At 45.7% G+C, this 288,358-nt stretch overlaps 1 protein-coding gene and 2 long non-coding RNA genes across 4 annotated transcripts; 2 read left to right on the top strand and 1 right to left on the bottom strand.

The window, feature by feature from the left end:
• Nucleotides 1–5,925: 5,925 nt before the first annotated feature.
• On the top strand, nucleotides 5,926–8,866 carry LOC142585517 (uncharacterized). The gene is made up of 3 exons (XR_012829103.1): nucleotides 5,926–6,350; nucleotides 6,477–8,420; nucleotides 8,489–8,866. It is a non-coding gene; the product is annotated as an uncharacterized LOC142585517 (long non-coding RNA).
• A 62,971-nt stretch (nucleotides 8,867–71,837) lies between these two features.
• On the top strand, nucleotides 71,838–237,367 carry LOC142585522 (uncharacterized). Of its 2 annotated transcripts, XM_075696329.1 has the most exons (21): nucleotides 71,838–71,946; nucleotides 72,199–72,256; nucleotides 75,197–75,281; nucleotides 75,808–75,962; nucleotides 99,746–99,913; nucleotides 105,038–108,178; nucleotides 108,237–108,326; nucleotides 112,380–112,568; nucleotides 126,306–126,506; nucleotides 128,540–128,702; nucleotides 135,790–135,968; nucleotides 140,041–140,121; nucleotides 149,077–149,256; nucleotides 155,215–155,469; nucleotides 165,904–165,999; nucleotides 177,390–177,569; nucleotides 183,409–183,450; nucleotides 183,675–183,747; nucleotides 187,295–187,368; nucleotides 218,049–218,192; nucleotides 237,074–237,367. In XM_075696329.1, exons 2-21 carry the CDS (start codon nucleotides 72,203–72,205, stop codon nucleotides 237,257–237,259), a joined length of 5,736 nt encoding a protein of 1,911 aa, XP_075552444.1. In that variant the 5' UTR covers nucleotides 71,838–71,946; nucleotides 72,199–72,202; the 3' UTR covers nucleotides 237,260–237,367. The 2 variants fall into 2 exon arrangements, with proteins under 2 accessions (XP_075552444.1, XP_075552453.1); XM_075696338.1 differs by lacking the exon at nucleotides 140,041–140,121.
• Nucleotides 237,368–260,361: 22,994 nt separating this feature from the next.
• On the bottom strand, nucleotides 260,362–265,593 carry LOC142572136 (uncharacterized). Its single transcript, XR_012826007.1, has 3 exons — nucleotides 265,078–265,593; nucleotides 262,904–262,968; nucleotides 260,362–260,527 (listed from the first exon to the last, which is right to left on the bottom strand). It is a non-coding gene; the product is annotated as an uncharacterized LOC142572136 (long non-coding RNA).
• Nucleotides 265,594–288,358: the final 22,765 nt, after the last annotated feature.

Raw genomic sequence — 288,358 nt, forward strand, 5'->3', positions numbered from 1 at the left:
GAATGACGCTAAAACTGACCCTCAGCAAAGAAGAGTTGGCAGAATGAGGTAGTAAACATGCCGAAAGTGCTTGAAAACGTTACACGGTCACGCAATAAGCTTTATTATACGCAAATACACCCATGCTCTCCGGCAGGTGCGAGTAGCCAGCGTCTCAGCGATCGGCGGCAGCCATCTTTTATTCCTTTCGGAACGGGGCAGCCTGCGGCTATTCCGAAAGAAATTCATATTTGTTCGCTATATTAATGCATCTTTATCGCGTACACGTCACTTTGACGCGGTGAGTTCCTGCGGTTTTGTGACGTCGCGTGACAGGCAGGTGAAGTGGGTGCAGCCCGAAAACTTTTTACCAATAGCCGAGGGCTAATGGCGAAAAGGGGTCGAATCAGAAATAACTGTTTTTCTTTTTTCTGTCAAATCATGCATAATCAGTGTGTACACATCATATCAGATGGGGAGGTATTGCGGTTTTCGTGACGTCGCGTGACAGACAGGTTAAGTGGGGGGTGGTCGAAAAAAGTTTTTGACCAATCGCGGAGGGCTGATGGCAGAATTGGAATAGAAAAGTTTGGAATAATTTTACGTTATAGCGCCCCTGATCACGATGGGTAACTCAATATAGAACGATTTCTGAACGGTTCTCGCCTCGTAGTTCCGGAATCGCACGTGCGCAGGCGGCCGTGAACGTGACTAGGCAAACCCTACAGGCGTAGCACGACCATTCACAGCTGCGAATACATGCTCGTGATCTACAGGAGTACAAACGGAGCCCCGCGAAAACGAATGTAAGTGCAAATGTAGAAGAAATAACTGGACTCAAACGAAGACTTTTTTTTAGTTGATGAAAATCTGTATGTGAACTTTGCAACTGTTGACGTTACGTTATATATTTCTTATTGTTTGCGTGCTACTGCAAACCTTCTCATCACCTTTTCTCTTCCTTTAGCACTGCAATTTTTTTTCTTGGGGGGGGGGGGGCGCTCTCATTAGAAAGTCAGCGCGAGGCATGTCGGTAGAGTCAGCTTAAGCTCACTGAGTATATCTGAATGCCTGAAACATGGTTGAATTATCCGCGGTATACGGGTTTTGATGATCGAGGCAGGTGTCACGGCATAGTATTTCTGAATGGCTCTAACATCGTGGTTTCGGAGTCTCCAGTACGCAAGCGGCCGTGAACTCGGCTAGATACACGATATATTTTCGGTGGAATTGAACATCACTTTAAAGTAGTGTGAAAAAAAAAAGAAAATCAGAAAATGAAAAAGATTTCAGCGATTACCGCGAATTCACTAGTCGCGTATGGAAGGAGGTACACCAAACAGTTCACGGTCTGGGCTGCCTGTCTCATGCATCGGAGAAGTCTTTCCGAACGAGACGGAACGAGACCGAATGTTAAGACCTAAAGAAGTAAATGCTCTGAGTTTGTGACCATTAATGCTGACATACGTACGGTCGTGTGAAATATGAGCTCCGACACAGTGCCCGCGGTGGAACGGGCTCCTGGACTACAGGGCGACATACACACACGGAATGCTTGTTTGATAAATACCAGCAATTGGTAAGCGTTCAGCTCTTGAATTTTTGTTAAATCGGCGCCGCTGTGCAGTACTAAGGGCCCTTTTTACCACGAGCACTACGTTAACGCGATGGCGCTAAGGGCCCCGTGTTGCAGAAATATCCGCGTCGACGTCCCGCGTCCGTGTCGAGCGTGGGCATCGTTTCAGCGAAATAGATTTTTGAACAGCCCATACCCAGGTCATGCATGTGGCGCAAGGAATTTGTTGAAATGAGTTTCTCAAGCTAAAATATGCAGAAAAATAGTAAATTACGAATTACACACAACCTACAGACATGGTAGCGTCGGATTGTAATTTGAATATACGAGAAAACATAAGTCCGTTACGCGAAAACTGAAACAAACTCCTTTTCCAGCGTTTCTACCAATTATGGACCGGCCATGGCGTCCGTCACTTGCGCCCGCCGGGGCGCGAACATCTTGGAAGCCACGGTGCGGTGTGCCCGTTTCCTTGCAACACTTCGATGCGGCGGAGGCGAACGAGACGAAGATGGAAACAAACTGCAAGGGGAAGCGACAATAAATTACATCCGAAAAATAACAGCCGAATCTTTCCAAGGCAATGACGGGGTTGTATTTGAAGAAAAAAAAAAGGTATGAAAGAGAACCAGGTGGAAAAGGAGCTGGTGCAGACAAAGTTCAACTGAAAGAAAGCCGAATAGAGATATTTCCTAAGCGCACAGCCACAGGGCTAGACGAGGTTCGCGTTATGCTGATTAATGAACTAGGACCAAAAAGTAAGGAAGCTCTGGTGAAAGCAGTGGAAAAAACTTTAAAAGATAGACGAATACCAGACAGTTGGCGACAAAGTAGAATGAATTTAATTTATAAAGGTAAAGAGGAGAAACATAGAATTCACTCGCATAGACCGTTGACCATTGTATCGGTAATATAGACGCTAGCAATACAGGCAATCATATTAAAGCTGCAAGCATGGACAAAGAATAATGGCATTTTGGGAGAACTTCAGAATGGCTTCAGAATAGTTAGGCGTTTAGATGATAACTTATTTGTTCTTACTTAATGCAGTGAAATATCAAAAGTAGAAAGCAGACCATTGTATATGGCCTTTTTAGACATTACAGGAGCATACGACAACGTAGACCGCATCATATTGTGGGATATTCTGGAAGCGGAAGGCTTAGGTGACGATTGTCTACAGCTTTTGAGATAAATTTGCCTAGAAAATACCGTTTGCGTTGAATGGGAAGGGACGAGGAGCGAGGAGAAGTTGATATCAACATGGGACTGAGGCAGGGGTGCCCTTTATCCCCGCTGCTGTTTATGATGTACATGGTGAGGATGAAGAGGGCGCTAGAAATAAGTAATTTCGGATTTAATCTCTCATACCAACAGGCGGGTACAATAGTAGAGCAGCAGCTTCCAGGTTTATTTTATGCGGACGACATTGTGTAGCTAGCTAACAAGCAAAGTGATTTGCAACGTCTGGCTTTAGGTTCGAAATTTAGTGTTAGAAACTCAGGTGTTTTGGTATTTAATGAAAACAATGAACAGACAGTGGCAATACAGGGCCAGGAAATACCTCGGGTAAGAGAATATAAATACCTTGGTATGTGGATAAACGAGGGCAACAGATATATATGGAAACACAGGGGAAAACACTAACAGTGAAGGGGAAGAGAAACGCAGCCATAGTTAAGCACAGAGCGCTATGGGGATGCAATAGGTACGAGGTGCTCCGTGATGTGCGGAAAGGTGTAAAGGTTCCAGGAATTACTTTTAGAAATGCCGTTATTTGCTTTAAATCAGGGGTACAGTAAGGACTCGATGGGAATCAAAGGTCAGTGGGACGCCTCACACTGGGCGCTCACGGGAAGACTACAAATGAAGCTGTGCAGGGTGATATGGGCTGGACTTGTTTTGAAGTGACTGAAGCTCGCAGTAAAACTGATTATAAAGAACGACTGAGAAATATGGAAGGTAAATGGGCTGGGAGAGTATTGAGGTATCTGTACAGGAAAAACATTGATTCACAGTGGAGGAAAAAAACTTGGAAGCTTACCAGCAAGTATGCGGCCTGTAGGGTCGGCAACACAGCAACAAAGAACGTCAAGCGGAAAGTCAGAGAGGCTGAAATAATCTCATGAGTAGCGGCAATGGAAAAGAAACCTGCCATGAGTAACTACTTAAGAGGAAAAAAACGAAATCAGGAAAGAAACAATTTATGATAACTCAAAGGGATGTTCATTACTTCTCGAAGCGAGATCGGGGTGCCTTAGAACACGCACATATAAAGCGAGATATAAGAAGGAAGAAGTAGCATGTACTTGCTGCGGTAAAACTAGGTAAACGATGGAGCATGTTTTATTAGAAAGTGAAGATAACTGCATGTCCAGCGGTCGATTTAGGCACAATGGCATCCTTGAAGCCTTTGTGTTTAGCGAGAGCAGGGGAAAAGTAAACATGTCCGCAATAGAGATTAGTAAGAGGCGATTGGAAGGTTGCTGGAAGAAAAGTAGGGAAACGACAAAAATGGAGACGTACAAAAGCAAAGTTCGCGGTAGGGGATCAGAAAGTTTGGTTGTGGGAGTTCATAGTACTTTTTTTTTCTTTTTTAACCTAGGTAGGACATTAAGCAGTATAATAGCAAGAGCATGGTGGCGCAACCCACCGCCCCCTTACAAAGGGGACGCTAATAAAATCTATCCATCCATCCATCCATCGCGGCCCACTTAAGAGGCCGCGTTTCCGTAGAGAAAGATACATAAAGAGCGGACGCTCGAGCCGTTTTGCGGCCGAGCAAGTAAGGATCTGACCACCCGCAAGGCGGATTAGTGATTTGCGCTTCCACTTCAGTTCAAAGGTCGACAGCTTATAATACGTCTACGGGGTTACTTTCACGCATCCCGTTTCCATAGAGAGGTTGATGCTGCGCTGGTCATGCGGCGCTGGTTACGCCAACCCTACCGCGCTTTTCAACGCACCGCCTCGCTCGTGCGGCAAGATGTTTCCTTTCCCCAGCAGAGATAATTTTGCTGTTTTTTGCGTTAAAGGGCAACTCCGGCGATTTCTCAATGTCAACGGGTGTCAATGAAATTCGCTGGGTACGTTCCTCTGAACACTTCCGTCATGTCCTCAAAAATTCACAAATCCGCCCGAAAGGCGAAGCACCGATTGCGATAGCAAATTAGCAGATAGCTCTACGAAGTAAGGATAGTAGTTTTGTCGGCCGTATTCGTTAGTAAACATTCGCTTACTAACGAAATTAACAATGATAGAATATGTAAGCGTGACTTAAGCAGGATGTAGAAGGAAACAGACACACCGAGACAGCGCTGTGTTTGTGTGTCTGCTTCTTTCTGCGCGCTCGTTCAGTCGCGCTTACACATTCTATCATGGATTGAAATCAAGTAACCAGTCAACGGATTTTACCTAAATTAACGAGCAGGGTGTCGCGCGCGCATAGGTAAACATGGACACACATCGCTCGATGACAGCAGAAGCTGTCTGTGAAAACGCTTTAGTTAGGAATGGCAGCAGCAGCCGCGAACCAACTGACCTCCGTGCATATGTCGCTTCAACGCGTACGAAACGTCGAAAGCAAAATGCATACGAAGCTACCAGCACTACGCGCACTCTGCAAACATCGCAGATCGCTTTCAAGATGAGGACAGCGTGGGCGCGCACTTTCGCCACGTCGCAGACCGTTTTCAAGACGCACGAGCGCCGGCAACGCGTCCCCACGGCGTCCGCCAAAAGGCTGTTTTGCATGGCGCGATTGTGGCGAAAAAAGTCGTTCTGCCGCGCACGTCGCAGAGCGATTTTCGCTGGCAGCTTTCACATGCGTCTGCGGCAGCGTGATTTCCGTCGCAGCGATGCGCAAGGTTGCCCCGTGCTCGCGAAGTATCCATGCCTGCATCGTTAAATAAAAACAACATAGAAACTAGTCAAATACTCGAATTTTTCTATTATTATTCGATAATGGAATAAGTACACCATTTTGATTGAAAGATTTATTTATTTATTGATTGATTGATTTTTTAACGTTTAAAAGCGTTGAGACGTTACGACAGCTTGCAGATGCGGTGATTGAGACGCTGCACAACACCGCAAGTATGAGCGTGCGGCTTGTGGGACGTCGGTGGGGTGGTTCCGTTTAGTACACTCTAGTTTCGTTGTTACTATGGAAACCACAACATTTTTTCTGGATGAATATTTGCTTTTGCAGAAGGACAAGCTACTGTTGAGTGTGCATCTATAAGCAGCTGGCACACTTTGTAGCGATGAAGAGGTAAACGATGGTGGCGATTAAGTGGCTGCGTGCCTTACGTTGAAGCGGCGTAATTCTTTCGACCTGGATAGCGTGCAGCTTCTCCTTTTAAACCATAGAGTTAGTAGAACAACTCTAGAGGAAAAGCTGGGCCGGAAAAGTGGGAACCTCTAGGGCGCCGCCCTGTTGCTACTGGTCAATGTGGCCAGCGCAATTACTATTGAAAGCGCTGAAAACAAGTACAGGTCACCTTATGCTTTGTCATCTAAAAACGCATACCTGATGGCTTTATGAAGGTGGTGCGTTAATATTAAGTTTACAGAAAGCGATCGCTAAATCCGTGACTTATGTAAATCACGATGTACGCATTCATGCAATAAAGGATGACGCGAATTTCGGTTTCGAATCTGTTTTTTTGGATGCGTAGTAGTTTCGTACAGTTTAGGTTTGACATGCGATCGCGCGTCGACATCGGACGCTATGGCACACTCGTGCCTTATGTGCCACCGAAGTCCCGGAGTGCTCTGGCATATACCTTCACATGTAAGTAAACGAATGTATCTCCTTGTTGAGAATATCACGCGAGTAGGCAGCTCTTGTGGTGCATCACAATCGTTTGAGAAGCGTCACAGTATTTCTATACATGCGGAGCGGCGTTTTTATTTGCAGGTTTCCCTTCAGTAGGAAATTGCTGGACAGGCGGACCAGCGCACCGGAATTGTACTGGCGAAGCCACAAGCAACTCAAAGAATCTGTTTAATTGTTGCACTTTGAACAATCATGCTTCTACAAAGGCCACAGCAGAAAAACAGCCTGATGCCGATTGAGTATCTCTGTGCCACGAAGTAATCAAGAGGCGAGTGCCTAATGCGGACGAAATCGAGTGCATCGAGACTTAGAACGACAGAAAGCTGAGCTAGTTGGTAAGGATTCATTATGCAAAACAGAGGTGAGGCGTACGTGCAGACAGGACACAACAGTAGAGAAGTGGGCGGCGCTTGTGTTGTTTGCTTGTAAATATGCTACTCTTGTGTCCTGTCTGCACGCCTCACCTCCGTCTTGCATAACGAGTGCATCAACCCACATATTAATAGCGTAGGCGTTTTATTAACTGTGCAATATTTTCAACACTTCCTTGCATGCCATTTCATATGGAATATCTTTTCTGGTCACAAATTTGTGCAGCGAATCTATTTGCATGATTGACTCCGGGCCTGCGGGAACGTTCACTTGCACTTGATGCTGAGTCTTTTACATGTATCCATAAACTGCAGATATGCACATCAGATCCCTGCGAGCATTTTCAAAATTCAATTATTTTAGACAACAGGCACATATGCAATACTGACATAATCCCGAATACCACTAAGCAGCTGGGACACATTTTTGTTGACCGTACTCGCATGTAAAATAAGTACATCATGTGGACAGCTCCAGCTCATTTTCCTTAAATCAGTGTGTACAAGGGGTATGCAAAAATAATTTTTTTCTCGCGCACCGATTATTTTGCTGTATAAGCAAGAGAACCCACCATGTTAGTGTAACCTATCTTGTACATCACACTAATATGTGCTTTAATTTACCAAGTGAGATGAGTTACTTTTATGACTCATTCATTCATATCACACTGCAAGCTGCATTCATCAACCTTCAATTGGATTTTGCAAATGTTTCATGAAAAATGTTTCCCTTTTATTCAGATATGCAATGGCAAGCCCTTCCCTGTGTTCAAAAGGTAAAATTTAAGCTCTAAATTAAAGAAGACATTTCTAGTCAAAAACAAGCAAAAATGGTGAATGCAGAGTATCAGAAATCGAAGGTACAGAAATTATGAGAAGAGTCGAATGATTTTAAGGAAAGAGTCGTACTTGAATATGCAAGACACTTTAGTGGAGGTCAAGTAAGTCAATATAGGTAGAATACTCTGCAAAATTATGCGAGTGAGGGGATGTCAAACAATGGGTCAGGAAATACATTGTTTTTCTGCAAAACAAAAGCTGATTGCCATTACATAAGTCACTTTAGCATCATGAGACTGCTGCTTGATAAATTCAGAAATAAACCAAAAAACAAGACACGCAAAAATAAAAAACAATTTAATGATGCTCTCTCCACACTGGGATAAATAAAAACAAACACATCACATCTAATGTGGACATATCAGACGCCTTGTGAAACACTAAAGGAAAAATTCAGTTTCGAGCTATATGGCACTTGCCGCATAGATGTGGGGGGCCTTGCACTAATAGTGATAGTTACCCCTGCATTTAGAAATTGAAAGCATTCGTGCAGACAAGGATGATTCTTTATATTTTTGGCTACCACTTCAAATGCCTCCACCAAGTGTTACAATGCTGCACGCAGCCATACTAAGGATCTCGCAGCAACACCTGCAGGTAAAAAGCAGAAGCAGTCAAAGTGCTGGTGTGTACTGGACACTATGTTTGAAAACTTTTAGGCAAGAAGAGTGCAAGAAGCAGACATAACTGCATTTATTTCCATAATTCCCCATTTGAATGGCCTTTTCTTTTTGCTTAGACAATGCCTACGCCTAGCCACAGTAGCTCCCTCATACAGACTCCGCAAGCCAAGAGGCCGTGGAGGCAAATGCAGGTAAGAGGCAAGAAGCAATAGCACTGGTATCGACATTCATCTAATTTCTTTCTTTTTCTTTCGTTTAGGCAGCCAGCACACCTCGAACAGCCACCTTGACTGCGGGTGTCACCCTAGTCGCCAATGAAACATTTGAGGGAAAGCGACAGACAATGTGAACAGCCACTTCTCCATGTAAACGATACTCTTTCTCTCGGATGACTCCTACGCCTCGCCACGCCAGCACACTTGTGCACAAAGATGCCGCGGAGGCACGTGCAGGTCAGAGGCAAGAAGCAGTGGCACTGGTGTCGACATTCACCCAATTTCTTTTTCTTACACTGAGGCAGCCAGCACACCTCGAACAGCCACCTTGACTGCGGGTGTGTCAGTAGATTCCTGTTGTACATATGCTCATAATAAACTTCAGTAAACTTGAACTTGATAATAAACTTGAAGGCAAATGGGACATTGATGCATTGTATTTTTGAACATTTATTGTACACATACAATATATTTTATACTTTGCAGTGCTACAGAGCGTATTTTGAGGCTTCCCCCTATACTTTGCACCTTTAATTACGCATGTGTTGTGTGGCCCTCAATGCAGTTCATGTTGTAGCAGCTGCTTTGTCTGTGTATCGCACATTGGCTTAAGCTCGTGATATCCACATACTTCTCTCACATATACAAAATAAAGTTCTATGTAGTCCTCAGTGTTACAACAAAAAATGAAAGTAAACATTCCGATCGTGAAATTGTGTTTATTACAGTGATTCCTATAACAGTTACTGAGAAGTTGACAACTTGGACTGGTCAGTCGGTCCATAGCCTCCTCTATTCTTCAAAAATAAAGGAGGCTATGGACCGATTGACCAGTTCAAGTTGTCAACTTATTCTTCAAAAATGACGGAGGCTATGATCCGTCATGGCAAGGAATTGTATGTATACATAAAAAAGGGGGTATGTGTGTGTGTTTGTAGTGGGGGGTATAAGATTAGGGCGGTACGAAAAAATGTACCAACACCGTCCTCTAGACCCATTCCGTTAAGGTACCGTAAGAAAGCGTATTATGCATAAAGTTCATACAACGAACTCTGATATTACTACACAAGCCAGGCGACGCGAGCTACATTTGTCATGACGCATTCGCGACTGCACCGGATGCCCCCCCATATTATTCTCGTTAATCGTGCTCACTGCACCGAGGCAAAAGAAAGATCATGGGCGCAGGTGCCTTTAAAGTATCTCGACCTTGCGAGGCACTGCTGCGCGTGCCAGGGTAGCTGTCCGCGCGAACACTCCCTGGCACACACACCTGCCTCGGCGGCCCCAACCTACGTACCGTTCTGCTTCGAGCTTTGATCCCACCACTGTCACTTGGGTGCCCTGGAGTACTTGCGCCGCCTGCTTTATTATAATCTCAGGTGCTCTCCTGAGGCTTCCGTTTGTCGGTTACATGTGCCCTACAGCTGGATCAGTGCTTATAATAATAAAAAAAAAACCCCGATCTATCGTCGCGATGATAGATCGCGAAAGCGGCTTTTGCAACGTACCGCGCCCGTGCGAAGAGAATTACGGAACGCCAACGAGGAATCTGACCACAGCTTCGAGCTCGTAACCTCGTCGAGTGACACTCCTGCAACAGGCGTGACCGCTGAAAACCGCATACCGCCGGAAACTTCAACAGGATCATCCCTCGGTTGCATAACTGCCACCTGTACGGCCAACATGGACCACACCCACACCGTCCCGCAACATAGAATAAAGAACCAACTGATAAAGCCCAAACACACGGCTGCACGCACACATCACGACACTACAAGCGAGACGCCATGCTGCTACGCTGCTACTGTTGCCGGATTAAAACTGACTACTGTCACCAAGTCTAGCAAGCGTCTCAGGAGCTGGCAACCTCGGCGCGTAGCAACATGGCGGCGCTCATGCGGTTCCCGATTTCAATGCATGGGCCCTATGGGTAGCTTGTCCTCTAGAGTCAGTATAGTAACTCTATGTTTTAAACGAATCGTGTAAGCGGAAGAAAAAAAGAATTATGAAGCTGCTAAGCCGCAGGCGCTGGTGGGTACGCCCTATTACAACATAACTAAAACTGGCGCCGACATTGCTCCGCAGAGCTACCACCGTGCGGTAAAACAGGAAAGCACCTATTTTGACGGTGCTTTCTTTCGTCACACATTGCCCCTCCCTCAACTCTCCGATCGCTGCGACTCAGCGACGGCGCGACCAACTTGTTCGAATCCAGTCGCGGAGAGCCCACGACGCCGCGGCGGTCGCTGAGCGACGGAATTCCTTGTGTCGCTGACTGAAAATCGCGCCATGTGAAACAGCCTAAAAGCGTCTACTACGGCGTCCGCGATTCGCATGGCCAACGCCGTAGTAGACGCAGCGGTGTTCTCTCTCTGCAGAGCGGTGGGTGAGGAGGACATCGAGGCACCGTAGCAGCCGCCAGACAAGAACGCCCCTCGCCTCACCCCCCGGCCTCGCGCGCCACAGGAGAGGGCACGCAACTGGGTGGCGTTCCTTGCTCGCGCACGCGAGACTGAACCGCGTTCGGCGGCTCACCCTCACACGCTTTCCCTCATACGGAACCTTATGGCGGCGGCGACCGCGGCGCCGACGGCGAAGGCAGAAGTGCACCTGGAGTGTCCATATAGTTCAATAAAAAACTGGTTTCTCAGTTGCACGTATTCTTACAAATAAAGTTTATTTATTTATTCATTTTATAAAGGAGATTTATTGGGGTTCGAAGCGACCGCCGGTTCTAAGATGCACCGAGCTGTTCCCGAGCTCGAGCCTCTGCTGCTCGCTTGATGCTGCCGACTCTGTGCGCACGTTCGTCATCTTCCTTACAATGGCCCCGCGGAAATAAACGAGCCATCCTGGCGACTTGATTTTCTGAAAGGACGGTAGAATGGTGATACGGCTTGAGACGCTGAACGTGAACGACTTCGCGGTTACGACGTCACATGTCGGACGGCGGCGTTAGCGGCTCAACCAGGTAATTCACGGGTGATGTTCTCTCGAGAACGCGGTATGGCCAGTCGTACTTCGGAAGAAGTTTTGAAGCGATCCCAGGCGTGCGGTGTGGCACTAACAACCAGACGAAAGCGCCCAGGAGAAAAGTGGGAGTCGAGTTCTGGGCATCGTGAACGGCTTTTTGACGGTTCTGGTCGTCCGAGGTGAATCGGCGGGCCAGCTGGCGACATTCCTCAGCGTGTCTGGCGGCTTCCGAGATCAGCAGGCATTCGGATGGGTCCGGCCGGTGGGGCAAAATGGTGTCGATTGTGGGCGAAGGATGACGGCCGAAAAAAAGGTACAAGGATGTGAATCCGGTAGTGGCCTGAGTCGCGGTGTTGTAGGCGTAGGTGACAAACGGAAGAACTAGGTCCCAGTTAGAGTGATCAAGTGAGACATACATGGCGAGCATATCACCAAGAGTTCGATTAAGGCATTCCGTGGTACCGTTAGTATGTGGGTGATAATCAGTGCATTTACGATGAACAATAACACATTCAGCAAGCAGTTGTTCGATGACTTCAGATAAGAAGGCGCGGCCTCTGTCGCTTAAAAGTTCACGTGGACCTCCATGACGAAGAAGAAAACGGCAAAGTATGAAATTGGCGACCTCCTGCGCTGTAGCATTTGGCAGAGCAGCAGTCTCCGCATAACGGGTTAAGTGGTCTACCGCAACGATTATCCACCTGTTGCCGGTAGGAGTCAACGGAAGTGGCCCGTAGAGATCTATGCCCACGCGATCAAAGGGTCGGTATGGGCATTGTAAAGGCTGGAGTTCACCCGCGCAGTTGTGCGGTGGCGCTTTGCGGCGTTGACACTCATGACAAGAGCGGACGAACTTTCAAACGAAATTGTACATTCCCCGCCAGTAATTGCGGTGTCGAAGTCCTTCGTAGGTCTTGAAGACTCTCGCGTGGCCACACTGAGGGTCGACGTGGAACGAGGAGCAGAGCTCTGATCGCAAGATTCTCGGAATGACGAGTAACCAGGTGCGTCCCTCTGGGGCATAGTTGCGTCGATATAGTAGCTGGTCTCGAATCGCGAAATGAGGAACTTGGCGCCGAAGCGTACGTGACGCCGGAACTTTCGACGTATCCGAAAGAAGGTCGAGTAGAGATGCAGTCCAGGGATCATTACGCTGTACAGCAGCGATAGTGTCAACGTCCAGAGAGGATAATGTGCACTCGCTGGAGGAGTCGTGACAGGCCTTCCGGGGGAGCGGCGATCGGGATAGCGCGTCAGCATCGGAGTGCTTTTGCCCGGAACGGTAAACCACGCGGATGTCATATTCTCGGATTCGCAAAGCCCAGCGAGCAAGGCGGCCCGATGGATCTTTGAGCGTCGACAGCCAACATAGTGCGTGGTGGTCGGTCACTACGTCAAACGATCGGCCGTATAAATATGGGCGAAACTTACCAAGCGCCCACACAATGGTCAAACACTCCTTTTCTGTAACGCTGTAATTGGTCTCCGCCTTGGTTAACGTGCGACTCGCGTATGCGACGACGTATTCTGCGTGGCCAGGTTGACGCTGTGCCAACACAGCGCCAAGGCTTACACCGCTTGCATCGGTATGGATTTCGGTTGGCGCTTGAGGGTCAAAATGGCGAAGAATGGGTGGCGTCGTGAGAAGACGGCGCAAGGTCGTGAAGGCGTCGTCACACGCTGGAGACCATGATGAGAGATCTCTAGCGCCACCAAGGAGCTGCGTGAGAGGCAATATAATTGACGCAAAGTTTCGAATGAATCGCCGGAAGTAAGAGCAGAGGCCGATAAAACTGCGTAGCTCTTTCATAGTGGTAGGTTTTGGGAACGCAGTAACCGCACGTAGCTTCTCGGGATCCGGGCGAATGCCCTCCTTTGACACGACATGGCCTAAAATTGTGAGCTGACAAACAGCAAATCGACACTTCTTCAGATTAAGTTGCAACCCGACGTTGGTCAAGCAAGTGGGTACGTGCTGGAGGCGGAGCAGGTGCGTTGCGAAATCAGGGGCGAACACCACAATGTCGTCAGATAGCAAAGACAGATTTTCCATTTGAGGCCACGCAGAACATTATCCATCATTCTTTCGAACGTAGCAAGTGCGTTGCAAAGTCCGAAAGGCATGACAGTGAATTCATACAAGCCGTCTGGTGTAACAAAGGCAGTTTTCGGGCGATCGGCCTCTGCCATCGGAACCTGCCAGTAGCCTGATCGCAAATCCAGCGAAGAAAAGAACTCGGCTCCCTGCAAACAGTCCAGAGCATCATCGATTCGTGGTAATGGGTAGACGTCCTTCAGCGTGATCTTGTTCAACCGTCGAAAATCAACACAGAAGCGGATGTAACCGTCTTTTTTTTGTGACGAGGACCACGGGAGAGGCCCATGGTCTTTGGGAAGGTTGAATGACGCCTCCAAGGAGCATGTCAACGACCTGGTCTGCAATGACGCGACGTTCCGTAGCGGACACGCTATATGGTCTTTGTCGCAGCGGTGAATGAGAGCCAGCGTCGATGTAATGCTCGATGGTCGATGCACGGCCAAGAGATGTTTGCGCAACGTCGAAAGAACGGCGGAAGTGCTGAAGGATTGCGAGAAGTTGAGATCGCTGCGAATGCGTCAGATCTTCGGCGATGAATGGGCTGAACACACCAGTCCATGTTGAGTCGGGTACGGAGAGGGCATTCAGTTCATGGACGGCAGCAGAAGGCACTTCGTCGAGGACGGAGACAATTCGTGTTGAATCGACCGACTCGACGTAACCAAGGCATTCGCGGCGGAGCAGTGATAGCGGCGATGAAAGATGATTGTAAATGAGCATCGCGCTGACACCGACGCAAGGTCAAGAGCTGCAAAGGGCAAATGAAGCGCTTTTCGGATAACAAAGTGATGAGAGGGCATGAAGAAGACCGTCCCGTCGGATATGGTACTACAGAAGACTGGTACGATTGCTGAAGAGCACGGCTGAATACAGGTGTCTTCTTTCACAACAATTTTAGCGGCAGGATGAGCATCGACGGAGGCCAGGTCACCAAGGTGGAAAAGTTCAATCTCAGCCCGAGCGCAATTGATGATGGCATTGTGGCGTGAGAGAAAATCCCATCCTAGAATAACGGCGTGGGAGCATGGTGAAAGAACTATGAATTCAATCGTGTACTAAATGCCCTGTATGCTCACACGGGCAGTACAAGCTGCGGTAGGGCGAATAGGTTGAGCACTCGCCGTTCGAAGCGACAATCCAGACAGAGACGTCCTCACTTTACAAAGCGAACGGCAAAACCTGGCATCCATAACTGAAATAGCGGCACCGGTATCGACGAAGGCGACTGTATAGCGACATCTTCGATAAACAGATCAATGACATTGGCTGGTAAAGGAGGAGGACTTCGGCATGTCGACACTTGCGCAGTTCTTGCCTCAGGAACTGCGTCGTCTAGTTTCCCTCTTCGTTAGAGACGGGTCGTCGACGCATAAGGGAAAGCAATCGGCGACTTGCGAGTGCGAGAGCCACGGCCACTTCTGCTTCGGCTGTATTCGTCGTCCGTATCGACGCGCCTGTGACCAGTTTATCGATGGTGGTGACGACCGCCGTTGATCTGGTTCCGTGCTTGGGAAGCGAGGTGTCCGCGTAGAGAACCTCGGGGTCCTCTTCCAGCTGTCGAGCCAGTGCCTTGGCCCGCGCAGAGCGTCTCTCGTCGTTCTTCCCGGCTGCATGTTCGGGGGGAGGGGCTTGGTCTTAATAATGTCTCTCCACGTTGTGGGGAGTGGAACCGTTGTCGGTTGCTGTTTAATTTGCCATCCTATCTTGCGTAGGACGGCCCGACCGTGCTCTGTCCGGCTCAGCCTTACTCTCTGGTGGGATAGGTGTGCTTCCACCAGCTCTTCCACCGTATTATGGGCACCCATTTCCAGCAGCTTCTGCATTGACAAGTATACTGGGATGCCCATGGCGAGTTTGACTACTTTCCTTATCGTCGTGTTCCGCGTCTCGATGTTCACCTTCGCAAGCTGGAGGTACGGGGCGGAGTACGTTACGCGTGACACGACGAATGCCTGCACCAGGCGCAGCGCGTCTTCTTCTTTGATTTCTCTGTTCCGGTTGGTGACTCTCCGGATCATGCTCAGGACCTGCTCTGATGTGGTCTTGATTTTGTTGACGGCTGCGCAACAGGAGGCCCAGTATCCGGATCTGCTGCGTTGGCTTGATCTCTGTGCCGTCGATGGTGATAATTATGTTCGGCGGCGGCTCTTTCTTTGGTCTTCCGGGCTGTACCATGAGCAGCTCCGATTTCTGTGGAGCGCAGCTCAGGCCGCAGGTCGTGGCATACTCGTGGACGGTCGTTGCCGCTCTCTGCAGGGCTTCCTCCGCCCAGGCATCAGACCCCGCGCGGTGCGTCCACACCGTTATATTGTCGGCATGGAACGCGTGGTCCACACCCTCGATCTGATTGTGTAGTTCGGCCAGGGGCAGAAGTGCTAGGTTGAAAAGCAGAGGAGACAGGACCGACCCCTGTGGGGTACCCCTATCTCCGAGCTCCACAGGCTCTGACCGTTCCTTTCCTATCCGGATAATTGCCGTTCTCTTGGTTAGGAAATCTTTAATATAGCCGTAGGTCTTGCGGCCACACCCCGTCTTGCGCAGATTCTCGAGCACGCTGGCGTGGGACACGTTGTCGAAGGCCCCCTTGAGGTCCAAAGCCAGTATACCCCGGGTCGCGTGCCTCGTTGCTATTTTAATCACTTGTTCGTGTAATTGGATCAGGACGTCTTGGGTGCTCAGGTGCTGGCGGAATCCATACATGGTCGCCGACATCTGATTCGTCTCGTCCAGGTGTGCTTGAAGTCTTCTGAGAACCATGCGTTCCATGACCTTGCCCACACAGGATGTGAGCGAGATAAGGCGCATGTTCTCGATCGTCAGAGGTTTGCCGGGTTTAGGTATGAACCGTACCTCGGCCTCTTTCCATTCTGTGGATCGAAGTGCACCAGCACTGGAGCCTTGGTGATTAGCTCCTTGCTGCGCTGGAAGGCCCAGTCCTGCTCCTTCTTCCAGACCCATTGCTGACCATCTCGAAGCAGAGGATGGAGCTGCTATAGATGCTCCGACAGGTTCGGCAGAAAACTCCTGTAGAAGTTTATGAGGCCGAGGTAACTCTGAAGCTCCTTTTTCTGGGGCTTAGGTGCCTTGAGCACAGCATCAACTTTGTGGGGAGCCGAGGCTAGGCCTGCCTGGGAAATGACATGTACCAAGTACTCAACGCTGGGGGCTAGGAAAACGCACTTTTCCAGCTTGAGCTTGAGGCCGGCGTCCTGCAGTCGTGCCAGGACGCTGTGCAGGTGGTCCCTGTCGTCGCTGCCAGTAACCAGGATGTCGTCCAAATACACCGCCACGTGCCTCATGCCCCTGAAGAGGTTGTCCACCTCCCTCTGGAATATGGCTAGGGCCGAGGCCACGCCAAACGGTAAGCGCGTGTGCTGAAAGAGCCTCAAAGTGTCAATATTGTGACATACTTCCGGTAGGCATCCTGGAGCACAAGCTGCTGGTAAGCATCTCTGAGGTCGAGCTTGGTAAACTGTCCACCGGACAATGCTGACCAGAGATCTTCAATCCGGGGCAGCGGGTACTTCTCGACGGCAGCGACGGGGTTGATGGTAACCTTGAAATCCCCGCAGATCCTGACACTGCCGTCTCGCTTGAGGACTGGTACGATGGAAGCGGCCCATTCAGATGTCTTGACAGGTACCAGCATGTTCTCTCGCTGTAACCATTGCAGCTCCTGGGTGACCCCGTCCCTTCAGGGCGAACGTCAGTGGGGGAGGCTTGAAAAAACGTGGCCGGGCTCCCTCAGGTACATAGATGCAAGCCATCGGGCCGGCAAATGAGCCCACCCCTGGCTGGAAGAGGGACTTGAACTCGGTCAGAAGGCTGGGGACGTCTTTCACTACATGCACGCTGGCTTCCTGGTACTCTGGCAGACAAACGCCCAGTGCATGAATCCAGTTTCAGCCCAGCAGCCTCGGCGACGACCCCTTCGTTAAGTAAAGGGGAAGGGTTGCTTCCCTGTCGCCAAAGCGAACGATGACCTGTGCCTGACCCTGGACCTGGGAGAGTTGCCCGGAGTAGCTGCGCAGCATCACGCCCGAAGCCTCGACGGAGACGCCGGGGAAAGTACGCTTGAAGAGTCTCTCGGCCATTACTGACACGCTGGCGCTTGTGTCCAGCTCCATGGAAATGGGGTGCCCACAGATTTCGACGGTCAGCATGTACGGCGGCACAGACGACGGTACGAAGCCTGTGTGCCACATGTCGAAAATCGGCGGGTTCTCGGCCACGACGTGGAGCCTGGCCGCGGAAGAACTTGAGCCTGCTGCCGCACGCCCCCGCCGCATACCCTTGCGACGGCTACCCTGCATGGCCGCGGGCTGGTGTGGTACATGGGCTTGAATCAGGCTGCTGCTGTTTGCTGTCCGTCCTCCCCCTTCTGCATACACGTGCCAGGTGCCCAGTTTTCCCGCACGTAAAGCATTGTGCTTGAGAGAACTAGCACTGTGAGGAGGAGTGGGCACCACCGCAGCGACCGCAGGTACTGCCCTTTATCACCAACTCGTTGACCACCGCTTCCGCCGACGGTGAGCCAATCGCACGGGCAATCTCGCCGGCGTCCTCGGCGGCAGCTTCCATTGCCAGCGCTGCCTTCACGGCGTCGTCTAGCTAGACGTCGGGAAGCTCCAGGAGTCGCGTCTGCATGGCGGGGTTGTTGATGCCGCAGACGAAACGGTCCCGGAGCAGCGAGTCCAGCTGGTCCCCGAAAACGCGGGCACTCGTTAACCCTCCTAGCGCAGCAATGAACTGCCCGAGGGTATCTCCTTCCCGGCGGCTCCGGTTGTTGAAGCGGAAACGCTCCATTAGTGTGGACGGTGCTGGGTTGAAATGCGAGCGCAGTATGGCGAGCAGCTCATCCAGCGTCTTAGCGTGCGGCGTGGCTGGCTTGAGAAGGTCGAGCAAGAGGCTGAACAGGCGGGTTTCGCAGCTGGCCAGGAAAATGTCCCGCTGTTTGGCCTTGGGTGTGTCGTTTGCCCGTAAGAACACGTGGACTTGCTCCTCGTAAATTTGTCAGGCGGACCCATCTCCCTCGAACGGCTCGAGCCTTCCGTACAGCGGCATGGCGGCAGCAACGGGGGGCGGTGTTTCGCCGCTCGCAGCGGCGTGGGGCGATCCGTGGGTACTCGTCGCCAGTGTCACGATCCACCCGGGTTCGTGAACAAGGGAGGGCTCGATGCACCCTCCGTTAGACGAACGCTCCGCAGCGTGGTGGTGCTTAACAATGACTGACCGTCGAGCAGCTGGCAGCTGTGCTCGTCCACGGCCGCTCAATGGAAACGCACTTAATGCAGCCCGTCGCGTCGCGCCGGTTTTACTGGGCGAAGGCGTGATGCGAGAGTTTACAGTTTCCGCCGTCAGGGCGCCACTGCTCCGGGACGCTTTGCAGGAGGAAGAGCGCCCGAGCGCCGCAGAGCCAGTGGGTCTCACGCGTCGCAGCGGGTTTCTTTATGATATACGACTGCCCTACTGGATCTGCGCACGTGTGTGGTCGTGTACGGTGAGAACAGACGTTAGCACAGACGGTGCCATGCCACGCAACTGCTGTGTGCCGCTCTGCAGCACCAACGCAAGGAAAGATCCGACGATCCGATATCATGAATTTTCTTGCGATCCTCAACGGCGGGCAGCATGATTGAAGAACATGGTTTCGCCATGTTTGGCGAAAACAGCCGTTAAACTTCCCATTCAGGATGGTGAAACTTGTCCTGCCAGCTGCCATCTCATCTGCAGCAAGTGAGCTCTCGAGTGAGCTTGAATTCATCACTATGTGGGCTAGTAGCTGACATAGAGTTAGCACCGATTGCATACCTGGCCGGCTACGTTGCACGTGCATGTGTGGAAAAGGTACAGTTGTTTAAAAAGTTTAAAAGATAGGATTAGGCGTGCAGTCTTTTGTCCTTTGTTTAAACGACTAATTCACACACACACACACACACACACACACACACACACACACACATTATATATATATATATATATGTCTGTGGTTGATTTCCTTACGAATATAATAGATTATGTTCTTTTAGTACCGTTTTTGAAGCTAAATGGTTATGCTCGTCTTCAGGTGGCTTGTAATTCCTGCAAACTCCTTTTTCAAGCAGTGAGGCCAGCTGAAGCAATTTATAGATTGATCCGCAACGTTGATGATGGATGGCTAAGGTACCCAACAATAGAAGCAGTTGGCCTGTGTAAGCTTGTATGCACCTTTGTCACCAAGGTCATGAAGTGCTCAGACGTGAGACGAACCAGCAGGCTATGCAACACCTTGATGTCAGCACTACTTCCTCATTTCACACAATGTCCGGCGCTGACTTGTGAAAAAGAGGATCGCAACCACGCTGAGGACTTCTGCAGAGTATTCTTGAGCAAGCTCATAAGACCATTGTTGACGAGCTGCGCTAGCAGCCTGAATTCGACAGTGGAAAAAATTTTTCTTACACATAAACCTCTCTCGAGGAAAGTTCTGCGCTTGTAACGCTTTCACATTCTGTGTACATGAACTTTGAAATGAAAAGAAACTGGACTCAACCTACTGACTTCTGGCTTTATTTTTTTCTTTCCGACCATTGATGTAGGCTAGTAGTGCCCATTTGCAAAATATTTCCCGCATATACCCGTGAACCGGCCGAACTATAATGCAGTACATTTCTGCATGTCCAGAAACGTAAAACAGCGTTAATCATCGGCTCTAATTGTGGACCAGACTGATCAGAGTTCGGACTTCTTAAAACGAGCATTTTTATGCTAACCAACTAATTATTTGCAACAAGTTCATATCGCGGATAACCGGCTTCGTGTGTGTCGAACGCTCGAAGAAGCGCACCTAACAAAGGTGACTTCCGACACAAACTGTCGCTGACAACTGCAGCGATGCTGACGTACTGCTATCAGTAGCAAATCGCCAGTTGACATTACCATTCATATTTTGTGAAACACCGCTACACAGCTCTTTATCGGAACAAATCAAGCGCTGACCGCGCGGCCGCGGAGAGCACAGCTTTCCCCCCGCAAATGTACCGGAGCAGTGGCGCTGCGGCGGTGGCGATGGGAACTAGGCGCGTCACGCCTCTCTTGGCCGACGCAACGGGCCGCACCAAGTGCGTTCCATTGAGCGGCCGTGGCTCGTCGGTGTTTATTGCAGTGCGGTGACCAATGTTGCCTGCCGAGCTTAGCAGACTACCGAGCTTGGCGGGCGAACCAAGATTATGCCCGAGGGAGCGTCACATGCTTGCTACACAATCTCAGTTCTTTTGGTTCCCTCGTTTACTGCTCTACCAAGTGAAGCGCCAAAACCGACTCGTATTGTTATTTGGGAAGTTGCGTAATGATGCGTGGACGCCAGTCCTGTACAACCGCGTAGAACGCAGGACGCTGCGATTCTAGACGTACTGCGCTTACCGCCGAAGGTTAGAAAAACACCTAGATAAGCACAGCAGAGAAGTGGCTATGTCAGGCCGCTCGAATGATAACTGTAGAAGTGTCATTCAACATACACAGAATTGTTCTCCACTTCCGGCAGCGTTTTCTCTACTTCCGTTTTAAGGAAGCCCGAACCACCCCTCGGGCTTGGTCATGGAGGAAGGAAACTGAGGAGAAGCCCTATACTCCCTCCGCGCGCTAGGAGTAAAGTGTGGAGGAAATGACGTATAGGTTCTCCTTTTTCTTGCTGTTTTTTTTTTTTTTTGCTGTAGCGGCCACACCATGGAGGAAAGAAACTGAGGAGAGGCCCTGCCCCCTCCGCGCGCTATAGGAGAAAAGTGTGAAGGAAATGACGTAGTAGGTTTTTCTTTGTTTTGCTGTTTTTTTTTTTTGTTTCTTTGCTGTAGTGGCCGCGCCTTTCGGGCCACAATGGCGGCTTTGTTATTCTTCTGTGCGCTCACACGTGTTGCTCCGTAGGTTTCGTACCGTGTCAAAGGCGCCGTGCGGGCAGGTTTGCGTTGGTCTCCGTGTTTTGTTGCGCTGCGTTAGCTCGACCGTGCTCTACCGGATGTTGCTGTGGCTAAAGCCCTCCCATACACGTTTCCGCCGACGCACCACCGCCGACCAGAAAGCGGCGGTGGTGCGTCGATGCATGGGCTTTAGCTGTGGCCAGGTAGGACAGGCGGAACTAAAGTTCGTGAAATTAACGCGCATGCAACGCTGTAGGCAATGTACCGCGCCACGGCAATGGCAACGGACGAAGGAATATCCGCGGGAAATTTTGCCCTCTTTGGCGGAATCATGCTAACGTGCTATTGCAGGCCGAAATCGATGCGTTTCAGAATCAGTACAATGAATGCCTTGCAGGTCAGTGATTCCGGCATTTGACAGCGCATATGGTGCATTTGCGGCACGTAGAACGTACGTTATGAATGCATAGTTCGTGTTCAGATAACAACTTGCTTTTGTGCATATTAAAAACATATGTTGCTTAACTGTTGCTTGTTCCTCGCAGTACTCGCGACAGCACGAAGTCTTTTAAGCAGAGCGCGTTCGAGGTTCATGCACACCCGCACAGGTGTACCTCAATACACGTGCTGATAGAGCGTATACGTTACGCAGAATATGTGCATTTTGCTGCCCTCGGCACCGTGCGCCTGCCAGCCGACGCTTCATCCTGGAAGATGGGAAAGAATCGGCTGCTTTGACTAAAGGAACGAATCTTCCCTACCGCAGGCGTATCTTACCTGTGCGCGCGAAAAGCGCAGGGAAGTGAAGGTGTGCGGATACGCTGCAAGAGTCGGCAAGGCTCCACAGAACGTACGCCTGCGAACACATCAAACGGCTGGTCCATATGGTCGCATGCAGGTCGGTTCTACGCGCGTACTGTTCTACACCGTGCGCCTGCTATCGCAAAACTTTGCTTCCGTCATGCTTCACTTACCGTGGTAAGAAGGCACCTCAGTCAATGAATCAAAACGCGGAGTGAGAAATGACATTCTGCCTCCTCGCCGGCACGCTGTCGCAGTGATGCGCGCGCAGCCACCCGAAGTTTGTTCAATAAAGCACGACGATTCGTCAATCGAGAATGTGTTGGTGCTCATAAGCTCCAAATGGATCGCAAATGGGTCGATGTGTCGTACGTGTCTCCAGTGCGTTCTTGCAGTGCAGTGAGAATGCCTACATTTTTTTTAGTATCGCCAGACGTCCAGCTCGCAAGACCTATAGCCTGTTGCAGATGGGTTGCAAGCCCCAAGGGTAGCGTTAGCCTAGCGGCCTGGGGCACAGCTGGAAGCATACGAAGGTCCTGGCAAAGCATGAGTCGACTGATAACAGAACAACTTGTTTATTCTAGCATCGCAAAAGAGCGGCCGGTCAGGTCGACCGAAGTGGAGAGACGGGAGAGCACGTTACTCGACGGAAGAAATCGGAGCCTCTCTCGGCGTCCGGGGCAGCTGCTTTTATACTCTCGGAGTTGAGGGCAAGAAGGAACGGCTCTGGATGGGGCGCACGTGACGGCGCCGCTCGGGCACGTTGAGACGAGTAGTGACGCATCCGCCGGGCCGGCGCCGTTCAGACCTCCTCGCTTCACACTTGGGGAGCTCCTCTCCCCGGCTGCCGCGCTTTGACAAGCGTGGGCACCAAGATGCGCACACACTCACACACACACACACGAAGACACGTGGCATTGAAACATGCCTGGACGCGCTTGGCAGGAAACGTTACGGCAGCGCTGAACGGGCCAAAATGTCCGCCGCTTTGAATGAAGCCCCGGCGTCCGTTGCATCCGCGCCGGCTATACCGCGCGTCGTAGGCGAAACGTAACAGACCGCCCCGCCGGGAGAAGGAGATCCCGATGGTCAGGGGACTGCATCCGCTGTCCGGAGGGATGTCGCTCGATGATGCTCATAACCGAAGTCGGTCGTCCTTCGGCGTTTCTTGAGCGCAGCGCACAGAGAAGGCCTCGTTCTCACGTTCAGGTTCACACAGGACACTGCAAAGTGACTTCGGGAGAGTTGCCATTTTTGTTCTCTTTCCCAGCAAGCGTTAGAACTACGCCGAAACTCAACCGCTCAGTCAGCAAGCACGACACAACCCTCACTAAGCCCTACCAGGCTCTTTCCCCTTTTTATACTACTGCCTAGTTCCTTACAGTCTAGCAGCACTCAGAACGCGTCCACAAATTGGAAAATTGCACTAGAAAGCACGTCATCACTTTGAAACACTAAACAAAAGAAATATGTTAAAAATCCTGCCTCAGGAAGAAAACATCAGTAACAAACAACTTTGAGGCTGATTCCTACGTTAGGGGCCTCGACTTAAGCTATCGGCGTTACCGTTGAGGAAGGAAGGAAGGAAGGAAAAAGTGGAGAAGGATGGCAGGGAGGTAGGTTAACCAGTTTTGCCTAACCGGTTTGCTACCCTACACATGGGAGCGGGATGGGGGGGATGAAAGATGGGGAGAAGAGATAGAGGGCACATAACACGGCACACACATCGTTGGTTACAGTCTGTCACTCTTGTGCGGTACGTGACATCACTGTCACAGCCGCTTGTCCAAGCCCGTATCCTTCATAAACCGAAGTAGTCCCTTCGTCGCCTTCAGCTGCGATGACTTCAGTCGGCGATATGTGAAAATGGTTGCAACTGACAATGGTCTATTGTCAAGGTGCGCTAGAACGGACGCCATGGACTGTCTCTGAACATTATAATCAGGACAGTCGCACAGAATGTGTTCCAGCGTCTCCTCGCAAAGACAGGCATTGCAGAGAGCGTTGTCGGCCATTCCAATGCGAAACGAGTAAGATTTCGTGAAGGCCACCCCTAGCCATAAGCGATAAAGCAGGGTGGCCTCACTTCGGCGGAGTCCGGTTGGCATACATAGATGCATCAAGGAGGGCAGGTCGTGTTGATGATTGCTGCGGTTGGTCTGGCTGCTTGGTGTGCACCATAGAGAGAGCGTGATCTCCCGTGCAAGCACTTGAAGTCTGCTGGCTGCGTCGGACCGTGAAAGTGGTATGGCCTCTTCCTGTGTGTCTTCAAGAGCTGTCCGAGCGGCTTTATCGGCGTCTTCATTTCCGATGACGCCGCAGTGACTTGGCAGCCACTGAAACGTCACGTGATGTCCTTTCTCATGTGATGTATGGAGTAGGCATCTAATATCGAATACGAGCTGTTCGAATGGCCCGCGACGCAGAGCTGATAGTACAGATTGTAGGGCTGCCTTTGAGTCGCTGAAAATTGACCATTGTCGAGGTGGTTCCCGATTGACAAAACAAAGTGCAGCTCGAAGAGCAGCTAGTTCCGCAGATGTAGATGTCGTTGGGTGGTCAGTCCTAAAGCTGATGGTAATACCTCTTTCTGGGACGACTACAGCACCGGACGAACACTGGATGTTTGTGGAACCGTCAGTATAAATATGTGCACGGTCTGCGTATCGCGCGTGCAGAAGAAGCAGAGACAGTTGTTTCAGCACAGGCGACGACAGCTCAGACTTTTTCCCGATTCCTGGCACGTTGAGATGGACTGTGGGGCTGACAAGGCACCAAGGGGGCATCGATGGTTTAGATGCAGCGGTGAAGCCCGAGGGAAGTTTGTCGTTGTACTTGACAATAGTTTTTGAGAATGATGCTTGGTGCCTGTCTGAAGGTAGTGTTGCAAGGTGGTGATAGGGGGCCCGTGCCAAATGTCTGATATGCGTTCTCAGGGTTTCCACCGTGATGTGAGTCTGCATTGGATGGTCCCGAGCAATCGCAATAGTTGCCTCAGTTGACGTGCGTCTCGGCAAACCAAGACAAACTCTTGAGTGCTTGAGCTTGCGCTGCTTGCAGAACACGAATATTTGTCTTGCAGGTGTTGTTCAGTACAGGTAGACTGTATCTTAAAAAACCGAGAAAGAGAGCTCTGTAGAGTCTCAGCATTGCGTCTACTGACATCCCCCACGTCTTTCCTGTCAGGTATTTAAACAACTGGGAGGTTGCTGTTAGGCGTCGTTTCATGTAAGCTACGTGCGGGCTCCAACAGAGGTCTCGGTCGATAATTACGCCAAGAAATATGTAGGTTCTGACATAGGAAATGGTCCGCCCATTGATTGAGATGACATAAGGCGTCATTGGTTTGCGAGTAAACGCCACTAGGGCGCATTTTTCTGGCGATATGCTGAGACCTTGTTCACACAAGTAGCTCGCTGTCAAAGTAGCCGCTCTCTGAAGCCGTGCACGTAGCTGAGGACGTGTGACTGCCGAAGTCCAGAGACAGATGTCGTCTGCGTATACTGAAATTTTGGTGGTAGTTGGCAAGTGTTCAGCAAGCCCAATAAGAGCGAGATTGAATAGCGTCGGGCTGAGAGCACCGCCTTGAGGAACGCCCTTGCTGGTATAGCGTCGCGTAGTTGGCCCATCGTCAGTTAATACATAGAATGATCTTGCAGATAGGTAACTTGCAATCCATAAAAATACTCGACCACCCAAGCCAACCGTCACAAGAGCGTCGAGAATAGCCTCATGTAAAACGAGGCTCCAGCGCAGGAGGCGGCCATTTTTGGAAGAGATGGTCTGCAGCCATTGGAGAGGGCAGTGATCCGTCTCGAAGCATGCGAAGCGGAGACCGCAGCGAGCGACCGTACACCAGCTCAGCTGGCGAAAACCCCGTAGCCGCTGTTACGTTTCGCCTACGACGCGCGGTATAGCCGGCGCGGATGCAACGGACGCCGGGGCTTCATTCAAAGCGGCGGACATTTTGGCCCGTTCGGCGCCGCCGATACGCCTCCTCGCCAAGCGCGTCCAGGCATGTTCCAATGCCACGTGTCTTCGTGTGTGCGCGTTTGTGTGTGTGCATGTTGGTGCCCACGCTTGTCAAAGCGCGGCAGCCGGGGAGAGGAGCTCCCCCAACTGTGAAGCGAGGAGGTCTGACCGGCGCCGGCCCGGCGGATGCGTCACCTACTCGTCTCAACGTGCCCGAGCGGCGCATCACGTGCGCCTCTGACGAGGCGTTCCTTCTTGCCCTCAACTGCGAGAGTATAAAAGCAGCTGCCCCCGGACGCCAAGAGAGAGGCTCCGATTTCTTCAGTTGAGTTACGTGCTCTCCCGTCTCTCCACTTCGGTCGACCTGACCGCCCGCTCTTTTGCGATGCTAGAATAAACAAGTTGTTCTGTTACCAGTCGACTCATGCTTTGCCGGGACCTTCGGATGCTTCCAGTTGTGCCCCAGGCCGCCAGGCCAACGCTACCCTTGGGGCTTGCGACCCAGGTGCAACAACGGGTGTCAGCGCTGAGATTCCAACACCGCATGCGGCGCGGTCCTTAATGCAAACATCATCCCAGGCAGACACAGCTCCCAGTCAGTTTGTTGTTCAAACCACAATGCTCTCAACACGCGCTTCATGACGGAGTGGAGCTTCTCAACGGAATTCGACTGTGGGTGGTACACTGAGCTGTGTAACAGCTTAACCCCGCACCTTTCGAGAAAGGCTGTCGTCAAAGCGCTAGTAAACACTGTGCCCTGATCTGACTGGATTTCCGCAGGAAAACCAACTCGCGCAAATATGGACAGTAGTGCATTGACTATCTCAACTGAGCTGAGTTCTTTAAGCGGCACTCCTTCAGGGAACTTTGTCGCTGGGCAGATCACAGTCAAAATGTGTCTGTACCCCGTGGTTGTTCCCGGCAGAGGTCCCACTGTATCAATAACGAGCCGTCTAAAAGGCTCCGTAATGATAGGTACCAACTTCAACGGCGCCCTCGATTTGTCCCCTGGTTTGCCCACCCGCTGACAGGTGTCACATGTCCTCACAAAGTGTTCTGCGTCACGGAAACACCCTGGCCAATAGTACTCTTGCAAGAGACGGTCCTTAGTCTTCTTAACTCCTAGGTGTCCGGACCACGAACCTCCATGCGACAAGCGCAACAGATCCTGACGGTAGCACTGAGGCACGATCAGCTGATCGAACTCCACTCCCCTGCGGTCTAGATACTTCCGGTACAGGACCCCACCTCTTTCCACAAAACGAGCATTTTTCTTGGCGATACCTTCCTTGACTTTGTAGCGCATGTTTTCTAGGCTGCCATCCTTTTTTTTTTGCTCGGCTATCAAAGCCGACCGGCTGACTTTTAGCAACCTATTCAGTCCATCTGACGTAGGCGCGATGAGCAAATCTGCAGATAGCACTTCTAACTTTCCCCGTGTCGGGCATTTCCTCTCCAGTATCTGGTGCCTTCAACGCTACAGGCTCAATTTTATTCAGTTCGGACGTGCTCTGAATATCAGCTTGCTGCGCCTCCGACCCTTTCTCATTGTTCGACAACGTCGGCCCCGCAACTACCGCCTTTGCAGCGAGCTCCCGAACCTTCGATCTGGTTAAGGCCTGAACGCTAGCCTCACCAAACAAAAGCCCCTTCTCGCGCAGGAGGTGATCGGACCTGTTCGAAAATAGGTACGGGTACTGGGGGGGCAGCATAGATGACACTGCGGCCTCCGTCTCAAGCGCTCCGAAAGGTCTTTCAATAAGCACTTTTGCTACGGGCAGACACACGCTATGAGCTTCCACGGCTTGCTTGATCCAGGCGCACTCGCCCGTGAACATATCGGGTTCTACGTAGGAGGGGTGAACTACATCCATCGTAGCTGCGGAATCGCGAAGCACTCGGCACTCTTTCCCGTTCACGAGGAGGTCTCGCATGTAAGGCTCGAGAAGCTTCATGTTCTCGTCAGTGCTGCATAATGACAAAAACACGACTTTTGTTTTTGTTTCTGGACACTGCGCCGAAAAGTGACCCGGCTTCTGGCACGTATAACACACGCGCGCTTGCCTCGTCTAGAACCGCTTTCTGCGTTCGGCTTCGGCTGCCGCCGTCTCCTTACGTTCGGTCGGACTGCTTTCACTCGCATCCGCACTACGTGTGTCCCCCCTTGCTCTCATGGGCGTGAACTTCGGCCTCTCAAACTTGGAGCCAAATTCACCCTTTTGACCGTCATTAGCTCCGCGAGCCCGACGCGTCACAAACACCTCGGCTAGCTCGGCGGCTCTAGCCACCGTATCAACGTCTGGCCTATCCAAGACCCAGTACCGCACGTTCTCAGGTAACCGACTATAAAACTGTTCCAGCCCGAAACACTGCAGAACTTTCTCGTGGTCACCAAACGTTTTCTCTTCTTTGAGCCACTCCTGCATGTTTGATATAAGCCTGTAGGCAAACTCTGTATATGACTCACTTCTGCCTTTCTCATTTTCCCGAAACTTCCGACGGAACGCCTCCGCTGACAACCTGTACTTTTTTAGCAGACTCGATTTCACTTTGTCGAAATCCTCTGCCTCCTCTCTCTTCAAGCGAGCGACTACGTCGACCGCCTCGCCGGGTAACAAAGTGAGCAAGCGCTGTGGCCACGTTTCCCCGAGAGAACCCCTGCTTCTCGCACGTTCGCTCAAAGTTAACCAGGAACAAACCAATGTCATCACCAAGCTTAAACGGCCGCATCAGGTCAGTCATTTTGAACAATACTCGTTCTCCTGCACCGTGTGCCTGACTTCCATTACGAGCGCGTTCCATCTCTACCTCGAGACGCTTCATTTCCAGAGCGTGTTGACGGTCGCGCTCTTTTTCTTGTTGCTCTCGCTCTTTCTGTTCTTTACGTTCGCGCTCATCTTTCTCTTTTTGCTCTTTAAGTTCGCGCTCCTGTCTTTTTGCCCTCTCCTCAATGGTCTCAAGGCATTCCGAGAGCTCGTCATCCTCAGCTTCTAACTCAAGAATAGCCCTTAGCAGTTCTGGTTTTCTGAGTTTGTCTGAAGCCTGTTTCACATGATGCGATTTTCGTCGCACCGGAAGTGCGATTTCCGTCGTTTGCGATGAAAATCGCAGTCGCAGTGCCGACCCCCCGATTTTCGGCTGCGACCAACCGGTTGGTCGCACAGTCGCACCGTCGCACCAATCGCTGCGATTTTCCGTCGAAATTGCGCGGAGAGCTGTCAACGGAGCTATTCCGCCGGTTTGTTTTGGAAAATGGCGTCTCGCACGACAAGTGCAATGCACGGAGAGGTGGATCGTCGAATTCGGTACGTACGCGAAGGGAGAATAAAAAACTTGTACCGCAGATTGCATTCTCCGATTGCTATGCGTTTGTTGACACGCTACACAGCAAATGAAGTGCATTTTCACGTTTGCTTCGTACGCCTTTGGGAGTTCTCAGTGCTAGGAGGTGTTCGAACCCCAGCAGACGACGAGGTCGTCACAATTTTCTTTTGCTGAGTAGCATGCAGAAATCGCGCTTACAAAGCAGCTTGAATTACTTCAAACTTGGCAAGGGCAAATGACAAGACAGCAAAGTACCCGAAGTTTCAACGTTGCGCTGAACGCGGTACCGTTCAGTTGCATTTTCTTGTCGGTTTTCAAGCATGAATTTCCCGATGCATCTTGAAAGCTTATCTTGCCTCTTATTAAATTTGACAGAGCGAAAGTGTAGGCTATCGTAATGAATTTGCTACGATAGCATTAAATCCGTGGCTTGAATAAAACATTACATGCACGTTAAGTTGCACCTCTTCTCTGGATATTTTTTTTTTCTTGCACAGAAACCAATAAACATTGACTATGTTGCGGACTTTGTATCCTTACTGCATCTGTATGAACACATGCTCTGCAAGGTACTTAACTGTACAGCTGGTAGATTAAGTAAATTGCTTGCTATAATGGCACAGTGACAACGTACCCTCCTGCACAATTATGTAGAACTCGTGCAACAATGCGAAAAGCAGGCAAATGGCCTGTTCTTGTGGGGATAAAACAGTATAAAACGACACGCTGAAGAAAAGTAAATCAAAACTGTGCAGTGAAGTCAGCCAGTACAAGCATTTCTTGCACGTTCACGGCTGATCAAGTGTGCAGAAACATTCATGCCTTACATGTTTCTAGTAAGTTTCTAATAAGTTTGTGATCACATATATTAGTGTGTAAAACCATATAACGATATCCGCTGCGATTACTATCTTTATAAATAATGAAATACCATGCTACTTGCAAGAACATATATCACCCGAGGATTTTAGAACAAATTTCTGCATTTCAACTATACACAATATGTGGTTTATTCAATAAAATAACACAAACTGGGCTTTTTTGCAATGACAAACTTATTCCAAACTTTACTTACAAACAGGCAAGAAAAAAAATTATAGACAGAAATATTGTTCTTCAATTTGTTCACCTGCCACTGTGGCTATAGCATTCTGCTGCTAACACAAGGCGAGGGGTTGTTTTGCCAGCCATGGAAGTCGCATTTCAATGGGAGTCATAGGTGAAAAAAAAAGCTCTTGCACTTAGATTTAGTTCATCACCTTTTATTGAACCCTTACACTTCAATATACTATTGCATAGGGGGGCATGCTTATGCAAAATCTAACACCAATAGAAAGCAAAGGGCAGAATTGTAAAACAACCATGTTTCGTGATAATTCGAGTGTGTAAATATTCATTGCATCAATATGTATTGTTCAACAGCACTGCACAAATAAGCATGATCAGGTATAGCAAGTACTCTGTCAGGAAGCTGGTTCTACAGATGTATAATATCAAGGCATGAATGCTCATACTACATATACGTCGCACACATAGCACAAAGAAAACCTTTTTCAAGAGTTGTCCCTTCTGGCAAATATGAGTGGGCCATAAGCAGCAGGAACTTTATTGCAGGACATTGTGTAATACCGCTTATGAAAGAATGAAGAGAGTTAAGAGGCTTTTAACAGGAGTACCTCATGCTGCTCTAATAAGAGGAACGATGAGCAAAAACATTTTTGGTAGAGCACTTAAACAGTAACTTTCTGAAAGGCAGAAAATTCCAGGTGAGAGTTGGAGGTACATTTGGCCCACACATACCAACAACACGGGCATACTACAAGAAACACTACAGCCTATGGTGTATTACAGTCTATGGGAAAGCTATCTTATGCAGAAATCAAGAATGATGCAACAAGCCCTCGACAACACTTCAGACTTTCTTGGCCGGTCTGGCCTCTCGCTTTCTGATTAGTCAGCTCATATCAACGTCGAAAAAAAAAGAAAGACTAGAATCAAGAACTGCCCCAGATTTTCACATTGTGATCCACATAGCTGGACAAGTATGCCCACAAGACAACATCCACAAATCCTCAGCCAGTGTAAGCCCATGACGGCAGAGCCAGCACGTGGGTGAAACAATTATGCAATGCCTGGACGCAACTTCCACACCTGGTGAAAAGAATAATCTCGAAATAATGGGGGTGGACAAGTGGATACTATAGAAAATCGCAGATGCTGTGCTTGTGTCCAAGGTATGGTACGGTATGAATTACCAGCAGCACACAAAAAAGACAACTCGTCGAATACAGGCATCGGGTAGTAATAACAGGTCTTTCCAACTTTACCATGCTTGAAGACCTCTATGAGAAAGAGCTAACGAACAAGCACCTAGACAGTAGAGTTGCAGCCTGCAGCACAAATTCTTTGTCTCAAGAGCTCAGAACCTCGTCCCAAGATACTATGCCAGCTAGCATATGAGATGCAAAGACGACTACCCCTCCCTTCAGAAACACAACCTCGGGAGTGCCTGAACTTGAAACACAACAGGCCCATACCGTGGAATATGGGGGCAAACAATTAAGCCAGGAGACTATATGCAACTGCCAAACACACAGAGGAGGTTGCTAATCATGAAGATGCAAGCAAACATAAGGCACATATGGCATGGCAATAGCAGTGTAACAGTAGTATGACACTACATAAAGCTAAACCCTATATAAGTGAGTACCATTCCAGGTCATCCTACACCTAGAAAAGCTGAACTGAAAGCAATCAAAGCAGCACTTCTAGTGCAGATTACACCCTGCACAACACCCTGCATGGATTCACTAGAAACTATTTGGGCCTGCACATCACACAAGATTGTCAGGAAAATCAGGAGATTGACACGCGACTTGCAAGCACATGGCCAGAAATTAAATTACAGGATACATAACCGTGCAGATATTCCAGGACACAAGCAGGCTTATAAGCCCGACATAATAACTGAAAACTAGATGACTTTGTGTGTAATCATTATTAACTAAAGTGCAACAGATTGACTACAGACAAGAACGAAGTGCTCTGTGTGTTCACTTCGTTCCTGTCCATCGTATTTCTGTTGCACTATAGTTAATTACTATAGATTGTAACACCATAACTTGATACAAACATGCACACTATAGGATGCAGACAAATGCTCAGGACAAACTCCAGAATGTTTGCATCCTGATACTTATGAAAGTGAACGGTTTCATTCCATGGCTGTCAATGAGACGGAGAGAAAACTTGATTGTGTTCGTGGAACAAAAATGCATTGATAAGCTTAGACATATAGTCATTGCTTAACACTTTCGAAATGAATAATTATAGCTTGCTATCGACATTGAAGCAGCCTTTCGACAGCAAGAAAAGGAATCAGTTTTTCCAGCTCTGAACATCGAATTGCAGGAAATGCAAGCAGACACAAAATTCTGCAAATATAATCTGTTTAGGAATACCAAATTGGAATAAACATGGAGGCTTGCATTTGTACTTTCTCTGGCTGAGCAATCTAGTTTGAAATTACTCCCATAAGCATGTCGTAACAATGTTGATCTAATACAGGTTAAATGCATGACTATCTTAAGAAATCTGGAAGATTGCTATAAATTACAGTGAAGAAACTATAATATCTAATAACATTGATAATAATATTTATTTCCACAGAACAGGCTAACCGTGAGAGGCGTGCGAGGCTGAGCAGAAAGCTGAAAAATTCTACGGCAAGTGCGCCTGCCGTGGGCCCACGATCCTGCATTATGGATAGCGCGTATTGATATGGTCTTCTTGTTAGAAGTTCCGAGTATAGTACCAGCGCGAGACACGGGACAACAAAGTGGACGAGAAGTGTGTCTTCTAGAATGCTATGTTACAACGTACAGGTTTCTACAAAAGTGACGGTAACTGCTCGAAACATTTGATTCGTCGGCTTTTGCGCCTTTAGAAATATTTATAGAGGGCTCCCATATATATATTCGCAGCGCAAGCACGGCGATGGACGAACCAGGCTAGCGCTAAGGTTGAATTTCACAACACAATTTTCATTCCACGTCGTAATCACACAGATCGTTTGAGGCTTCGTTCAGGGGCACACGCGGGCGTTCGGGTTGGTGCTTCTTGATGCGTTTGGCGTAAGAATATGGCTAGGAGCAGGCACCACATATGCGCAATGACGGGCATTGTACACGCAACATTTCTCCAAAAGCTGACGCCGAGCACGGGTAGCGCGAGGATCTTGTTGGGCTGACACGACAACTTCGTGCAGCCGAACTCCGAATACTGCATATACGGTGAGGGCAGCTATATGAACTTGTCGGTAGGCCATCTTGTAGATTGTTGTAGCGCAGGCAAAACGAAACGGTCATAGAAGGTAGATAAGACAACACACAGCGCTGAACCATAGAATAAAGAATTGCTGAACCACCTGCGAACAGCTGTTTACGTGCGCGATGTTGCACTGATCTACAGAAACCGCCGTCGCGCACTCCAAGACAAATCTTAACTAACGGTTTTAAATTAGTAAACGTACATATTATTTGCTTCTAATCAAGATAAGTCAATAATATTATAGTGTAAACGTTTTATTCACTACAATAAAGTAATTATGCAGCGTGTGCCGCGAAACCTGGCTGTAAGCAACCCTGGGCGTCGCACCAGTCGCATTGTTGAAATCGCAATCATGTGAAATGAGCCCTCTAAAAATCGCATTGCGACGCGTGCGACAGCACCGATTTTCGTCGTTGCAGTCGCAGCATGTGAAACAGCCTTGAGACATCCAGACCCAACTCTCTTGCAAGCTCCAGCAATTTCGGTTTGCGCAACGACTTCCAATCCATGGCTGCTCTGAATGCTGCTTTCTCTACTGCCTACTATTGTCTTGCCGCAAACTAACCCGGCAGCAAAGACAACCACAATTACCAGCTCTGTTTCTGACACTAACAAAAGGCTGGCAAAACTCAGAAGAAGAAAGTCCCGCACTCACCAAACCTCGCAGCCAAGAATTCAGCGCAGTCGTTCCGCTGCAGGCAACCAGTCATCACACAGGGCTCGTTGCACTGCTCCCGGATGGTCGTTGTGCTGCTCAGCATACAGTCAACCGCATATCTTCGCTGCTGGCCTCCGTTGTCGCGATCTCACCGCTGGCAAACAGTTGTTGCAGATGGGTTGCAAGCCCCAAGGGTAGCGTTGGCCTGGCGGCCTGCGGCACAGCTGGAAGCATCCGAAGGTCCTGGCAAAGCATGAGTCGACTGCTAACAGAACAACTTGTTTATTCTAGCATCGCAAAAGAGCGGCCGGTCAGGTCGACCGAAGTGGAGAGACGGGAGAGCACGTTACTCGACGGAAGAAATCGGAGCCTCTCTCGGCGTCCGGGGAATCTGCTTTTATACTCTCGGAGTTGAGGGCAAGAAGGAACGGCTCTGGACGGGGCGCACGGGACGGCGCCGCTCGGGAACGTTGAGACGAGTAGTGACGCATCCGCCGGGCCGGCGCCGTTCAGACCTCCTCGCTTCACACTTGGGGAGCTCCTCTCCCCGGCTGCCGCGCTTTGACAAGCGTGGGCACCAAGATGCGCACACACTCACACACACACACACGAAGACACGTGGCATTGAAACATGCCTGGACGCGCTTGGCAGGAAGCGTTACGGCAGCGCTGAACGGGCCGAAATGTCCGCCGCTTTGAATGAAGCCCCGGCGTCCGTTGCATCCGCGCCGGCTAAACCGCGCGTCGTAGGCGAAACGTAACAAGCCCAAGCAGAGAAAAGCAAGTAGAAGGCAGCGATAACGGTGACCTTCTTTTAAAAAAACACGCGATAGCTGGACAGCTGCCTGTACCTGCGCTTGATGAGAACGCTTCAGTTGGCTGGCTTTATAAGGCATGTTTATTTTCATAAAACCTGATAAAAGCAGCCGATTGGACCTCGCGGCCCAATTTGCGAAGTTCATTATGAATTTCTTTTAACATGACTTCGGCAACGATAATGCAATGAGACATCGCGATTGTTTGGTATTGCTGCGGAGCGCGCGTCCGAGCAGCCCGGTTACGCGCAGCGCGGCGTGGTTTCACGAGAAATGCAAACAAGAGAGGAGAGCTGGCCCGATAGGCGGAGCAACGCAATGAGCAACGCCAGCTTCCGGCTTCACTTTAAGGTCTATTCGATTTAGCCAAGTTTCTCTGCACCTTCTGCACCTATTCACGGTGCACTGCACCTAGACCCTCGATTCCCCAAGGTGCAGCAGTGCACCCTGCACCCCTGTGCTCGATTGAACGGGGTGCAATGAAAGGTGCCGCGGCGGTGCACTGCACCCTTGAACCTTGCAGCGGGTGGGTGCAGCCCGGCACCCCCTGCACTTTTTTGTTTGAGGTGCCGTACACCTTTTTCTGAATCGAACAAACCTTTAGCTTCACAAAGAGCGACGTCAGGGCCTCTCCTGAGTTTCCTTCCTCCATGGATGGATGTATGAATTAAAAAAATTTTTAAAGGGACATTAAAGGTTACCAGAAACTCAAGTTAAAGTGGTAGAGCAATGTTCTAGAACGTCTAAGGCGTCAATATAATCGCGAACAGAGCTTTAGTAACCGAGAAATTGAGGTAAATGAATGACACGATTTGAGACACCCCAGCGACATTTCGGTACTAGCCCGATGACGAAAGCACTCCTCATAATTTGTGTTACTAATACTCAACTACTCGTATTAAAAATATAATTTCATTCGATTATAAGACGGAAAAAAATGCTACTTTTCTACGTCTATTCGATTCAAATAAAAAATAAAATTTTGACGTTACCCTTGAGTAGTATGGGTGATCGAACGGTTTCGTTTTCGCTCGACTCTGCGCGCTCGACTCTGCGCCGCGCACGCTTTGAAGTTTCAGTAGTTTCGTGATCGCGTCGTACTGTGAGGGTTCTGCTGGCTCGCGAAACTTTCATTTGGAACAAGCAGCGAGAATGCCACGTCCATGTGATGTCGTGGGAAGCCCTCGTTGCTTTCTCGCTCCGGAGAGCCGGTGTCGAGGCCGCCGTCGTAGTACGCAACGACGCCGGCAGTGCGAGCCCTCAGCAGCAGGTCGCGCTCGCCGGTGCTCAAATCGCTGAAGTTGAGCCCACCATCGCGAGCCAATCTGTCGGTGTCAGGGTCCATTGCGACGTGCGTCGAAGTTTGCGTCATAGAATGAAGTACCAGCTTATGGGTGTCTTGCGCTGGAGCTTGAGGTATAGTAGCGGCGCCTGGTGGCGGTGCGGGAAACGACATCTGGGTCGTGCCAGCTTGGGTCGTATTGAGCCCTGGCTGTGGCGAAGCACGTTTCTAGGCCGAGTTTTGCGTCGATTCGCACTTTTTTATGCCCTGTTGCGAGTGCGAAAAGGCTCGTCACTTCTCACAGACCACGCTGCGAGCTCGCCGCAGCCTATAGTTTAATGAAAACGGACTCTCCGTGTGCCGTGGGACGTAATGTGGGACGTAATTCGTTTCTCCTTCCGCTAGCCACCATACTCCCGCCTTCGCTCTGCTGTCGGCTCTGTCTTGGCTCTGTTTCTGGCCGCGCGTTTGCGTTTTGCGCAGAAAAGCCGTAGCGCCGTCTGCGGACGCCGTTCTACTCACCGATGGCGCAACGTCACTATGAGACCATGATGTCAGTACTCCTCGATCGGAGGGCGGGCGATTTGAACTGCGCTAGAGGTACGCGGACACTTCAGAACGCATTTTCTCTTAAAATAAATCTCTCCTTGGAACGAAACAAGCGTTTCGAGGTTTCTGTGATGGTATTTCAACAGTCCACGTTGACTTAATAGTAACCTTTAGTGTCCCTTTAAGGTCCTTTGGGGCGCGCACTAGCGTGCAGCGGGCCGCTCCCACGTCGGGACAGAGAGGCCGAGCCTCTCCGCCGCATTGCGGGCCCGTTGGACAGCCCATAACTGGTCTTCGAGATGGGGGCTGTGTAGGACCGCATCCCAGCGTGAAGAAGTGTTGCTTTCATCGCCGCGTAACGCGGGACATCGCCAGAGCATGTGAGGTAAGTTCGCTAAGTCATTGCATAGTGCACATACATTTGTTGTCTGAATTTCGGGGTACATCTTGTGATGTAGGGGGTTTGGATATGCCCCCGTCTGTAGAAGCCTTAGTGTCAAAGCCTGAGGTCTATTGAGTTTGCAATGTGGGAGGGGGTAGATCCTCCGAGCCAAGTAAAAGTGCTTAGTAATTTCGGTGTACGAAGGAGAGTCCCGATTGTCAGTACCCCCGGCGTCACGCTGTCCGGTAGCTACGCGGTTGATGATCCCTCGCGCAGCTCCGTGTGCCGACTCATTGAGGTTGGGCGGGGCACCCTCGATCTGTCCCGTGTGAGCGGGAAACCAGATCAATGTCTGTGGCTTGATCTCCTTGCTTCCTAGTATCCCTAGGGCCAGCTCGGATATGGTTCCTTTGGCAAATGCCCTAACAGCTGATATCGAGTCGCTGTAGATTGATGTCCTCTTGTCGTCCAATAAGGCCATCGCTATTGCAGCCTGCTCTGCGATCTCAGAAGACGTCGTCCGAATCGAGATGGGCTTGGTGAAATAACATATTCCGCAGGTAGCATGCGCTGCTGTGAACATCTCAGCGAAGTTCTGCTGTCGTACGCGGTCCGTGGAGCTCGCAAGCGGAGCGCGAAGTCACCCTTTTCTGAAACGCTCTCGTTTCAAAAACCCCATGATCCTCGCTCTTTTCTGTGTGCTTTATTTCGTCATAAAGCACCCTCCAATACGCGGCTCCTATTGGTAGCTGCGCTCGGCTACACCGCGGCCACCGCGAGGTGACGCCACGAGTCCAGTGGCTAAGCGCACTGCGGCTCTCTGAGGACAGCCCCGTTTGGCTTACGTGTAGCGCGGCATAGGCACCAAATCGGAAATTTGAACTGCGCGAAATGGTGACGTCTCCGCCGTAGCCTTCGCAGTGCAAGGCATTGGAGGAGGCAGGGGAGCACAGCTGAGGCCGTGTTTTATTGCCGATAACTCCGCTTCTGCTGAACGCATTTAAGTACTTTTTGCGGCAAAGTGGTTCTGAAATAGCCTATCTTCACTTCAAATGTCTTTCTCCACTTCGATAAAAAGTGGTTCAGGGCCCCTTTAAATAAAAAGATGTTGATCCATAGATATTTTCATAAACAATGGTTATATTTGTTCATTTTCGCTTTCCTTCCTGTTTGGCTGTTGCCTTGGCTTAATTTCTCAACTCCTTGCGACTCTTGTTTCCAGTTGCCAATTTTGCACGAAAACTGCGGTACAATTGGAAAAACCCATACGAGGTAACGGGTGACAGTCATATTGCTTACGGGTTTCAGGGTTATTGCAGGGTTTGATGATGGACGTTGTTTCGCATTATTTTAATTTGCACTTTATTTAACCCATATCGCGGGTATATGGTTGCGACTATCTGCCAGCGTTGCGGCGAGCGGCAACTCGAGGAAATTATTAAGCAAAACGAAAAGTTAAACTCAACTGGCGTTTTCTGCGGCTGCAACTCGTTCCTCAAGCATACAGACCAGCTGACTACGAACCGAATCCCTTTCCTGGTTCCTGAATCAGTCTAAACAAAGAAGGTTGAACTAACGAAGCAACAGCCATGCGCGTGGCCATTGAATAGATGGTGACAACCGAATGCATCTCGAGTTAATCGAGCGGGCACCGAATTGATGAGAAAAGTGGCCTTCACGCCCCAGGAGGTGCCGATAAATACCGTCATCCAAAAGGAGTGAAACAGGCAGCAAAATGTTGACCTCCGAATAGTTGTCAAGTATCAACATTGATTTGGCGGCGCTTTAGGAATGTGTGTGAGCATTGCATGGTGGCGTGGGCGGGTAGGGGTAGGGGGAGGGGTAGGCTGCTTAATTTCGAGGGGGGGGCGGGCCCACCATTGTGAATAATGTCCACAATTCTCCATAAAGACGCGTAACCATGCGAAAGAAAATTGAAATAAGACGTACCTCACAGGTACGCCTGTGAGATACACATCTTCTTTACTTGGCAAACAAGTGGAACCACATCAAATGGACTCGCGCATGACAGAAGCGCATGAAGAACACTGCCAAGAACAAGTAAGCAAGCGAAAGTGTAAAATAAAGATTTCTAGAAGCGTTCTTTGAATTAGCTCTGGAAGAACGATATATATATATATATATATATATATATATATATATATATTATATTTACCCTCGTTTACTGCTCTGCCAATTTAATTGCCAAAACCGACTCGTGTTGTTATTCGGGATGTTTGGTAACAATGCGTGACCACTAGTTTCGTACAACCGCGTAGAGCGCAGGACGCTGCGGTTCTAGACATACTGCTCCCATTGCAGAAGGTTACAAAACACCCACATAGCACAGCAGGGAAGTGACTACGTCAGACGGCTCGACTGAAAACAGTAGAAGCGTCATTCAAAACACACGGAATTCTCCACTTCCAACCCCATTTTCTCTACTTCCTTTTTAAATAAAAAAATGCTGATCCATAGATATTTTCACAAACAACGGATAAATTTGTTAATTTTCGCTTTTCCTTCCTGTTTGGCTATTGCCTTGGCTCTTTCCCTTAGTAGGTCGCTTTATTTCTCAACTCCTTGCAACTATTGTTTCCAGTTGCCAATTTTGCCCGAAAAGTGCTGTACAATTAGGGAAAATCCAGACGAAGTAACGGGTGACAGTCATATTGCTTATGGGTTTAATGGTTATTGTAGGGACTCATAATGGGCGCTGTTTTGCATCTCACCGAATCGATAAGAAAACTGGCCTTCACTCCCGAGGAGATGCCGATAACTACCGCCATCCAAAAAGAATGAAAAAATTGACAACCATTCCACTCTGTGAAGATGGGATAGCAGCGAGAGCTGACGGCAGTAAAAGCTCTCAAACGAAAAGCAAAGTGCTTCACCTCCGCCGCAGGTCGGCCCGAAGGTAGTGCAATACCTGGCCCATGCATCCGCGGCAGAGGTGAAGGAGGCGTTTAGCGCTCCGCATATGTGGGTCCATCCCGAAGGTAGTGCAATACCAGGCCGACTCGCAGCGGTGGTGAAGCAGGTGTTAAGCACTCACCATACGTAGGGCCAATCCGAAGATTTCGAAGCGCGCGTTATAAGTTCCCGAGCCCACAGGGGTATGTGCCATTGAGCTTGGACCTTTGCTGCCCTATCGCCAGAATCGGCCCACATGATGAATTTTTTTCTGTTGACGGACGCCGACAAAACTACGGAAGGTTAGTCATATACAGCTTTGGCTGTAAAAGGCACCGAAATGTTGACCGCCGAATAGATTGATTTGTCCGCGCTTTAGGAATATTTGTGAGGAGTGGTGGCGTGGGCGGGGAGGGGGTATGCCGCTTAATTTCAGGGGGGGGGGGGTCTTGGGTACGCGCCTGGTGTGTCCATTAATGGAGACTGGGTATGGAGTCATAGGTTTACGTGTGAATGCAATCAATGCACATTTATCCGTCGTTACAGTCAAGCCTTGTGTTTGAAGGTATGTTGATGTCAAAGGTGCTGCCCGCTGCCATCGCGCGTGAACCTGAATGCGAATTACCGCAGACGTCCAAAGGCAGATGTCATCTGCGTATATCGAGAGGTAGATTGTTTTACGTAAAACTTCAGCTAGTCCAATGAGTGTCACGTTGAACAACGTGGGACTCAACACTCCTCCTTGAGGCACGCCGCAGTAAGTGTAATATTCAGCTGTGAGGCCATCTTCTGTTTGTACAAAAAAAAACGACCAGCGAGTTATATAGTCGGATAACCAGCGAAGCATGCGGTTACCAATTCCAATAGTCTCCAGGGAGTTGATGACGGTGTCATGTGCAACGTTGTCACACACGCATTTCACGTCGAGAAAGAGCGCAGCTGATATGCGCTGACGGCTTTTCTCCTGTTGCAGAAACGTTGTCAGGTCAATGACCATATCAATGGAGGAACGACCCCGACAAAAGTCTATTGCGATGGCAAAATTAGTAGACAGCTATATAAAGTAAGTATAGTAGTGTCATGATCCGTGTAAACTTGTAAATACCATTCCTACAGTGCATAGGATCTGTTTTACAGCGAAGCTTTTTATGGCTATAGAGTTCCTTGAAGCCTTCATGTGTGCGAGCAAAAACTATCATCAGCAGCAATAGCTCGTACCACTGCTCGCGCGTTCGTCGTCGTCGGGTTCTTCCAGCACATTAAAAAAAAAGGCATGGCATAATATGGTCATGTTTGTGTGGTGAATTAATGCACTGGATTACGAAAAAGAAGCAGAGGGAAATCGCACGCTGAGAAAATTAAGACCGATAAACATACAGTGCGATGCAACTTGAGAAATAATATTGAAATGTCCAAGAATTTAGAAGGCAAAAAAAAATTGAATCGTCGCGACAGCACATCACAGTCGCCGTATATAGGCGTAGAAGTCTATAACGAAATTATTTTTTAACAGTTCTGATAGCGTCCACGCAACAAATGGTTGCTCGTGTACTGTCAAATGCTCATATGCTGCGGCCTAAAGCACACGGAACGGGGCGAAAACGCGCTCACAGCGAAAGCAAAACATTGTGCGCGGACATGCATGCAGACGCGCAGTTGGTCGCTGCGAATCCGTGCGATCGCTGCATTTAGGCTTCATTCCGTTACGCTCCAATTATTTATGCAGACAGCCCACTATAAAAACATGCTTCACATAGTTTACTCTCAGCGTTTGCCTACCTTTCACGCAAGAAGCCGGTTCTGCTGACACCATCGTGGCGACCGCGCGCAGTGGCGTTCCCTGTACGCATTAGGTAAAGAGAAAGCGTCTGTAAATGATTCTCTGCTTTCAGTTTGCCCAAGATTATTATATCGACAGTCAAAAACGACCCCCGTTTTGAGAGTACTTACATAAATGTCCAGGAGGGCTGCCGCGTGGTGTTTTTATTGAGCGCCGTAAGCGAAACCTATGAGGAGCGCGCCGCGTGATCCCTCATTCTACGCAAGGGAGGCGCGCTTCCGGCAGATGGCGACTCCATAAGTCCCCACCCCCAATATCGCGAAATGAAAACACGAATGTATATAACGAATGTGTAACACGAATTAACGCAGATGTATAAAAATAAATGCGTGTGCGTGCCTTTCCTCACGATGACCGCAGATAAAGACAACAAATGTGTTCGTACCTTTGTTCAAAATTATGTGTCACCTCTTTGTCGTGTGCTACACAGCTTCGCTGGTCATCCATATTCACAGAGTGAAATGGCTCATGATTTTCTTTTTTCTTTTTTGTAATGCGAAGCATTATTAGGAAGCTTTCAGCAATTCGGCCCGCGCGGCCATTTTAAAACTTCTGGTTCATCTTTAAAAAAATGAACAATCGGCGTAAAAATCCGGCAAAATAATGCTACAATCCTAAACTAGACCTAACAATGTCTATAATACTGAAAAATCATGAGGACATATGCAGTAGTTCCATAACTAAATTTAAAATAAAAACTAGAGAGAGAGTGAGAGAGAGATGTAAATGAGAGAAAGGCAGGGAGGTTAACCAGACTTAAAACCTCCGGTTTGCTACCCTGCACCAGGGGGAGGGAGAGGGGAAGTAAAGACGGAAAGAAAAGCAGTGACAAAAATAAAAGCGTAAAAAATGAAAAGGGACGGAATGGGATCATTACAGTCCTTCTAATAGGCCACTGCCACGTAAAAAGGTCAACAAAGCCTTGACCGACTTTCGATGCGACGACGTTTCATGTCGGCATTCCAAGATTGATTGCTCTGAAAGCGGTCTGTCGTCAAGGCGTGCCAACGCGGTCGCTAGTGACAGCCGGTGCGCGTGGTCACTAAACTAGATTTCTTGGTTTTGTGAGGAATGTGATGAAGGGATAGGCTAACTTAGGAGGTTTGAAAATAGCCAATCTGTATTATCTATGTATAAGGGTTCATTTAAGGTGAGTCGCGTGACCACAGGATAGTTCGGGGGTCCTGGGTTCTCTGGGCCCGAAGGCCACTTCCATAGTGAGACTCTATGGCCACACCATCCGCAACAGTCCGAAGCACCGCCCTCTTCACGCATTTGGGGCGCCGCTAGTACATGCAGCTACCGCGCAACTGGCGCGCACCTGGCGTGGAGGCGCGCCCTCGTTGGCGCAGTGATTGGACACCGGGTGCCGCTCGCCACTCGCCACAGCTGCCCCTGTTCTCGCGAGGACTGCAAACAAGCATCGGCCAAGGAAGGTGGGCGTTGCTTCTGCGCCATGCGCCGGAAGAGCCATGGGATAGGAGAGAGGTCTGACGGAAGAAAAGAAGCAAGGACGTTTAGCTCGCAAACGCGCAAATAAGGAGCCACTATATACAATGCTACACTTTGATGACACTTTGATGACACCAAATGAACTCCTTCCGGGGTTTATTACTCCCACATAGCTCAGTATGATGTACCGCATACTCTAAAAGCGTGCGTATACCAAGCGATCCTGCGAGTTTGCTTGCCTCGTTATATAAGCATAGCCACTGCGTCGATGACCGGCTGTTTCAGCGAACACTTTCAAAATTTAAAAAAAAATTGCCTGTGGCAGATAGCACTATTCTAGTCCATCAGCTGATCTATTCGAAGAGGCGAACATTACTTGCAGAAGGAATTTAAATGCATAATCGACTAATTACCAAAATGTACTATTTAACTTTTTAACTAATTGCCTTATGGCACATATTACAATTTACAAATTTTATCCGGGAAGTTCGCAAGGCGGAGCTACTTGGAACGAGTTCTCAGGATGACACCAGTTTCGAAATATTCATTCCCGAACTTTTGGGAGAAGTGCATTGGCCTTCCAGTTGCTTTTGGGCTCAGTAAGTGCATCAAATGACGTTTTCTTAAGAAAGTAAGTGGGACGACAGCGGATTTTTACCGCAAGTTCGACGGCGCATATCTCGTAAATGGTGTCATGCACACAATTATTTTTAAGTAGCTATGCCTTTCAGTGTAACTCACTATAATTTGTAAATTGCAATATGTGCCATAAATTAATTAGTTGAAAACATAATTAGTTAATATTCCCTAATTAATGAATTATGCATTTTAATTTTTTGCTAGTAATGTCTGCCTCTTCGAGTAGACCAGCTCGTGGACTAGAATTGTGCTATCTGCCAAAGACAATTTGAAAATAAAAATTTGAAAGGGTTTGCTGTAACACTCTGTACAGGGTGTTTCACGTAACTTGAGCCAAACTTTAAAGATATGCAAATGCCACGTAGCTTGACAGAAACAAGGTAATGTTGTTTGCCGTCGCTTGGAGATACTCAGATAATTTTTTGTATTCCGTCCAATTACATAATTAGTTTTACTTAATTATTCAACTTCTGGAATATTATAACTAGATGAAAAGTGTCAATGAGAAAATTGTAGAGCAACATGAAAAACTCGCGCTACAGCTTTCTTTTGCTCAATACACGCTACATTAAAGTGTGTCCGAGCGTGAAAGAAGCCCGAGAATACGCGCAAAGTTGCCGCGCGACTGGCCGCTCGAGGCACTTTGCGCGCATTCGCGTAGACGAATCATCTACGACAGACAGGACAGACACAAAGAAAAAAAATCTTCAAGTTCTTTGCTGACCCTTCGATGATTGACTGGGAAGGCTCAGAAACGGGCTGTATACAGCCCCTGTCAAGCCTACTGTGGATTTTCGCCTACACCCCTCAGCATCGTTGCACTTTTCTACGCGATAGCGTGGAAAAAATCCCCAGCCAAAAGATTTTCGAACCACCCATGGCCATACCCAGGCCCTCCATGTGGTGCAAGGAAATTACTGAACTAATCCAATTTCTCAAGCTAAAATACGTAGACAAATCGTAAAGTACGACTTACGCACAACCTACAGACATGATAGCGTCGGATTGTAATTTGACCATACGAGAAAACATAATTATGTTACTCAAAAACTAAAAAAAAACACATTTTCCAGCGTATCTACTATTCATAGACCAGCCACGCCGTGGCTGGTCTATGAATAGTAGATACGCTGTAGATAGTAGATACGTAGATACGTATCTACGATACGTATCTACGTATCTATACGTATCTACGTATCTATATCTATACGTATATCTACGTATCTACGTATATCTACGTATCTATATCTATACGTATATACGTATCTACGTATCTACGTATCTACGATACGTAGATACGTAGATACGTAGCGGCGCGTATCTACTAATAGTAGATACGCGCCGCTCCGTGCCCCCGAGATACTCGCGCGCCGGCGCGCGAGTATCTCGGGGGCCACGGAGCGGCGCGCCCGATTCCTTGCAATACCTCCAGATGGCGTCCACCTCCGCCGCATCGTAGTGTTCCTGTATATGCTCCCGCAGGGAGCAGAGTTGCGCATACCTTTTCCGGCGCCGCTCGCACAGCTATTGGCCGAGCGCGAAAAATGACGTCAAATGATCCGCGCCGCTGCGAAGCCAACTTTACGGGCGCATCGCCGACTCATGCGAACTCGTCGTTTCCGTCAGTGCCATCGCCATTGCAATCAGCGGACCGTCGATCGTGCGTTGAGAGGAGCAGCTGCGGGTTTCAGGTACGGTATTCGACGATGTGAAGTCAAGGACCTTGGTGAAGTGATACGAAACACATCGTACTGGCACTTGTATTGTGCCATTACGATGCCAAAAATGTGTTGTCGGATTACAGTCTGCACTGTGTGAATAATTACTCTGCAAGTTTGCCATCTTGATGTGATTAGTGCAATAAAAATAACCTACTCTTAATAGCTTGTTGCCTTCCCATTTTCTTTGAATTCTGCCCCCAAGGTTCCAAGAACCAGCACACTTGGCCTGCTGCCAGCAGCCGTTCATGCATTCCCTTGTATGAAATAAATTTGATCTAGAAGCTCTTGCATCTTGAATCTTTTTCCACTTGCACATTTGCTGATACTATATAGCTGATTAGTCTGCGGTGTGAATGAATCGTAAAAGTAAGCTTTGCTTAAAATGTGCGCATGTGAACATTTGAAATGCGCTTAAATCTGTGTCTGCACCGCATGTATCGAAAACGTGCAGCTGTTTTGAACGATGGTTAGTGATAAATGACGCTCTGTTAACGGTCACTGACATAACTGCAGGCACGATAGCTCTCTTGGCGACGGTCATTAATCGGCTGGTTTCGGCAGCCAATATGCGCTAAGTGTCCAGCTTACGTGTGTGAAGTTTTAAACACTCTCTAAAACATTTCTTGCTTTCTGACAATGATAAGACAACTTCATATGCATGAAAATCATTGCACCGCCTTTTGTGGCAACGTACTGCGCGTTTGCGAGCGAACTTTGGAGCTGTTCGAGCCACGGGAGTATTTTATTTTGGGGAACTGAAGGCGGTCCTACCCCCTATTTGTATGTTCATGTGTGTGTTTGTATATGCGTGTTTACATAGGTACATACAAAGTTTCGGTTGGTTGGAAGCCCACCCCCTCCGACTGCACGAATGACTCATTCGAGTGTAGCCTGTATTAAGAATTGCCCTTTGCTAAGCGCCTGCGAACAATTGGCGCTTGTAGCTCGCGACCACTAGAGAAAAAGGCGCAACACCGCGTGGCATTTGGCTCCTGCGCGCGCGAGGAGGGGCTTCGCTGCAGAGCTGGATCACGACGGCGGACCTATGCGCAACTCTGCTCCCTGCGGGAGCATATACAGGAACACTACCGCATCGCGGCCCGCGCGGCCACGCAAGAGGCCGCGTCTCTACCAGAAAGCCCGCCTTCGTGCACAGCGCAAGGTCGATCCAAATAGGTCGCGAAGCTTCGGGCGAAAAGCGGTTCAGAATAAATTGTCACCGACATCAGCAAGGGTGGTTATGGGAGCAGCTAATGAAGCGCGACTATGTTTGGAGGGAACAAACATTAGGAAAGAAAAAAAGCAATTTTAATTACAGCGAGACACAGTTAGATTCATTCAACGAAAATAAAATTCATAATATATGTTATATTATATGCTTTTATATATGCGCGACGATTAAAGAAAAGTCAACTCTATTTTATTTTATCATTATCAATAAATACCTTTTTTTTCAGCGACCACCGTAAGACGCCGCTATCGCTTGCAAAGCAATGTAGCTCTTGAAGTGTGCAGAAAGGCGCGCTCGTTAAGTTTACCTGTTACATGTACGCCCCCCTCACACGTTGTGTTTTGCTTGTCGACGTTTATCTGAATTTGGTGACGCGGGTAGCTTCATCGTTTCTCAACATGTTCAGTCAAAAGTAATGACTTACGACCGCCACATAATTGCTTATTTTCGTTGTTTTCGTGCGATTGCGCTGGCCAACGGGCTTGGCGTCCGCCGATAGAACCAGCACTCTACGCCTAAAGCTTTTGTCGGCTTCCAAAGAAAGTACATTCTGTTCACAGGTGCAATTGCGACAGCCGTACGGCTGACCGTTTCTTGCATCGCTTTCCGCGCTGAAAGCTCAAAACGCCCATCAAGTCGAATGGCAGGGCCTTTGAATACACAGCTTTTAGCTGTTTTCAAACTTAACTTTTAACTTTTCAAAGGCGCGAAACAAATTTCGCGCCTTTGAAAACAAAATGACGTCACTTCTGTTTTTAACGAATATGGCGTCACATTCTTTTTCCGCCGGAAGTGTTCCCTTCTCACACAGATGGCGCTAAGCCCCATAAACCGCTATGTTTTGAACGTATAAAGCATAGTATGGGCTTCTATGGAAGCTTCGCTACAAGGTATACCTATACCTTGCACAGCGTTCGCGGCCAGCGTTTCGCGGTAAACATTACGCTTACATACGCTCCAGTGGCCGGGAAACGTGAGAAGCAGTCGGTGATCTTTGGAAGCTATCGCATTCCACTGTTAAATAATAATAATATTTGGGGTTTTACGAGCCAAAACCACTTTCTGATTATGTTGCACGCCGTAGGGGAGGACTCCGGAAATTTTGACCACCTGGGGTTCTTTAACGTGCACCTAAATCTAAGCACACGGGTGTTTTCGCATTTCGCCCCCATCGAAATGCGGCCGCCGTGGCCGGGATTCGATCCCGCGACCTCGTGCTCAGCAGCCCAACACCATAGCCACTGAGCAACCACGGCGGTTTCCACTCTTAAAGGCGAAGCTTAAACGTCCTCCAACTTTTTGGTGCTGGATATTGAAATAAAGTGACTTTGACCAGGGCACCTCTCATGGCAGCATAGTTCCGCGCAGTATTAGTGCATTTAACAGTATCAACATCCCGAAAAGAAAGTCGGTATTTTATGTATAAGCTCGTTTTCGCAACATTGAGGACACCGTCGCCATGAGTTGCAAAATGACATCCGTTTCATTTTCTCTTCTATTCTAAAGATCAACCTCATAAGCGAAATTAACGAAATGAAAGTTAGTTGAAAGAATGCCTTATCAGTCTAAAGTGATTTAGTGTTTCAGTTTAGTGTCCATTAAAGGAGCACTGACACAAAAATATGAAGTCGAGATAACTTGGGCACACACACATCGTCTATAAAATATCAGCGGCGAATATCGCTTAGAGCATATTTAAAATCAATTTTAAAGTACGTGCGCGCAGCCAACCGCAAAACAGAGCACCTCGCGACATTGACATCAACCGGGATTGTAAATAGCCAAGAAAACGCTACGTCAAGTGGCTACGTCACGAATTTTCGTTGGCTGCCATGCGGCTTACATTTGCTCTTCTCCTCTGTTGTTGCTTGTTCTAGCTGTTGTACTTGTAGTGGGACGCTCTCCGTGTCACTGCAACTGCAGTTTTTTGTCGTGTCCATCGGGATATTTTCCAGATTATCAGCTTGACTGCGCTGCCAAAACGTTCAACGCCGATTTGTTGCGTCTTACCGTTGATTGTGGCCGATGCGAGGGTTTCGTTGAGGTTCGTCCTCGCCATCGCCGGCCGCAATATCTGAATCGCTAAGTGATTGGCCACGTCTAAAGCGCGAGACAGATGGCGCGATTTTGCGTGCGATCTGTAGTACGGCGCGTCGTGTGCGACTTGCCGCATGCGGTGATTCGGGACACATGGTACGAATGAGCGAGCGACGGCCCCCCATTGGACCACGAATATCCTCTGGACATCCCGATTAGATCCGAACGTCCAAGTTCCGATCAGGACGTCTAGTGGATAACATGTGGACATTAATTTCGCAATGTCCTATTCAAGACATCCTTCAGACATCCACACGATTGAACTTCTGGGATCTAAACAAAATCCCAAAACTTTAATCCTATGGATGCCCGAAGGATATTTTCAACGGGATGTCCCATACCGGTCATATGTGGGACCAACACACACAGTCCAACACATACTACGTGATCATATCGCAGAATATTAAATCTCTACCACGGCTGCCTTCAGCGCACGCTCTTCCGAAAAGACATGTCAGCCAGCAATGTGAAGTTGCTGCACTCATAATCAAACTTCCAATGCCGACGATAAGCGGAGAAGCTGAAATGAACGCCCGAAACTGCGCAAGCATATTGGGAGGAAACGTCACAAAGAGACAGGCAGAACGCCGGAACAGCTGCGCATTAACACCTACCGCAAGGCGTAACCGAATCAATCGTGTCCTTCTTACACTCTCCGAACATGTCGAGAAAGAAGAGTACGGCAACCTCTGCAACGCCTGCAACCCCTGCCGTTGTACAGAGCAGTGACTGCCTTTACCCAGTCGAATCACCACTGTCTGTCGCATGCACACGAACGCTTTGCGCTGATTTGCGCGTAGTCGGTCACATGACTTAACAAATCCGTCTTATTGGATCTCTTCGCCCTTCTGCGTAAGCTCGGAATGCTTGAAGGCCTGAAGGTTGCTGGGTTGGTGTGCTCCGCGCTCTCAGACGTTCAGTTCGCGCGCTTTCTCTGAACGTGGTGGTTGTATCGTTGTGCCATGCGCTTATGAGTTCCAGAGTGAGCGTTGGTCCGCTCCAGGTGAACGTTTTTGTCATGCGCTTTGGAGCTCCATTTCTGCGGCGCCTGTACGTCTTACGCCTATCAAGAGGTAAGTGACAGTTCATGAAGTCAATGTTTTTCTATTAGCAGCCCTGCAAGTGTCGTGTCTGCGCATAATCGAATGACGGGCATTGTAGTACATCCCCATCTTTTGCAGCGACGGTAACGTCAATCGGCGAATGACCATGCGTTGTGTTACGTTTGGTCGCATCGTACTACTTTTCTGCAAATTTCCGAGCTTATACTCTGTCCTATATTTATGCGCAGCGCTGAGATCCGCAAAAAAAAAAAAATTGAATTCGAAACTTTAGAACCGTCAACCCCCATGTGGCCCGTGCACAGGATGAGTCCGCAAGAGTTATCGTTGTCTTTACTGAACAGCGGCGAATAATAAGAAAATGAATATTAATTATAATAGCTTGCCGACACACACTGTCCAATAGCCTTGCTTCAGCTTCGTGTGCGTTTTCTTTGCGTAACCGTCATTGCGAGAGTAATAAGTTGTACAACTGGGTAAGTTGAAATAGCTGAAATTTTGTAGGCATTTGTATCGCGGTCGGGGCACTTGCTGCACGTTATGGCCGGCAACGCTGCTGAATTTTAATACGCCTGTCTTTAGGGCTGCTATATTCTTACTAACAGTGCATGCACTTTTCTTGTAATAAGTAAACTTTAGGGCGACTTGTTAGTCTTCAAGACAAGTTTACTCCTCGGCTGCCTGTGACGAACGAAACGTTTGCGCCTACTTAATTGCTCGTTCGCATGTGGTCGTATTTTTTAGTACGTAACAGTGAAACTTTTTCTAACTATAGACTGATTCTTTCGCATGCTTGTAGTGATAATCGTGTCGCTTAAACTTCTATACGTGTGCTGTTGGCGTTTTGTTTGCGTAACAGCGATTGCCAAAGTAATCGTAAAACTGCGTACGTTCAGAATCATAGAACTTCGTTGGCGTTTGTATCGCGATTTCAGAATTTGCTGCCCGGGACGGCCGGTCACGCTGCTGAATTTAACAGCTCGTGTAATTACGGCTGGTATTGTTTTTGGCTAAGTGTCGTGCACGTTCTCGTAATAACGAGACATCTGGGCGACTTGTTAGGTTTCTGCTTATTTACACGTGAACGGATGCATGCTAGTATGGTGTCAAGGTCAAATTCACGTCTCAGCTCTGTAACGACGAAACTGCGCGCTGATGAGCTTGTTCGCACGTGGTCGCAATTTTTTTTTATATATATAAGAGTTTGTGAGGGTTGACTCCACCACACGCTCTTTGTCAGTAACCGTGTCGCTTAAGCTTCGTCTGCCATTGCTGTTTTGTTTGCTTAACGATCGCGATAGCAATCGTAAAAAAGTGCGTAAGGATGGATTAACTGAATTTACTTATTTCAATACTCTTAATGTCACGCAGGGCGTTACAAAGAGGGGTGGGATTCTATGCAACAAATGGAAATCGTGGTTTTGATGATGATGATGAGTATGATGGGACAGCTTGTCGCTGACCGTAGTAAAAAGAAGGAATAACTGTGCACGTTTGTACGTGAACTTGGGGCGTGGAATACAGATGTAGGCATCTGTATCACGATCGGAGCACTTGCTGCGCGTGATGGCTAATTGGGCGGCTGTACTGCTTAACTTTACCCCGCTTGGTAAAGCGTGGTAAAGTTCAGCAGCGCGGCCGGCTACTTAACCATTACGTACAGCATACATATATGTGACAAACAGTGACCTGCAGATTTTTCGAAAAAAAACGAAACTTTTGGACTTGTTAGGCTGCTGCCTATTTGCATGTGGTCGGATGCATGCTATTATGAGGGCAGTAAGATCAAGCTTAGGCCTCAGCTTCCTGTAACGATCGACACATTTACGCTACTTATCTATAGCTCGTTCGCACGTGGTCGTATTGTTTCGTATTAATGGGGAACGTTTGTCAATCTTCGTTGACTGCTAAATTTGCGTCACGCGCCGGCCGCACTCACTGATGAGCCATGTCGCTTGAGCTTCGTCTGCCGTACGAGATTTTTTTTTTTTTTTGCGTAATCGCGACTGCTAGAGTGATCGTAAAAACGGCGTGCGGTTGAAATAACTAAAAATTTGTGGGCATTTGAATCACGATCGCAGGACTTGTTGCACGTGATGGTTGGCCGGCCGCGCTGCTGAATTTTCCCACGTGTTTCTGTCATACAATGTCGTACACGTTTGTTTCTAAAAATAACGAAATTTTGGGTGACATTTTGTGAACTGCTGCATATTTACACGTTCTCAGGTGCATACTAGTGTGTTGGTGAGGTCAAGCTTACGTCTCAGATGTGGGTAACGATCGGAACGTTTACGCCTATTAGACTATTGCGCCGAATTCGCGCGTTGTCGTATTTTTAGTAATGGAGTCTCGGCATAGGCGCCCGCATTTTGATGAGGGCGAAATGCGAAAGCACCCGTGTACTTAGATTTGGGTGCACGTTAAGAACCCCAGGTGTCCAAATTATTCCGGAGTCCCCTACTATGGCGTGCTTCATAATCAGATCATGGTTTTGGCACGTAAAACACAACAATGAGTTTTTTAGTAATGGTGAACGTTTGTCTTTTGACTGTTAATTACCCGTCGTGGTAGCTCAGTGGCTATGGTGTTGGGCTGCTGAGAACGAGGTCGCGGGATCGAATCCCGGCCACGGCGGTCGCATTTCGATGGGGGCGAAATGCTAAAACACCCGTGTAGTTAGATTTAGGTGCACGTTAAAGAACCCCAGGTGGTCGAAATTTCCGGAGTCCTCCACTACGGCGTGCCTCATAATCAGAAAGTGGTTTTGGCACGTAAAAACCCCATAATTTAATTTGACTGTTAAATAAATTTCTGTCGGGTGCGCGTTTTATCGCGTTTTGCTGGACCCAATAAAATTTTTTTCGCTCACTCACTCCCTCTGTCAGGTGATTTACCGTGTAGCCGAAGTTTCGTCTACCGTTTGAGTTTTCTTTGCATAATCGCGTTTGCAAGACCAATACAATCGCGGAAGTTTCAAATAACGGAACTATATTGTAGACATTTGTATTTCAATGGCAGCACCTCGCACACAGGGCGGTTGACCAACCGTGCTGCTTCAGTTTTCTCGCATTTGCTATCATTTGGGCCAGCGTATGTGCTGACATGTGTGCGAGACGCGCTGGACAAGATTACGAGACTGTTGCATCTCCATATTGTCATTGTATATTTACTGGAGTTATATAGTCGACAATCGCCCAATTTTGTTCTATTGTTGCGATAGAAATTGTAGAAACACTCCTGTCGAAATTCCGCTGATGCGAAAGTGCGCTGCGGTTGGTTGTGGCTTCGTGGGCGCTGTTCCCGCGCAGCTTAGTGTCGAAGTTCGCGTAAATTTGGCTCTGGAAAGGCATTGTGGCTGAAAGCAGCAAGAAGCGATCGCTTCTCGCTGCTGCCCCACTTCACGCCAGTGTTCATACAGCGTGTTTACCGTCAGGGAGATGTGTTCATGTATGGCTTTGCGCACGACACTGTTTGTTAATTTAACAAGGAAGCGAAGGTTTACTGTAATTTAAAGTGGCGATAACACGTACAGCTGTTTAAATATAGGCGTTTGGTAATTTGCTGTCCCAATCGCTGCTTCGCTTTTCGGACGAAACTATGCTATGCAGACTCAGTGACTAGAATTCCTTTTATCTTTGTACAAGGGTGAAATCATTACTTCTTTTCTGATAACTGTTCGCTCAACGAGTTTGTATTAAGTCACAAAGAAGCAAAGTTGCTGTCAGAACCAGCAGATTGCTGTTAAATGTGCAGGTTGTTAAGGTAGTAATTTTTGTAAACAGTTCTAACACGTTTTTATTGCATACTTTACAGTCATGCTGTGTTCCTGCCGTCAGCCTGGTGTCACTTTGGGTCGACATCATTCTTTGTTGAGGATCATCACAGAAACAAGCTCACGGAAATCTGCTTTCTTAGTACCTCTGATCTCAACAGTGTATCTTCGTGCCTGCGACCACTGGAACCGATCCTTCAGGATGACTAGTAAATTGTGTAGCGTACCCGTGATCTTTTCTGTTCGGCATCTGAAACTATGGACGAAAGGCTTCACCCAGCGTGTGGCGACTTCCTTATGGACCGATGTGCCTGTGAACTCTGGGTTAATTTTTGTCTGTGACTGTTCAAGCAAGTCCACAGAAATGCCCCACTAAATTTCTTAGTACACGTGAACTGCAATGTAGTCGTCTTCGACCGCTGAGCCAGCCTGCAGTGAGCCTTAGTGAAATGTTTAGTCGCCAAGATACCTGTGATCTTTTCAGAAGTATTTGTAACTGCTGCCATTGAAGAACAGTCATGCTCTGCCTCAGGTAACTTCCATCACGGCTGTTTATACCCGTGAATTTTTAGGATGAAATTGTGTTTATGTGTGGCCACTGAAGCAAGCCCACACAAATCCTCTATTAGCTTTTCATATGGGTGAACTCATATAATGGATTTTTCTGTCTATGACTGCTGAAGCGAGCAGGCTGCAAGCACTGAAGCAAGCCCACACAAATCCTCTATTAGCTTTTCATATGGGTGAACTCGTATAATGGATTTTTCTGTCTATGATTGCTGAAGCGAGCAGGCTGCAAGCTCTTAGTTAATTGTGTAGTTGCCAAGGTACCTGTGACGGTTCAGCAATATTTGGTTGACCACGGAAAGGTCGCATTCAGCTTCTGTTTACTTGCTTAGAGGCCTTCAAGCCTATGAACACTTATGGTGAATTTGTGTTTGTAACCACTCAAGTGCAGCAAGTGTCTTGTGACTCTAGTACCTGTGAAATCAGTTTGGTATTGTGTTGAAGCAAGTGTCTTGTAACTGCTTTTGTATCTGTGAACTCTCTTGTAATGTTCGTGTTTGCAACTGCTTAAGTGATCCTTTAGTAATTTTTTAATGCCCAGTGTGTCTATAATATATTTAGTACTTTTACTGTGTGCAACCACTGAAGGAGGCCTGCAGAAAGTGAAGTAACTTCCGTCTTGGAAGACACCTCTGATCTTTCCAGCAAATATTGCATTTATGTGCCCGCGACCGTTGAAGTGTGCCAGCCCAATGTAGCCCTCTTACTAACTTCCTTTGTACCCCCCACACTTGCATAGGGCTTTTAAAGTTCTTTTACTGGCCGAGGCGCATCTGCGAATTAGCTCAACTGAAATGGTCTTGTCACTACACACGAAAGTGTCGATGTTTGCTCTGGTGACCTTTGCCAGAACTTGTTATGGATGCACAGCGCATTTGCTCTACACTCTAAGAACAGTTGCACCCTTTGTCTTGTAAATTTGCCACAGAACAATAATCGTCATCTGTCTTGCTTGCGTTTCCTTTCTTGAAATCCCTGCGCTCGTTACTTTCCTGTCGAGAATGCTCTGTCATGCTGATAATGCGCATGGCGTTCGTGACATGGAAGTACCGGGCTTGCAGCGTTAAAGAAAGGAAATGCGGGCAAAACAGATGATTATTGTTCCGTGGCAAGTATACACCCCAAAGGGTGCAACTGTTTTTAGAGAGTAAGTGGATCATCATACAGCAGCTGTTTGTATATATATGGCCACTGAACTAGTCTCGAGTAATTTTGTTAATGCCTAATGTAGTTGTGACATCTTAATTTAGCATAACTCGTGTTCGTGTATGTAACTACTGAATATGGCCTAGGGAAAGGCTCTGGAAACTTAAAGTGGCTAACATATCTAAACTTTTCCCCAAATTTTGCATTGATGTGCCTGCCACCACGGAAGTGAGCCCACTGCGAGTTTCACGATAAGTTCCGTAGTGGCCCCACTGCGAATTCTTAAATTTTCTTGCTACCCAAAGTGCATTTGTAAAGAGTCTGATTAATATCCACTTTTACTAACCATGGTGCGGTATAAATAACTCCTAACAGCTGCGCTTGTATGATGAAATTATTGAGTTTTATTTGTTTGCATTGATTGGTTTCACTGAAAACTGCTGAGTGCATTTTAGGGTTCGAGTGATCTTCCTGCAACTGTTTTATTGAAATAAATGCTGTATTTTTAATGAGATTGTCAAATGATTCAGCAGCCTGCAGAACTTAGTTCTGTAGCTTCGTCCCTGTTAGCACAAAAAAGTATAGGTTGCATTTCTATATGTTTTGAATTAATGCATTTTTGTCAAGTTGTATGTAATGTATTTGCTTAGCGTAGCAGGGAATCATGTGCACAATGCTTCTGCAGCCTTCATTTAACGTGCTTTGAGATGCGGTGGGCTGCATTCCTGGCTTGTCTCCTGGTTCTTCAGCTTTTGCAGGACAAAAATATTTGGTCGCCTTATTGGACCGCTGTGATGGATCTTCAAGAGCCATGCAGTTTCTTTTCATCATTGCCCACAAGTCATCACAAAACCAGGCCTAGTTTTGTTAATGGTATATGTAAATTGCAGCAGGCTTGCTGCACTGTAGGGTCCATTCGGAGGAACGTCCCAATTATGGTAATTTATAATCAATATGGACGCCCTGTGGATATCCTAAATCCCCAACCAAATGTCCCACAAACGTCCATTGGACGATTGGTAAAATATCCCAGAAGCATCCTACATCCTGATAAAAATGTCCTTAGGATGTACTCTGGGTTATGCAATAGGAGTTATCCGTATTCAAACATCTCTTGGACGTCCAAATATCCCATTATGACGTTCGGGGGACGTTTCTATGAACGTCAATCCCAGGGACGTCCGAATGTCCCGTTTTCGATCTCTGCTGGGCATCTGTAGGACGCTGGTGCTCCAATGGGTTATTTTCAAAGGTCCTGCGGACGTCCGAATATTTTATTTTGATGTACGAGGGACGTTCGTTGGATGTGCAATTCTCTTGCGTCGGACGATCCTATGGACATCCGTAGTACATCATCGGGACTTCTAGGGATGTCCGACGGACATCAAGATATCCTTTGTAGGACGTCCTTTGGACATTCACTGGAGATGTGTGGTCCAATGGGCCAGAACCGGCGCCCCTGCGTGGAAGTTCGGAATGCTGCGTAACTTCGAACAGAAAGCATGCAACCGTATTTGCACAGCTCTCTTGTTTGAAACAAAGGATGACAATATAAACACGTCTATGCGAGCACTGTAGACGTGTTTCCGCAAGGCCGCGTTAGCAGTATCGGATCCGTTGACAGCCGCCGATGGCCAAGAGCCGGCAGGCATAGTTAGCTGGGCCATCGAATCCGACACCGGCTGCGCTTGTGACACGATCGCTTGCAGCTCGTATAACGAAGCGCATATGTTAGTCGGCACAACGTGTACACAGTTATGCCACGCTTAAATTGCAGCACATTTGATTTCATTGGCGCCGACAGAACCGAACGAGCATGCCAAGCGAGCTTGCGATCGCTGGGAGACGATGTAGGCCTAGCTTGCCGGCCTTCTATCCGGGGCCGAGGGTCCAATTGCGATGCGTCCGCAGCTCGTAATAAAGCACCTAAATTCGTCAGCACAATCAATCCCTGAACATTTATGTTTCTCTTAAGTGAAAATACGGTTAGTTTTCCCGGTGCCGTTAGTAGCGATGAGTAAACACGCCAGTCAGGCGAGCCGCCTCGTATACAGACGATTGCTGGCGCGTCTGCGCTTACCGCGTCCGAGCAGAAATCACGCCAACGCTTTACTATTTCGCACAACGTTTTATAACTCGCACTCTTTCGAGGTCACTTTATTGTAGAAGTTATTTCGTGTCAGAAACAAATTGTAGCCCATTTATGTGCCGCCGTCAGCGGCGAAAGAGGCCCGCGTTTCGACCAGGGAGAGAAAAAAGACATGATCGGAGCGGCGAGGCGACCACTCGCCGGCCCCACCCCGCCGGGTCTACCACGTGGCCATGACGTTCACGCTACCGGCGCTGTCATTGGCTGCGGTCGTCCGACCGATGCGGCAGTCGCACGACAATATTCAGCAAGTTGGTCGCGCATGCTGGCTGCGCGTCAGAGCATACGTCATGGCTTTTTGCGAACACGTGACCACTTTGTTTACACTCCCGTTTGTCCCGTCTCGTTGCTCTCTGGAACCGAAACTTCGACTGGTCGCTAGAAAAAAGACTGCAAATAATTACATGTCGCGCTCTGAAGTAAATGAGGTTTCGTGCCGTGATTATTGGGTCATTAACTACTTATTAAAGCAGAAAAAACCACGTGGATTTTTTTTGTGTCAGTACTCCTTTAAAAAAAAGAGAACTATGGATCATTTCACGCCAGCAAGACCAAGTACGTATAAATACATATTGTTCATAGTTAACTTGAGAACCCGCCAGCATTCTTTTTGTTGACGACATTCAATTAGCTAATTGATTACACAGCTTATGAAATACTGCCAAACTGACAAGACGTGCATAAAAAATTTGTAGACAGCTATAAATAGCATTGAAATGGAATGTTTTCCGCGAGGTACAATAAGCGTGCTAATTTTTCTAGCTTAGAAAGAAAGCCCGTGAAAACATGCACTACCACGTGATTCAGCACCCACCCGCACCAGAAGTAGATTATGTCCAGGACGGGCTCCAAACTACTCATTTTCTTTAGCTACGTAAGATCAATGAGTAACGAAAAGTTCATTAACATAACTTCGGTGATTTTTTATTCAGATAACTCACTGGCTCATTTACATGGGAGCAATTTGTGAGAGGGACAATATACACAGAAATCGCAAAAGCATAAGAGCAAATACATTCATTGAAAAAAAAAAAGATTGCGCACATAACTACGCAAATTTCCTTTTCTCACACTCCTTCCCAAAGGGTGTAAAGTCTTCTTATACACTCTAAGAAGAGTTTACACCCTTTGGAGTGCCCCTTCTGCCACAACGATAATCGTCATCTGCCTTGATGCGTTTCCTTTCTTTAACGCTGCGAGCCCGGTACTTTCCAGCAACGAACGGCATGCGCGTTATCAGCATGATAACATTCCCGACAGGAAAGTAGCGGGCGCGGCGTTTTCAAGAAAGGAAACGCATCAAGGCAGATGACGATTATCGTTGTGTGACAGAAGGGGCACTCCAAAGGGTGTAAACTCTTCTTATAGAGTGTAGAGTGTGGCTGTTTCTTTCATGACTGTTTCGTTGCATAACTTCTTAGAACTTCAAAACAGTAGGCGGTGCAATCAAATCCTAATTTATGGCAACAATTATCCTAAGAATTTGTTTTATCTATTTTATGCAAATGGCGATTGTGCTTTGACAGCATTTTATTTTAATAATGCAGAAAGTGTCCCACTACATATCTAAATTAAGCCCGTTGAGCACACCAATTGCTCGCAGCGCTCTCTGATGATATCCTTGAAAAAGTAACCAATGAGCATAGAGTTTTTTCACTATAACACCTAGAGGGCATAGAGTTTGTCACTATAACACTTAGAGTTAAATCTGGCGCCACCGTCTATGGGAGTTTCTTAAGGGGGCACCGCTGCTGTCATGGGAATGACGGTATATGTGTCTGCGAGGCTCGTGTTGGCTGGTGTTGTAAGAGGCTTCGTCTAAAACGTGGATATGGCTACACAAATAACGCGTTCTCAAAGTGAAATCTTCATCAAATGTTTCCATTCACGCATATTACATCTTTACTCACCTACAATGCATGACCAAGCGAAGAAAAGCAAGAACAAACGACCAACTGTTTCAAAGCGAGCGCGAACCTTGTCGTCTGTCCTCCAACTTTAGCGGCCCGCTGATACTTTTTACGCAAGATATAGTCGTACACGCAATAACAAGTTCTCGTAGCTAAAAAAAAAACAAACATGTTTTTGCGTAATACGAAAGCTAAAACAGCTCTCTACGTGCTGTTTTAGTAGAAAATGAATCATTGTGACAGACGGAACGGTACTTGCCAAGCGCGGTACTTGCCAAGCGCGTATGTGAGCGCGCGCACGCACACATACCGAGCCAGGGAGAGGCACCGCTGTAGGCGGATCTTGCTTTCTTATTTCTGATGGTGTCCTGCGCATTGCGGTGACTATATATATATATATATATATATATATATATATATAGAGAGAGAGAGAGAGAGAGAGAGAGAGAATAGCCTAGATGAATTCGAAATACCATAGGTAACGCCGGAAGAAGTAAAGAAAGCCTTAGGAGCTATGCAAAGGGGGAAGGAAGCTGGGGAGGATCAGGTAACAGCAGATTTGTTGAAGGATGGTGGATAGATTGTTCTAGAGAAACTGGCCACCCTGTATACGCAATGCCTCATGACTTCGAGCGTACCGGAATCTTGGAAAAACGCTGACATAATCCTAATCCATAAGAAAGGGGACGCCAAAGACTTGAAAAATTATAGACCGATCAGCTTACTGTCCGTTGCCTACAAAGTATTTACTAAGGTAATCGCAAATAGAATCAGGAACACCTTAGACTTCCGTCAACCAAAGGACCAGGCAGGATTCCGTAAAGGCTACTCAATAATAGACCATATTCACACTATCAATCAGTTGGTAGAAAAATGTGCGGAATATAACCAACCTTTATATATAGCTTTCATTGATTATGAGAAAGCGTTTGATTCAGTCGAAACCTCAGCAGTCATGGAGGCATTGCGGAATCAGGGTGTAGACTAGCCGTATGTAAACATACTGAAAGATATCAGTAATGTTTCGTTCGTTCTCTCTCCTCGCTTCACCGTTGGAACTTGAAGCTTCTCGGACGATGATCGGCAGTTGTTGATCAAACGCAGGCAGGAAGCGATGAGATCAGATGTACAAGAAATATTTATAGGTAAACTTTTCTATATACATGGCAGGTAAAACAAACACATTACAAACTTGAACAATTGAGAAACAAAGTCTCACTCTTCGACTGTCTCAATGACTGTTAGAGCCCAGACTCATTTTAACGTACATAGCACGGAGGCTCACTGCTCTATCAGCAATCCTGATTTCAGCCAAGTCTGAGGGACAGTATGTCGTCCCGATTTTTATAGCCCAAATATACAAAGAAAACAAGGCGGTAGGGCCGTTGGCCCGTCCCACAAGTTCAGTTGCCAATCAGAGTCAACCGTTTGTTAAGCCACAACCCCAAGCGGATGGGCTTACTCTTAAAAATAAACATGTTGGAAAACAAAGCTCTTTCCCTTCTTTCCTAAAACTCCGTTGCCCTCTCATTTCTCCGTAGTTAGTGACGGGCTCAGCAAAACACGCCAGGCCCGAATAAGTTATCGCTAGGCCGCCTCAAATCCCAAGGGCGTCTCTAGGCCGCTAATGTCTCGGAAGCAGGGGCATCGATACCACGTAGTGCGGCCGTACTCAAAGTTTGTCCGCGTGGGAGACTGATGGCCCTCCTTGTCCTTCAAACTTATTGTCTACAAGACAAAGTTCTCCGAGTGCGTGTTTCCAAGACGCCGCCGTCCGAATGCACTCTTCACGTGTGCACCGCATCCCTGCAGCGTGCACTGTAAGCTGGCCTTCGACACCACACAGGCAGTCGCACCCAACAACAAGGCTGGCGATTGCGTTCCGGACGCGTAGAAGAATAGGTCCCTGCTCAGTACATGCGGCCCGGGGTTAGAAGAATAGGTCCCTGCTCAGTACATGCGGCACGGGGTCAAAGTCAAAGTCAGGTACTCGGGAGCCAGACCCACAATACCGTGTACAGCGGTCCCTTTCAAGACAGGTCTGTGTGGACTCGTGTGACCGTCGGCGGACTGCCAACCCCGTGCGCACAATACCGACTTCCCGGAATCGGCACTCGCCCTCCTGGCGCCTGCCGCGACGCGTCACTCAACACCGCGCGGTGCCTGTGACCCCACATAACACAGCAACTGTTGCCCCGCTGACATGGGGGGAAGTGAACCCCCTCTCTATACACAAAGCACGTGACCGATTCGTGACACTTAAGAACACGAACCATCAGAGCGACTTTACAATATCTATAGCAGCTCCACAGCCACCGTAATCCTCCATAAAGAAAGCAACAAAATCTCAATAAAGAAAGGCGTCAGGCAGGGAGATACGATCTCTCCAATGCTATTCACAGCGTGTCTACAGGAGGTATTCAGAGACCTGGATTGGGAAGAATTGGGGATAAGAGTTAATGGAGAATACCTTAGTAACTTGCGATTCGCTGACGATATTGCCTTGCTTAGTAACTCAGAGGACCAATTGCAATGCATGCTCACTGACCTGGAGAGGCAAAGCAGAATGATGGGTCTGAAAATTAGTCTGCAGAAAACTAAAATAATGTTTAACAGTCTCGGAAGAGAACAGCAGTTTACGATAGGTAGCGAGGCACTGGAAGTGGTAAGGGGAATACATCTACTTAGGGCAGGTAGTGACCGCGGATCCAGATCATGAGATTGAAATAATTTGAAGAATAAGAATGGGCTGGGGTGCGTTTGGCAGGCATTCTCAGATCATGAACAGCAGGTTGCCATTATCCCTCAAGAGGAAAGTGTGTAACAGCTGTGCCTTACCAGTACTCACGTACGGGGCAGAAACCTGGAGGCTTACGAAACGGGTTCTACTTAAATTGAAGACAGTGCAACGAGCTATGGAAAGAAGAATGATGTGTGTAACGTTAAGGGGATAAGATGAGAGCAGATTGGGTGAGGGAACAAACGCGAGTTAATGATATCTTAGTTGAAATCAAGAAAAATGGGCAGGGCATGTAATGAGGAAGGAAGATAAATGGTCATTAAGGTTTGTGGGCTGGATTCCAAGAGAGGGGAAGCGTAGCAGGGGGCGGCAGCAAGTTAGGTGGGCGGATGAGATTAAGAAGTTTGCAGGCGTGGCATGGCCACAATTAGGACATGACCGGGGTAGTTGCTGTTTACGCAAGCATTTTGCAAATGCGACTCACTTTTAAGCACCCCTTCTTATGTCTAAAAAAACAAATAAGCATCCAGTATACTTTTTTTAACTTTTACTAAGCTTATCATATAGCTCAGTGTTAACATACAGTAATTACAGGTGAGGTTACAGAAAGCAGTAATAATTGACAGTAAACACTGCTTGGAGGTGAAAAACATGTCATTTTATTTTTGACAACAACCTTTTTTTGGCATAGGAGGCTCAGCAAATGGTGATGTAGCAACACTGAAAAGACTGAATAAGATGGATGTGGAATGCCTTGATGACTTCTCTGTTTTTTTTTCTTCGAAAGGAATTTATTCTGTTCCAGAAGGGAGGCAGCTTTTGCATCTGCAACAGAACATCGGTGGATGTTGTGTGAAGCACTTTTTCCATGCTTTTTCACTACCTGAAGGTAACTTTCTTGGTGCTTCATTACGCGATTTCTACAGTCAACTTCCATTAATTCTACCCTCACGAGACTGACGGGTCGAATTAAGATGCAAAAACCTGCTGAAACACCGTTAGTTCATTTGGTAATATGTGCTTGAGTAACACGCCTCTGAAACGAACGTGCATCAACTTTCTATTTATCCAAAGTATAAAACTAATGTAGAAATGACTTAACTCCAAACCAAAGTAGAAACCTATGCGTGCCTGATTTTTTAGAATGGTAGCCGATTTTCTAAAGTCCGCTTTGCTGTATTACAGCCATGATATGCGGTAAAGCATATAAATGCTACAACCACGGTTTTAGTTTCGTAATCGATTGCACAGCTAGGCAATTCTCGGCTCAATGTCCTTTGAAAACAAAAAGTGTTCATTCGAATCAGATACGTACCACAATCGGACATTGTCAGCTACCGTTACTGCTTGAAAACCTTTCTCGGGTGGGTCAAAAATAGGCATTTCAGAGAGGAGTATAGCATTTGTTTAACGCATTCACTGTCCCCTAAGCTCTGCTGAGACAGACGCTGCCACTAAAAGGGGTCATTATTGGGGTCTGGCCAAGTTTGCATTATCCGGCTAATGCCAATTTTAGGATCGAAGTGAATGTTTAGGCCCATAGAAATGCATGGGCGCCGACCAGGACCTTGGGCCAGGATCGAATTAGCTGAAAATTTACGTTAACTGGAGTCAGAATATTGGAAGTTTACTGTACACCTTTTTCTGTTCCACAAGGACTTGCCATTTTAATACGTAGTTTTCTTCTATAAGTGTGGCAGTGGCACTAAATTTAGCATTTGTTCAAATCATCCATTGTTGCAAGGACAAGTTACTAATGGCGTTTTTCACTGGTCGATTCGGAGCAGGATTTCTTGCTCCGTGGCAACGAATCCGAATTTCACTGGTCGATCTGGAGCGGGTTCGCGCGTACCACTGGTCGTTTCGGATCAACTCGCTCCGCGCCGGATCGCTCTGACTTGCTCCGCCGCCGAGGCGCGGATTCGGGCGGAAATAGTTCGCGTCACTTCCGGCTTCAAGCGAAATCGGTACCCGGTTGGTGCGCATAACATTGTGTTGCTTCGCAAGATGGCTGCGTTCGGTGCTGCTGCAGCGCTCGCGTTTAGTGACGAGAGCGCGGACGACAGCGATTACGAAGTGACGCAGGTGCTGTACGAAGACTTCTATGCACGTTGTCCATGCACAATCCCTGCTGGCGCGACGTGGAAATGACGGGCTATGCGACTGCCACGGTCAAATTACACACGGGGGACGGCGAGTTTGGTTGCAGTGGAAACGTACAGAACGGAAGTAGGGCATGGTTTTCAGAACCGGTTCGTGCGACGTGTACACAGACTTCCTGTGTGATCCGCCGCGGAGCGTTTTTGCGCTCCGCTGGCCGATTCGGATTCCTGAAACCCGAGCGCTCGCTCCAGGATTTCGGCGGCCGCTCCAGATCGACCAGTGAAAAACGCCATAAGTAGGGGCACACTTTGAGACTTGAAACATTTGCACATGTAAGGGCAGGACACGTTAACAGCTGTCCAATTAACATAAGTTGGCTGTATTGTCTGCATAGCATGTGGTTGCTTTTTTGAAATGTGGTCATTCTGTAAAATAAAGTTGCATTTGTTTCAAATAAATTGCTTAACTATTGCTTGTGTGTTTTCCTGTGCTCTCTGTGCTGATTGCGCTTTTGAAAGTTCAGTGAGCGACTGCATACTGAAATGCACAAGGCTTCACTTTATCATGCCAGGGAGCATTTTTCGGCTTGACAAAGGAGCCTTAAGCCCTTACATGCATACACACTTTTTTTTTGTATAAACACAACAAATGAAAGAAAATGACCTCGTGTATTTCAAAGCCTGGCAGTGTTAGACAGGATGAAGTACAAACACAATTTGCTGTGAAGAGGAAGCTTTAGCTCGGGCCCAACTCCTACGCGGGCTATTCAAATACATGTAAAATAAAAAAACGTTTTTCTGAGACAACCCCTGGACCGATTTTAATGAAATTTGTTGCATTTGAGAGAGAAAGTTAAATTCTAATGACTTTTGGAAGTGGAATTTCGATTTAGGGCCTGAATCTTGTTAAAAAGATTTTCAAATATTCAACCGTTTAAAAAAATAGAAGCACGAAGTTTACAAATTCATAGGTATGCTTCAAGAACAGATATCGCGGTTCTGTAAACGGCATCCATTAGATCATTCACGGACAAATTCGATATGTCATTTTACATCTTACGTGAATTTGTTACGTTGGTTACGTGTTCTGCGAAAGTTGTATTTCCATATTACTAATATGTTTTATATTCATGTGTAACATATCAATTCTGTCCGCTTTAGATGTACTATTAGGTGCAATTCACAGAATTGTATTATCCTTTTTCGTTGTTGAGTTACAGTTGTAAACTTCATAGTTTCGTTCTTTGAAAATTTTCGATTTCTGCCAATATTTCATAAAAAATTGACAACCTAAATCGAAAATTCGAAACCAACAGTCACTAGATTTTAAGCTTTTCTTTTAAATGCAACAAACCTTGTCAAATTTGGTGTAGTGGTTGCCGAGAAAAATCAATTCTCCTTTTACATGTATTTAGATAGGCGCACCCGAGCTAAAGCTTCCTCTTAAGTATTGCTGCTAAAACCTCATGTTTGTGTATAGTATGCACATGAAGTGCTGGCCATGCCGTGGTAGAGCCTTCAAACAGCTTTTACCACGCTGCTTGCTATAGCATTGCTGTGTTCTGCAACCTGAGGGCAAAACTATAAATATCTAGAAATTCAGCAGCGCAATTGACAGCTATTTCCGTATGTTTGATGCACTCCTGGCCAGGGACTTTTAGTCCTGTAGACAAAATAGATGGCTGCCTCGGACACTGTTTTGGAAAGAGTGCAGCATACCTCGAAAGCTTCCTCACAATGCTTCACCGGCAGGTTTTTCCAGCGAGAGTGGATGGGGGCACAATAATTTGACTTTACATAACGCGGCACAATACTTTAAAATGCTGCTGCTTCTGGATTTCATTTACTATGACATGCTGGTGCACCTCAGCATGGAGCAACCCCATTTTACTAAAATTCTGAATTCTACCAACATGGTGTGGTGTGGCTATATATGATCACTGTATAAAACCGGTGTAAACAGCATGTCTAAAAAGTACGAAAGCTGGTATAACTGTAATGAATGACCTGCAATCATCAGAAATGTGTAAAATCGCAAGAATTGGTCAAGCTCGAACACTGCAGAGTTTAAGTAGTCCTGGCACAATTTTTTTCTTGTGCCTCTGTAGCTGTCATTCAGTTAATTACACTGCGAAACTTCAGATTCCTTCTATATGCAACAAATATATCCTTAACGCAAACATTTAAATGTGCCAAGGGCAGTGTGGCCCCATAATCTGGTGACAACATTGCATGGTAGGTCACAAACAAATGATGCATGCTGCAGTTGTTCATGAGTAAGCCATGCCATTACTAGGTCATTGAAAACTGAGCATGTTAGGACCACTATGCAGCACAACAATGGTCTTTCCTTTCTGTCTTGGTGCACACTGTGGAGTGGGTGCATGTTAAAAACCTCAGACGATTAAAGTTAAGCCGGAGTCCGCAACTATCGCATGCCTCGTAATGATATCGTGGTTGTGACTTATAGAACATTAGAATTAAATTAATTTTAATTTAGATGTTTGAGAAGAGCCATAAGAAAAATTATTTAGTGAAGCAAGTCTTAGCACTCATTAAGAATCGCTCAAAGCACAGGCAGCTTTCAGTGGCATGGTGTGGTCATAAAAGCTGCCATGTGGAACCAGATTAATATAAAAAAATTAGTCCAAAAGTTTAATGTCAATGCTCTTTTACATGTAAGCATGAGGGACACATCTTTAAAGGCATCATCTAAATCCTGTGTAAGTATTTATTGGTGAATATCAAATGGCCCTACATCTAAGAAAGTTATAGGGTGTTATGACAACAGGAAGCCACAAGATTTTTGTTGTGCGCTTTTCCTATAGAGACAACATAGGGCAGCAACAAAATAGTTGGGCCTAGTGAAGAATTCATTCAAGACCCTTGCCAATTTGTCAGGTTCACTATTACTAGAGATAATGAAGGCCAAGCAGCTTGAAATGCATACCCAAACCTCATCAGCAATGCATCACTTATTTCAAATAACTTTCATTTTGTCATTTTGCCAGATTAAATGTTCTCGAAAACCTGCTTGGCTGGTTTCAAGAACTTTTCGAGAACGGTTTGGTTCCATTCGAATGCAGCATTGTCAGTCTGTAGTGAACTAGACTTATCTTTACTGATATGCAATTAAGTAGATCATAGCAGATGCTGTCAAAGTGCATGTGACAGAGTGTTTGGAATGTGCATTCCTCGGTGATGTTGCCAAGAAGGGAGTTGTGAGCTTAATGCACACAGCAGCTATAGCATATGAAAACCAGCACATTATTAATTTTTTAGATACCGCAGGGCTTGCACTAATGCTGGTCATAGTCTACTGTAATTTCCACCATATATGGCCCTTGTCATCACAAGTTATTTTTAATATCTTGCAATATATTCCCGCTGTGTACAATCAACATCTCTGCCAAGGGTAACAGAAAGAGTACGACTGGAAACTGCAGAATTCTCCATCTGTGGAGGTGGCTGGCTGATTGCCGTATAAGATGTTTTGTGAGTTGGCATTGATGTCTAAGTCTCAACACATCTGCAAGCATACAAAATAGGCTTTGGGATGCTTTTACCACAAGAAGAGAGACTAGAATGACTGTTGCCTGTGACATATGGCACATACCCACGACGAGGGATCGGCTAGGATTCCCCATGAATACAACATCAAATAGCTTTATATTCCCACTAACTTGATAGTACATAATACTGATATGTAACAAAAATAAACAACAAAGTAACTGAAAGACGAACAGGTCTACTACAATTGAGCCACAAGGGGAAAGATCGAAACATTTGTGTTAATTGTATGAAAAAAATGTGCCTAAGATGTCATCTTCCCAGCAGCAACAATATGATCATGCGCAAACTAGCATTACTCTTCAGGCATACCCCAGGCTGCTCACACCATTTTCTACAAGATTTGAAGCCCAACAAGCAAAAGTGGTTGCTGTCAAATTATTTTTCAGTTGAATACCTTCAGCATAAAAGAAGAAAGTTATTCTGTTCCATATCCTCACATGAAACACAGCAATATTGTTACAAGCCACTTTCACACATTGAAGAAGGCATCAGCAATGTGATGAAGACAATTGAAGAAGCACTCATGTTCTTATTTACATTGCAATACACATCTACACTTGGTCATATGAAGGTGCATGTGCCAAATTCAACCGTGTACTGTTATGAGGCACATGGAACAGACATTTCAAGGAAGTGAAATATTTTTAATGCAGTTACTGTTGGTGTCTAAAAAATTTGGCCAGTCATTAGGGCAATCCGCTAAATACAAAAAAAAAAACCTACAGGCCCACTATGCAATGCTTTTGCCAAACTATCCAAAACTTCAATGTGTGCAAGTCCATAATGACCAGGAAAAGAAGTAAACAAATTTCTTGAAGATGGAATTAAAAAGAAATGTTGCGACAATTGAGAAATTAATTCTTTGTACTTTCTAGTGGCACACAGATAGACAGTCGGTGGGCACAATTTGACAGTGCTGCAGGGCAAATACCACACTCATACTTCCGAGAAGCGTCGGTTAGAATGCAGAGTTGGAAGGGAAACTTTGCAAATACTTTTTCAGAAGTTAAAGCACCTGACCAGTATGTAGTTGAGCATGATTAGGTATGGTATGGTATGATGAACTTTATTTAATGTCCTGAAGATCAACCTTTAGGTTGACGCAGGCGGCTCCCACGTCGGGACAGTAAGGTTTAACCTTACCGCCGTATCGTGGGCCTTCTGGACGGCCTGTACTTGATCGGAAAGAACTCCACTGTGTAGGACTCGCTGCCACCAGTCTCTCTCTTTGTCACAGTCTGTGAAAGTCACAGGACACTGCCAAAGCATGTGATCCAGAGTAATGATGCCATTACACTTCTCGCAATTGATTTGTACCTCTCTTTCAGGATATTGAACATTGATTTCTCAGGTGACAACTATTTTTCTAAAAGCCTCTGTGCGCGTTAATACAACCTGAGGCAGCTTAAATCTAGGTCACATGGAATCGAAAAATACAGCGGTGAGTGTAACACTTAAATTTGCTATCTCGGGAACATGAGCGAAAACTTCAATTTGAAAAGGTTTGCTCGAAAGGAAAACTCACGGCCGTAACCCTGCTGCCCATCGCCAGTTGTGTGAATATTAATAAAAAAAAAACACATCTGCACGATGAATACACTTCGTCGATATTTGAAGCAGATCGATCGTGAGTGGATATCACGAAATGTGCACTGGATAAGAGCGAAACATGTAACCGACTGACTGACGGAAGTAAGGCTCACAGGATAAGTTTACTCTATCTACACCGATAATACAGCACGTATTGTGCAATTAAATCATCCGTAATGCGCAGCAATTACCGCACTCGATTGAAGTCGCCATCGCAGCGACGCGCCACTTATTTCAGGACCACGTAAAACAAGGTATTCACCTAAGTACAGCGGCGGTTTACCTGTCGGCAAGCCCCTAAGTCGCATATGACGCAAGCAAATGTCACGGAGTCTAAGCCCACGTTTGCTCAAGTCAAACTGCGCTCGCACGAACATCGTGCATGTTATACGCTTTCGACACGCACAAAAACGCGCGCAGACGTCTTGCAGCCGACACGACGGCGATGGCTAACCTACGTTCGAGAGTAGCTCTTTTAAAAAAAGTAAAAACAAGCAACAATGTGACGTCACATCCTGCGAAAAAGAGTTCTCCTTTCTCACCTTCTCTCACCTCGCGCATGCGCAGCGATCACGGAGACCTCGGGGGCGATGTTCAGGTGGCATTCCCATGCATACCACAGCGCAGCAGCGCCAGATTTCCCTCTAGGTAATGTAGTGAGAAACTCTATGCCAATGAGTAACCAAAGCATAGCATTTACGATCCGCATTTAATTAAACACCCTATGGAGTGTAGATTTGGATACCACCTATTGCTGGATACACTCTTAGGCAAAGTTACACCCTTTGGCTTGCCCCTTCTGCCACACAACGATAATCGTTATCTGCCTTGATGCGTTTCCTTTCTTTAACGCTGCGAGCCCGGTACTTTCCAGTAACGAACGGCACGCGCGCTATCAGCATAGAACAGTTTACAACCTTTGGAGTGCCCCTTCTGCCACACAACAATAATCGTCATCTGCCTTGATGCGTTTCCTTTCTTTAACGCTGCGAGCCCGGAACTTTTCAGTAACGAACTGCACGCGCGTTTACACCCTTTGGAGTGCCCATTCTGATAACGCGCGTGCCGTTCGTTACTGAAAAATTTCCGGGCTCGCAGCGTTAAAGAAAGGAAACGCAACTGTTCTATGCTGATAACGCGCGTGCCGTTCGTTACTGGAAAGTTCCGGGCTCGCAGCGTTAAAGAAAGGAAACGCGTCAAGGCAGATGACGATTATCGTTGTGTGGCAAAAGGGGCACGCCAAAGGGTGTAAACTGTTCTTAGAGTGTAGAGTGTAGGATATATTTTGTTGGATTGTTGGATGTATTGGATACCACCACGACAGACTGCCCCATTTACCATGATTGTATCTACATATATAAAACAAAAATTAAGTGGATAAAAACTAGGCGTTTATGATGTAATTTTGGCACGGCAGTTACTTGCAAAAGCATTGCCTTCGAGATTGGCTTTTGTAACCCAGGAAACAGTCGCTTGGGTGGGTGTGATGTAACTTGAAGCATAGCCTTTGAGATTAACTAATAATCACTCCGTGTAGGCATCTTATCAGCTATCAGCTACATTGAACAATCCGGACCACAAAACGCGTTTCTTTCTGGGAAATTTGATCACGAACAGAGCAGCCGTAAGCGCAATTTTTTTTCAACAATTTTAAGAGAAAAACTCATGTGCAAAATATGTAATGTGACGATATTTAATGTAAAGCCAGCGTCTTGTTGTAAAGCGCACAATCCCAGAAAAAGAAATGGTTGCTTTTTCGTAAACGTGACACGCGCTCATGCGAAAGCTCGCGTGCTCGGGTTAGCCGGGTAAGCCGGCCCAGTTTGCAACCCTGTTTATCCAACTCGGAATGTCCAGACGTCAGCTGTGCTGCTGAAATCTCGGAATTGGTTCTTGATGTCATTCTGAACTCTTCATTTACGTACGTATTTGGTACCTCATAATGCGAATTTGCTGGTGTCACCTAAATGCCATAGGCCATGTTCTTGTTTTTAGAGCGCTTGGTTAAGAGCTATATTTCGATCGAAGAATTATGCACTATTTTATATTAACCGAACTCTAAAGGAAGCATGATTGCACTTGCATTCTAAATTTTCACTTGCCAACAATAATTTAATATCGCATGCGATGTTCCATGCTGTCATCACTTATGTACTTGCTTCTTTACGTTTAGATGGATGGACATGGAAAGTTCACAGGAGCAACGCACAGAAAAGACTACCAGAATATCGGTGAGCCGTCGCATCCTCGGCCGTTTCGCGCGTGGATCACGCCTCAATGTTCACCGTTTTGTTTTGATGTGTTGATTGATTATTAATGGATGTATTTTGTTTGCTTTTTTTTTATAGGAGAGCCCCAAAGTACGTATGCTATCCTTGATTTCGCCGTTGGTAAAATTTTAATTTGCTTGTTCCATTTGCGCAGAGAACTTGAAGAACTAAAGTATGCAAAAACATATACCGTGAGTTCTGCTCGCATTGCCGCACCTACGCCGCCCCGTTTCTCTTTCTTATACAGATTACATCTCAGGAAAAATTTTATGTGCAGAAAGTTTTGCAATATCTTTTCGTGACACGTTTAGCACTAAACTTCGTTATTACAGCTCAATTATTTTTCATTAACGTCGGCATTCCTTGGACCTAGGTAGGTTGACATTTTCAGCGTACTTTGTGTTGTTTTTACAGTTTCTGTCCGAATCGGTGCTATCATGTATTTGCCTTACGACATTACTTGCTGGTGTGTGTACCTAGTGCTGGTCTGACATGTAGAAGTGGGGACACAATACTGCAAAAACTGCGAGCACGTTCCAGACTGCATTCTTGCTCCCTTTAAAGAAGCAAGCACCTTTTGTGATCATCTACCTGCTTATACGTCGACCTCTGGCCAACATATGGTCGGAATCTCGAGTGCAAAAGAATATGATTGGAAAGCAGTGTCTGCTGATGGCCAGCAGTGTGTGCGGGGCATTGTTGCACATCACAACAGCCGAAATGGTCACTGCACTCCTAGCGTAATCTTATTCATGTATTGCAATATTGACGGCAGGTTGACCAGAAGTGAGCGTATTGACAGGCAAAAAAAAATGAGCATTTACAGTGCGATGACTTGACACCAGGTGCTTGCTTCATTAGAGGGTGCAAAAATAGTTTGGCACGGGCTTGCAGATCCCAAAGTATCTTGTACCTACCTGGACATTTCTCCATGCATTTGAAGGGGAAGTGGTGATGACATCTGCCTCCCCTTGATGTTTCTGTAGCATGTGGAGACATCATTTTTCCCTCAACCGTGTGTGATGCCTTTTTGAAGGGCATCACTGTGTGTGGTACCCATCACTGTGCAATGCCAGTTGAAAACTGCCATGCATCTTTCAGATGTGTTCATTGTAAATATTCTTTGCTCTATGAAAAGTCATAGTCTCATATCCTCTTCAAGCGTCGATTCTGTTTATTGAAAACATTTGCACCACAGTTCTTGCATCCTTCAGAATCATGAAAAGCATATGGCTGCTGAATGGATTCAGAATTCTGCATTGTTCAGGGAGTCAAGTTTACAGAATTTGGTATCCACACAAGAACATTCTACAGGAACGTCAGATATTAGAATATTAACTATTTCATGTCTAGCATACTTACAAAGAACCTGTCCAGCTACTTTAAAGATATGCCTGATGTAAGGCATAGTGAAAAACAAAGTGAACCTGCTACATGACAATATACTGACACTGACAGAAGACATTCACTTGGCTACCTTCCAACACGTCCTCCTAAAAAACTTAACGGCTATTATTCATACTTGTATCACAGGTGCAATCAGTGCTTCAAAAGGTCTGTGACATGTTTTAAATATCAATTTCATTATTACGTTTGCTTTTGATTCACTACCTAGGCCTGGAACATCGTGGACACTACGCCTGAAAGGGACATGACATATTTTATTTCTGCGTACTTCTGCTGTAGGTAGTTGCATTGCAGGGAATGTGCAATAGGGAACTAATATTAACAGAACAAATATGTGTGCAGGTGTCACACACTTTCTTTCCCTTAGTAAACGACACTACAAGTCTCCAAGCAACTTAGTTGGTAAATACAAAAAGGGTCAACAGACTGCTTAAGCTTGCAACAGCCCCTCCTTATAGGCATTTCTTTTCACTCCAAACATTCAGTTTGGGCTTACATTCAAACTTAACTGACCTACTTAATTATGTTGAAGCTTGAAAAACACTTTTGCCAGAGCTTATGTAGCATTCCTGCCATTTGTTCTGTTGTCAGGCGAAACATGTTTGTGCAGGTGTGTATGGGCACATATTATGCCCTCTAACAATGCTTTTAAAATTAACATGCTCAAAATGTAGGGACATGGTTGCTTGTAGCCTGGTTGTATGAAAAATGGGCAATTGTGTAGTACAGAGGCAGCTTGATCCCTGTGTTTTTAGTGTGTCAATTTGTTTTTCAGCAGCACCCTTTATGTGTCATAGTTATAAACTTAAATCTTATAATATAATCAACATTTGTCTAGACAGGTAGGCTGGAGGTTTGAATGAAGCAATATTGTAGCTTAGGCACTGGTCATATAAGAAGACACCAGTAAGAAGTGCATAGTAGGATTTGCTAACATAGTGACATTTAGACCATTTGTAGCTGAATTGTATGTAGGCATTGCTTATGATATCTATAAGAGTTTCTCTGCGCTGCAGCTTGACATTTACTCTGGCACAACTTGAGCTGGCCATAGGGTAGGTGCTTGCTCTGAGCATTTATCAGCCAGCAAGCATTCACCAAAGGATTGGGGGGTGGGGGGAAGGGGATGCATATAGGTTGTGGCGTGTAGACCTGTAGCCTGAGACAGAGCTTGAAGCACACTAGTATATGCCTAATGATAGGTCTTGCTGCTGTGGACATCTGGGAAGATAAAAATGCTGCACTTCAAAGAAAATGGAATTATTAAAATAAAACTAACATTCTCTACTTTTTGCTACAGACAATTTCGTGTGGCCATGTAGAAATGGTTTTAACTTCATTGTACTTATTTACAAAGATAGATAGTATTGTCTAGGGACCTTCTATGGGTGGGTCAGTAAAGGTTGCAGAATGTGGGGCTGCTGGTTATGAATTGTGCGTGCTAGACATTGAATATGAGTGTGCTCTTTTGTGACTGCAATGGTCATTACGTAGGTGGACGAGGCATCTAGAGAAGACCTGGTCAAGCAGGTGAAGCGTCAGCTTGCAATACTTCAGAAAGCTAAGGCAAAGTGTGATGGTGAGTGCTCACATCTTCAGTATGGTAATCCTTTAGTGAGTGTATTTGCCAATTGTGACTTTGACGAACTAAGGAAAGATTCTTGCATTATTGAGTGCAGTTATGAAGTGTTACGAACATTGTTTGATTTGTCAGAATTATTTTTGGGACATCGTATTTAAAACTGCTATTCATGTTAGTGTGAAGGCAGCTGCGTAATTCACTTGGGGCCTGTCGCATCACATTGAGATTAGTATTTAGGCTTTGAAATACAAATTTTTTTATACTGCAGGAAGTTTAGAGCTGTCAACTGCAGTCGCAGGTTGAAGCACTGTGCCATGTGCAGTCAAGTTGCAGCGTAAACTCTGAAGTCCTCCAGTCTTGTTGGACAAATGAGTACAACCATGCTGTGTGCAGTGCAAACCAAATATTTCAAGTGCCATCACACCTCTTCTACTTGAAGGCAATTTTTTGGTTGCAAAGGTGCTTGGGTGTGCAACTCATAAGAGAAGCACGGATATCTGACCAAGTTTTCTCTGTGCATCAGATCTCAACAGGAAGTGTCAGGAGAAGGACAAGGCCATTCAAGAGTTGCGTAGTCGATCTGAGGCATGGGAGCAGGACCAGGCAGAATTGGAGGAGCTGCGCCATGCATACCAGTCACTGCAAGAAACACAGGAGAAGCAGTTCCACTCCTTCCAGGTGAGTAGGACCTCTCCCTTGGGTGCACTTATTATTACAGGCTGTGGTGGCCCACAGTGGCTGTGGCATTCTGCAACTGAGCACAAAGTCACAGGTTCAGTTTCTTGCCACATTGGCCGCAATCCAGTGGATGTGGAATGCAAAAATTCTTTTGTACTTGGATGTAGATGCTAAAAAAAAAACCCAGGTTTTTAAGATTAATCCGGAGCCCCGCCCCTACAGTGTTTCTTGTAACCCATCAGGTAGCTTTAGGACATTGTACTTCAATGAAATTAGTTCTATTACCAGTGGTGTGGCCAGGAATGTTTTCGGAGGGTGCTCACATGTGACCGCAGGTGGGGTTGTCGCTTCCTGTTCTATTCCAGGTATCCTGGTACACAAAATTCGAGAGGAGGCCGTGTGGGGGGGGGGGGGGGGCATGATTAGTGTGTGTGTCCCTGGCTATGCCCCTGATTATTACTACAGCACATTGTACATGAGTGCACTATATTCTAGTAGTAATGAAGCATTACCAACAAGCCACTTATACTTGGAGAAGCCTTGAGGAAGAATAGGATTCTGAGAGAAGTGCCTATTGCATACCTGCCAACTGTCCCAAATTTTATCGCAATAGCAATTATGTGGGCACTCCAGGTGCATTTGTTCCGTCGGTGTTGCCCTGAGGTCCTGTATAAAGTCCAAAGGCGATAAAATAGTCGCTGTGCGCCATATGCTGTATGTGCGTGTGAACATGTACAAGGGTGAGCCGACAAACGCTGCTCAATCTCGCGTGCGTGAGCACCCTCTCCTGTCGCATGTGAAACACAGGGATGAGGCGAGGGAGGGGGGTTCTTCTCCGGCGGCTACTGCTCAAAGCGCGGCCTTGCAGGCGCCACATCTTGAAAGGGATCTGCGATGTGGCCAAAGTGCGCACTCGCACAGGCTTCATCTTCAAAGTGATCTGCGATGTTCGCAGAGTGCGTATAGTGCCAGGAGCTTTGCATGCACTGTGCTTTCGTTTGCATTGTTTGCATTGAAAGCACATGTTTCGTTTGCATTGAAGCGAGAAATGTACGAAGGTAAATTCACCCGCTGCTGCTGCCATGATTCCTCATTCCAGTGATCTGACAGTGAGTTATGTTCATGTTCACCTGTGTGTGTGTGACACCGTGCTTGTTAATTTAGTTAGTAAGTGAATGTTTACAAGATTATACGGCCAATAAAACTACTATCCTTACTTCGTATAGCAGTCTACTAATTTTCTATTGTAATCGATGCTTCTCCTTTTGGGCGAAACTTCACTTTTTTTCATAAATTTTATGATTTTACAAATATTGCATCTAGTTTTACGAAACATGGTGTTTGTGAAAAAGTTTATCTCATTAATCTACGAACCTCCCGTTGGAAGTTTTCCATTGGTGAAAGGGTGCAAAAGGGACGCTTGCTTCGAGCAAGTTGATACAGACAACTTCCTGAAACAGGCAAAACCTGCAATAGTAAAGTCGCTGAAAGAATTACTATGATATAAAAACGCTGTTGCTTGTCATTTTCGGCTGTAACAAATTTATAGCTGCTGCTTGTTTGTGGTGTCTAAGCTAGACTGTTGTTAATAAAGTGTGTATCCTACAAAAGTTCTGTGGCAAGCTTAAAGGGGTCCTGAACCACCCCTTGGGCTTGGTGAAAAAAACAGTCTGCGGAGAGCATACGCTGCTGTGAACATCTCAGCAAAGTTTTGCAGTCATGCGCAGCATGTGGAGCTCGCAAGTAGAGCGCGAAGCCTCCTTTCTTTCAAACACGCTTTTTTCGACAGAAGCCTGCTCCTCACTCTTTTCTGGACGCTTTATTTCATAACAACATGGATTCCCATACAGTTGCCGACCGTTTATTCGGACCTCACGGGGACTGCAGAAATGTCCGAATAAACAGGTGTCCGAAAAAGCAGATTAAGAAAAAAAAAAATGAAATCCTTTATTTTGACGCACTTATTCCGGCTCGGCAGTAGGCTTGAAGCAATCGTGAATGCGCCGTTGCATGCTGTTCCGTTTACGCATAATCAGATAAGCCTGAATCTCGGAGAGGGTCGTACGGTCACTATAGGCGGCTGAAAGCACAGTCACTGCTTGTACATGCTCTTCATGCGACGGCAGCGTAGCACATGGTGCGCCATCTTCTGACTCGGAGTCATCGTCCGGCGGCGCAGCAGAAACCTGACGAATGATCTCGCCGCCATCGAGTGTGAAACTGTCAAATGAGACAATGTCCGGAATCGCAGTGCAACCACTGTGCAGGTCTCAGCAGAACATTTTAGTTGTCAGTAGGGAGCACATCGGAAGGTGACAAATTCTAGGCCTCCCGGCACCCCCTTGCCGGCATTCCCCAGCGCAGTCTGCGCGGGCACTGTTGGCGCCATTAGACACTTGACGCGATGTTTCCGTATGCCGCGTTGGATCACCGGAACCTCGACACAGCACACAAAGCAAACACCACCATGCCGACACCAGTCGCACAAACGAAAAACATTGCCTACTCGCAGCGTCATGCGAGAAGAAACAAATCAGCTGCTCGATTGTCTTGACATGGCTTACTAAGCTGAAACTGGAACTGCTGTAGAGCCACTCAGTTGAACCGGGCAGAAACGATGATGATGAGCGGGGATTTGCAGTAGCGCCACTTCGTGGGGCAGCAAGGAGGCTCCGTTCAAAACAAAAATGGCGTTCAGCAAGTCTAACCATGCACCAGTCAGAGTCTGTGCATGGTGCTCTCGATTGAGTTGGCTCAAGGAGTGTCCGAAAAACCAGACGAGAGGTTGCAAGGTGTCCAAACTTTCGGCAGTTGTTATACATTATTGTCTGTGGGGAGAATGGCGATGCCGTAAAGCAGACTGAATAATCGAGCATGTCCAAATCCGTAGGCGACTGTACATGGCTGCTATTGGCCAAAAGATGTCAAACGAGAAGAGTGTTTGGATCATTGCACTTCTTCCTACTGTTACTGAGTTTAATAAAGAGGCTGAAGTAAGCGAAAATGGGCTTTCGAATTTCAGTAATAATTACATACTTCAGGAAAAAGCTGACCATCGTCTGCTCATGCTTGGCCGCGGCCGCCCCTGTAGGAATTAAACTTTGGCTACCCTGCTTACCGGTGTCGTAACTGTTGGGTATCTCTGATTCCAACTAGTTTTGAACGCTCAACTAGCCTCAAACAATGCAAAGCTTAGGTCAGACTACATGCGCGCTTACTCCTGGCCACTCCTGGTTAGATGCCTTGGCGGAATTATTGAAAGCGCTTCAAAAATACGCAAGTTGGATGTTGATACTACAGGTCAGTCAAGCCAGTGAAAGACAAAGCTGGACCCCACCTGTTACGATTGGCCAGCGGGGGCAGTGACCTTCGAAACTCTCTTTGATTTCCTGAGATGACCAGTGGTGACACCATGGTTTGACACGTTTGACAGAAGACAGCGTAGTTGATGGATGGTACTGGGCCGCTTACCACGACGTTGGGTCAAAGAAACTTCCTGGAAAGTGCATTCTGCACTGTTTCATTATGACCGTTGCTGGTCGCCCAAACCAATCGTCCCAAGAACCAGCTAATTGCTGGGCCATTCCATGAGCGAGACGTGTCAATTGAGACATGCATGAACCCTGCTATTAATGTGTGTCCCCTCCTTTCTCTGGGGCAGTGAGCTGTGCCCAGGGGTACTTCTCTGATTGTGTTCAGGGCACAAAAGTGCCAGAGTGCTTATGCGCACCCTGGCCCTCAAGGCGGAGCCTTCGGAAACTTTGGATGCTCTGGTTAGAGGAAGGTGTGACCTCAGATTTCCTTGACCTGGAAATCTAGGGAGGACGAAAGGGATTTAAGCAGACTACTTAAGTGTGTGCAGTGGGCTCTGATGTATGCTCTCCAGAAACATGTCATTAACGGATCTGTAGCTCTTGCTACAAGAACGATGTACTGCGCTCCATGCTCTGGCCAGTATGATAGCCCTTGTTCTATGTAAATAAGTTTGCATTCCAATGTAAATAAGCCCCCTGTTCCATTCCTCATCCTGTCGACTTCATAATCTTAAGAAAGAAGCAACCCTCGTCAAGTAAACTCAGACGATGGTGTGAGCCTGTTTAGCCTCTGTGTGATGTCTTGATAGTGTAGGCCAGCTACCTGTTACGAGACACACCGGCGGCATAAGCTAGAGAGCGACCCTCTGTGTGATGCCAGACTCTGAGGCCGCGACCCCTGGCACCTACCCACCATGTAGCACGGTCAGACCGGAGCATAAGCGCGAGCATGCACTCAAGCCCCGTCTTGCACAAAGTGAACGCTGCACCTATGCACCACAGTTGCATGTAGCTGCAGTCTGCTACGTAGTGTAGATACCGCGGCTGCCGTAGGGTGCCACAACGATTCCACTTGCTAAGCGCACTGTAGCTAGCTGAGGACAGCTGCGTTTGGTTTATGTTTGGCGCATTGTAGGTGCCAAAGACGGAAGTAGTGGTTTCTGCGTTAACATCCACAATGAACTTTGAACTGCTCGCCACGGTGACATTCAGTAGGCGGAGTGTTGTGGGCACACCCCACTCCTCTGTAGCCTTCACAGTACAAGTCATTAAAGAAGGAGCCGAAGCACTGCGAAGGGCATGTTTGATTGCCAATAACTATGCTTCTGCCGAACGCATTGATGTACTGTTTGCGTCAAAGTATTTCTGAAATAGTCTATTTTAACTTCAAATGCTTTTCTCGACTCCAATAAAAAGTGGTTCAGGGCCCCTTTAACTGGCAGCTCAACAATGCAGTCAAACCTGGATACATGTATATTGAACTCAAAGGGGGTTGTGAAATAGTTCAATATATTGTTACAGTGTACCTGCAAGAGTTACCGTACCTGCAAGAGGGAGATGAAGAGGAAGCGATAGACTGTCTCCTGCAGCTGCGAAGTTTGTACCAGCCTGTGTGATTAACTTTTCCCCATGTAAATAGATGTAAATACATTCGTGCATTGGGCTTCCTCTTCGTAACATTTGGTGGACGTGCGGGGCAACGACTCATAACGGAGCTTCGCAGTGGCCGCCGCTTTCGTTCTTCACCAATGTTGCAGGAGACTGTGTCTAGTTCGGCAACGCCTGCGTTGACTGCGTTGACTGTCGTACTCACGCTTCTGCATGATTCAGGAAACTTCTGCGTCACTGATGGTGCCGATGTCGACGACTGGCTGGAGATGTATGAGCAGGTGAGCAGCCCCAACAAATGGGGTCCCACAGTGATGCTGACGAACGTAATTTTTTACTTAGCGGGAACTGCGCGAGTGTGGTTTAAAAACCACGAAGAACTCCATGACTGAGATACCTGCAAGCAGAAGCGGCGGGATCTCTTCGGAAAACCATTGGGTCAGAAGGTCATCACCAAGTAAGAGTTGGCATCACGAGTTCAGACTTCCACTGAAAGATACGTTGCCTATATACAAGACGTGCTGGCACTCTGCCGCAAGGCGGACTCTGAAATGCTGGAGTCTGAAAAAGTCGGGCACGTCTTAAATGGTATCGCTGATGACGCCTTCAATTTACTAATTTGTAAGAGCTGCACTTCGGTTAATGACATGATCATGGAGTGCAAGCATTTCGAGCAGGTGAAAAGCTGTTTTATTTATCAGTCATTTGCACGACTTCCCAATACGGCTGCAACATTGTCTTGTGAAGACCGACGGGACTCTCCTTCGCGGCAGCAGCAGCCTTCAGAGCAGCTGACAAAGATAGTGCGCCATGAGCTGGAAGCCATGTGTCCCGCGGCTCTGTACCCACGTGTTAATAATACATGTGCTCCTATCGTTCCTGTTATTCAGGCCATTGTGCACCAAGAACTCACCAATGCCGGCTTGCAGTCAGTTTGCAGCCAGTTCCTGGCCAACTGAACGTCCTTCACTCGTGCATAGTCAAAAGCAATGGATCCCTCGAGGTTCTCGCAACATGGCGAAGTGGCTAACACCGGATGACTGACCTATTTGCTTCTGTTGTTGCCCTTTTGGTCACATCGCCTGATACTGTTGCAACAGCTGGTCCTCGAGGTTGTTCTTGAACAGCCCTCGTCCAGATGGCGGTTTTCGTCATATCCAGCTGCAAACTGAGCCGAACTTGCACGCCACATACGGTATGGCTACGTGGCTACGTGGTGATCACCTTCGCTGAGCAGTCACCAGTTCTGTTCGCCACAAAGTCATTGCAAGTCATCCAGGTCACCCCAGTCCTGTCGCATGTTGCCGTCAATTCGACCTTTGCGCATACCTTCGGAAAACTAAAAGATACAGCTCCTGTAGGTGACGCTGCATTGTCGTCCCCGCCAAAGCCTCTCACTCTGCCGACCATGTGCAATATAGTCGATGTAGAAGTTGACGGCGTATTTGTCCGAGCACTTGTTGATACTGGAGCCCATATCTCTGTGATGAGCAATTGTCTTTGTTGCTGCTTGAAGAAAGTTCTTACACTTCCCGCATATCGTGCTATCCAGGTCACTGATGGAGCAACACCCATTATTCTTGGCATGTGCACTGCCCGAACAACCGTTGCTGGTTTCAACACTTTTGTTTTATTTGCTGTTCTGGAACGGTGTTCCCATGACTTGATCTTTGGCCTCAAGTTTTTATTGGACCATTAAGCACTGATTGACTGTGCTGCTGGCCTCCTGCAACTCGAGCTGCCTATTTTCAGCTGTGCTCCAAAATCAGCTGAGGCTCGTTTAGGTTCTGTAGACTTTGTACGGTTGCCTCCTCAAGCCTCCATGTACATGCCTTTGACGTGCTTCCCATCTGTTCCTGACGGTGACTATGGGCTGACTCCTAATGTCTGTGTTCTCCTGCTACGCACAGTTGCCGTTCGTAATACCATTGCGACTATCACCGATAACCACATATTTCTTCCTGTTTTAAATTTTGGTTTAAGTACACAAGTTATCCCGAAAGGCACGTTGCTTGGCAACGGTTTTCCTATTGACGATTCCGTCATCTCTGTATTAGATGTTCTGTGCTCGTCTGCAGCCTCCTGCTGTCCAATCAGTTCTACCACGTCCGATCCCGGCATATTCTTGAAGATCGCTCAACACCTGCTTCCTGAACAGGTTGTGGATTTTTGTCGGGTCCTGGTGTGTTATCGCAACGTCTTTGACTTTGAAGATCGCCCGCTGGGACAGACTTCCGTTGTGACTGATAAGATTGACACTGGTGATGCTAGTCCTATCTGCCGACGACCTTATCGCGTGTCTCACACAGAACGCCACGTTATCCAAGATTGAAGTAGACAAAATGCTAACCAAAAGTGTAATTGAGCCCTCTTCGAGTCCTTGGTCATCGCCGGTTGTCTTGGTCAAAAAGAAGGACGGCAGCTGTGATTTTGTGAAGACTACTGTCAACTGAACCAGATCATGAAAAAGGATGTGTACCCTCTTCTGCGGATTGATGACGCTCTCGACTGCCTTCACGGATTGAAATACTTCTCTTCAGTCGACCTCCGATCTGGTTATTGGCAAATTTCTGTTGATTAACTCGATTGTGAGAAGACCGCTTTTGTTACACCGGACGGCCTTTACCGTTTTATGGTTATGCCTTTCGAACTTTGTAATGCCCCAGCAACTTTCGAAAAAATGATGGACTCTCTCCTTCGGTGCTATAAGTGGTCCACCTGCTTATGTTATCTGGACAATGTCATCTTGTTTTCCCCTATGTTTGACAGCCACCTCAGTTGCTTGGCTGCTATTCTTGAAGTCTTAAGAGAGGCTGGCCTTCACTTTAATTTTTCTAAGTGCCATTTTGGACACCGCGAAGTCAGTTCTTGGCCACCTTGTCACTGCTGCTGGTATACATCCTGATCCTGATAAGATTCATGCAGTCAAGAAACTTCCTGTACCCTGCTCAGCAAAAGATGTGCGCAGCTTCGTGGGCTTATGCTCCTATTTTTGTTGGTTTGTTAAAGATTTTGCAGATATCGCCTGGCTGCTGACTGACCTTCTCAAGAAGGACACGGCATTCTTTTGGGGCCGTGAACAAGCTGATGCCTTCGACACCTTCATCCGCTTGTTAACAATGCCTCTGATATTAGGCCACTTGATTCATTGGCACCAACTCAAGTTCGCACAGATGCCAGTGGCTATGGCATAGGTGCTGTCCTCGCCCAACAGCAGAATGGTCGAGTGCGTCATTGCCTGCGCCAGTTGCCTCTTGTCCCCTTCAGAGTGCAATTTTTTTATCACCGAGTGTGAGTGCCTCACTCTGGTGTGGGCAGTGGCTAAATTTCGCCTTTACTTGTTTGGCCGCCCATTTTCTGTCATCACAGACCACCATGCCCTGTACTGGCTATCGTCACTGAAAGACCCGACTGGCCGCCATGGTGGCTGGGCACTCAGACTTCAGGAGTATTCTTTCGTTGTGATGTACAAATCCAGCTGCTTACATCTGGACACCGACTGCTTGTCTCGTTATGCCGTCGATCCTCCTGACGATGAAGGTCAGGGTGCCGACACTTGCCTTCTGGCCATTTTCAACTTTTACGACATTACTGAGCAATGAAAAGATGACTCTCTGGTCGATCATTGAGTGCTTGACTTCAGGACAATCAGATCGCTCAACCAGAATATTTGTGCTCCATGACAACATTCTTTATCGGTACAACATCAGCTCTGATAAACCAGATTTACTGCTAGTTGTCCCTCACCATCTCCATTCTACTGTTCTTGCTGAGCTCCACTATGCACCCGCTGCCGGATACCTTGGCACCTCCTGCACTTAGACAGAGTTTGATGTCGCTTCTTCTGGCCAGGCCCTTACCCCTCTGCGCAGCTTTACGTTGAGGCTTGCAACTCCTGCCAGCGTCAAAAGAGGCCATGTGCGCAACCTGCTGGCCACCTTCATCCAATCGATGTTCCCACAGAGCCTTTCATCCGTGTCGGCATGGACCTTCTTGGCCCCTTCCCCATATTCATAAAAATAAACAAATGGATGGCCGTTCCAACAGATTATGCGATGCGCTATGCCATTACACGTGCCCTGCACACCAGCTGTGCTACAGATGTAGCAGACATTTTACTTCAAGGCATGATTCTTCACCATGGCGCACCAAGGCCGCTGCTGACAGATCGTGGCTGCTACTTCCTGCCCCACTTTTCAATGAATACTTACCGAACACAAGCTTGCAACCACATATCACCCATAAACGAACAGAATGACTGAACGACTGAATCGCACCCTTACAGAGATGTTGTCTATGTACGTTTCAGCAGGCCACTGCGATTGGGATAGCACTTTGCCCTACGTGACATTTGTGTACAATTCGTCACGTCACAATACCACGGGTTTCTCACCTTTCTGCCTCTTGTTTGATCGTCATCCTACTCTGCCTTTTGACACCTTGCTACCTTCGGTGGCACGATATACCATGGAATATGCCCATGACGCTGTTGTTTGGGCTTGTATAGCTCGCCAGATCGCCTGTAAGTGACTTACAATGGCTCAGGTGTCACAAAAGACTCACTATGACAGTCACTACCGGAACCTTAGTTCTCTCCCGGAAATCTCGTTCTGCTGTAGACTCCAATTCGTCATGTCAGCCTGCCCGAAAAACTGCTTTCACGCTATACCTGACCCTACTGGGTATTGCGATGATTAGGTCATTTAAATTACGAAACCACCTCTGTTGAAGACACGCCGTACTTGTCCCAACTACGAACTGAAGTCGTCCACGTGCCCCGTATAAAACCGTACTTTTCATCTAGTTCACTGTCATTCTAAGAACCGCCCGGCGCTCCAACCCCCCACCAGTTATGTTACGTTAAGTTATGTTATGTTAACCCCACCAGTTATGTTACAGTGCATTTGGGCCGGACCATGCGTGTAAGAGGGAGATGAAAATGAAGTGATAGACTGTCTCCTGGACCTGAGACCTTTGTACCAGCCTGTGTGATTAGCTTTTCCCCACGTTTCCCCGTGTAAATAGTTGTAAATACATTTGTGCATCGGGCTTCCTCTTCATAACAATATCAGTAATTCGATATATGTAATAAAAATTTAATACATTGTTGTTCAAGGAGATTTTACAGCTGTTCACTATATAAAATAATTTGTTATATCCGGATTCGATATATCCGTTTTCCACTGTATTGTTGATATTACAAAAACGTCTGCAAACACTAGACAAAACCAAATATTGGTCTGCGCCTTTCAATTTATGTACCTTTCAATTGATGTACCTGCTCAGCAGTGGTACAGTTGAACCCGGCTATATTGAATTCGCAAAAAAGGCGCCTATCAGTTCGATATAGAGCATAATTCGATATAAGCCTGCTAAAGATTTGGATGTCATAAAAGCACATACCATTTGTAATATCACTTTATTGATGAAGCTGGCTTAGTTTCCCATGAAATAGTCCTGTATTTTCTTCTCCTTGGGCAATTTCGCTGCCTGCGACGCACGCAGTTCTCCACATTGTCTAAGAAGTCATGGCAGGTGAGGCTGCAACCTTCAGCATTCGCGCAGAAGCACCAGACGAGTGTGAGTGCACCAATCACCTCGGAGGATGGGAGCAAAGGACCGTTGTTGTTTTCCTCATTGTGCCCACTTTCACTTGTGCTCGGTACGATGTCGGCAATGTAGTCTTCGCTTTCGGGCTCTCCTGGGGTCACGACACCATCATCTGCATTCACACTCGTCGACCATTGATTCGTCAACAGCTTCCGGAAATTCTGACAGCTCGCCCCAAACTTCGGCAACACCAGCAACGGGTTTGTCGCATTCATCAGAATTTGCAGTCATCACCGAGCATGGGAGGCTGGCACGTCTGAAGCAATTTTGGATAAACCACTTAACACAGCTGTGCATACCCGTTGGGCACCGTGGGCACCGGGTCGCAAGTATTGCCGCTTTAGCCCTAATCTCCCCCTTATTCTTCAAGATCGTGCTGAGAGTGCTCCTCGGAATCTTGCACGCTGCAGAGACATCCAACTTCTTACCGTGTTCGACCCGATTTATGGTTTTGAGCTTCACAACGAAGGGCGGATTCTGCCGCTTCATCACGGCAACACTGCGGGAGTAGGCCCACAAGGCGCAAACATAATGAACCAGAAAAGCAGCTAGACAACTTGCACTTCTGCCATCTTGCATGGCGAGGGCACAAGAGTCTCTGATTGGCTGTCTGAGCAAGCGCTGTGGGCTGCCCAGGATCATTTCTTGCAGAGGGGCTGTCGACGGCTTGTCCGAGGCAGCGCGGTTGGATGGAGCCGCGCTGCCGGGCTTCCCTGCTGCCGCAAGGGAAAGCCAACTTCTGGGGGCACTTTTCCGCCGCTTGACATTCTATATATCGGGAGTCGCTGCTATTTTTGTTCGATGTAAGTGTAATTTTCACTATATATACTCATTGTAACTATACCGTGTTCGAAATTGTTTGATATATAAAATAATTCAATGTAAACGGGTTTGATATAGTCGGGTTCGAACGTACTTATAAAGATAACTGTGAGCAGCAGAAGATGTTTGGTGACAAAACTCGAAGACCTCGTCGGTCTGTTCTTAGTGAACGTGGTGGTCATATTATCATGAATGCAAGAATTGTTTCTTTTGTTCAAGAAAGCTCTCATTTTTTTTTCTCCTTCGAGATGCATCTCAAGAACACAATTTGACCTTGTCAAAGCAAGTACCAAACACAAGTTTAGGACCATACGTTTGCCTTTAATGAGCTGGTCAACAATTTTTTTTCACCCGCTGTATCTCAATTAGTTTTCAGAGAAACTGTTTAATATTTCATTTAGCATGTATTTGAACAATATAAAGAAGTAAAGCAATAAAGACATTCTTGGCCAGGTATTTTATCTTGCCAGTTAAAGGGCTAAATGCATACATGCCTGTACATACATGTACATACTGCCTGTACATACATGTACAGGCAGTACATTACACAATTACAGTACATTAGTCTGTACAGTATAGTACAGAATACATGCCTGTACATACATAATTACATACATGTCTCTTAACGTTATGCCTAGCATTCTTTGTCCTATCACTCTTTTCGCTGGTCTTAACTTGTTCTCAAGCATCTTTGTCAGTCTCCAAGTTTCTGCCCCATATGCCAGCACCGGTAGAATGCATTGCTTGTACACCTTTCTTTTTAATGATAATGGTAAGCTTCCAGTCAGGATCTGACAATGTCTGCCGAATGTGCTCCAACCCATTTTTATTCTTCTGTAAGTTTCCTTCTTATGATCAGGGTCCCCCTGTGAGTAATTGACCTAGGTAAACGTACTCCTTCACAGACTCTTGGGCTATATAGCTCTGCACAAGGTAAATTTGCTTAAAGCTTTTCATTACCTTTCTAAAGTTGCAGTCATTTGCATTGACATCTGTGCTGTTTTTATTGCAAATTTTTTTGTGATAATTCTTGTCATGGTTCCACACATGGTTCTGGGTAGATATTCATTAGAGGTCCACGTGTCTGTTTACTTGTTGCATCTGTAGGTTGAGAGTAGCAAAAAGATTGCTTCCTCAAATTTTGTGGAGGGGGGGGGGTTGCAAGCTATTATTTTAATGAAAGCTGTACAGGTGTTTGCCAAGCACGTTGTTGCTTTATGCTGTGTTTCTGTAGATGTGCAAGAAACCAGAGAGGAAGATTGAAAAAAATAAAAATAAAAAAAAACTGCACAAGAGAGTTAGTTGATATTTTGCTGTGTTCTTTCTGCAGCCATCAGCTACCATCCATCTCTCATTCTTTGTACCCATTTCTTGGTATTTTTTTTTTTTTTGAAAAAGGGCGAAGAGCGTAGTGTGTGCTGCTACAAAATCTTAGGAGCTTCTCTGGGATATGCTTATAAGGTAGCCAAAAAAGAAAGAAAACAGAACAAAACAAAAACAGCATGCCTGTAAGAGGAGATGACATCTGCAGGTGTTGTGCTTTGCTCTGACCTCATAAGACCTACAGATGCTGTTTCTTCTTTTACTTGTTTTTACAGTTACTCAGAAAAAGATGAAAAATATGTGTGGTATTTGCATGGAGTAGGCAAATGGCAGAATCAGCAGCTGCTGTTATCGTGCTTTACTGTCATTTATTACTGTAGTGAAGGTATGTCAAACCAAAGAAAGGTTATTAGAGCAGTGATCCTCATGCTGTGCTGTGAATGAACCACTTCAGGTGTTGCTCTCTTTACTATCCATGATGCTTTATGCACATGAATATCCATGACCATAAGCTGATGAGTGCACCGGCAAGTTCGCAATGCCAAGTTGGGACACCAGTCCTCAATTTTAAATTTCATGCACTGGCAGCTACAAAATCTAATTTATTGCAGAATTCCTGGTCTGTGTACTTATGCTCTCTCTGGTGTACGAAGGAAAAAAAAAAAAAACTGCACGTTTTTGTATTTCATCGTGACCCTAAAATGGTTTTTGCTGCTGCTTTCTTCTTTTGTTCATGTATGTAGAAGAGAAGGCAAAGAATGATATGCTACTTAGAGTAGTAGGTAGGAGTCATCAGCAGACCTTTAACCATAAACGCATTAGCTCTTACGCTTCCATTTCCAAATTTTTTTTTATTTGGGTGGTTATGAATGTTCTTGACTTCAAAGCCCAAGAAAATGTACTGGCAAGCCTTGGAGTGCCCTAAATAATTTAAATAGCTTTCCTGTGAACCAGTTCAGGTTTTGTTTTCCAGAAAGTGTATGTGTTCTGACGTCATGACGCAGAAGGTCATTGCAAAGAAGTCATTGCACTAACTGTTAAAGAAAAAATCTCGTTCTTCGAAGCCAGGAAAAGACTGTCGTACCTTCCCCGAAGAAGTTATGCCAAAGTGACGCAGGCGGGGGCAGCGTCACAGAGGCCTCCGGAGTCCTCCGAGCCCACGCGCAGTGGTGCCGCAGTGACTCCTCCCGCCCCCATGGTGGAAGCAGTCAGTACTGCTCCACCCTCTTCGACGGCCCTGCAGACACCAGCCCCGCAGGGCCCTAAAATCAAACGAACCCCAAGGCCCGAGGCACGTGTCTCGGCGCCTAACTCTCGGTCCTCCAGCGCCTCAGAGAGAGCGATGGAGGTCGACACAAAAAACCCGGTGTCATTGACACCGAAGGACAAGCGCTCTCTTGAGCGCGGTAAGAGGGACAAGATCCCAATAACCACCCAAAATAAGAAAGCGATAACCTGAAGGTTATCGCTCCTTTGTATCACCCTTCCTGAGATCAACATCACCTAATATCTTACCTACCTCCTATTCAACTGTTAAAGCTATTTTTTACCCTTCAATTCCATAATGGCTTTTATTATTCACTGGAACTGTAGAGGTCTTTTACATAACCTAGGTGACATTAAAGACCTGTTATTTAACTTCTCTCCTGTGGCCTTATGCTTACAGGAAACAAACCTAGGTGAAAAACACAAACATATTTTAAAACGTTTCACTGTTGTACGGCGCGACCGTACTCAGATGAACCGGCTTTCGGGTGGTGTAGCCATTATTGTGCAGGGTGGTATTGCAGTTAGAGAAGTTCCGATTACCAGTCACATAGAAGCCGTTGCTGTCACTGTTATAACTCACAAAACCATCACCATTTGCTCGCTGTATATCCCACCCCACACCCATTTTACTACTAAACATTTAGAAAATATAACAGGTCAATTACCGGAGCCATTTGTTTTAGTGGGGGATTTTAATGCTCACGGTACTCTTTGGGGCAGTATCAAAACTGACCAAAGAGGGCAAATGGTCGAGGGTTTTATTCTATCCAATGATATCTGCCTTTTAAATTCAGGTGCACCGACATACTTTTCACCAACTTCCCGCACTTTTAGTTGTTTAGATTTAGCTTTTTGCTCACCATCTCTTTTTAATGATTTTAAATGGGAAACCGTCGACAAGTCTTATGGCAGTGATCACTTGCCCGCAATCATCAAATTTTTATCATTACCACCAACCTTAATCACAAGGCCACGCCAGTGGAAATTACAGCTCGCTGACTGGCCGCTTTTTACGGAAAACGCGAGACTGGAAGTTGTCTTTTCACAAGAACTAAGCATTGATGAACTTAATAAAAAAATCACTGAAGTAATAATCTCTGCAGCAGAAAAGGCAATACCCCAGTCATCCGGTATTGTACACAAAAGGTTAAATCCCTGGTGGACGAACGAGTGTACCGAAGCCAAAAAGAAACAAAATAAGGCCTGGGGAATCCTACGTAGGTACCCCACTTATAGCAACCTTTTAAATTTCAAACAGGCCAAAGCCAAAGCACGATTTATTCGAAGGCAGGCAGAGAAATCGTCATGGCAAAAATATGTATCCTCAATTAATAATACGGTCACGTCAAAACGAATGTGGGAGCAGGTAAGAAAGTTTAGAGGAGAGTACACATCATACACAATTCCACTACTCACATGTCCAGGCACACAAACAACACTGCAGGACCAGGCGAACTTATTAGGCGAACATTTTTACAAGGTCTCAAGCTCAGCAAACTACTCAAGTGACTTCTTAAAATATAAAATGTCGGCGGAGAAACAGAGACTGCCCACTACTGGGGCTTCAAATGAACCTTATAATAACGCCCTCACAATGCAAGAATTGAACAGGGTTCTCTCTGCCGGTAAAAAAACAGCAACAGGCCTTGACCGTGTCCACTACACAATGTTGGCACACCTCTCTCAAGCATCAACAGAAACACTTCTTAAATTTTTCAACAAGATCTGGGAATCTGGAATAATGCCCACAGACTGGAAAAATGCAGTAATAGTGCCTTTTTTGAAATCAGGTAAATCCACAACGTCCCCAAGCAGCTACAGACCCATCGCCTTAACAAGCTGTCTAGCCAAAACCTACGAGAGTATCATAAACATAAGGCTCACATTCATCCTTGAATCACGGAATCTAATAGACGTGCACCAGTGCGGATACAGAAAGGGCTGCTCAACAACTGACCACCTCGTACGACTAGAACATGAAATACGTAACGCGTTTCTACACAAACAACACTGTCTCACAATATTTTTCGATCTAGAGAAAGCGTATGATACCACTTGGCTGTATGGAATTTTAAGAGACCTGGCTGAATTGGGAGTGCGTGGCAGAATGCTAAACTGTCTATCTGATTTTATGGCAAATAGAACATTTCAGGTGCGTCTCGGCGCAATACTTTCACGCACATTTACACAGGAAAATGGCGTTCCACAGGGTTGTATTCTGAGCACGACACTCTTCATAATCAAAATGAACTCTGTTAATAAGATCATACCATCCTCTGTTATGCACTCCATATATGTCGACGATCTGCAAGTTGCTTGCCGCGCCTCAAATCTATCCACTTGCGAAAGACAACTACAAATAACCATAAATCACCTTACACAATGGGCTGACAAAAATGGATTCCGTTTTTCAACAGACAAAACTGTTACAGTTCTCTTCTCCCAGAAACGAGGATTACACTTGAACCCAGTTCTCACATTGCATGGTACAACCTTGCCGGTCAAAGAACACTATAAATTTCTAGGCGTAACGTTTGACACAAAGCTGAACTTCCTGGCCCACATTAACACAACTAAAATTAAAGCAAATAAAGCATTAAATATCCTCAAGGTGCTATCACACAAGCACTGGGGATCTGACCGAACTTGTCTACTACGTATATACCGGTCCCTCGTACGTAGCATCCTCGACTACGGTAGTGTAGTTTATGGTGCAGCTAGGCAGTCATACATCAAGCGACTCGATCCAGTTCATAATCTCGGCCTACGACTGTCAAGCGGTGCCTACAGAACATCGCCTGTCCAAAGTTTATATGTTGACTGCAATGAGCCGTCCTTACAGCAACGCAGAGCACTGCTTACACTTTCCTATGTACTACGAGTTCGATCATCACCACAACATATATGCTACAACATCGTTACACAGTGCATATCAAGGATACACTACACAAGCAAACCGAACATGATTCGGCCACTAATCTTACGATACGAAGAATACTGTCAGGCTTATGATGTTCCTCACGAGGCCCTGCAGGTTGCTGAAAGGCCACCAAGATTGCCACCATGGTACAACTTTTCACAGCTATGTGACTGGACACTAACACATCTAAAGAAAAAAGACATCCCACAAGAACACATAATACAAGAGTTTCGAGCTATACAAGAAAAATATAAACATTACACGGAATTTTACACCGACGGCTCCAAAACACAAGAATACGTAGGTGTCGGAATAATTACGAAAAATTGGCAAAATAGCATTCGGATAAATAACTTTTCTTCAGTGTTTACCGCCGAAGTTTTCGCAATATGGACGGCAGTTAAAAAAATTACCAGTGACAAGCAGACGAATGCTATCATATATACCGATTCGTTAAGCGCACTCAGAGCTCTAAACCTTAACTCCGCGTCCGAACCCCTACTTGGTGACATCCTAAACATGTTGGCTTATAACGAATATGGAAGAACAATACGATTATGCTGGGTTCCAAGCCATGTCGGGATACCAGGGAATGAAGCAGCAGATAGATGCGCGTTCATGGCAGCACATAAAGGTATAATGCAAACAACACTTCCATACCAAGACAGTATCCGAGCTATTCATAAGGCCCTAACATTAAAGTGGCAACTAGAATGGGACACATGCACAAATAACAAGTTACACACAATAAAACCCGTGCTTAGAGAATGGAAGTCGTGCTGTCACCAGCAACGCTTCTATGAGGTGATCCTATGTAGACTCCGAATCGGGCATACGCACCTGACCCACAATTTTCTACTTCAAAACGAAAACCTGCCAACTTGCGAGAAGTGCCATGAGCCACTCACCGTTATGCATATTCTTATGACATGTCCAAATATTGAAACACAGAGACACAAGCTTTTACAGAATCTCTATAACTTACACATACCTTTACACCCCGCCTCAATAGTCGGAGATGAACTGCTAGTACCTTTCGCTGACTTGTTCAGCTTTCTAGAAGAAACCGGTTTTTTACACAGACTCTAAAATAACGCTGCTTCCACTGTTTAACATTTGAATCCTTAATATCTTGTGGCTGGCGCAGCATGGCCTTAGTTGCTTTTGCGCCATAAAACCCGAATTAACTAACTAAGCAGAAGGTAGTCGCATGGGAGCACATCACGACTTTTTAACACTTTCTGGCTCACTCTGTCGTTTGCTACGCTGCTACTCAGTGCGCGCTGCAGTGTATCATAATAACAGACTGAAAGAACATGCATAGCCCTCAGCCGCGCTGACAGTCATTCTAATGCACGGCCACACTAGATAAGGAGATATGCGGCAACTTGCCCCTCCCCTTACTACTCCTCCTCTTCCTCGTGCACACTTGATTGTGTTGCTGTGAGCTGGCTCCCCTTTCCCCTTGCTCACGCGGCAAGACACCCCTTAACAAGCCACCATCCTTAGCTCACCCTCGCACGCCTACGCTTGCATGTAAAAGCCACCCAAGGCATACAGCGGACGATAGGATCTTATCGCATTTAGACTTTATACAGAACATGATACTGCTCTGCTTCGCCAGTCAGGTTGCTCATGGTTGTGCGATTTGAGAAGTGCGTTCACAAGCAGCCGCTTGTAATTCAACCGTTTGACCATCTGCATCCATGGAAGTTTCCATTTATTGTCTCTGTATTCCTTTGCGATGGCAGTGAAGTTTCATTATATTGAAATTGTGTATAAATGCACTTCATGATATTGTCATGTGGTAGTGACGATAAAGAAAGCAGCAAAACTGTGAATGGTGAAACTAGTGTTTTATTGGGTGAACCTGTGCTCTCAAGAACAGGCTACACTTAAAGCACAACCAATAGCGGCAAACGCCATCGGTGATCGTGGAAAATCTGATCTGCCGGTCAAGCGCGTCCACTTTTATACACGAATCATCGAAGGTTCCAGAGTAATTGGTGGTACCTACATGTCTTCCAGAAAGTTCTAGACTATTCGCGTCACACATGCAATCAAATTCACTAGCTTCGGTGACAACAGAACCATCGATAACATTCGAGAAACTTCCGATACATGCGGGTGCATCCCGCACTGAGCGATAACATTTCTTAGATGGTGAAAAGCACTCATCCATAAAAGATAAACAAGTCCACGTGTCAATGCCCCCCTTGCAAAAAGCATCGTCCCGATGCTACAAACATAATAGGAGAGTGAAACAAAAAAGGACACTTATTAAGCAAAAGTAACAAAACAACAACAAAATGAAGTCCAATGCAACAGTCCAAAAAAAACGACATGATCTGTGTTGTTCCTTGCACTGCTGTGTTGTAGGAGAAGGTTACATATGACAGGATCGCGTCCCACGTCTTGTGCTAGATGTCGACGTACATTGCTGACATGTCGGTGAGGGTCTTGTTCAGGCACTCCGTAAGATCATTCGTCATTCGTCTGCGGGTGGTAAGCGGTTGTCCTCTTGTGGCATGTCTGGCTGTATTGCAGAATGGCTTGGGTGAGCTCTGCTGTAAAGGCTGTTCCTTTGTTGGTGATGAGGACTCCCGGGGCATCATGTCATAGCAGGATGTTCTCGACGAAGAATTTAGCCACTTTGGCCGCGCTACTTTTCGGCAGAGCTTTAGTTTCATCGAAATGGGTGAGGTAGTCCGTCGCCACGATGATCCACTTATTTTCGGATGTATACGTCGGAAAGGGTCCCAACAAATCCATACCGATCTGCTGAAATCGTCGGGAAGGAGATTCGATTGACTGTAATAATCCCGCTGACAGTCTCGGCATGTCCTGACGTAACGGGTGACATCGGCAGTCAGGCGCGGCCAGTAATACATTTCCTGTATCCTCGATAGCGTCCGGGAGAATCCGATATGCCCAGCGGTAGGATCGTCATGTAGGGCGTGCAGGACTTCTGAACAGAGTGTTGAGGGAACAACAAGAAGGTAGTTGGTGCGGACTGGCGAGAAAGTCTTCTTCACAAGTAGGTTGTTTTGAAGCGAAAACGAGGACAACCCTTACTTAAATGCCTTAAGGACAACGTTGGTGTTCCCTTCCAAATACTCGACGAGGACTTTTATCTCCAGGTCGGCGGCTCGTTGCTGTTCAGCATAAGTCTTCCGCGCTTATTATTCCAAGGAAGGCGTTGTCATGCTCATCGTCTTGCAGCGGAGGGTCACTGGGGACACGTGATAGGCAGTCGGCATCAGTGTGTTTTCGTCCGGACATGTAGATTACAGTGATGTCATATTCTTGCAGTCTGAGGCTCCACTGTGCCGGAGTCCTGAAGGGACCTTTAAATTCGCTAGCCAACACAACGCGTAATGGTTGCTGACGACTTTAAATGGCCTGCCATATAGATAAGGGCGGAATTTTGCTGTAGCCCAAATGATGGTGGAGCATTCATTTTCGGTTGTAGAATAATTGCCTTCTGCTCTTGACAGCGACCGGCTAGCATAAGCTATCACCCGTTCAAGTCCATCTTTCCTCTGGACTAGGACGTCACCAAGGCCTACGCTACTGGCGTCAGTGTGGATTTCTGTATCAGCGTCTTCGTGGAAGTGCGCGAGTACCGGTGGCGACTGCAGTGTTTCCCACTTGAACTCGATATCAGATTTAATTAGATGTGTCAGTGGCTCAGTGATGTGTGAAAAGTCCTTGACAAAGCGCATGTAGTAGGCACACTTGCCAAGGAATCTATGCACTGCCTTCTTGTTGATGGGCTGCGGGAACTTTGCGATGGCAGCTGTCTTTGTGGGTCGGGGCGGACTCCAGAGTTGCTGATGACGTGGCCTAGGAACACAAGCTCATTGTAAGGGAAGCAGCACTTTTCTGGCTTCAGAGTGAGCCCTGATGACTCGATCACCTCTAGTACTGTCGCAAGCTGCCTAAGTGACGGTCAAAATTTCCCGAAAAGACAACGACATCGCCCAAGTAGACACGGCAGGTCTGCCACTTCAACCATGCTAACACCATGTCCATCACTCGCTGTAATGTTGCAGGTGCTGAGCACAGACCGAATGGCATGACTTTGAACTCGTAGAGCCCATCTAGAATGATAAAGGGTTTTTTTTCTCGATCCCTCTCATCGACTTCTATATGCCAGTAGCCCGTCTTAAGATCCATCGATGAGAAGTATTTTGCATTGCGGAGCCGATGCAATGCATCGTCTACCCGTGGGAGGAGGGATACATCCTGCTTCGTGATCTTGTTCAATGGACGATAGTTGACGCAGAAACGTAGGGTTCTGTCCTTTTTCTTCACCACGACCACAAGAGATGCCCACGGGCTTTTCGACGGCTGGATGATGTCGTCGCACAGCATTTCGTCGACTTGTTGCCTTATAGCTTCACATTCTCGTGTTGAAACTTTGCCAGGGTTCTGTCGGAGTGGTTGAGCGCACTCTTCGGTTATTATGCGATGCTTTGCAATTGGTGTTTGTTGAATGCTCGATGACGTCGAAAAGCAGTCCTTGTATCGTCGGAGAAGACATCTGAGCTATTTCTGCTTACTCAGGGGGAGACTTGGATTTATGTCGAAGTCTGGTTCGGAAACTGTGGTCGTCGGGGTAGATGCAGCAGAATCCGAGAGGACAAATGCATTGCTGGTTTGCATAATTTCCTTGACGTATGCAATCGTTGTACCCTTGTAGATGTGCTTGAACTCCTGGCTGAAGTTGGTCAGCATTACTTTCGCTTTTCCTCCATGCAGTCGAGCGATCCCTCTTGCGACACACATTTCACGATGGAGCAGTAGGCGTTGATCGCCCTCGATTATGCCTTCTACGTCTGCTGGTGTTTTGGTGCCGACGGAAATGACAATGCTGGAGCGAGGCGGGATGCTCAGTTGACCTTCTAGCACACTGAAGGTGTGGTGACTACAAAGGTTCTCGGGTGGTATCGCTTGATCTTCAGATAGCGTTATCAGCTTCGACTTCAGGTCGATGATTGTGCAGTATTGGTTCAGGAAGTCCATGCTGAGAATGACATCTCGTGAACACTGTTGGGAGGATAACGAAGGTGGCAGGGTAAGTCCGGTCCTGAACGGAGTGGTCGCGATGTAGTCATCGATGTCACGTGGCCGTTCACCAAGTTGTGAGCATAGCACATTGACGGTGAATCCACGTAGTCCCATTTCGCAGTATGGGCACCAGCTGTAGGCATGGCTTGCTTCTCTGCAGTGGTAGCAGAGGGGGTGGTGGTCAGGAGCGCACCAAACATCTGTCTTCCTTGGATGTTGCGCTGGACGATGGGTGGGCGAGCTGGAGGCGGTGGCGGACGATGGAACTGCATTGGTATAGCACCCTGGCGCGGGCGTGGAGGGTTACTTTGACAGTGGGCGACGGCGGCGTAGGTCATTGCTTCAGGCTGAGCCTTTGGAGATTCCGGCTGCCCTTCGGGAAGTCCCAGTGACTGCTGGATTTCTTCTCACGTGACGTCAGTGATCGAGGCAACCTGAGGCTGCGATCTTGGGAACATCCTCTGAAGCTCCTCTCGCACAACTGCTGTGATGGTCTTGCGTAGGTCAGCGGTGCCTAATGGTTGAACTTCGGTGTAGTTGGGAGCATGCGTCGGTTGAACTGCCTGTTCCTAATTTTGAGTGTGTTCTCGATGGTTGTGGCCTCAAAAGCAAATTCAGAATCTGGCGTATCAATCCGGCGAAGAGCTCTTGCTTGACACCCCTCATCAAGAAGCGAACTTTTTTCTCTTCTGGCATGTCGGGGTTGGTGTGTCTGAACAGGCAAGTCATCTCCTCTGTGAAGATTGCGATGCTCTCATAGGGAAGTTGCGCTCGGGCTTCTAGGAGAGCTTCGGCCTTTTCCTTGCTCACAACACTTGTAAAGGTCTACAAGAAGCCATTGTGGAACAGGCCCCATGTTGTCAGGGTCAACTCTCAGTTCTAAAACTGTTTTAGTGGCGTCTTCTAAGATGAAGTATACATGCTGCATCTTGTCATCGGAGTTCCAGGTGTTGAATGTGGCGATTCTTTCGTAAGTCTCCAGCCAGGATTCTGGGTCTTCAGCCGATGATCCATGGAAGGTTGGTGGATCCTGAAGTTGTTGCAGCAGAAGAGGGGATGCTGGGGCAGCCATTGGGGTTGTCTTGGCCACAATCTTCTTGGTCGTCTCAAGTAGAAGTCCATGCTTCGGGGGCAGCTGTTGCAATTGGCGGCTTGCTCGATGACCCGGGATGACGTTGGTGTTGTCTTTGCAGTCCGGGCTTGGATCACGACTTGTCGGGAGTGTCCGGTAGATGAACGAACTAGCACGTCCACCAGATGTCACATGGTAGTGACAGAGAAGAAAACAACAAAACTGTGAATGGTGAAACTAATGTTTTATTGGGCGAACCTGTGCTCTCAAGAACAGGCTACACTCAAAGCACAATGATAGCGGCAAACACAGTCGGTGATTGCTGAAAATCTGATCTCCCAGTCAAGCGTGTCGGCTTTTATACTCTAGTCATCGAAGGTTCCATAGTAATAGGTGGCACCCACGTGTCTTCCAGAAAGTTCTACACAATTCGCGTCACACATGCAATCAGATTACACAAGCTTCGGTGACAACAGAACCATCAATAACATTCCAGAAACTTCCAGTACAGGCAGGCGCGTCCCGCACTGAGCGATAAAATTTCTTAGACGCTGAAAAGCACTCACCCGTAAAAGATAAACAAATCCACGTGTCGATATTGAGGCTCTAAATACATGGTGTTCTACGGACAAGAAACTATAAAAAAGTTAAATACTTCATTATATTGAGAATTTCGTTATAATATTGGTTTGTTATAATGAGGTTTAACTGTACTACTATGAAATTAACTTGCAGCTTGATCTGATACTTCGCTGGTTGCTCGTATTTTCAGGTCTTGGAGGAGCAGCTAGCCACATCCAATGAGGATCTAGTCAGGTGGCGCCACAAGTACCAGGAATGCCTGGAGAAGTTGCAATGCACAGAGTCCAAGATGACTGCTCTCACCCAAGGTACAGAGTGCCTTCAACAAGAGCTACATTGCCTTGAGGCTGAAAACCGGGTGAGTGTTTTTCAAGTGGGATGTGCTGATTGCATGAGTGCACTTGTCATATGAGAAGTAAGTTTATTGGGCATGATTTAAATTGCTTCCTTTGCAGGCTCGTAAAATTAATTTTACAAATATTTTCCCTGGTGAGTCAGGGCTACAGAAAATGGAAGGCATGTTTGTAGAGACAGTGGCTGAGGCACCAAACTGCGTGAAAGTGGTTTAATCATTTTCTTACTACCAGCTTTTGAGAAAATTGATACTAATTTGACATAAATATGGCGTATATCCATACAAGCTGATTTGCTTTCACACTGTGTCCATATTTACTTTATCTGGAATAAAAAATTGTGGGGAAACCAACGACGATGATTATCAATGTAAGTGAATAACCCGAACAAATGAGTGAGAGTGGGCGAGAGAGCAAGAGAGAGCAAACTATCGTTTTCTTGTTCAAGTCTGACCACTGACCACATAATATACCTAGCATGAAAACTAGCGAAACCCCAAGAAAGCTACTCGTTGCGCTGCCCGTAACAATGTACTACACATTTCTTAATTGGGGAGTATGTGTGGAGGGAAGAATCCAGATAGGTTTTAAATCATGTAATCTAAGTATCTGTGAGCGACAAGTACGGCTTTGCATAAATAAATTGTCTAAGTGGGCGTATGAAAATGGTTTTAAGCTAAACCCTCAAAAAAGTATGTGCGTCCTGTTCTTGAACAAGAGAGGTTATACTGGCGGACCCCGTAATCAATCTCAATGGAGAATGGTTATCTGTGAGCTGTGAACACAAATTCTTAGGGATCCTTCTAGACAGTAAGCTAACTTTTGTGCCACACCTGAAGTATCTTAAGGCAAAGTGCCTCAAGACTATGAATCTGCTCAAGCTGTTGTCACGCACAGCTTGGGGAAGTGGCAGGAGATGCCTAATAAAGTTGTACAAAAGTCTAATATTAACACGCCTTGACTATGGGGCCATAGTCTATAATTCTGCTGGACCTAGTACTCTGAAAATGCTAGATCCTGTCCACTACTTGGGCATCCGCCTTGCAACGGGCGCCTTTAGAACTAGTCCTGTGCAAAGCCTTTACGTCGATTCTAATGAATGGTCCCTATACTACCAAAGGACATATCTAAGTCTTTCGTATGCCTTGAAGGTAAAATCAGCTGTGGATCATCCATGTCATTCAGTTATTCACGACTCCTCCACAGCCAGGCTGTTCCGTAACCGCCCAGGTGTCCGGCCTCCTCTGTCCCTCCGGTTGGAAGCACTCTCAGAAAAAAACAGGGGTCCCTTTTTTAGAGAATGTCTTAATGGCCCCCACTCGACTTCCACCGCCTTGGGAGTGTCAAACTATCCAATGTGACATCTCTTTCTTAGAATTATCGAAACAAGCACCTGAGGCTCACATACAATCACATTTTTTTGAACAAGAGAAGTATTCCTGTGACGAATTTTACACAGATGCTTCGAAGTCTCCTGCTGGTGTTGCTTAAGCAGCTCTCAGACCTTCATTTTCAACATCTGGGGCACTAAACCCACACACCAGTATCTTTACCGCAGAAGCTTACGCTATATTTTCGGCTATTAAACACATAAGGCGCAGAAATGTCGCTAAGGGTGTTGTCTTTACAGACTCATTAAGTGTTGTGAGAGCCCTCATTAGCTTACGAAAGCATGAAAATCCCGTTTTGAATGAGCTGTATAGCTTGCTGTGCTCCGCATATATGTGCAACCAAGCGATTATCCTATGCTGGGTACCTGGTCATAAATGTATAAAAGGCAACGTAGCTGCTGACGAAAACGCTACGTCAGTGAGTTTTAGCGACACAGATAGAAATATCCCCATTGCTGTCACATATCTAAAGCCCTTTCTGCACCGTAAATTGAGGAATCATTGGCAAGCAGAGTGGGATACACAAACATTCAATAAGTTACACATTATAAAACCAAAACTGCGGAATTGGATAAGTGAGAAAACAGCACAGTACAAGGAAGTACTTCTTTGCCGATTAAGAATAGGACACACTTGCAGTACTCACATCCTACCTCTTGACTGGTGGGGATTCTCCTACTTGTAGTAGGTGCGGCGATAGCTTGACAGTCCCCCATGTTCTTATCCAGTGCCCTGCAATAGAAACAGAAAGGAAAAAGTATTTCCCTTCTGCATATCGGGAAAATATACCTCTTCACCCAGCATTTTCTTTTACTGATGAACCGCTTTTTAAACTGCAGATAGTCTTAGATTTCGTAGCCAAAACCGACACTCTGAAAATAATTTGGCCAGGAAATTTAACACGTGATTACCAGCCCTTGTATTTGAGGGCCGTTTTGATGCTCTAGTGTAACTGTTGTTTTGTTTTCGTATGTTTTTTTTATCAAAACACAATTGCCATCGTCCACGTCCATAACTTATCAGTGTCATTATTTTAGTAGCTATATATTTACGCCATTTACAGCGATAATTTTTAGGCCCTTATACAGCCATGTCACACCTACTATAATGAATTCACTGTCCACGCCATTCACAATAAATCCTTTAAATTACCACTTGTCATGGCGCTCTGTGGCCATAACTGGCCCTTGCGCCATTAGAAACCACATATCATCATCATTAGTATGTGCAAAAGTAACCACTCTTTTTTGCGAACATTCAGGCAGTCCAAAAAAAAAAATGAATGCATACCTTTTACTCCTGTCAAGGGCTCAAATTGCCACAACCACGTCTGAAATAACTCTGAAGGCGTGCCAATACACTGTGACAGGAGATAGCAGGTGCACGTGAGCATAATTTAAGGAACGCATACTATGTCCCGTGACAGTGACCTCGTTCTGCTCTTGCAATGCTTCATTGCAATACAGTTGCCGGCCATTTATTCGGACCTCACGGGGACTGCGGTAATGTCCGAAAAAACAGATTAAGAAAAAAAAAAGAAAGAAATCCTTTATTTCCACGCACTTATTCGGGCTTGGCAGTAGGCTTGAAGAAATCGTGAATGCGCCGTTGCATGCTGTTCTGTTTACGCGCAATCAGATAAGCCTGAATCTCGGAGAGGGTCGTATGGTCTTAATTGGCGGCTGAAAGCACAGTCGCTATAGGCGGCTGAAGCACAGCACACGCTCCGCGGGCGATGGCAGTGTAGCAATGGTGCGTCAACTTCCGACTCGGAGTCATCGTCCGGCGGTGCAGCAGAAACCTGACGAATGATCTCGCCGTCGCTGAGTTCTGCACATGTCAGTACAGCAGTGTCATCACCTGTGAAACTGTCAAATGAGACGGTGTCTGGAATCGCAATGCAACCGTTGCACAGGTCTCTGCAGAACATTTTCGACGTCAATAGGGAGCACATCGGAAAGCGACAAATCCTAGGCCTCCCGGCACCCGCTTGCCGGCATGCTCCAGCGCAGTCTGCGCAGGCACTGTCGGCGCCATTAGACACTTGATGCTACGTTTCCGTATACCGCATTGGATCACCGCAACCTCAATACATCACACAAAGCAAACACCACCACGCCATCACGCCGACACCAGTCGCACAAACGAAAAACGTGGCCTACTCGTAGCGTCGTGCATGAAGAAACAAACAAATCAGCTGCTGGATTGTCTTGACATGGCTTACTAAGATGAGACCGGAACTGCTGTAGCAACTCTATTGAACCAGGCAGTAACGATGACAATGAGTGGGGATTTCCAGTAGCGCCACTTTGTGGGGCAGCAAGGAGGCTCTGTTCAAAACAAAAATGGCGTTCAGCAAGTCGAACCATGCACTGGTCAGAGTCAGTGCATGGTGCTCTCGATCGAGTTGTCTCAAGGAGTGTCCGAAAAATCAGGCGAGAGGTTGCAAGGTGTCCGAATTTTTGGCAGTTGTTATACATTATGGTCTATGGGGAGAATGGCGGTGCTGCGAAACAGACCGAATAATCGAGCATGTCCGAATTTTTGGGGTCCGAAAAATCAGTCGGCGACTGTATATTGTGTATGCTTGATCGCATAACACCGCTATAGTGTGGTGACGCTGACTTTTGGCCACTGGCATTATGCAACATTTTTTAGACCCTTTCCTTGCTTCGAAGCTATCAGTGAGGATGCCGAAGGTGGAGTTAGCACCATTGCTGACAGCAGTGGATCCCTTCAATTAAAACACAGCACCGAACCGCAAGCAGCTTGGTAGCGAACGTCGAAGCAGCTAGGCCTAGCATTGCAGAATGCATGAAAGCACAAAACGACCGCATACTAAACACCATGCGGCTAAACACAAATGGCTACAATGACTGCTGTGGCTACGGCTGCCAGCGGATCAATGTGCGAAGCTGCTGTTTCGAGGGTGCCAGATGATGAAAATGGTAGCTATGGTAGTTTGCAATAATGCCTTTTTGGACCCGCGGTCACAACAAAACAAATTTCAGACATCGTTATACATTGGTCCTAGTGAGTACGTGGCACTGCCGCGAAGGTGTCCAAGTTATCAGGCCTGTCTGAAAAATCTATCATTGACCATACATGTATTTAGTTTTCAAGAAACATCAAGCAATAAATGTCTCTTAGAGTGAACACATTTTATGGTGTCTCTCATAGCCATAGTGTTGCTTTGGGCTTTTAACTCTTTCCTTACTGCCATAAATGCTATTATTTCTTGTGTTTTTATGGTTTTATTACAAAATGTATTAGTTGCAACAGAGACTGGGATGCATAAAATTATAAGCCTAATCGTTGGTTGCAAAGTGTACTTAATTTTTTACCACAAAATTCTTTTCAGGAAAGAACAGGTATTTTAAATAGTGAAAAACAATTTTCTTCCTTCTTTTCAAAAATTATGTTGACATTTAATAACTATTTCAGTTGCATGCCATGTTCAAGCAATTAGGGTTCACTGTTTATGTGATGTTGTAACATGCTTAGGCAGTGTCAAAAAATAAAAGAAACAGTACAACAAGAGTCAGAGGCAAGAAAGAACACACACACTAATAGACAGATGTTTTCGAGAACCAGTAAGGTTGTGTATCAAAGAAAATACTTTTTCCTGGTCTCCTGTGACGTCGTCTCTGTTAATGAACAACCAACTGGTAAAAAAATAGCGAGTATTCTAGGAGCACTTGTGTCTGGTACCTCAACCTGTGTCATTGGTTTCTGCAGGTAGCCAACTCCAAAGTCGAGGAGCTGTCCCAGTCACAGAAGCAGCTTCAGGCAGAACGGGCCGTTCTGCAACAGCAGCTGGATGTACTTGAGCAAGATAAAGCCCAAGAAGCTGCTGGTTCAGAGGCCACCCTGGAAATGTCACAGAGCCACATGAAGCAGAAGATTGAGGAACTGCTGTCCCAGTGCAGTGCCCTAATGCAAGAGCGTGACATGTGCAACTCGGCTCGGGAGGCTCTGGTGCAGCAAGCAGAGAGTGCCAATGAAGAGGCAGCCAACCTTCGGCAGAAGATCTCTGTGCTGCTGGAGGAACGGTCCTCGCTTGAGAATCAACGGGATGAGAAAATGAATGAGTGCAATCTACTGCAAGAAGAGAAGCATGGTTTGGAGAGGCAGGTGTCTGACCTGTACCAAACAAAGGAGGACCTTGAGGCGAAGGAGAAGGAATTTGCCAAGATCCTGGACGACAATAGCAGCCTGGAAAAACTGCTTGCTGAAGCTATGAATGAGAACACACAACTGCAGGAGAGTGTCAACAGCCTGCAAGTTAAACTTGGCGAGACTGAAACTGAGAAACAAAGGCTCGCTGATGAGCTAGAAACAGCCCGAAACTTAGCATTCAGTGAATCTCAACGATTGGAGGACGTCATAAGAAACCTGGAGGATAAACTTGCAAATCAAATTGAGAAGCACCAAAATATGGAGCATGAGTTGGAAGTTTCTCTTTGCCAGCAGATTGAATCGGAAAAGCTTATTGAAAACTTGAAGGCTGCTTTCTTGCCTCGTCCGCTGCAGGAATATCCAGTGGATATTGACTGCACACTAACAAAGAGTTCAGAGCTTCTTGGCACCCAAGTGGCACTGAAAAAGCAAGAAGAGGTTACGGAACAGGAGAAAAAGAGTGCAGTCATTAATGTTCGATGTTTAGAGGAGGCTTTGAAGAAAATGCAAACGGAGAAGGCAGATTTGGAGGAAGAACTTGCAAGCATAAAGAATACTGATCGGGAACTTTTTGAAGAACTTCAAACTTCTATCAGTAAGGTTTCTTTGCTTGAGAAGGAGCTTGATCACACATTTCATGAAAAACAGAACATTGTTGATGAACTCTGCCAAGTAAAGGACCTTCAAAGCTTCCTGGAAGATGAAGCAACAGAACTTCAGCAAGAATGTGAGAAGTTGAAAGCTCAGGCAGGGCGCCTGGAGGCCGATCTTGATAATGACAGGCTGCACATTCAGAAGCTCGAGCATGAGCTGGAAGCTGCAGAGTGCAGGGACCAGCAGTCACTACGAGAAGTGGAGATGTTGCGCCTGCAGCTGAAGGATATGGCCCTGTATGCTTTGAAGTACCAAGAGGCCTTTCGGGACTGCACTCCTGGCAATATGGAGCCACACGTATTGTTAAAGGCATTTAATCGAGTCTGCCAACTCATTCTGGAAGCAGCTGAGCGAAATTTGGTGGATATTCAAGTGGAAGGCCTGCTGCCAGGAGTGGGGGCCACACTTGTGCTGAATGATTGTAGTGATGATTGTGGGGCTCGTGGTGAAAATCCTGGAGAGGACAGTGCAGGTGCAGCTTCTGCTGAGGCCTATGAGCGCCTCAAAAGGGAAACAGAAAGAGTGCAGGAACAACTGCATGCAAACATGAGGGCTGTAGACCTCCTTCAGTTTGAGAAGCAAGCTATAGAAGAGGAACTGATGCTTGAGAAAAGCAGGAAAGACTGCTTAAACAAAGAACTTAACGCATCTGCACATCAAGTATGCTTGCTGGAAGAGAAAGTAGCCGACTTGAAATCACAATTTCAAGCCCAAGTTTCAGGTCTTAAAAATGACTTAGAACAAAAAAGAAGGGAGCTTAAAGAAAAAGATCAGTTCCTTGCAGATGCTCTTGGACAGGTTATAACAAGCGGGAAAGACTATGAAGACCTTGAAGGCTTTAAACAGGAGCATGCTAGAGTTCTGGATGAATTGTGTATATGCGACTCTTCTAGGAAAATAATTTCAAAAGCTCAAGAAAATTTCAATTCATTGCTGCAACAATACATCGAGTTAAGAGCTCGTTGGGACAAGTTGGAAATAAATCTAAAAAGGGCTAATCAGATAACACCACCAGATCGGGAAGCACCGAACCCAGCTATTAGTAGTGAGCGTTTGGAAACAGAGGGAGTTGGCACTGGCGAAGTGATAACAGCTCCAGTACTTGGGGAAAGAGGGTGGGAAGATGTTGAGATCAAACGATGTTGCACAGACTTGCGAAGTGGAGTGGAAGGCACGAGAGATGTAGACAGACATTCTTCTGAAGATTGCTCATCTCTAAGAGTACACTTGCTGACCAGTACGGAAACACAGGAATGTATTTGTGAAGAAGTTTCTAAACTTAAAGCAGAACTGCAGGCAAAATCTAAGCTCCTTGACCGACTCCATGGCGAGCTAGATGACCAGTTGGAGCAGTCTGAAAAACTAGAGGCATTGCTCATAGACAGGAACAGGTATTTACAAGAGTGCAAAAGTGATGTTGTGAAGAAAGACTGTGAATTAGCAGGTTTGACATTGGAATTGTCTCACCTGAAGAACCAACTGATCTTTTATGAGAAAGAATGTGCCAGGTTGTGTGCTGTCTTTCAGCCTGAATCTAATAATGAAGCTAGCATGCAGCAGGATATGCTGCGTGAATGGTACAGTGCTCACAGAACCATGCTGAAACTTTTGTCTCAGCTCATTGTGCATGCTTCAAAGCAGCAACACCCACAAGTCTTGTCAGATGGAAATGGAGACTCAGATGTGCTCTCCCAAGCAAGATGCATGCATGCTGCACTGTCAGAAAAATTGGAGTCTGTTTCTTTTAAAGAAGAGCCTTCTTCATCACTTTCTTGTGTTATCACAAGAGCAGTGTGCAAAGATTTGGCTACTGAATTGGCTCTTATAAAGAGCTTTGAGCAAATGCTGGACACTATTTCTGTTGGTGAGTCCTCCAGTAAAACACCTCTAGTAAAGCCTGAAGCTGAATCTGAAGTGGAAGTGCAACGACGCGACAAAGAGATTGCCTATCTGCAGAGCTCAGTGCAGGAAAAAGAAGAGAAGCTGACGAAATATAAAGCCTTGATCATTAAGTTGAAGAAAGAAGTGGCAGACAAGAGCAAACAGGTAAGACTTCATCACATTAGGAATGAAAGATAAGTTTCCTTGTGCCTTCTTTTTCCAGGTGAACTTCATGGAAAGAGAGTTGTCTGACATGAAGCAGGAACTTGAAAAAAATGCCCAAGCATCTAAACAGTCTGTACAGAACTTTCAGGTAAGATGTCTTTAATGTGTGCAATTCCAATTTTAACTATGATAGCTGCACAACACTATGTGTGTAACATAGACTCGTGCTTTTGTTGAAGGCCTGTTGAGAGCTTTAGCAAAAAAAAAGTTGCAGGCTTCGTGATGCTATTGAGCCAGTGCTAGCTCTTCCTGGCTTGAAATGGCGTCTTATATAATTGCAGCAGTGTGCAATGGTAGGGTGGTTGGTTCAGCATGGCTTGTGAAGGTAAACAATGCTGGAAAGCAAAGACTGACAGAATTAGTGCTGACTAACAGCTGGAGGGTTTTATTGCGAACAGTGTGATAAATAGGGCCAAAGCTTAGACATGAAAGCATAAACTTGTTGGTTAAAGGGCACCTAAAACGGTTCAGACAAATTTTGTAGGGTAGCTACAAACTACCTAAGATACAGCTATGTTAAAGTTGAGTCACTTTAGCATGTGCTAAAGAGGATGAAGGCGAAAGCCTGCATGCTCAGGAGACATTAAATTTCTTGACATTTTCATCCGAATGCATTGTTACTTCCTAATACTTGTCTTCCCCCACCTAAGGTCGTGGGTTCGAGTGCCTTAATTAACTCTACCTTAACTGTGTTAACTTCACCCTAATTCACACAAAAAGTTGTGGGTTCGACTCCCACCAAAGGTTGTGGGTTTGAGTGCCGTAATTATCTTTATCTTAATTAATTGTACCTTAACTCGTACAGTAATTGTTACAGGTCGTTGGTTCAAGTGCCTTAACTATATCTGAGTTGGCATTATTTAACACCAAGTGTTGCATGTTTGACTTTCACCAGAGGTCGTGGGTTCGAGAGCCTTAATTAACACTACCTTAATTAATTGTGCCTCTCCAGTGAAGCTAGCCTAGCAGGACTCTCTGAAGACCTATCAGGCATCGTTTGGGATATTATTGGCCTTAGTGAGGCTAGAAATGGTGAGGCTTATACAGTGCTGACAAGTGGCCATGACCCCTGCTATAGAGGACTTCCAGATAAGAAGCAGTACGGAGTAGGATTCTATAAGGACATTGTGGGCAACATTGACGAATTCTACAGCAGAAATGAGAAAATAGAAGTAGTCGTAAAAAAACTTAATAAGAGCCTACGCTCCAACTTCCAGTCATGATGATGATAAAATAGATCAGTTCAATGAAGATGTTGAATTAGCGATGAGAAAAGTACAAACTCAGTTTACTATAGTAATAGGCAACTTCAATGCAAATGTGGGGAAAAAGCAGGCTGGCGAAGAAGCGATTGGCAGCTATGGCGTCGATTCTGGGAATGCTAGAGGAGAGATGCTGGTAGAATTCGTGGAAAGGAATAAGCTGCATATAATGAACGCCTTCTTCAGGAAGCGTAGCAACAGAAAGTGTACCTGCAAAAGCCATAATGGTGAAACAAGAAGTGAAATAGATTTCATACTTCCTGCCGATCCCAGCATAGTGAAGGATGTTGAAGTGTTAGGTAAAGTGAAGTGATCATAGGTTGGTGAGGTCTAGGATTCACCTAAATTTGAAGAGAGAGAGAGTAAAATTGATCACGAAGAAACAGGCCAACCTAGACGCAGAAAGGGTAAAAGCAGACCAATTCAGGCTGCTACTTGTAAACAAAGATACAGCCTTAGAACAGAGAGATGATGATGATATAGAGGCAATGAATGAAACCGTAACTAGGCTGGCTTCAGAGGCAGCAATGAAGTGGGAGGTAAGGCACCAAGGCAACCAGTAGGCAAGCTTTCCCAAGTAACAATGGACCTAATAAAAAAACGACAAAGAATGAAAGTGTCCAACTCAAGAGACAAAATATAATTTGCAGAACTGTCAAAACTGATCAACAAGAAGAAAATAAGTGATATTCGAAACTGTGACGTGAAAAAGACTGAAGAAGCCATAAAATGAGGAGGCAGCCTGAAATCAATGAGAAAGAAACTTGGCATAGGACAAACCAAGATGTATGCACTGAAAGATCAGCAGAGCAGTATCATCAGCAATCTCGGAAGATATATTAAAAGCAGCGGAAGAATTCTATACTGACCTGTACAGTGCCCAGAGGAGCCACAATACCTCCATTCGAAGCAGTAATGAACAGGTTACAGAGGCTCCGTCTATAACTAGCGAGGAAGTTAGAAGGGCCTTCCAAGATGTGAAACAGGGAAAAGTGGCAGGAGGAGATGGACTAACAGTCAATTTAATCAAAGATGGAGGAGACATAATGCTTGAAAAACTGGCGGCCCTTTATACGAACTGTCAATCTTTTTCAAGGGTCGCAGAGAATTGGAAGAATGCCAACAGTATACTAATCCACAATAAAGGGAGATGTTAAAGAATTAAAAAATTATAGGCCCATTAGCTTACTTCCAGTATTATATAAAATATTCTCCAAGATAATCTCCAATAGAATAAGAGCAACACTGGACTTTAGTCAACCAAGGGAACAGGCTGGTTTCAGGAAGGGATACTCTACAATGGATCACATCCGTGTCATCAATCAGGTAATAGAGAAATCCGCAGAGTATAATCAGCCTCTCTATGTGGCTTTCATAGATATGAAAAGGCATTTGATTCAGTAGAGATACCAGCAGTCCTAGAGGCATTACATAATCAAGGAGTACAGGACGCTTACGTAAGTATCTTGGAAAATATCTACAGAGATTCCACAGCCAATATAATTCCCAAAAGAAAAGTAGGAAGATACCTATAAGGAAAGGGTTTAGACAAGAAGACACAATCTTTTCCAATGCTATTCACTGTGTTCATGGGAGAACGGCGAATATCTGAGCAACCTTCAGTTTACGGATGACATTGTCCTGTTCAATAACACTGGGGACGAGTTACAACAAATGATTGAGGACTTTAATAGAGAGCGTAAGAGCGGGGTTGGATTAATATGCAGAAGACAAAGATAATGATGAATAGCCGGGCAAGGGAGCAAGAGTTAGGATCGCCAGTCAGCGTCAATAGTCTGTGAAGGAGTACATTTAGCTAGGCCAATTACTCACAGGGAACCCTGATCATGAGAAGGAAATCTACAGAAGAATAAAGAGGGGTTGGAGTGCATACGGCAGGCATTGTCAGCTCCTTGACTGTAAGCTTACCATTATCATTGAAAAGGAAGGTGTACAATCAGTGCATTTTTCCGGTGTTGACATATGGGGCAGAAACTTGGAGACTGACAAAGAAGCTGGAGAACAAGTTAAGGATCGTGCAAAGAGCGATGGAATGAAGAATGCTAGGCATAACATCAAGAGATATAGCGAGATATATGATATAGCGCCAAAAATTTGACTCCTAGCAAATGTAGAGGATTCGACTATTAGCACAGCTCGTGGATTTGAGTGCCTTAGTTACCTCAGTCTTCATTAACTGCACCCTAATCAACTTTGCCCTAATTAATGCCAAATGTTGTGGGCTCCGGTGCCTTAACTCTAATGAACTGTGCCTTAATCAACATTGACCCATGTAACACCAAATGTAGGTTCAACTCCCACCAAAGGTCATTGGTTCGAGTGTCTTAACTTTGCATTATTTAACACCTAAGGTCGAGGGTACGGCTCCCATCAAAGGTTGTGGGTTCAAGAGCCTTAATTACCTCTTATCTTAACTGTACTTTAGCTTCACCTATATAGCACCAAAGTTCGTGGGTTCAACTACCAGGAAAAGTCGCGGATTCGAGTGACTTAATTACTTCTGCCTTAATTAACTGCCTTAATTAACTTAACAAGGTGTTGGCCGTGCAATGTCAATATGGACGAGGAGTGGAAGATGGTTTGGCAAAAGCAGCTGAAGCAAGGTGTAAGTGTACTGCGAAGTTTCAAGAAGGACAGCAACATTGTTTGGCCATTCATGCATTTAGTCAGTGTCCGTCTCATGATTCCATGCAAACAGAAACTTACAGAAGGGGCAGAACGGGCAAAAACTAATCCTAACGAATTACTGTCACATGAATCCCATTGATCATCCACAATTTTTCAGTTAAGTGTGTTGGCTGCTGTACCAGATAGCTTGTTAACAGTGGGGTTTTGTCCGTTGCGGTTAATGGATGCAGAGTCTTCAGAATGAATATGATAACCTGCAAGACCAAAATGAGGCCACGAGGTCATTGTGCAAGGAGCTGGAGGTCAAGGTGGCATCTGCCGTCAACGAGCTGGCTGAAGCTAAGTGCGCACTTGCTGATGCTTCTACAGAAAAGGACAAGCTGAAGCAAATCAACGAAGTGCTCACTGCAGAGGTGAAGGTGAGTGACATCACATACCCCTGATGGCGTTGCCTATGCAGACTGATTTTAGTGGATGAGAGCCTTTTATAAAGTTTTAATTCCTTCATGCTAACTATGATTCCCATGATTCTTGCATGAGTAATAACTGATGGTAATATTAAAGGTGTGTTGGAACTACAAGGACACTATAAAATGCTAATGTGTGTTTCTTCCAGTCGTTGACTATGCTCTTGTTTGCGGTGCCGCTCTCGCCACAGACTGCTATGAAGGTCAAATTATTGCGCTCTTTAAAACAGCTAAACCATCCATTGTTACACTTGAACTCTTCGTGCCCCAGTTGCAGAGCCAAGCGGTTGGCCTTCTCCTGCAGTATCATTCCATTGACGGGAAGGTGGGCTGATTTTGCTTTCTGCAGCCAGCGAGGTCACCTCGCAGCTCCAAATGACTGTTGTTTCATCGGGTTTGCGGTGAAATGGGGATAGGGAATTGCCGCATAGCACCCCAAATCTTCAAATTAACTGGGTTGGCCTAGGCCGCCAGTTCGAATTGTCTGGTCAAACTTACATTGGAAAATACGGGACCGCAGAAAACCTTCTAATTATCCGGGATTTTGAATTAACAGAGTTTGAATTAAGGAGGTTTTACTGTATATTTATTATGCCCACTACCATGCCACATTGGCCTTGAAGACATAAAAATAAAAAAATACTATTTGATTAGTTGCACACGATTAGTTGCACACGACACGAGTGACATCACATACCCCTGATGGCGTTGCCTATGCAGACTGATTTTAGTGGATGAGAGCCTTTTATAAAGTTTTAATTCCTTCATGCTAACTATGATTCCCATGATTCTTGCATGGGTAATAACTGATGGTAATATTAAAGGTGTGTTGGAACTACAAGGACACTATAAAATGCTCTTGTTTATGGAAATATGGTCTTGTCATGTTGCCTGCTGCTTTACTCGTGTATGTTTTGTTTAGTGAAAGTGCAGAAGGGTATGCCTTCTGAGCAGCGCTGTGTCCATGTTGTAAATGGTGTGTGCAATGTGCCAAACTCGTACGTTGGACTTCTCAATAGACAGAAACAACTTTGGTTGCCAGCAGTGGTGCAATAAAGACCCTAAAATGTACCATTTGTGAAGCAAATATGAAGGATAAAGACGGGAGAGGTAGACATCAACTGCTGTTTAAGTGTTGCAAGCAGGGCACAGTTGCAGTGGTAGTGCTAGGTATTTGTCCATGTGGATTTGCTTGCAGCTGCTGAATTGTTGTGTGCAAGGTCGTGTGCAACTAATCAAATAGCATTTTTTTATTTTTATGTCTTCAAGGCCAATGTGGCATGGTAGTGGGCATAATAAATATACAGTAAAACCTTCTTAATTCAAACTCTGTTAATTCAAAATCCCGGATAATTAGAAGGTTTTCTGCGGTCCCGTATTTTCCAATGTAAGTTTGACCAGACAATTCGAACCGGCGGTCTAGGCCAACCCAGTTAATTCGAAGATTTGGGGTGCTATACGGCAATTCCCGATCCCCATTTCTCCGCAAACCCGATGAAACAACAGTCATTTGGAGCTGCGAGGTGACCTCGCTGGCTGCAGAAAGCAAAATCAGCCCACCTTCCCGTCAATGGAATGATACTGCAGGAGAAGGCCAACCGCTTGGCTCTGCAACTGGGGCACGAAGAGTTCAAGTGTAACAATGGATGGTTTAGCTGTTTTAAAGAGCGCAATAATTTGACCTTCATAGCAGTCTGTGGCGAGAGCGGCACCGCAAACAAGAGCATCGTCAACGACTGGAAGAAACACACATTGGCTCCGTTGCTTAGCAATACGGTGCAGACGATGTGTACAACCTTGACAAGGCAGCCGTTTTTTACAAGATGATGCCCACAAAAACGTTCGCAGCAAAGGACACCGCGGTCACGGGTCGAAAGCAGGGCAAGGAAAGAATGACCATTCTGTTCAGCACGAACATGTGCGGTAAACACAAGCTGCCGCTACTCGTAGTTTGAAAGAGTGGAAAGCCTTGCTGCTTTAAAAATGCACGGCTGCCACCAAGGTATGAGCTTATCTACCGGTCTTGCAGGGTGTCTACCAACTGGGTAAACCGGGAATTCTCAGGGATTTTGAGTACTCAGGGAAAACTCAGGGAATTTGTGCCTCTATCAGGGAAAGTTAGCTGTAATTTTATTGAAACGGTCAAAAGTCGCGGTAATGCTGGCTCGAGTAACAGACAAGGATCTTAATGAATCATCTTTGACGCCCTGTCTTTGGCTGGAGGAGTTGCCAGTGTACAGTCAAGGACAGACTTTCCGGATGCCCGATAATTTGGACGGCTTCGCAGCACCACCACGTACCCCATAGAGTCAATGTATCAGAACATCTGAAACTTCAGATGCATGAAACCTTCGCCGTCCGATTTTCTGGACTTTTCGCCGCAACCGCAGGTCGGAAACGGTCTTAATAAAAGCCATCACCGCTGCCGTTTTGATTACCTCGCCTCCTCAAACTGGCCCCCGCAGGGGCGTCTGCGTAAGCAGGCGTTTGGTGTGTTGCGACACCACGTACCCGAGCACACGAGGGTTGGACCCTCCCGCGTGTAGCCGTGCGCGGCTTAGCCGTGTCCGGGGAAAGGGGGATCCTGGGGGTTGAGCCGATGCCGGGTGTTCGGACCTTTAAGGCCCCCCGGAGGAGGCAACACGCCTCTTTGGCCTCTGCTTCACGTAGACGGCACCCCCGGACTGACCCACCCGGGGGAAATCGGTAGTCGCCTTTTCCTGTCTCTCTCTCCCTCCAGCCTTCGACTTTCTCTTACTTTCCACCTTTCCTGTCTCCTTCTCTCTTCTATTTACTTCCTTCTTCTTGGCGGCAAGGGTTAACCCTGTGTGGCTATCCAACCTTGGGTACACCATATTTGGTTATAGTGGCGGCGTACGACTGGCGTCGTGCAGACTTGCATGCAAGCTCTGCCGCGTCCCCCCGTTGGGCTCCGTGGTGGGCGGTCGGCGCTGTTGCCGAATTTTTATATATTTCATGGAAACTTCTTTCCCCAAACTCCCTGATCGCCCTCAGAAACGAGGGCGCACCGAAGATATCTTTCAATTTTTCGGACGACAAGTCCACAACTTTCCCCGATTCCACGTGATTCATTCAGAAAAACCAGACAAACTAGTGCGATCCATTTCACCGTTCCTTGTTTCCAAGACTTTGACCGAAGTTTTCAGTACAGGATATAAGGTGTCCAGAATGTCAAGTGGTGATCTCCTTTTGGAGCTCCAAGATCAGAAGCAGTATGAGAAGCTGCCGAAACTTGTGTCATTTGGAGAGACCCAAGTAGCAGTAACCCCGCACCGTACCATGAACACAAGCCGCGGTGTTGTCTCGGACGATGACTTGCTGGAGCTCACTGAGGATGAACTCTTGGAGGGCTTCAGTGACCAGAATGTAATCAATGTTAAAAGAATTAAGATCAGGCGTGACAGTAAAGAAATCAAGACCAAACACCTTATATTGACTTTCGGCTCAAGTATTCTGCCCGAGTCTGTAGAGGCCGGGTACATCAAGCTCCGTGTTAGGCCATATGTGCCAAATCCCCTTAGATGTTTCAAATGCCAACGCTTCGGCCACAGTTCGCAGAGCTGCCGAGGCCATCAAGCCTGTGCGAAGTGCAGTGCCCACGAACATAATTCTGAAGCTTGCAAGAACACTCTCCACTACGTAAACTGTGAAGGCGAGCACGCCGCGTACTTGCGGTCGTGCCCGTCCTGGAAGAAAGAGAAAGACATAGTCACAATCAAAGTTAAAGAAAACATATCGTACAAAGAGGCACGCAGGCGGGTTGCATACCTGCCAAAGAAAAGCTTTGCCGAAGTGGCGCGTCAGGGGGCAGCGTCGCAACGGCCTCCGGCGGCTGTCCGACCCACAGGCAGTGAGTCGGCAGCTACGCCATCTGCCCCCGCGGCGGTTGCAGCTAGCGCTGCTCCGTCAAATGAGGGATCATCGACCCCGAAGGTTGGCGCAGCCGAGGCTACCCCGGCCTCCCCAGCCCCTTCCTGCGCTGGCAACAGCCGGCGCAGCCAAATCCCTCAGGGAGCCCCATCGACCTCCGGGCTGGTGGGTGCAGGGGTCTTGCCCTCCAAGGCGGGACCCTCTCTAGTAACTTCTCGCTCGCAAGAGCACGTGTCCGGCGCCTCACACGAGGCAATGGACACTACACCTACCCTCAAGGCGCACCAAGCGCCTATGGAGCGGCGAGGCTCCCTCGAACGCTTCAGAAAGAGCAAAACCCCGATTACAGGGCCTCGAAAGGGCTCTGTAATCTAAGGCATCACTTCCGTTTCCGTACACACAGCACCAGTTTACATTAAATATGGATACACAAATCATACAATGGAACGTCAGAGGTCTCCTTAGAAACCTTGATGATGTACAAGAACTGATCCACCAACACAATCCAAAAGTGCTGTGTTTACAGGAAACACACTTAAAACCACAACACACAAACTTTCTACGACCGTATGTCACGTTTCGGAAAGATGGCGATGATGCTATCGCATCATCGGGCGGTGTTGCCATTTCTATCCATAAGAGCATTGCATGTCAACTTTTACAGCTACAAACGCCTCTCGAAGCAGTGGCGGTTCGAGCTGTATTCCTAAACAAACTCATCACCATTAGCTCTCTTTACATACCCCCACATTACAAATTAACGAAGCATGAATTCCAATCCTTTATTGATCAATTGCCAGAACCTTACGTTCTACTTGGCGATTTCAATGCGCACAGCTCCCTGTGGGGCGACTCTCGTATAGATGCGCGAGGTCGACTTGTTGAACAGTTCCTTTTTTCCTCTGGTGCGTGCCTTCTGAATAAGAAGAAACCCACATATTACTGTCTTGCAAACAATACCTTTTCTTCAATTTATCTGAGCATAGTTTCTCCGTCCATACTGCCTGAACTAGAATGGGAAGTTACGAATGATCCTTACGGAAGCGACCACTTTCCCATACTACTAAGAACACTTAAAGAAAACGAATATCCACCACAGGCTCCTAGGTGGAAGATTGACACAGCAGAGTGGGATAAATTCCGAAACTTAACTAGCATATCATGGGATGACATGTCCTCGTTAGGAATTGATGCTGCCGTGGAATATTTTACAGCCTTCATAATAGATGCCGCAACTAAATGTATATCACAAGTAAATGGCTTGGCATGCAAACGGCGTGTCCCGTGGTGGAACGAGGACTGTAGTGTCGCTCGTAAGAAACAGAACAAAGCGTGGGGGTTGCTACGCGCCTCTCCCACTGCGGAAAATCTGTTTAACTATAAGAAAGTGAAATCGCAAGGCAGGCGAACACGCCGACAGGCTAGAAGAGAGAGTTGGCAGAAGTTTTTATCTGGTATCAATTCGTATACAGATGAGGCCAAGGTTTGGAACAGGGTTAATAGGATAAAAGGGCGACAAACATATTCCCTTCCTTTGGTAAACACACAAGGTCAAACACTGAAAGGTCAAACACTGAAAGATCAGGCAGACTCGCTTGGGGAACACTTTGAGAGCGTGTCGAGTTCAAACCATTATTCGCAATCCTTTTTGAAATACAAACAAATAGAAGAATGTAAGCCAATAATACGAAAATCCAGACAGAATGAACCCTATAACCGGCCTTTCAATATTGCTGAGTTGACAGGTGCCTTGAACATATGCAAAAGCACTGCACCGGGACCTGATAGAGTCATGTATGACATGATCATAAATTTACATACTGACACCAAACTTACACTACTCACACTTTTCAACGCTATTTGGGCTACGGGATACCTCCCATCCCCATGGAAAGAAGCGATTGTGGTTCCTGTTCTTAAACAGGGCAAGGACCCTTCGTTGGCGGCAAGTTACCGTCCGATAGCCCTTACAAACTGTATTTGTAAGCTTTTTGAAAAAATGGTTAACCGCAGACTTTTACATTTCCTTGAACTCAGCAATATGCTCGATCCCTTTCAGTGCGGCTTTAGACAAGGGCGGTCCACAACCGATCACCTTGTGCGCATTGAGGGAAACATTCGCGACGCCTTTCTACATAAACAATATTTCCTATCCGTATTCCTCGATATGGAGAAGGCGTACGACACTGCGTGGCGTTATGGAATCTTGAGAGACTTGTCGGGAATTGGCATCCGTGGCAATATGCTCTTCCTAATAGAAAGCTATTTGTCCAACCGTACATTCCGTGTGAAAGTCGGCAATGTATTGTCCCGACGTTTTATACAGGAAACTGGTGTACCCCAAGGAGGTGTACTTAGCTGCACGCTCTTCATCTTAAAAATGAACACGCTTCGTGCTTCATTACCGCCAGCCATTTTTTATTCTGTTTACGTAGACGACATACAGATAGGTTTCAAATCCTGCAACCTTACAGTATGCGAGAGGCAAGTACAACAGGGCTTGAACAAAGTATCCAAATGGGCAGATGAAAACGGATTTAAAGTTAACCCCAACAAAAGTTCTTGTGTGCTTTTCACTAGAAAGAGAGGGCTCATTGCAGAACCCAGTATAGAAATGTATGGTCAGCGAATCCCTGTGAACAAAGAACACAAGTTCTTGGGCATCATACTTGATTCAAGATTAACTTTTATTCCACACATAAAGAATCTCAAGGTCAAATGCTTAAAAACAATGAACTTACTGAAAGTGTTATCCCACACAACATGGGGCAGCAACAGGAAATGTTTAATGAATTTATACAAGAGCCTCATTCGATCTCGGTTGGACTACGGTGCCGTGATCTACCATTCTGCAGCCCCGAGCGCGCTAAAGATGCTAGATCCGGTCCACCATCTAGGAATCCGACTGGCCACTGGAGCTTTCAGAACAAGTCCCATTGAAAGTTTATACGTAGAATCAAATGAGTGGTCACTTCAGCTGCAGAGAGCATACATCAGCCAAACATATTTCCTGAAAGCCCAGTCTAATCCCCAACATCCATGTTTTAATACCATCAACGATATGACATATGCTACATATGCTACGCTCTTCCATAATCGTCCTTCCGTAAGACAGCCTTTCTCGATGCGTGTGAGGGAGCTTAGTGATGAAATGCATGTCCCACTACTCGAGCTCCGCCTAATGCATCCAGCCAAGCTGCTACCTCCTTGGGATTGGCAGCTCATAGAATGCGATATATCTTTCGTGCAAGTCACAAAGCACGCTCCAGAGATTGAAATACAAATGCATTTCCGGGAACTCCAGTACAAGTACTCCTGCACGGAGTTCTACACAGATGCATCGAAGTCACACGACGGGGTGTCCTACGCAGCCATCGGTCCATCCTTCTCGGAAACCGATGTACTTCATCCGGAAATTAGTATCTTTACTGCTGAGGCCTACGCACTATTGTCAGCTGTGAAGCATATCAGGAAATCAAAACTCCAGAAATCAGTCATATATACGGACTCCCTTAGTGTTGTGAAGGCCTTGATGTCATTCTCTAACCACAAAAATCCGGTAATTAATGAACTCTATTCCGTTCTGTGTAAAGCGTATATAGGTAACCAGCATGTCATCATATGCTGGGTGCCAGGTCACAGGGGCATCGAAGGTAATGATCTGGCGGACCAGATGGCCACGTCAGTTGCATCGCATTCTGCTAATTCCACCGCTGCAGTTCCTGTCACAGACCTGAAGCCCTTCTTACGGAGGAAACTACGGAACCACTGGCAGCGCCTATGGGACGCGGAAACAAATAATAAGCTCCACGTGATAAAGCCACAGTTAGGATTCTGGCCCTCTGTAACAAGATCACGCCGAACAGATGTCCTATTCTGTCGTCTCAGAATAGGACACACATTCGGCACCCATAATTTTCTACTCACCGGAAATGACCCTCCCACCTGCGGTAGATGCGAGGAGAGGCTTACCGTCCTCCACGACCTCCTGGAGTGCCGGAAAGCCGAATCTGAAAGAAACATTTTCCCTTAGCATACCAGCAGCACATCCCCCTTCACCCATTAATGTTACTCGGCCCAGAACCGCTATTTGACACCAACGCAGTCTTAAGTTATCTGAAAGATGTTGTATTGCATGTTGTTAGTCCCACATGTTCGTAGCGTCTCCTCTCTTCAGAGGATGGCGCTGTGATAATTCTTCTCGTATAGCACGTGCCTCTAGGCCCTTGTGTTTCAAGGGCTCCGGCGAGGCAACAGTGCTCCAGCTATTTTTACCATCTCATATATTTTCAATTCTATGTCATTCTTTTACGATGGATTTTAATGTTCATAGTATTCGTCATTAGTCATCGCCATAATTTTATATCACGTAGATTTTATGCACTTTACAGCAACTATTTTTAGGCCACTTTACAGCCAAGTCACATCTCCATAATACATCGTCAACATCACCACTTGTCATGGCGCTCTTTGGCCACACCTGGCCCTTGCGCCATTAAACACCACATATCATCATCATCCTCGAACTGGCGCTCTCGCAAGCAGATCCGCTGGCAGTCGTAGCCACCACTGTGGCAACGCTAGACCTAGCTGCTTCGACGTTTGCTATTGAGCTTCTTGCCGTTGGGTGCCATGTTTTTCTTTGAAAGAATTCGCTGCTGTCAGCAATGGCACCGACTTTGTGGTCCTCGCGATTGGCTTAGAGGCGATGCGTTGCATAATGCTGCTTTCCGAAAGTCAGCTTCCCCTCTCCACAGAAATGTTGCTTGGTGAAGCATTGCAAAAGTATTGCAGTGAAGCATAACAAGTGTGGGAAGGGGCTATTGCCACGGGACACAGTATGTATTCATTAATTGTACACGTGTGCACCCGGTATCTCCTGTCATAGTATGAGAACCGATATGCCTAATACGTGTATCGGCAGGCCTTCAGATTGTTTTCGAATGTGCCTGTGGCGGTTTGAGCCCTTAAGGGCAGTAAGTGACATGCATTTATTTTTTCCAACTGGCCGATTTTTTTTTTGTTTTCGCGGCCCCTAGGTAGTTTGAAAAATCGGACGTGGACTGTTCAATTGACCAAGAAGATGCTTTAAATAGTCCGTGGGACAAACGAGTGGTGGAAGGAGGACAAGAACAGAAAGAACTTACGCATTGAGGAATGGATGGGAAAGGAAGCGTGCTGCGGCTGTTTTGAAGGAGCTTGAGCTCAAAAAGCTAAGTGTTGCCTGAAGCCGAGATGCAGTTGTCCCCCTTGATCCAAGCCAAAATAAACTACTTAAAGCAGTGAAACGCAACACTGAGGCATCACGCGTGGGCTGAGAGTATGTCAGGACAGTTGAGGTTGACTTATGAGCTGCTGTTGAGAAAGAATCTCAATTGTGACAAAGTTCGGGTCTCATACCACTGAGCTTGCTACCAGTTGATACAAATAGCTCATATTCAAAAATATTTGCTTTTGTATGCATCTCCTTTTTATTTGTATTTGAGAATGTCCGACTCGATTTGCAATTTTTTTTCGTAAACATTTTATTTGCCATCCTAAAACCATCCCTTCTATTCTCTTTTTGAATAACATGAACATTACTACCTAGTATTAAAATTGGATTAAGTCATTTTTAAAATTTTTTTCATATGCTTACTAGAGAGTGACAGCATCGGGCGATATGGTTTTAGCCTGTCTTGACGTAAAACATAGTTCTGCATCACTCAGGGAATTTTTCAAAGGCACTCAGGGAAAACCTAGAAAACTCAGGGAATTCGGAGATGTCAACTTGGTAGACACCCTGAAGAAAGCCTGGGTCACAGGCGCAATATTTGAAGATTATGTTCGGCAGCTTGACCGTAAGTTCGCGGCCACAGGCAGGAATGTACTTTTTGTTGTTGATAATTGCCTGGCACATGGTGACATCCCACACCTGAAAGCTACCAGGATGCTATTTCTTCCTCCGAACACCACGTCGATCACGCAGCCAATGGACCAAGGCGTCATTCACCACATGAGGAAGATTTACCGCCACCACCTGCTCAAGCGCATGCTCCTTTGCTATAACAATGGCAAGGAGTACTCCATCGACCTCCTCGGGGCCATATGTCTTATTGTGTATGCATGGAAGCAAGTGGAACCCACTTTGATCAGGTGGTGTTTTGAACACGCTGGCTTCTCGAAGGAAAGGCCCGCCGATGCTGATGCTGACTATTCATGTGCGCTTGATGAAGAAGGAGCAGAGTATTGCGACCTCATCAATGCACTCTGCGCAGAGGATAGCGAATCCGGTGCAGTCGGCTTTGCTGAGTATCTGAACTTTGAAAATGATCAACAAACGTGCTACTCAAAGTTTGAGAGCGAAGCTACCACTGATGCGACCGTGTGCGATGACAGCGACGATGGCGACGACATTAACGAGCCCTCCCGAGCACCTGCTCTCGGGGAAGTTATTGGATCGCTGAGCGTTATTCGCAGTTTTGTTGAGTGCCACAGTGAAAATTCTCAAATGCTGCACATAGTTGGCCAACTAGAAAACATGACCTTTGGAGCCTCAAACTACAGGACGCGGCAAACCAGCATCTGTGATTACTTTAAGAAATCCAAAGATTGCCGAATAAATATAGTGCATTCCTGCAGCGAAATTTTTTGCCTGGGTTGCATTTTTTTGTGTTCGGTTCATTTGAAAACCTGCTTAATTCGAAGATCTTTTGTGGTCCTGATGACTTCGAATTAACAAGGTTTTACTGTGGATGTAGTTAAACGAATAGCAAGCATATGCTGGAGGAACGAATAAACTGAAATGCTTTACACAGCAATAAGCAGCATAGTCAACTGCACTACAAAGAAATACACAAGTGAACCATCTAATGGATCGAATAATGGGAAGTTGGCATGTCATTGATGTAAATGAAGAAAAGTAAACAAACCAGGACAGAACCTCGGTGAACTCGTAAAGCAATAGAATAGAATGATAAATCATTCGCAGTGACAAACTGAGATATAATAAGAACGTTTTCAATCCAAGGAAGAATGTATGATTCTGAGGTGGAGTTTGCAAAGCTTGAACCAGAGAAGCTGATGAGAAACCAAGTCAAATGAATTGCAGAAATCCCGATAGACGCACTTGCTGCTGAATTCTGTCTATAGCAGCAAACAGATAATTTGTGAGTGCAATGAGTTGCTTCTCACAGTAATAAAAAAAAGAAAATTATGTGAAGTGGGGCAAATGAGTTGTAAATAAGTTGTATGCTCAAACACTTCGCATTTTACGCTAGTCCATGATATTTGCCTGTAGTTACTATAAAATCCAAAGAAAAGAGCCCCATTGGAGTATGTGCCCCCTTCCCTTTTTATAGGCAACTGCCACAGCGATAGTATCGCTTAGAGCAAATTTTGCCCTAAGTGAAGCGTTGCAGCGTGGTTATCACAGCACTACTTTTAACGTGATAGTGTTAAGGAGCATACATTGCAGAAAATACCCAGGAAGCGCATGTCACAGAAAATACCACACATACCCAGGCTGTTCATGTGACGCAAGGAATTCACTGAACTAATTGAATTTCTGAAACTAAAATATGTGGAAAAATCATAAACTAGAACTTCACACAACCTACAGACATGATAGCTCTCGGATTGTAATTTGAATATACGAGAAAACATAATTCTGTTATGCAAAAACTCAAACCCTTTTTCCAGCGTTTTTACAAAGCACAGACAGGAGACGGCGTCTGCCATTTGTGCACGCCGGTACCTAAATATCTCAGAGTCCACAGAGCAGTGCGCCTGCTTCCTTGAAAGACTTCCAGATGGCACTCGCCTCCACTGCATCGCGACTCCTGCAAGAGGCTACGTTTTGACCAGAAAGCTCGCCTTCATGCATAGCGTTCGCCGCGAGCATTTTCCGGTAAACATTACGGTTACGTGCTGCAGTTGCCGAGAAGCGTGAGAAGCAGTCAGGGATCTTTGAATGCTATTGCATTCCACTCTTTAAGCGTCCTCCATATTTTTCTTTTCATGTGCGCCTGAGGTGATGTTCAGGTATCATTAAGATTCATGTTACCGTTCGTGGTGAAATGGAAATATATATATATACTCTGAAAAGAAAAGCTTTGAGGCTGTGTTCTTCAGCTATGGATGCCTGTTTTTACCAGGCATCCTTAGCTATGATGGTGCTTGGCAGCACGATCATAGCAGCTTAAGGACGTTCAGTTTCCCTTATGCTTTTCACCTATTTATTTGGCTGCAGCGATAGTGTAGGGACACTTGCTTTGTATAGTACATGTGCTAACTGAGGAACTGGCATCACTGGACTTTATGGCAGAACTTCACCTACTTTCCACTCAATAAGTACTGCGAAAATGCTTGAAAACATTATGAATGAATGCAATTACGTATTTATATTTGAAATTCACCATGAAATGAGCAAATCATGGTATGATGACACCGTTGAAGTTGGCATTAGATTCATTGCACTGCAGGGGCATAGTCAGGGGGGTAGTTTGGTGTCAGAACACCCCTCAAAATTTTCTGAGCGCCACATACCCCCCTCTCCCCCTCCTTTCAGTCTTTTTTTGGCCCGTGCTATTTACACACCCTATCGATTTATTAAAATGTAAAAATGAAAATAAGAGTGTCGGTTTGTTGACAAAAATGGTCCCTGTTCTAAACACCAGGTGGCACCACTAAGCTGAAGTTATTGTGTCTCCGTCTTTTGTTCCTTCACTCGGCATTGAGATTCCCGTAAGACTCACAGTCGTCTCTCTAAAAGCTTCACTCTGTTGATTTTGATCCCATGGTGCCCTTTCACTGCATTTTTTACATATATTTTCAATCTCATGCTTATCGTGTGTGTGTGTGTGTGTGTGTGGGCTCTTATGTTGGCATGAATGTTCTGGTACATGTTTCTTTTTTTTTTTTTTGTGCAAGTGTTCTTTTGGGAGAAAATAAGTCTTTGGAGTTCTGTGTGCACTCGTATTTTTATGAAGATATTACAGTGAATGAAACAACTAACCCTTCGGCTTTATTAAAGCACAAGAAGGACTAAGCTGTTATTTGTGCTCAGGCTCTCTTTCTGTTTTTTTACTAGTGGCATATAACACCTCCAAAAGAATATTTCTGGCTACGCCATTGTCACACTGACAGAATCGATCACTTAAGCTCGCATGCAGTAAAACAGTCAAATTTGGATTTCATAACGCAGAAATGTCAGAATTATTTGAATGTTGAGTTGTCGCAAGACCAATAAAGCAATAAACAAATGTTTAATGCATCAGTATCCCTTTAATTGGAGAAATCTGTTACGCTAGTTTGTATTTTGCACTAAATTTGTTTGGAATATGGGAAGTTCTTGTAACCTGTCTGAATTTGCACAAATATTCTGCAGAACACTGAGGCTCTTCTGACTTTTTGTATTTGGGCAGTGGCAGCATGAGACATAAATGCCTGATCTGAATATACATGCTTTTCATTACTGAGTACGTCTATTTTTGTTGCCACTGACCAAGTCGGTAATGGTAGGCCAAGCTAAGTTTTTTTGTTGTATGGTTAGTAGTATAATATTTTGTGTGCACACCATAAGCAGCAGATTCAGCTGGCATTTGGTTGCCTCCAAGGTGTACTGTCCAGCATTGCTGAGAACTTCCTCAAGGATGTTAAGATGAATTCTCATATAAGCTGAACAGATGAGGAAAACAAGCAGATTTCCAAGCAGCAAGCAAGTTCCTTTTGTGTTCATCATGAAGGGAGTCTATAGTAGGTTCAATAATTTGCTAGTGTTTTCGGAGGATCTTTTGCAACACTTTTGTGTGTGTGCAGGCTTGGGAGCATTGCAAGGCAGAATTGGAGGGCAAGCTGACCTCAGCGGAGTCTCAAGCTAGTAGTGCTAAGGAACAAGAGGAGAAGTTGCTGTGCCACATCAAGGTCTTGGAGGAACAGCTCTCGGAGGCCAACAAGCAAATGCTTGCTGAAAAGGAGCAGCTTGCTAGGACTGCCATGCAACTGGAGAAAGTGCAGAAGGTGGGCATAATCTTAATTATTAATTGTTATGTACACATTGCTCGTGTATCTACAATTTAAGGAATGCAGACATTACAAGAAAACAAATATTAAATGCTGTTTAGTCAGTACATACACCACCAATTATACCATTCCTACACACTGTTTAACCATAGCTATCCCTCCCACAGAGTTGAAGCCTTTCTTGCCCAGAACGCTGAGAAGCTTTTTGCAATTCATCTGGAACCATGAAACCTCAAATAAACTAATTTAATTAAGCTGCACGTACGAAATTGGCCTTCAGTAACAAAAGCGCGACGAACTGATGTAATGTTCTGTCATCTGAGAATAGGACACACATACCCTAAGGTACGCATTCTTAACTCCTAACTGGTAGGGAACCTCCTCTCTGTGGTAGGTGTGGTGAGAGGCTGACCGTTCTCCATCTTGGTGAAGTGTTGGGAAGCAAAAGCTCAACGAAAAAAGTACTTTCCTATAACATACCGATGCCACATTCCCCTTCATCCAGCAATGTTTCTTGGAGCAGAACCAATTTTTGATCATAAATCAGTTTTAAAATTTTTGCAAGGTGTCGATTTATTGTGCATTATAAGTCCACAATATTCGTAGCACATCCTCTCACGAGAGGCTGATGCTGCAATAGTAGCAACCTGTATGGTACGTGCCTCCGGGCCCTTATGCTTAAGGGCCTTGGTGAGGCAGTTGTGCTACTTTTAGTGACATATTTTAGTACATCACCTCTTCATAGTACATCGTTTTTCCATATCATATGTCATGTATCATTGTCCAGTTTTATTAAGAATACATTTACGCACTTTTCAAGGAATATATTTTAGGCCTCTATACAGCCGTGTTTCATCCACTTCTCGATGATCATTATTCGTTTAGCAATGGCAGCTTCTTATCATGGCCTTGGTGGTCTTTGAGCACTTCTGGCCCTTGCGCCAATAAACTCCAATCATCCTCATCATCACACTGTAACTGAACAGAACTACACTTGAACCTCATTATAACGAAATTGAAGAGGGAGCCGGAATTACTTAGTTGTATGCAGTACTTCATTATCTCCATTATTGCCGTGTACTGCAATATATGCCCAATGGGGTGCACAATTGTAAACATGGAAATAAGAAGACAGCTTTACGGACCACGTAACTGCTACATGGCCACTCATGTGATGAAATTCGAATAAAACAAAAGAATCTGCGGCGTCTGCAACACGCGACTTAGCAACCTGATACGACAGCCTTTAGGTAGCTGCCTTCTGACCTGCTGTGCATAGTCACGCAGCATGGTGCGACTTGCGCAGACATGCGCAAAACCCTCGATATTGCTCCAGGGAGATCCCAGAGGTCAAGCCCAGCTGCACCTGCCTGCATGGCGCCTTCATTCATACCGCCCCATCATTCATACCGCTGTATGTAGATGCGCACTGTGGTGTGGCTCGCGCAATCAGGCAAGCGCAAGAGAGGTCAATGCAGAAGTATGATAGTGAACTGCTACTTGTGTAGCTATGTGTAGCGGTGAGAAAGACCAGTGTTGCTTGACAATGCAGTTGTCATTGGACGTAAGAGTTTGGAACTGCTGCGGTGAACGAGTGCCGAACCCCATGGAAAGCGATGTACTCAGCCCCAACGATCGGGTATTTTTTGGTTTCGAAGATGAATCTGGGTCGTTATATTTATTGGCAGGACAATTTCTCTTCATTAAAACAAGGTTTTATATACATGGATATCTATGGGGATTTCAAGGGGATTTCATTTACCGCATTATATTCATTATTTTCTTATATATCCTGTTTTGTTATGATGAGGTTCGAGTGTAAATGAGTGAGGAGATTTAAGCGTGTCCGAGATCATATTCTCGTTCACTTTCAGGAATACTTTCATGTGTTGGCTTTCTAATCCAGCCACCATATTGAGTTTTTTGTGGTGCTTCTGAAAGAATGATGTTGTGCTGCTGCTGCTTCATTCAAGGTGCAGAAAGTTGGAATGTAAAAGTGCATCATTCTTGTTTGCTGGCTCTTTTTGCAGGAGACTAAAATGCACACACTTCTGAACCTGGAGATCGCCGACTATGAGCGCACTGTAGCAGAACTGAATAACCTTTTGAAGGAGAAAAATGATGAGCTAGACAACACTAGGAAAGAGTCGTTGGCCTACCAGTCCAAGATTACTAACCTTGTTGAGCACATTGGTAAGTGTTTTTTAGGTATCACATCTCCTTTAAGCAAAGAGCGTGTGCCCAGCAGGGCTTCATGCATGCCAAGCTTACATACTTCGCGTTTAGCTGCTGTGTTTAGCTCAACTATGCTGGAAATGGGAGCTGTGGTCTTCGCTGCTGTCATCATAAGCTTGATGTACACTTGTGGTTAAGCATGAAATGCTCATAGTAGGCTAAGTGAACGCGGTTTCAAGCTGGTAGACCTGTAGAGTCGCAGCAATGCCAGCACATTTCAACACTTTGAGGGTCGCATTTTCTTCCAGAAATGCGTCCTCTTGGGGTCATATTTTTTATTGGAAGTCTTACATTTTTCAGGGTGATTTATTTCAAGAAAAAACGAATAAATGATTTCATAGGTGCCATTAAAGCAACAAAATATTTGTGCGGTATTATACATGGATAAACTAGCATAATTCTTTTACAAATCTAATAAAATTAACATGACTTATGTTAATGCTTAAATAGGTTTGGCACAACTAGGGCCTGTATTTTGTAATGTTCTATTTCATTTTCCATTCTTACCATCTGTAGTGCTGAGGGACAAAGACAGCAGTGCAGTGGCGGTGGAGACTTGTCCGAAACAATGAGTCTATGTGAATAGAAAATGTAGTGGATTGTTAAAGAATACCGCCCAAGGGGGACAGGGCCGCGAAACCAAGAGATGCCATGTGAGCTCTCGCAAGCATACTCTTTGGTGTGCACCCATCAGAAAAATTAAGTAAATGAGAAATTTGCAATAATCAATTGTTTAATAGCTAGATGACATTTTATCAGTTCCCGCATGTCTCGCAAAAAGAGAGGCCTGCATAGTAGTATCACCAGTTTGCAATCGTCCACCTGTAAACAAAGTAATTGCACGGTTCAGGAGAACCTTGCAGGTGAGCATGTCATATTAAAACTTTCAGAAATATGAAATGAGATCGCAATTGGTTTTTGCGACACCTGTAACTCAAACGGTGCACGTGACAATAGCGAATATAAAGTGGGCAAGCACGTGGCGATGAACTAGGTGAAGCTGGAAAACTCCTTAACCACCACACTACCATAACTGAATATCCACCAATTGAAAATTTTGTGGGGCTACAACATTCATATGGGGACGGATTACTAGTGAAGCTGTTTACTACAAGTTCTCCGCTTTTGCGTGGTCCTACTGTTGCTGGCTGTATTTGAGTTTTTCCTGTAGACGCTTCTCCGCTCATTCCTCTGGTGTGCGTCACCACACTACGTAAAGGAACTGAATGTTTAAAAGTAGCTCCAACCACTTCCCTCCTCCTCAGTTTTACTCTCCCGCTCACCACGGCATTGATGGTGGCGCCGCCTAGGTCAGATCTGCTTTAGCAGACGACGGTTTACGCGCTACCGATGAAATCTGCGGAAAACTTCGTTCAAGCCTTGCAGAGCAGTTTTTGAGTCGAGATTTCGCTTCATCAGTCAGTAAGTGGCCTTTATAATGCCATATTGGAATTGTGCAAAAAAATATAGAGAAAAGGACCATTATTTAAGACGTAAAGCATCCGCATGTTGAGAATTCGTGTTGCTGAAGCATGACGCATGCTCGTGGTATGCTCAAACACGTGCATAATTGCCAGAGTTTCAACAAGTTTTGACCGCATGAATGTATGTGAGCGTTGTTTCGTAGGTTCATATACGTGACCTGCAGAATACTTTGGTTTGGCCAGCTTGTGAAAGATTCCAACTGTCTTGGGTCAGCAATGCCTAGAAACTAGACTGCTTCTGCTCTGCGCCTTTTACAGAGGCGTAGCTAATGCACGGGTTCTGGCAGCCATGAGCAATCTTTTCACATGTAGACGGTATTGATAATGTGAACAACGTACCGGTAGTTTTCGCAGCTCATGAAATCGTTTATCATTTATTACAGTGCAAGAGGTTGAGGAAAGACAGGGGAAAGGCAGGAGATGTAAATTCAAGACGATGAGCAAACGAGAACAAGGCTCCCACTTTCACCTTGTTCTCGTAGTGCAAGAGGTTGGAATTTGATAGCAAGAATGGACTTCATGGCAAAACTAGACAGAGGTTTCGAAGATAATTATCCCCTCCTCCCCATTAGTAACCACTAACGCTTTTGTTGAACTGCTAATTTTATATCTGCATACTCCGCACGTCTGTATTCTTTTGGGTTGTAAATTCGTTGCAGGAAAGCAGTGTCTCTATAATTGGAACACCATTTTTGAACCATATATTAGAGACAGAGATAACAAGAGGGTTGTACTACCAAACAATCCTTACATGGGTTTAATAAAGGTGCTCAAGGGCAGCAACTCTGAGCGCACTCCATTATAAAAAACCGCGAAATTATTTGTCATAAGAGGTGCAAGGCAATGTGCAGTGCACAGACGCATGCGAGATCCATTTACTTAATTGGACGCATAAAAATTTTAATGTTAAGCAGTAAAAAATGCTAATCATTATCAGGTGCCCATAGTCCTTTGTGGCCTTTCTCTGCTATGATAATCCTGCACTCAAAACGTGCGAGTAGCTGCTGCTCACCCCCCCGATTCCAAAGATGTGTCTGGCAGCAGCCGGGATAGATGGGAAATGCAAGAGTCCCGTATACTGTACGATCAAAGTGCACATTAAACAGTCTCAGGTTACCTAAATTAAGTTATCCGGAGCCATCCACTACGACCTTCGGGACACGTGTTAAACACCACAAACCAAATCAATACATGCGCGTGTACATTGAAGCAAAACTGCATTCGCAAGCCTTAGTGAGCCTTACAAAAGCATCGAGAATTTGCTAACTTCTGGTAGAGCTGAAAAAAAAATAAGTCTCTTTTATGTCACACGCCAGCTGTAGATGTGAGCACTTTCGTGGCAACATAAAACTACTATGAAATAAAGCGAGCACATCCCAAAAAAAGTCAACTTAAACATCCTAAAAACTGCGCACAGTGTAGACACATACGCAAGCCCTTTTTTAAAAGGCAGGCATAAACAAGGTTCAAAAGAAGAGGTAATGAAGAACTGTGCCATTTCACAAAGCCGTGTGTTTTTTGCAACCTCCTTGAAGTCTGCCCGCCCGATCCTATGCATCCACACTTTTTGCGTTGTGCTCGCTGGATGGTAAACAAAAAAGCATTATGGCATCACAATGAAGGGCTTGTCCCGAACACATTTGATCTGGTCTGCTAACGCACTTGATCAATCTGTTTGCGCATACAACACTTTCGTTGCACTGATCCTAGAATGGCGATCGCGGTGCGCTGGAAATAAAAAAAATCTACAAGAGTGAAACGCGTACTTCCACGTGACATGGATTGGCCAGAGGGGGAGCGGGGGAGTCTGGGGCAACAGGATGCGGCAAGGAGGAAGTGCCAAGGAGAGTGGAGTGGTGGGAAGATCTAAGAATGGTGCTACTTTTGAAAGATGCAGTGGCTTTAACACTACGCCAACACAAGCGCTGCCGCGTGCACCGCACCTCCCATGCATCTGCCGCAACCGCAGCAGCAGCCGTGCCAGCACCTCCGGTGTGCCTGACGTCGTAACAAGAGAAGCGCAGGCCACATTCACTGGCGCAGTTGCCACACTCTTTCCTCTCTCCCTTTACCCATCTCCATTGCTGCAGCGCCGTTGCCACACTTTCCTCCTCTCCCCTACCCTTCCTATCCATACAAACTTAACACCCCCCCCCCGCTCTCCGGGAACCCATGCGGGCAATGCATACGGTAGCTAGAGATAAACAGGTTCACTTTAAAATCAGTTCTGGCAGAAGCTTAGGAGTAGTGCCACAATAACAAATCTTAATAGAATATACAAGAGGTTGCACTACCCCCAGAGTGACACTAGGCAGCGCTTCGTTCTAAAAAGGCACATTTTTTCAAGAGTTGGGCCGCCATTTTACATGTATGTTGTCCATGACCATTTGGTACTTGTTTTCGCTCCCATACATGCATGGGTTAAATTGCACCTGTAGAGTCACACTAATGCCAGTGCCACTGCATATTAAATTAAACCACTGCTACCTACAAAACACAAAATCACATTGCATGTGTTCGCAGGAGGGAGAGACTATATGCAAATGGAAATTGTTCACTTTCGTACTTGTTATGATGCCCCTTTACTCAATGCCCTGTGTAAGGCCTGTAAAGTAGTTTCTAAATAAATAAATAAATGTCCAGTGTCAGTTAACTTGTTCTTGGACAGAGGAGTGGCAGAAAAGTCACAATAACCAAGTAAGGCTGAAATGATGATGCTATAAATAATAATGTGGGGACAGTGGTTAGTGTTGCTGTGAAAGAAAAAGAAAAAAAAACTTTTGATGATGGCAGCAAGCATCATCAGTGATATAATGCACTTTTCATGCTTATACCTAGTCATGGAAATGATAGAGATGGTATTTTTTTTAATACTTGAGAATTACCACAAATTATTTATTTGTCCAGTGTGCAGCTGTAGCAAATATGACATCACTACTGGTGGTGTTCTTTATTGTCAGGCATGTGTTGTGCTTCGGTGCTTAAAGGGACACTTAAATGAGAAAGTTGCTCTTACTTAGAGAATAGGGTTGGTAAGCCAGAAAATACTTAGGTGGATGGTGACGACGACTCCTTCTGAGTTACCACACCAGTCACCGTGACATCACGGAATTTGGTGGCATCTGCTAGGGTTGAGATAATTGTTTATTGGCAAAAATGGTGTTCTAAAGGAGCAAAAGATTAAACAGTTTCTGGAACTTTTACTGAGCCAATGTGGCCCAAATACGAAAAGATACTTTGAAATCCGGGATGTCAAACTGGCATTGAGGTTTGGCCAACACTACCTGGATATCACAAGGCCTATTCACTCTGATCCCTGATGTCATCCTACCTGGCCCGAAATTTCCATTGCCAAGGTTGGCACGACGAAAGCAGTGACGTCAAAATCACCAAGGTTTACTCGGGAACATCCCCATTAGATGCTGCAGCAGTCAGGCCAGATAGCATGACATCATGTATCAGAGTGAACAGGCCTTGTGCTGTCAGTTGATGTTGGTTTGGCGTGAAATTAGAAAAAAAATACCTTTACATTCATTTTCTCTTCTAATAATTAGGGGTTTGCGAATGCTCAAATAGAACTGAATCGAATAGTGAAGGTTCGAAGATTCGATTCGTGAATCGAATATCTACAGTTCATTGTGCTGCATGTCGTGTGCGCCGTGGAGCCCGCACATCTTGATGGCACTTGAGCGAGTACCTCATTTATAATTGTTTTCGGTGCAAAATGAGCACCAAGCGCGCCGCGAATGCGCCGCCCTGCCCCTGCTGATGCGGTCATGAACTTTGGCCAGCGCTTCTGCTATGCCTGTCGATGCAGTGATCGTGCACACAGCGCCCAAATACCGCAATCTACAGAATGGCACCACATCGGCCGGGGCTGCTTCTGTCCGCACAAGGTTCGTTCAAATCCACAGGACCGATCAAAACGATAATTAGATGCTGCAAAGGGAACGGCAACAAAATCAGCGTGCATTCAGTAAGTGCGCAGGTCAGGTTAACTAGACATAAGCCTGAAGGCACGCAGATCGTGTTGGATACGCAGCGACCCCATAACCCGACGACAGCGGTCAGCAGTGTGTTGCCGTCTCGTCCTTGTCTTTTCGAGCTGTTATTTGTTCACTATGAATCAGAACCAACTAGCCCACCAATAAGCCTTAACAAGATCAATTTAAATCATATGCATGATCTTGAGATCGAGCGCTGAACCACACGGTCGAATGTAGCAGCAAGTATTCCGCAACGTCTTGCAGCCAATTATCACACTGCCGACGCCGTTTGGCCTAATCAGTGCTGCTTCTTTGGGCGCCGGCGACTGAAGTTGCGGTTTGGTGCCGAATTGACGTACATCTATTCGCAGCAGCTTTGCGACTCTCGGAAAGCTGACAAATTGCCCTGCAAACGAAAGCGAGTACGGGATGAGAACAAAGTCGTTCACGGACGGCTACCAACTTAATGACACACCGTTTGGCAGCACCGCGTTCCCGACGCCGTTCATCCGTGCATTCTTCCAAACACATTGGCCTCTTTTGTAGCTTCTAGCTACCCATGCCAAATTTGACTTTACCCAGTGGGCGCGAAAGTGTCACATGACTAGTGTGCCGACCCCGACCTGGCAGCATACATTTGCGTGGACGGTGGATGGGCGAGCATGGTGGAGAAAGAGGGAAGGAGGGGGGGAAGCGTCGTGCACACTTGCAGTGGTCCTCCTGATTTAGGAATCTGACAAGTAGCAAATCAGGCTGAACCTGACAATGAAAAGGCGCTTGCCCTTTACAGTCGGTGCCGACCACGGTTGACTCCCACTGCATTAATGATGGCTATGCACGGAGTGGTGATTGAGTCACGTGATGCGCGGTCCGTACTTTCATCTGTCACGCAGATTGGCCTTACGATAACTCACCTACTGTAAAGATGGGAAGGCCCTTCTGTATTTTGGAGGAAAACTGGAAAGCAAAACTTTCAATACAAGGAAAGGTTGCCATAAAGCACAGGTCCGCTATTAAACTGAGAATCTCATTGGTATTCAGTGCAGCATTACGTCACTAATTTTTTAGCTTCAGAGGGGGAAAAAGAACTTAATTCTATTCAACAGACATTCTGTTGATAAAAAAATTTTTTTCCAGACCTTCATATACTAGAACTTAGCTGCAATCAGTGCTGACATATACTGATTTGGAATTCCCTTTAATATGAGTACACCATACTGTATATATGTACCTGAGTTACTAATAGCTGGCTACATTTTTGTTGCGCAATGCTAGGAGACTCCACAGCATGTGTAGCACATGTTTTCCGGCCAAAAATTTCTAAGTGTTAAACTTTGTGATAAATTTTCTGATGTTCGATTTGTTATTTGGCATTTTTTATGTTTTATTCAATTCCAAGTTTACTATTCGGTATTTGCACACCCATACTAATAATCAGTCTATTATTGTGAAATTCATGAAAATATAGTTTTCAAAGTATATTTTACTGTTCTTTGTGTCTCTTTAGTGTCCTTTTAAGCTAGCGAGGAGTTTCGTAGCTCCTTGTTGTGCTACTAGTGCTTCTGGTGGTTATAGGTTTCCTGGAGAACCAGAAAAAAGCAGATGATGAGCGAGTACTGGCCTACAAGGAAACCGTAGCCAACTTGAAAGAGGAGCTGTCAAAGAGCCGGAAATATGAAGAAGAATTGCGAGAGGCTGAGGTGAGGCTTGAGTCAGAAGTCAAAGCAGCCCAGCTGAGGGAGGAGGAGTTGAAGGTGAGTGATTTTTTTAGCTTAAAGTCGCTGTTGATGCTTAGCATTCCCTTTAGAAAGTTGCTCACGCATGGCATGGCTTGGCTGTATATTTATTTTTCTTGCAGTTCTAGCTTTGTGCAGCCCACATGCTTTCTTTGCCTTAATATTCATTTGAATGAGAATCACAAGGCACATTGAAAAAGAGTAAGAATTTCAATGTGTAAAAATATTTCCAAAGCAGATTCACTGTCATTCCCGCAGCTATGCAGATGACCAGGTTTTGTGCCTTGTCTTGCATTTAAATTAGTGGCACTGATGTTAATCTTTGGCAAATCCACATTTTGGAAGTCAAAATGTACAGGTCATTATGAAATATAACACATACAACCATACACAGAAGCTTTTAGAGCTGGAAAGGCAACAAAAAAGTGGTATATTTTTGCAGGCTCGGCTCTCACTATTCATATTATGGGTGTAACTTCGGTGTTCCCATTGGGAAGTGCACAATGCCCATTTTCAATCCCAGGTGGATGTGTTGGCTGTGATAAAATTCAATTTTTTTCACAGATCTTATGCTTCATAAATGCTTGTGGGCAGGGGTACAATAGGCATGTTCCCTTTCATAATGATTTACCGAAGGAACTAACAATTTACTCTAGTCAAGCAGTGATTATTGCTGTTGTAACATTGCAGACCTTGCTCAATATAGTCAGAGATAGTGCAAGAATGCAGTGGCAGGTGTGCCCCTCAAAGGGAATATGTATGGGCATGTGCCATTGACTGATGTCATCTGAGTCTCTTCCGCTTGCTACCTATGTCTCTGCCTTCACCTTGGTTATACTCTGACCTAGTGGGAACCACCTTTTCTTTTCTTTTTTTTGAAGGGTGGGGCTGGGGTGTTATAGTTCATCATGAGGTGAAAGAGGTCATGCCCTTTCGCTCATCATCCCTACGCATGCTGATCTTGGTTGTTATGGTTATGTGATGGTTACAGAACTATTTTCCTGGTTATGTAGGGGCTAAGAACAGGTGCAGTGTGGTGAGGTGCCTCCCCTGTATTTGGCCTGTCACCAACAATAACATGTGTTAAGTTGAACAATACCTCATGTTAAAACAACCTGCCCTTTTTTACTTATATTTAGTTGTATTACTTATATTGACCTGAGCCTTCACTTGAAGGAAGTTCATGAATGCCGGGAAAAAAAAGTCAAGCAGGATGCAAGTCTTATTTATTTATATTTCTTGTTGCATTACGTTCCCAGGCTCTCACTGAAACTCTTAACACTTTCATCAATTTGCTTGAATTTACAGGAATGTAGAAACATGGCCATAAATATAGGTGGAAATGAGTTTTTTACACCACAATTTTCTTTTACCGTACGGCTGTTCTGACCACTTTGACACAATATATATGTGTGATTTAATTAAAGATATAAACATCTTAATAAACAAAAGGGGAAAAAAATAAACAAGGCAAGTTAGAGTGGACATAACATGAAAGTGTAATCTGTTGTAATGTTCTGTGGGTCATGAAATCTATCTCACTTTTGCTCAGGCAGGTAATTTTTTGTTAATTTTATAAAGCTGGCATTTAGCCAATTAAAAATAGCTGCAAGGGGGAATGACAGCTTGGGTATAAGAATATTGCACCATGGTGATATTAGAGCACATCTTCGGCTCTGTTTTAGTAGTAAATTTGGGAGAAAATTGAAAATAGCCCTAAAAAATTTTTTTTCAAAATTAAAACATTTTGCTGATCAGGTCATGTGTAGGTGAAATTTAGGACAGGAAGATATTTGTCTCAGGTATGGAAATTGGTGTGGGAATAGCAAGCGCATGTTACCAATTTTCACCAAAATTTGGCGTTGAGAGCTTTGTAATGTCTTCTGAAAAAAAGGTGTAATTTATACTCAGATGTGCAATGTGCCACTTCTGTGAAAATAGTTTAGTCCACAATTTACTTACTTACTTACAAGCTTACATTTTTTTATTATTTGGATGAGAAGGCATGCTCATAAGCTGGACAGCTTTTACACACTAGTAAGGGTCTGAAATCATGCAGCATGGATAAAATGGCCATTTGTAACTGAAGGCATTTATTTTTTTGTAAATATTTTTGTTTGTTTGGACACTTACATTTTCGGGTTTGACATCTGTGGCAAACACAAGTTATGTGAAAATTAAAAATGTTGACTGAATGTAGTTGCTTGATCTTATGTAAAAACACTAAGTGCCATTTCTTGTGCAGCGTTTAGTACACTTCTATATATAGGTTGTTGTACAACTACTGCTAACTTCTCTTTTTTAGTCCATGATTGTCAACATGTGTGGTGCTGTTGTTTGATTTATTCTCTTCACTGAGGACCTGAGATTAGCTTTTTCTGCTTCTGCTATTTTTGGGGGCTAACCTTAAAGGGCCCCTCAACAGGCCACCTAGCAAATGTTCATTATATGCTGGAAGTTATGTGCCCTTTATGGAGTGTTTTACTGTAAGAATTTTTCAAATTGGTTCAATAATAGCTGAGATAGAAATATTTCAGTGCTGCGAACTCATGATTTCAGGAGGCGAGGGTCACCGCCAACATACACCCTCTCCACTTGCCCCCATCTTGCCGCCGCAAGCGTAATTCCTTCCCTGCGTTCTCCCATACTGAAGCCGGAGGATCGCATGGTGTACTATACACCAAGGCCCCTGCTTTTTTTTTCATGCTTTTTTGCTGCGCAGTGCACTTCCAGTGATGGTCTCGCACATGAGCTGTTGCATTTGTCTCGTTTCGTGCAGCATACCATTTTGTACACTTTGCACGAGGACGCCTGACTAGCGTATAAGTCAGTGCTACACGAGCACTGAGGCAGATGCAAGCAGATCACAGTGCATGATCACGTCCTGGAACATGGTAGAAAATGGCATAGTTTCACTCTCTGCACGCACAACTGCACTACATGGCAACAAGCAGATGAAAAGGAAGTACACCTCTCCAGCTATGGTACGAAGTAAAACAGACATGCAGACATTTGGTTTGGAGGTTTTATTATTTCTCTAAACTTTAATTCGTCTATTGAAGCACGAACACATAACTGCTGCTGCCTTGAATAATTCTCAGTCACGTGCCACTGCGAGTGACGTCGCAGCACGGTGAACTATATAGACGCACTTGCACGATTGACGTTGACTCCTCAGCTGGGAGTGCGGTGCCCGTGAGGAGAAGGATGCAGGGCAGGGATGTAGGAAGGATTTGGCTTGGAATTTCAGCTTTTTTCATGGCATGTAGTAGTTTAATACTTCGCAGGCACAATCGCTAGTGTTTCGAAATGTACAGACCTCTTGAGGGGCTCTTTAGACCCTCTAGAGCAATGTTCCCAAGGGGGACCTTTCCTGGGGATAAGGAGAAGGGGGGGATCATTCACAACATTCACAGTGGCCACTTTTTGCATGATGCTGATGGAATGGAGGTCGCATAAAGCGATTAGGGGTGCACAATGGGCGATCCCTGTTCCCTTCTCAGAACACACAGGTGTCTTGCGTCACGTAGGCATTGTTGTACCTTCTCTATTGGCCAATTAACAGCTTTTACCTTGGTGATGTCACTTGCATGACCTGCTGGTGTCACACTTTGAAAAGTGACCGGCAAAGCCTGGAGAGGAGTATTGGCTTATTTTTTAATTTGTAATTTCCCTACTGCGCATAGTGCTACCATGTTTGCCAGAGATTATCAACATGGCATTGTGTGCGCTATGTGCGTGTTTATTTAAAATGTGTTCTAAATGTTACGAGGTGATTTAGGGACCATTCAATATAAGAACTGCTAGGTCCCCAGGGCCACTTGGCAAATAGGCATGTGAATTTGATGCACATGCTTACATACCTAATCAATAACTTTGATTTAAGGAGGTCAATGCAGTAATATTTTAAAAGCAATCTGTTACTCCCAGTGTGCCTGCTTTCTGCTTTACTTTTATTTGTGTGTTCTCTGTATGCATTGTTTGATTTCCATCGATTTTCTGGAACGCTTTCACTTACAGTTTCCTTGTACGTTTTCTATTAGTCTGTGCTGATTTGTGATGTTTTTTATGTCTTTCTTCTTTTTTGCAGTGTGAAATCTGTTCTCCTGCATGTTTGCCCTTCTGGAAGTACCTCTTTCTCCTGCATGCGCCTATTCTCTCCCTGCCATTGGCATGACCTCTGTCCATTTCATCTTTGTTGCTTTGTCTGAATTTTGCTGCTTGCTTGGCATTGCATGAGCATAGATGAGTTTGCCTTAGTCTTTTCAAAATGTAGATAGCAATGTGTTATGGCCAAGGTATGCCAATGTTATAAAATTGAAGTTAGAGTGAACTGGGGTATTACCTAAGGGCTTCTAAAAAAATATGCCTTTTGAGTCTGTAAATAGTGTTAACATTGAAAGCTGCTACTAGGCCGCATTGCTCATGTCACAAAAGCAGGCAAGCTCCTCTATGATGGCACTTTTATTGGTGCTTCTTATCTTCCATATTTGTATGGGCACCAAAACATGCAGAAGGCTTGCTCTTGCTCCCACGCTTTTATCATAAGTGGTACAACATTGTTGTAAAGAGTTGTATAAACAGCTTTTAAAGGGACCCTAAAGGAAAATATTAAGTTGAGCTAGATCATCAGAGTGTTTGTTTAGAAGTCAGTCATTGTTTTCTGTGTGTCAGTGTATGAATTTCTTGCACGGGAAATTGCCATCGAAGGTCCCGCTGCTGCTCCTCAATTTGCACCGCCTGTGCCAAAGCGGAGGAGCTAGCGTCGTCTCCATGTGACCACCCTCCATGCCGTTGTGTCTTTTGGAGCTTAGCATAACTCTGAGCAACCATCAGGCATTGTTTGGAATATCATTGGCCTTAGTGAGATTACAAGAACTGGTGAAGCTTATACAGTGCTGACTAACAGCTGTGTCCTCTGCTATAGAGGTCTCCCAGATAAGAAGCAATACGGGGTAGTATTCCTAATCCATAAGCACATAGCGGACAACATTGAAGAATTCTACAGCATTAATGAGAAGGTAATCAAACTCAATAAGAGGTATAGATTAAAGGTAGTACAAGCCTACGCCCTAACATCCAGCCATGATGATGATGCTTTTTTTTCATACTTTCTGCCGATCCCAGCATAGTGAAGGATGTTGAGGTGTTAGGTAGAGCAAAGTGCAGTGACCATAGGTTGGTGAGGTCTAGGATTCACCTCAATTTGAAGAGAGTAAAATTGATCGCCATGATGATGATGAAGTAGATCAGTTTTAGGAAGATGTTGAATTAGCAATGAGAAAAGTGCAAACTCCGTATACTGTAGTAATAGGCAATTTCAGTGCAAAAGTGGGGTAAAAGTAGGCTGGTGAACAAGCAATTGGCAACTATGGCGTCGATTATAGGAATGCTAGAGGAAAGATGCAGGCAGAATTCGCGGAAAGGAATAAGCTGCAAATAATGAACACCTTTTTCAGGAAGCATAGCAATAGAAAGTGGACCTGCAAAAGCCCTAATGGTGAAACAAGAAATGAAATAGATTTCATACTTTCTGCCGATCCCAGCATAGTGAAGGATGTTGAGGTGTTAGGTAGAGCAAAGTGCAGTGACCATAGGTTGGTGAGGTCTACGATTCACCTCACTTTGAAGAGAGTAAAATTGATCGCGAAGAAACAGGCCAGCCTAGATGCAGAAAGGGTAAAAGCAGACCAATTCAGGCTACTAATTGTAAACAAAGATGCAGCCTTAGAACAGAAAGATGAAGATGACATAGAGGCTATGAATGAAACCGTAACTAGGCTGGCTTCAGAGGCAGCAATCGAAGTGGGTGGTAAGGTACCAAGGCAACCAGTAGGCAAGCTCTCCCAAGTAACAAAGGACCTAATAAAGAAATGACAAAGAATGAAAGTGTCCAACTCAAGAGACCAAAATAGAATTTGCAGAACTGTCAAAACTGATCAACAAGAAGAAAATAAGTGATATTTGAAACTGTGACGTGAGAAAGACTGAAGAAGCCATAAAATGAGGAGGCAGCCTGAAATCAGGAAGAAACTTGGCATAGGACAAACCAAGATGTATGCACTGAAACATAAGCAGGGTATGATCATCAGCAATCTCGGAAGATATAGTAAAAGCAGCGGAAGAATTCTATACTGTCCTGTACAATACCCAGAGGAGCCATGATACGTCCATTCAAAGATGTAATGAACAGGTTGCAGAGATTCCTTCTGTAACTAGCGAGGAAGTTAGAAGGGCCTTCCAAGACATGAAATGGAGAAAAGCGGCAGGAAAGGATGGAATAACAGTGGATTTAATCAAAGATGGAGGAGACAATGCTTGAAAAACTGGCGGTCCTTTACACGAACCGTCTGTCGACTTCAAGGGTCCCAGAGAACTGGAAGAATGCCAACAGTATACTAATCCACAAAAAGGGAGACGTTAAAGAATTGAAAAATTATAGGTCTATTAGCTTACTTCCAGTATTATATAAAATATTTCACCAAGATAATCTGCAATAAAATAAGGGCAGCACTAGACTTCAGTCAACCAAGAGAATAGGCAGGTTTCAGGAAGGGATACTCTAAATGAATGACATCCATGTCATCAATCAGGTAATTGAGAAATTCGCAGAGTATAATCAGCCTCTCTATGTGGCTTTCATAGATTATGAAAAGGCATTTGATTCAGTAGAGATACCAGCAGTCCTAGAGGCATTACATAATCAAGGAGTACAGGACGCTTACGTAAGTATCTTGTGAAATATCTACAGAGATTCCACAGCCAATCTCATTCTCCGCAAGGAAAGTAGGAAGATACCTATGAGGAAAGAGGTTAGACAAGGAGACACAATCTTTCCAATGCTATTCACTGTGTTCATGGGATAACGGCGAATATTTGAGCAACCTTCGGTTTACGGATGACATTGTCCTGTTCAGTAACACTGGGGACGAGTTGCAACAAATGATTGAGGACCTTAGTAGAGAGTGTAAGAATCGGGTTGGGGGATTAATATGCAGAAGACAAAGATAATGATGAATAGTTGGGCAAGGGAGCAAGAGTTAGGATCGCCAGTCAGCCTCAATAGTCTGTGAAGGAGTACATTTAGCTAGGTCAATTACTCACCGGGAACCCTGATCATGAGAACGAAATTTACAGAAGAATAAAGAGGGGTTGGAGTGCATATGGCTGACATTGTCAGCTCCTGCCTGGAAGCTTATCATTATCATTGAAAAGGAAGGTGTACAATCAGTGCATTTTACCGGTGCTGACATATGGGGCAGAAACTTGGAGACTGACAAAGAAGCAGGAGAACAAGTTAAGAATCGTGCAAAGCAAAGAGCGATGGAATGAAGAATGCTAGGCATAACATCAAGAGACAGAAAGAGAGTGGTTTGGATCAGAGAGCAAATGAGTATAGCTGATATTCTAATTGACATTAAGAGAAAGAAAGGGAGCTGGGCAGGTCATGTAATGACTAGGTTAGATAACCGGTGGACCACTAAGGTTAGAGAAGGGATGTCCAGAGAAGGGAAGTGCAGTCAAGGATGCCAGAAGACTAGGTGGGGTGATGAAATTAGGAAATTTGTGGGCACTAATTTGAATCAGTTGGCGCAGGACAGGGTTAATTGGAGATCACAGGAAGAAGCCTTCGTCCTGCAGTGGACATAAAATAGGCTGTTGCTGCTGCTGCTGCTGCTGCTGCTGCTGATGTGAAGCGTACTGCTTGGCGTGTGCAGGTGTGCAGCTTGCATGAGTCGCTCTGCGGCTCTGCTTGGATGGAGGTTGAGGTCACTTGAGCCTCCACTGGCGTAGCTGGCAGGGTGGTCAATTGCCACACATTGCCGCCTCGGCCGTTGTAATCAAAGAAAAGTGATGCCACTCGCAGTGGCAGGTCGCAGCTGCTCTCTGTGCATCAGAGGTGCTGACACGACACATAAGCGGTACCACAGTCAACAACAGATGGCTCCGCTTCAGTTTTCTATTTAGGTCATTTCCTTGCTTACAAAAGCTCTGTTTTCATCACGAATGAAGAATCCGTTCCTGCAGGAGCCTAATCGTCCAGTCTAGCTCAACTTACTATTTGCCTTTAATGTCCCTTTAAAGTGCTGCTAGTAACATGCCTTAAAGTAAGTTTATGACGCCTGTCAAGACCAGTGTTCAAATCAAAACCCTGGACAGAGGTCCAGAAGAAGTGAGAGTATCAATCACCTTCAAATCAAACTTTGAACTTGCACTGTCATGTTCCATGAAAATGTTGCACACTACACTGTTGTACTTTAGGAACTGATTCAGCATTGAACTGTGGAGTATATGTGTTTTGGTAAATTCAGCGCAGCCTCGCAATAACCAGTGGGTATTGGAATTCTTGACCAACTCTGATCTGTCACCATAAGCACCGCTCTGTCATTTGGTACTTTCCCTCACTGCCTTAGAGACACTCGCACCCCATTCTGCTTTTGTTAGCTCGCGGAGGTAGGCAAGGGGCACTCAAGTGATGAATTGGGCTGTTGGCTCTCTTGCCTGCACATTGCACACGGCACACCTTCTTAAACTACAATTTCCAGAAACACACTGGCTATTGAAAAACACAAATTTCAAGAACTCTGAGGTTCAGTGTGCACACAGCAGTGGCAGACTTGATGCTAGTACATATTAAAAATGTTTCTGCAGGCATAAAGTCAACGTGGCACACCAGCAAGCACCATCTTGGAATGCATCATGTAACTACGCAAACAACAAAGGACAAAGTAGGAAACAGACAGTACAGGCGCGGAACTTCAACTGACCTATTGAAGCTCCGCGCCTGTCCTGTGTGTTTCCTACTTTGTCCTTTGTTGTTTGCGCGGTTACATGATGTATTCTAATATCGACAGCCAACTAGCCCGCCTATCCCTGTTAAATAAGCACCATCTACATGCACGTCGAACGCATGCACAAGCTGTGATAAGTGAAGGACAGCAGAGACATATGAGAGTTTGTGATGAATCCTCCTGCCCATTGCTTGTCACTAGGCTGCACTGTATATGTACTGAAAGCTACACACTCCACTGATTGCATCTGAATTGGTTCCGACTGTGTACGCTCAAGCTAGCATTTAAACTAGAAATGGAAACCTATTGCTTTGTGTGTGTGACTGTTCTAATTTGTAGCAAGGCTTTAAAGGCAGTATACAAAGAGCACTATGAACCCTTTAAACCCTTAAGTGTTTTGTTATTTTGACCACAAATGACCTTATTTTGCTTTCTTTTAATGATTGTGTTTCAAACTTCATCTAAAACCCATCCAAAGCTTTTTCAGCTAATTTCGTTGATGTCTTAAGTGTGAGAACCTCATTTTATCTCTTCACTATACAATATATATGCATACTTGTCATTGCCACAAATGATGCTTTATTTTACTTTGTTTCAATATCAACTATTCTGCGAAGCACTATCTTTCATTGAAGCAGCTGCTCTTTTGCATGCGCCACTCACATGCGAGCTGTCATGGCAGATGCCATCATTGTTAAGCTTGTCCAAAACACTTTCTGACCAAAAGTGACCTTATTTTGCTTCCTTATGTGAAAGATTTTCAAACTTCTCTTTTTCTTAAAATCTTCTAAAGCATTTTCCACCACTTCATGCTTTACATGTGCAAACCTAATTCACCTCCTTGCTGAACAGTATACTGGGTGTTTTATTTTAACGTTAACAATATTTTTAGACATCGCCTATGGCATCTAGCATGAATAGACCTATTGAGCTGGATTACTCGAAGCGGACATTACTTACACTAGAAATCAACGTGCTATATTGTGTAACCAACAAAATATTAAACTTTTTGACTAATTACTTCAGCGCACATATTGCAACACACGAATTGGAGCCAGTGATTTCACAAGGCACATTCACCTAGAGCGAACTTTGAAACTAACACCAGTTCTGAGATAACCACTGTAAAACAGGGGTGTAAATGCACTGTTCCACATACTTAAAAAAAAAAGGTCTTTTATGCATTGAAGCTAAAAAATTACTGGAACACCAATGCATTTCATGGGAACTTTTGCAAATGCATATCTCGAAACTGGTGTCAGTCTCAGAATTCGTTCCAAGTGAACATGACTTACGAAGTCACCGACTATAAGTAATAAATTGCAGTATGTGCCGTAACGTAATTAGTTTAAAAGTAATTAGCAAAGATATTTCATTAGTGAAATATTCACTTTGATTTCTTGTGCAACTGCAGTCTCGTTACAATGGACCATGATAATCCAACAAAAATGTCTGTTTTATCCGAAGTCCATAATATCCGAAACGCCTCACTTCCAAAACTTTGGTCGCAATGTGTAGCAACATTATCGCAAAGAGCTAGTGACGAACGTTCAAAGTAAAAAAAGCAAAAAAAGTTGCAGTTTCACTCGAGAGGCGAAGCATCGATTGCGATAGTAAACTAGTAGACAGCTATGCGAAGTAAGGATAGTAGTTTATCGGCTGTATAAAGTTGTAAGCATTCGCTTACTGAAATAACAAGCATGGTGTCGCGCGCGCATAGGTGAACATGAAGACATCTCGCTCGAAGACCACGGAAAGTTGCTGTCGAAACTTTGGAGTGAGGAAGCACGGTACTAGCAGCGAGCGAATTGACCTTCATGCTGTCTCGCTTCAACGCCAACTAAACGTCGAAAGCACAGCACATACGAAGCTACTGGCACTCGGTGTACTTTGTCCGCATCGCAGATCGCTTTCAAGATATGGCACCCACGCAGCTGCGCCGCGAGCAGCAGCTGCCAGAGTACAACAACCCTCTCCCTCACCTCCCCCTTGTGCCTCGCGCGCAAAAGAAGACAGCGCACTTCCGCCCTGCCTTCCTCCCTCGTGCACACTATATTGAACCACGATCATTGCCTGACCCTCACAAGTTGATTCCCAGCCCGTGTCGACACAGCAAAAGTCCATTTATACACCCGATTTTGTCAAAAATTTTCCGCTAATTTTGTTTGCTGTAGCCGATAGTCCATTGCACAGTCGGTTAAAAGCGAACTTCGTTGCATTAATAGGTAGCGCAAACTAAAGTTGAAATATGGTTCATTATATCCAAAAGTTTGTTGTACCCGGGTCTGTTGTAACGAGCGGAGACTGTTGTCCACTTTCGAGAGTAATTTAGCTCAAGAAGTACAATTATGCTGCATACCATGACTGAATTTTAAAAATTTTGTTAATAATATACAACACCCCATAAATGTATTTTTCATTGCCATAAACGATTTGGAAAATTCAAGAAAAATGCAATGCTTTAAAATGAACTATTCTGCAAAGCAAAGTTTTGATCAAAACTTTTCACCTATTCTTTCACTGCTAAAGCAGGTCACAAAGTTGCTGAGGCAAATCACGAAATGTGGTCACAAACATTCAAGAATGATAAAACGGTGAACAAAGCTTTGCTACAGGCCTCGTGCCAGCTCCTGCTTTCCTTTCAGAAGCTCCTGCCAAAAGGCTGGGCCAAGGAGCGTTATTTCCAAAATTCAACTTTTGAGCACTGACAAAGTGCTGCCATCTACGAGTAGAATAAAAACTAAGTGGGCGCGCTTCGTTCATCCAGATCATTTTAAAAACAGGAATACTGCTGTGGACGAGCTGAGCTTGTCCGTAGCACAGTTTACCAGGATCATATTGATGCGCTAGGCTTGTCCAGAGTGCTTAAGAGGTTGAGACGTATGGGTAAATAACACTTCTGTATTACACGAGCTCTTGCTCATGTTAATTGCTTATCAGAAAAGGAGTACTACATTGCTTTTTAAAGGGCCTCTTACCAGGCCCCATAGCAAATTTTAGTTATACACTGGAAGTTTTTACATGCTCTTGAAGGAGCATTCAGCTGAAAAAATTTTTCAAGTTGGTTCATTAATAGCCAAGATAGAAATATTTCAGTGCCGCTAACCCATGATTTCAGGAGGCAAGCGCTACTGCCAAGAGAGACACTCTCTCCACTTACCTCGTCTAGCCTCTGCAAGCGAAATTCCTTCTCAGCGTTCTCCCGTACCAGAGCTCGAGGATTGTGTGACGCATACGTCACGGGCCCCACCTTCATTTTTTCCCCCCTCACTTTTTGCTGCGCATCACACTTCCACTCACAGTGTCACGCGTGAGCTCTTGTGTTTGTCTTGTTTCGTGTAGCGCACGATTGTGCGTGCTGTACACGAGAATACCTGACTAGCAGTATAAGTCAATGCTACACAAGCACTGAGGCAGACACAAGGGGATCATGGAGCAGGATCGCCCACGGAACATGGTGGAAAATGACATAGTTTCAGTGTCAGTGTGCACAAATGTATGACGTGGGAACAAGCAGATGAAACGGAAATACATCTATCTTGCTCCGGTGCGAAGTAAAGCAAATATATGCAGACATTCAGTTTGTGTGTTTTATTATTTCTCTAAACCTTAATTCGTCTATCGATGCAACAGATTGCACAAATAAATGATAGTGCCTTGAATAATTCTCGAAGTTACGAGTCACTAAGAGCAACATCACAGCAATGACACATGTACGTAGGTGCACTAGCACATATGAGTCATCCCTCCGACTCGGAACGTGGCAACCATGAGGAGAAGGGCAAACAGCATTCAGTTTGGAATTTCAGCTCTTTCCAGGGCGCGTAGCAATGTAATACTTAGCAGACACAATCGTTAGTGCACATTGTATGCACAGCGCTTTTCAGGTCAAAGTGGCCAAACCTGGTCAGAGGCCCTTTAAAGGAACCAAAGGCTAAACCTGGCAATCTTAGTGAACTTTTTCACCTCAAAACACAAATACAAAAAATACTTTGTAATTTGTGACATTACATTGACATACCAGCATTAGCCGAGGTCTTGGTGCAAAATTTAAAAATGACAAGTTCTGTATTCATTCACTTGAGAAATAATGGTACCTTTGGTTGGAAAATGAGTTAAAGTATTGTTTGAAAGGAATACCAGTCTAAACTGATATTATGTTGCTCTTTTATGTCCCTTTAAATTTCTGCTTTCTAAAAAAAAAAAAAAATTTGTGCTTTACATGTGCCTTTTGGAGTGTCATTTTTGAACTGACCGTGTGTTTTTATTTAGATCTTGTATTTCGTTGTTGACAATGTTTATGGACATAATGTGGTGATTATACATTGTTTCAGTTGAGCTGTGCAGCCGCCTCAAGAAAGTGCCTGGTACTTGATTCCACCCTTCGCTCAGCAAAAGAGAGGAACCGACATATTGTGAGAACATTAGATTCAGAGGTTGAATCTCTCAAAGAGCAGTTGAGCTCGGCAAAAGCTGAACTGGAAACAACCAAGGTGGAATTTGAAAACTACAAGGTGAGATGAAAAGTTGAATTGGAGTTATATTTTTTGTATCAAAGTGAAAAATCCTGGCAAGAATATGTGGCACAATAACTATGTACATATTCATCATATTCTCTGGAAAACTGAATACAAGAAGTAAAAGGTATGTTAAACTGCAGTCAGAAGCAGTAATCCATTTTATTAGCATGCTGACTGGGAAGCTCAATAATGAAAGTTGAAATTGAGGAATGGAAAAAAAGTGGGAGATGGAAATTAGGTGAGGAGAAAATATCATTAGGAAATATTTCATTCTTAGAAAAATAATAGATAAGAAAGTGGATAGGTATTTGCATTTGCTGTGCAAATTACAGTGTCAGGCTCAGTGACAGCAGTTTTTGTGTGACTGTTCCCATTGCAATTCCATAGCACTGACATTGTACTTACTTTAATGCACTATAGCCCCTAATGTCATTGCATCCTGCAATCTGCTGTGGCAACTTGGTGGCTGAGCACGAGATTGTGGGTACCATTCTCAGCCATAGCAGTTGTTCCATTTCACTGGTGTTAGAATGCAAAAATGCTCATATACTTAAAAGGACCACTGACAGCAAAATTTCCTTTTTTACTTTTATGCTTTAATAAGTTGGTCTGTGTCTGATAATCACAGTATGAAACTAAATGCACATATATGATAAATAATTAATGATTACATAGGTTAATTATAACTTTTAACGTCATTCCAACATGCACTCCCCAAAACTTAAGAAACAAGTGTTGCACCATGGCAGTCGCATCAGACTGAACAAGCGGCCTCACGAACAAGTTACTTTGAGGAGTACACTTGTTGAATTGCCAGTTGCAGAATTTATCTGCTTGTCGCAAGCGTGTCAAGCTGAAACTCCACAACAGCAATTTTGTGCAAGACAGTGATGAGCGACGATGTCTAGCGACAAAACGGTTCACTGCATGAATGGATCACTCATTCATGTGGCTTGCTCACTAGGTTATGGAAATAGCGCCAAGCCAGAACAGGATGTACATCAGTAACAGTCTACCGGCTGTCACATAGAATGAGCAAACGACTGAATTTTGATATGTCCAGGAATATAAAAACCTACTGCAAGACCTTCAAAAATAATTTATGCTGCTCTGTATAGCAAAACAAATTAACTTAAATTATTAGAGCATGTGTCACACCAGTTTTGGTGCATAGTTTCTGCCATCATACTGGCAACACTGGGGAGATGTCGCTCAATGTCATTTCTTGCAAGGGGTTCGACTTGTAGGCAACAAGGGAACACAACAGCCATCTCCACCGCGTCGCTTGTCGCCGTTGTGCACAAGATCACTTGCAGGGGTTTATACTTTAAATCATTTTCAATTTGGGCCCTGTAGAGCAGTGGGTTGAAAATTGACCTCACTGCACGTAGCAATGAAGATGAAAATATGTGCATTAACCACCACAAAATGAAGAGAGTGCAGAGGCAACAACAAAATGAAGCTGGCAAATTTGACTGCTTCTCTTTGGTGTCCAATGTATTCCTGCCGTTGTTGCAAGCAAAGTTGACCAATCGTCAGTTTCCCACACTATCTGCAGTGGTGGTGTAGTGGGTTTGGTGTTGCACTGTTAAGTCTTGGGACACGGGATCAAATTCTGGCCATGGTAGCTGCATTTCGGTGGTGGAAAAATGTAAAAATGCCCGTGTACTGTGCATTTGGTGCACATTAAAGAACTTCGGGGTCAAAATTAACCTGGAGTCCCCTACTACGGCGTGCCTCATAATCGTATCGTGATTTTGGTATGTAAAGACCGAGATGATTTTTTAAAAGTGTTTTACATTTAGAAACAAATGATATGGTTGCTGTGGTGCCACATCTTTCGCTGTGCTCGATATTGCTGCACCGCTACTGCTGCTTCATCATACCAGCGTGTTCTGACTACTGCTGCATGGGATGATTTCACGTGCCATCTTTTTGTATGACACGCGCCTGACTGACTTGCATACGATGATTCAGTACTCATAAGATGGGCAGGCATCTCTGGCTAGGTTTAGTGTCTCTGCATGTATGTAGGCTTGGAAAACTTTGTATCATTGTCAAGAAGTACAAAGCAAATGTCTTTACACAGCGCTTGGTGGTTTTACACGAACATTGTCAATACAGTAAAGCCTCATTAATTTGACCCTCGTTAATTCTAAAAATTGGGTAATTCGCACTCGGCCTCTGGTCCTGGCAGGTGTATACATTATTTAACACGATTAAACTTCAGGTAATTCTGACGTATTTGGCTGCACATTAGTTTATTCGGACAACTCGGAGTTCGGTGAGCGCGCAGCATCGCAAGTGAGCAGAAATGGCGTTAGCGTCCATCAAAACGAAGCGGCGGAGTCTGCATCACCATCGTCATCAGTGGAAATTGTATGTGAATGACAGCAACACCAGAATGCTTCATGCCCATTTGTGCCTTTGAAACGTTTATTCTTGCATTCACCACCGTGCATAGCGCTGCACTGTCTGCATGCCTTTATGACTGTGTAGTCGCCATTCATGATCGCGTCAATAGTGGCTGCGGTTTCATCCGCAGTGGTTGCGGCAGACAGTAGTTCCATTTTTACTCAGTGCAAAGCTGTCGAGGATGAAGAGCACCGTCTACATTGCAGTGGGCAGCGACACTGGCGAAAAAATTGATCGGGATGTGCGTGTGGTAGTGAAAAGCGTTTCTCATATGAAGATGCGCGCCACAGCTATGCTGTGAAGAAAGTCACAAGGCCTTCGCCGCTGCGAACGCTAATCAGTCACGAGTGCAGCTTCCACACTGCTTTTGTGCAAAATAGAAGCAAGATTTGCTGATTCATTCAGTAAATAAAAGCATGTTGATGTAGTAAGCATCTGTTTATTGTTTTTTGATACCCTTGATAATTCGACATTCGGTTAATTCGGACATTTTTTTTTTTTGGTCCAGTGAAATCCGAAATAATGAGGTTTTACTCTAAAAACTTGTCACCGTGAGTGACAAACAGCTCACAACGGCATGCTGTCCACTGGAATACAGTTTTTATGACAGCCGCCGATTTAGCCAGTAGACCTACCTGAATTGTGATAAAGAGCCGCTGCTAGTAGGCAGCAACACATGGTGGTGAGAAAGGCCAGTGTGGCTCGACAGCATATTCAACACGAGAATTTCAAACTGCTGTGCTGAAAGGGCGCAGAACCCAGTGAATATGCTCATTGTACAATGGTCGGTATTTTTTGGTTTCGGAGATGAATCTAGTTTGTTATATTTATTAACAAGACAATTTTACTTTGTTAAAACAAGGTTTTAAATGTGGATCTCCATGGGGATTTCAAGGGGAATTTCACATGATTATATTCATCATTTCACTATACCCCGTTTCGTCATAATGAGGTTTGAGTGTATTTCAAGTGATAAGCAAACTGTAGTCCATTAATGCGGAAAATTGGGCTAGTTGGTGATTAATCATCGTACCTTGCTGGTGAAGCAGTGCACGGACATAAACACGCTGAAGACACACAAGAAAAGCAGCGAGTGTCGTCTTTTCCTGTGTGTCTTCACCGTGTCCGTGTCAGTGCGCTGCTTTACCAGCAAGGTATTATGATGTAGTCCATTTTTATTACTTCGCGAGCGGTAATAGACATTAATGCACCATGGCTGTGAGCATGGACCGGCAAACTGCCGACCTGGCGCTGGCACTGGCTTTGTTGCAGATCTCGCGCAGTCTGTATGATTTGGCTGTTCACAGGTGGCGTCCGATCCAATGCCACATCCTGTTGAAACTTAGCAATCAGTTGGGTGCAGTAGTTGTTACAAGTCAGGTGCTGGAGTGGTTGCCAGATCAGTGTGTCTCTTGTGAGAAATTGACCAGCCCAACATGGAATCGAGCAAGCACTGTCCCATTAGGCTACGTGCAAGTATCCCGATCTGTGACATCTACAATAGTCACGGAGCTGGCAAAGCAGCCACTGAACGTGTCTATTGATGACAATGTTGTGAGGTATGTCAACTCAGATCAGCCACTCCGCTGACTTTAACCTTATCAGGGTCAATCTTTTTCGCCATATACGACCGTCCAGGGTCGATTTTTTTTATTGCAGATTCCAATTCTCCTGAGGGACCTATTTTGAAAAAAATTTAAATTTTTCTAGGGTGACCGTAAAGTGAGAAAAAAATATTTTGCGTTGGTATATATGTACTCTATTCATGAATAACAACAATAAAAAAAAAGAAAATAAACTTATAAGAATGGAAAATTTGATGCATTGTTATACTAGTTCAAGGCTTAGAATATGTGCACATGAGAATATTTCACTAGTCTCGAATGTTCCTGCTCTTACAGTAATATTTACGTCCATAGTGTAATCGAACTGCGTAGGTGAGCGCATTCAAGAAAACTGTGGTTGTGTGCCTGTCAAAAAAGCAAAACGTATGACAAACCTCTGCTAATCTTCATCTTATCGCCAACCAGAGGCAATTAGATATTGCGAGTCCCCCCTCCCCCCCGCCCCCCGAAAAAAAAAAAAAAAAGCAGAGTAAAGGAAACGCATGCATGGCTCACCTCTGTGAGCACTAAACGAGTGAGAAACAAGCAGTTGCCCTTTGAGTGATTAGTAACGAGATAGCCATCAGTTTTGCGAGCGCGAGAAGCTGAAGCCGCCCGCGGAACAAAACCCAAACCACCGCCCGCCTGTGCGCGTGCCAATGCGCGAGCGGTAGTATATAGACGCGCCAGAGCAAACTAGCTCTAAAACAAACCATGTAACAAAAATGGAGAGGGGGAGATGCAAGAAAATAATTCCCTGTATTCCCGAATAGTGGCAGCACATGCCAGGAAAGAAAAAATAAGGAAATTGGCGTGCTTTTTAAATGTGCAGACGGCACCGTAAATATACGGCATCGACCATTTTGGTCTCGTTCGCGGTGCCGTATATTTACGTCATTGACCCTCAAAGAGTTAACCATATTAAAATATGTTCAAGGCTACATTCATCATTGAAGGAGCCCTGAAACACATTTTGAACATAACAAGAAAACGTTGCCTATCTGTTGTAGAGGCTGCTGTGATCATGTGAGCCCAATATTACTGCACTGCATGCAGCAGGGAATTTACAATCTACTGTCAAACACAGCGAAAAATTGCTTGCTATCGCTTCCACAATCTCGTCATGCGGCATCATTGAAAGCAGCTGGTCCACCAACGCTAATGACTGATTTCATGATCATGAGAGCATTAATACATAATCGTTAATTTTTAACTGCATAAAGGAAAAGTATATATGTCTGTGATCTCAAAAAGACAGAAAAAGCATTTCATCTTTGCACTGCGGATAGCTGCATCTGCTGTGTGTGGCCGCCGAAATGGCAGCGGAGGGCTATGTAGCTTAGTTTACCACCGTGGCCACCATGCGGTGCTGCGATGAATCCTTTTGCCACTGCAACACTCAACTTTTGGCTGGGGCATTCCCCTCTTGGCTTTTCCGCTGTGTAGCTGCCAGTGCGTTAGCGGAGACGAAAAGAGAGAGAAAGCCGGACATTAGTGTGAAAACTTCACTTATAGTTGAAAGATTTAAAAAGAAATTTTTGGCATGAGATTCATGGGACGACATATTTTAATAGTGAGGCACTTCTATGATTAGTTTTAAAAGTGTTTCAGGGCTCCTTTAAGGTCAGATGTTGTTTTGTGGCTGCTGCGAGGCATCTACTTTAGCCAAAATGTGCAAAGTACAGAAAACATGTATTAAACAATGCTGAAATTTTGTCGATCATCAGGCTATGATTAAGTCCCAACAGTCACTTTACGGTGTGATGCTCAGTTTATGCTTACCATGCGTGGTGTGCATTGTAGGCCAAACACTGGAAGGCAGGGCCTGTTCACTTTGTGCTGTGTGTTATTTCTCTCTTGGGCACTGACCTGCCAGCTGGTTAGGGAATGGGTGGTGGATGTGCATTGGGCCACTATTATTGCAATGTTGCAGGTGCGAGTTCACTCGGTGCTGAAGCAGCAGAAGGAAAACACAGCTGGCACATATAGGAAGGAGCTGTCAGACGTGCAGGAGAAGTTCCAGGCTACAATAAAGCAGATGAACGAGCAAATGAACGAGCTGAAAGCGCAACTGGTTATATCACAAGCTGAGGCCAAGGCAAGCCAGGACGAGTACGACCGGGTGGCCCAGCAACATCAGTCCGTTGTATTGGAGCTCGATAAACGCGACCATCAGTGGAAATGCAGGTCAGCATTGGCCTCGCACCTTCTTTAGCCTTAGTGAAACACTGCCTTTGCATCTCAGATGTACATTGGGGGAAAAAATTATGTATATTTATACGAGTAGAGTGTCGGCAAACATTTTCAAATGAAACAGTTACACAATGTTCATACAGACAAAAAGAGCAGTAGCACCTGCCGTGGTTGCTTAGTGGTATGGTGTTGGGCTGCTAAGCACGAGGTCGCGGAATCGAATCCTGGCCAGGGCGGCCGCATTTCTATGTGGGCAAAATGCGAAAACACCTGGGCACCTAGATTTAGGTGCATGTCAAAGAGCCCCAGGTGGTCCAAATTTCCGGAGTCCTTCACTACGGCATGCCCCATAATCAGATTGTGGTCTTGGCACATAAAACCCCATAATTTAATTAAAAAGGGCAGTCACATAGATATTGAGCAAAGGGCAGTGTGATGATTTATAGTAGCAGTGTTTCCATAGTGAAGAAATATATAGGAGGGAAAGGGGCATGTGGGCATTCATTTAAAAATGGACAGAACCCCAAGAATTGTTGTCCGTAGAATTGAGCATGCGAATCTCAAGTATGATAGGGATTGTTAATAAAATAACTTTTTGGTGTTATTGAGGCTATTGTATGCTTGTTTTGAGAAGAGTGCTGAGGCGTGTAATGCAAAAAAATTACTCCTGGTGGCTTCACCTACAATTTAGTACTTGATGACCAGATTAAATTTAATTTGGAATATAGTTCGAATTTATATTTGTGTCAAAAGGTAAGACTAAGGTAAAAGTAACTGGAAAGCTGTGCAAACTTTTAATGAAATCTCAGTAGATGGCACAACATGTTCATTCTAAAGTAACAAAATTTTTTTTTTTTAGTACACTGTTTGTCACTGCTGCATTTTTTTCACCGGGCCCTTTGGGCTGTTTCCTTTAGCTGTGGCTCAGCTCCTCTTTTGGTGGCTACAGCTGGAAATTGAAAAGGAGAAAGCAAGAGACTTAACAATGCGTGGCGACGAACATAATAGCATTACTTTAGGTGGTAGACTAGCATGTGTACTTATATAGTTGTGTGACTGACTTCTAATCGTACAGCATTGGTGCAGCTTCTCATTTTGATCATGTTATTTCATTGGGTGCTGATATGTTCTTATATGGCAAAAACTTAGTGGTAATTTAGTCTCTGTGAAATGTTAATTGACTTGAACTAGGCAGACTTTGCAACAGCATACGTAGAAGGGCATCACTCAACACACAGTTGGCTAATTCCTTTTGATGTCTTCAAAGTGATACGAAATGGCACCTGGTGGCAACTGATTATTCGGACACTGACAGTTTGGACATGCTCAATTCAGGCAGCTTCGCAGCGCCACCACTTGCCCTATAGACGTAATATGTTGGAGCAGCCAAAATTTCGAACACATTACAGCATGTTTGACAATTTGAACTCTGCTTGCATGACCATAACCACATTCTACTTCAGCCACTGAATGGTGAGTGGAGCTGGCATGCTTTTTTGGGGGGGATATACAGTCGAACCCACTTATAACAATACCGGTTTAAACAATATATCGGGTATAACAATGAGAAGCTGCTGCACTGTCAACTTTTGTATGTTTTTTGTATGGTGAAATAACCTGCTTATTACAATGCCCCGATGCCGCATTATCGGTTATAACGATGAAGTCTGGCTGCTGGGTGACCGAGCAGAAAGGCTGTGAAATGTTAAATCCTTGAAGTGAAAAAAAAAATAATAAAAGAAATTTGAGCCGCTGCACGATGGGCCGCTGCTTCAACATCCGTCTCCGTACCCCTCTCTCCCATTGCCCTTCCACCCCTCGCTCATAGCTCTAAGCTGCCTCACCCTCTGAAACATGAATGCGCCGGGCCAACTGTGCTGCTTGCAGATTGCTCGCATGTTGCTCGCTGGCTCCTCATCAGCGAAGTTCTGCAAACAGGTTAATTGCTTACGTTTGTCCTTTGTTGGTTGCATCGAAATCGTTCTTGGCCACGTGATTTCTCAGCGTTTGACTCGCCCGCCGAAACAGAATGGCTGATGCGCTTGCTGATCATTGGCAATGCACGATGTTGGCGGTGAAAAGAAAGCCTAAGTGCTTCTAATCGATGAGGTGATCGTCGCGAACGTGCTTGCATCTGATAGCAACAGCGGACAACGGCAGCGATGATGCGTTGGGGCAGGCTGCCTCAACATTGTCCTCACAGGAGGCCCGGCAGATGATCCGTCCCTCCGGTGCTTTGTTTTCGCGAGAAAGCTTTCGCTGCGCTACATAGAGCACTTGAATGCCTTGGAGAAGGATGTCGGCAAGCTTTGCGTAAAATGCAAGGCTGACGGACATAGTGTTTCCTCGTGTAAGCCAGTGAGAAGTACGAGGCGAGATGCTTGTGGCGATCTCGCCTCAGCATTTCTTCTGGATTTCTCAAGCTGACAGGCTGCCGCGGCAGCCTTCTCGCAATTTTTAAAGGCCCCTTTTGTTGCCACCAAAGCAATGCCTTGGCGGTGCTCGCATATCGCTTGCCACCAGTGACCCCTCTTTGCAGTTGTTATAGCAGTGCTATTCTTTAACGCCGACAGCCACATCTTGCTAATGTAATCGGAGCACCCAGGAAGCAGTGAAACGAGTGAACACAATCAGCAGCCGGATGGAGGTAGGTAGTGGGGAGGAGCACTGGCCTCTCGACCATTATAGTTTTTTCACATCAGATCTTCCATGCCCCTATTCAGATTTTTTTATGCAACCCAGTTACAGCAATTATCGGTTACAGTCAAACCCTACTATATCGAACCCATTTATATCAAATTATTCTGTATATCGAACAATTTATGAACACGGTATAGTTATAATGAGTATATATAGCAAAAATTACGCATACATAGAACAAAAATAACTGCAACTCTTGATATATTCAATGTCAAGCGGCGCAGTGGTGCCCCCAGAAGTTTGCTTTCCCTTCAACGGCAGGGAAATCCGGCAGCACTGCTCCACCCAACCGCTCTCCCTACCGTGACAGCGCCGCGTTGAGCGAGCCAGCGAGACCCCCCCTGCAAAAAATTATCCTTGCCCGCCCGCAGCGCTTACTGAGGCAGCCAATTAGAGGGTATTGTGCCCTTGTGGTGCAAGATGCCGCATGTGCGAGTTGTCTTGCTGCTTTTCTGGTTCATTGTGTTTGCGCTTTGTGGGACTTCTCCCGCAGTGTTGCCATGATGAAGTGGCAGAATTTGCCTTTCGCCGTGAAGCTCGAAATCCTAAATTGAGTCGAACGCAGTGAGACGTCGGATGTCACCGCAGCGTGCAAGATTCCGAGGAGCACTCTCAGCACCATCTTGAAAGAATAAGGGGAAGATTAGGGCTAAAGCGGACAAACTTGTGACCCGGTGCCCGTGGCGCCCAATGCGTACGCACGGCCGTGTGCAAGTGGTTCATCCGAAATTGCTTCAGACATGCCGGCTTCCGTGTGCCTGGCGGGGACTGAAAATTCTGATGAGTGCGACGAAGCAGTTGCCGGTGTTCCCGAGCTGTCAGTATTTCCGGAAGCCGTTGACGAATCAACGGTCGGTGAGTTTGTAAGTGCGGATGATGGGGTCGCGGCCACGGGAGAGCCCGAAAATGAAGACTACATTGCAGACATTGTACCGAGTACAGGTGAAAATGGGTACAATGAGGAAAGCAATGATGATCCTTTGCCCGTATCCTCCAAGGTGATTGGTGCACTCGCACTAGTCTGGCGCTTTTGCGTGAATGTGGAAGGTTGCGGCCTCAGGTGCTCCGACCGTGTAGACAATGTGGAGAAGTGCGTGTGTCATAGGCTGTGAAATTGCCCAAGCAGAAGAAAATACAGGACTATGTCATGCGAAACTAAGCTAGTTTCATCAATAAAGTGATTTTATAAATGGTATGTGCTTTTACGATGTTCAATTCTCTAGCAAGCTTATATTGAATTATGCCCTATATCAGACCGATAGCCATTTTTTTGTGAGTTCGATATAGCCTGGTTCGACTGTATAACAGTGGAATTTTCATGCCCACTTGAATACTATTGTTATAAGTAGGTTCGACTGTATGTCAGCAGCACTCCCTCAAAAGGAAAAGTAAGCAAATCCTACTTGGTCCCGTAAATGCTGACTGCTTCCAAACCACAAGGCAAGCTAGTGTTGTTTCTGAGTTATTTGTGGAATGAAGTCTCTTAACTTATGGCAAACTCAATATTTAAGATTCCCAAATATTTGAACTATTAAGTTGTCCCCACCGAGTCGAAAATTGGCAAAATTATATATATATATTTTTTTCATTCCTTGTTGGTGTAGAGCATTTATTTTTGCTTGATTGGACCCCTGTGTCACCTTTGATTAATTTACCTTTTGCTCTCTAATCATCATGAACATATCATGAAGTGTTTATTTTTTTTTTTTTTTCATTTTCTCAAAACATTTCTGGTGGTGTCAGAATTTTAAAGGGACACTAAATGCAAATATTAAGTCAAGCTTAGGTGATGGATTAATGCTCGGGAATGTCTAAGGCATCAATATTATTGAAAACAAAGCTTTAGTAAGAACAGAAATTGAAGTAAATGTAGGACATGATTTGAGACTCTACTGGGACATCCTAGTACTAACCCAAACCCGCCATGGTTGCTCAGTGGCTATGGTGTTGAGCTGCTGAGCACAAGGTCGCGGGATCGAATCCCGGCCACGGCAGCCGCATTTCGATGGGGGCGAAATGCAAAAACACCCGTGTGCTTAGATTTAGGTGCACGTTAAAGAACCCCAGGTGGTCAAAATTTCCGGAGTCCTCCACTACGGCGTGCCTCATAATCAGAAAGTGGTTTTGGCACGTAAAACCCCAAATATTATATTATTATATTATTACTAGCCCGATGACATGGCAACACCTCATGCAACTTGTACTTAACCACTGCTAATGAAAAAGTCCTTGCATTGCATTATAACACAGAAGAAAATGGTACTTGTCTGCTTCTATTTGGTTCTTAGAAAAAAAGGACTATGTTACCCTTAACGACTCAATGTGTGGTCAAAAGGTCGTTTTTTGCTAGACTCCATGCCGGCCACGCCCTCATGTTTTGCTAGTTTCTGTATGTATTATTTTGTATGTATTGCTATTTCTGTATTATGTAGTGCTGCGCTGGTTTTTCTTACTCGCAAAGCTCATAATAAAAAGGTAACCACATGCATGTGAAATTCAAGCGACAAGCATCAAGATAGACAGATCCTGTCATACTGTTGTCTTGAAAAAAGAAAGTAGCTACAAACTTTCATTGTTGTCTGAATCAATACAATTGTATGCCTGTAAATAAATCACGACGTGCTGCAATGCCAATGTTTAACCAGAGCGTACTAGATCAAGCTTAAATGTTTTGTTATTGCCAGTAACAATTCATTCCATGCTGTCAGCAGTAAATGATGTGGCACCATCTGACAGCTACAAATCAAAACACTTTCATGACTTTATGGCCTACGAGACTGTGGTGTGCATGCGATCTTGAATGATATGTAGTCAGTGTGATATGAGATTGAAGCGAAGGCTGAGTTTACCATTTATTTCCTGCTGTCGGGAGGAGAGCAAGTAGCAAGAGTGAATTCGGATTGAGGCAGGCACACTGGTTGCTGTCGTGTCACTTTTGAGGGCTAACAGCAGAAACTGGCATGTCTATGTGATGTCTTGGGATGCTGTTGGCTGTGTCCTTGATGTGCTTTTGTGTGCTGTGCTTTTGTGTTTTACAGAAAAAGAAAAAAGACTTAGCGCTGGCTGTGCGGTGCCATTTTACTCATTAATGACAGCAAGGGTGCTAATGGCGCCCGTCCATGAGCAACTCTTTGCTCATGGACGGGCGCATTTAATTGTGCTAGAGGAATTCAGACACGATTCTTCAGACACGATTTTCTTTTAAACTAAGTGTTTTCTTGGCACAAAACATGCGGTGCATGGTTTCTAGAATAGTATTTTAACAGCCCATGTTGATGATATCTCTGGTTCTACTTATCCTATCGCAATATTTTCTTTTTGTGAGATAGGTAGGCAATTGGAGAGTTCAGTAGGCCTATTATATGAACAAATAACATTAGAGAAATTTTCAAAATATAGTAATTTGTCCTTGGGGTTGCTATGGGTTCTTGCTTTAAAAATTTGACATGCAATAATTTTGGCTCAGGTAAGCCTAGATCATTCATTCTTCTAGCCTTGCAAGCTCTGATTATTCAGCATAATTTTTGTATGTCAGCCTTTATTACACCATATATAGTTTAGTAAATATTTATTTCCAAGCAAATTATGCAGAAAACTTAATTATTTTAATGTCCTGAAAATTGTTTACTCTGCAAGAAAACAATGTATATTTTAAATTAGCACATTGAAATACATAAACTCATCAAGCCTTTATTGAAATCTACTGTTCTTTTTTTAATAAAAGCAAAAGCAAAGAAGAGCATCTCAGCCTTTGCAAAGTTTACACACCATTGATTTCTGTGAGCAAGTGCAGATCATTATTAAGAGCTGGCTCAAGAAAATAAAAGTGTCATTTGATGACAATTGCAGAGACACCTTTTTGAATAACTTGAACCATTTCGGTACGTTTCACTACGGTGCGCTTAATGGAAGTGAAATATACAGAGGGGGGGGGGGGGGGCATTATAAGAGTGAACACCTAGTAGGGGACACTTGAAATTTTCTAAGTAGTTTTCACTGCACATCCGCTGTTGAAGCCGATGGTCACGTTTATAGTGTGGGGAAGAAATGAAAGAAGTGCAGGCAGAAGTTGGTGGTACGTTCCAGATTGTGCACTTGTGTTTTGCTGGGTCCACCATCTTGTGTTAGTCACTGATGTGTCAAGTACTTTGGTAATTTCATGTACAATAGAATTTTGTTGATTCGACTCCGGATAATTAGATTTTTCACTTAACAAGGTCTCAGCCCATACATTCCTATCGGTCAAAATTTTTGTGATTTCAATCCTGAAATTGGCCATTACCAAATAATTTGAAATTGGCTGGGCAGCATGAACCTGTCTGACCCAGTGACCCCAATCATGACTACAATAGCTGCGGTGTCAATATTGGTGGTGCTAGGATATTGCGAATGCATCAAAGAAACATTATCTCCTGCTGAAAACACCTATTTCTGGCCTGCCTAAGTGGATTTTTAAGCAAGAATGGCAGCTTACAATGAATGATTTACTTATTTAAGCAGTTCTTATGTGTACCTTTGTGTGTGTTTTTTTCAGAAAGTTGGTCTAAAAACTTCCTGTGCCATGTAGTCAAATACAAAACCAAAACAGTGTTAGCGGGATTCATAACAGCCTACCATCAGAACCAGTGTCATGCCATTGTCATTACAGTATTACAAAAGCATTTAGGATGGTGACTGGTACATTCTAATGGCAGCAACACGTTACTTTCATTCTTTGATTACAAAAGCTCCTTCAATAGAGACGTTCTCTTAGGAATGTCCGAATATCTGAAATTTAGAATACAAACCAACTGCTTGATTTGTATTCAGTTTGAAAATTTACTATTTGAAATTGTAAAATATTTGTTTCAATTTAAATATGAGGGGTAACAACACTTACTGAAGTGGTACGGAGAGAGATTGATGCAAGTGAGCGTTCTTCAAGATGATTGCTCCGAATTATTCTGCTGCAGAAGAGCCGTGGTTGTCACACAGAGGCACTAGTTCCTGAGCAAACATATGGGCCAGATGATTTCTGCTCAATAATTCAAGAAGAATGCCTCACTTTTAGGTAGCTGGTATACAAATTAGTTGTCCTGATTTATTCTTTGCCTAGTCTCATCATGTTTGCATCTCTCCATGTGTAGCGTTGTGGTATCACACATTGGCTGTACCCTTGTTTATATTACACTCGTAGATAACTGAAAGCACTTCTTTCTCATGAAGCTCCTCAGTTGAGAGGACATCCAGTTAAAAATGTGTATTAGCCTCATTCTTTTACCAAATGGACTGACTGCACAGACACATCAAAATTTGCTTTGCTTATGAAAAAAATATTTGGTATTTGAAGGTCATTTTTTTCAAATGTTTCTATTGGATTTTATTTGGAAATTTCATTATTCAAACACCCCTAGTTATGTTACATAGCATCAACAAAACTGTGTCACATGTTTCAGCATTCTGGAGAATTGCATGCATTACAGGATGCACTAGCAAAGTCGTTAGTTAAGGCATGTGCAATCATCATAATTGTGATAGCTGCAAAGTCATTTTATAAGTGTGGAATATTAAATACGTAATAGACTGTATGGAAGACACGTGGTCCACAGGCAGTATTAAGTACTGCCTGAGGGTGATGACAATGGGCATTAAGCGTAAATAAATTTTAATTCTGGGAAAGTAAACTTCTGTTTCATCATTTTGTGATGTCCATAATATGAGGCATACCATATTTTTCTTTATAAAAGCCACCACCCAAGCACTCCGTACGCACGTTAACCAGAGAAGCTGAAACATGCGGCCCTGGTGTTTATCACTGGGTTAATCCTATGGTTCATTAAACGATGGCTTGGTAGGCTGCCGGATCCTCAGTATGCAGTTGCTGCTTGTGCTTAGCTGCATGTGCATGTTCTTGTGCCGGCATAGCATAGACAAGCTCGTTCCTGGTTCTACTTGCGGCATTACTGATTGAAAGCTGCCTGCTCCTCAGGAGTACGTATGATGTGTGGCCTACCCATTTTGGAGCCGGAGAGAAACTGCTGCATGTGCTCTCGGCTGCGGCGGAGAGCAACGACGTCACTACTGGCGCAGTCAATCACACACATCTCTTTATCTTTCTTTTTTTCCCCGCATGCACATGGGGTTGTGCCAGAGGAGTTTTCAGCGTACAGGCAACAGGCAGACAGACGGACAAATTGGCTAGCCATATACAGCTTCGCTGTAAAAAATTAGTGTTCGTCAGATTGCTTTAAGAAGTTTAATGTCACTTCTGTGTTAATTTTCTACTTTAGTGCGATAGAGGCTGGGTGCACATTTGATTCTGGGTCATGTTGTATTCAGGTAAATACTGTCAAATGAAAAAGTGCTGTGTCTGGGTGCTTTCTTCTGCTCTTTTTAAAATTTTATTTGCCAGGTAATTGATCAGTTTTGTCAAATTGGGCCTGCTGGACAGGTATATATCAGTTTTGTCAGTCTCGTCAAGGTCAAATTAAAGTTGACTCGTGTTTATATTCAAGCAGCAATTGCTGCAAAATGATGAATTGGGCATGGCCTGCTGGCACCAAGGAGTTCAAGAAAGTGTCACGTGGTACTTTTTGCTCCTCTGTAAGAAACGAGGACATTCAGTGATATGGGACACAAACCACTTGTTTCCTTTCATATTGGCCTGCCATGTAGCATGTACAGCTTTTCCTAAATGACTATATAGGCCCAGTGCTGCAGGTACTGATGCACTTTCCCATAAGCTCCTGTAAGCCACAATATCGATTAAGTCAATGCTTACTTTGCTACGTTTAATATGTAGAATTGTTGATATATCACTTTCATTTTTTCTTTTGCAGCTCTTTTGGAATCCATAGTGACCATCTTAGATTTTATTTAAAAGTATTAGGTAACCGAACTGTTTTCTTGCAGCTTACTAAAAATAGGGTCTGCATAGATCATGGATGCATAGCTAAAGGCATGCAAGGGCTATTGGACTGCTTGAACGATGCTGAAAGTACTGAAACAACTCATTGCATGCGGATTTCAGTTTTTTGCTCAGCTGCTTGTCGGTTTGACCTAATCACTCAGTAGCCTGCCACATTTAGTTGGTTTTTTTGGTATGGCATGGGCTTCCAGTCTGTTTTATGTGTTCTTTTAAAAGATTTCCATGGTGCTGGATCACAAATGATACTTGGGCAGAAATATTAATGTGCAGAAATAAAGCAAAACCAAATGTGCACAGAAAAACAAAACAGAATACTACATTATTCACTGCAGTGAACTTTCAATCTACTAGAGACAGTTCTGGCGATCGCAATGTAGAAACAGTATTGACAAGCTTAATCATTTTTGTACACCATCTGGAAATGTTCGCTGCGTCAGCAACTCTTTCCTCAGCCAGCATTGTCTGTAAGGCACCATGTAGTGTTACAGCACTACCTTGACAGCAGGTGCATAGATTCACAGCAATATGATGGCCCCTACACCACAGTCAAGAACATTGGTGCAGGTGTATGCCTTTGCACTTGGAATCATGGCTTGGGTGTAGTGCACCGTGAACATGTTTAAAGAAGGATTAGTTCGCATAGCTCACAGAGAGGCAAGCAACAATGCATGCTTAGATGAAAAGTTGTTTTGTGCACTGAATGACTGGAAAGTGCTTCTATTTCTCATGATTTATGCATTTGCTTTGCTGTGCTCTGTTTGCCTATGATAACTTGATTTCTGACATTTAACAATCAGAAATGACCAATGTTTCTGTGCAGGCCTGGAAGAAGTCATGAAGCAGAATTCTGCAGAAATGGAAAGTGAACTCGAGAGGCAATTGCAGCAGCAGTATGAGGACCTTTCCAATAAATGCCAGGTATGGTATTTATTTGAGCAGCTTCTAACATGATTTTTTTCGGGTGCTCATTTGTTTTTCATGCGATTGCCCTAAGGCATTGAATGCCGGGGAGCTATTACACGGTTCATGTATACCTATATATTTTAAGTGTTGTTACAAGATGAAGCCATCTTTGGATGTCATGCCGCACGTAAGGTTGTGTGATGATAAAACTATTGGAGTTTTAATGAAAACGTGAACATTCAGCAGCACCTGTGTATGTTTCAACTGGTGCAGAAGCGATGAAGGCTTAGTGCACAAGTGTCTGCAATACATACGAAGCATGGACCCCATAGGCAAAGTGGTGTACATATGTTGCCTGAACACTTATGCACAGCAGTACAGTAGCAGCCATGAGGAGTCGGGATACGAATATTGTGGTGCTTAGTTGGATGTCTGCAATACATCTCTGTGTTCCATGGGATACTGTGCTGTTCAAAAGGTGAAGCCATCCTCGGGTGTGGGATCAGGCATCACGTGGTGATAAAGTTGCATTGTGAAATACTCTTGAGGCTTTAACTTGAAACATGAATATAATGTTGAACTTCAATATCCGCATACTTTTTGGGTGGCACAGGAGCGACTGCAAACACACGGTGTGTAGCTGTGTATAGGGCAGTAATGAGAAGTGAAGTGTGTGCCGATTATCGACTGATTACAGATTATCGACTGCGATTACAACCTAAAAGGAGACGCACGTTTGTATACGATATCCATACTGCATTGTGCAGTCTCAGGTGTGTGTGCACGTGAAAAAAATAAGTGCAGCTTATGCGCGAATAATTTTTTTTCTGATATATTTAGGCCCAAGTTTAACTTTTCATGGATGTATGCAACACACCAGAAAAAAAAAAATTGTTTCTTGCCGAGTTTCGATACTGAGTGCAAATTTTCTGGCTAAATCTCCTCGGCCAACACTGAGTAACGGGCAGCAGGTGTCATTCATTGGTTTAGGGCAGCAACAAGGACGAGGAAGATTCAGTTTGGCACACAACTTGCATTCTTTTGAAAGCACAGTTAGAGGAGACAGACTGATGCAACATCTCCGGCTGCAGCAGTATCATTCACGTTATGTAAGACAAATGAAATGTACACCTATGGTTCACATATAATGAGAGCTGTCTCCCCTAGGCATGGTGAAAAAACAGTCCCTAGATAGCATGCTTTGCTGTGAACATCTCAGCCAAATTATGCAGTTGTGCGTATTGCATGCAGCTCGCAAATGGAGCACGAAGTCACCTTTTTCTCAAACACTCATTTCAACAGAATCCTGCTCCTCACTATTTTCAGGCTGCTTTAATTTGTAATATAGCAGAAATTCGTAATCTAGCAGATTCCTACATACGGCTGCTATTGCTGAATAGCTGACATCAATCAAGAAGGGTGTTTGCATCAGTACACTTCTTCCTACCATTACTGAGTATATATATTGACACTGTTGAATAAACAGGCTGAAGTAAGCAAAAATTTGCTTTCGAATTTTGATAGGAATTATGTATTTCCAGAAGAAGCCGACTAACATCAGCTCATGCTCTGCTGCGGCTGCCCACGTAGCAATTAAACTTTCGCCTCCCTGCAACGATGTCATAGCCGTCAAGTCTTGCTAATTTTGACTAGTTTTGAACACTCAACTAGCCTTGTACCACACGAAACTTAAAGTTGGACCACATGTACACTTGCCAGCATGCGCTCACTCCTGGTTGCTCCTAATTGGATGCCTTGGCAGACTTCACTTCGTATTGAGCTATTTATAGCGCTTCAAAATGGGCAAGTTGTAGTGGCTACTGTCTATCGGTCAAGCTGGTGCAGGACTAAGCCAGTCCGCACTGCGTAGCACGGCCAGACTGGAGCATATGAGCGCAAGCGTGCACTCAAGCCCTGTCGTGCACAAAAACACTGTGCAAACGCACTACAGTTGCATGTAGATGCAGTCTGCTATGTAGTGTAGATACCGCATCCACCGTGGCGTGCCATGATGAATCCGCTGGCTGAGTGCACTGTGGCTCGCTGAGGACAACTGCGTTTGGCTACATTTGGGCACCACAATTTGAAGTAGTGGCATCTACGTGAACATCCAAAATAAAATTTGAACTGCGTGCCACGGCGACGTTCAGTAGACAGAGCATTGTAAGTGTGCGCTGCTCCAATGTGGCCTCCCACATCTGGCGCCCAACGTGGGGCTCTTGGGGTTCGAGATCGTCAAGCGGTACGGACGTGCCGTGCTGCGCATGCGCCGACCCATGCTTCTGCGAGACCGTCTCGCGTGGCCGCCTTCGAACGCGCCACCGTTCGCGTGACCGTACACGCGAATGATCAGGCATTGGGATCCAGCATGGGCCGAACATATTCACTCGCTATCTGGTCGCGGTGAGTCGAACTTCTAGATTTGCCGCGCGCCCATCGGCATGTTTTGTGGATAGCAACTCGACTAGCAGGCATTGATCTATGAAAGGTGCAATAAATGCCCTTGTGATTGTTTGCATTACTGTGTTGTCGTTCCTTTATCCCAAGAGCACGGAGGAGAATCCCACACACTGTGCAAGGCATTGAAGACGAAACAGGAGCAGAGTGAATGGGATCATGTGTGACCTCTGATTACCAGTAACTCCACTTCTTCTGAATGCATTGAAGTACTTTTGGGCGGCAATGTATTTCTGAACGGGTATACTTTAACTTCAAATGCATTTCTTGACTTAGACAAAAAGTGGTTCAGGGCCCCTTTGAAGGGCCCCTCACCACGTCTGGCCATTTTGAACTGCCCAGCGCAGGGCATACAATGCGTGCTAACGATCGTGCCTACAAAGTGTTGCGAAAAGAGCTGGAATTCCAAGCCAAACGCCCTGCGCCCTTCTCCTTGCGCGCGCTGCACTCCCAGCCAGAGAGTCGACGGCAGTCGCACAAGTGCGCCTATATATATCGCCGTGTTGTAGTGTTACTCACAGTGGCAGGTGACTTCAAGGCAACAGCTGTTACTTGTTTGATCTGTTGCTTCAATAGATGAACTAAAGTTTAGAGAAATACTAAAACCTACAAACCAAACGTCTCCGTGTCTTTGTTTTACTTTGTGCCGTAGCAAGAGAGATATACTTTCGTTTTGTCTGCTTGTTCCCATGTCGTCGAGTCGTGTGTGCAGTCAGCGAAACTGTCACATTCTACCATGTTCCAGCTCGCGATCATGCTCTGTGATCCGCTTGCGTCTTCCTCAGTGTTTGTGTAGCTCTGACTTATACCGCTAGTCAGGTGTTCTCGTGTACAGCATGCAAAATTGTGTGCTGTGCGAAATGAGACAAACACAATGGCTCGAGCACAAGACCATCAGCAGAGTGCCCCACTCAGCAAAAAAGCAAGAAAAAGAAAAGGTGGTGGGGTCCCTGTAGTATGTGTCACGTGGTCCTCCAACTCCAGCATGTGCGAACACAGGGAAAAAATTTCGCTTGCGGATAAAAGATGAGGGCAAGTGGAGAGAGTGTCCTTGTTGGCAGTGACGCTCGCCACTTGAAATCATGGGTTCGTGTCACTTGAAATATTTCTACCTCTGCTATTAATGAAACAATTTGAAAAATTCTTGCTGTAGAACACTCCCCACAGAGTACGTAACAACTTCCAGCATATAACCAATATTTCCTATGTGGCCTGCTGAAGTGCTCTTTAAAACAGAGAGTTGGACTAGCTGTAATTTAGACAAAAACATGTCCCAGTACAAAAGAAAAATTAGAGGTGCAGACAAAAGGACGACAGTTTCTTAGTATATTGTCGCAGTCCTGTCGCACACTGTCGGCACACCTGAGAATACAGAACGCAGTCTTCTTCTATTGAGCCTGCTCATACTCTCGAGCAGATCGTCTTTGTCGTCACCATCGTGGCTCGATGCAGACAGGGCCTCTCTCCAGAGCGAGGATCGCCCGATGCGTGGCAAATAGTAGTCAGTGCACAAATACAGGCTATACATGTCACTCTGAGCGATAAGACTTCATGCGCACCACGTGAATAGTTTCAGGCACATGCTGGTGGCGCTTCAAGCAAGATGGGGTGTCAGCACTGACTTCGTAGGTGATGTTGCTAAGGCAGTGCAGAACTTTATATAGTCCAAGTGCCACCGTAGAAGTTCCTCGGAGAGGCCACGGCTACTAATAGGTCTCCATTCCCAAATGCTGTCGCCGGGCTGATAAACAACAGATTTGTAGTTGAGGTTGTATCGGCGGTCGTCATGGTCTTGCTGGCTGGTTATTCGGACACGCGCAAGCTGTCGAGCTTCCTCGACGTGCTCTGCAAAATTGGCAGCGTCAGCCTCTGTATCTCTACAATCATAGGGCAGCATAGCTTCGAGCATCGTTGTTACTTCTCAACCGTGGAGAAGACCGAACAGCATGCCATATTATACGCAAAGGTGGCATACGCAGAATTTTGTCGTAATTCTTGTGCACCACGTCGACGTACATAAAGAGCATGTTAGCGAAGGTCTTGTTGAGTCAGCGAGGGTCTTGTTCTGTAAGCCCATTCGTTTGAAAATGGTATGCTGTTGTCCTCCTATGGGCCATGCTGCTCAGGGTGAGCATTCTTCTTAAAATCTCTGCTGTGAAAGCGGTTCCTCTGTCTGTTATGACGACAGCTGGAGCACCATGTCTTACTTAGGATGATGTTCTCAATAAAAGATTGTGCCACCTCAGCTGCCGTGCCACTTGGAAGTGCCTTGGTTTCAGTGTACCTGGTGAGGTAGTTTGTCGCGACTACGACCCATTTATTTCCGCTGGCAGATGTCGGAAATGGACCGAGAAGGTCCATTCCAATTTGGGCAAGCGGTGACTCCGGCACTGCAATAGAGTGTAAGGGCCCGGCGGGTTTAGTGGGTGGTACTTTGCATTGCTCACAGTCAAGACAAGTCCTGACGTAACACTTCACCTCTGCTGCAAGCTTTGGCGAGTCGTATTTGCTTCTGATTTGTGCCAATGTCTGTTTGCAGCCAAGGTGGCTTTGTCATAACATGCCTGCAGGATTTCTTTGTTGCGAGTATATGGGACGACTAACAGGTAGCTGTGCCCTGTCGAAGAATAGTTCTTGTTATAGAGGATGCCGTTGTGCAAGCAGAACGATGATAGTCTCTTTAAAAACACTTTCGGCACCTTTGTAGTTCGGCCTTCCAAAAAATCAATGAATTAATGGAGCTCTTGATCCTCTTGTTGACGATAGATGGTGGCAGTATCAACAACTGCTAAAAGGCCTGTGTATTCATCGTCATCAGAGCCTGGTGATTCAATTGGTGATCTTGAGAGGCAGTCAGCATCCAAATGCTGCTTCCCCGATTTATGGACCACTGTCATGTCGTACTCTTGGAGTAGCAGGCTCCAGCATGCCAAATGTCCAGAGGGGTCTTTCATGTTTGTCAACCAACGAAGTGAGTGATAATCGCTCACTACTTGGAAGGAGCAGCCTTATAAGAACGGGCGAAACTTACTGACTGCCCATACTACAGCCAGGCATTCCTTCTCTGTAGTGGAATAGTTGGACTCTGCACGTGATATGGTGCTGATTGCGTAAGCAATGACTCGCTCGGCGTCTTGCCACTGAACGAGCACGGCGCCTAGGCCCACGTTGCTGCCATCTGTGTGAATGGATGTCGGTACATCTTCATCGAAGTGAGCGAGTACAGGCGGGGTTTGTAGGCGCTGCCATAACTCGCTGTATGCTGCTTCCTGCTCCTCTCCCCTTATAAATGTGATGCCTTCTCTTGTGAGATTGGTGAGTGGAGAGGCAGCGCACACGAAACCCTTGATAAAACGCTGTAATAGGCACAGAGGCCCAGGAAGTGTCACACGGCTTTCTTGTCCTTGGGCCTTGCAAACTTCATGACGGCAGCAATTTTATCGGGATCAGGTCTAACACCGTCATGACTGACCACATGACCCAAGAACTGAAGTTCTTCAAAGCCAAAGTGGCATTTCTTTTCTTTCAAAGAGAGTCCAGTGGACCGTATGGCTTGAACGCAGAGGAACTGCTTAAAAGATGTTCCTCGAATGTGGCCAAAAAAACAATGTCGTCCAAGTATACCAAGCCAGTCTTCCAGTTAAGGCCGGACAGGACAGTATTCATTAGTTGCTGAAACGTAATCTGGGCTGAGCACGAACCGAAGGGGAGAACCTTGAATTCGTACAGCCCATCTGGCGTCACGAAAGCAGTTTTATCTCGATCACGTTCATCGATTTCGATTTGCCAGTACCCACTTTTTAGATCCATCAATGAGAAGAAGCGTGCAGAATCATCTATGCGTGGCAGCGGATAGACGTCTTTCTTTGTAACACGGTTTAGCTTGCGGTGATCAATATAAAAGCGCAGGCTACCATCCATCCTTTTTACGAGCACCACTGGCGGTGCCCAAGGGCTTTTTGACGACTGGATGACATCATCCTCTAACATTTTCTGGACCTGCTGTTGTATTGCCTCGCATTCTTTTTGAGCCACACAGTACAAAGTTTGTCGAATGGGTCTTGCAGTCTCCTCCATGATTATGCAGTGGTTAGTCAGCGGTGCTTTGCCAACTCGAGACATGGAGGAGGAACAATCCTCTAATTGGTCAAGCAGTTTGAGAAGCTTTCGTCTATCTTTCGGTAGTAAACTTGGACCAACGTTGACAACAGGTACATGTCGGGCCATATCAGCTATTGCTTCCTCTTGAGCAGCAAAACAGTGTTGAGCATTGTCGATTTCATCAAGGTATGCTACCGCAATGCCTTTGCTTATGTGCTGACTTTCTTTGGTGAAATTTGTCAGCAGCACATCAGCACGTCCCTCTGTTAAGCTGACAATGCCACAAGCGATGACAATGCCTTGACACAGCAGAAGTGCTGTTATTTGTTCGGCTACTCCGTCTTCATTGTATTGTGCGTTCCAAATAACTGGAACAAGACTGCATTGTAAGGGCGGTATAAAGACATCATCGTCAGAGACGCTTAAAGATCTGCGTTGTGGTTCTGCACCAAGGGTCATCGTGTCTTCAAAGGGCCCCTCACCAGGTCTGGCCATATTGAGCTGACAAGAGCACAGCATACAATGCGCGCTAACATTCATGTTTGCAAAGAATTACATTGCTACGCACCGTGGAAAGGTATGAAATTTCAATCCGAACACCGTCTTCCCTTTCCCTTGCTGTGACTGCGCTCCAAGCCGGACAGTGACGTGCTGGTGTCCCTGCGCCTACGTACTCTGGTCCGCAGTGTGAGAATAGAGGCAACATCTTTTATTTCTGTGATCTGTTGCTTGAATTGACGAATTGAAGTTTAGAGAAGTAATAAAACACACAGACGGAATGTCCGTGTGTTTTTGTTTTACTTCACTCCGAAGCAAGAGAGATGTACAGTGGAACCCCGTTCATACGTTTTTCACCGGACCGGGGAAAAAAAACGTAACAGCCGGGAAAACGCAACAGTGAGGAAAGCTCCGAAAATGAATGAAAAAAAGTGCAGCTTCAACTATAGACAATTTATTTCCACAGAGTGCGCTTAGGACCTAAAAAAAAGTCCAGAATTGTGGCTTGCCGTTTCTTTCGCTCGCTAGAAATCACCACACGTTTCTCAATAGCCTGGAAGGCCGCATTGCTGTCAGCGTCGCTGTGAGGTGCGACGTACCTGTGGAGGAGGTCCAGAGCCGCAACGGCTTTTCGAAAGCTACGATTTGGCAACTCCCCGGCATCATGCGGCTCGTGCATCGCAGTCTGCGACTTCACTCGCGACCGAGATCCCAACGATCTCGGCGATGCTCTGACACTCTGACGTCCCGACAACAACATCCACGGCGACGTAGTCGTCGTATGTGACCGCCATTTTGGCTTTTGGCGAGTTTTGGCCGGGCTTGGCTATGGAGCTGGCTGCAAGAAGCCGCACGCCAATTCGATGGCGGCCTCTAGAACTGGCGTGCGGCTTCTTGCAGCCAGTTCCATAGCCAAGCCCGGCCAAAACTCGTCAAAAGCCAAAATGGCGGTTGGAGCGCGTTGCCTACTTTAGCCCAGGCGGGTTCGGGGGGCTAAGTTGCGACGTATCATGCGGGAACGTTTTCACAGCTACGACGTAACAGCGGGGTTCCTTATACATTGGATCCTATGGAAGCTATGCCGGGACCGGATGAAAACGACGTAGCAGCCGGGAAAACGCAGCAGTGAGGAACGTAACAGCGGGGTTCTACTGTACTTCCGTTTCGTCTGCTTGTTCCCACGGTCGTGAAGTCACGAGCGCAGGTACCGAAACTATGCCATTTTCTACCGTGTTCTAACACATGATCATACTCTGCGATCCGCTTGTTCTGCCTCAGTATTCGTGTATCACTGAATTATACCACTAGTCATGTGTCCTTGTGCACAGCGTGCAAAATCGTGCACTGCACAAAACCAGACAATCACAACAGCTCGTGCGCAACGCAGTCAGCAAAAATATGCAGCGCCGAAAAAAAAAAAAAAAAAAAAGCTCGGAGAGAAAAAAATACAAGGCGGGGCCTGTGACATATGCATCACACGATCCTTGAGGTCAGGTATGGGAGACCGCAGGGAAGGAATTTCACTTGCGGAGGCTAAATGGGGCGAGTTTAGAGAGTCTCACTATGCAGTGGAGCTCGCCTCCTGAAATCGTGGGTTCATGGCACTGAAATATTTCTATCTCTGCTATTAATGAGCTGATTTTTAAAAATTTTTGTGGCAGAATGCTCCCTAGAGGACATGTAACAACTTTCAGTGTATAACCAAAATTTGCTATGGGGGCTGGTGAGGGGCCTTTAATAGTGGAAAAAAGTGACCAAGCCGTCACGTATGTTGACCACAGCGCCATATTCCCACAAGAAGTCCATGCCTAGTAGGAGCCGTTTGCAACACTGTTGTAAAATTACAAAGGTAGCAACAAAAACTATATACCCGATCGTGAGTCTTGCCGTACATCAGCCGTACATAGTTGTCATCAGCTGACCTCCGGCATTCCGAATGGAAGGACCCGTCCATACGATTTAACCTTCTTAAGTTAGTTTGCCAAGGGCTCATCTCACTCATTATAGAAAAGTCTGTGCCAGTGTCAACTAAGGCGATTACTTGTGCCCATCAACGATTACAGGGAATTCAGCATTCACAATTTTGTCGGCATTCTGCTCTGATAGGTCATCGATATGGGGTGTTCTTGGCAATACTGTAGGCTTTTTGGCAATCTGATTACCTGCAACTTTCCCCCCGGAAGTCACTGCTTTCAGTTTCCCTGCCATGGCCTGAGAGACCTCCTTCCCACCCCGTCACCAAAACTGCAGCGTTTCAGTGATGAAAACTGTCTTGGAGACGCCCATCGTGACTAGATATCAGAGGAGTTACTTGCTGTCCTGTAACATTGTCGCCAAAGGGGCCACGACTTTGATCAAGCTGACAGCACATAGCGGCAGGTAAATTTCATTGGTAGCCAGCCTGATGATGAGGGCAGAAGCGAAAAATGTGCCCTGGTTTTGCACAATTGTAGCACAATGGTCGGCGATCAGTGATGCGCCATATATAGGCCCTGTGAACCTGTTGGGGCCGCCGAAAAGGCTCTCATTGGGCCCAGGCTGTGACAGGTGGGCTGTGGCGGTACTGTTGCATCGGTATTGCAAACAGTGGACGCCGCACAGCGTCCGCATAGCTGTAAGCTCAAAGCATGGTTCAGGGCCTGGTTCGGGAGGTTCAAAGGCTTTTCAGAGTTCTTGGTGCACAACTTCAGTAACAGAGGCGAGTGTGAACTCTTTCGGTGTCGCTGTGTGCTTTGCAATCACAGTCTTCGCACGCATAATCTCCCTTATCAATTGGCGCAAAGAATCTACGTCAGTGGCCACTAAAACTGTGGCTCCTGCAGCTGCTCCACTAGCATGCTGCTCATATTGCTGGTGGCGTTGCTGCTGCGCCTGTTCGATTGGTGTGGCCTCTCTAATAAATTTGTCCACTGTTGTCAATGAGTTGCATACAAGGCCAGCAAAGAGATGTTCCTTGACATCGCGCATGATATGACTCGGCTTCTTTGGCTTGGTCATCTTGAGATCTGCGCGACAAAACAAATTTGCCATGTCTTCGGCGAACATTGCGACACCCTCATTTGCCATTTGGATACACGACTCAAGAAGGCATTGAGCGTTATCCCGTCGATTCATATTGCCGAAGGTCTCAAGTAACCGACAGCAAAACTCGTCCCAGTTTGGCAAGTTTCCTTTGCTGTTCACAAACCATTTTCTTGCACTCCCTTCGAGGGCAAAGTCCACGTTTGAGAGCTTCTGGTTGGGACGCCAGGGATTGGAGTTTGCCACGCATTCATACTGGTCCAGCCAGTCTTCAGCATCTTCATGCGCGCCGTTGTGTAAGCTCGTGGGGATTCGAAGGTTTTCAATCGTCACCTAGGTCGGGCTTACCAATGCTGTTCCTTGAGCAGAGGTGGTCGTTGACAGTGCTGGTCCTTGCAGGATACCGAATTCTGGGCTCAGACCTTGCAGGCGAAGGCTTGCTCGGTGTACAGGCGTCTCAATGCGGGCATGTCTCACTGGGCTAGATGTAGGGTTGCTCAAAGGAGTCTTGACCATCGGGCGATGAGTGCAGTACCCAGCACCTCCACCAGTGTCGCAATTCACTGAGAATGGAAACTTTGATTGCAAGAGGCCTTCCTGTCGCACTCTATCAGCACACCCGAGAATAAAGAATGCAGTCTTCTTCTATTGAGCCTGTGTGCGCTCTCAAGCAGATTGTCTGTCATCACCTTCGTGGCTTGAAGCAGACAGGGGCGCAGCAATATGGCAGTTGTCGGAATGGAAAATTGGGCAAATCGGGCATAATTTACTATTTTCATTACTGCCGTCATTTAAAAATTCAGCAGCCAAGTTGGCCAAAGTGCACATTTTACATTCTTTCATTTGGTAAGGGGGACATGCACTGGAGGCTAGGCTCATTTAAATGATACTTTCTCTGAAAGTTTTATTTTTCGGTATGCCAGAGACAGAAAAATGTGATTGAACATATTTAAGTACCGTCTTCATACAGCTAGTAATGTTGCTTGTAGAAGAATTCCATTGAGAGTGTTTGGCAGCCACCAATCAATCAAAAGCCATCAACGAATTTGACCAATTTCCTCTAACCTTGTATAGAAAGAGTTAGAGGACTACATACTATGTTTAATCTTCTCCCTGAAGCTTCTAACACTTTCAGGTTCTTGTAGTGCCACAGTGTTCTTATTGTTACTGTTTTATTCTTGTATTTTGTCATTCTTGCTCCATTTTGCTGATTCAGCAGTATGCTGGTCAGTAGTATACCAATGAAGTTGTTTTTATTTACTTCTATTCTCAGAGTCTGTGTTGGCCCAGGGTGACTGTGTCAAATAATTGCTTCGCCTTTCTTCCAGAAGAAATTGGCTGCGCAAGAGGCAGAGTACAAACGTGCTTTAGAGTCGCACCTGGAGACTGTCGAAGACCTGAAGCAAGAAATTGCCGAGATGCAACAGAAGTTACCACGTCAGAGTTCACCATTTGAGGACGCACCAGCCATCATCGACATCACCACGCTTGAGCGCCAGCAGGGAGAGGTGCGCTGTCGTTGCCTCTGCATATGCTCAGAGTTTGTGACATCACTCGAGGTCTCAAATGAAATGAGAAAAGGAGAAACATTGGCCCACATGAACGCCTCTTCAGTAAAGGCAGACATGACAAGCTCTGGCACATCTGCCTTTATTGTAGTGGCGTTTGCTGCTGCATAAAGAAGAAACAAATCCAGATTTGCCATCAACACAGTTACACAGAAACTAATTGCAATGGGCTTGAAATATTATATGGTGGCAGCATGAATGCTGTAAATGCTGGTGGCCATTCTTAATTTCAAGGCACTCTCGCAGCTGCTGCTTAAGTAGCACCATGGGGAATTTTCTGGGGCTTAGCAGGCGGTTGCCCGATACCATCTGTTGTTGCTATGTCACTGGCATTGCTGGCTGGATCAAAAGCCTGTCCTTTACTTCAAAACACAAGTTTATTTTGCCATGTTCGTCCATAGACCACAATATTTTGTGCTTGCCTGCACTGCCTCAAGTCAGCAACGGAACACAAGGTCGGCTCAGTGACCTCAACGCAGCCATCAATTTTTTGTGGAAGGATGTGGTTTTATGTTGAAATTAGAATGGAGAAGCTAAGGGCCTGCTGCAACTTAGTGCATTTGTATTACAGCTCCACATCTGCCACAAGGCTAGGTCACTCTCAGGCACACTCGAGGCCCACAGACGGTTTTGTCTATTTTTTGTGCACTGTTTGTTGTAAAGGCTTAAAGGTACCCTGAAACGCTTTTGACGATTTTCTACAAACGTACTGAGTCATTAGAGTAGGTCCTTCTGATCATTAATTGACACATCTAAGTGATCCGCGTAAAGCATGTAATTTATTATAAGGTTTTAAAAATGCACATCGCTGCTGATTGCAGCACACTGCTCGGCGTAATTTTAAGCCGCCCCTACCCATATGACCGAAATCACCCATATGACGTCAGTGGGGCGAGCTATCCGATTGGCTGACCAGGGCGCGTGATCGATGATTTTTCCAACTTTGTGGGAAACAAATGATCTTCGTTATATTTGGAATGTTAGTTTATTTGTTTTTATAAAAAGAAAGTAACATAAAGAGAATGCACAAGGACAATTTTTCAGTACACTTAAGCACTTCCGGCAAACAGCAAGTGTCGTCTGCTTGCGTTACAGCGTACTCAATTTTGACGAGAGCTCCGCGGTTAGAGTCTGTCTCAGTCTTTTCGCAAGCACTATGATTCAACTTTGTTGCCTTGTGGACTGCAGGCGTAGCGACTGGCAATATTTCAAGCTGCAACATCGTGTCCCTCTGCAAGGCAGCGTACGAGCGAACTGGCTGCTGCGCATCAGACTGCCGCTATCCGATCGGCACCAAGATTTGCGCGTTTGTGGCCGTCACTTTACACCGGAAGATTACTAACGCAGTAGCGTTTCGCGAGTCCGGTATTAGGACAAACGCAAGCACAAGGGGACAGGGTCTGGCCGCTTGACTGTGCCGTAACGGGATGAGCCATGAGATGAGCAGAAGGGCAAATGTGAATGGTCTGCACGGTGCAGCCACCTGGTGGCACAGAGCTCAACCATACACAGTAGCAGCAATGAAGTGTATTCTTCTTTGCTGCTGGTGTGTATTTTTCGCAGGAGTGTAATCATCAGCACATTGTTTTTATAAATTTTTAAAATGTTTTACACTTGGTTAGAGCAATATTAGCACTTTGTTTGGCTTGTTAAGCGCTGCGCCAACAAGTGTCTGGACCGTGCAGACTGATCAGGCCACTCACGTACGTCTACGCTAAAGTTCCTTCATCAGCTGGAGTTTATGCCTCCAGTCATTTACCGAAATGACCAGCTTGCCTGTGGTTAGCGGAATACCAGACACGTTTGGCGCTACGACAGAATGCTCGCAACGCACGCTGCTTCGATAGCTCACGCTTGGGGTCGACGTCCAAGCGGCTAGCGGAGAGGTCTCGCACAGGCGGGGGCAGGCTCCAAAACAACCGGAAGTGGACGATGTGACGTCGCATCATGATGCAGAACCAGTGAAGGCGGAGCTTAGCCCTGCTCGCTCGGCGAACGAGTTGAGGAGGAAAAGCATGGCTAGGAAGGAGGGTAACTTGTAATCGCTTGTAGCTCCATTAATACGTAACGCTTCACTTAAATTGTGGTGCGAATTTTCTACTTAAGCTGTACCCTACGCGTCTACAAAATTTGTCCGAGCCGTTTCAGGGGCCCGTTAATAAAAACCATGCTAGGACTTCTTGGTTTGTCAGAATTTGGTTTAGTAGAGTGCTTCATCGCAATTTCACTCATTATAAAGCATATAAAGTATTTTCTCATCATTGCCTTTTAACAGCTGTATTTTGCAGACATGCATGTTGGAATTCAGAGTATACATGAATCAGCTACAGTTGAGCCCACTTATAATGATGCCAGTTTTAAGAATGTATCGGACACACTTTTCATTCGTTAATTTTTTGTGTGCATTCTGTGGTAAAATAAACCGCTTGAAATGCTCCCTTTCCATGTTATCAGTTATAACGATTGAATCTGGACCCTTAAACGAAAAATCCTCGATGGAAGGGGGGGCGGGATTGGCACCCCCTTTGTCACACCCGCCTTTGTGCCCCGTACGACTCGCCATCATTAAAGCCCTTGCAAAGTGCCGCGAAAAGAGCTGAAATTCCAAACCAAACACCCTGTGCCCTTCTCCTCGTGGGCGCCGTGCTCTCAGCCAGAGAGTCCACATCAATCGCGCCAGTGCGCCTACATATAGTTCACCGTACTGTGATGCCACTTACAGTGGCGCGTGACTTTGAAAATTATTGAAGGCAACAGCAGTTACTTGTTTGATCTGTTGCTTCAATAGACGAATTAAAGTTTAGAGAAATAATAAAACCTACAAACCGAACGTCTCCATTGCGTTGGAAAGCACAATAGGAAGAACAAGGTGGCAGTGCAATGAAAGCTATAGCTCCATCACATAAAGCCATGCAATGCAGTAAATCTGTACTGCAAAAAATAATTTCGTTAAGTTCCCCAAAGAAGTTACGTGTTGTGCATTCTAACAAAGCAATGTATTATTTTCACCCCATCTCCACCGGCCTCCCCAGCTCTGTGCGTGTTTTCTCTCCCATGCCTCCGCATCGAAGGTGGTGCCACCATAACTGCTGCAACGTAGCAGACAACCTCGAATATTTTTACGCATGTCGAGTAGTAACTGGAGTCAGGTTCTTGCAGTTTAACCATGATTTCTTTCGTTTTTCTCTGAAATTACGTCTTTAATGTTTACTTCTACATTAGAAATTAGAAAGTGTGTGTTCCCTTAATATCAAGTGTAAAAGTTGCGTGACTGTGCACTTAAGGTAGCCAGGACACCCCCGAAAGCGGTTCCCTCGCGTAACAGAAGTCAGTCTCGAAGGCCATGCTTTTGTGTGCTGCAAGCACCGGAAGTGGTTGCAGTAGCTGGGAATACGTCATGGCAGTCATGCATTGTTTCGTTTTTGCATGTGCTTTTCGACGCATCTCAGTTGTTTTGTACTGCTTTTTATTGCGCAAGTGAAGAAATTGAAGGCATAATTCAGCAGCGACACTATTGCTACGCCATTGGGTGCTAGAGCTTGTGGAGAAAGACGGCCAATGTGGTGTCAAACTGTTTAAAAGCAGACGACACAGAGTTCACATCTCAGTCACTTAAAGGGGTCATGACACTAAATTCTTGAGCTTAAATTATGCATTGCACGTTTAACCATATGTGTCTCCCAGCAAGCTGGCAAACTTGCAGTAGATTGGTGCAGTAGAACATTTGCATTTGAATTTTTTAATGACACAGTTGAATTTTGGCAAGAGCCTTGCCAAATTAGTGGTTGCTGTCAGTGGGAGGAGTTGAGTGGCAGTGATATGAAATTAAAATTTTGATTTAAGATGTGCGCTGAGAGCCCCGTTTTTTTCTGTGCGTAACCATATTTGGCCCTCTATTCTCAGTTACAGAGGTAAACTGAGAACAGCTGGACAACGGTGTCATGGCCCCTTTAAGCATTGTTCCTCGTAACACCCATGGTACTGTTTTGCTGTGCAGTCACTCGTATGAATAGAAACAGCTTTGCACCAGCAGTGCTGTGTCATGTTACCCGTTTGCCTGAGAGGACTAGATACTTTTTTTTTCACTCTGGTGCTCTACGTGCAAGTCAGAATCTCTTCTTGAACTGGCTGTTTAGAAACTGCGTAAAATAGCGGATGCTTAAGTTTTCTTCATTCAAGTTCAATTCATTGTGTGGTGTGATTCATTCCTTGCCACTAAATGAGCGTTGATAGTCACCAGTACTTTTGTCTAATTTGTTCTACCTGCGTTTTTTTTTTTTGCTTGTGTTTGTCTTGTTTATGCTAATTTGGTGATTTTCCCACTCCTGCTATAGCTCTACAATAAGGCTGCCATATAAATAAATAAATAAACAAACAAACATAATGTCCATGTCGTGGAATATCTCATCTGAAAAATAGTTTGTTACTATTTGCGATGTAGGCACAGTCTTGTATAAATTATGTTTGACAAGCATGGGGTGGCACAGCTCGTAGGATCCATGTCAATTTTGGAGCTTCCTAGTTACCTCACAAGACACAAGTATGGCGGTTCGTTAAAGTTTATGCAGTCACTCTGATGCACTTAAATTATTTTTGCTACATGCCTCCTTGTCCAAAGTGCAAACCAAATGGCTTCTTTTACTGAATTATTTCCTACAAGTGTATGCACAGCAGCTCATCATGGACAGCAGGAGCCCTCGGGAAGCGGGCTGTTGAGGGCAGTGCGCTCACAACAGAGGCACTGCATACGACTTGCATCGCCATGTATGCACGCATGCATGCAGCTGCAAGTGGCGAGCCTTCTAGTAAAGTGCACGCTTTTCTTCCAAGGAAAAAGAAACTAAAAAATCAAGTGCATGGTGTAACGTGACTTGCACTAGTCCAGTAGAAAGGAAGAGGCACGCAGCTGGTGGCTCTGGGAAGGGAGAACGGCAGAGAGCTGGCGAGGGACACACACACACGCACGCACACACGTACTCACTCACTCACTCACACTCTATCTCGCCTTTGTGTCCCACCCCTGCACGGCATGCCTTCGTGGCATTGCTTCAATAATAATAATAAAGATAAAATAAGTGAACAAAAATACAACGAGCCACTTTGCAACACCCTCATTTTTGCTGTGCACCCTGCATGGCACGCCTTCATCGTTCCTCTCTCTTCCACCCCGCCAACGTCCGCTAGGGGCTAGAAGGTAGATTGGCAACTGGTGCGACAAGAGGTGCAAAGATGTGGGTGGTGATTTGGTTCATGTTCTTTTTTTTTCTTTTCTTGAATTTCGCATTCCTTTCCTTTCTGGTGCAGACACCTAGTAGCTAGATTTAATTGTTATCGCCTATAATGCTGCATGGGAACATTGTAGTAAGCGGTTTATTTTGCCATAGAACATGCACAAAAGTTCAGGGAGAGACAGCTGCTCATTGTTACATTTGAGGAGTATTGTTAATAATTTTATAAATGGATTCGACTGTGCTTCTTTCTGTCTAAATAAAACGCTTTATTGTTTGTCCACACTGCTTTCTTTGTGCAACCCCATTGTAAGAATTATCAGTTATAACAGTAAGATTTTCTTGGCACTTGAATATTGTTATAAATGGGTTCGACTGTATATCCACCATCACCTATTCCAGACTTCTTTATTTCGTTTGCATTGCAGTCTCCTTTATTCAGGCTTACTGCATGTTGTAGTTGCATGAGACAGATAATGAAAAGTAGGAAACGAGGGTACATGTATGTCACAATTTGGGTTGATGTGTGTGTCCTCCATTCTTTCACACAGGGCTCAGAATCCATCTCGCCAGTACCACCGATCGCTGCAAAGGTAGGCTGGGTAGCTCTTGACCTATTGTAAACAGCCATGCCATGTGATAAAAGGGAGAAATCCGAGAACGCTGTCTGTTAATGCTTATTTGCTACATGTCAGTGTATGCTAACAATGCATGTGTGAGGAAATTGATGCAGTTGGCAAACAGCGGCAGTTATGCAGAATCATGCGAAAGGATCATGAACTTTTATCTTGAACATGTAACCTTTATCTTTTTGCAGAGCTTGCCATGGAACTTAGTTCCAGCCGGGGATATCAAACCTTTTGCGCAGCTTTTGGGAGAGGGTGAAACGAGTGAGTTTTCACAAATTTTTATACTTGCCAGCTTTTACGGTTTTATCGTAAAATGCCAAACTTTTGTTGCTTTTTCACAATTGTCGTATTGACATGTATTTTATGCTATTTTCATTTGCACACAGTTTAAGCAAAAACCAATTTCAAGAAAAAAAAAATACAGTTGCCGAGTGATTTCCTATGGGCCATTTTTTTGCACCCATTGATCTTACGAACCAACCCATGTGGCTGTGGCATAAACTGATAGAACCAGTGTACAATGGTAATCAAAATGTTGACAGCAGTTAGGTGAATATTTCATTAATAAACGTAATAAAAAATTTTGTTTTTCTGCAGTGCAAATCGTTGCTGCTGTGACTGTGGAACAGAATGCCTGTTCACAGCACCAGTGGCGTAGCGACAGGGGGGGTCGGGGGGCCGTGGGCCCCGGGTGCAAGGGGCCAGTGGGGGGGGGGGGGGTGTCATATACGTCTGAAGACACCCGGAAATTGTCGATATCCTCACCTTCCTCGACTACAACCGGGGGGGGGGGGGGGGGGGTGACAGAAGACCTATGGGCCCCGGGTGCCAGACGACCTAGCTACGCCACTGCACAGCACCCCTACAGAAGAAACTCTGTGAACAGACAATGAACAGTCAGCATACTGAATAATCAATCAATCTTTAGTATCTTTCATCAAATTTTAGTATTATGTCGCCTTCAATGGGAATGTTTTTCTAAATTCTATGGTTGGCAGGTCTATATTTTTTTAACGTATGTATAAGTCCTTTTGGATGAAATTTGGCACCTCCACTGTAGGTTTCGATGTCTTTTGTGGTTGCTTGAATAGAGGAAATGTATTTAAGAACTTCACATTTGTTGCAATGTTGATATAATATGACAGCGCACTTTGGACAAGGGAAAGAAGTTGGCAAAGCAGGTGCATGCAAGTTACACAACATTGATTCTTTTTGATGTTGCACTAATAAGGAAGTGGCCTTTTTTGTTTGTATACCTTAGCATTTATGCAGTGTTCATGCACTGCATGAATGCTATCGCTGAGTGAGTACTGTGAAAAAAAACATGAGGTTTCTATTTCAAAGGGCATCTAATAAGGAAATGGCCTTTTTTGTTTGTATGCCGTAGCATTTATACAGTGTTCATGCACTGCATGAATGCTATCACTGAGTGAGTACTGTGAAAAAAAAACATGAGGTTTCTATTTCAAAGGGCATCTAATAAAGAAATGGCCTTTTTTGTTTGTATGCCTTAGCATTTATGCAGTGTTCATGCACTGCATGAATGCTATCACTGAGTGAGTACTGTGAAAAAAAAAAAAACATGAGGTTTCTATTTCAAAGGGCATCTAATAAGGAAATGGCCTTTTTTGTTTGTGTGCCTTAGCATTTATGCAGTGTTCATGCACTGCATGGATGCTATCACTGAGTGCGTACTGTGAAAAAAAAAAGGTTTCTATTTCAAAGGGCATCTAATAAGGAAATAGCCTTTTTTTTTGTATGCCTTAGCATTTATGCAGTGTTCATGCACTGCATGAATGCTATCACTGAGTGAGTACTGTGAAAAAAAAACATGAGGTTTCAATTTCAAAGAGCATCAAAAGCACTGAGAAACATGCTTCAATGCAGACTGGTAAGCTCCTTTACCAATATAAATGGTACCTGAGCTGATGTAGAAGTTGTCAATGATTAATGTCATGAATTTACATAGTGTACATTTGTTATGATATGTTGACAGTGTTTAATACTGGCCATGGTAAGCAGCTTGAAAGTGCAGTCGAACCCACTTATAACAGTATTCAAATGCCACAAAAATTCCATTGTTATAACCAATAATTATAACCGGGTTGCATGAAACAATCAAAATAGGGGCATGGCAGAGCTGATGTGAGAAAACTATAATGATGGGTAGGCCAGTGCCCCTCCTCATCACTTTCCTCCATCCGGCTGCCGATTGTGTTCACTCGTTTAATCGCTTCCTGGGCGCTATTCAAGTCATAGCATAAAACCACCAGGTGCACACGCTCTCTGCTTAGGTGCAGTTTAAAGGCTACTAACAAAAAACTATGCAATTACCAGTCCTGTGACTTTGCCAAGATTGCTTCAGTGGTATAGACGACTCGTAACAAATTTTAGCCGAAATGAACTTTCATTTCAGTTGGCCTCTAACTGAAATAACTGAAACAAACATGACATGATTAGGGAATTCACTATTCGAAGTTTTTGAGTCTTTGTTTTCTTCAAATACTATATGGGAAAACAGTTTTTTCAGTCTGTGATGAGAGAGGCTCATGTAAGTGGAGACTCCTCTGAATGATTCTGGTCAGGAAAACTGCGATTGCGCAGGCAGTTGAGTTACTGAACGAACATATGGAGGAGGTCACTGTGTACTATATTTACCAGTCATTGAGTAAGCATGTCTCACTTTATGCAGCCTACAAATTTGCTGTCTGGATTTAAACAAAGCAATATATTATTTTCACTTATTATGGTAGCCCAGGGCTATGACATTGCGCTGCTGACCTTGAGGTCGTAGGTGCAATCTTGGCCACGGTGGCCACATTTCAGTGGGGGCAAAATGAAAGAACACTCTTTTACTCATATTTATGTTCATGTTCAAACCCAGGTGGTCAAAATTAATCTGGAGTCTCCCACTACAGTGTGTGTCATAATAAGATCATGGTTTTGGCACGTAGAACCCCATAATCTAATTATCTAAATTTATCTGGTCTATCTCAACATGTTTGGATTCTTTCAAAACAATGTGCAAGGCTGTAGCTCCTTCAATGAGCGGTACACTTGTAGCGATCGTCCGTCACTACACATTGTCACCCACTACTGGGAAATTCAGTTACCTCGCCTGGCCTCCACGATGGGGGTCATTGCCCCCTGCTTTTTCTTGGAAGTGAGGTGGCTTCCCGACAGGGGCGCCACCACAGCCACTTGGCAAACTTTTTTTTACTGTGGAATAAAGCCAGTCGACTCTCCGTTCTCAACCTGTAAAAATGTGTATTACTTGCCTCCTCTAAACCGAGCTCCCAACACACTCTACTACACGCACCTAGAGACATGCAGTTCCTTTTTTCATTGTTGACATTGTCAGTACCAGATATGATTGTACTTTGTTTCTCATTTACAAGCTCACTTTAACTGAAATCCAGAAATTAGTGGCATTACATGTTTCATATAATGTAAACAATTCTTTTGTTGCCTAACTGGATCCATGAAACTTTTCATTTCACTTTCTTTAGAAATTGGGAATACTATTCGATATTTAAAGGCTGTTTTTCTGGAATAGTCAATTCAGTTCGATTAGAAAACTTCACTATTTGAACACCTCTTCTATTATAGGCTGCAGAGCTTTAATCTCATACGTATCTTAAGAGTAGTGCCTTAAAGACCTGCAGTACTTTGGCAGCTTACAGATAACAGGCAGTAGAAGCAAATGATAAGTGACAGCTTTAAATGTATACAATATGTAACTTGACTTACAGTCGTGATAGCTTATAGCATATTCCAAATGTTTTTCTATTTTCCTTTTCTTGCACAGCATCTATTGGAGATGTGGAGTCTCTACACGCAAAGGTCAGCGAGTCGCAGAAGGAGGTTAATCATTTGGCCGAAGTGAGTAAATAGCATTTCTATTCATTACTATGCTTTCGCACAATATATTCATATTCTCTCACTGCAACACTTGGTTGGCAAATATTTTTTTTTTTGCATTATTGTAACCACTGTGCAATGTATTTTAAAATTTTAAAGATGGCTGCGTCTTAAAGCAGTCCTCATTTCTTGGCAACACAGGTTGTGGTCTGCTGGTGCAATGGTGTGTTCATAGCCATCACAGTCTATTATTAGCTCAAGCACAGGCAGCATTCATCTTGTCTATGTTAAACAAAAACATGTTTCATAGAATGTCCTGCATTTAGGAGGTTAGGGCAGTGTGCAGCTGTATACAAAATGTGAGGTGTGCATTGGAAGTAATGCATTGTTACCTCATCTTAAACGGGTGCTCCTTTAGTTTGTAAGCTCAGTTCATAGGACTGTGTTGATAATGAAGAGTAGATATTGAACACAGAAACAAATTTTTTGAAGAAGAATATCTTATCGATACGTGCCGTGGAGGCTTAGTGGCCTTAGTGTTGCGCTGCTAAGCATGGGGGGGGGGAGGTCATGAGATCAAGTCTCGGCCACGACGGCCACATTTCGATGGGGGTCAAATGCAAAAACTCCTCTGTACTTAGGTTTGGGTGCACGCCAAAGAACCCCAGGTGGCCAAAATTATCTGGAGTACCCTACCACAGCGTGCCTCATAATCAGATGGAAGTTTCTGGCATGTAAAACCCCCCAATTTTTTGTTAAATATCTTGTCAAATTTTGAAATTAGCAAGGTTCATTATTAACAAATTTTGTGCAAGAAAACTGGCTGCCGAATATGCTTGTGTGTCTACTCTTGTTGGGCCATGAATGTTGCCAGCTGTCAATGACTTTGGCATGTAGGAATGCTGATGTACAGTATGGCCCATTCTAATTAAAGGGAACTGGTACCAAGCACTGATTACAGCTCAGTTTTCTCGACCAAGGCTTTGAAATTGAGAAAAGGTTTATTGGCGGCTCCTAATGTAAAGGCACAGCAACCGGGAACGGCGAAGCAGCCCGAAACACTGTCCAAACGGACGCCAGCAATCAACAGCGCGAGGCGAGACGAGCCGCGCGTTGGCGATGCGGCTGTGCCGCGAGGCGCGTCTTCTTCTTCACAATCTCCCCCCGGACAAAAAGAGCCATCCTGGCACCTTAAGAATCGGGAGGCAGAGGGTCGTGGTAGGGCTTGAGACGCGAGACGTGGACAATGTCACGTCCACGCCGGCGCAAGTCTTCAGGTGGTGACAGGGGCTCAATGAGAAAATTCACCGGGGATGTTTGCTCCAACACTCGGTAAGGCCCTTCGAATTTTGGGACGAGTTTCGAGGAAAGCCCCGGCGTTTGGAAAGGGACCGACAACCACACAAGAACGCCTGGAGCGTAGGTAGTGTTGGGATGCGTGTCGATGCGGTTTTCTTTCTGGCGCTGCTGTTGCTCTGCCGTAAAGGAGCGCGCTAGCTGGCGGCATTCTTCGGCTTGTCGGGCGACTTCGGAAACAGGTAGACAGTCGGAGGCGTCAGGACGGTATGGAAGGAGCGTGTCGATGGTATGCATAGGCTCGCGGCCATACAGGAGGAAGAAAGGTGAAAAGCCCGTAGTGGCCTGGATCGCGGTGTTGTACGCGAACGTGACGAATGGAAGGATGCGGTCCCAGTTACCATGATCAGATGCCACGTACATAGAGAGCATATCACCAAGTGTGCAGTTAAATCGCTCTGTGAGCCCGTTAGTCTGTGGATGGTATGCCGTGCTTGTCCGATGAATAATATGGCATTCCGAAAGCAAACTTTCGACGACTTCGGAGAGGAAGGCGCGACCTCGATCGCTGAGGAGTTCCCGAGGTGCGCCGTGTCGAAGCACGAAGCGATGTAGGACGAAAGAGGCTACATCCCGCGCTGTAGCACTTGGTAAAGCAGCAGTTTCGGCGTAACGTGTCAAATGATCAATAGCAACTACGATCCACCGATTGCCGTCTGGTGTCATAGGAAGCGGGCCGTATAGGTCGATGCCGACGCGATCGAAGAGTGTGGCAGGGCACGGGAGCGGCTGCAAGGCACCAGATGGGCGTAAAGGCGGCGATTTGCGGCGTTGACAGTCAAGACAGCACCGAACAAACTTGTGAACAAAATTGTACATGCCGCGCCAGTAGTAGCGGTGGTGAATTCGTTCGTACGTCTTGAAGACTCCGGCATGGCCACACTGCGGATCGTTGTGGAAAGCGGCACATATTTGAGACCTTAAGCTGCGGGGAACCACCAGAAGCCACCGACGACCTTCAGGAGTGTAATTGCGTCGGTGCAGCAGCTGGTCACGAATGGCAAAATGAACTGCTTGGCTTCGGAGGGTTCGGGATACAGGGATGGTCGACGATCCAGAAAGATACTCGAAAAGAGAAGCGATCCACGGGTCACGACGTTGTGCGGTTGCAAAGGAGTCCATGTCGAGAGATGACACGGAATGTGCGGAAGTTGGTGCGCAGGCCGAGTCTGGAGGTAAAGGTGAACGAGACAAGGCATCTGCGTCGGAGTGTGTGCGTCCACTGCGGTATACGACGCAAATATCGTACTCCTGGATGCGTAGTGCCCAACGGGCTAGGTGGCCAGTGGGATCTTTCAAGTTGGCGAGCCAACAAAGCGCATGGTGATCTGTGACCAAGTCGAATGGGCGCCCGTACAGATATGGTCGGAACTTGCCAAGTGCCCATACTAAAGCCAAGCACTCTTTTTCGGTCACGCTGTAATTGGCCTCAGGCTTCGTCAGTGTGCGACTCGCATAGGCGACTACATATTCGGGGTAGCCCGCCTTTCGTTGGGCGAGTACGGCGCCGAGACCGACTCCGCTGGCATCTGTATGTACTTCAGTTGCAGCTGACGGGTCGAAATGGCGAAGAATAGGTGGGGAGATGAGAAGACGACGCAGCGTAGCAAAGGCGGAGTCACATGCAGGGGACCAGCAGGAGAGGGCGGCGTCACCGCGTAGAAGCTGAGTCAATGGCGCCATGATCGATGCGAAATTTCTAACAAAGCGCCGGAAATATGAGCATAGGCCCACGAAGCTTCGAAGTTCTTTGATGGTCTGAGGCTTCGGAAACTCGGCGACTGCTCGAAGTTTTGCAGGATCGGGTAGAACGCCGTGCTTGGACACAACGTGGCCTAAAATGGTGAGCTCTCGCGCGGCGAAGCGGCACTTCTTGAGGTTGAGTTGAAGGCCAGCGTTCGTTAGACAGGTCAAAACTTGTCTGAGGCGGAGCAGGTGAGTAGGAAAATCAGGCGAGAAAACCACGACATCATCGAGGTAACACAAACATATAGACCACTTGAGGCCACGCAGCGTGTTGTCCATGAGTCGTTCAAAGGTGGCAGGGGCATTACAAAGCCCGAAAGGCATCACCTTAAATTCATATAAACCGTCAGGCGTAATGAATGCGGTTTTCTGGCGATCGGCCGCAGCCATCGGGACCTGCCAGTACCCTGAACGCAAGTCAAGGGACGAGAAGAATTCTGCTCCCTGAAGACTGTCGAGGGCGTCATCGATGCGCGGCAAAGGATAGACGTCTTTGCGCGTTACCTTATTTAACCGACGGTAGTCGACGCAAAAGCGAATAGACCCGTCCTTCTTTCGAACGAGAACGACAGGAGATGCCCAGGGACTGTGCGAAGGTTGAATAACATCACGGCGCAGCATATCTTCGACTTGGGTGGTAATGACACGACGCTCTTCGGCAGAGACGCGATATGGACGTTGACGTAACGGCTGATGTGAACCGGTGTCAATGTAGTGCTGCACTTCCGACGTGCGGCCCAGGTGAGGTTGTGAAACGTCGAATGAACTGCTAAATTTGTGCAGGAGATCAAGAAGGTCGGCGCGTTCGGCAGGTGTGAGGGTATCGGCGATTGCATTCAAGAACGCAACCCTGGACGCTTCCTCAAGCGCGGACATCGAAGATGGTTGGCCGGGGTCGACGTCAAAAGAGTCTCCAGGGACGTCAACCAAAGACGAAGAGTCGAGGAGTTCCACGAAGCCAAGGCATTCACCAACGAGCAACGTAAGAGGCGCACAGAGGGGATTGTAAAAGTATATATTGCTGCAGCCGCCAGCCATGTCAAGCGTCGCGAAGGGTAGTGGGAGAGATTTACGGCCCATGAAGACGTCGGACGGCGTGAAGAGGACCGTTGCATCAGCGATGGCGTCGCAAAAGACGGGTACGAGGGCTAAGGAGCCAGGTGGAATATCTGTGTCCTCGCGCACGGTAAGTTTAGAAGGGCGGTCGCAATCGTCGTCCAAGGGTGCGTCACAAGGGGCAAATTCAACTTCGGCGCGTGCGCAGTCGATCACGGCTTTATGACTGGATAAGAAGTCCCATCCGAGGATGACGTCATGCGAGCAGGTGGGAAGAACAATACACTCGACGATGTAAACAATGCCATGAATAAGCACACGCACAGTACAGGCGGCGTGCGGAGTGACGTGCTGCGCGCTTGCCGTACGAAGCGACAGTCCAGAAAGCGGCGTGGTCACCTTGCGCAGCGAACGGCACAGTTTGGCGGCTATCACAGAAACGGCTGCGCCGGTATCCACAAGAGTGAATGCTGGAACACCTTCTACACAAATTTCGACCACGTTAGCAGGAGAGGCGCGAGGACTTTGACAGTTCGAATGGGGCGCAGTTCTTGCCTCTTGAACTGCGACGTTCAGTTTTCCTGGTCAGGTGGTGCGAGTCGCCGACGCATTGGGGAGAGCGAGCGTCGGCGAGGGGATGGCGAGCGACGCGAAGGAAATTCTGGGATGTCAGCAAGAGCATTTGGTTGGGGGGAAGGAGCGGCGTATTGGCGAAATGGCTGGCTGCCGTACTGCAAGGGCCGCGAGGCGTCGCCGAACGCTTGAGGACGACGGCGGCAATATCGGGCGACGTGTCCGGGAGTGCAGCAAGAATAACAGATGGGTCGATTGTCAGGTGTTCGCCAAGGATTAGCTCGCGGGGCGGTCCAAGATGTAGCATGGGCTTCCGGTGGCAGCGGTTGGGACTGGGTCGTGAAAGACGCCGGTGGAGGCCTGCGTACTGCCTGCGCGTACGTAAGAGGCGCGGCCACAGGCAGGACTGGCTGCGCATAGGTGAGAGGCGTGGCGACAGGCTGCACTGCCCGCGTAGAGTTGAGATTCGCGGCTGCAGGCGGCTGATGGTGTGCGGAAGGGACAACTTGGGCGACCTCTTCGGAAATGAGGGTGCGGAGCGAGTTTGGAAGACGGGAGGTGGGCTCCTGAGTGAAGGGGACTAAAGAAAGTTGGCGGGCAACTTCCTCACGCACAAAGTCCTTGACCCGCTGAAAGAATGAGGATGGGTCGTACATGTTGTCAAGGCTCGCCAACAACTCGTCGCTTCCCAAAGGACGCCGAGTCGAAGCGCGTTGCTTCCTTAACTCATCGTAACTTTGGCACAGGCTGACAACTTCAGACACAGTGCGCGGATTCCTGGCTAGGAGCATTTGGAATGCGCCGTCATCGATGCCTTTCAGTATATGGCGAATTCGCTCAGCTTCGGGCATTGCGGCGTTGACTCGTTTACAAAGGTCCACGACGTCTTCTATGTAACTTGTGAACGTTTCCGCCGTCTGCTGTGCTCGGGCGCCCAAGCGCTGTTCGGCGCGCAGCTTGCGAACAGCGGGTCGGCCGAACACTTCCGTAAAGGTTGTCTTGAAGACTGACCATGTGGGCACGTCACTTTCGTGGTTGTGAAACCACAGTTGGGCAACACCAGCCAGGTAAAAGATGACGTGAGTTAACTTGGCTGGATCATCCCACTTGTTGTGTGCGCTCACCCGTTCATATGACGCAAACCAGTCTTCTACGTCTTCGTCGTCTGCACCGCTGAAGACCTTGGGGTCCCGTTGTCGTGGAACGCCGGTGCAGGTGATGGACTGTGGCGTCGATGCCGTTTGGGAGGAGCTGTCGGTCATGGCGGGTGGTAGCGTTCTTGATCTCAGCTCCAGGGTTTCAAGCGACGGGGTTTGAGTCCCAGCACCTCCACCAATTGAGAAAAGGTTTATTGGCGGCTCCTAATGTAAAGACACAGCAACCGGGAACGGCGAAGCAGCCCGAAACACTGTCCAAACGGACGCCAGCAATCAACAGCGCGAGGCGAGACGAGCCGCGCGTTGGCGATGCGGCTGTGCCGCGAGGCGCGTCTTCTTCTTCACAAAATATATATACAGTCGAACCCGGCTATGTCGAACTCGCAAAAACACGCCTATCAGTTTGATATAGAGCATAATTCCATATAAGCCTGCTAAATAATTGGATGTCATAAAAGCACATACGATTTATAAAATCCCTTTATTGATGAACCTAGCTTAGTTTCGCATGAAATAGTCCTGCATTTTCTTCTGCTTGAGCAATTGCGCTGCCTGCGATGCACGCACTTCCCCACATTTTCTAAGGAGTCGGTCGGAGCAGCTGAGGCCGCAACCTTCTGCATTTTCACAGAAGCACCGGACTAGTGTGAGCGCACCAATCACTTCGGAGGATGTGGGCAAAGGACCGTCGTTGCTTTCCTCATTGTGCCCACTTTCACTTGTGCTCGGTATGATGTCGGCAATGTAGTCTTCGTTTTTGGGCTCTCCCTTGGTCGCGACACCTTCATTTGCACTCACAAACTCGTCCACCGTTGATTCGTCAACAGCTTCCGGAAATTCTGACAGCTCGCTCCAAACTTCGGCAACACCGGCAATGGCTTCGTCGCATTCATCAGAATTTACAGTCATCACCGAGCACGCGCAAGCCTGCATGACTGAAGCAATTTCGGATGAACCACTCGCACACGGCCATGCGTACGCGTCAGGCGCCACGGGCATTGGGTCGCAAGTTTGGCCGCTTTAGCCCTTATCTCCCCCTTATTCTTCAAGATCGTGCTGAGAGTGCTCCTCAGAATCTTGCACGCTGCAGGGACATTCGACTTCTCACCGCATTCGACCCGATTTATGATTTCGAGCTTCGATTTATGTCTGAGCAAGCGCTGCAGGCGGGCCAGGATCATTTTTTGCAGGGGGGTGTCGACGGCTCGTCCGAGGCAACGCGCTTGGATCGAGCCGCGCCGCCGGGTTTCCCCACTGCCGTGAGGAAAAGCCAACTTCTGGGGGCACTTTTCCACCACTTGACGTTCGATATATTGGGCGTCGCTGCTATTGTTGTTCAATGTAAGCGTAATTTTTGCTATATATACTCATTGTAACTATACCGTGTCGACAAATTGTTCGATATACAGAATAATTCGATGTAAATGGGTTCGATATAGTCATGTTTGACTGTACATAGAACCTTGTTCATACGTTTTGGAAATAACCGCGAGAAAAGACGTACTAACCGGGCGAACGTACGATCCGCAACTAAAAATTTCGAGACTCAACTATTGTAATGCGAAGCGTCGTGCGGATCGTTGCGGCATGAGACGCCGATACGCGTTGAGCTGGTGGTGCTTCGGCGACTTGAGGCGCATTTTGTTGTTTTCGTATTGCGTGGTGTTTTAAGAGGGCGACGGGCAACCAAAACGAAACCAAGCTGGTTGGCGACACCGGATGCCGCCGAAGCGAAACGGGATGCCCACATCGCGCCGCCTGCAGCAGGGAACGGCGGCGCATTTGGATTATCGCCTACTAAAAAGGTGCAGTACGCTACCAATGACGCTACGCACCAAGCACTGTAAAACGGATAGGTGAAAATGCTTATTGCAGTAGGTTTGGCGGCAATAGCTGTGAATGTGGCGTGCAACGATTTGGGGGGAGATTTGCTGGTACTGGAATAAGAAGCTGTGTGTGCCATCGTTCTCATGTGAAAAGGGCGGCTATATACTGTTCTCAACCGCGCACGCCTTGTGCCTCTTCTTGTTCATATGGGATCTAGTGGCCGGAAATCATATACGATCGCAGTTTGCAGCAGGGAAGGGCGGCACGTTTCAGTTATTGCCTATTAAACGCATGCGCCATGTTTCCGACGGTACCACGCGCCGTGAAACAGATAGTCGATGATGCTTATATCAATATTATTGGCAGTGATAGCTGTGAATGCCATGTGCAACGACCCAGGAGGAACTTTGCTGGTACCGAAATGAGAAACAGTGCACACCACCGTTTTTACGGGAGACGGGCGGGCAAGTATTCCAGTGAAGCTGCCGCAGCGGGCAGTTATATACTCTTCTCAATTGCGCGAGCATCACACATTTTCTTGTTTACACGAGATCTGTCGACCGGAAAACATATCATATGATTGCAGTTTGGCAACATACTGTACGTTGGTGCCGAAAAATCTTGCTTTGTGGGAACTTATGAACCGGTAGAATATGAGCGTAACTCTATTGGATCATTTTGTGTGTTCTCTATGGCGAAATTTGGCACCGGGACAGCGTACGTAACAGGAACGTATCAACGAGGTTCTACTGTATCAATATATATATATATATACAGTCGAACCCGACTATATCGAACCCGTTTACATCGAATTATTCTATATATCGAACAATTTCTGGACACGATATAGTTACAATGAGTATATATCGCAAAAATTACGCTTACATCGAACAAAAATAGCAGCTACACCCGATATATCGAACGTCAAGCGGCGGAAAGTGCCCCCGGAAGTTGGCTTTCCCTCGCGGTGGCAGAGAAAACCCGGCTGCACGGCTCCATCCAACCGCTCTCCCTACCGTGACCGCACCCGACCGCGCTGCCTCGGACGAGCCATCGGCACCCCCCCTGCAAAAAATGATCCTGGCCCGCCCACAGAGCTTGCTCAGACAGCCAATCAGATGCTCTCGTGCCCTCGTCATGCAAGATGGCGAAAGTGCGACTTGTCTCGCTGTCGTTGTGTGCGCCTTGTAGGCCTTCCCTCGCAGTGTTGCCGTGATGAAGCGGAAGAATTTGCCTTTCGTCGTGAAGCTCGCAATCATAAATCGTGTCGAATGCGGTGAGAAGTCGGATGTCCCCGCAGAGCACAAGATTCCGAGGAGCACTCTCGGCACGATCTTGAAGACTAAGGGGGAGATTAGGGCTAAAGCGTCCAAACTCGCGACCCGGTGCCCGTGGCGCCCGACCCGTACGCACGGCCGTGTACGAGTGGTTAATCTGAAATTGCTTCAGCCGTGCCGACTTCCGCGTGCTCGGTGATGACCGTAAATTCTGATTAATGCGACGAAGCCGTCACCAGTGTTGCCGAAGTTTGGAGCGAACTGTCAGAATTTTCGGAAGCTGTTGACGAATCAACGGTGGATGAGTTTGTGAGCGCAAATGATGTGTCGCGACCACGGGAGAGCCCGAAAACGAAGACTACATTGCCAACATCGTACCGAGCACAAGTGAAAGTGGGCACAATGAGGAAAGCAACGACGGTCCTTGGCCCACATCCTCCGAAGTGATTGGTGCGCTCGCACTAGTCCGGTGCTTCTGCGCGAATGCGGAAAGTTGCGGCCTCAGCTGCTCCGACTCCTTAATGTGGAAAAGTGCGTGCGTCGCAGGCAGCGAAATTGCCAAAGCAGAAGAAAATGCCGGACTGTTTTGTGCGAAACTAAGCTAGTTTAATCAATAAAGTGATTTTATAAATGGTATGTGCTTTTATGACACCCAATTATTTAGCAGGCTTATATCGAATTATGCTCTATATCGAACTGATAGGCGTTTTTTTGCGAGTTCGATATAGCCGGGTTCGACTGTATATATATATATATATATATATATATATATATATATATATATACACACATACACACAGACACACATGCATGCATGCATACATACATACATACATACATACATACATTTGCTGACCGTTTATTAAGACCCCAGGGGGACAGCAGAAATGTCCAAATAAACAGGTGTCCGAAAAAGCACATTAAGAAAAAAAAAAAAGAAATCCTTTATTTCCATGCACTTATTCGGGCTCAGCAGTAGTCTTGAAGAAATCGTGAATGCGCTGTTGCTCGCTGTTCCGTTTACGCACAATTAGATAAGCCTGAATCTCAGAGAGGGTCGTACGGTCACTATAGGCGGCTGAAAGCACAGTCGCTGCTTGTACACACTCCGCCTGCGACGGCAGCATAGCTCATGGTGCGTCATCTTCAGACTCGGAGTCATCGTCCAGCGGTACAGCAGAAACCTGACGAATGGTCTCGCCATTGTCAAATTCTGCGCATGTCAGTACAGCAGTGTCAGAACCTGTGAAAATGTGGAATGAGACTGTGTCCGGAATCGCAGTGCAACTGCTGCGCAGGTCTCGGCAGGACATTTTCGGCGTCAATAGGGAGCACATCGGAACGTGGCAAATCCTAGGCCTCCTGGCACCCGCTTGCCGGCATTCCCCAACGTAGTCTGCGCAGGCACTATCGGCGCCATTAGACACTTGACACGATGTTTCCGTATGCTGCATTGGAACACCGCAACCTCGATACAGCACACAAAGCAAACACCACCACGCCGTCACGCCATCACGCCGACACCAGTCGCACAAACGAAAAACGTAGCCTACTCGCAGCGTCGTGCACGAAGGAACAAATCAGCTGCTGGATTGTCTTGACATGGCCTACTTAAGCAGAGACCGGAACTGCTGTAGCCACTCTATCCAAAGGCATTGCTCTATCGAACCAGGCAGAAACGATGATGATGAGCGGCGATTTGCAGTAGTGCCACTTCGTGGGGCAGCAAAGAGGCTCCGTTCAAAACAAAAATGGCGTTCAGCAAGTCGAACCATGCACCGGTCAGAGTCGGTGCATGGTGCTCTCAATCGAGTTGGCTCAAGGAGTGTCCAAAAAATCAGACGAGAGGTTGCGAAGTGTCCGAACTTTCGGCAGTTGTTATACATTATGGTCTGTGGGAAGAATGGCGATGCTGCGAAGCAGACAGAATAATTGAGCATGTCCGAAAAATCAGTCGGCGACTGTATATATTGTGAACACAGTGTGTTGCACTATTAAAATGTGGTTGCAATAATGTGTCTTCATTGCATAAACCAAACCTGCTGCAATGGAAGGAGCTTCAGCCGCACAGCTGAAAAAGGTCCATTTTCTTGAAAAAACACGCACATACAGCGTAAATTGATCTAGAACACCATGATGTTACTATGCCAATGTCTGATTGAAGAGTATTGCAGTCGCTAGAGTTAAAAATTACACGATAGAGAACACAGTCAGTAAGTCAGTAAATTCCTTTTATTTCCTGTGTGCTTCTATTCGTTGAACAATTTTGTGTGCTGAATGCTGCAATTCTATGCTTCACTTATATATATATAATATTGTAGAGGAGGATTGGAACGGTATAGTGGGTTGTTTTCTCCAGCGCTTTCTAACCAGTCGTTCTGTTCAGCGCTCTTGCTCGGGAAACGCTGCTCGTGCTGGGAGTCCATGCCCTGCTCTAACGGTCAGTCCCAAACGCCCGTGACTAATAAATGCCTTTACAAGTGATGGAGGGTGCTTTGGCCTACAACATCCATCCTGGAACTTTGATCCCGTACCCTGTGCTCAACCAGGCTGAAAGACGCATCCTAGCAAACCCCTCCTACTCCATCCCAGCAAAATGCCATGGCTCGTCGGCTATGTCACAGACTTTGTGCCCAGTGCCAACTACCCGCAGTTCACCATTTCCTCGCTGTCGCTCTCTGTCACTGATGTCAATGCCGCAAATGACCCACGTCTGCTCCCACTGACCCTCTTCAACCTCTTCCTTGTCCTGCCTCTCCCTTTGAGGTCGTTGAACTAGACTTGTACATGCTCCATCCTCTCACCGCCACTGGTAATGGCTGGATTGTGACAGCTGTTGTCCTGCTAACTCGGTATGCTGAGTCAGCTTCTCTACATTCTGACACAGCTTCTGAAGTTGCCAGCTTCTTCCTGAAAAAAGTTTTTTACGCCATGGAGCACCACGTGTTCACCTCAGCGGCTGTGGCAAGGTCTTTGTCTTCTCCATTCTTTCCCAAGTTTCTGTGAGCCTCCAGCACTGTTCATAAGACTGCTATATTTGCAGCTACCAGCACAATACCTCAGTATGCATCCACACAAACCCCATGCAGTGGGGTTTGTGTGGATACAATACTTCTGTTTGTCACATTCATTTACAACACTGCTGCACAGTATACTACCAGCTTTTCCCAATTTTTTCTTGTCTACGGTGTCTCGCAAACTTGCATTCTTGAAGCATCTTTCTTCTTGGCTCGTGTATCCTTGGTGTTGTTTTTTTCCCATCAATTTGTTTCCTGCCTCATCCACGTCAATCAACATCTCCCAGAATATCCGCAAGCTTCACTGCGACTCGGCTCACCACAGTAGCCTGGGCGAAAATTTATTATTCTAGAAACCTGCACATGTCTCTTGTTTATGTGACAAAATCCTCAGCCATTGTATTAGACCCATGAGGTTAAATAGCAAACTTTCCCTGTTAATAACCACATCTTGCCTCTTTGTACTCCCTCTGGGGTTGCTGCAAGATAGAGGTTGTACATGTATCTCATTTGAAAAGCCTTATATATATACAACGCATTTCGTAACTCTGTGTCCAATCTGGCCACATCAGCCCAGAGGGGGTAATTAGTGTGGAGGCAATATTAGTCTCGTCTTCATCTGTACATATCACCATGAGCTGCGTTGTCTTTGCCATCGTGGCTCAGAATCTTCGAGAATATAGATGTTTCTTTCAATGCATAATGTCTGCCCAATGCTTCACGTCAAGCATTTTCTCCCTTTCAAGTTGAATAAATGTTAAAGTTACGTTAGCCTAAATACTATTTAGGTATTCTGTTTAAGACTGGATGGTGCTGGAATTCATGGCAATCTTCTGTTACTTTGAAAGCTCTGCTATTTGGTTTTTTTGGAAGGAAACCAAAGGGTCTTCATTATTCTGGCTATTGGTTCTGTGGGCTATCTTCCTCTTGTTAAGGTCTGTCCACATAACACGCAAAAATGTTGGTGATGTATCGCGTAACCAGGCTTCCTGGTTCTGTGATTAGGCATCATTAGCGCAGCAGAGCTTGATTGTGGTCAGTGCAAATGGTAGTGGCTTTTTTTCTCTTTGTTCTGAAATCTGGAGGGTCACTGCTAGGCTATACTTGGCATATGTTCACACACTGGGCCTCACTACATTTGCTTCACTGTCTGTGCGAATGTGTGCTGCAGCTCGAAAGTCTGCACACTGGTCATGAATTTTGAAACCATACAATGGCAGAAGCAATCCCGCGGCTTTCAGATCGGCCTCTGAAAAGAGGTCGCACCGAAGCAGCTTTCCAGTTCTTTTTGAAACCAAACGAAGACACATTTCCAAAATACCATGTTCTCCACAGTGAAGGCAACACAAGCGTAAGAAAACTGTCACCATTTCTAGTTTCCAAATGCCTAGCAAACACGATTGGTCCAGGTTACAAGGCCTCAAAGATGGCTAGCGGAGACCTCCTCATTGAACTGACGAAGAAAATTAACTAGAAAAGCTCGCTGAACTCGCCAGTGTTGGTGACATTAAAGTGACAATCTCTCCACATCGCTCACTGCACACAAACAGGGGTGTTATATCAGAAGAAGATTTCCTAAACTTCAGTGACGAAGAGCTCCTTGAAGGATTTCAGGAGCAAAACGTAATTAATCACTGTAAAGGAAAATATCTCATTCTATGAAGTGAGGAAAAGGCTAGGACACTTACCTCAAGTGAGCTATGCCAGTGTGACGTGGTAGGGGGCATCACCACACTGGTTTCAGGAGTGTACAGGGTCCATGTCTGGGATCCTTGTAGAAACTCCAACCGCCCCCTTGGTAGCTGCAGCTAGTGCTCTCCATCATCATTGAAGAAGGGCCAGCAGACTGCAGTGCCGCAGGGCCCAAAGTTGAACCGAACTCCATGGCGCGAGACGCACGTCCCGGCGTCTGGCTCCCAATCATCCAGTGCCTCAGAGAAGGCAATGGAGGTCAACCAGAAAACCCCGGCGTCATTGACGCCAAAAGATCCGCGCTCCTTGGAGTGCTCCAAGAAGGAGAAACACCTTGTAACTCCACCAAAAAAGGGACAGGTAACCTGAAGGGTTACCGACCTTCATAAGAGTAATCAGCTTTTTAATACATGTCACCTAAAACTTGTAAGCTCACAGACATAAGTAATTTCTTTTTTCAATTCCAATAAAATGGCTTTCATCATTAATTGGAATCGCAAAGGCCTAATTCACAATCTAGGTGGCAACAAAGACATTATAAATAAATTATCACTAGTAGCATTCTGCCTTCAAGAAACAAACCTAGGATCCGAACATCCGCATTTTCTTAAAAGTTTTACTGTCATAAGAAAGGACTGCGAGCACTCCAGCCGTCTATCAGGAGGTGTCGCTATTGTCGTCGAAGGCGGCATCCCCACATGCAACATTTTATTAGATACTCCGTACGAGGCAGCAGCTGTCACTGTTTTGTCATTTAAGACTGTCACCATCTGTTCATTGTACATATGTACAAGGGGGAGCACCAAAATGAAGAAACGCAAAGGAAAGTATGTTAGCTGCAATCGAATGCCTACTTTGGGCACCTAATGTGGCTGCCGAAGGAATATCGAAGAAAACGTGAAATGCTTGGTCCACCGGGAACCATACGCATACTGCTCGGTATCCTACACCGCCAAGACAAGCCTTTCTCGAGAGGTTGCACTCAAGTGAATGCGGTGCAATCTGCCGAGTCCCCACAGTGATGGCGCCGAGCGACCATTGTTTCTTTTTCTCGTCTACTAGCCAGAAAGCGTCCAAAACTCTGCCAGATGAAAATCCACTCGGCCAGAGCAAACTGAACACGCACCGAAGTGCGCCGCGCGGTGTTCAGGGCAACACGAGAAAAAGGCATGTGCTCTGGCCTGTCTCTGGCAGCCCGCGGGTAGGGTAACGAGAACAACAAAAATTGAAGAGGCTCAATGTGTTCGCGCGAATAAAAGTCAAAGAAGAAAAAATAAGAATGTAGTTACCTTGGCTGGATTTAGTATCTTGACATGGATGCTTTGGCGTAGGTGAAAAAAAAAAAAATGTTGGTATTCTTTTATGTGACATGACGGCACAAATGATCCACCACAATGCTTCATCTCATCGGACCTCGCTGCGTGCTTTGTCAACTTGTCTGATATTGTGTTGATTTGGCTTGTCTCCTTTATGTTCTGATGTAAGACTTTAGCAAAGTCAATGCGCCTTTGGCGTCATATGTTTATAACAGCATTAAACCCACAATGTTTTGCCATTGAAAATCTAAAGCATAACTTTGCAAATGTCAATGCACCTTTCGCATCAAAAGTTTAAGAGATTTATGCCCATAAAGCTTCAGAATTAACATGCCTGCGCTCCGTAGATTCCGCGGCCTCCGCAAGGTGCCACGGAGAGCCCGTTCGCCATCAAACCGCCCTTGAAACTTCGTGCTCGGATGGGGCTGTTGCGTTATGCGACTCCCGGTACACGGGCGTTGCCACGAAATCCGGCCCGAGTTCGCAATGTTCACAGTGAAATGTCATTTCAAGCATGAAAAAGACATTCTAGACAAAATTCAGAATGATTTCCGGCGCCGGGAGTTGCTTTGTTTGACGGTGCATGGACAGCACGAAAAAATTCCTGGGGGGGGGGGGGGGGTGGCTGAAGCCCCATAAGCCCCACCCCCTGGCTACGCCCCTGGCAGTGATCATCTACCTTCTATAATCCACCTCACATCAATGCTACCCATTATATTCTACAAACCACGCCATTGGAAATTACAAATGGCTAACTTGTCAGTTTTCACAGAAAATGCCAGGCTGGAGGAGCTTATTTTAATAGACCTAAGCATTGACGAAATGAATAAAAAATTTACTAACTGTATTATTTCTGCAGCTGAAAAGGCCATTCCACAATCTTCTGGTGTTGTTTGGAAAAAGGTGAATCCTTGGTGGACACATGAATGCACCGTAGTAAAAAAGCAGTAAAATATGGCCAGGGAAATCTTACGCAGATACCCAACACATAACAACTTTCTAAATTTCAAACAAGCCAAAGCGAAAGCTCGATGTATTCGGAGACTGGCGGAAAAATTGTCTTGGCAGAAATATATATCTACAAGTAATAGCATCTTCACATCCAAAAGGATGTGAGAACAGGTCAGGGAGTTTAAGGGGGACTACTCATCATACACGATACCTTTACTTACACCTTCAGGCACTCAGGCAACACTACAAGAACAAGTGAATATACTTGGGGAGCATTTCTATAACGTCTCTAGCTTGGCTAATTATTTAAACACATTCTTAAAATGTGTTTAAACTGTCGGCAGAAAAGGAGAAACTACCAACTTCTTGTATGTCAAGGGGCTGATACAACGCTCCATTCACTTTACAAGAACTTAACAGCGTTCTCTGTGCTGGTAAAAAAACTGCAGTAGGTCCTGACTGGATCCATTATTCCATGCTTGCACACCTGTCCCAAGCATCCGTAGATGCTCTCCTTAAATTTTTCAACAAAGTATTTGAATCTGGAATCATGCCAAAAAGTTGGAAAAACACAGTAGTTGTACCTTTCTTAAAAACAGGTAAATCCCCCACATCCCCAAGCAACTTTCGACCCATTGCCCTGACAAGCTGTTCGGTGAAATCGTACGAAAGTGTAGTAAATGCGAGATTAACATTCACGCTTGATATACGGAACTTCATTGATTTTCATCTGTGCAGGCGTAAAAAATGGTGTTCAATGATGGACCAGCTCGTCTGACTTGAACACGAAATACGTGAAGCATTCTTACACAAACAGCACTGCCTGGCAGTGTTCTTCGATCTTGAAAAAGCGTATGACACCACTTGGAGATTTGGAATCTTATGTGACCTCGCTGCGTTAGGAATCCGGGGCAAAATGCTAAACTGTCTCGCTGATTTTATGTCCAATAGAACATTCCAAATCCATCTAGGCACTGTGCTCTCGTGCAGATTTATCCAAGAAAATGGTGTGCCACAAGTTTGTGTACTTCGCACAACACTCTTTATAGTAAAAATGAACTCTATCAACAAAGTCATTTCCCCTTCTGTTATGCACTCCATACACGTCGATGATTTGCAAATAGCGTGCTGTGCCTCAAACTTACAAACATGTGAAAGGCCAGCTCCAGATAACAATAAATAAACTTTAAAGTGGGCTGAAAAAAATGGCTTCCGCTTCTCTACTCAAAAAACTGTTACAGTGCTATTCTTGCAAAAATGAGGATTGTACTTAGACCCAGTTTTAAAATTGAATGATGTCACACTGCAGGTAAAACAAGAATATAAATTCTTGAGAGTAATCTTTAACAAAAAACTAAACTTCCTAGCCCACATTAAAACACTAAAGATTAAGGCAAATAAAGCATTGAATATCCACAAAGTTTTATCTCATAAGCACTGAGGTTCCGTCCGAACGTGTCTTTTACGTATTTACCGGTCTCTTGTGCGTAGCCTTTTTCTTCACTGTTCACCATAACATCAACTGTTTACCACGGAGCCGTAGCCTTTTAGTCTACGGCTCCGTGGTTTACGGCTTTGCCAGACAGTCCTACATCTGACGACTTGATCCAGTACACAACCTTGGACTGCAACTGGCAAGTGGTGCCTACAGAACATCACCTATTAAAGTTTATATGTTAAGTGTAATTAACCCTCCTTACAGCAGCGCAGAGCATTACTCACTTTTTCCTACGTACTCAGAATTCAGTCATCACCACAACACATATGCTACAACATCCTCACACAATGCAACTCACGCTTGCGCCATACAAATAAACCGAACATGATTAGGCCTCTTGTCCTGTGGTATGAGCAATATTGTCGAGATTATGACATTCCTTATGAAGTCCTCCAGATTGCCAAAAAACCACAACGGTTGCCCCCGTGGTATGACTTCATAGTTATGTGACTGGACACATCTAAACACATCTAAAGAAAAGAGACACCCCACACGAACACATTATACAAAAATTCCGTGCTCTTCAGCACAAATATCAAAATAACATGAAATATTACACTGATGGCTCTAAAACAAAAGAACACGTGAGTGTGGGGGCCATAACAAAAAATTGGGAAACAAGTATTCAATTACCACAGCACGCCTCTGTTTTCACTGCCGAAGTTTGTGCTCTATATGGGTTGTTGTTAAAATGATTATCACTGATAAACACCCAAAAATGCATTCATATCCATTGATTCCTTAAGCACACTGAAGGCTCTACATCTGAAATCTGAGTGGGAACCCCTGATAGGAGACATTTTAAACATGGTGGCACGTAACAAATACGGTAGGTCAGTTCGTTTCGGCTGGGTTCCAAGCCATGTTGGGACACCGGGTAACAAAACGGCTGATAGATGTGCATCGATGGCAGCGCAAAAAGACATAACAAACACAACACTTCCATATATAGATAGTATCCGTGCGCTTAGAAAAACCTTAACATCAAAATGGCAACACGAATGGGACCGTTGTGCTGACAACAAGCTACATCTCCTTAAACCCATAGTTGGTGAGTGGAAGTCATGTTATCATCAGGAGCGGTTCTTCGAAGTAGTTTTATGTCGACTACGCATTGGGCACACACACTTCACACACAATTATTTACTTACGAAAGAAGACTCACCAACATGTGAGAAATACCAAGAACCACTAACAGTTATGCACATATTACTGACATGTACACACATTGAAACACAGAGACAAAACCTTTTGCACAACTTGCATCAACTACACATACCTTTACACCCTGCTTTAATTTTAGGTGGCGATCCGCTAGTCCCATTATCTGACGTGCGTAAATTTCTAGACACTGGATTTTTACATAAAATATAGATTATTAACACAGGCTTTTCCTTCCTAAACTGGATTTTAAAACACCTTGTGTTTGGCACAGCATAGCCTTAGCCGCTTTTGTGCCATTAAACCACATTGAACTAACATTAACGTATGGTATCCAGAACTGAAGGCTGTGGTAGCAGCAAGAATGCAAGATGAACCTGCAAGTATGCAAAGCAGGAGACAGGGTCAAGATTAAAGGGCCCCTGAAACACTTTTCTTAACTAATCCTAAAATGGCCTCATTATTAAAGGAGTCGCCTCACGAACCTCCTGCTGCAAAAATGTTTCGAATCCTTTTAGTATAAGTAGAGTTATAGGTAGTTGTCACACTGATGCGCGGCTTGCTCTCTCCAGCTCCACTAGCATGCTGGAAGCTACACGGAGGATGGAAAGGGGCAACGCCCCCTTCAAAGGTTGCGCATTTTTGTTGGTTTATTTTTTTTCTTTACAATGCTGCTTCTGATTCATGCGTGTGTAGTGCTCTCTTGGCATGGGCACATGGTCATGGAGCATCTTGCGAACGAAGGAGCTCGTCACGGCATTCCATGGCAGCTGCAGTATCTACGCTACGCAGCATGCCAGGGTGGTCTCGGTGGCCATGTGCAGCAGATGCAGCTACACACCACTGTTGTGTGTAGACTGGAAGTGGGAAGTTGAAGTATTTTTTGGTCTTGTTAAGGTCACAGACATACATATTTTTAATTTATTTAACTGAAAATTAGCAATTGTAGTATTACTGGGAATCTTCTCGTGATCACGAAAATTGCCTATACCAGTTAATTGGCTGCTTGGCTGCTTGTGACATAGCTGCTAAAGACATTGCGATGGAAAGATAAATTTTTCACTATTTTTGACAAAAGATTGTAAATTTCCTGCTGCATGCAGTGTAATCATATTTGGCTGACGAGCAATGTTTTCCTATTATTTAAAAAAAAGTATTTCAGGGCCCCTTTGAGTGGCAGCAGCAGTTGCATGAACAGAAAGGCAGCTGTAGAAACATTCTTTGGCTTGTCAAATCAAGTTTTATAAAAGCAGGATCCGGGATATGTTCATTAGTTTTTTTATTCAGGATCCGGGATATGTTCATTAGTTTTTTTATTCTTTGAGTTTCTGAGCTGGTGCGAGTCGTATTTTGTAGAGATACCTCTGCACGTTAAAACCACACCCTTTACAACCGATCCACATGTGGCATAATTTGGGATATAACAGACCATTTTTCTCACTTCTGCCTATATTATCACTACAATAAATTCTGCTTTTAATGGGGTGCTGACATATTTTTGTTTTATTCTTTTACTTCAGACGAAGTTTCAGTCCCCCTAAACAGCATAAAAAAATACTTTTAAGCCTCACAGCACTTATAATAATTTAATATAATAGCTTGTTAATATAGGTCGAGATTATTTGGTTGTGCATATAGGTTGGTAACTCATTTTGGGAGATTTTTTATTTTTTTAATAAGGAAAGGTAGCTTCTAAACTATAGCATACGGCACTTCAAAAACAACAGTGACAATCACAAAATGCATCGTTTTGATAATGCTTTATATTTCATTGCATCAATTCGCACAAAAAAAAAAGAAAAAAAGAAAGATAGGCTGCTGTTCGCGGCGTCCAGAAGTGCAATTTCACGTGCAGTGCAGCTCACCATCTATGCTGCATCCGGCACTACCGCCTGCTCCACGTCGGAGCCAACGGGTGAGACGCCCCCCTAATCGGCTGGCATATGAATAACCAGCAACTTCGTCCAGCTGGCTGCATGGACCGACCAGCAGGTGCTTGCAAGTAGTCGTTTTGCGCAAACGCTCGTCATTGTAAGGACCATTCTTTTGCCTGTAGGCATAGTGTGTTAGCATAGCATTACTGTTCTATCATTACCAACTGCTGCCACCCAGTCGGTATTTGCTGCCTTTTGGCAAGTATACTGGGACGGCACCTCCGCAATCGGCATCCACGAAACCGACAAATTAGTGCCAGTGAGTGCTTCTTAGTTCTGCATAATCACAATGTAAAACACCTAAAACCTTAACTTCAATGTTGGCTCATAGGTATTATATCTAAGGCACATGCAGTGCAGTCCACTATCACTACTGTGTCCGGCACCATCTCCACCACTTTGTAGAAGCAAATGGGAACGGCCACCACCCAACCACTTGTCGTATAAATAATGGCCAATTCTAGCAAGCAGGCTGTATGGACTGACCAGCAGGTGCTTGCAAGTAGTTATTTTGCACAAACGCTTGCCATTTTAAGGACCATTATTTTGCCTGGAGGCATAGTGTTTTAGGATAGTGTTACTGTTCTAGCATTACCGACTGCGACCGGCTGCTTGGTACTTGCTACCTTAATTTTGGCAATACTTGGATGGCACCTCCACAATCGGCATCCATGAAACTGACAGTGCCAGCGAGAGCACCTTAATTCTGTGCACGGTGCAAGATATATGCTCAAGTGAGGAGACTATTGAGAAACAATTGACCAGATAAAGTAGCCCAGTGACGGTAGCGGATACCTATCGGCGAGACGATGCGACTTCAGTTAAAATGCAGGCGAGCGCTTGTGTGGACTAAGTCTGTCCATCCGCGTGCCGCCGCCGGTTTTGCTAAGTAGCACCAACTTTGGATGTGCACCACCTTTTCGCCTCATGCCAGTTCCAGTTCTGGTATTTCCGGTTCTGGCATTTCTGCTTTCGGTAGTTGCTAGAATTTCCGCTATGACTGCTTTATTGTATGATGACTGCTTTTGGACACTCACAGGTGCTTACCAGCCGCAGCAGTGGGTGCTAACCTGAGTAGCTCGCTCTAGCCCCTTCACCTACATGCAGGCATCATCCGTGTTTGTCTGTGTGTTGAGTGCACGCTATGCCCACATGCTTTGTCTGTTGTCCCTTTAACATGACAAAGCTGGAGAGCCATGGGCCACTTCCGCTCGCAACAGGAAGCTGAAGCTACGTAAGTTCCACTTGGCGCCGGAAACTAAGAGGGTGAGTGCGAGAGGAGCATGGAATAGGAGGATAGGTTGGCAGTATTTAACCTGGTCAGCGAAAACGTGCATGGAGGGGTTTAGAGTGGACAAGGAGCACGTGGATAGCACAAAACAACCAGAGAACTGCGCCTGCACACACATTGCCATATCTGCTCCGTCAAGGCGATGCCCTCTCCCCCACACTCTCCCCTCACCATGGTGACCTATTTTCACGCGTCGCTCAATGATTTCGGATTTCCTACGAAGCGCTGGTTGCTATACCAAAGGGAGATAAAACAGATAAAACCTTTTCTGTCTTGAAGTTGTGTTGTACTGCCGATAAGTATCCGCTGCCATCACAGGGCCGATAGATGTGTGCCGTTGCTACTTCATCTGGTCGATTGCATCTCGCAAGCAAGCCAAGAAATGTCCCCACCTAAAGAGTATGTATCTTACACTGTGGTTCTGCGTAATCAAAAAGTAAAACGAATAAAACCAGTAACTATAATGTTGGCTCATAGGTACTATATCTAAAGCACACAGCTCACTTTTAATGGAATAACACATGGAATTCAGTGGGTTCTTTGATTTTCTTAAATTTCTTATACTTGGGCTTACTGGAAGCTTTCAGGCTCACCAAACCCAACTACGGTAGGCGCATGAAGGAGGATGCTGTGCCGGCTCTCTATGTGTCTACGAAAGGTAGGCTTCGACCTCATCAGAGATGCCACATGGAGCAGCTCTTCAAGCTATGCAGTTCATTTTTCAATCAATCAATTGGAAACTTTGTTACATGAATAGGATGCACAGATATTTGGACTGATAGCCTAAATGGCTAGTGACCGGTCCAATAAAAAAAGATGACTAGCAACCCTGCACAAATTGTTACTAGTGTTTTAGGGTGATTTATTCATGCAATGGAGCACCAGCGATAATCCAGGTGGTACCGGCCAAGCACAAGCACTGATCTCGCGTACAGCAGTGGACCCAAAGTGCTGCTGCTGCTGCTTCTTCTTCACTACACCAGTGATAAATATAGATAATTGCTATGCATAAGTACTAATTAGTAAACAGTTATTCGTACAACATTAACAACCACATAATAACCGTTTCAGGGTCAATTTTTTTCACCATATGCGACCACCCTGTTCCAATTCTTTTTATTGCAGATTCCAATTCTTCTAAGGGACCTATTTCATGCCATAATTTTTGTAGGGTGACCGTTAAGTGAGAAAAAAATATTTTGCGTTGGTATACATGTACCGTTTACTAATGAATAACAACAAGAAAAGGAAATAAACTTATAAGAATTAAAAATTTGATGCATTGTTATACACAGTTCAAGGCTTAGAAAATGCGTACACGAGAATATTTCACACGTCTCAAGTGTTCCTGCTCTTACACTAATATTTACGTCCATAGCATAATCGAACTGCGTAGGTGAGCACACTCAAGAAAACTGTGTAGTTGTGTGCCCATCAAAAAAGCAAAACGTGTGACTGACTACTGCTAATCCTCATCTTATTGCCAACCAGAGGCAATTAGTTTTCGAGTCTCAAAAAAAAAAAAAAAAAACGAAAAAGGAAATGCATGCACAGCGGCATCCTTCCTATGCACACCCCTGTGAGCACTAAATGAGCAAGAAATAGGCGGTCGCCCTTTGATTGATTAATAACAAGAGAACCATTAGTTTTGTGAGCGTAAGAAGTGGAAACCGCGCACGGAACAAAACCCAAACTGCCGCCCGCCCGTGTGCCAATGCACGAGCGGTAGTATATAGACGCGCCGGAGCAAACTAGTTCTAAAACAAACCATGCAACGAAAACCGAGAGAGGGAGGCACGAGAAAAATATTCCCTGTATTCTCATATAGTGGCAGCACATGCCAGGAAAGAAAAAGTTAGGAAATTGGCGCGCTCTTTAAATGTACAGACGGCGCCATAAATATACAGCATCGACCATTTGGATTTGTTCGTGGCACTGTATATTTACTTCATTGACCCTGAAAGGGATAATAAACATGAACAACAATAAGCAGCTGAATCAGGGGCAGTACACATATTTCATGATTATGAAACTTGCAACAGGCTCGTATAGCAACAGGCTTGCTTTTGTAGACAGAGAGAGAGAGAACTTTATTCAATGTCCTTGCTGTGTTCAAGGGAGGCGGGTGGCCGGGAAACAAGCCCCACCGGAGCCTTCCTTCAGAGTAATGGAGTAACAGTGTTAGTTAAGCTGTGTATGTTTATCCCCATGATTTGCAACAATAGCTAAGGTGGCAGTGAAGTAAGCTAAAATACAAAGGCCGTAACAAAGTCAAATAAAAATATTGTTGCATACTTATGAGCATGTAACAGCTGAAGGAAAGCTTTTTACAAACAGCATGGATTCGGTATTTCCAATGAACGTTGCTATCAAACGTAATTCGTAGGTATTTAATGCTGTCAGCAGGTTCATTATTTCGGTTATTTAGTGATATATCAATTGAAGCATAGTTAAAATCCTGTAATGCCCAATCTATCAAATATGCTATGCTGTTTTGATACCTAAAAATTCTGATTTTAGCAAGTAAAACTACACATATAGCCTGCAGTAGTGATTTTGCTACACTCCAGCAACTTTTTGGTTGTGGATACTTCAGCAAACCAATCACTAATTCATTGATAACTGTACTAAGTTATACCTCAAATAACATTTCATAGTTCTTTTTGTACAAATATACTCCCCATGGCCAGCAACAAAGGTTTACAAGTTCTTCTGATCTTTTTTTAATTTGGGACTGTGCTGGGGCATTACAGGTAAAGGTTCTTCATTTCTTAATGGAAAATAATGTGTTTAGTCTTGTAAGTATTTGATAGCACTTGATTGTCATGAAAGCACTTTGACAAAGCTAGCAATTCGTTGAACATGGTGTGTTGGAAGAATGCAAGTGTACTTACTGTAAATATCGCAGTATCATCTGCATACATTAAAGCTTTTGATGACTAACACTCGTGTAAAATCATTAACGTATGAAGAGAACAAAATAGAACCTACTGCATCACAATTTATGTTTTCTTTACCTTGACCCTAACGTGTTTAAGTGGATTGGATCCTTCCTTCTTAGCTGATTACAATTTGTTAATGCTAATGGTCACAACTCATCCTTTACTAACGTACATTCTGGCATTCGGACCCCTTCTATTCTTAATTTACTTTAATGATCTCCCTTCCGTAATGATCTCCCTTCCGTTGTTTCTTCTGACATCTTTCTTTTTTCTGACGACTGCGTAATTTTTCGTGAAATTAATACTCATGTTTCTTATTCATTCATTCATTCATTAATGCTTCTGTATGGGATCCTATGCATGTAAAATTAATCACTGCCCTGCAACTTATTCAGAATAACTCGACTCATTTCATTTTCTCTAACTACAGTTGCACTGCTAGCATGCTAGCATAACAGCCATGAAAGCCAGTCTTTGCCTTCCGTCTCTAGCAGCGCGTCGAAAAATTGGCCGCTTGAATTTATTTCATAACATATACTACCGTACCATTCTTCACGACAAATCTATTCTATCACCGCAATATATGTCCCCTCACATTGATCAGTGCCATAAGGTAGGTATTCGATTTTGTAAAACAAAGACATTTTCCGAATCTTCTGTGCACAGCAATCGTTTGGAACCAATGTTTTCGCAAGGCACTAACCACCATTGTTTAAGTTACGATCGGCCAGCAGGGCAAGTGACCTAGCCTCTTGCACCACTGTGACAAATCGCTTCGGGAATCTAACAATGCGTACCCTCGGACAGACCTGAGGCGACAAGGTGAGGCACGTTTAAGAGCCACTTGATAAGTAAGTGACTCCTAAGCACGCGGCTCCATTCGCCGCACGCTCGAGACGTTTCTTGTTTGAGCACTGATCGGACCAACTGCGTTTAGTGATTTCGTCTGTGTTTGACCGACGAGTAATAAAGAATGTGGGAGATCATAAACCACACGTCTTCCCACAAGTGATGACCCAGATGCTGTTCAGGGCAACTCGCATTATTTTTGTTAAAGGGGTCCTGAACCACCCCTCGTGCTTAGTGAAAAAACACATTCCGCGGATAGCATGTGCTACTGTGAACATCTCAGCCAAATTTTGGCGCAGTGCATGCTGCGTGGAGCTCACAAACAGTGCGCAAAGCACTCTCTTCAAACAGAGGCCTTCTCCTCGCCTGTTTAGGAGCTGCCAGCGACTTGCATGTCATATGCAAGATTCCCATAGATGACTGCTATTGGTCAATAGCCAACGTCAGTTTGGATCACTGCACTTCTTCCTACTGTCACTATGTATATTAATTGATGCAGTTTACTAAACAGGCTTAAAGGGTGACTCCGGCGCTTTTTTAACCATATTAGGATATTGTCATTTTCAAATGGTATTGACAGTCCTGTCACTGGTAGGGTTGTTCAATTTGCTTGGAAATTCGTCAATAATTTTAGATAACCAATAAACGAGATACTGAAACCGAAACAGATAGCTGCTTTGTGTGACGCCGTGATGAGTCTATGATGTCAGATCCTACACTACCACGATGTAAACACGCAGAACATGTGCTAAACACGCTATGCACATGGCGCTAACGCCAAATAAGCGTAGCTGATGATACCTCCTGACGATACAGGGAGCCTTTACAAATCTTTCTAACTAAACAGCAGCAATTCCAGCGATGATTTCAGCGACAGGGGTGGTGTAGTCTCTGATGCCAAGAACACAGGGTGGCCAGTAAAAAGTTGTGAGTCGGGAACACGCAATCAATCTTTAAAATTAATTTTCAGGAAAACTAAATGACTTGCAGCCATATTGTTTGGCACAGATAATCAGAGTGCAAAAGAGAATGTATATTCAAAATTTTATTAAGACCATTGGACATAGAAAGATCGCTGGAGTTGCCCTTTAAGTAATCAAAAATCTGCTCTTTGAATGTCGGTAAAGATTGCACACTCCCAGAAGAAAATGACTATCAATTTGGCTGTGCCCGCCCGTGCACTGCTTATCAGTGTCATAACCATAAGGTCTCGCTAATTTCAATTAGATTTTAACAATCGACTAGCCTAGAACCACGCGAAATACAAACCCAGACCACACACTCTCTATGCCTGCGGCGCCTTGCGAGGAAGGGCAGTTGGCATGTTCAGGGACGTGTGCTAGCACGTGCTTGCTCCCAGCCACTCCAGGCTAGAAGTGCTTTGTGTTGAGCTATTGACAGCACTTCAAAATGTGGTATGTGGATTTGCCTACTAATTCATGCGAGACAAAACCCATCCGCACCACACAGCACGGCCAGACTGGAGCACACGAGTGCCAGCACGCACTCCAGCTCTGCCGTGCACAGTTGTGCATAGCAGCATAGCGTAAATACTGCAGCCACTGCTGGGTGCCGTAGCAAGCCTGCAACGAGCATAGGCGGGGCCACTGCCTCGGTCCTTTGGTATGGAGGATGTTGAGGTGGCTTGGGAAAGGTAAATATTGCACTCGTAGTACCTATGTTTGTACTAGGTCTTTTTGAAAAATTATTTGGTTCTTCGTTAATATTTTGGTTTTATTCATTCCTAGGTGTTTTTGAGGCTTTAAGGAAGTGTGGTTCAGGGCCTCTTTAGCCCCTTTAGGCACTGTGTGCACAACTGTGCATGCCAAGATAGTGCATCAAAAGTAAAAGCACAGATGAAAATAATGGTACTTAAAACTTGTTGCACACATCATGAAACACTTGCGGTTGGACATGTGCTGCAAGTTTGAAAATTATATGTAAAGTGTTTTAGTAAAATGGGTTGGAAAGTAGATGGCTGGGTGTTTGGTCTCGGAATCAGTATCTCATCCTGTAAGGGGTCCACTTCTTTCATTGTTTTTCACAATGTTTAACATCAAGCACATTTCTCAATTGGCTGGATAGGTGGTTCCAATATGCTAGATATGAAATAGTTGATAGTCTCATATCTGAGGTTACTGTAGAGAGTTCTCACATAGAGTTCACATACTCTAATCTTGATAAAGCTCACTGAATAATTGCAAATGCTTAATTTGTTTTGCAGCTGTATGCTTTTCATGATTCTGAAGATGCGAGAAATGTGGTGAAACTACATATTTAAGGGATAGAATTGGTGCCTGAATGGGTTAAAAAAGTCCTTCAGTTGTTGTGCCATTAATTTTTCGAAACTAGTGCTTCTAATGCTCCATATGGGTATTGACCTGTAGCTACCAGGGATGTTGGAGTTGCTGCCTTTGTACACTGGCACAACTTATCAGCACATAGAACTAAAGGTGCCGCTAACAAATGCAAATGTTGCCGCGTTGCCAATATGATGCTATTCATGTGAAGCACAACAGCACAATTATGTAACCGTCTAAACGGCCGAGTCAACACCGGAAAAAGTGCACCAACGGAAGCTACATAGCACTCGCACAACCGGAAACTAGCCGAATCTTGCAATTGCTTTAACGTCATTGGAGGGAGCATATGTGGGTGCGGTAAGTGAAACTTCAGTGATTTGAGAAAACCTACTGAATGTAGTCAGAGTGCCATTTTTAGACTACATGAGAAAAATGACTACCTCTGGAGTGCTCCGGAATGACCACCCTAATTCGTTATAAATAGAGCACATAACTACAGTACAACCAGGTACAAGGACAGTGCAAGCAAATGGGAACATTTGTCACAACATCGCGTCACAATGAAGAATACTGTGAATATCCTCTGGGTATATATAGCTCTCATTCTATAACTGCAGGTATCACACCGGTGAGGCTTGACTGTTACGCGTGAATTTAGAGCATTAGGTTAGCCCGGATTTCAAACTAGGTACCACATGCATGCATCCCTAGTAGGACCAACACATCTGTTATTTCTGCATCAAGAGAAAATGACACTATATTGCAATATACCACATGCATGCATCCCTAGTACTAGTACCAACGCCCACCGGTTTTTCTGTCAAGAGAAAACAGCACTATAGTGCAATAATTCACTAGCATAGCACGCCTGCCACCTATAGTTTTTCTTGGACACTGGACACTATTGATGACTTTTTATTTATTCATTATCGGGCACTATTTGTGACTACACACAAGACTTCTGGCGACATTAGCGTCTTAAATACAGTTATACCATCTCTGCATATCCCAGCACGCATCGCCATGAGTGAACTACAGTAAGCTGACGTAGTTTTGCACCCATTATTGTTCATGAATAGAAGGAAACAGCCAGTGAATTCAAACTTTTTCATTGTAATGGTATTTTCTGTACTTTTACAAATGTATTTCCATGAGTGATATGTGTATGCGTAACTTTTATGAACTGGTGTTTTGCCCCACAAGATCTAGGCACGGTGCAATCTCGCGTAAAAAGTTGCAATTGGTTCTAGACCACATTGCGGCCTTGCCTTCATGACCACTTGAATGGACCTTGGTATGACTGCGAGACCTGGACTCCTGTAGGAATCCAGGCTGCTGTTCATGTTGTCTAAGAGATTATAGAATGACAAAACAAATTATACTTGAATTCCTCATTGCAACAAATAACGTCATCAAGAGAAAAATTTGTTTATAAGGTAAACCTTGCTAACCTTTTTATGCCTATTTCCTAACCATTGGGTAAGCAATCAAAAGCTAAGTACAGTATAAACACAAGAGACTTCCTAGCGCTGCCATCTTTACTTCTCTTACAGGTGTCCAGGTTGCCGGCCATGTAGTCTACGAAATTACTTGGGGATAAAACATTGATACCTAAATATCCTATTGCAACAAATATAAAACAAGAGCACAATTCCTTTAGTAAAGCAAGCCTTTCTAGCCTTTCTAGGTAGACAACATGGCAAAGAGTTGCCATCTTGTAGATTGGCATAATGACATTGCGTGATGTATGTGCAGTGGTCAGCGATTGAAACACAATACTCGGAGCGCGTCACTGCCGGCCCCTTTTTGTGCCACCATTGGCCACTGAATTGCTGCGTTTTTTATCGCATGAAAGCGCAAGCCTTTGCGATGCATTGTGACTGCATTTTACCGTCCCAGAGATCACCCAGCCCTTACCAGTGGCGCAAAAAGTGCTGGCCGCCATGTGGTCTGAATATCACATTTCAATTGCTGTACATGGGACAGATTTTCGGTGGAGCCTGGCATAAAACACTTTCGTGCTAAAATCACCGAAGTTGCCCTTGAAAGGAAGGAGAGGAAAGTGTTGTCATTCTGTTGCAGCAAGCCATTGCCAGTATGCATGTAAGCCTGTGCAAGGAAAGCTAGGTAAATGCTGTGTAGTTTTCAATAAAGTCTACTCCTTCCCTGGCTTCCAGCCAGCTTGTTACTTAGCTGCTGCATCAGTGCTTTGCCACTAGTCACAGGAAACTCAGTTGGGTCTGGCAGTGGCAGCAGAGATGCAGTGCACTGAAATATCATGTATGCACAGCAAAAGTTCACGAAAGAGCACTTCTGTGACATATGGCTTTGATGGGCACGGACATTTCCCTGGAAGCCTATGGAGTGTGTGGTTTTGTGAAGTGAAATGTGAGAAAACGCATGCAAGAAGAGAATGAGAAATTGGGGGCGTGTATACCTAAGAAGTTCTTGTGCCATAATGTTAGCATATTTTTGTTTAATTGTTCTCTATTTAGGAATTTAGTGGCTCTTTAAAAGGTCCAGCAATACAGCTTTAAGTTATGCAGGGTTCAGTCAAACATCTGATTATCTTTAAGCCTTTTGAGACATGTCACTTGAAACACATTTTATCTTAACTGTGGGCAAGAAGAAGAAATGTGCACCAGCTTGCTTCTTGTGTAGACATATAATCTTTTTCAGGTATTTCACCATAGGTTTTCACCATTTCACCATTATTGCAAACACTTTTAGTGAACCTTTTGTTTTTTTAATGCAGCTGCTGAACGAGTCGGAATCAAGCAACCTTCGTCTGACTGAGCAAGTTCGAGTGCTCAAGGAAGAGATTCGGCGTCTTGAGCGCAACCAGGAGAGAGAGAAGCACTCTCAGAACCTGGAGTATCTTAAAAATATCATCATGAAAGTAAGAAACCCTTTGAATGCACAATTGAATGGTGTTATACTGTCGTCTATTAAGGCACAGAATGCAATGGCCTGTGCTCAAATGGTGCCCCCTGATGGACATAGTGAATGGGCGTGTTTTAGCAACAAAGGTCCTCGTGAAGAAAGTAGTTTACTATATATTGTCGTGAGAGGAAAAGGCAAACAGTCAGTTCCAAGTGAACGGCCGTTTACTATTAGCTTCTGCAGCAGCTACCACGCGCACTTCCTCCTCAGCTTCTAGTGTAACTAGCGCGTGCCATTACCCCTCCCTCCAAAACAACAAAAGTTAGGGAGATGTCAAATGCCATAAGGAGAAAATAAAAGAAATGAGAAAGACAACGGACGTGACGACAAGGGCCACACCACAAAGTTTGTGGATGAGAGTCAGTGCGAGTAGTAGGACTTCATCCTGGTAATGTGAACAATGTCAGAGGAACGTGGTCTACGGGAGTGGTGCGAATTTTAGGCTGGAATAACTTCGTAGTTGACAGGACTTAGACGATGCAAAACTATGTAGGGTCCAAAGTATCGGCACAATAATTTTTCTGAGCGGCCTCGTTGGCGTATAGGGGTCCAAACCCATACGAGATCTCCCGGGTTGTATGTGATGTCTCGATGGCATATGTTGTATCGACGAGCATCTTGACTTTGTCGGGATCGAATTGGTTGCCGTGCAAGGTGCCGCACTGCTTTGGCACGCTGAACAAAGGCATCTGTATCTGGCGTGGTAGGTTGAGACGAAGTTGGTAGGAGCATCACGTCAAGCATAGTGGTGAAGTTGCATCCGTAGGCCAGACGAAAAGGAGGAAACCCGGTGGTTTCTTGAAGGGGGGGGGAGGGGGGAGAGGGCAGTGTTATACACGAATGTCACATACGGGAGCAGTTCTTCCCAACTTTTATGATCCGTGGCGACATGCATAGAAAGCATATCCGCAGTCATTTTGTTGAGACGTTCAGTTAACCTGTTAGTCTGCGGGTGATACGCAGTTGCTGTATGGTGCATTGTTCCACTCACCTGCAGAATATCTCGAACCAACTGGGCGGTGTAGGCCGTACCACGGTCCGGAATGACGACAGCGGGAACACCATGTCGAAGGATGATATTTTTGACAAAGAAGTTGGATACATCTGAAGCAGTAGCTCGCTGAACGGCTAGTGTTTCGCAGTATCAAGTGAGGTAATCGGTGGCGACAACGATCCAGTGGTTATCAGCCAAAGACTTGGGAAACGGGCCAAGTAAATCCATCCCAACTTGTTCAAAAGGTGAGCAAGGAGGTCGTACAGGCTGAAACAGACCAGCTGGTTTCAGTGGTGGAACTTTGCAACGCTGGCAATCTCGATAACTTGTGATGTACTGCTTCACGGTTTTTGCAAGTTTTCTCCAGTAGTACTTATGCTGGATCCTTGCCAGATTACATGTGAAACCAAGATGCCCAGACATTAGTTCGTCGTGGCATGCACATAGAACATTGTCGCGGAGAGGAGCGGGAACAAGCAGGAAAACGGTTGCCGTAGGGTGAAAGTTCCGCTTGTATAGGATGTCACCGCATAGGCAGAAAGAAGACAAGTGGTGCACAAACTGCTGCTGGGGTTTTGGGCGGCTTCCTTCAAGATATTCAATCAAGGGCTGGAGCTCGGAATCTTGGTGTTGCTGTTGAGCTAGGCTTAAAGGCAGAAGAGTACAAAGAAAACCAGAGTCGTCATTAGTATCTAGTGGTGCGGGTTCAACGGGGGCGCAGGAGAGACAGTCAGCGTCCGTGTGTTTCTGGCCAGACTTATAGACAATTTTCACATCATATTCCTGCAACCGAAGGCTCCATCTTGCGAGACGGCCTTAAGGATCCATGAGATTCGCCAGTCAGCAGAGAGAGTGGTGGTCGCTGACGACGCGGAAGGGGCGCCCGTACAAGTATGGCTGGAACTTCTGGATAGCCCATACGACTGCCAGACATTCCTTTTCAGTTGCTGAGTAGCTTTTTCAGCAGCAGACAAAGTTCGGCTGGCATACACAATAACGCGTTCGACACCAGCTTAAAACTGTACGAGTGTCGCTCTGAGACCAACGTTACTAGCATCAGTATGCACTTCTGTATCGGCCTCGGTGTCAAAGTGACCAAGGATCGGTGGTGTCTGTAGACGTCGCTGAAGGTCGTGGAAGGCGTCGGATTGTGCCGGGCCCCAAACAAATGTGACGTCATTCCTGAGTCGTTGCAAAGGTTCGGCAATCTCACAAAAATTGGGCACAGATCGGCAGTAATACGCACAAAGCCCTAAAAATCGGCGGACATCATTCTTTGTCTTGAGTATCTGGAACAGAGCAACTGCCATGGCTTTGTCAGGGTCAGGGCGCACACTGGTGCTGCTGACAATAACACCTAGAAATTTAAGCTCCTCGTAGCCAAAGTGACATTTTTCGGGCTTCATAGACAGGCCGGCGGTGCATATGGCTTGAAGAACCGCCTCAAGCCGCTGGATGTGTTGTTCAAACTTGGTGGAAAAAACAACTACATCGTCTAAATAGACTAAACATGAGTGCCACTTAACGTCAGTTAAAACTGTGTCCTTCATGCGTCAAAATGTGGCCGGAGCAGAACACAATCCAAAAGGGAGGACCTTAAAACGATAGGGACCATCGGATGTTATAAACGCCATTTTTTTCCTTCTCCCGTTCGTCAGCTCTAATCTGCCAGTACCCGCCACGCAGATCCATTGAAGAAAAGTAACGGGCATTTCGCAGGGGATCCAAAGAATCGTCAGTCCGAGGAAGTGGGTAAACGTCTTTTTTCGTGGTCTTGTTCAGTTTGTAATAATCGACACAGAATTGTAGGGAACCATCTTTGTTCTTAACTAATACAACAGGTGAAGCCCAAGGACTTGTCAATGGTTGAATGACATCATCGTTTAGCATTTGTTTAACTTCATGACGAATAGCATCCTATTCTCTCTGTGACACGCGATAAGCGTTTTGGCGAACAGGTTGGGACGGTCGGTTCAGTGATGATTCTGTGTTTAGTTAAAGGAGTCTGTTTGACCTTCGATGTGGTGGTGAAACAGTCGCTAAATGACGATAGCAGAGTGAGGAGCCTCCTTTTCGGGTTGGTCTAGCTGTGGGTTGACACTGATGCGACTGGTCAAGTCCACATCGCTGGGTTCCGGAATCGAGATTGTCATTACCGAAGCACAGGCGTTGGACTCGTCCACCATTTCAAAGTAGGCCATGGTGGTATGCCTCGCGAAGTGCTTGTATTCGCCACTGAAGTTGGTAACTAGAATCATGGTTTGCCTATTTTGGAGCTCTATGAGACCTCATGCGACGCCGAATTCTCGATCCAGCAAGATGGTGAAGTTACCTTCGGCGATGCCTATTCCTAGTTGGTCTTGGGGGCACTCAACGAGGACGAAGATGCTACTTCAAGGCGGTAATGTCGCGTAGTCATCGACCACGCGTGAAGCCGTGCGGTAATGTTCATCCTCCACACTCAAATCAGAAGAAACATAGTTAGAAAAAGTCACGAACAAGTCATGCAGGTTAATGATCGCCCCATATTCCTGGAGAAAATCCATGCCCTGTATAACCAGCCGAGAACACTTGGGCAGCAGAAGGAAAGACGCTACGAAAGTCGAAGTAGAAATTGCGAGTCTGGCGGTGCATCGTCCAATGGGTGATACGAGGTGTCCTCCAGCTGTAACCAGATGTGGGCTGTCCCACGCTGTCAGCACCTTGCGTAGCCAAGTGGCCAGTGAGGCACTCACAACCGAGTAATCAGCTCCAGTATCGACAAGTGCAGTTACCGGATAACCGTCGATGAAGCAGTAATAGCAGTGAAAGTGCTTTTGGCAGTTTTGTAAAAGGCATCGGCGGAAGATATTTGACGGTTGGCATGACAGCGGCCTCACCCCCAGAGGTCACCGTTTTCAGTTTCCCCAGTGCAGGCTTCCACCGTTTACTCCAGCGGAATCAAAGGCGGGTTTGGTGGCGTGTATCGACGAGGTGATGGCAACTGTGACTGTCTTCGCTGCGGGGCAGGAGGAAACCGGTTACTTTCTAAGTATTCCTCGATTTTATGCGGGTGTTCGCCATAGCGCGGGCAACGGGCATCTGGATGGTATCCCCACAGACCAATCCGTCGGTACTGGCAGTCGCGATACATGTGACCAGCCTCCCCACAGTGATAGCACAACGGACTGTTGTCGGGAGCATGCCATACTGTAGTCTTGCGCAGACCAGGATAAAAAGCTGCTTGCAGATTTGTGCAATGGTTGGACTTGGGAAGTGTCGAGGAAACCGAGCAGGAGGCTGCAAAAAATGGCCCTTTGACGGTGCGCAAACACGAAGAGCATCCGCGTACGAGAACGGGGGGGGTTCAGTACGTGTTGGTGGTGAAGGATGAACCACTTTGCCGCCGATTTCCTCCCGAATGACGTCCGTAAGAGCCGCGGCACTCGGAGGTGCCGGAGCCGATGCATAAGACTTCTGCAGTTCTCAAACAATTTGCCGTACTAGTTCGGTAAGGGACTCCCTGTCATCATTTGCAGGTACGAGAGGGCATGCAGCAGTCATGGTGGTCTAGCGTTCATACTGCGAGAGCCACTGCCGAAGCATACGTTCCATGGCTGTTGCCTCACGAATGAACTGAGGCACTGTTGTAGGAGGATTGCGCACGAGACCCGTGAAAAACTGTTCTTTTACGCCTCGCATTAACAGACGCACCTGCTTTTCTTCTGGCATTAGTGGGTTGGCCCGACGGAACAATCGCGTCATGTCTTCAACGAACATGGCAACGGTTTCGTTCAGCATTTGGAACCTCGAAGACGGTGCCTGCTCGGCTTTTTTTCTTTCTTTTTGGGGGTGCTGAAGGCATCACGAAGCAGTCGGTAAAACTCCTGCCAGCTGGTAGATGAGGCTTCGTGGTTCTCGTACCATACTCTTGCCGTGTCTAAAAGGGAGAAGTAAACGTTCTTCAACTTATGCCGATCGTCGCAGTCGTTAAAGGCAGCGACCCGGTCGAACTGGTCCAACCAGTCTTCAACCTCCTTAAAGGTGTCGCCGTGGAACGGGTTAGGCATGCGAGGCGCGTTGCATGGCACAGCAGCATTTGGGATCCCCTCGGTTTGGCTTGCGGTAGTTGTGGACATCTTGATGTGCTAGTTGTTGACAGCTTGCCAGGGAAGTATTGTGGGGGAAGACCTAGGAGGCGATGGCTGCTTCGATGGATTTCTGCCGTCCCCAAGGTACTGGCATTGGTAGCTTCTGGTTCAGGACCAGTAGGCATACGGTGGATGCGTACCTGGCGCCTCCACCAGTTTGTCGCAAGAGGAAAAGCAAGCAGTCAGCTCCAAGCGAACAGCCATTTACTGTTCATTTCTGCAGCAGCTACCACACACACTTCTACCTCCTCGGCTTCTACTGTAACTAGCGCGTGCCAATATAGTAAGCTGAGAACTTGGTTTTCACATTGGCAGCACGTAGGAGAGAGGCAGGAGGAATAGGACAGAGGCTGGTTTAATTTTTTGCTTCATTTTTATGTCACTTAGATGCAAGCTGAAGGGCTGTAAGTTTACGCCAGAAATCTGGCTACAGTGACATGGAAGCTTTTTTTTTTTTAATATACCTTGCAGAGCCCAGAAGGGACAGGGAGTAAGGGAAACAATATAGAAAATTTATACATAGTAACCATGCAATGTGTACACCTTATATAAATCATAAAAACAGTGAGTGTGGTTTGAAGAACTTCCGTAAAACTTTTTAAAAATTGTAAACGGTAATTTGTCCTCTTTATTGAAAAGAGTGGGACATCATGTTGGAGGAATGTAATGCCTTACGTTCAGCTATGGTGGCTAGAAAGAGCTGAATATCACTCATCATGAAGTCACATAACAAGCAGTTCAATATCATAATCGGAAGAAAGCATATGTGCAGGCACATTCCCGTAACGCGACAAAGCTTTAACTAGTGCATTCGCTGCTGCTTGCCTTGTCTTGCCTTGTTCTCTGCTTTTACGAGGAAATACAGCCTTGTCATTGCATAGAACTTAATTAGGCTCTTAATGATATCTTTCACGTGTTGTGTGCAACCAACTAGTGCGAGCCGATTTCCTTTTCTACACATAAATTAACTCCAATGTGCCATTTGGTTTTAATTTGCTAAAGCTGAAGCTGTACGTAAACAGTTTTCTATGTTTGCGATAAATGTCTGCAGTTTATCAGATGGGTAAGGCACTCTCCTCCCCTCTCTACTTGTGCAAGCATTTCATGAACAGGTGGCCAAATGAGCGCTTTTGAGCACTGTTCAAATTTGGTTTTGCTGGTCATTCTTTGGGGCTACATAGCCTGTTATGCACTAAATTGATTACGAAATAACAATTATTAAGTTAACTCCAGAAATTCAATAAAAAATACACTTCCTCGAGATTATCAGGCCTGTGCACAGTGATAACCACCAAATGCGTTCAAACAAAAGTGTCACTGATATAGATATCACCATCCAGATGAATACAGTAAGCCTCTAGCAGCCCGCATGCAACGTTACTTCAGGGTGTCTACCAAGTTGACGTTTCCAAATTCCCTGAGTTTTCCAAGTTTTCCCTGAGTGCCTTTGCCCATTTCCCTGAGTGATGCAGAACTATGTTTTATGTCAAGACGGGCTGAAACCATATTGCCTGATGCTGTCACTCTCGAGTAAGCACATGAAAAAAATTAAAGAGCGACTTAATCCAATTTGAATACTAAGGAGTAGTGTTTATGTTATTCAAAAAGAGAATAGAAGGCAGGGGTTAGTAAAATTCACAGCAAATAAAGTGTCTTCGAAAAAAAATTGCAAATAAGTCGGACATTCACAAATACGAATAAAAAAGGATATGCACAAAGAAGCAAATATATTCGAAGATGAGCTATTTCTATCAACTGATACCCCGCAGGGGCGTCTGTGTCAGCAGGCGTTTGGTGTGTTGCGACACCACGTACCCGAGCACACGAGGGTTGGACCCTCCCTCGTGTAGCCGTGCGCGGCTTAGCCATGTCTGGGCAATGCGGGATCCTGGGGGTTGAGCCGATGCTGGGTGTTTGGACCTTTAAGGCCCCCCGGCGGAGGCAACACAACCCTTTGGCCTCTGCTTCACATAGACGGCACCCCCGGACTGACCCACCCGGGGGAAATCGGTAGTTGCCTTTTCCTGTCTCTCTCTCCCTCTAGCCTTCGTCTTTCCCTTACTTTCCACCTTTCCTGTCTCCTTCTCTCTTCTATTTACTTCCTTCTTCTTGGCGGCAAGGGTTAACCCTGTGTGGCTATCCAACCTTGGGTACACCATATTTGGTTATAGTGACGGCGTACGACTGGCGTAGTGCAGACTTGTATGCAAGCTCTGCTGCGTCCCCTTTGTTGGGCTCCATGGTGGGCGGTCGGCGCTGTTGCCGAATTTATTATGCCTATTTATGGAAAATTTGTTTCCCCCACTTCCTGATTGCCCCCCCTAAACGAGGGCGCACCGAAGTCTTTCAATTTTCGGGCAACCGAACATGTAACTTTCCCCGCTTTCACGTCGTCCACTCTGATCAATCTGGAAAGACGGTGAGAACGATCTCACCTTTTCTGGTATCGAAAACCCTGACTGAAGTCTTTGGACCTGGCTACAAAGCGTCGAAAATGGCAAGCGGCGATCTCCTACTGGAGCTTCGTGATGAAAAACAGCATGAAAAACTACCTAAACTAGTGTCCTTTGGCGATGTTCCGGTTACAGTTACCCCACACCGTACCATGAATACCACGCGCGGCGTCGTCTCCGATGCGGATTTGCTAGAGCTATCTGAAACTGAACTCCTGGAGGGCTGGAGTGATCAGAACGTCGTCAGTGTCAAACGAATTTAGATTAGGCAGGAAGGGAAAGAAATTCAGACAAAACACCTAATACTTACTCTCGGCTCTAGTGTTCTGCCCGACACCATCGAGGCCGGGTACCTCAAGATTCGTGTTAGGCCATATGTGCCAAATCCCCTGAGATGCTTCAAGTGTCAAAGGTTCGGCCACAGCTCACAGAACTGTCGAGGCCGGATGACTTGTGCCAAGTGTAGTGAACACGAACACTCCTCTGAAACATGCCAGAATACCCCACACTGTGTCAACTGTGATGGCGAGCATGCCGCGTACTCGCAGTCCTGCCCGTCTTGGAAAAAAGAAAAAGAAATAGTGACCATAAAAGTAAAAGAAAATATCACTTTCAAAGAGGCACGCAGGCGGGTTTCATACCTGCGCAAGAAAAGCTTTGCCGATGTGACGCGCCAGGGGGCAGCGACACAAAGGCTTCCAGCGGCTGTCCGACCCACAGTCAGTGAGTCGGCAGTTACGCCAACTGCTCCCGCGGCGTTTGCAGCTAGCGCTGCTCCATCAACCGAGGAGAGGGGACCATCGACCCCGAAAGTGGGCGCAGCCGAGGCTGCCTCAACCTCCCAGGTCCCTTCCAGCGCTGGCAACGGCCGGCGCAGCCAAATCCCCCAGGGAGCCCCATCGACCTCCGGTCTGGTGGGCGCAGGGGTCTTGCCCTCCAAGGCGGGACTCTCCCTGGTAACTTCTCGCTCGCAAGAGCACGTGTCCGGCGCCTCACAAGAGGCAATGGACACTACACCTATTCTCAAGGTGCACCAAGCGCCTAAGGAGCGGCGAGGCTCCCTCGAACGCTCCAGAAAGGGCGGAACCCCCGTTACAGGGCCTCGAAAGAGCTCTGTAACCTAAGCGGCATCACCTCCATTTCCGTAAACACAGCACCAATTTTTCTTTAAATATGGATACACAAATCATTCAATGGAATGTCAGAGGTCTTCTTAGGAATCTCGATGATGTGCAAGAACTTATCCATAAACACAATCCGAAAGTGCTGTGTGTACAGGAAACACACTTAAAATCAAAATACACAAACTTTCTTCGACAGTATGTTACGTTTCGCAGAGATCGCGATGATCGGGCGGTGTTGCCATTGTTATTCAGAAAGGCATAGCGTGTCAACATTTGCAGCTACAAACGCCCCTTGAAGCAGTCGCGGTTCGTGCTGTTCTCCTCAACAAACTTATCACTGTCTGCTCGCTCTACATACCCCCACATTACAAATTAACTAAACATGAGTTTCAGTCCTTCATAGATGAATTGCCAGAACCTTACGTAGTGCTTGGGGATTTCAATGCGCAGAACTTCCTGTGGGGCGACTCTCATATAAATGCGCGAGGTCGTCTTGTTGAACAGTTCCTTCTCTCTTCTGGTGCGTGTCTGCTGAATAAGAAGAAACCCACATATTACTGTCTTGCAAACAATACCTTTTCTTCAATTTATCTGAGCATAGTTTCTCCGTCCATACTGCCTGAACTAGAATGGGAAGTTACGAATGATCCTTACGGAAGCGACCACTTTCCCGTACTACTAAGAACACTTAAAGAAAACGAATATCCACCATAGGCTCCTAGGTGGAAGATTGACACAGCTGACTGGGAGAAATTCCGAACCCTAACTAGTATATCATGGGATGATATGCCCTCGCTAGGAATTGATGCTGCTGTTGAGTATTTTACAGCCTTTATAATAGATGCCGCATCAAAATGCATATCAGAAGTAAATGGCCTGGCATGCAAACGGCGTGTCCCGTGGTAGAACGACGATTGTAGGATCGCTCGTAAAAAACAGAACAAAGCGTGGGGGTTGCTACGCGCCTCTCCCACTGCAGAGAATCTTATTAACTTTAAGAAAATAAAGTCCCAAGGCAGGAGAACCCGCCGCCAGGCTAGAAAAGAAAGTTGGGAGAAGTTTTTATCGAGTATAAATTCCTATACAGATGAGGCCAAAGTCTGGAACAAGGTTAATAGGATAAGAGGGCGACAAACATATTCACTACCTTTGGTAAACACACAGGGCGATACACTGAAAGACCAGGCAGACTCACTTGGGGAGCACTTTGAGCGAGTGTCGAGCTCAACGCACTATTCCCAATCCTTTCTTAAACATAAAGAAATAGTTGAGTGTAAGCCAATAATAAGAAAATCCAGGCAGAATGAACCGTATAACCGGCCTTTCGGTATTGCCGAGTTGAGAGCTGCCTTGAACACATGCAAAAGCACTGCACCAGGACCTGACAGAGTCATGTATGACATGATCAGAAACCTACATACTGACGCACAAGTTACACTTCTTACACTATTCAACACTATTTGGGCTTCAGGATACCTCCCATCCACATGGAAAGAAGCGATTGTGGTTCCTGTTCTAAAGCAGGGAAATGACCCCTCCTTGGCAACAAGTTATTGTCCGATAGCTCTAACAAATTGTATGTGTAAGATTTTTGAAAAAATGATAAATCGCAGACTTATTCATTTCCTTGAGCTCAACAATATGCTCGATAATAATAATAATAATAATAAGCCCTCCATGAGACTTCCTTTCTCACTGCATGCAAGAAAACTTAGCACGGAAATGGATGTCCCAGTTCTCGAACATCGACTAATGCCTCCAACTAAGCTATTACCGCCCTGGGAGTGGCAGGTGATAGACTGTGACGTATCCTTTGTAGAGATCACAAAACACGCACCTGACATCGAAATCACTATGCATTTCCGCGAACTTCAATCGAAGTACAGCTGCTCTGAATTCTACACAGACGCGTCTAAATCACATGCTGGTGTATCTTATGCTGCTGTTGGTCCCTCTCTTTCTATATCTGACTTACTTACTTACTTACTATATCTGACTTACAAGTATCTTTACTGCAGAAGCTTATGCAGTACTGTCTGCAGTAAGACGTATACAGAAATTAAAGCTCGACAGAGCAATTGTATACACAGACTCGCTAAGTCTCGTAAAAGCGTTCATTTCATTACAAAAGCTTAAAAATCCTGTATTCATTGAACTTTACTCCCTCTTATGCAGTATTTATATATCACATATACATTTAGTAATATGCTGGGTACCTGGCCATAGAGGTATCGAGGGTAATGTACTGGCTGATAAAATGGCCACATCACTCACATCACTAAACACTTCTTCTGCAGCGTCTGTCCCGGTCACAGATCTGAAGCCTTTCTTGCGTAAGAAACTGCGACAACACTGGCAACGCATGTGGAATGCAGAAATAAACAATAAACTGCACGTTGTAAAGCCACAGCTATGTTTTTGGCCCTCCCCATCAAAATCACGGCGAACAGATGTCCTATTCTGCCGCCTCAGAATAGGGCACACATTTGGTACACACAATTTTCTTCTTACTGGAAATGAACCGCCAACCTGTGGTCGATGTGGTGAGAGGCTGACCGTCCTCCACGTCCTCTTGGAGTGTCGCGAAGCCGAACCTGAAAGAAAAAAGCATTTTCCCCTTGCATATCGCTATTGCATACCTCTTCACCCAGCTATGTTTCTTGGTAAAGAACCATTTTTCAACACCAAAGCAGTCCTGAATTTTTTAAATGAGGCTGTCCTACATGTTATGAGCCCAATAAATTCGTAGCGCATCCTCTCTCCAGAGGATGCCGCTGTGATAGTTGTTTTATATAGCACATGCCTCCAGGCCCTTGTGTCTCAAGGGCTCTAACGAGGCCATGGTGCTCTAGTTAATTTTAGAAACCTATGCATTTTTTATATCGTATCATTATTTTGCAATGCACCTTAATGCACATAGTACACGTCATTTGTCATCGCCATAATTTTATTACACGTACATTTTACGCACTTTACAGTGACTATAGTTTAGGCCCCTTTACAGCCACGTCACATCAACTTCACAGAATTCATAACTCCACTGCGAAATCACTAACACTTGCATGGCGCTCTTTGGCCATACCTGGCCCTTGCGCCAATAAAAACCACACATTCATTCTATCAACTGATAGCAAGCTCAGTGGTATGAGGCCCGAACTCTGTCACAATTGAGATTCTCTCTCAACCGCTCGTAAGTCAACCTCAACTGTCCTGACATACTCTCAGCCCGCGCACGACGCCTGAGTGTTGTGTTTCACTGCTTTAAGGAGTTTATTTTGGTTTGGATGAGGGACACCTGCATCTCGGCATCAGCCAAAACATTGTTTTTTGAGTTCAAGCTCCTTCAAAACGGCGGCAGCAAGCTTCCTTTCCTGTTTATTCCTCAATGCGTACATCATTTCTGTTCTTGTCCTCATTCTGCCACTCTTTCGCCCCAAGGACCATTTGAAGCATCTTGGTCAGTTGCACAGTCCACGGCCAATTTTTAGAACTCCCTATTCTGCCACTCTTTCGCCCCAAGGACCATTTGAAGCATCTTGGTCAGTTGCACAGTCCACGGCCAATTTTTAGAACTCCCTAGGGGTCGCGAAAACGTTTGGAAAATCGGCCAGTTGGAAAAAAGTAAATGCGTGTCATTTACTGCCCTTAGGGGCTCAAACCGCCACAGGCACGTTCGAAAACGCTCTGAAGGCCTGTCGGTACACATATTAGGCATATCGGCGCTCGTACTGTGACAGGAAATACCGGGTGCACGTGTGTATAATTAAGGAATACATACTGTTTTCCGTGGCAATAGCCCCTTCCCACGCTTGTTATGCTTCACTGCAATACTTTTGCGTATGCTTCACGATGTAACATTTCTGTGCAGAGGCGAAGCTGACTTTCGGGAACCGGCATTATGCAACGCACCGTGTTTTCTAAGTTTCTAAGCCAATCGCGAGGACCACAAAAGCGGTGTCCGTGCCATTGCTGACAGCAGCTAATTCTTTCAATAAAAAACTCGGCACCCAACGGCAAGAAGCTTCATAGCGAACGTCGAAGCAGTTAGGCCTAGCGTTGCCGCAGTGGTGGCAACGGCTGCCAGCGGATCTGCGTGCGAGAGTGCCGGTTCGAGGTGGCGAAATAATCAACACGGCAGCGGTGGTGTCTTTGATTATTGCCGTTTCGGACCTGCGGTCACGGCAAAACGTCCGGAAAATCGGACGGCGAAGGGTTCTTGCGTCCGTAATTTCACACGTTCTGATACGTTGATTCTATGGGGTACGTGGCGGTGCCACGAGGCCGTCCAAATTATCGGGAATCCGGAAAGTCGGTCGTTGACTGCACATTGGCAACTCAACCAGCCGACGACAGGGCCTCAAAGACGATTCATTGCGATTCCTGTCTGTTGCTCGAGCCAGCATTACCGCGACTTTGGACCCTTCCAATAAAATTGCCGCTAATTTTCCCTGATAGAGGCCCAAATTCCCTGAGTTTTCCCTGACTTTTTCCAGACTACTCAAAATCCCTGAGAATTCCCGGTTTTCCCGGGTGGTAGACACCTTGTACTTCCAAGCTACTTAAAAGACCCAAACAATAGCTTGCATGAGCTTACATCCAGGTCCAAAGCAACGCATTTGGCGTTCATCCATTATTGCTTCAATCTTGAAGGTGCGTTGAAGTTGTTCTAAATACACTGACACAACTGAAGACGCTGAGAAAGCAGGAGACTGAGAATACAACAGCCAGCTACTGCGTTATCAGTCGCCCATCCAAGAAGTCCTAGTAGTTCAGCGGTAGTCTGTGTTTTCGGTATCTACTGGCTATTTCACTTTTGTATGCATGTGTTTAGGCATGACGCGATCATTGTTTGTGTTCATCACCAGCATGCCACGCTGCAGAGGCAACACCAGTGACATGCTGCAAGATGCTTACAAAGTCATGTGAAAGTTATTCAGACACCGACTAGGACAGTAACCCAGCAATGCTGCCAGCTGAAATCACTGAACTTTTGGACAGTACATAGGAGGATTGGGCCTTTGATGGCATCGAGTGAAGTGCACTAAATGTTGGTTTCTTGCGCCTATGAGGAAGCGTTGGTTCAAGTTTCGTGTCTCCTAGAATTTGCAGCTCTTAAAAATTTGGTTAACAGTGCCCCAAGATGAGGCAGTACGACCTTTCACGATGAGTGGACAAGCATGCGGGATCATGTTTCACTGTGCCGACCGAGTTAAAATATGTGCACCTTATACACAAGTGCGTCTTATATACCAATTTTTTCTTTGAATGTTGTGAAAAGTAGCGAGTGCAACTTATGCACAAGAAAATATGGTACTTGTGCGAGAAATTGAAATTCATCCTCAAATAATTTGCAAAAATGACTAATGAAATTTTGAACTAATTACTTTACCGCACACATTGTACTTTATGAATTGTAGCCAGTGAGATTACATATCTATTTGGAATGAATTCTGAGAATGGCACCAGTTTCAAGATATGCGCCATCAAACTTTTGGTAAAAATTCAGTTCCACTTACTAAAACGCAGTTTTATGCATTGAAGCACACACACACACACACCTGGAACGCCCATGTGTTTCATCGCACGCTTTGGGAAAAAATATCTAAAAACTGATGTCATCCTAAAAATTCACTCCAAGTGGATGCACCTCTGAACATTGAATAAACATTGTTCACAGCCACCACCTTTGCGACACTATACATGAGTGAGCGTGCCACCATAGCTCTGAAATTTCGGTTGCCTTCTTTTTTTTTAGAGAGAAGGTGGCAGTTCCTTAAGGAAGGTTGTAATACTCGAGTCTAAGTAATAAGTTTTTTACTTACACAAAAATTGCTAATGACAGAGACAAAGATCTGTAATGGAGGTTTATTACCGCCATAAATGCACACAAATGAAAGAATCTCGCAGGGTGTCCAGCGACCGGGATAACCGGGAATTCTCAGGGATATTGAATAGTCTGGAAATACTCAAGGAAAATTTGGGGAATTTCTGCTTCTATGAGGGAAAATTAGCTATAATTTTATTGAAAGGGGCCGAAAGTCGCAATAGTGCACATTCGAGTAACATAGAGGAATAGTAAAGAATCGACTTTGACTCCGTGTCGTCGGCGGGCGGAGTTGGCGATGTACAGTCGACGCCCGATTTTTGGGACATGCCCGATAGTTCGGATGTCTTCGCGGCACTACAACGTACCCCATAGAGTCAGTGTATAAGAACGTCTGAAATTTCGGATGCAAGAACCCTTCGCCGTCCGATTTTCCGGACTCTTGCGTGACCGCAGGTACGAAATGGCATTAATCAAAGCAACCACCGCTGACATTTTGATTATCTCGACGCCTCGAGCCGGCGCTCTCGCACGCAGAACCGCTAGGCCTAGCTGCTTCGACGCTCGCTATTAAGCTTGCTATCCGATGTCGTGTCTTCCATTAAATCAATTCGCCGCTGACAGCAATGACACCATTTCCGCCTTTGTAATCCTCACGATTGGTTTCGAAGCTCGGAAAGCACGGCGCGTTGCATGATGCAGGTTCCCGAAAGTCAGCTTCGCCTCAATACAGCAATGTTACGCGGGGAAGAATACGCAAAGAAACTGCGGTGAAGCTGAAAAAGCTTGTGAAGGGACAATTGTCACGGGATACAGTATGTATTCCTTAATTATGCACGCATGCACACGCGGTCTTCTGTCACAGTACTAGCACCGATATGCCTAATAAGTGTACTGGCAGGCCTTGAGAGCTTTTCCGGACGTGTCTGTGGGGACTTGAGCCCTTAAAGGCAGTCAAAGACACGCATTCATTTTTTCGGACTACCCGATTTTTCGGACGTTTTCGTGGCCCCTAGGAAGTCCGAAAAATCGGACGTTGACTCTACAACTGACCAAGAGGGTGCTTCAAACGGTCCATGGGACGAACGCGTGGCGGAAGGAGGACGAGAACAGAAAGGACTGATACATTGAGGAATGAACAGGAAAGGAAGCATGCTGCTGCTTCTTTGAAGAAGCTTGACCTGAAAAAACAGTGTTGGCTGATGCCGAGATGCAGGTGTCCCTAATACAAACCAAAATAAACTCTTTAAAGCAGTGAAGCGCGACACTGAAGCATTGTGCATGGGCGAAGTGTGTGTCAGTACAGTTGAGAGAGAATCTCACTTGTGACAAAGCTCGAGTCTCACACCAATGAGCTTGCTATCAGCTGATAGGAATAGCCCATCTTCGAAAATATTTGCTTCTTTATGCATCTCTTTTTATTCATATTTGAAAATGTTCGACTCGATTTGCAATGGGCTTTACTATTTATTTAGATATTTTATTCACTGTGCATTTTAGTAACCTCTCCCTTCTGTTTTCTATTTTGAATGAAGTAAACACTACCCCTTACTATTCAAACTCGATTAAGTTGTTTATTTTTTAACATGCTTACTAGAGAGTAACACCATTGGGTGACATGATGTAGGGAGCCCGTCTTGACATAAAAAAGTTCTGTGTCACTCAGGGAATATTGCAAAGGCACTCTGGAAAAATCAGGAAAACTCGGGGAATTTGGAAATGTCGACTTGGTAGACACCCTGATGATTTACGAGCTAATTTGAACACCTGAACAATTATCCTGCACATTGTGATTTACAAGCTAATTTGACAAATCAACAGGGTTGTCTTCATGCAACTGCTCCTGGAACTGAACGTGCGGCACATCTCGTGCTTCTTTCTCATTGTTGCCATTTTGCCGTGGCCTCTCATTCCGGACGCTATCCATGGAAGCACATTGGTCTCTTCTCATAGCTTCAGAAGTCACAAGACTGTGCCATCCAGCTGCGGTTAAATTTCCACAGGTCGTGGAACTTGCTGTACCTCTATGCTTTTTGGATGCCTCAGCAAGTAGGAAACAGTGTTGTACCCCAAAGTGAAAAGACACCTGCACTTACTATCAGTGCCGATCGAAGTTGTGGTACACTGTGAAGGAATTAGTGACGTTGACTCAATTGATGCATTGTCCTTGCGAGGCAGCAGAACCCTCCTGCTGTAACCCACCTGCTGTAAAGATTGAAAGGTTCTTTGATTTTTTGCTGTAAAATTGGAAAGAAAACTTCCCAAGCAACAAGAGATTGTTACGAAGAACAATGTGGAGTACACTGAATAGGTACCTAATTAGTTTTCAAGGCAACATGATTTCAGCATTTTAACTTCGGAAGTAGGGGGTGGGGGGCATGTTTGATCTTAAGCATGAGGTAGACATTCTATTAAGTGGACTAGACCATATTGTACAAGTCCATTTCTAGGTACCTATGTTTTTGACTGCTAACACTGTTGCCTAATATGCAGTGAGAGTAGGCTCCAATAGATATGTAGCAGCTGGTTTTCATGCAGAAAATGAATTTTTATTTCTGATTTTAAATGCTATATTCAACTTACTTTTCATTTTTTTTCCCTTGAGTTGGGAGCTTCTGTTAGGTATTTGCACACCTCTAAAAGTGTTGAAGCCATTACAGTGCTTTCCAGTGCCTTGGCCATGCAGTGGGTCCTGATTTTGTTAATTTTGACAGTGATTATATCAGGTAAACTTCTTATTAAGCTGCTTCTACTGAACTCTCGGCTTGTGGTCAATAATGGCTGGAAGTACAGTATGGCTCTAAAGTTCAAATGCAAATTATTGGTGCTGAACTTCTCGTTACTCATTAGATAATGTTGAATGGCGTAAATCATGCCCGACTCAAGTCCTCAGATGGGTTCCTCATTCTGTATGCTCAGTATTTTGTGTCTATATTAAGCAAGTAGTTCTGCATCTCGTGCTGGAAAGGCTCTTCGGTTAACTCTGTCACAATTCCTTGCTTATACAATTGCAGGTGTTGACTTGGTCACAGAACTTCTGTTCTGATTATGTGTGCAAATGTCACCACATGTATACATCAAGTATGTTACTGTCTTTGAAACTGAAATGAAATGTTCTGCAGCTGTTTCCCTGACGAATCAATGTAGTGTTAGAAATATAACTAGATGCTTGTTGCATGTCTGCTTAATGTAGTACTACATAATGTTGAGCATTATCTCAAAGCTTGTGATGGAATGAAGAAACTACTGTATTTTTGCACCCGCACAAAAATTTCAAAATATTTAGCAGTAAAGTGGGGGTGCAGGTTATGTGCGAATTTTACCTTAAAGAGTGGCTTGACGGCAATGCGTGCGGCGAAGCCATGAAGCTACCACTTCAAGGCAAGGTTCTCTGCCTTTCAGTTTCATTGTCTCTTAGGAAACCCCACCCTCTCACCACCCCTGCGTGTTGAAGCTCCCTTCACCCTCTTTCATGGCCGGCCATTCTCATCCTCTACCGGTCGCTATTTTGCGTTCAGTAGTTAGCGAATAGTGCGTGTGGTGCTGGTAAGCTTGTACGACACCTGTTCTCACACGCTCCCTCAGTCCGCGGGAAGAGCTTTGCGACATAGCGGTGAGCCAAATCACAGTTGGAGTTTCAGCTCGGTCACATTTTCTCTGCCACCGTTGCCCATGAGAGGGCTGCTCCATCTGCGCTTTCATCCATTCTCATGTGAATGCTAGCTACGAAGTCATCCGGTTCATGTCACATTTCACGTGACTGGTTTGTCCGCTATAACATCTGGCATATGAATCCACCTTTGTCAGCACTGCCAAAGAGGGGGGAACTGAGCCACTGGTCAGAGATACAATGTGAACGAGTCGTACATCCGCAAGTGGAGACTGCTTTTGCAATGATTTTAGCATTGTTCTATGCCGTTATATCTGTGGGTTATGCGCGGGGATAATTTTTTTTTTTTTTCTGAGCTGTTGAAATTTGGGGTGCGGGTTATACGCAGTGACAGGTTGTACGCACAAAAATACGGTACTAGGGGGATGGAGCGAAACACGTGCAGGAAGGAAACTAGGTAGCATTATGTTATGTGATTTTTCCTTACTAGCCAATGTGTAACATAGGGATGATTGTCGTTCTGAAGTTTTGGGGCTGCACAATATTTCATGACTTAGTGAAACTTCAATTTGCTTTCAAAGGATTGCACCTTGGACATGTTTGAATAAGCTTTTTCCTGTTCGGGTTTTGTGTTTGAGCTGAGCTTGATATTATAGTAGCATCTGTCGGCACCTCTATATTTATTACATGGTTTTGGTGCAGTTTGTAACATTGCGTGGTGGCAGTGAGAAGGAGCGGCTGGTACCTGTCCTGACAACGATGCTGAAGCTGAGCCCTGAGGAGAAAAAAGACCTTGAGGCTGTTGTGACCAGTGAAATGCAGCAGGACGCAGCTGGTGCATCAGGCTGGGGTGGCTACTTACCTCGGTGGACAGGTTTTGTTGGATGACAGCTCCACACAAGCATTCAAACATGTAAAATTGTGTACTATAGTGCCAGGACCAAATGTACAGTGTATGCACAAGTAACGCTAACAAATAAATGCTTCATAACTGTGTGGCGCGTCTTTTATTCTGCATTTGTTGCAGCCAAAGATACGCTCGGCTCATTGCATAAATTGTGCAGTGTTGGGAATGCTGCACCAATTGCACCAATCTGCGCAGACTAATTTGTTGCTCCTTATTGCTCCAATACGTTCTTTTTCACCTAAATTGCACTATGGCATACTAGTTTCTCTGGTGTGAAAATTGGGAAGCTACGATTCAACACAAAACAAACTTTGATGCTGCAGCATTCATTGGCCACATTCATGTAGGGTGCTACAGCCAGCGGGTTGGGTTGCCATGCCTGCTTTGCAACGGCATGATCAATGCAGTGCGATGATGCTCTGTAGACAAAGGTGATCAGTGTCCACCATATTTATTCCTTTTACTTGCAAGTTTATTAGTTACACCTTATTACTTTTGCTTTTCAAGTGAATTTGAGGTCATAGAATTTAGCATTGCGCATTACAACCACATGCTTGGTGATCAGGTACTAGACTTAGGTTCATACTCTTTGCTCTCTATGGTAATACATGTGCCTTTGGTAAAGCTCGTGGTAAAAAAAGTTGAATGTAAACGAGCAAAGCCTTGCCCTGCAAGTGCATCTCAGTAGTGGAATAAAGAACACTACATGCTTGCACTGCGGATTATGGTTCATAAAATGAAATTGGAATTTGTGTAATATTAAACCTACGTAGCAGTCCTTCCTTATTGGGACATTACTCTGAGTAAATTATCTATATCAATAACAAGAGCCCCTCTTATCATGAAAGACTGGTGGTGACCCTATCCTGGAGTTTTCACCCCAACTCGGGCCAAGATAGCTGTTCATCGGTGGAGTTCTACTATATTCCATCCTAGAAGAGCTTAGAAATTTCAAAAGCTTTTACAGGTCTACAACCACCCAAATATGAAAAAGTACTTTGAAATCCATGATGTCACACCAGTGCTGGTGTTGCAGCACAATATTTAAGGGGAACTGTGACCTTTCTTTGTTGTTCTAATAATCTACTTACTACTGCAAAATCGAAGAGTGTTTCTCTTTATAGTATTCCTTTAATGTGCCTTGCATGGTTTTTCACAGCACTGCCGGCAGCATGTCATTGTTAATGTTTGCTCACCGCTGCCGTCGTGGCGTGCTGCGGTGAATGTCTTACTTTGCTCCTAGTTATGAGTAAATAATTATGTACGCTAAAGAGAACACTAAACCATATTTCGTTTTTGTGCATACACTTTTGTATAAGCCTTGCATCTGCTCCAAAATGCTGAAGCGCATTCCCACCACTGATGTCACAGTCTCTTAGTGACTAAAACGGGAGGGCTCACTTCATCTGGCATTCCATTTAATGAGGTTACTGCAACTTAGTTCTTGTTCATGTATGGATTTCTAATTCCCTAATATTACACAAGCATCAACCAGTTGATCAGCCTACAGAGCAAAGTAGAAAGCAAAGGAAAACTGTGCACATACTGCGTTTACTTTGTCAGCTGGGAGCTATTCTGTATATGACCACCTAGTGGACCTGTACGTTTCGTCTGCTGCTGTAGTGCTTATTGGCTGAGGGCGCCTGCCTCCTTCCTATGCGAACCCCAGGCCAGCAGGTCAGCACTTGAGCAATGGACGAAATAGACATGTCCAATAGGTACCTCCCCTGTTGTCATGTGTGTCAACTGCTCAGTTAGTAAAATACAATGGAGCAAATGAAAAGCACTGAACAGTGTGACCATCACCTATTTGGTTAGTTTTGGCGTCTTCCCATTTGACTACAGCGCACAAGCAAACAGAGGTTACCCTTCTGTTAATCAGCTTGCAATGTTAGCTGTCACCTAGAAGTGGTGAGTGGGCATATTATGGCAAGTGGAAACAATGAAGAACAAAAGCAAATTGACTACAATGCACTATGGTTGCAGGATAGCAAGTGGCAGTGTGTGTGCTTTTTACATATTCACTTGGCAGTGGAATGTACTTTCAGGTGGCAAGCAGGAATCTCAAGGCTTCCAGGACTACTGTCTGGGAGGCTATTCTGCGAATGTCCGCCTAGTAGACATGTCCATTTCGTCTACTGCTAAAATTATGATTGGCTGGGCTTAGATATGCGTCAGGAGGAAGCAGATGCCCTCAGCCAATCGGCGCTTTAGCAGCAGACTAAATTGACACGTTCACTAGGTGGACGCTTACAGAATAGCCCCCCCCTCCCCTTATTCAATGTGTTGAGGTGCATAAGTTACTAGGGCTACTCAGTGGAAAGCTTAAGTGCCATTGGAAACAGTGGTGGCTGGCTCAAATGCGTGCCATCAGGGCACGAATCTCCACCAATGTGTGATGAGGCATCAAATAGATGAAAAGCAAGGCACGATTTATGTACCGCCTATTTAGGTAGCTAAGATGACAACATGTGCAACGGCCTGGTGATCGTCGTCTTCATTCGTCCAATGATCGAGGCGGCTCGTAACAATGAATGGACAAACGAATTTATCGAAAGGGCTGAAGGAGCCCATACAGAAAAAATGTTATTCCTGAGCCATTTTTAAAGCTCCTTATTGTAGGTTATGCCGTTGCATCGATTTGTGGCGGTAACACCAGCAACAGAGTTTTTCGAATGTTTCTGATGGACTCGGTCCAGAGCCCACAGTTGCTAGTCTCCTCACCATCTGCACTCCAGCATGCACATGGTCACCATCGAACTCGCGTATACCATGTTAGTGTAACTTATACTACCCTATTTTTTTTTCTGCTCGCAGTTTTGTCACATACTCGGTGTCTATTGTGTAAATGACTCTTGGTGCAGTATCCTAGGCAGACATTGGCGCACTCACAGGGACTTTCTCACTCTCTTCTGCCCTCGCATGGTGCAGTGAGGTTTGCCTTTGGGGAAGATTGATGAGGATGAGGTGAAGGTAGGCGTTGTGAGGTGAGGGGAGGGAGGTTAAATGAGGAAAGGATGATTCATATTGTTGAAGTTCAGAAAAGTCACTCAGATCGTATGTGTGGTGGGTTTTAAGTGGAAGTTTTGAAGTGTGCTGGCAGGAAGTCGCTGGCGCAGATGCGCATCCCCCTAGTAGCACCAGCTGACGCAACATGGCCACAATGTTGTCGAATGTTACACGACATTTGGCAGCGTTCAGTAATTGTGCACCAATGTTTACGAGCGACGTTAAGATAATGTTGCATTTTTATGTTGCAACAATGCTGTCAAATGTTGAAAGAAGTCCCACATTTGGCCAGATGGCTACAGCACTGCCGCCGCAACCGAATATTTACGACAAAATCAGACTTAATGGCATCCACAAATAAAAACGTTTCTCGTGCAGATTCTGAGCACACACGTGCACATGCACAGCACCTTCAAAATAAATGTATCCAGTGTGGCATGCTGACTGCACTTGCATAAATTATCCTATTTACGCGCTGTCTATAATATCCTCTGTTGACTCCAGTGCAGACGCGCCGTAGGAGCATGCTGCATAAGAAACGGAAGGTGTAAGCGTCCCCTAAGTGCTTTAAGAACTAATTGGCAGTATACTATCACTACACTATGTAATGAAGCTGTTTTTTTTGTGTGTGAAATTGCAGACTGGGGGAATTATTCGCCCTAGATTTGGCAGTAGTTAATGTCGGAGCCTTTGCTGACAGGCAGCAGTCCTACGGTTAATGACGTCGTCAATTGCGTCCACGCTTAAGTGTTTTATCCGTGCATGGAGGAAAGAAACAAAGGCTGTGTTCCAGTATGGGTTGGGACACCAAACTTTGAGGCTGTGAAAAGTATGTTGTAGGCTGCTTCCGTATGCGAGGACACCCACAACGAGGTATTGGACGCTGCAAACATTTCAAAATCATTTTAATTCAGCTCCAAAAAGTCATTAAATGATGATAGCAACTTTATTGTACCGCCGGATAAGGAACCCCCTACTCCCCGTCCCCGGCACACAGGTCTTGAGGACGGGTGCCGGAACCTAAAGTCATTAAAAGCTCCTTCTCGTGGTCGAGACCCACCGCTAGTGCGGCAGTTATGACGTCAGAGCAGAGGAACGAAAATATTGACGTCATAGCACACTAGCACAAGAACGTGACGTATGATGAGTAGCGATGAAATGCCGATTACAGAGCCTGCTGAGCAGAGCGACCGTGCATCGCCTCCACTATGACCGAACTACAGGCATATAGAAATCCTTTCTTAATGTAAAGAAGGGGTAAGGCATGCAGACACGGACACAGGAGGAGAGAAGTGGACAACACGAACGCCGCACGGCGGCCCGCGAACGGCAAATTGCGTGCGGCGAGTTGCCGTGCCGGCAATGTGGACGGGCCTTTCACGTTGAGTGTAACACTAGCCGGCCGACTCCGAAAGGGACCAGGATATGCGGCGTTCGTGTTGTCCGCTTCTCTTGTGTCCGTGCCTGAACGCAATTGCTCCTTCTTTGCATTATGAATCCTAACCAACTAGCTCAGCTTCCTGTCATTCTAAAAATCCTTTCTCTATGCTACAGGCTTCTGTAACACTGTAACCGAGCTAACCCTGGCCCCTGGCTAACCGAGACATGCATAGCGCTGTCGCGCAGAGCACTTGACGTAGCATGTGCCAGTCGCATAGTTCGGCAGCTCGGAGCGGTCTTTCGTTCGCTTGGCGTTTCTCAATGTGAGGCCCGTCCACGTTACCGGCACGGAAACGCCGCACGCCGTTTGCCGTTCGCGGGCCCTCGTGCGACGGCGGTTTTGCTCGCGAACGGCGAGATTTCCTTGCCGTAGAGAGGACGGGCCCGGGACCCATTTGTGCGGCAGCCGTACGGCGAAGCGGCCAATCAGTGACCGAGGAGTGGTCACTCTGGCACCGAAGGCAGCCTCACCGCCGCTGATCGTTCGGCGCCGCCGATATCGTCGCTAGGCCTTTTCCGGTTCACTTCAAAACTAAAGCTTACGGCGCTTCGGAATGAATCACCGACTCTCACAAGCCGCAATATTTTCTTACCGTTGTTGTCGCTCTTCGCAATAATTATAATAATCGCGACATGCACTTAGAATCGCCAGTTGCTTACATCTGCTGGCAGAGCCCGCGTATGCGCGAGCAGACGACGCAGCATAGTTTTACGTCACTATTTTTGTGACCCACGTGACCAAGCCGTGTTGCCTTTCCTCTCCTACGACGTCATAGCATCACCCGGAGGCGTTTTTAGAATTGCTAGTAGGTAGAGCGGGGCGTGGCACTTTTGAGAGAGCTCGACGTTTCTGCACAGGCGCGAGTAAGAGCGGGCGCGAGAGAGAAAATCTGGGGGCTTTTGCTCCTTGAATATATGACTCAGCCTAGGCACTACGGAGGAGGTTTCTTAGAGCGCGTTGTATTCGTTTGTCCCCTAGACATGCCGGCATTGCGGAGTGCGGTCGAGTTGGTTTATACGCTCCGCCGCTGGGTGATCGCTGTGTCTGAAGGGACAATGTTCTGACTGGTGTTGTATAAGTCGCGGGTCGCTTTTTTCGTCGCGACGATAGACCGGATTTTTTACAAGCACTGCTCCAGGAGGGCACATGTAACCGGTAAACGGATGCCTCAGGAGAGCACATGAGGTTATATTAAAGCAGGCGGCGCAGGATCTCCGGGACACCCAAGCGGTAGCGGGGGGATCAAAGCTGGAAGCAGGGCGGCCCGTGGCTTGGGGCCTCTGCCAGCCCCAACCCACGGACCAGTCCGGCTTCGAGCTTTGATGTCCCCGTTGCCGCTTTGGTGTCCTGGAGGCGCCGCCAATAATGCGAAATAATGACACGTTGTTTTCATTGGTAAAAACATGATCGAATAAATATGATTGCGTCGAGCCGCCAACTTGTGATGCTAAGTTCAGCACTACCGCGCCCCGCGACTTCTGGCGGCATGCTATAGGGACAAGCGCATACAACGCGCGCCAAGAAACTCCTCCGTAGTACCTAGGCCACGGAGGAAGGAAACTGAGGAGGGGCCCTGACGTCACTCTTTGTGAAGCGAAAGTGAAGCCGGAAGTTGGCGTTGCTCATGGCGTTGCTCCGCCCATCGGGCCAGCTCTCCTCTCTTGTTTACATTTCTCGCGAAACCACGCCGCGCTGCGCGCAACCGTGCTGCTCGGACCCGCGCGCTCCGCAGCAATTCTAAACAATCGTTAGCACGTTAGCATGATTCCGCCAAAGAGGGCAAAAATTCCGGCGGATATTCCTTAGTCCGTTGACATTGCCGTGGCGCGGGACATTGCGTACAGCGTTGCATGCGCGTTCATTTCAATAACTTTAGTTCCTCCTGTCCCACCTGGCCACAGCAACATCCGGTAGAGCACGGTCCAGGTAACGCAGCGCAACAAAATACGGAGACCAACGCAAACCTGCCCGCACGGCGCCTTTGCCACGGTACGAAACGTACGGAGAAACACGTGTGAGCGCACAGAACAATAACAAAGCCACCATTGTGGCCCGAAAGGCGGGGCCGCTACAGCAAAGAAATAAAAAAAAACAGGAAAGCAAAGGAGAACCTACTACGTCATTTCCTCCACACTTTTCTTTTAGCGCGCGGAGGGGGTTAGGCCTCGCCTCAGTTTCCTTCCTCCATGACCTAGAGTCGTATTTCCAAGGAGCAAAGCTCCCCACATTTCCTCTCTCACACCCGCTCTTAGTCGCGCATGCGCGCAAACGTCCGTCGTCTCCGCAAGTGCCACGCCCCGCTGTACCTACAAGCAGTTGGAAATACGCCACCCGAAGCCCAGAAATCGAAATCGCTCGGTATGTTAATGCTATTATTAAATTATTTATAGGGTATCGTGCTTCCTGAAGCAGTAGGCAACGCTTGAATTGAAGAACGCATGTACGAAAATTTTCATGTCTCCACCCCTTTAAGCAAAATTACACCTTTTTACCACAATACGATAATCGTCATCTGTCTTGTCCGCATTTCCTTTCCTTAAAGGGACCCTGAAACGCTTTTGACGATTTTCTACAAACGTACTGAGTCGTTAGAGTAGGTCCTTCTGAACATTAATTGACACATCTAAGTGCTCTGCGTAAAGCGTGTAATTTATTATAAGGTTTTAAAAATGCACATCGCTGCCGATCGCAGCGCACTGCTCGGCGGAATTTTAAGCCGCCCCTACCCATATGACATGCGTCTCCCCGCAGGCCGGCTGAGGCCGGTGAACAATAGAAGGCAGCATCGACGTGACCCTGCGTTCCCGGATGTTGGTTCCCTAAGTTGGTTTCCAACTGTCTCTATGGGGCCACCGAATACCTAGTGTGTCACGTGACTGGGGAGGTTTCTTCCCTGTATTACTGCCTAGTGCGTGCAATGACACAGAACCACGTGCTTCCAAACGTCGCCTCCGCCTCTCCGTTTCGGAATGGCGCACGTCTGTGATCGAGCTGCCATCGGCGATGACGATCGTCGCTGCGAATTTTGCAGCAAACTATTCATACAGAGGAAGAACATGCTGCTACACATCAGGAACGTTCACAAAATGACCGTGGATGTCAAGAAATTGATGAAATGCTACGTATGTGGCACTTCCCTGCCTACAATGGAGAAGTATTCGGTGCACCAGATCGCTGCGCACAACTTCGAGGCTGACTACGTGCGCCTGTGTTCCGGAACTATAAGGGTGAGAAACAGTTTTATTAAGTTTATTCTCAGTCATCGTGAGCAAATGACGTTTAAACGCAAGATTATATCTCGGACTTTTTTTAATTTCTTGTTGCGCAGTGTGCCTCCAAAAAGTTTATGCCTTGCGGGCCTTTGTTTTCTCTTTCTCCACCTGTTTCGCGAAGAGCAGCTTTTGCGCAGGTGCCTAATTTATTTGCTTGGGGTATGTTGAAGTTTGTATCCTCGTTAAATATAATTTGTTTGTTTATCCATCTATAGTATAGTCATGTGTGCGCGCTCCCAGCGATGCGCTACATGACATACGTTTGGCATGGTCTGCTTTCCTGCACAGCAAGTGGAGTGAAATTTGACGTTTGTACATTTTTTTTTTTACGCGACAGGAGTAAGCTGTTCTGCGTTCTGACGTTGCTCTGTGCCACATGCGTGCGTGGCCTAGTATTCGCCTCAATGCACGTTGCAATGCGGCAGAGCCGCAGAACCGGGACCATACTTGAATTTCGGATGTCGCCGGAATGGTTTCCCAGCGTATTGTGGGCAAACTCATTAGTAGTACATTTCATAGAATAGAGCGAAATGTGACGCTCGCGCACCCCCCCCCCCCCCCCCCCCCCGTTCTTTTTTTTTTTTTCTTAAACGAGAGGAGGGATTTGCTCTGCGTTCTGACGTTGCTCTGCTCTACTTGCGTGCGTGGTGCAGTCTTCGCCTCAGTGCAGGCCGCAATAGGTCCGAATGAAGGCCGACGTAGGTCCAGGACCACACTTGCAATTGCGGCTGTCAGCGGCTTGGTCTCCCGGCGTACTTTGGGAAAATTCTTTAGTAGTACCACAGTCCTTCAATTGAAGGACTCTGGTTGTAGATTTCATAAAATAGAGCCAAATTTGAAGCACGCGCAATCCTTTTTTCTTTAAGAAGAGTGTGTTAGGAGGCTACTTGGTAAGAAATCTTTTTGTGAACTTAAACTGCACTTGGGAAAAGACACCAACGTAGAAGAAGACAGGACGAACGCAGACTAGCGACTGGTTTATTGAAATCACACATAATGCTGCCTCTTCGAACCAGGCGCATGCCCAAGCCAGATCATAACCGCGTGACGATGGAACACTCCCTCTCCAAGCCCCTATGTACAGTAAAAAATCAAGCTCTTCTTGAAAAGAAGGAGCTTTTCAAGAAGAAACTGAGAGAAGGGATTCACACTGTTCTGGGGCGTAGCGTGCACCACATGCTCCCAGTTCGTCTTTGTCTTATCGTAACAGCATTGCTGTGAATGTACAGTCTGATTCAATATTGAGGAAGGAGTGAGCATAGATCATGCTTAAGTTTCTTATTTGTTTCTTAATAAAACAAAACTAATATGATAGCTTTTTTGAAGTTATGGCGCATTGCATTTGAAATTCAATTTTAACAGAAATTTGAGCAATATCTAGGGTGACCTCATGGCACAGTCGAGTTGAAGGTGAGGGAGTAAAATAAATGCTACATTAGCCCATGTCCAAAGCCTTCAAAGTGATTATTTTTGTTTGCATCTCTCTCCGCAAAGTACTTGTCACTAGCTAATGCTATTTTGTGCTTTTATTACAGAATTTAATGAATGGAAAGCAGAAGAAGAGGGTAGCCAAAACTGCTGGTTCATTTTGCCCAGGGACCCCAAAAAGCTGGCCAGTGGAGAGACAAGGATCCACTATTACTGTAATAGATCAGGCGAGGCAAGGAAAAAGGAAGGTCATAGTGACCGTCGGGAGAAAAGTCAGGGGAGCTGTAGGTCTGGTAAGATATGTCTTTCATTTATTACCGTCACAATGGACAACACTCAGAGTCCGACACCTGAAGGCACCACCATAAAAGTCAGGTATCAAAGAAACCATTATGGTCATAAACCAGAAATTCAGCACTTGAGAATGAGTGACAAGGAAAAGGCGAGCGTAGCAGAGAACCTAGAAAGGGGTGTGCCCATGAAAACCATTCTAAAGCGAATAAGAACATCTGTGGCATCCAAGCTGAGGCCAGTGCACTTGGCAGAGTGCTCAACCCTGCATAACATCAAACGGCAGTTTAACATGGCTGCTCCTGAACGTTGTCACACTAATGACGCTGTCAGTGTAGACACGTGGGTGCTTGTGATGAAAGAAAAAGGTGAAACACTTGTCCGCCTGTACAAGGCACAAGGTGCAGTGGACCCAACTGGTACATTTTCTTCAGCAGACTTTGCTCTTGTTCTGATGACAGAGCCTCAGAAGGAGCTACTAGAAAAATTGGGCCCTGCAGGGACTGTATGTCTTGACTCCACGCATGGAACTACGCAGCAATGACCACCATATGGGTTAATGTCGGCATGAGACTGAGGCTTTCCCGCAAGAACAGTTATGTTTTGCTCATATCATGTGACTGACGGTTTCTGCTGTAATTTTTGCACTTGTCAACTGCACTGTGAAGAGTTTGTTTCCATGAATATGTGCTGGCCTGATTCTTCTTGTTCACGCATTTCAGATCTCGTGCTATTAGATGAGGAGGTGTAAAATAAGAACACCGTGTAGATTTCACAATGCCTTTAAGATACTACGCAAAGCTTGGAGATGAAGCATTACATGCAACTTGAACCGAGTGTCTGGACACAGCGAGTGAAAGTTGTTTTGTCATGAGCGAGGGTGTCGGCGTTACTTGTAACTACCTTTAAATAAAAGTTTGTTTCAAAACAGTGGCTCAACTCTGTGTTCCCCCAGTAAAAAACAAAACCATTGGGATTTCCAATTCGCTTTTTAAACATAATTGGCCAATATGAATAAAAAAGAACTTGAATCAAGATATATGCTTGCCATACCATGGAAACACTTGAAACTCCTTTTGAGAAGCCTACTCATACACGAACACACTATAGCAATTATTTTCAATCATATACCCACAATTTGCCGCGTCACCACGTCAAGTTTCAAGGCGGATTTTTTTTAGACTCCAGGAAGCTATATGCTTAATTCTATCCATTGTTTACTGAATTGCATTTGATTTTCTATAACAAATAAAATCGAATTTGCGCCGACGCTCACGTTATAGTTATATGCTATTATTATTGACTAGTCTTTTATATATTTTCTTGGGGGGTTGGGGGCTGCACTGGTGGCGTTCTACGAATTTGTGCCGCGTGTTTGTGCGGGTAAGCTTAAGCGCAGAATTTTTTTTTTGCGCGTTATGAAAATGCACTGCAGGTACTTTAATTAATGCAACGAGCTGTATGAAATATTGGTCATGGGGTTGGAAACGTCGTTATAGAGAATCCCGACGATTTTATTTTGCGTGTGTGTATTTGGAGTTGATGCACAGTTTTCTTTCTTTATTTTGGCTACATCGCGCGAATTGCGCTTCCATAGAATAAAGAAACGCGCTTCCACACGCTTGCCGACTCGATCGCAAAGGGACAGCCTGATCAACATCAATATCAGCAGCAATGGCGGATTTGCGCTTGCCATGGCGCTTGCAAAGTTTTCAATAGTTTCCGCCTATTAAGTGATGCTTTTGCTATTTTAACGTGTGGAGGTTCATTGTACGTCTGTTTTTTGAAGTTTGGCGTGTGTTTTAACGCATGTGAAGGTGTAGCCTTTTCTTCTTCAGCGGATATTTGTACAAGACCCCGTTCATCCTCTATCAGTTAAGATGTGTACGTATGCTACATGCAAGCGTAGTGCTTCACTAAGCCACAGTGCACTACAAAGTTAAGCATGAACGGTACATAAAATTCACAAGTTCTAATTATTGCCAAGAACAACCATTGATTGGCGAAGTTCTCACAGGCGTTGTAGAAGTTGTTGGGCGCGGCAGTGCTGAACGTAGCGTTAGCGGCTTAAATCGTGTTTTTTACTAGTAAAACGTGTCACTATTTCATATTATTGGCGGCGTCTCTAGGACACCAAATCGGTAACGGGGACACCAGAGCTAGAACCCGGGCTGGTCCATGGGTTGGGGCTCGCCGAGGCCTGCGAGTGCTAGTAGTATATCTACGATGTCTGTAGGCTGTGTGTAAGTCGTACTTTCCGAATTTTCTGACGCATTTTAAGATCAGCTGTCCGCTTTCGCGGACAAAGCTGGAGTCGGGGTGGTCCGTGGGTTGGGGCAACATAACCTGCTGCCAGTTTGGGACCGCCCTGCTTCCAGTTTTGATCCCTCCGCTGCCCCTTGGGTACCCTGCCGCCTCCTTGATTATAATCTAATGCTCTCCTGAGGCCTCTGTTTGCCGGTTACATGTGCCCTCCTGGAGCAGTACTTGTAAATGAATCCGATAAATCGTCGCAACGAAAAAAGCGCCCCGCGACTTTTACAACACCAGTCAGAACCTTGCCCATTGGTTTACCTATGTGTTGCCGCAAATATCTGAAACTTAATGCCAGTTCAACAGGTTGGTTGGCAAGGGTGTCAGGTCGTTGCTTTGTGTTGAATCGGCCTTTTCTCAATTCTTAAGAATTTAATTGGAATGCACCTGACCAGTGCTGCTCTGTGGTGCTTGCCACCAGTCCCTTGGACAGGGAAGACATATCGGAATCCCTGTGCATACACTTTATACGCAGTGATGGGACCGCTTCCTTTGGGAAACTACCACGTTAGCGATATTGTGAGCGCAATGCGACTTTCCTTCATCTTCCTCATCCGTACGTATTGTGTGTCGCTTCTTCCTCGCCATAGCTCTAGCTCGGCAAGAATAAAGCGGTTCCTTAGAAGTGGTAGAGGTGCCGAGGTTCTGCATACCAAGGACGTATAAGGTAACAGTGTTTGTGCCTTTAATATGCCGCATTCGATCATTTTGAGACGTGGTGGTGTTCATGCATTAGCACAGTGCAAGGACATCCGCAATGTAAGAGGTACATGATTCTCTAATTGTATACTCTCTCCGGGCTTTTCTCGCGACCTCAGCACAAGTAATGGGAGCATCAAAAAACTGACAAAGCTGGTGCATGAATGTTGCCCAGTCAGAAAGATCTGGCTCTTGGATCAAAGCCATTTTTTTTTACATTGTAGAGGCAGACGGGCATGCTGTGAAGTTTCTAAGAAGTGTCCAACCATTGCTGACTCTGTTGTATATCGAACCACTTGATTCTCACCAAGCTCAAGCTATGGTGACAAAGACGCGGCACGTGTTTTACAGTCACATATTGCACTCTCAATACATCTGTTATGCCAGTTTGCCGAAATGAGCATGCACAGTAGTGACGAATTCACTATGCGTGCACAGGGATTTGCCTTTCCTGTCCTATGGGCTGTTGGCAAGCAACACAATGCTACACTCGTCAGGTGCACCTCAGGTTTCGCTATGTTTACATTCGGTTGCATGAACATGGAGGGAGTGTGGTCGCTGTAATCAGTACCACACATTTTGCTAATGTAGGCTTGAGTGGCTTTCCCATGCCTCGACTAGATAGTCGGAATACTTCCATGTATGATAGAATGATGAGCATTTTAACCTCCAGACATGCAGCAGTCTTTACACCACTGCAAGGCAGAAGCAGCCTTCTCACCATGTTCACGTTCAAATAAATCCCATTATTAAGGCATTTTATGGGCCCGCCAAACTGCCTGCACCACCTGAATGATGTCACTTGTTGTTGCACCTAGCTGTTCATTTCATTTGGCATCCTCTGGTCACACATATTTGTTTCCAATAATTCAGGAAAATTGCAGGGCTGGTTCGCAATCTTTCCTGTTTTCTTAATTTTTCTTTATGTCCTTGTAAAACTGAGAAACAATAATGAAAAGAAAGAACTGTTCACCAGTGAAAGTATTGTTGCTTAGAAAGAGGCGCAGAAAAAGATGTGTATGCATGTCGGACAGCCTGCACAAGGTTTTATCTTTGTCTCTTCAAACATGGCGTACCTGCTTGGGGTCAGTGGAATCGCTGTTCTGTAGCATTACCCCTGGCAGCGGAAGCACTGTCCCAGAGCTCTAAAGAGAGTCATCGGAATCACAGTGCTAAACCTTCATCCTTGAAATGTGAAGGACGTCACTGGACAGGACGAGAGATGACAAGGTGAGACTAATTGGGGCAATGTTGTGGTGATGGGTGCCACCTGGTTGAGCGCACAGTATGGTCCCCTGTCCTGAGAAAAGCTTTTCTGGGAGCCCTACATAGTGGAAAGGGGACCAGAGAAGTACAAGCGCACCAGGGGAGGAATGAGTCACGTTGTGAAGCATGGTACTGTCATTTCTGGTTGCTTCATGATGCAGTAATGATAGTCGCAGCACAGTATCTTCCAATTCATTTTGGCAACTCACAATATGCAAGTGAATGCTGCTCACTCTGATCATGTGGCTGTGTTTCAGTGCTTGGATATCTAAGCCCACGTTGCGAAATGCACAAGAGATGTATAATCGACTTCGTATACACAGAAAATACAAGAACAGTTCTAATAGCACTGAAAAGACAGAGCGTTCACGGCGTCGTTCAAGCTCAGTGTCCTTGAGTGTGCACAAAAACTAGTCTAACTGATGTTATGACTGGCCTGTGTGGTCAACGATTTGTGTCGCGCCGCCAGAGAAACAGCGAAAGGCTGGACCTTTTAAATAGGCCGAGCCGCCAGCAACCGTTGGAAAACGCTTAGGAGGCCCCAATAGCAAAAAGACCTTATCATTTGTACAGGCATTTTCGCCTTCTTACCCATGGCTTGCACAACACCCTGATGTCTGCGTAGTCTCCACAGTGCTGTCTTCCTTCAGCAAGTGGGACGGTTAAAGGGAAGCTGAAGAGTATGTCGAATTCAATAAGACGCTCATATACGGATGCGGGAACCTTATAAACCATGAAGGTAAAATTTTGGGGTAGATTTTTCACTTAGCAGCGACGCAATCGTCGGTTAAAATTGCGCTGTAGCTCCGCCCCCCGTCGAGCGCGGCGTAGTGACGTCAGCACTGGTGTTCCGCTCTTTCGCAGTCTCCGCGACCGTGCCTGACCGGGTTTATTTCTGCGTGCATGCCGTCCTAATCTGCTTCGCTCGACCCTACATTCCTTTGTTTGTGTGTATATAGGAGTGGTAGTTGACGTGCGCAGCATCAATTGAACTTGTAGGCCGATCATGCCGGTGTTCTGTGCAGCCTCCGCTTGCACGAACCCCAGCGGCTGCGACGATGTTCCGATTTTCCATTAGTTCCTGCAAGACAAGAAGCTTTCAGCTAAGTGGGAGGCTGCTGTGAAGCGAAACAACTTCAAGCGCTCAAGAACAACACTGTTGTGCTCCAACCACTTCCGTGACGATTACTACCGGAGTTTATCAATAATGCGTGCTTTGGGTTCTCATTCGTGTTAGCACGCTGAACGGAAGGTGCATGTTTGTCTCCCACCCTTGACGCAGGTTTCATCGCCAAGCGCCGCGAATTTTCTATTCGCACGTGTGTTGTGAAACAGCCTGCATGCAGCTACCATAACGCAGTGCAAGCGTAAAGTTTGCATGTGTTGGAAAGCCTGCTCACCCCAGGACGCTGTGCTCCCCCTTCTCTCGCACACATAGAGAAACCGACCATCTCACGTAGCCGACGGAATTCGCCGGTTACGAGCAGCGTGCGGATGGCGCACTGATGAAGGTTCTGTACACATGTTACAACAGCCGGTAAAATTTTGCCGCATTTAAACCGTCTGTGTAGATTGCTGACAGCTTTGGGGCAGCGCACAAATGCCGAAGATCGCATCACCACTTACGTTCTACGAGAAGGCATGCAGGAACATAACACTACAGTTGTTTGCTCGAAACGTACTCACTGGAACGCTGAATGCAGATTAGCAAAAAATATACTCGCCAAAGAACATTTCCAACACAAGCAGATGCTAACACTTCGCCTTCGTCCGCGTGGAAAGCAGTGCTTGCACCAGAATTTTTTGCTTCTTGGAGAGGCCGACTCTTCGCAATCGGCTCGTACATGGAGGGAGTAAAGTATAAACCCCTTACAAGTGATCTTGCATGCGACAGCGCGACAAGCGAGGCGATGGCTGTCGCGTTCACTCGTCGCCTGCAAGCCGAACTCCACGCGAGCGACGAATTCCCGGCACGGGGGCAGCAATATACGCACCGAAACTAGCGTGACGCATGCTTTATCAATTTAAGTTCATGTATTTTACTGAAAAAGGAGCATAAAACATTTCTGAAGGCCTTGCACTAGGTTCTTATTCTTGAATGTGTAAAATTCAATAGTTTGCTCGTTCCGTGCGACAAACAGTAGTATTTGAGTTATGTGCGTCCAGTTCCGGCTTCGCACTATTGGCTAGTCGCTCATAGCACTTCCGGGCGACAAGCGATGAGTTCTAGATTTCTAGAAACGAGCGATCAAGCCACAACACCGAGCGATTTGTTCAAGCGACGGCCCGTTTTGTCGCTAGAAACCGTCGCCCGTCACCGTCGTGTGCAAGATCGCTCTCGTGGAGTTTGAACTTAACGCTGACCTCCTCAGAAAAATGCAAGCTCTCGAAATTTTCCATGACCGTCTCAGCAAAACTGCACCAAACTACCTTGCACCGTGCTTCGTGTGTAGCGGCAGCAGTCGGTCTGGACGAACACCATTGTTGACGTCCCGAGGCGCCCGGCCAATCACAGGCAGAAACGAGGCGCGCGAGCTGGGCGTGTCTGCTGCTGCACCTTTCGTCGAAATAAAATATGTTTGCGCTTTCTCTCGCTCAATTTCGATGCAATATTCAAATTCAGGGGGTTGAAAACCACGACGTACTGCTCTTCACTCATTTTTTCTGGAAAAGCTTTCAGCTTCCCTTTAAGCTTCATGTGTGCATTCGCTCTTTCTCTTCGTCCTCAGCAGGGAGCATGCCAGTGTTGTGTGCGTGTGTGTGTGTATGCGCACGTCAGTGCCTTTCCTTCTGCTGAGCCAGTGGGGGTTAGAAAATTCATTGAACACTTCCATGTATCGAGCGGCGGCTGCCAGCATGGAGAGTGTTTTCTCTCTCCTTCTCTTGAGCGAGGGTATTCCAAACACTATAAAGGACGTCTTCGCCAATGGACTTCAGCCTTCAGCTTTTGAGCAAACTAGCATGTCTGTCACTCTCTATCGGGAAACTTGCAGAGTTGACCACTCCGTAACAATGTGAAGTAAACATTCATTGTTACTCGTTACATTGTTGCCGTATCTCCTGCCTGGCCCCCTCAGGACTCATGAGCCGCTGCAAAATGCAGTCAGCGGCACGATCTTGAGCAGCTGGGTGCACAGTTCGTAACAATTGGTGCCAGTGGTTCGATCCGACAACCAATGGTAAGCTCCAGACCACCAAGCCCACGCTACTTTCACAGTCTTGGGTTCCCATCTTTAATATGGAGCAGCAGAAAAAAATGGAATTGAAATCTGTGAATAAGGTATGTGGATGTGGGCTGCTTCCCTTGAACATAGGAGGCAAATGCCTTCAGGAAGTTCAGTCGCACTTTGTTATTTGAAAAGGCGTCTCATCAAGATTGGAAGTTGCAAACCGACAACTGCTATGCATAGATCACACACTAACAATCCTGTCTCCAAATTATCAGAATGATGCACAGTGGGAAAACAGCTGAAATTTTGAACAAAAGCCATCATGGTCTCAACGAAGCCCTGCTTCAGCCAGAGTCAAGGTTACATGCACAAATGTCTCTATGTAAAACGTGCTGCCTGCAATATCACCAACCATGGCACGTGACTTTCGTAAGCCAACCAATGTTAAATGCCATCCCTGGATGTGTGCCCCACAGCAAAAAAGGAAGAGAAGAAAAAAAAAGGAAAGAAAAGACAGGGCTCGTCATGCGAGCGTGACGTGAACCCTTGGCTCCGTCATGGGGGAAGATGAAGAAGGAAGATCACTTGAAGGCAAAGGGGTTGAGTGCCGTTGCTTTTAGCACTCGCCTCCTGGCAGCATGAAAATGCAACATTTCAATTTCTTCCATTTCCTTTAATAATGAACTAATTAGAAATATTTGTTTGAGAAAATGCTCCCTTGACGGCATTTTACAACTTCCAATGTACCTATAACTAAAATTTGCCATGGTGCTTAATGAGAGGGGCTTTTTCAGCCCAAATTAGATCCTGCAGACTATAGTACTGTATGGAAAATATAGTACATGGAACTGTAAAATTTAATTTTCCACAGCAATTTCTACCTGTGCAGTTGGAGTTGGCTTTGTCGTAGCATAGATGTGAGGACCGTGAAACAACCTTTATTCCCTAAAGATCCTGTCCTGTTGTATATTTGAGCATATACATAAAGGCATGGAGACCCTCACTGTGTTGCAATCTAAGTGGCGGCATATAGGTGGTGTGTGCTGCCTGTAGGGATGCCACTGTAAGCCATCTATGTATTGGCGGATTTCTGAATTGTGGATGGGAGAAGGCTCATGGCTGTTCTGCCTTTGCACCAAGCACTGCAGAGCACAGTGCTGCAATTTTCTGTTTGTGCAGTTGGAAGAAAATTATTCCTGCAGTGGCAGTGACTACTCAGAAAATGCACCCTATGAGAGTGGACAGAGTTCCAATGTGACTGTGGTTTGAAATGGTCCAGCGCCTGTGTATACAAGCACTGATTTTCCCAGACAAGTGTGACAGTGCCTGGCTTTGAATGCAGTGTGCTGCTTCATAAATATTGCAGCTGCCCAGTGCTAAGCTGCCTGAATTATGTGGTTGCCATGACTTCTCTGTACCCGTGGGACAAATATTTGCACTCGAAATAATGACAGCAGCCATGCATTTCGTACTGACATAGATTTAGGTTCCGCAATGTCATCTGATGCATGCACATGCAGTGATGTGGTTGGTGTGGCCATGCTCTTTTTTTCTCCCTTCAAGTATGCTGGTGAACTGCCACTAGTTACAGATGTCTGCAAGGAGTGCACACTGTGTCAGTGCTGCACATGAATTGAAATTACGATCACCACTGTGATGATAAAGAACACATTGAAAAGTAATCTGACAACACTCATCAAGACTGTCTACAAGTTTTCTGTGAGAGATTTCCTCAGGGTTGACAAAAACCATCTTAGGGACCATTTAATGTGGTGTTACCGCCCACATTATGAGATGAAAGAAAAGGAAGCCATTAGAATTTCTCTGGCTGTGCAAGGTGCTCAAATAGATGGCTTTGAATTGCAATAGACATAAATATTATCATTCTATCTGTCTGGGCACATAACTTCTTTGCCAACGTCTCTGTCATCTCTGTAGCACATTAATCTGGGATAGTAACTCCACTCTGACGCAGGAGATGAAAGTGCATGCCAGACATGCTGACAACACTGACTTGGAGAGTGCCACTTTCTTAAATGTGGCAAAAGTCTGTGTTTTGGGTGAAATAAGAGCTCATAGGCAATTTCCATCTGTGATAAACAGAAATAAGTGCTGCCAGTGGTCAAACGTCATTGAGGTCGAGCTTCTCAAGCAAGTGGATGCCATCGAGAACGCCAAAAAAGCCAGTGATAGCCATTGTGCAGCAGCTTCAGATGGTAAAGTCCAGCGGGGGTTTCTCTGCACAAGGTCACCAAGTGGCATTCCTAAGTAACGGATATTCTTTCCCCTAAACTGCTACCCTAGAGTGGCTGGAACATGCACCGTTCGATCCAAGCATGCAGCTGTTATCAAAGCTTAGTTTAGTCAATTATTGAGGCTTAAGATGGTTTTAATGAATGTACATTAGGAAACAATTGTAAAAGAATGTAAAAAAAATTTGAACTGTGTTGACTCTTCGGTGGCATACTGTTGCTATTCATGAAGTTACGTGCTCAAATGACATGTTCCAGGTATTTGAGTAAAAACTATGGGTGTGGAAATATCAATTTTTCAATTTCAAAGCTAATTCGAATAATGAAACCTAAATGCGAAGCGAATATTGTTCTAATATGAATACTATTGGTATTGCAAAAATCCATTTTTTTTCGCCAACCAAAGCTGCAAGATAGTTTACTGCATAGCAAATAATGTACAGGGATATTATGCTTCGTGGTTAACAAAATTCTCTAATACAACACTTTTGTTTGACAATGTCATAACTGTAGTTACTTAATGTTTCATGAAGCAAGGACAACAGCTCAACATGTTTGAAGAGCAGTGACACCTAGTGCATGTCACCATTGATTCAGACATCGAAAAGAGCTGCTTAGAGTGTCTGGTATCAGCAGGTCGCTCTTCGCAAGCCGAGCCAACAGTGGGCACCACGCTTACACCATCGCTCAAACGTATCTTCTTTTTGGCCCAGAATGTCATCATGCAAATATCTTTGAACCTGCGATTGTGGCAGTGAAAAATTCTGCTGGTTGATAAGCTCATCGGAGTCTTTCCGCAGTGCTGATGTGGAAGTGGCCCCTTCAGAAGCTTTTGTTGTTGAACGCATACTTGGGTTCCTTGGCGTTGAAATTATCCTTCCTTTCTCTAAATCCAAGGGCGAGATCTCGCATTCTGAATGTTTGCTTGCGCTGTCATTATTCGCCTTCACCGTGCTTTCGTCAGCGGTCGTCTGTTTAGTGGAGCGGGAGCACCAATTGAACACTGCCTACTCACTGATGTAGGAGGTGAAGCAAACATTCAGAAAGCTAGAAGCTTGCGCAATCTCATCCCAGGTTTTTAATCCAGTTTGACATTGAAGCATCCTGGTAGTATTAAAGTACTTTAGAATGAGGTTCCAGAAGCATTGCCAAGTTTGCCACTTGGTGAAATTTGTAGTTTGCAAACAATTTAGGCTCTTAGCGAGATTAGCAGTGAACACAGAGGTTTTCACATGGCAGTTAGTGTTGTCCAAATGCATGAAGAGGTCATAATGTGGGTACTTAAGCTGATAGTGTCGGGTGACCATAAGCACCAGCAGGGGCCCCGTGTCCCTTTTAACTTCAGGTATGCTTCACTGCATGATGCTAAATATGCTTCGCCGCATAACACGACTCTGCTGCAGCGAAGACGACTTAAACTGACAACAGCCGAGAAGGTGCAAATAGCACTGCGCTGCCTGGTTCTTGCTGTTGGCCTTATTTTTCTTCTTTTCACAGTGTTCTTACTGTAAGTGCACTCCAGAGTTACAATGCAGGAATATGCATGTGTGCACAAGCTTTCATTCAAGAGTAACTCACGATCATAAGTTACGTCATCATGGTTTCGTACCATGTCACAGCATCATAAGCGAGACATAATAAAGGGGGCCTCAAAGGCTGCGGGAGAGACTAATCTTTTGTGCGAGATTGTGCTATCCTTGCTGCACACAGTGCAATATTATATGACTCTCATGTCTATGGTGGCATTGTTGATTATGAATGTTTCCTTACTGCGTTAAAAAAATGTGTAGTGCATCTTTCAGATAATAATGGCATTATAGCTTCAGAGTTGTTCAAGTTTGGGGGACTTGTTCACTAAAAGTACATTATTAGATAAGCTTTAGAATGTCTAGGTCATAATTGCATTTGAAGAACTGCAAGTTTTCCTACACATAGCAATTGGTAGCTTACTGTGCGATGTTGAAGGTGGTTTTTATTCATAGGCCCTACGCAGAGAGCAGCAACACAATGCCTGGCATGTGACCAGGGTTTGTAACAGTGTTGGCATTTCCAGTGCTCGTAACTGATTCCAGTCTTAATGCATAAATTTGCTTTATGAATTCTTTGTAAACAGAAGGTGCTTGAATATTGGTTGCATGAAATGCTCCAATGCACACTGTATACGTACAGGGTGTCTTTTATTACCATACAGATTTTCTTGTTTTAAAGTTATGAGCGTGGCAAATGTGGCATTCTTGCAGAGAAATTCCTCTATTTTGGAACTCCACAAATTTCGAGGCAGTCACATTTTAATGCACTCTCAGTTCTTACAAATCTTGAAAGTAGCACCTAATTCAACATATTCATCATTGAATTTCACTGGTAAATCGAGGCAATATTGGAACCGAGTGTGCTGGGAGCGCAGAAAAGAAGGTCCCGCTATCTCATCAGATGAAAACACCCCCGACAACAGGCTCCAGAAAGTCTGAAACATCTTGGCCAGTCATTGTAGCTGCTGATACGACACACTTTGCCTGGCAAGCATGTGCGTCAGTGTTCTGTGTCAGGCCATCATTTAAGCTTTGTCCCACACCTCTTGACAGGGCACTGCCGCCTGATGTGGAGGAGGATGCACCAAGTTTTGATTGTACTCAATTGAGCGTGATAATGAATATTTCAAAATAAGTGCAATTTTCGAGATTTAGAAAAGGAAAGGGTGTGCATTCACATGCGACTGCCTCCAAATATGCCCTTTAGAAGGCTGCCGCCAAGTTACTAATAAAAAAGTGACGGAATTTTTCAAAATTAATTTTCTGAAACTCGCATTATTAGCAGCAAAGTGTGTCCACCTCACCTAGAAACTCCTTTACAAAAACGCCGGGCTCTGCGTGCTCAAAACTTTTTGCTAAATATCTGCATGGTTAAAAAAAAACTAGATATGCATAATTGTTAATGTATGAAAATTGTACACTATCACTTTTCAAAATTTTTGTCCTTCTATGCAACACCAGAAAAATTGGAAATAGAAGCTTCAGGTGACCTATCTGATGTGCAAGTTGCATGGCCACATTATTGTTTTAATTTTTCGCTATTACCTTTTACTGTGATGTCGCCACTGCAGCAGCTCGATGGCTGTGGCTTTTTATTCCAGGTCACAAAGCTGCACCCAGGTAGAGGCAGAATCCAAAGATGCTTGTGTACTGAAGTATAGCTGCACATTACAGAATCCGAGGCCCTCAAGATTCATCCATAGCCCTCGAGTTCCATATTTTTTTATTGGGATTGAAGAGTAACGTTTGTGCTGTATCCCTCTATTTCAGACTAAATAATGTGCATGCAAAATTATATCTTCATTACTTTACACCATAGCGCCAGTATCTGTCGTGCGTTGACTTTTTTGTCATTACATTTGCTATAGCAAGGACTTTTAAACATCAGCCACAAAAGAAAAAATAAATGGTCAAGGAACCAAGTGGTGTCACTGTTTCGCCAGTTGTGTACTCCAAAAGGAGTACCTTTCTGCTTTGGAACTTGGTGGTTTTGTTCTGCCAGCTACTTGACCAAAACAAGCAAAATCATTCTGTATGCATTTGGTACAATAAAATTTGTTTCAAGAATGGACAAATGCATTGAAAACTGCAACATGCCGATTTTAGTTTCATGCTTCATTAATTTTCTCAAAGCCTCAAAGAAACCATGCGTCGAAGTGCTGGCCTGCTGTGACATTAGTGCACTCGGTCTAGAGAACTGATTAATGCTGCACATACATTGAACATGGTGGCCATGACCATCCCTCATGAATTGGCATTCCCTGCCTAAACCACCTCACCAACACAGCCTGTTAACAGCAAGAAAGCTGACGGGGCTTCCAAGAATTTATGCACTATTTATTAGTATCGCCCTACTGAAATTGCTCCATTGCTTTGCTGACAATTGTCTTGACAAAAGTGGAAGCCAAATCGGTTGTGTTCAATCAGTTTTATTTACATACAACCTATTATAAAGTGGACCTTTCTTCGCCTCTTCAACTGTTCCACAGCTGCTGCTGCCATCTTGCACGCCACATCGAGGAGGAGGGGCAAGGTACATGGCAGGTGCATGGGAGGATTTTCCAAGGAACTCTGGAAAGCTGTAATCAGATTGTGGGCAAAGTTTAAAAACTTAAATACAAAAAGGGTGTAGAGTATTGTAACCTTGTACATGTTGATCACACCACATGTTTCAGCTACAGCTGTAAGTGTCTTGTCTCATCAACGACGCTACAGTTCTTGCAATGTTCCACTTCGTGATACTCAGTATGAACTGATAAGACTAGCTGCTATTCTAGTGGTGCAGGCCACAAGGGAACAGTGCCTTTGTGCTTGTATGTGTCAATTTCTCTCTTTCGGTCTCGCCCAAGCCACACCAAAATGTTATCCACAAGTGTCGTGCCAAAATGGCCTGGCAACATTTCGTATTAAGCCGTTTGACCCATTTATTGCGCTGATGCACACAATGCAACCAAATGAAGAGAATGACATCGCCTAGGTGATGAGTAAATTACCCTTCTAAAGTACCACAAGAGCAACTTTGCTGTGGCAAGAGCCTTAGCAAAAACATAAGAGACACAAAAATGAAGGAAAAGCGACACCTTCAAGTTCCCGCACCAACTCACCGTGACAAGCACGGATTTTGACAGTGTCTGCTTGAGCTTAGTTATTTGAAGATACGTGCAGTTGAATGCTTTTACGAGCATTGAGATGCCCCACTATGCTAGCTTGCCTTTTATGGCTATAGAAAGTCGTATACTGCCACAAGTCTGCCTATTGTTTCAATTGGAATCTATATTGAAGCTGCTTTGAGCAATGGGCGGTATTCTATTTCAGCGCTAATGATACATTGCCTGGAAGGAATAGACAAAAGCATTGCAGAAGCTGCAGCAGTTTGTGCTCGCTGAATGATCACACAAGATAAAGATGCTGTCATAAAGCATCCTTCGTATGGAGTCTCTTTAAAAGAAAAACACAACTAGACATGGTGACAGTTGTGGGCAAACTAAAAATATTATAATGATAGTTCAAGGTGTGGTATGGCATGTTTATGCTATTTCTGAAAAAATAAACACGGCAAGTGTGTCCATGCCAACAATTGACACAGGATGTGCAGATGCAAAGCTGCAATACAGCACCACGGCGTCAAAACGACAGTATGCAAGTGGTGGTTCAGCAATGTACCTACACTGCAACACTGGGAGGCCATGCTGCATGGCCAGCAGGCGCTGCTCTGTCGGACACAGGACGTGGCAGCAACTATTTCTCCTAAGGATTCAATAAACGGATTTCTCTACCTCACCCGCCATGCGATGCGCTGTGTGAGGGAATGACAGTGCCACTACTCTCACAGGATATGGATGGTGCACAACACCACCTTGAGCATTGCAGCGCACGTCTGCCTGTGAGCTCTGTGTACTACAAACACAAGTAGTGCGTGCAAGGTAACAAATATTTAACATATCACTGCCAAATGCCATCAATGAACAGAAGCAGCAAAGAAAGCTGCTTACATGATTTTCACAGTGTGTCGAATCTGCATGTTTTTTACATTCTGTCTGCATGCCGCATTGTTCATTTGTTCGTCACTGCTCAAAAGTGCATAGTTGCATGGTACTTTTTTCGATTTTGTGCACTTTCTTTTGTCCTGAAAAAATAACCACAGCAGCTATCTTCATAAAAATAAAGCAGATGTTTCTCAATGAGCCGTAAGTATTAAAGTTGCTCAAAAGGGTAGTTTACTGAATTGATTGCATTTGAGTACTGCAGGCCTAGTTTCTTTCGGTCTTTCTCTTTTAAAGCCTCGGCACAAGTTAGCTGAAACACCCTGTATACTGGACGGCTTGCCTGGCTGCCCGCACCGCCGAGGCGGAGCATCTAACATTTTTGTGGCGCACTTGCCGCAGTCTCGTGGCACCGGTCGTCCATCCTTATCGCGCACACGCCAGCGTCGTCACCACGTCACCGTCATGTGGTGTTCTGGCTGCGGCAAAGCGGACAGCTCTGGCGGGTGGGAAAAAAAGTGGTCCGCGAGCGATCGGGCTTGCCGCCTCTTTTAACGCCGGCTTTTATCCACCTGGCCAAGAGCTTTGCCCGGTTTAGCCGCTCCGTCTTCAGTGTGAACGTGCCTTTCGAGTAAAAAATCAACAGCTTACACTTCCACATCTTTTGCTCGGTAGCTGCATTCAATTTGCTTGCTCGTCTTTTAGATGTCTAGGCTCCTCACATTTTAACGTGGCTGAATAGTGCACAAATCAGAAACGCAAGTTTCTGTGGCCTAGCCTTCTCACACTTGCAAGGATACCATCCAAAATTGACCTATTTTTCTTATGGGGTGCCCACTGATTATGAGGATGCTGACATCGAAGGATCTCAGTGGTTCCCTAGCATTTTTGTGACAAACGGAATACAGTAATGCCGAGCTACAACTGACTTGATATCTGTAAGCACCAATGAACGCAGTAGTTAGTACTCACTAAATTGAGAGTCCAGCCCAAAAGCAGATGGACACCAGTGGTTTGAATCCCCGTGTTGGTACTGGCTGAAATCAAGCATTTAAAAGACACGTACTTAGTTACATCCCTTCAATCTGTGAGCATAATGAAAATCAAAGGTCAGGTTATGTGGCTGCAGCACCTTCTGTTCATGCAGCATACCTTTACTTTTCTTTACCAAGACACTTAGCATGCACATGCCTTGTGTGCAAGCCACATCTATTTACAACAGAAACGGCGCTTTCCACTCGTGAGCAAACGTTTGGAGGCAAAATATGGTAGAATTTTTTATCCAGCCAACGCATGCCCGCTGAAATCCAAGTGGTACAGCCAATATGTGCCTGTTCAATCACTGCAATGCATTGAGACACTTCCAACAATGCACGGCTGTACCAGGAAAGGTTTTTTTTTCACTAATGCCATGGACTTATGAACTGTTATGAATGTACCTTCAGCTTTCGAGTAGCTCAAACGTAAAGTGGCCTGTGTGTTATTGCTATTCAGCCAGAGTGAAATAGGAGCCAGTCAAATGAGTAAAACACGAAGTCAATGTGCACACAAAGACTACATGTACCCTTGCATGACTTCGTGCCACAGGTAGCTAACAGCTTCCAATTCACAGTTCTTGTAATATGCTTGTGGCAGCCATCTACAGTGATCTATTTGATTTAACGGGGATGTGTATGTTGGCTGAAAACAAGAAAATATGCTAGAAAATATATTAACACTGATGGATGCAATATATCCTTTCCGGTAGAGTTTTGCACAGAAAAGTTAGCAGATTCCATGCACATGTGAAAATCGGTTATAAGTGAAGCCTTTGTAATGTTCAGTAAAATGCAACCACTCGTTCACTTCTATAACTCTGCACACAATGCATGTCCTGGTCTCGTTTAGTTCATTTTTGTCCATACTCGGTTGCTTTCGATGCTGGCTTTCCGACTTCTCTGTGGCTGACTTCATAAATTTCCTGTTGTATACTTAATTTCTTGCCTCTTGTTCTACTTGTCTACCCAGTGGTACATGTTGAGCCGTACTTAACCGGTAATCCAAGTTGCTATTTGGACACATGCCAAGCAGCACATATACAGTGCCATACACAGTGACCAATATTGGCAGGATTGCAGCAGCCACCACCCACACTGAGCAAGGAAGCGGCAAAGAGGATTTCGTTCTAAAAACTATGTACATGGTTTTACCTTTGAATAGTGTGTGCATCTTAACCCTTTCATAGATGCAAGCAGAGAACAGACCGATTTGTGTCCGAGACATTACAAGTGCTTTTTTTTTAAAGCTGACTACGATTCTGTAATAGCAAAAAGTGGGAATATTACATCCCACTATACAGCCCCAAGGCTCGTTTCTACCTACTCGTGGTCACCTGTAATGTGATTAGAAACAGCCAGAGTACCCAGTACATTATACATTGTCTGTGCACGTTTTCATTATACTTACTGAGCATGCTTTGTATGAGAATCCTCAATCAGGGCTTTCCAATATCATAAGGGTTCTTAGAAAAAAGATGCTTCTTGAAAATTCTTGAGGGCTCATATGTAGCAGCTTGCATGTGTAGGAATGCGATTTGTTCGCGATGCTAATAATTTGATCACCTGTTTTGGTAGCTGTGGGCACAAGAAATTTAGACACCTAACCGCACCAAAATTCAGCTATTATGAAAACGCGGAATTTCGATCAAAAGAGTCCATTTGCCGCTGTGGTGGTTTGAAGGAAGGCGACAGAATAAACTAAACATTGTAGAACGGGAAATAAACAATCTGCGCAATCGCTCTATCGCGTTGTTTGACAAAGAAATGGACGAAAAAATGAGCTTAACGTGATTCAGAAACATATCTACACAGGAATGTTCAATGGTAAAAATTACACTTCACCGCTACAGAGTACCGAAGTTGCCCTGAAAAGTGGGACCAATATTTTCCGACCGCCCAAAGGGTGAAGTGCGCACAGTATGTACGGCAACACTTGCTTTGTTCACCGCAGTAATGCCATCCTGTAACGGAGACAACTACGACAAACGGTCCGCATTTCTTCCGCAGCGAGCAGCGAGAAAAAGTGATACATTTTTTACCGAGTCAAATAATCCAAGCGTGTTCCTGACGGTATGTGACGGCATGCCGCTGGAAAAAGGGGGTCCATACCTCGGGGTTCAAATTCCGCAGACGCGGCATGCGCTTCAGCGTAGCCGTCAATTTGCGGTTGAGCAAGCGACGTTTTTGCATTTTCTGTTCCGCATCAGCATCTTCTAGGCAGCAAGGGAGCACCTTGAAAACCAGCACGACGGGGGCAGTCTCGCTGAACAATCAAGGCCTAAAATTTAAAAGAAAACACAACTATTAGCGCTTAATGTTTCGAATTTTGTGATTTCAGTAGACTTGCCTTGATGTCGCATATTTCTTGTGGTTCCATGTTGCTTTCAAGGTCATTTCCGCCAACATAAAGAACGGCGAAATCGACACGCTCGAAGCGCATCGTGGAGACAGCTCACGCCAGCCGCACTGCATTGTAGCCAGCAAAACTGAATGTGCAGTCTTTAATAGACTCAATTAGGCGCAGGCGCGACGTATAAGAATTGAACTTGACTCGCCGACAATGACGCCGCGCAAGGACGGCATGAGTGAACACGATCCAGCGAGGCGTAACAAGAACACGTGAACGTCAACCTACGTGAGCCGGCAGAAACCACAGGGATTTAGCAGCAGCACCTACCAGCGTCTTTCCCTAGGCGTACAAGTACCTATCTGGGGGCAGGGAGTACGGCACTGGCCACGTCACATCCGGTTTGCCTCCAAACCGGGTACAGCCGACCTGCGGGGAGACGCTTCTCCCATATGACCGAAATCACCCATATGACGTCAGTGGGGCGAGCTATCCGATTGGCTGACCAGGGCGCGTGATCGATAATTTTTCCAACTTTATGGTAAACAAATGATCTTCGTAATAGTTGGAATTTTAGTTAATTTGTTTTTATGAAAAGAAAGTAGCATAAAGAGAATGCACAAGAACAATTTTTCAGTACACTTAAGCACTTCCGGCACACAGCAAGTGTCGTCTGCTTGTGTTACAACGTACTCCATTTTGACGAGAGCTCCGCGGTCAGAGTCGGTCTCAGTCTTTTCGCGAGCACTATGATTCGACTTTGTAGCTTTGTGGACTGCAAACGTAGCGATTGGCAATATGTCAAGCTGCGACATCGTGTCCCTCTGCAAGGCAGCGTACGAGCGAACTGGCTGCTGCGCATCGGACTGCCGCTATCCGATCGGCGCCAGGATTTGCGCGTTTGTGGCCGTCACTTTACACCGGAAGATTACTAACGCAATAGCGTTTCCCGAGTCCGGTATTAGGGCAAACGTAAGCGCAAGAGGACAGGGTCTGGCCGCTTGACTTTGCCGTAACGGGATGAGCCATGAGATGAGCAGAAGGGCAAATGCGAATGGTCTGCACGGTGCAGCCACCTGGTGGCACAGAGCTCAACCATACACAGTAGCAGCAACGAAGTGTATTCTCCTTTGCTGCTGGTGTGTATTTTTCGCAGGAGTGTAATCATGAACACGTTGTTTTTATAAATGTTTAAAATGTTTTACACTTGGTTAGAGCAATATTAGCGCTTTGTTTGGCTGGTTAAGCGCTGCACCAACAAGTGTATGGACCGTGCAGACCGATCAGGCCGCTCACGTACGTCTACGCTAAAGTTCCTTCATCAGCTTGAGTTTACGCCTACAGTCATTTGCCGAAATGACCAGCATTGCCTGTGGTTAGCGGAATACAAGACACGTTCGGCGCTACGACAGAATGCTCGCAACGCACGCTGCTTCGATAGCACTCGCTTGGGGTCGACGGCCAAGCGGCTAGCGGAGCGGTCTCGCGCGGGCGGGGACGGGCTCCAAAACAACCGGAAGTGGACGATGTGACGTCGCATCGTGACGCTGAACCAGTGAAGGCGGAGCTTAGCCCCACTCGCTCGGCGAACGATTTGAGGAGGAAAAGCATGGCTAGGGAGGAGGGTAGCTTCTAATCGCTTGTAGCGCCATTAATATGTAACGCTTCACTTAAATTGTGGTGCGAATGTTCTACTTAAGCTGTACCCTACGCGTCTACAAAATTTGTCCGAACCGTTTCAGGGGCCCTTTAAGACTCTTTCCAATTCTCACGAAGGCGTCAAAGTAGACAGCTTATAGCGAAGACAGAATCGAAGTCAACAATGATGCAGGCTACTTTCCTGTCCAAACAAGATGGCGGCTGAGCAGGACGCTTGGACGCTCAATTAACAGGAAGGTAGTCTGCGCACAAGAAAACGTAAGGCCTTTCTAGGCCTTTAATGTAAGTCAAATCTTGTTTTTCGTAGGTTCGCAGGCGCTAAGACTTAAAATAGGGAAATAAAGTGTGCTTTTCTCAGCCTTTTCTTGTCGCCGCTAGGTGGCGTCAAGTGGCAGCGCGGAAAAGACTGTGGCGGATGGACCTGTTTTTCCAAACCTCCGTGACCGCGACGAAATAGTAAGTTTTTGTGCATGCTTTGAGCTTGCTTCTGATTTTGATTTGCAGATTTTTTTATCATTTAAATAATAATTTGGTATAGTTTCCTTTTTTTCTATTTTTCATGTGCGTGGGTGTGTTTCGTGCATATTTGGTTTTGCAGGATAGAGCGTCCTTTGGCGCCACGTGCTTCGACACGTGCAAACGCGTGTGGGACGTTAAGTCTTTATAGCATTTAAAGGGGCCCTCACCAGGCCTCATAGCAAATGTTGATTATACGCTGGAAGTTACGTGTCCTCTAGAGAGCGTTCTGCCGCAAAGATTTTTCAAATCGGCTCATTAGCAGCCGAGATAGAAACATTTCAGTGCCGCGAACCCATGATTTCAGAAGGCGAGCTCCACTGCAAAGCGAGGCACTTTCTCTACTTGCCCGGGAGTCCACTCGGAGCTATCACCGTGTGCGGACGTGTGGTTTGGAGCTCTTGCGTCAGCATCAGACGCTACAGCGTCTCACGCGCTCTTGCTCTCCCTATTCCAGTCACGACAACGGACGCTTCACCCTGCGCCCGAGAAACGGTCTCACGTTCGGTGTGTGGCCTCGCCTCTCTCTGACTCGCGCTGTCGGCATCGAGGCGAGCTTCAAGGAACAAGAGTTCGACAAACTTCGCCTATAGGTGTTCAACGTGCTCAAAACATCGCCCTCATCAGCACGCCAAGCGAAAGAATCGCGACCAGCCTTAACAAGATGACATCGCTTACACTTGGCCCGCATCGCTACCCCATCTCAACATACATCGCCTCCCCCGATAATTCCTGCAATGGAATCACGGGTCCCGACACAGGGACTACACCAACCGAACATTTAGACCACCTGTTGGCACCTGTGGTGGAAATCCTCCATGCTCGCACGATGGGGCGAACAACCACGGCCATCATTACATTTGCTGGCCTCAAGGTACCGCGCTACGTGAGGTATTATGGGGCCGAGTACCGATGCTACATACACACCCCGAGGGCCTAGGTGTGCAGCATAGGCCTTACAGTGGGCCACCGTGCGGACGTCGGCTCCACGCCACGCATCAAGCGTTGCACCACATGTGGGACTGAAAACCCATTCACCGCCGAACCTCACCAGTGCCAGCCCAGGTGCCTTACGTGCAAAGGCCCAGGTGCCTGACCCGACAACCAATCCCAGCTGTGCGGGCCGGGCATGACAGCCACCCAACAAGCGATGAGTGCGCCAGGAACTTGAGAAACAAAAACGGCAACAGCATCGTCCTCTGGCCCAATCTAGAGAGCGACGAAGCCGATCGCGGTCCCGAGCCCCGTCACGATCTCGGAGCCGAGGTCCTGGCGACTGTTCTAAGAACTGCGAGCGGGTACCACTATAGTCTTAATCATCATCCTTATCACCACCGTCGTCACCACCACTGGTCAAGAAGAAGCCGCCACCACTACCGCAACAGCTACCATTAGCAGCGCCCGAAAGGCCAGCCGGACCTAAAGGGGGTAAGTTGGGCGGAGGGCCCGCCACCTTCACTGCGCAAATCTCCCTCACACTCATCCGAACCTCAGTCCCTACCACAAAACCAATTCCAATCACAGTCGCCTCGCGCCAAGATCCCTCCCCAGTCCACCACTGCATTGTGCCGCGACAGCCAGCATGAGCTTCGACGAGAATTGCACCGAGCTATACTGGAGATACGAGAAAACATTCGCACGGAGGTCAAGGAAATGATCCGAGCCGCCTTTGTAGACTTTCAAACCACCGTGCTGAAACCAATGCTACATGAAATTACCAACGAACTCAAGCAGAGCGTGAGAGAGCTCACGGCACAACCCCTTCTCTCTAAAGCATCCTCCTCATCCTCTCTAGTCGTACGTGCTACACCAACCTCAGCTAGCGCAGTCACTAGCGACAAGAGATCGCGCTCATCCGTACGTTCGCCCAGCCCAGCTACAGAATGATGGTTCCTGCAATGCAAATGCAAAATAGAACGGCGGTACTGACGCTATGGCAGTGGAATTGCAGGGGGTACCGATCTAAACGGGGCTCGCTGCAACAGTACGTTTCCGCAGCGTCAGAACCGCCAGACATCATACTTCTCCAAGAGCCGGGCGCCACACTTGTTCCTATCAGTGGCTACGAGACCATTAGGGGCTCGGACGAGGCGAAAGTGTGCGCGCTCGTGTCCAGGAAACTCACCTATACTCATACTACTCTCACGTCAGACATCCCTCATCAAATCATTGAGGTTGTCCCCGCGGACACGCCTGTACATCTTAAATGTGTACAGTGCACCTCGTGCTCGGTGGCGCAATTTTCAGTACCTACTCTTGCAGCTCATCATGTTGGGCCCAGTGTGCTGCACACAATGCTGCACACGTGGCCTGGGGCTATCGCAGTAACACACCAAAGGGCACCCGACTTTGGCACCTCACACATAATTACCGATTCACCCTCATAACAGATCATACCCAGCCTAGTCGCCAGAGAAATAGTGAGAGACACTCGACACACACAGAGAGAGACACTTGCCCGGATCTCACTTTCACGAGGGGGATCCAGGGCGAGTGGCTGAACACTGGCGAGACGCTGGGTAGCTATCACCTCATTCTCATTGTCCGCATCAATCGCACAAGTTACAAACGCCCTGAAAAGAAGACTTGCATTACAAATTGGATCAAACTCCGCGAAATCCGCAGGGATCGAGCCACAGGAGATGAAAGCCCCAAAAATTATGCCAGTTGACTCAGTGATTTACGCAATGATCTAAACAATACGACTAGCCGCATAACCACGACGACAGAAACCCCCGAGGTTGACCCGCATCTCCTACATATGTGGGACGCGCGCCGAGGCCTCACGAAGCGATGGAAGCGGCAAAAGTTCAATCGAATATTGCGCTACAGAATATCACAAATCACGAGAGAAGCCCAGGAATACGCAGACCAGCTAACCAGTGCTACCTGTCAAACGTTTTGTGGTAAGCTAAGTCGCTGGGCACCGCGAGAACCTAGGCGATCCTTCGGTCGCTAATAGATCCGAGAAACACGAAATTCCATAAAAATCGGCAGCTTCAAATATTCCTTCACCATTACGGAGGAGACGGAGACCAGCTCCTGAAGGACCTTGAACAAAGGTATTTCAAGTAAAACTCTTGCTTGGGCTAGTTGGTTCATGCTTGAAGTAGTAAAGGTAAGGCGCAGAAGACCAGGACTCAAGAAGAAGAACACAAACGACAGGACCGGAGCCACTCACAACTAAGTTTATTTTCGCAACAAGCCTGCCTTATGTAGGTTATTCACGCCGAGTCGCGCACAAAACTTTAGAAGTAAAAAACAGCAATCTATCGACCACTCAGAAATCATATCTGGCACATAATATCGAATGAGCAAACAAGAACTACACGTGGATCAGCACGGGAGGCAATTGATCTAGTATAGTCTTTTTCCAAGCCAACGGGGACAAAACCAGACATAAAAAGTACCGTCTACGCTTCGCTACCAAACTATCCACAACATAACACACTTCAAACGCCTAAGGCCCAGTCAGTGATAAAACCCGCACGACTATGGGAATAATGACCAACGAATAACACGGAAAAAACATGAAAAAGGCGTCTAAGTACAGCGTCTGCGTCAAAACTAAAATCTCTAATAGTCACTCACCTAAAAAATTGATAAAATATGTGACCGCGTGAAAAATGAACCACGTGACAAACAATGAAATGGACGGAAGTGTTGAACGATAAAGGTCTAAAGAACAGCGTCTGCGTCAAAAAAAAAAAGGTGCAACAAAAGCTTAAGAGCCACGAGAAAATCGTCACCAAAATAAAGACTAGCTAAATAAAAGGAAGACAGACGGTAAAACCAAATGAAATCACTCTAACATGAGGCCTAAATGAAACCTTCTAAAAAAGTCGTCTCCTTGTCACTAAGCATAATGGACGGCCTGCTGACGCATGCGTTTCCCTCTTTTTTGATGAAATAGGCTTCCACAATTTCCCGCTCGAACCTGTCTTTTCCAAACTTCAAAAATTTAGTTTTGTCAAACTGAGGGCGGCAATTAGAACAGTCTCTGCAATGCTCTGCAAGGAAACTCCCTTCCTTGTTGCGCAGATTACGACAATGTTCCATTGCACGCTCATTGAAACATCTACCTGTTTGTCCGATATAGCTGCGACCACAGCTTAGAGGGATTTGGTAGACTTCACGTGTCCTGCATTCAGTGAACTTCTGATGCTGAATTGAAAAAGCCGGGCGTTTCTCTCCGTTCATGGCACAAAGCTTAGATAGCTTGCAAGGCGCCGAGAAGACAACCTGAACGTTATGCCTACTCGCCACTTTCTTGATGTTGTGCGATACCTTATGAAGGTACGGAATTACCGCAACAGAACTGCGTGAAACTGGCTCCCTGATAAGAGGCGGGTGCTTTAGTTTTTGGAGCATCGTTTCGCAGACAGCTGAAATCAGACATGGTGGGAAGCCTGCCCGTTGTAGTCGTTGCACTTGAGCGCTAAAGCTACTTGACACCAAATGGATACAAGACTTAGTTAAAGCCGTTTGCAGAGTAGCGATTGCACGCTTTACAATCTTGGAATGGGCGCTCTCAAACGGTAGCAAGCCTTTCAAAAAACGCGGATTGTACATCCAACAAATGCCTTCCTTTGGAAACACTAGCCTGATAACCAAGAACTGGAGTTGACCACAGCTCGGAACTTCCTTGGTAAACCTGAGACCCTGACTGTGGTTCGAGAAGATAGTCATGGTTCTCTCTACGGTAGAAACTAATTCGTGCTCAGGGACGTCCTTCAATATGACCAAGAAATCATCAACATATCTGTAAATGGACACTACATGAGGATCACAAAGATTATTACTGATCTCAGCTCCTACAACAGATAGGAAGATATCGCAAAGGACCGGAGCTACAGAAGAACCGATGCATATACCTTTCTTCTGCACATAAAACTTGCCTTCAAACAAAATGGCGGTTGAGTTCAGGTAGAACTCTAATAAGGAAATGAAATTGTCCATGCCTGCACCTGTAGCATTGTGGAAGCGGACTTCACCAGTTGATTGGATCTTGTCCCTGACCGCCGCTAAGAGACCTTGGTGAGGGACCGAATAGAAGAGATCTTCAATGTCAATGGAGACCGCGTTGTATTCACGAGGCGGCAAGTTGTCCAGATCCTTCAGCACCTCCAGCGAACTATGCACCAGGAAAGGGTCGTCGCTCACCACGTTTCCCAGATGTGTCTGAAGGTACCAGCTAACAAGACGTTGCCATGTTCCCCTTTCTGAAACAATGGTGCGCAGCGGACTTTCAGGCTTGTGTTTCTTCACAGTGAAGATCTCAAGAAACCTCCCGTTTTCATTCTTTGCCATTTTGTGCAGGTTTTCTAAATTCATTTCACCCAAAAGTTGAAGAGCCTGACCTTTTTGCTTCCTAACCTTGAACGCCACTTGTCTGAAGTTCTTCTTTATAGCAACCAAGGCCTTCTCACGAAAAACACCAGTCGGCATAACAGCAAAGCCGCCCTCATTATCGGCCTGTAGCACCACAAGGTCGTTGTGCTTCATCATCATCATCATAATAATAATAATCAGCCTGGTTACGCCCACTGCAGGGCAAAGGCCTCTCCCATACTTCTCCAACTACCCCGGTCATGTACTAATTGTGGTCATGTTGTCCCTGCAAACTTCTTAATCTCATCCGCCCACCTAACTTTCTGCCGCCCTCTGCTACGCTTCCCTTTCCTTGGAATCCATTCCGTAACTCTTAATGACCATCGGTTATCTTCCCTCCTCATTACGTGTCCTGCCCATGCCCATTTCTTTTTCTTGATTTCAACTAAGATATCATTAACTCGCGTTTGTTCCCTCACCCAATCAGCTCTTTTCTTATCCCTTAACGTTACACCTATCATTCTTCTTTCCATAGCTCGCTGTGTCGTCCTCAGTTTAAGTAGAACCCTTTTCGTAAGCCGCCAGGTTTCTGCCCCGTACGTGAGTACTGGTAAGACACAGCTGTTATAAACTTTTCTCTTAAGGGATAATGGCAACCTGCTGTTCATGATCTGAGAATGCCTGCCAAACGCGCCCCAGCCCATTCTAATTCTTCTGATTATTTCAGTCTCATGATCCGGATCCGCAGTCACTACCTGTCCTAAGTAGATGTATTCCCTTACCACTCACAGTGCCTCACTACCTATCGTAAACTGCTGTTCTCTTCCGAGACTGTTAAACATTACTTTAGTTTTCTGCAAATTAATTTTTAGACCCACCCTTCGGCTTTGCCTCTCCAGGTCAGTGAGCATGCATTGCAGCTTGTCCCCTGAGTTACTAAGCAAGGCAATATCATCAGCGAATCGCAAGTTACTAAGGTATTCTCCATTAACTCTTATCCCCAATTCTTCCCAATCAAGGTCTCTGAATACCTCCTGTAAACATGCTGTGAATAGCATTGGAGAGATCGTATTTCCCTGCCTGACGCCTTTCTTTGTTGGGATTTTGTTGCTTTCTTTATGGAGGACTACGGTGGTTGTGGAGCCGCTATAGATATGTTTCAGTATTTTTACATACGGCTCGTCTACACCCTGATTCCGCAATGCCTCCATGACTGCTGAGGTTTCGATTGAATGAAACGCTTTCTCGTAATCAATAAAAGCTATATATGAAGGTTGCTTATATTCCGCACATTTTTCTATCACCCGATTGATAGTGTGAATATGGTCCATTGTTGAGTAGTCCTTCAGATCCTGTGAAATCCTCTGGAGGTGAGGCTTTTTCGGTGGAATGGATGCACCACTCACCATCAGGCAGGAAACACCGTCACTTACAATTCTTTCTTTTTCTTCTTGGTTCTTTTCGCGGCTAGCCACTCTTCTCACCATGGCAAGCAATTCTTGGCGCTGGGATCCTTGTGTGAGGCTGAACTTCGGTCCTTTTTCCAAAAAGCGCTCTACTTGTCTAGGCAGAGCTGCGTCTCCTAGCACGGGGACCTGGCCGGTGCTTGCATCGTGAGGCTTTTTTGACCGGGATATCAGGCTCACTAACGCTCGATGCCAAAGAAACTCAATGGACGTTGCTGCCAGACGCTTCATCTGCTGATGCAATCAACTGGTGAAGTCCGCTTCCAGAGTGCTGCAGGTGTAAGCGCGGACAATTTCATTTCCTTATTAGAGTTCTACCTGAACTCAACCGCCATTTTGTTTGAAGGCAAGTTTTATGTGCAGAAGAAAGGTATATGCATCGGTTCTTCTGTAGCTCCGGTCCTTTGCGATATCTTCCTATCTGTTGTAGGAGCTGAGATCAGTAATAATCTTTGTGATCCTCATGTAGTGTCCATTTACAGATATGTTGATGATTTCTTGGTCATATTGAAGGACGTCCCTGAGCACGAATTAGTTTCTACCGTAGGGAGAACCATGACTATCTTCTCGAACCACAGTCAGGGTCTCAGGTTTACATAGGAAGTTACGAGCTGTGGTCAACTCCAGTTCTTGGATATCAGGCTAGTGTTTCCAAAGGAAGGCATTTGTTGGGTGTACAATCCGCGTTCTTTGAAAGGCTTGCTACCGTTTGAGAACGCCCATTCCAAGATTGTAAAGCGTGCAATCGCTACTCTGCAAACGGCTTTAACTGGGCATGGCAGCATCGACAGAATGCGGAGCACTAATCCGTTTGTCTTCCTTGTGCAGCTGTGTGGCCTTCTTGGGTGTTTCAACGTTGGCTGTCCGGACATCGGCGTGCTGAACCTCTCTGCGCATGTCCATCTTTCAACGCATCAAGACATCGATCAAGAAATACGCCCACCAGCATTGGAATCTTGGAATCCGTATCATCATTCTTCGGCAACACGTTCTGATTGCCAGGAACCTGGACTGCAGGGGGCATCACAGTGCACTCAAGCTATAAATGGGATTCATGCTCGTTTTGCAACCACTGGGCATGGCAGCATCGACAGAATGCGGAGCACTAATCCGTTTGTCTTCCTTGTGCAGCTGTGTGGCCTTCTTGGGTGTTTCAACGTTGGCTGTCCGGACATCGGCGTGCTGAACCTCTCTGCGCATGTCCATCTTTCAACGCATCAAGACATCGATCAAGAAATACGCCCACCAGCATTGGAATCTTGGAATCCGTATCATCATTCTTCGGCAACACGTTCTGATTGCCAGGAACCTGGACTGCAGGGGGCATCACAGTGCACTCAAGCTATAAATGGGATTCATGCTCGTTTTGCAACCACTGGGCATGGCAGCATCGACAGAATGCGGAGCACTAATCCGTTTGTCTTCCTTGTGCAGGTGAGCAAAAAGTATGGAAAATGTTTTCGTTCTAATGACCTATTCCTGTTGGTGCTGCCGTGCCCTCGGCTTTGTTGCTTGCTACAGGTTTTCACATTGTGTCTGAGGAAATTATTATTGTTAGCCGGAGACATTGAATCGAACCCAGGCCCTGACATGACCCGAATTTTACAACAACTTAATGATATTGCAGTCGACATAAAAGATATGAAAGAGAACAGATTACTGAACATAGAGAACAAATTAGATGCCCTGTCCAGGCTTGAGAGCCGAGTAACGTCCTGCCAAGAACAGGTTAGTTGTATGAGTACAACGATTGAAAGGCTTGAAGCAAGGCTTGAGCATCTTGAAAATTATAGTAGGAGGTCAAATCTGATCATATATGGCATCCCAGAAACTGAAGAGGAAACAAATGAATCGCTTGAAGAAACCGTAAACAAAGATATTTTTCATGATATTTTAGGACTCGACCCTATCCCTATTGAGCGGATACATAGGTTAGGTAAACCGGCAATTGACAAAACACGTCCTGTAATCCTAAAGCTTTTAGACAGTAGGCATAAAACTGTGATACTCAAGAACGGAAAGAAACTAAAGGGAAAAGATTATTCAATTGGCGAAGACTTTTCAAAGAACGTTCGTGAACTAAGAAAGAAACTATGGGATAGCGCGAAGCCGAACCGAGATAAAAAAGAAAGGGTTTCCTTGGTGTTTGATAAGTTATATATCAATAATATTCCTTACGTTTGGGACTGCGAAAAAAATGATAAAGTGAGGGTTCAAAAAAACGACGGGATCGGCGCAAGTCGGCCCGTGACGCGAAGTTGTACGCAGTTGCGAAACCGCTCACCAATAAAGTGAGTGGTTCATTTACCTCAGCTTCTTTCTTCACTAAGACAGATAGCTTGTCTTGCCATAGTAACACGGGCCAATCTAGTATAAAAAGCTTGAGAATAGCTAACATTAACGCACGCAGCGTTGCAAACAAGAAAGACTCGCTTGAACTTAAACTGCTGGAGTTCGACCCACACATATCAGTCCTGACGGAAACTTGGTTACATGAGGACTTAGCAGATGACCTGGTATTTCCTCCTCATTATAAGGTTGTTCGCAAGGACAGGACCTCAAGGGGTGGTGGCGTAGCCATTCTCTTAAAAGACTCTGTAGAATGCGACCTTGTATATGATGTTCCTGACCTTGAATGCCTTTGCATAAAAATTTCTTGCTGGGGTCATTCTTTCATCCTGTATGGTTGCTACAGGCCACCAGATGCCGCACCCGACTATCTTATTAAGCTACAACATCACCTGTCTCATTTCCAAAATAAGAAAATACTGTTAATAGGTGACTTCAATCTGCCAGATGTGTGCTGGTACCGCCTACAAGGCGGTGCTAAGTCTGGGAGCAATGCAGACGTTCTGTTTGATGTCATGCTTACTCATGATTTAGCTCAAATTGTAAATCAACCTACTCGTGTACAAGGTTCATCTTCCTCTATACTAGACTTAGTTTTTGCTAGCCGTCAATATTCTATGCATACTGTATCGGTCGAAACAGGCATTTCAGACCATCACCTCGTAAGCGTATCGATAGATTTAGTTAAGTCCCCTTACCACAACAAAAAAGCCAGTCACGTACGTTGTTTCAAGGATTATTCTAGGGCTGATGATGCCGCAGTGATTGATCATATGGAAACTTGTTTATCGAGCTTCGATGATAATGACGATGTCTGCAAGCTGTGGGAGCGATTCGTCGAAATGTGTCAATATTGTCTAAATGCCTTTGTTCCGAATAAACGCAAAAAAGTTCACAAACGCACACCTTGGATGACGCGGAAGATTATTCAACTGAAGCGAAAACTAAAAAGATCTAAGAAAAAAAAACCACCAGTTAAGTCAGATTGAAACGCTTAAAAATAATCTTGAACGTGCGGTTCGTGAGTCAAAAGACTTCTACTTTAACACAACATTACCCAGTTTTGTTAAAAATGACCCAAGTAAATTTTGGAACTTCCTGAGTGACAGCAAGAAACATATCTCAAAAATAACAGCGGAGGGAGATACTTTGACTGATCCGATTGATATTGCACGCCATTTTAATTATTTTTTTCACAGCGTATTCTCTAAAGAAGGTGTACAAACTGTACAAAGCGCATCAAATTTTCCTGTATCGGAGGTTGACTTTGTTAGCCTCCCTGGTGTATTTGCTTTGCTTTTAGAACTGAAACCTAAAACTTCTTCTGGTCCTGATAATTTACCCAATGTATTTTTGCGACGCTATGCCGAAATAATTGCGAAGTTTCTTTTTGTGCTGTTTAAAAAATCTCTGCTGTCATCAAAACTTCCGGTTGAATGGAAGACTGCTCGAGTTGTTCCCATCTTTAAAAAAGGTGACTGCACATTACTACAAAATTACCGTCCTATTTCTTTAACTTCCGCATGCTGTAAAATGCTCGAACATATTATTGCTAAACATATTAACAAATTTCTTGAAGAACACTCCATATTAAGCGACTTTCAGCATGGGTTTAGAAAGGGCTATTCTACAATAACACAATTAGTTACAATAGTACACACCTTTGCTAAAACACTGGATATGAATGGTCAAATAGACGCCATATTTATGGATTTCAGCAAAGCATTTGATAAAGTTCACCACGAAAAACTGATTCAAAAACTAAAAAACATTAATCTTCCAGACATTTTAATATCGTGGATTCAAGATTACCTCACGAATAGAGTGCAATTTGTTTCAGTCGATGGGTGCAGCTCCAGTTGTCTCCCAGTCACCTCTGGGGTGCCCCAAGGAAGCGTCTTGGGGCCTTTGCTTTTTCAGATTTACATAAATGATATTGTTAATGTGGTTACTCCAGGAACTCATATTCGCTTGTTTGCTGATGATTGTGTCGTTTTCCGTCAAATTACGTGTACTAACGATCAAAACGAACTTGACCAGTGTCTTCGAAATGTTCTTGATTGGTGCAGCGAGTTTTCCATGGTTCTTAACACTGAAAAAACAGTTTCGATGCAAATAACACATAAAAAGAACCCAATTAACCACGTGTATACACTGGGATCATCAACACTAAAGCAGGTTAATAGCTACAAATATCTAGGTGTAACAATCACAAGCCGTCTTTCCTGGAACTCACATATAGATAACATATGCTCCTCTGCATTTAAAAAGCTGTGTTTTCTGAGGCATAAACTAAGAAATTCACCTTCTCACATAAAACTTCTAACGTATAACACTTACATCAGGCCAAAGCTCGAGTATGCTTCGGTTGTTTGGGACCCATTCACTAAACTTAACATAGATAAATTAGAAAGGGTTCAAAGAAAAGCTGTTAGGTTTATCTATTCCAAATTTAAAATCACCGACTCCCCCACTGACCTCATGGCGGCTAACAATATTGAAACACTTGAAACGCGAAGAGGAAAATATCGCCTTGAATTTCTTTATTCTTTACTTAACCATAAGTTTGCTTTGGATCCTTCACAGTACATATCCCCTCTAACCACACGTTATACCCGACATCATCACATTCACTCATTGACACCGTATTTTGCGAAAACTGACTGTTTTAAATATTCCTTTTTTCCGCGGACAATATCCGATTGGAACCATGTTATGACATCTTAATAGTTTGCAATATTTGTCTCCTTATTTTTATGTATATTTCTTTTCATTGTGTTCTGTATCTTTTGAGTTTTAAGAATATATGCCTGTCCTGCTTGGACCCTGAAAAGGGTCTGCAGTATGTACTAAATAAAAAAATAAATAAAAACTAAGTCTTGTATCCATTTGGTGTCTAGTAGCTTTAGCGCTCAAGTGCAACGACTACAACAGGCAGGCTTCCCACCATGTCTGATTTCAGCTGTCTGCGAAACGATGCTTCAAAAACTAAAGCACCCGCCTCTTATCAGGGAGCCAGTTTCACGCAGTTCTGTTGCGGTAATTCCGTACCTTCATAAGGTATCGCACAACATCAAGAAAGTGGCGAGTAGGCATAACGTTCAGGTTGTCTTCTCGGCGCCTTGCAAGCTATCTAAGCTTTGTGCCACGAACGGAGAGAAACGCCTGGCTTGTTCAATTCAGCATCAGAAGTTCACTGAATGCAGGACACGTGAAGTCTACCAAATCCCTCTAAGCTGTGGTCGCAGCTATATCGGACAGACAGGTCGACGTTTCAATGAGCGTGCAATGGAACATTGTCGTAATCTGCGCAACAAGGAAGGGAGTTTCCTTGCAGAGCATTGCAGAGACTGCTCTAATTGCCGCCCTCAGTTTGACAAAACTAAATTTTTGAAGTTTGGAAAAGACAGGTTCCAGTGGGAAATTGTGGAAGCCTATTTCATCAAAAAAGAGGGAAACGCATACGTCAGCAGGCCGTCCATTATGCTTAGTGACAAGGAGACGACTTTTTTAGAAGGTGTCATTTAGGCCTCATGTTAGAGTGATTTCATTTGGTTTTACCGTGTGTCTTCCTTTTATTTAATTAGTTTTTATTTTGTTGACGATTTTCTAGTGGCTCTTAAGCTTTTGTTGCACCTTTTTTTTTTTTGACGCAGACGCTGTTCTTTAGACCTTTATCGTTCAACACTTCTGTCCATTTCATTGTTTGTCACGTAGTTCATTTTTCGCGCGGTCACATGTTTTATCAATTTTTTAGGTGAGTGACTATTATAGGCATTGCCATTTGTTGGGGTGTTGGTAAATTGAAAGCATATTTATTGCCAGCAAACAAGGACGGAAGGGAGACGAGAACACAATGCGCTAACTTCAACAACTTGATTTTCAGGAAATACACCTATATAACCCATGCACAGAGGCGCCACCTTATCCAAATCTTACCCATCCAAAAAAGCCGTCTCCTTATCTAACAGGTCGATTGAAGGGGCACTAACACACGTGTCTCTATTCCGCCAGATAGCCTGAGCTTCAATGATCTCTCGCACGTCTTTATCTTTGTGCTTCGCAAGAACCCGGCAGGATTCATACACCGGCGCACAGCCGCATTCTTGACAGTGGGTTGACAGATGACCGTATTGCTTATTTTTCACAGTTTGGCAATGTTCCCGTAATCGGTCATTAAGACATCTCCCTGTCTGTCCTATGTATTTTTCCCACAGGACAGCGGAAGCTCATATACAACAGTCTCTACGCATCCCACTGGCGCTTTTCAATGATTCGTAGAGCATCCGGCAGCTGGCTTACGGTACGGGTCCGTCAATCGACATATTTTTGCCAGCTTTTCTGGTGTGGAAAAGACCACTTTTGTGTCCACCCGGCTAGCCATTTTCTTGAGTTTATGTGTTGCTCTATGCAGGTAGGGCACTACCGCTACCTTCCTTCTACGTTCCGTCCCTTGATTTGCCGTGTCCTGAATTGTGCTATATGACCTGCACCTATTTAGCAGCCCCTCGACGACCGAAACTTGCACTGATTCCGGAAACCCTGCTGCTGATAACCTTCCCGATTGATCCATAAGGCTCGTATAGATCTTGTGGTGGCAAGACTTCTTTAGAGCATTTCCAAAGCATAAGTTGGCAATGCTCCTCTTGACGAGCTTCGAGTGGGCTGACCTATACGATAACAGGGGCTTATTAGCTCTAGGTTTATACTCCCAACACGTGTGCCGTTCCATGAACTCGAGCTGAATATCTAGGAAGCGCAGCACGTTATTGGAGGGCTCTTCAACCGTGAGAGTAAGTGGGCTAAGGCCTGCAGAAAATACTTCGTAAAGCTTGCCTACTGTAAAACGTGCGTCTGATTCAAAAAGAACGAGATAGTTGTCAACGTATCTGACAAGTTTAACCACCCTGTGCTCCGACAAGGTACGGGACTGGTTTCTGTTATGGTGAGCTAGAAAAATGTCACTTAGTATGGGCGCCAAACATGAACCGATGCAAACCCCTTGCTTTTGAATGAATATGTCGTCATTCCATGCTGCATATGTAGAGTGAAGGTAGCAACTAAGCATATCTAAAAAGCTCTGAACGGACAAACCGGCTGAATTTTGGAACGAAACCACGCCATATTCGTCTATGCACTCTTCTACACAAGTTATTAGTTTCTTTTGATGCAAGGAGTAGTACAAGTCCTTTATGTCAAAGGAGCAAGCTGGTAAGCTTTTGTCAGAATTTTCTTTCAGGAAATCTACGATTTCTGCAGAGCTCCTAACCAAAACTGGGTCGTCAATATTAAGAATTTGCAGCTTATCTTGCAAGAAAAGAGCGAACTTTTTCTGCCATGACCCTGTTTCTGAAACTATTACCCTTAATGGGCAATCGGGTTTGTGCGTCTTCGCACTAAACATAATTTGAAGGCAACCAGATTTTGCATTGTCAATTTCACGAACCAATTGACTAAGGTCTGCCTTCTTACAAAGACGCTTTGCTTCTAGCTTGATTTTTCTGAGAGATACATTACTACACTGGTCGAACACAGAGGCAATCGCAGAGCAGGCTTTCGTATTAAAATCACCTTCCTTGAAGACAACAAAGCCACCTTCCTTGTCCGCTGGCAAAACACACAGACCGTTCTGCCTCAAAAATGAAGTTGCGCGCTTAACTGGTACACGTGAGACCATCGGTTTGTTGCGCGAAACCACATCGAGTTAGTGCGAAGACGCACAAACCCGATTGCCCATTAAGGGTAATAGTTTCAGAAACAGGGTCATGGCAGAAAAAGTTCGCTCTTTTCTTGCAAGATAAGCTGCAAATTCTTAATATTGACGACCCATTTTTGGTTAGGAGCTCTGCAGAAATCGTAGATTTCCTGAAAGAAAATTCTGACAAAAGCTTACCAGCTTGCTCCTTTGACATAAAGGACTTGTACTACTCCTTGCATCAAAAGAAACTAATAACTTGTGTAGAAGAGTGCATAGACGAATATGGCGTGGTTTCGTTCCAAAATTCAGCCGGTTTGTCCGTTCAGAGCTTTTTAGATATGCTTAGTTGCTACCTTCACTCTACATATGCAGCATGGAATGACGACATATTCATTCAAAAGCAAGGGGTTTGCATCGGTTCATGTTTGGCGCCCATACTAAGTGACATTTTTCTAGCTCACCATAACAGAAACCTGTCCCGTACCTTTTCGGAGCACAGGGTGGTTAAAGTTGTCAGATACGTTGACGACTATCTCGTTCTTTTTGAATCAGACGCACGTTTTACAGTAGGCAAGCTTTACGAAGTATTTTCTGCAGGCCTTAGCCCACTTACTCTCACGGTTGAAGAGCCCTCCAATAACGTGCTGCGCTTCCTAGATATTCAGCTCGAGTTCATGGAACGGCACACGTGTTGGGAGTATAAACCTAGAGCTAATAAGCCCCTGTTATCGTATAGGTCAGCCCACTCGAAGCTCGTCAAGAGGAGCATTGCCAACTTATGCTTTGGAAATGCTCTAAAGAAGTCTTGCCACCACAAGATCTATACGAGCCTTATGGATCAATCGGGAAGGTTATCAGCAGCAGGGTTTCCGGAATCAGTGCAAGTTTCGGTCGTCGAGGGGCTGCTAAATAGGTGCAGGTCATATAGCGCAATTCAGGACACGGCAAATCAAGGGACGGAACGTAGAAGGAAGGTAGCGGTAGTGCCCTACCTGCATAGAACAGCACATAAACTTAAGAAAATGGCTAGCCGGGTGGACACAAAAGTGGTCTTTTCCACACCAGAAAAGCTGGCAAAAATATGTCGATTGACGGACCCGTACCGTAAGCCAGCTGCCGGATGCTCTACGAATCATTGAAAAGCGCCAGTGGGATGCGTAGAGACTGTTGTATATGAGCTTCCGCTGTCCTGTGGGAAAAATACATAGGACAGACAGGGAGATGTCTTAATGACCGATTACGGGAACATTGCCAAACTGTGAAAAATAAGCAATACGGTCATCTGTCAACCCACTGTCAAGAATGTGGCTGTGCGCCGGTGTATGAATCCTGCCGGGTTCTTGCGAAGCACAAAGATAAAGACGTGCGAGAGATCATTGAAGCTCAGGCTATCTGGCGGAATAGAGACACGTGTGTTAGTGCCCCTTCAATCGACCTGTTAGATAAGGAGACGGCTTTTTTGGATGGGTAAGGTTTGGATAAGGTGGCGCCGCTGTGCATGGGTTATATAGGTGTATTTCCTGAAAATCAAGTTGTTGAAGTTAGCGCATTGTGTTGTCGTCTCCCTTCCGTCCTTGTTTGCTGGCGCTAAATATGCTTTCGACTATTAGAGATTTTAGTTTTGACGCAGACACTGTGCTTAGACGCCTTTTTCATGTTTTTTCCGTGTTATTCGTTGGTCATTATTCCCATAGTCGTGCGGGTTTTATCACTGACTGGGCCTTAGGCGTTTGAAGTGTGTTATGTTGTGGATAGTTTGGTAGTGAAGCGTAGACGGTACTTTTTATGTCTGGTTTTGTCCCCGTTGGCTTGGAAAAAGACTATACTAGATCAATTGCCTGCCATGCTGATACACGTGTGGTTCTTGTTTGCTCATTCGATATTATGTGCCAGATATGATTCCTGAGTGGTCGATAGATTGCTGTTTTTTACTTCTAAAATTTTGTGCGCGACTCGGCGTGAATAACTTACATAAGGCAGGCTTGTTGCGAAAATAAACTTAGTTGTGAGTGGCGCCGATCCTGTCGTTTGTGTTCTTCTTCTTGAGTCCTGGTCTTCTGCGCCTTGTGATTACTACTTCAAGGGTATTTCACCCGTGGCTCTAAGTCAAGCTATCCGGACTATCCGTATAGAGAAGAAAGTGACTCTCTAGGCACTGACATAACTGCCCACGAAATCAAAGCCGCACTCGCAGACATTCATAGGAACACAGCACCCGGTGAAGACGGGATATACGGTATAATCTACTGCGAAATCTCCCGGATGAGGACCTGGAAACGCTCTGTGCTATGTACAATCAGCACTGGCACACCGGCACTCTCCCTCTGGAATGGCGACGTGCCGAGGTCACTTTCACGCTCAAGCCCGGAAAACCCCTGTCGATCCAAAATTTACGGCCAATTTCCCTCACATCGTGCATTGGAAAGCTGCTTGAGTATGTAATCCTAAAACGGCTTCAACCTTTTTTGGAGATGCAAAATTTCTTCTCCCACACATTTGGATGTCGCCCCCATTTGTCCCCTCACGATGTTCTTCAGATAAAAGAGGATCTCGTTGACACCCCCCCCCCATCAGGGCGCAGACGAGAGCTCTTTTGGCACTTGATGTCAAGGGCGCTTTCGATAACGTTTCCCATGGTCTCATCCTTGAGAACCTGGCCCACTCCCACTGTGGCTCCCGTATGTACAATCACGCGTGAGCCTTTCTCAAGGACCTTGTAGGCGCAGTGAGACTGGGCCCATATCGGTCATCAGACATTAAAGTTACTGGAGCAGGGACACCTCAGAGGTCGCTGCTCTCGCCGACGTTATTCAGCATAGCTACGGCGAGACTACCTCGGTTACTGGAGAAGGTCGAGGGGTTATACCACGCGATATATGCTGACGATTTCACTCTCTGGACGTGTACCGGCTCGGATGGAGACATTCAGGACCGCCTACAGACGGCGGTGGATATAGTGCAGGCGTACCTCGCGACTGGAGACCTCGTATATGCGCCACATAAAAAAAAGTTATGGGGTTTTATGTGCCAAAACCACTTTCTGATTATGAGGCACGCCGTAGTGGAGGACTCCGGAAATTTCGACCACCTGGGGATCTTTAACGTGCACCTAAATCTAAGTACACGGGTGTTTTCGCATTTCGGCTCCATCGAAATGCGGCCGCCATGGCCGGGATTCGATCCCGCGACCTCGTGCTCTGCAGCTCAACACCATAGCCACTGAGTAACCACGGCGGGTGTGCTTGTGCGCCACATAAACCAGACCTATTACTAATCCGACCCCGAAGCAGCTCTGAAACGCCAATTCCAGTGATTGAAGTGGAAACACAAGGCATACCAATTCCCACTACACAAAGAGGCCGAATCCTTGGTTATCACCTACAATCTAATGCCGAAGCTCACTTCACGGTAGCAGGGGCGTAGCCAGGGGGAGGGGGCTTGTGGGCCTTCAGTCCCCCTCACCCGAAATTTTTTCGTGCTGTCCATGCACCACCGACCACAGCAACTCCCGGCGCCGGAAATCATTCTGGATTTTGTCTAGAATGTTTTTTATGCTCTAAAAGACATTTCACCGCGAACATTGCGAGCTCGGGCTGGATTTCGCGGCAACGCCCATGTACCTGGAGTCACATAACGCCAAGCAACCCCATCCGATCACAAAGTTTCAAGGGCGTTTTGATGACAAACAGGCTCGCCGCGGCATCTTGCGGAAGCCGCGGAATCTACGGAGCGCATGGATGTCACTTCCGAAACTTTGTTGGTATAAATCTAATAAACTTCTGATGTGAAAGGTGCGTTGACATTTCCAAAGTTGTGCTTTAGATTTTCAATTTCGGAACTTTGTGGGTTTAATGCTGTTATAAACATTTGACGCCAAAGGTGCATTTACTATTCTAAAGTCTTACATCGGAACATGCAACGAGACAAGCCAAATCAACACACTGTTACACAAGTTGACAAAGCACGCAGCGAGGTCCGATGAGACGAAGCGTTGTGGTGGTTCATTTGTGCCGTCATGTCACATAAGAAATATCACAAACATTTTTTTCACCTATGCCAAAGCATCCATGTCAAGACACCAAAGCCAGCCAAGGTAACTGCGTTCTTATTTATTTCTTCTACTTTGAATTTTATTGGCGAGGACACACTGAGCGTCTTCAATTTTTGTTGCTCTCGCTACTCGCGGGCTGCCAGAGCCAGCCAGAGCGCATGCGTTTTTCTCGCGTTTCCCCGACCGGCACGCGGCGCACTTCGGTGCGCGTTTGGTTTTCTCTGGCCGAGTGGATTTTTGCCTGGCCGAGTTTTGGACGCTTTCTGGCTAGCAGACGAGAAAAAGAAACAATGGTCGCTCGCCGCCATCTTTAGTTAGCCTCGCCATCTTGTTCGCTTAGGGTCTGCATGATCTTGTCTTCTCTCGCAGGGTACTTAGGCTTCTTGCGAGTATTATCTCTTTCTTCTAGCATGTGAATGCGTTGACTGAAACTTTCTCCCGATTGTGTCATTTTGTTCTGTAGGGCCTGAATCTGGTTCTCCATTTCGCTCTTGAGAGATTGGAACCGAGTCTGTATCACCTGGGTTGCCGTGTTTTGCATAACCTGCGTTACCGTGGACATTGTGGTTTCCATCGGTTGGACCTCTTCTTCTTCTAATTAGGCGGAATGAAAAAAAATAATCTGAGTATCTCCAAGCGATGGCAAGTAACATTACCTTGGTTCTGTCCAGATGCGTGGCATTTGTATATTTTAAATCTTGGTGCATGATAACTGGAACACTATATTAGCCTGGTATGAAAAAAAATTTGTCATTGATATGTTCAAATCAAGAGAAAGCCCGAGTTTGTGAGATCCGCAGGTCAACAAGACCTTTCTGGGTCTGATTGAGTGAGTCCTAGTGGACCAGGCTGAGTAGAATTTTGCCTAGTTTGGATCCGAGTCATCTAGGCTGAGTGTAATTCTGGTGAGTGCGCCCGAGTGAGCCCGGCTGAGTAGAATTTTTGTGACTCTGAATCCGATTGAGCCTGGCTGAGAATAGTTCTGATGAGTCTGAGCCCGAGTGATCCCGGCTGAGTACAATTTTGGTGAGTCTGAATCCGAGTGAGCTCCAAAGAAAAAAAACAATTTGTGAGTGAGTCTCAGTGAGTTCCGTTTATTTTGCCTACCTATCGTCAAGCGCCAACAATCAAAGCAGTGTGTCACGCTTTGACAACAGGAATGGCACAAGACAGTGTTGTAACTAAGCTCGCGGGCGAACAAATGGTTTATTTGAAATTCTAGAAAACAAAGTAAGAGAAGGATGGTTGCCTTTTCAGCGTGAGGGTGTGGGAGGGCGAGTAAAGCTTTTTGTCCTGAGGGTGAGGTTGATAGAGGCCGGATAATCTTCTTATAGGTCAAGACGAGGGTGCGGGAAGGCGGTCAATTTTTTCAACGTGGTGTTGAGGTGAGTGAGGACGGTTCTTGCGTCCTAAGAGTGAGGAAGGGAAACAAAAAATGAGGGCATGCGCGCACCTCTGATTCTAGGCTTTGATATGCAGGACAGTGGTGCAAGAACTATTTCTTTTTCTGCAGCAAAGGTCAGCACAAATGCGTTGAAGCAGGCGAACCTACATCGCTGTAGTATTTTGATATGAACAATAATTCTCACCAACGGATGAGCAAATCTGTGTGAGCGTTTGGCAGGCATTCTCAGAGCAGATCAAGTAACGCTGGCAGAATCGTTATAACGCGCTATCACCGATCCTAAATAACGGTCATCACATGCATGGTTGGTTTTTGCCCTAGTTGTCCTAGTAACCAGAGCCAAGATCAAGCGCAAGGACGCACAAATTTTGTTTCCGAAAAATGTGGGCCGATCCTGGAGATAGTGAAGCTCCAAAAACCGCCTGTCATACATCAAGTAAACACCGGATCATGTAGAGCGAAATAAGCCGGATTACATTACATCGGCCAGCATCGGACATAGTGCTAGTATAGGGAGGGCAAGCAAACCAAGGCGGCTTGATGGGCCGGTACCGGACATAGTGCAACA

This window comes from Dermacentor variabilis, chromosome 1, assembly GCF_050947875.1.
Source record: "Dermacentor variabilis isolate Ectoservices chromosome 1, ASM5094787v1, whole genome shotgun sequence".
NCBI classification, from domain to species: domain Eukaryota; kingdom Metazoa; phylum Arthropoda; class Arachnida; order Ixodida; family Ixodidae; genus Dermacentor; species Dermacentor variabilis.

Bases quoted from the DNA above. Each gene is read 5' to 3' on its own strand.
- LOC142585522 (XM_075696329.1), top strand. From the start codon at position 72,203: ATGGACATGGAAAGTTCACAGGAGCAACGCACAGAAAAGACTACCAGA. The intron at 108,179-108,236 runs GTAAGACTTCAT...TTCTTTTTCCAG, and splicing joins TGGCAGACAAGAGCAAACAG to GTGAACTTCATGGAAAGAGA. The intron at 183,451-183,674 runs GTAGGCTGGGTA...ATCTTTTTGCAG, and splicing joins TACCACCGATCGCTGCAAAG to AGCTTGCCATGGAACTTAGT.